This window comes from Pleurodeles waltl, chromosome 8, assembly GCF_031143425.1.
Source record: "Pleurodeles waltl isolate 20211129_DDA chromosome 8, aPleWal1.hap1.20221129, whole genome shotgun sequence".
NCBI lineage: Eukaryota > Metazoa > Chordata > Amphibia > Caudata > Salamandridae > Pleurodeles > Pleurodeles waltl.
In genome coordinates, this window is record NC_090447.1 from 192654229 (window position 1) to 192942586 (window position 288358).

The window sequence follows — 288358 nt, forward strand, 5'->3', positions numbered from 1 at the left end:
CCCTTGTTTTGACTGTGTGCTGGACTCTGTTTTTGCTGTTTTTGGTACTCTGGGCACTTTACCACTGACCTGTGTAAATTATATGTGTAATTGGCTTTTCCATGATTGGCATATTTTAGTTACTAGTAAGTCTCTAGTAAAGTGCACTAGAGGTGCCCAGGGCCTGTAACTCAAATGCTACTAGTGTGCCTGTAGCATTGGTTGTGCCACCCACATGAGTAGCCCTTTAAACATGGCTCAGACCTGCCACTGCAGTGTCTGTGTGTGCAGTTTTAACTTGCCAATTTGACCTGGCAAGTGTATCCAATTGCCAAATCCAAACCTTCCCTTTTTATACACGTAAGGCACCCTAACGTAGGCCGTAGGTAGGTAAATAGAGATTTGGAGTTTGGGGTCTCTGAACTCACAATTTAAAAATACAACTCCTGGTAAAGTTGTTTTTTAAATTGTCTGTTTGAATATGCCACTTTTAGAAAGTGGGCATTTTCTTGCTTAAGCCATTCTGTGACTCTGCCTGCCTGTGTATTCCCTGTCTGGGTCAGACTGACAGTTGGTCTGTTTGTGAATCCCCGCTAGACAGTGACACAAAGGGAGCTGGAATGTAGCCTGCAAATCCTGATGAGCCACCTGGGCTAGAGTGGAGGGAGGAGTGGTCACTTACACCTGAAAGGTGTGTGCCTGCCCTCACACAATGCAGTCTTCTATCCCTTGGTGTGTGTCTGGGGTCAGGCCTGGGCAAGGTAGGATCTTGTGAACAACAGAGACTTTCCTTTGAAGTTTGACTACTTCAAAGGCAGGAAGGGATATAAGTAGTGGACCCAAACCCCCAGATTTATAGATTACTACTGGATTCAAGAGGAAACTCTGCCAAGGAGAAGAGTTGAAAACCTGGAGGAGGAGTACTGCCCCTTTGCCTGTGACTGTGCTCTGCTGGGTTGGCCTGCAGTTGCTGCTTCTGCCTGAAAGAGGACAAACACTGGACTTTGTGGTATATTCCTGCTTGTGAAGAATCTCCAGGGGCTTGGACTGAGCTTTTCTCCTGTTTTGAAGTCTCAGGCCATTAAAGATGTCCTCTGCCAGCTCTTGGACTCTCTGCTGAGACTCCTGCCCTGCCAAGTGGTGCCCTATCCAGTCCCTGGGCCCTTGAAAGGTGAAGCTGGTAAAAAAAGGACTGAAACGCACCACCTGCAACGTGACTGTAAAAACGACGCGTCACCCCCCTCGTGGCTGATTTCAATGCACCACCTGCATCGCAGCTGGGAAATCAATGCATCACCTGCATAGCGGCTGGAGAAACTACGCAACACCTGCTTGCGGCTCTGAAAATGATGTAAACCCCACGCAGTGTGGTTGTCCATCACCGTGCGGCTGGCTTTTTCCACGCAACATCGCTGGCCATCAAAGTTATCGTGAACCTGAGCGGATCCGAGGTGCCCTGTCAGGAAATTTACACATCGCTCTCTTGCGGGAGATAACAATGACGCATCACCTACCTGACTGGAGAAGAAATGACGCATGGCCTCACTTGTGATTATGGAATCATCTCATCGCTGACTTTTCCGATGCCCGCTCACCCATGTGGCTTTATTTTTTACGCAAATCTAGGTACTTTGTGTAAAAAAAACATATCAATTGTTTTTTATGGAGTAATACTCTTTTTACTTTAAAAACTCCTAACTTTACTTGTGTATGCTGGATTGTTTTGGTCTTGTTTGATTTATATAAATATCACCTATTTTTCTAAACTGGTGTGGTGCCAATTTTGTATTGTTTTCACTGTATTACTGTGTGTGTTGGTACAAATACTTTACACATTGCCCTGGAGATAAGCCTGACTGCTTGTGCCAAGCTGCCAAGGGGGTGAGCAGGGGTTATCCTAAGTGTGTATCTCCATTGCCCTGACTAGAGTGAGGGTCCCTGCTTGAACAGAGTGCAAACTGACTGCCAACGAGAGACTCCATTTCTAACAGCCCTTATGATTCTGAAAAACATCCCTGCTGAATCCAAGGACAAGTCCCAATAGAGACTCGTAAAACTGGTGGCTTCAGTGGGTTTCTCCAGTCTTGTGGGTGCCTCCTCAATTAGAAAATCCTGACCAAGACTGACAGATTTCAAAGTGGAAGCCCCTTAAAATATACCTTTGGGACATTTAGTGGGAGCTGGTCCTTATTTCCAACAGTCCCATTAACTACTTCACTACTAGGCCTTTTACCCTCCCTGTGCTAAGGCTTTTTTGGCTTTTTGGGGTAGTTCGCACTTAGGCCCCCATAACCTTTGTCCACATAAGCTATCCATGCAAAATCTGAATCCTTTTTTCCAACATCCTGGGGATTCTAAAGGTACCCAGTGTTTGTGGATTCCCCTGGAGAGGACTGAGAAAATAGTCTAACTACAGCTAGATTTTTTTTTGGGGGGAAAAATGGGAAAAAGTGCCTCAGAAGAAAGCATGTGTGTTTTCAACAAAGGATTTGCAATGCTAAAATCACCACATTCCCATCTTTTAGGAGCAGGCAGACCAGATCAGAAAAATAATTTTTTCAAAACAGTTTTATTTTTTCTGGGGCATACCCCATTTTTCGTATTTTCTGTGCTTTCAACCTCATTTGTTAGTGACAGAAATGGGTATGAAACAAATGCTGGATCATGGAAAGCTATACATTTCTGAAAGGTAGACACAATTCTGGATCCAGCAGGGGGTAATTTGTGTAACTACTTCAAAGTTTTTCTATAGAAAGTAACAGTTGAAATAAAAAAAAAATTGAGTTGAAAAAAACAGCCATTTCTGTCCACATTTTCATCTGTAACTTTTTCTAACTATATCAGATTTTCAAAAGCAGTATACTGTTAGGTCCACTTGACCCTTCTGGTTGCAGGGATATATAGGGTTTAGAGGTTCACCAAGAACTGGAGGTACCCAGAGCCAATAATTGAGCTGCACCTTGCTTTGAGTTTTCATTGTATACCAGAAATACAGCAATTAATTTGGTAAAACAGAAAGAGGGAAAAATAGGTATCAGGAAACCTATGTATTACCGAAATGGGCAAAAGATATGGAGTTTAGAAGCAGTAGGCAATTTGTTTCTAAAAAACACATTTTCCTTCCATTTCAGTGATGAAAAGTTTTGGAATGTGAGGGGAGCCACAAACTTCCTTCCACCCAGCATTCCCCCAAGCCTCCCAATAAAAATGGTACCACACTTGTGTGGTTAGGTCTAGTGCCCATGACAGGAAACGTCCCAAAACGCAACTTGGACACATCACATTTTTGTACTGAAAACAGATTGCTTTTTTGGAATGAGCCTAGCTGTGTGTTTTGAGCTCTATTAAAACCTAGTAACCCTATACATTTTTGAAAACTATATAGCTAGGGTAATCCAGGATGGGATGACTTCTGTGGCTCTCACCACAGTTTCTTACCAAGATCCCTTGCAAACCTCAAAATATGTCTAAATAAGTCACATTTTCCTCACATTTCTGTGAAACAAAGTTCTGGAATCTGAGGAGAGCCACACACTTCCTTCTACTTAGCATTCCCCCAAGTCTCCCAATAAAATGGCACCTCATTTTGTGAGTAGGCCTAGTGCCCGGGACAGGAAACGGCCCAAAACACAACATGGATACATCACCTTTTTCCACTGAAAACTGACCCGTTTGTTGCAATGTGCCTAGCTGTGGATTTTGGGCTCTAGCTCAGCTGACACCTAGGGAAACCCTTGCAAATCTCCTTCCATCAAGCATCCATCCCCAGGTATGCTGATAAAAATGGTACTTCACTTGTGTGGGTAAGCCTAGTGCCTGCGACAGGAAACTGCCCAAAATGCAACGTTGCCACATCACATTCTTCCACTGACATCTGACCCATTTTTAGCAATGTGCCTAGCTCTGGACTTTGGGTTCTACCTCAGCTGGCACCTTCGGAAACCTAGCAAACCTGTACATTTTTGAAAACTAGATACCAAGGAGAATCCAGGATGGGATGACATGTGTGACTCTCACCATAGTTTGTTACCCAGAATATTTTTGCAAACCTCAAAAGTTGTCTAAAAAGACAAATTTTCCTCACATTTCGGTGATGCAAAGTTCTGGAATCTGGGGGGAGCCATTAACTACCTTCCACACAGCATTTCCCTATGTCTCCCGATAAAAACGGAAACTCACTTGTGTGGTTAGGCCTAGTGCCCGCAACAGGTAACGGCCCACAACACATTGTTGATAAATCACATTTTTCCACTGAAAACTGACCCGGTTGTTGCAATGTGCCTAGCTGTGGATTTTGGGATCTAGCTCAGCTGCTACCTAGGGAAACTTAGTAAACCTGAACATTTTTTAAAACTAGACACATAGGGTAATCCGGAATGGGGTGACCTGTGTGGCTCTCACCACATTTTCTTACCTAGAATCCCTTGGAAATCTCGAAATTTATCTGAAAAACACAGTTTCCTCACGTTTCTGTGATGGAAAGTCTGAGATTCTGAGGGGAGCCGCAAACTTCCTTCCACCCAGCATTCCCCCAAGTCTCCCTATAAAAATGGTACCTCACATATGTCGGTAGGCCTAGTGCCCACAACAGGAAATGGCCCAAAACACAACGTGGATACATCACATTTTTCCTCTGAAAATGTACTTGTTTTTTGCATTGTGCCTAGCTGTGGATTTTTTGGGCCCAAACTCAGCCGGCACCTAGGGAAACCTAGAAAACCTGTACATATTTTTAAAACTAGACTCAAAGGGTAATCTAGGAAGGGGTGACCTGTGTGGCTCTCACCATATTTGCTTACCCAGAGTACCTTGCAACCCTCAAGATTTGTGTAAAAAACACATTTTCCTCACATTTCAGTGATGGAAAGTTCTGGAATCTGAGGGGAGCTGAAAACTTCCTTCCACCTAGCATTCCCCTAGGTCTCCCTATAAAAATGGTAACTCACTTTTGTGGGTAGGCCTACTGTCCCTGACAGGAAATGGCCCAAAACTCAAGGTGGACACATCAAAATTTTCCACTGAAAACGGACTAGTTTTTTGCAATGTGCCTAGCTGTGGATTTTTGGCTGTAGCCCGGCCGACACCAAGTGGAACCTAGCAAACCTTTACCTTTTTGAAAGCTAGATACCTGGAAAAATCCAGGATAGGGTGACTTTTCTGGCTCTCACCTCATTTATTTACCCAGAATCTCTTGCAAAACTCAAAATCTGCCTATAAAAACATATTTTACTCACCTTTCTGTGATGGAAGGTTGTGAGTTTCGAGGGGAGGCAAAAGCTTCCTGCCACCCAGCATTCCCTCAAGACTCCAATGGTACCTAACTTGTGTGAATATGCCTAGTGCCCAAGACCAGAAATGGCCCAAATTGTAAAGTGAACACATCATATTTTTCCACCGAAAACTGACTCATTTTTTTTGCAATGTGCCTAGCTGGGAATTTGGGGCTCTAGTTCAGCCTGCACCAAGGAAAACTTAGCAAACCTGTACATTTTTGAAAAGTAAACAACTAGGGGACTTCAAGATGGGGTGATTTGTTTGGCTCTCACCACATTGCATTTTCCTCAGAATCCCTTGCAAACCTCAACATTTCTCTAAAAATCATATTTCCCCCATATCTCTTTGATGCAAAGTTCTGGAATCCGAGAGCTGCCACAAATGTCCTACCACTCAGCATTCCTCTCAGTCTCCCGATAAAAAACAATACCTCACTTGTGTGGGTGGGCCAAGTGCCTGCAACAGGGAGAGGTCAAAAACATGTAGAGTTTGAGGGGGAACCAAAGCGGGTCCAAAAGGGTAGTTTTTTAAATACATTTTTAGGGTGACTCTGCTGTGGGCATCCACACAAGTCAGGTATCATTTTTATAGGGAGACCAAGGGAAATGCTGGGTGATAGGAAATGTGTGATTTAATTCTGTTAGTGGAAGAATATGGCCCAGAAATGCAAGGAAAATGTGTGATTTAGTCACATTCTGAGGTTTGCAGGGCATTGTGGGTAAGGAAATGTGTTGGGATCCATGAAAGGCACTCCACCCTGTATTCCCCTGGGTGTCTAGTGTTCAACAATATTTATAGTTGGCAGATTTTCCCTAGACAAGAAGCGAGTACGCTACCAAGTTTTTTACTTTTGTGATGTCCCAAACACTCAAACTGTGAAAAAAATCACTCTTAGGTTTTATTAAAAAAATCCCTCACCCACCAAGCTTGTTGGTGCATGCTTCATCATTAGGGTCCCACGGAGACACCTAGGTCCATATTTATACTTTTTAGTGCTGCATTTGCATACTTTTTTTATGCAAAAGCGGCGCAAACTTACAAAATACAATTATATTTCCTCTCCCCGTCCTTCACGTCTGGCCAGGGTGTGTAAAACCCAGGCAAGCACCTCAGCCACCCAGTCCACGGGCCCAGTACTGTCCACAGCAACTCCTGGTGGGAAAGGATCCTGGGCACCCCAAGAGCTGCCAGGAAGGGCAAGGAGCCACCCCCAGCTGCTGAAAGGAAGAGAAAGGTGCCACCCCCAGCTGCTCTAAGGAATGATAAAGGTGCCACCCCCAACGATTGAAAGGAAGGGAAAGGTGCCACCCCCAGCTGCTGTAAGGAAGGGCAAGGAGCAATCCCCAGCTGCTGCCAGGAAGGGTAAGGGGCCTGCACCAGCAGGCAGAAAGGACAAGGGGCCTGGTGCTGGGACTCAGTCGGAGCCCACACCACCAACCATGGTGGTGCAGCCGTCTGAGGCTGCAGGGGATGGTCTGGAGCCTCCCCTCACCACCAGCTCCACCAGCAGCAGCACCCGCAGCACCACCACCAGCAGCAGCAGCACCAGTGGGCAGCAGTCTGAGGCTGCAGGGGATGGGCTGGAGCCTCCCCCCACCACCAGCTCCACCAGCAGCACCACCCCCAGCACCAGCAGCAGCAGCGCCAGTAGGCAGCCATCCGAGGCTGCAGGGGAGGGGCTGGAGCCTCCCCCCACCACTACCAGCAGCAGCACCACCACTGCCACCACTGAGCAGACGTCCCAGCTGACGGACAGTGTGTAGTCCTGCATCAATGGGCTGTTGTGCGGACTGCCCCTGCAAATCCTGTGGGTATGACACCTAGCTGAGAGACATTGACCTTGCACTCCCAAAGATTAGCATCACAGGGCATGATGCCCCCTCCAGAACCTGTGGGTATGACAACCTCTCACCCCATCCTCCCCAGGATGATGATCACAGGGCACAAAGACCCCTCCAGAACCAGTGGGTATCGCACCCACTCACCACATTCTCCCCAGGATGAATATCACAGGGAACAAAGCCCCCTCCAGAACCAGTAGGCAAGACACCCACCTGAGAGACTGTGGCCTTGCACTCCCCAGGACCAAGCACCGGGCATGTTGCCCCCTCCAGAGCAAGTGGGCAAGTCACCCACTTGAGAGACTGTGGCCTTGCACTCCCCAGGACCAATCACAGGGCACGTTGCCCCCTCCAGGACCAGTGGATTTGTTCCATCTTCCGGCTGAGGTGCTCCCCCTGTTCCCTGACCCCCTGAGGTGCCTGCCTGTTTTCAAAATTATGCCTCTGCAGTGTTCTCTCCATGTTTTTGCAAGAGACAAGTGGGGCTTTGGACTTTGTAATGTGGCCCTGCGGCCCACAAACATTGAAGAATGGACAGTGTCCCTTCATTTGTAAATATGTATATAGTTTTGGACTCAGATGCACGTATTAGTACTATATTTATCTTATTACACTCACTTTGATCTATTGGTGTTGTCCTTGAATTTTTCCTGAGGGGTACAAGGTCAATATGTTATGTTACTGCATCTGCTTGTGTGTATGGTGTTGCCGTGGGGGTGTTGTGTGTTGTGTGTCACTCTCTTTTTCCTCCCTCCCTCCCTCCTTCCTCTGTGTGTTAGGTGGCAGTACTCACTGTGGTCATCTTCGCCGGCGTTGATGTTTATGCTGGAGCAGGACGTAGAAGAGCATTGGGAATATATGCAGTTTGGGCTCTATGGCAGCGTGGATCTTCCCTGAGTCTTCACAGGTGAGTCGTTTCCCTTCTGTGCACTGTTTCTGCCAAGCTTTTGATGTAGTTGGAACTGCCCCGGAAAAGGTGGCGGTTTCCTGTATCATAATATAACATTGACTTCTGCCTGGCTGTAGGTGGTTTCTGCCGTGGTGGCTGTTGTTTCCGTTCTGGCGGTCGGTGTGTTAAAGTGGCTGTCTGTCTGAGCTGTTTCTGCCATGGTCATAATTTGGCGATATTTACCGCCAGTCTGTTGGCGGTATTACTACCGCCTTATCACTGACCGCCAGGGTTGTAATGAGGGCCTACAGCCTCCAGCCAGGCGGGTGTCACTGTCTCACCCATGGGAATATGACCCCGCCTACCGCCATGGTTTTTGTGGCTTCCATGGCGGTAGGCACTATCAGTGACAGGGAATTCCTTCGCTGTCACTGATAGGGGTCTTCCCCGCCCCTCCCCCTCCCAACACCCCGACATACACGCACTTGCACGCACCATCATACACACACATACACACACTCATACCCACATTCACCCACGCATGCATACATCCATTCACCCACACATCCACACACACTTACATTCATACAAGCACCCAGGCATTCACACAACACAACATGCATGCACACTCACATCTACATTTGCACACACATATCACAGCAACGCACACCCACATTCATGCACACACAAACATACACACACACACCCCAAAACACCCACACCACCCGCCCAGCCCCCTCCCCTGTCAGAGCACCCAACTTACCTGATTTCAGGGAGTCCTCCGGCAGGAGATGGGACGGGGCGCTGCTGCCAGCAGCAGCATCCGCCAACAGAACACCGCCAGGCCGTATCATGGGTCATGATACAGTCTGCAGCGGTCTACTAGCGTCGCTGTCGCCGGCTGGTAGCCACAGCAACAGTGTTTTGGCAGCCGTCGATGAAAGATGTATTGGTGAAAAGTGACATTAGAAAACAAGAAACAAGTAATACTTGGTTAAACCAACAAAATGGATTTTATAAATGCTCCAAATGCAAAGCATGTAAAAATGGAGAGAACATCAAATCATTGGTGATGGGACGAAAACAGTCCATAAGATCAGGGGATGATACACATATAAAAGTGAATTTGTAATATACATTTTAAGATGTAGTTGCTCCAAAATGTATATAGGAAGCACCAAGTTACAAGTTCATAAACGCATTTTACAACATCTAAGAGCTATCCAACACAAAGATTATACCTATCTTGTTGCACACCACATTCACGAAATACATGATGGAAGGGTGGATGAGTTAAGATATAGGCCCTCATTCTGACCTTGGCGGGCGGCGGAGGCCGACCGCCAAAGTCCCGCCGTCAGGTTACCGTTCCGCGGTCGAAAGACCGCGGCGGTAATTCTGACTTTCCCGCTGGGCTGGCGGGCGGTCGCCTTCAGACCGCCAGCCAGCCCAGCGGGAAAGAGGCTTCCACGATGAAGCCGGCTCGGAATCGAGCCGGCGGAGTGGAAGCTGTGCGACGGGTGCAGTTGCACCCGTCGCGTATTTCACTGTCTGCGCAGCAGACAGTGAAATACATTTAGGGGCCCTCTTACGGGGGCCCCTGCAATGCCCATGCCAGTGGCATGGGCACTGCAGGGGCCCCCAGGGGCCCCGCGACCCCCCCTACCGCCATCCGGATCTCGGCGGTCCGACCGCCGGGATCTGGATGGCGGTAGGGGGGGTCGGAATCCCCGCGGCGGTGCAGCAAGCTGCGCCGCCGCGGAGGATTCAATGGGGCCGCGGTACACTGGCGGGACCCCGCCAGTGGTGCCGGTCCGACCGCGGCTTTACCGCCGCGGTCGGAATCCCCATTGGAGCACCGCCGGCCTGTCGGCGGTGCTCCCGCGGTCCTCCGCCCTGGCGGTCAAAGACCGCCAGGGTCAGAATGACCACCATAGTGTGATAGATGGGCTAGCTAAAGATATCAGAGGAGGAGCTAGAGAAACAAAATTGAGGATGCTAAAGTCAAGATATATAATAGCCCTTGATACCAAGGAACCAAATGGACTCAACAGTAGCGAAGAACTTTATATACATTTGCATTGAAGTTAATATGACTTTAGATGTAGTGAGAAGAAGGTATGCAAATGAATAAAGAATAGAAATTAATTTAATTGGAAAACACCTATTTCATGCTTTCAAGAAATCAATGACAATAATTTAGTAGTAGGTTACACGAACGTATCAATATATATTGTATTTATGGAAAGGCCATTTGATATAAAATGGAATGAAAAACTCGAACTACCTTTGAATCCCTACAAAATGCGTTGACAGTCAGGGAGATATATATTTACCTGTTACAGACACTACTTAAATAAATATGAATTTTGAATACAGATTTAAAATAGTAGAACTATGTTTGTGATAAATGTTATAAATCAAGTTCAGGGAGATGGATAATAATTGTAATCTCCATATTATATTTTAAGAAAGTTCCTCATTGGATTATAAGCACTAAAGTGTCTGTAGAAGTGGAAATCATCGCAATGTAAGCGAAATATATTCAGAAAACGGGTAATTATGTGACTGTCAACATTGTCATGTTTTCTGTTTGGATGCTTTCATGAATTATGTTTTTAAAACAATCAAAAATCATTGTTAATGACAAGAGTTATTATTCTAAGGAATTCAGAAATTGATAGAATGAAATATTTGAGTGAAAAAAATGGTCTTTTCTTTCTATCTACTCAGTGTTGTTTTGCAAAAGCGATCATGTGATATATAAGGAAACAAAACATGGCGACCATCAGGTTGACAAAGGCAGAAATGCCGAAACGAGTTCCTGTGTGTCAATAAGCTTGTTTTTATACTTCCTTCACTTGTGGAGAGCCGTACTTCTGGATGAAAGAAGAAAGTGTGTATTTTTTTTTTAAATAGTTGTGTGGTTTCCGTGGTCAGCCCTGCTCACGTCGACCCCTTTCAGTTACATTTTTTTTGTTACTTATTTTTAAATGTACTTATTATTTTTTAGAATATGCCCCTGGGGTGGGGGGCCCATTTTCAGAGGGGCTAAACCCCCCCCCAAATGTAACCTCTGGTGTCTAGTGTGGTTGCCCCGCCATGTAAATGCTGGCGGAGACTGGGTGCAGGGTGTTCTACTTGGTATGGGCAGTGCAGGGAAGCCCATTGACAGCCCCGCCATGATAAAACAGACAGTGAAAATCACGACGGGAGCATCTGCACCCTACGCACTGCAACATTGCCGCCAGCTCAATTATGAGCCGGCTTCAATGTTGTGGGCTGTTTCCCGCGTGGCCAGTGGGAGACACATAATGGGGCCTGTGGGAAGGGGACCACAGGAGTTTGGGAGATGGCCTTTTCCGTCCTCCAAACTGTTAATGACCCCCTAGATGTTGGCAAGATGGGCCATCCTGCCAGGATGGGAGAGGTGGAGCTATTACCTGCCCTACTTAAGTTTCAAAGAATCTGCCTCATCACGTTCACAGAGAACGTTATACTATTCTTTTGCCACCCCACATCCATTGTAGCATGGGCAGAGAGGAACGAAACTCCAGAACCACATGTAGGGAAACTCCTGAAGTTTCTTCCACTTCAAAGCTGGCACCAGGTATAAAAATAGAACCCTCAATTCCACTTGCCAGAACACTCAGAAGGCTTGCTTTGTACGTCAGAGGATTGCCCTGTTTGAGGACTGCCTAGCTGCTTGAAACTCCTATTCTGAGCTAAAAGCACACAAAAAGCTCAGACAACAAAAACCCTGCACCCTGACCCAGTCTAAAATCCTACCCTCCAAGTGGTGCCCATCCCATCCTGGACCATTGGAAGTGGTGTTAAAGGTATCCAAACAAACAAAAAACAAAACTTGGGACTTAGAAAATGTTCAGCTGAAAAGTGCTGTCAGAACCGACAGGAGACTGGGACATATATGCCGGCCAATCCACCCAAGGTGCATCGCTGGTCGGCTTGACTTTGTGGAAGCTCCTGCTATGTTATTCTCCACAGCAACCAAATCCTATTCAACTGCTTCTCTCAGAAGGGGTATCTGGCCTTGTGGAGCCCTCATCGGCTAGAGCCGGCAGCGTAACCCCACTGGAGATTTTCAACTTCCACAAAAGAGACTAAGGACCTTATTAGAGTTTGGGGGATGGAGTTACTTCTTCACAAACATGACAGATATCCTGCCCGCCGTAGTACAATTTCCATAGGTTTTAATGGAATCACAACACGGGGAACTGGATATCTATCATGCTTGTGACGGAGTAACCCCATCCACCAAACTCTAAATCAGGCCCTAAGTCTGAATGCACAAATCTTCACCGCAGCCTCATCCTGTAGCGCCGAACGACGATGCCTCTGCCTCCTAAATCTGAAGGTAAACAGAGACTAGGCCAAATACACTTTGGGTATCTGAACCGAGCTCTATCACAGTTGGCCATTACCTTCGACTTTGCCTGGTCTCATATGACTAGATATCGGCATTTGGCACTTTGTATTACAAGTATACTGGAGAAAAGATGAGACTTCAAAAATTATCATGAGAGGGTTCGGAAGAGTGATGGATATCATTACACAAAAAGTCTGATTTAGCCTTGAAAAGATCTTTCTGGTAAGATTTAATTTTTGTTTTGAAAGTGGTAGTATCCATTCAGGTGGCGAGCAGCAAGAATCTCTAGAGAGCAGGTGCAAAGATTGAGACGGAATAACGGCTAAAAACGTGGATTTAAGAGTAAAATTTGCTGAGCTGACAGGAAGGATCTGCTGAGTGTGCTTTGTCTAACAAAATGAAATTAAATTGAAATTGGACTACCATAGTTATCATTTAAGCAAGCTGTCATTTTGTCTAGACTTCAAATCATAATGCAAGGTAGACTTTTCAGCTCAATAAGCACCATAACAGTAGTCTAATAATTAAAGTAACTGCATTATGATGAGCATTTTGGGAAAAATAAAGAGGGAGGAGACAAATTTTTCCAATAAAAAAGGTGCAGGAGGAAACAACTATGATCTAACTTTATTTGCATAGAACCATCAGTCTTGACAACACACACGATTCATCACAGATGGAAAAGGATTTAATAGAAATCAAAGTCGAAAGTCAAAGATAAAGGCTGACAAAGACTGGGCTTGATTCAAGTGACCCAGATCTTTTTGTTTCTGATAATCATTTTTTAAATGTATTTATTGAATTTGCACAAGTGACATGCATATCAAATAGCAAAACAAGGATAGCAAGAGCTACACAGTTAAAACAATAATACATTCCAAATAGTACGGAACATAATCAAGCACGGTAAAGATATAGCTTTGACGGGGAAAAAAATGGGAGGGGGCAAGAGGCAGGCGACACTCAAGTACCAAATCTTAAATATCTAATGGTGCAGTATCTATTGTCATGCACCAACAGAGATAGTCCCATCACAAAAGTCACTCACAGCAGTTGAGGTAGAATTACCCATCAGCCCCTGATCTGAGAGGTTCCTACGGAGGGTTATCATTGGTCCATCCCAGATAAATCATCAGCGGGGTCCAAATGTACTGGGGTCGTGAGCCAACTGACATCAAGTCCCTTTGATAATCAATTTTAGTCAGTTCTGACCCATCCATATGCAGACTCCAGAAGGGCAACTCTGATGACTCAATGACTGAAAAATTATCAGAGGGACGCCCACTTAATCTGAACAGGATTTGGATTTTATCAGCATGGAAATAACAATGAAAGTCAAAGGTGTTGGGTGGAAACATAGACATTGAGAAAGAGTGGCTTGTTGTGAAACACGACAAACAACCACATAATTAGAGGAGAAAAAAAGGCCAAGTGGGTTATTTCAGAAAGAAAAAAAACATAAAGACTGTAGAACATTATCTCCAACACCAAATAAAGATAGTTATTTTGAAAGAAAAATATGATCAACATATCAAGAGCTGCCAATAGACCTAAAAGAATCAAAATATTGTCTTGGTCAAAGTCAGCAGCAAGACTAACCTCATCTGGGACTGTAATAATAACAGTTTCTGCCCCTCTGTTAGGCCTGAAATCAGCTTTTATATCATACACTATGGCCCTCATTACGACCCTGGCGGTTAGTGGAGAAGTGGCGGTATTACCGCCAACAGACTGGCGGTAAACAAAAATTGAATTAGGGCCATCTGCCACTTCTCCATTACAACAGCCAGGGCGGGGACGACCACTGGGCTGGAGACTGTCAGCTGTCACAAGACTGCCGGCGGTATCACGACCCGGCTGACCACCATGGATTTCATGGGGTTGGGAACCGCCATGAAATCCATGACGGTAAGCACTATCAGTGTCAGGGAATTCCTTCCCTGGCACTGATACGGGTCTCCCCCACCCCGAGTCCTCCCCCCACACCCTCCACCCCCCTTCTACCCCCCAAAGGTGGCAGGACCTCCCTCCCCACCCCTACCCCCAACATCGCTACACAGACACACACCCTACACGCATGCAGACACCACCAACACACATACCCGCACACATAACAACAAACATGCCAACAGACACACACACAGTCATACATGCACACCCACATACAAACATACACAAACACATCCATACAGACATACATACAGACAGACACGCACACATTTCCAAACACACTACACCCCCCGCATGCATACACGCACTCACACACCCCCTCTACATACTCACACGCACATCCCCATGCACGCACGCAACACACAACACCTCTCCACCCCCTCCCCTAACGGACGATCAACTTACCTGGTCCGTTGATCCTCCGGGAGGGGACGGGATCCATGGGGGCTGCTCCGCCGCCAGCACCCCATCAACAGAACACCGCCACGCCGAATCACGGAATGTGATTCGGTGGGCGGTGTTCTGTTCACCGGGCGGTGAAGGTGGAGCAACCTCCACTTCCCCGCCGACCGCCAGTATGGCTGCTGGCGGCTCGCCATCCGGAAAAGGACTGAGGGCTGCCAGCAGTCACAATTCGCCGAGCGGAAAACCGCCTGCACTAGCAGTCTTCAGCACAGCGGTCCCTCGGCGGTCTTGCAAAAAGACCGCCGATGTTGTAATGACCACCTATGTTACTGTTTTCATGAAAGATGGAAATATGGCTAGCTACAATTGTTTCGGAGTCTTTGCAGTGGCACAAAGGAAGTAGGTAGGTTGATAGTTAAAAAGGATCTGGGGGGAAGGGAGGTTCCTTGAGGAGGAGAAGAACATGGGCAGCTTTGAAGGAAAGTGACACACTATCAAATTAGAAAAATGAATTCCAAAAAATCTAAGAAAGCATGCATCATAATATGCTTAAAGGAAGATAAACAACGTGTTGGAAATGGATCAGAAAGGGAATCACAGACTTACAGAAATCAAGCAGAGCTTGCAGACTAGATCAACAAAAGGGATTAAAGTTGGCCCAAAGAGATGCTGACGAAGTCATAGGACTGAAGGAAAAAGATAAAAGGTAACATTAATCTACTACTTTATCAGTAAAAGCACTGATTTTTGCAGAAAGAAACTGACCAATCTCTCACAGAACTGAGATGCACTGCTAGGACTGGTATCTGCACAGGGAGATAGTTGTTTCATGATTTAATTTTTTTTTTGTTTGTCTCAGTCAGTAAGAATCCTTTTGAATAGGAGTTGTGAAATTATATTGTGAATTCAGAAATGTCAGCCTTAAACTAGGCCTGGGTGGAACTTGCAGAGTTCCAATCTGTGGTATTCCGTGAAGTTACCTAAAGACTTCGCAAGATTCTGCAGAGTTCTCATTTTTAGTGCCGGGAACTTGTTCTGCACTGTAAAATGAGCACGAACAGCAGCACACGGTGCACCAGAGGGAGCTGCTTCTTTCTGGCACTGGAGTAGATTTTCTAATCGAGCTGCAGCTCTCTCACCACAGATGGTTGTGACCTGCTGCTTCTGCCCACGTAAGACAAGTCTTTCTGTGAGGCATTCTTGCACCTGAAAATCACTCTATGGGATGCAAATTCTCGCTTGTGCTCACAAATGTTGGTAAGCTGCGCTTGAGAAAAAACTCTGTCACATTGTAATTGGAGGAGTTTTGACAGAACTCCATGCTCCAAGTGGAATGCGGAGTGGACAAAACTCAGCCAGTGAAGCAAAAGTTTTCACGCACCCCTACCTTAAACTCCACTTTCTTGTCAATGTAGTGAGTTGCCAAATGTGCTTAGTGTGATCCAGTTCATTTCAAAGCTTGTGAAGTGACTTGTTGAATCAGACTGAAGGTTTGACTTCATTGATGTTGGATCTTACTTTTGTCCAGGAAAGTTCCTATCATCTGATTTTAAAAAATGAGAACATCATTCAGTATTCCCATGTGCTTCCGTTTGTCCATCTTTCCTTCATTTCCATACCCAAGTTGAACTTACGTGCTACCATAGCTTTGACTACAGAGACATGAATTTGCATTCGAGGTTGGATACTCCAGAGTTCATATTACATGGAAATTTCATGAATACCTTCACAACTCTAATACATTCCAAATCTCGATATTTTCTCCTGTCAATGACAGGAGAAAATTCTTATCCAGGGCGTGAATGGTGAGAGATCATTCCACATTTTGTAGGAAGGTACAGAAAATTGTTTTACAACTGAAAACATTTTTTAGAATGTGATTAAATACTTATCAAGAATTTACACATAGCTAATTGTACCCAATGTGCAATGTTATATTTGTAACTGCTTATAATCGTGATTATTCTTAGGAAGCTTAAACTGTTGCAAATTCCCAGAAGTACTCCTAGAATTCTCTGAGACTTGCAGAAATGTATAAACCTACACCCAGATGCAGGTGTAAAGTTACAGGTGTAGATATAAGCATTTTCCCAGGCTTCTTGAAAAAATATGAGAGATTAATGTTACCATGCTCTGTTTTCTGAACTGATAAAATCAGACTGTCTCAACTAAAGTCTGGGATGTGTCCCAAAGGAAGAAGGGAATGTGCTCAACTACTTTTGCAGGACAGATGTTGCGACTGAAAGGCTATGTATATATATTCCCTCTGTCCACCAGAAATGCAGGTGCTCTCACTGATGAGACTTAAATACAATACCATGTTAGCTATCATGTTGAGCAGAAGGTTAAAGACAACCAGAACGGAAAGCACCTTATTGTTCAGGTACTTGTTGTATGCTCCAAATGACACATTTGTCCCTGCCCACAATCTCCTCATCAAATAACACTCATGTACAATGCATTACAGACACCACACACTTTATATTCCAAGGAAGGTGGGGCTATTAAGGACCCCAATCATTAGTGGAAAATCTGGTGTTAGAGGGGAGTGCTAGTAGGTAGCTTCAGAGCCATTGAGTCAGAATTTTTTCCCACGATCACGGTAATGGTAGGAAACATTGAAACTGATCAGTAGTTCAACTTAAGTTGATATCCACACTATGAGAAATAATTCCTTCCATTTAACATTGTAAATTTGTGGAGCACAGGATATTGTCTTTTTTCAGAAAGTTCCTGCATCTGAGTATCCGCCACTTGTTCTATCAGTTTGGATAGGAACCATCTATTTGCAATTGGTCTGTAATTTTCAGAGTTTTTTTTTTTTACATCCAGACCTGTTTTATTTAGGTGTGGTTTAACAAATTAACTTTTAAGTGCATTTGGTATAGAAGTTATAGTAAATGAAGGACTGGTAATGGTCTGTCCTGCATCTTCTTTCGGATTAACATTTCTGTATGTGTGTATTTATAGATGATATTTCTATTTTGCAAACCTAGCCAAAAGGCAGCTGAGCACTGTACAGGGTCAAATCAAGCTTAAAGTCGGTGAATAACATGATACAAAGCAAAGTTGTGGGCTGTTAATGCATTTTGATTTTGATATAGATTTCTTTAATGAGGTGAGTGTTGAACGCTTTCCTAAATTGGAGTTGGGGCAGTCCTGGTGGATATGGGAATGTTGTTGCAGATCCTGGCTGCATAGATTGAAAAGGCCTGTTGTCTTGTTTTTCTTCATTTTTTACACTTCTAAGTCTTCGGTATGATGGTGTGCTGGCCGTGGGTGAGCCAAGAACCACTGGAGAGGATTAGCTTATCTGCAAGATAAGTGGCAGTGCTGGGAGTGATGGATTTGTAAATGATTTTGAGGATTGTGCAGGGAGCAAATGGAGTTCCATCAGAGTGGGGTTGATGTGATCTTATTTCTGTAGGTCCTTGATTAGACATGGTGTGGCGTGTAAGATACCCTGAAGAGTGCCAGGGGGCGTCTCAAAGGCCATAATGTAGGGCATTACCACCATCCAGATAAGAGAGTGCAAGGGCTTGAACAGCAGTTCTGAAGGTGCTTTGTGGAAGAAAAGGTTTGACTTTGTTTAGAAGAGGACAGCGTTTTTGTATTTTAGCAATGTGTGCCTTGAAGGGGAGGTTGATGTCCGAGATGAATACATGTGATCTGGCATTCGGTGAGAGCTGGAGTTTGAAACCACCAGGGCTCATGTCATTGAGCTAGGTTTGTACTGTATCTTGTTGGTTGTTTTAGGAAAATAAAATAGAATCTGTCTTGTCTGGGTCGAGCTTCATGTAGGTGCTGGGCATCAAGGTCTGGATGATGTGAGAGCAGTGTTTGAGGCATTGGATGTCTGAAGCAGAAGAGACGTTCAAGTAGAGTTGTATATCATCAACATATTGGTGAATCTTGATGCTGTTATCTGCGAGTAGCGCACCAAGGGGCTCCATGTAAAAGTTGAAGACGACAGTAGAAAGTGTGTAACCACAGAGATACCCCACGTGTGAAAAGGATCTTTAGTGACTTGGAGATGTCTATTTGAACAAACTGGTGTCGGTTTAAAAGGTAGAAGAAGAACCAGTGAAGGCATTGCTGGCAAATCCCATTTGCAACTCGGGGTGTGTATGAGGATAGGATGGTCAACTGTGCCAAAGATAGTTAGGACCTCCAGAAATATCGAGAGACATAGGTCTTCCTGATTTGTGGTCAAGAGAGCATTGTCTGCAATGTGTGAGGTATCGGTCACCGTGCTGCAGCCTGATGTCAAGCCTGAGTGTTAGTCGTGTAAGTGATGGTTAGCATTCATGTGATCTTGGAGTTGAACATAGACTACTTTTCAATTATCTTGTTGAATAATGGTATGTGAGTGATGATGTAGCATTTGCAGGTGTCTTTAGGAGTGGAGAATGTGGCCAGCCAGCGCTTCTGGAAAGATACCTAGAGTGATGGAGGCATTGGCAATGATAAGTAGGGGTATAAAAGAATCCCCAGAAAGAGTTTCAAAGAAAGACAATGTTAAGAGAGCATATTCATAAGATGTGGCTTTGAAGAACTTGCATATGTTAGCCAGATCTGAGTTACATAAGGCTTTGAAGGCTGACCATAGCAGGATTTTACAAGAGGGGGTGGGTGCAGCCATGGTATCATCCATATGCTGTTGGACTTTCTTCATACTGTCTCTGGAGAACAGGCTGATAACACTGCACTTTTCTGTGGAGAGGGAAATAGATTAATCTGAGAGGGGGTGATGCAGTGCTTGGTTATCTTGAACAGTGTTCTTTTTCTGTCGGTGGCTTTATTGATGGTGCAGATCTTTCCTTTGGCTGATGTGATGAGCGAAATGCATGTTGCACGGAGGGCCTTCAATATGAGGAGGTCTTCAGGAATTCTGTTTTTCTTCCATTTCTTTTTGTTCTATGAATGAATCATTTATTGACTTCCTTGAAGATTGCTAGAGGACAGTAGTGAGCTTAGGAGACATTTGTACTGCTTTGTAATATTTAGCACTTGAAAGAGTTGCTCTGAGATGTGAGCAAAAAATTGTAGATCTAACTTTATGTGTTGGATAATTGTTGGATTCTTTGCAGTTAGAAGTTATTGAGCCTTTGCAGAGCAGATGGGGGATCAAGTCATCACAACATATTTGCCCATATGCTATAAGTAAGGTATTTGGATCGTGAATTCTATCTGGGTAATTTCTTGGGTTCTTGAATCCTGAAATTATTCTGAAGACCCCTATTGCTGGACATATTGCAAAAGAGATGTTATAGGAATATAATTTATTTTTGCTTTTGGTGCTTTCTTGGTAGTTGCTCTGTAGATGTGTACCTGAGGATTAACGTATCCATGTGAAGTTGTTCTTCACATGCATTCAGGTACTCAGTTGATGCTTTTGATGAATGGTAGTTCCCTGGAGAACAATTTGGTTGATCAAGTGCAAGTCACTTTTTGATTTGATTTTCCTTATTGGAATGATTGTGTGACATTATTTAGCTATTCATTTCAATAGCCTACATATCATCCAGGTTCCAATCCTTCCTAGGACTATCTTACATTCTGGAAAAAAGAAGCATGTGGTGTTGCAACATTTTTAAACTGCAGTGCAGTGCTGAAAGGAATGACAGCATGGTTAATCCAGATCAGAGGGAAAGGTCTGAAAGTTCAATTCAATTCAGATGTATTGGAATAGCACATGGCTACACGACTGAGCTCCCAGCACAAGATGCAACACAACCCCTTCACTAAACAGATATAAACATTTCCTCAGCCACATTAGAAAAGGTGGGTTTTTAGCCTTTTCCTAAAACGGGCCTCCAATGGCTGACTTCTAACGGTGGTCAGAAGAGCAGTCCAGAGCCTGAAGGTGAGAAATGCAAAAAAGTGGCCTCCATTCCTTGCTCTGGTTTCTAGAGCAAAGGCCCATCCTGGGGCATAAGGGGTGAGTAGACATCAAATGATAGGTGGACTTTTTATATGGATGGACTAGTGTGCGATGCAAAGAGCCTTGAAATTAAGTCTTTTTTTTAACTTGAAGCCAGTGCAGAGCTGCAAGGGCTGGACTGGCTGATTGATGCTTAGGTAGTTTTTGAAGGATTTGTGCAGCAGCAATTTGTACCAGGTGGATCCTTTTGACACATATTTCGGGATCCCAAGATACAGGAAATTGCTCTAATAAAGGTGAGAGTTTATAAGCTTCTGCACCACTATTCTTCTAGTTGGGAAGGTAGCATCTGCAAGAATTTCCTTAGAGGTTTTAGAATCCCAAAGCATGAACCTGCCACTTTTTTAACTTAAGTCTCCATTGTAAGCTTGTCATCCAGACGCCAAGGCTTTTTACTGCTTGGGCTGACTTGGGGCAATCGCCCAGATAGTCTGGTGATGAAAGTTCCTGCAACTTAGAAGTATTTTGCCAACAACCAGAACCTCAGTTTTATTGCCATGAAGCTTTAGCCTACTGCTAGACATCCAGGGCCCGATTCAGAAAGGTAAAGTTCGACCAAAAGTCTACCTTTACTACTTTTTTGGTATTCACAAAGGTACATTTAGACCAAAAGTCTTACTTAGGCCAAAAGTCTAACTTTACTCATAGTAAGTTACCTTTGTTAATACTGAAAAGTAGTACGGTTAGACTTTTGGTCTAACTTTACATTTATGATAAGATAACTTTAGACCAAAAGTCTATCCTAGACCAAAAGTCTAACTTTGCTACTTTTCAGGTATTCACAAAGGTAAAGTTAGGCCAAAAGTCTAACTTAGAAGAGAAGTCTAACTTTACTCATAGTAACTTACTTTTGTGAATACTGAAAAGTAGCGAAGTTAGACTTTTGGTCTATTTTACCTTTGTGAATCAGGCCCCAGTCTGTAACATTCCAAACCAGGAGTTTAGTTGGGAGGAAATGTGAGTGATGTTAGTTGTCAGGGCCGGGATGACCTGAGTGTCATCAGTATAAGACACTAATACAATCCCAAGAGACTGAATAATTTTGCCAAAGGCGTACATATACATTAAACAGTGTGGGACTGAGTGAAGAGCCATGTGGGACCCCACACGACAAAGAATATGTAGAAGATGCAAAGGACTCTTCACATACTTGGAAACTCCTATCTACTGGAAAGGCTTTAAGCCATTTAATGGCCATCCCTGTGATGCCAACATCCAGCATTCTCTGGATGAGGATGGCATGTGGCACAGTATCAGAGGCTGCACTGAAGTCCAGCATGATAATTTCTAGAGATCCACCTTGATCTAGAATGGAGCTGAGTTCTTTGGTGGCTACTAGCAGTTTATTCTCTATACTGTGACAAGACCTAAAGCCTGTCTGAGTGGGATGGTAAATGTCACGCAGATCCAGAAAACCGGACAGATGTTGATTCACATGTTTTTCCAGTATTTTACTCTGTACCGGGAACAGCGAGAAGGGTCTGTACCTTTCTGATAACTCAGGGCTTCCGATTGGTTTCTTTAGTAGTGGCTTCACTGTAGTGTGTTTCCAGGCCTTAGCAGTATGTCCTATTTCGAGCGAGTTGTTGAGGGTGTTCCTGAGGTTGTCTAATACGGGACTGTCACCTTGGCCTATTATATCTGGAGGAGCCAGGTCCAGATTAAAGCCTGATTTGATGGACTCAGGGTGTTTCTCAGAGTCTCCAAAGTTAATGCAGGGAAGGCAGAGAGGGTAGGGCCAGCATATTGTTTTGATTGATCAAAGGTAGTGGGAGTGGTAGCTGATGGAAGGAGGGTCAGTATTTTATTAATTTTGTTAGTGAAATTATTGGCCAACATATTGCAGTGTTCTATGGAAGGTGGAGGTCCTGTAGCGCCTGAAGGAGGAATCATAAAATTGTTAACTATTGAAAATATTTCCCTTGATATGTTTGGGACGGTTTCTATTTTCTTTTACCGGTAAATTATTCTGACCTGCATGAATCACCTGTTAATAATTTTTTATGGCTATTCAGTAGCCTCTTTTGCAGTCATCACGATATGCCTTACTCCTCTCACTCTCCTTCTTTCTGGCTTCTCTTTTTAATTGTGTTAGCTCCAATGTATGCCAGGGTGGCCTACTCTTGGATTGGTTTGATTTAGAAGGTTTCATGGGAAATCTGGGCTTTAGCGAATCAATTAGCCATTTCTCAAAGTTATTGTACGTCTCTGAAGTGTCGTCCTGTAGAGTGTGGGCTGACTCAACTAAGACATGCTTCCACTCACTTATAATATGTTTGGACCACAATCGTCTGGGCTTTTGTGCAGAGTGTGTTTGGCCATTGTTTCTGATACTTCCAGGTGGAAAGGGACAAGTAGATAAAAACGTGGTTGAGAAGGTGTCCCCTAGTATGGTTTACCATTTAGCATAAGAGTAGGACTTCAAGGTCATGGGACAAAACACTTGCTGTTTCACATCCATTGGGTTCAAAAGGCATATTCAAATCTTCTAACTGGGTGAGATTTGCTTTTTGCAAGCTATAATTAGTAACAGTGTTAGTGCTAGAGCTGTGATGAATTGTGATGCTGTCCCAGGAGGGTGGTACATAACAATACCAGAGAACGTAAATGTAGGAGTGAATTATAGTGAAAATTGAAGACTTTTACAACCAGGTATTATAATGGGAGAGAAGGAGGCCGAATATTCCCTCTTAAATAGTATGGCAAACCCTCCTCCATGTCTGTCTTCTCTATTTCGGTTAGCTATTGAATAGCCAGGGGGAGAGCTAGCACTAAATCTGAGGTAGAGTCGGGGGATAGCCATGTTTCCGTAAGGAACATGGCATCCGGACGCCTTTCATGTAAAAAGCTCAATACTATGCTTAGGGAGAGATCTACGGTTCAGTAGCTATATCTGTATCTTGTGGGGGGAACAAGTGTCCATAGGGTGTTTAATACTAGTGACTGGTAGTGGCTTGAAACCCAGCTTCAGACTACACAAGGTGTAAACTGTTGGGGACTTAAGCAAAGGCAGACCATTTTGCATCTATTTTCCTGCAACCTGTTGATTTGGTGAAGCAAGTCTGATGTGTAGGTTAGCTGCATTTTGAGATGTTTTCTGAAAGTAGTTATGCTGCGGGCATTTCTAAAAATTCAATCCACAGAAAGTCAAGCAGAGTGCTTTGAGTTAGCTCCACCTGAAGTCCCAATATTAGCTGCGTTTCATTGGTTATACATCTGTTTTGTCAAGCACATGTTGAATTCATTTAAATTATGGGGTGGGGTAATAGTATGGGAGTGGTCTAGGAAATGCAGAGAAATAAATGAAGGAATCCAAAGTAATGGTGAAGGGATTATGCCATTAGGGGAAGGATTGTGTTTGACTTCACATGATGAGCCATGATACATGTGCAACGTGTTGAGGGATTCTTTATGCAGAATTATGATTCCAAAATCGATTTTAATCAAGTAGTTTCTGATGATGAATTTGTATCCTGGGTTTCTTCATGTAGGATAGGTGTAAAGAAATGGCTCCCTGTTGCAGTTACCCCCCACTTTTTGCCTGATACTGATGCTGACTTGACTGAGAAGTGTGCTGGGACCCTGCTAACCAGGCCCCAGCACCAGTGTTCTCTCACCTAAATGTACCATTGTTTCCACAATTGGCACAACCCTGGCACCTAAGTAAGTCCCTTGTAACTGGTACCCTGGTACCAAGGGCCCTGATGCCAGGGAAGGTCTCTAAGGGCTGCAGCATGTCTTATGCCACCCTAGGGACCCCTCACTCAGCACAGACACACTGCTTGCCAGCTTGTGTGTGCTGGTGGGGAGAAAATGACTAAGTTGACATGGCACTCCCCTCAGGGTGCCATGCCAACCTCACACTGCCTGTGGCATAGGTAAGTCACCCCTCTAGCAGGCCTTACAGCCCTAAGGCAGGGTGCACTATACCACAGGTGAGGACATAGGTGCATGAGCACTATGCCCCTACAGTGTCTAAGCAAAACCTTAGACATTGTAAGTGCAGGGTAGCCATAAGAGTATATGGGCTGGGAGTCTGTCAAAAACGAACTCCACAGCTCCATAATGGCTACACTGAAAACTGGGAAGTTTGGTATCAAACTTCTCAGAATAATAAACCCACACTGATGCCAGTGTTGGATTTATTAAAAAAATGCACACAGAGGGCCTCTTAGAGATGCCCCCTGTATTTTACCCAATTGTTCAGTGCAGGACTGACTGGTCTGTGCCAGCCTGCTGCTGAGAGACGAGTTTCTGACCTCATGCGGTGAGAGCCTTTGTGCTCTCTGAGGACAGAAACAAAGCCTGCTCTGGGTGGAGGTGCTTCACACCTCCCCCCTGCAGGAACTGTAACACCTAGCAGTGAGCTTCAAAGGCTCAAGCTTCGTGTTACAATGCCCCAGGGCACTCCAGCTGGTGGAGATGCCTGCCCCCTGGACACAGCCCCCACTTTTGGCGGCAAGTCCAGGAGAGATAATGAGAAAAACAAGGAGGAGTCACTGGCCAGTCAGGACAGCCCCTAAGGTGTCCTGAGCTGAGGTGACTCTGACTTTTAGAAATCCTCCATCTTGCAGATGGAGGATTCCCCCAATAGGGATAGGATTGTGACCCCCTCCCCTTGGGAGGAGGCACAAAGAGGGTGTACCCACCCTCAGGGTTAGTAGCCATTGGCTACTAACCCCCCAGACCTAAACATGCCCTTAAATTTAGTATTTAAGGGCTTCCCTGAACCTAAGAATTTAGATTCCTGAAACTACAAGAAGAGGAGGACTGCTGAGCTGAAAAACCCCTGCAGAAGAAGAACAGAAGACACCAACTGCTTTGGCCCCAGTCTTACCGGCCTGTCTCCTGCCTTCCAAAGAAACCTGCTCCAGCGATGCTTTCCAAAGGACCAGCGACCTCTGAATCCTCAGAGGACTGCCCTGCTTCAAGAAAGACAAGAAACTCCCGAGGACAGCGGCACTGCTCCAAAAGAACTGCAACTTTGTTTCAAAGGAGCAGATTTAAAGACCCCTGCAACTCCCCGCAAGAAGCGTGAGACTTGCAACACTGCACCCGGCGTCCCCGACTCGACTGGTGGAGAACCAACACGTCAGGGAGGACCCTCCGGCGACTCAGAGTCCGTGAGTAACCAAAGTTGTCCCCCCTGAGCCCACACAGCGACGCCTGCAGAGGGAATCCCGGGGCTCCCCCTGACCGCGACTGCCTGAACCTAAAGTCCCAACGGCTGGAAAAGACCCTGCACCCGCAGCCCCCAGCACCTGAAGGAACGGAACTTCTGTGCAGGAGTGACCCCCAGGAGGCCCTCTCCCTTGCCCAGGTGGTGGCTACCCCGAGGAGCCCCCCCCTTGCCTGCCTGCACCGCTGAAGAGACCCCTTGGTCTCCCATTGAAATCTACAGAGAACCCGACGCTTGTTTACACACTGCACCCGGCCGCCCCCGCGCTGCTGAGGGTGTACTTTTTGTGCTGACTTGTGTCCCCCCCGGTGTCCTACAAAACCCCCCTGGTCTGCCCTCTGAAGACGCGGGTACTTACCTGCTGGCAGACTGGAACCGGGGCACCCCCTTCTCTCCATTGAAGCCTATGTGTTTTGGGCACCTCTTTGACCTCTGCACCTGACCGGCCCTGAGCTGCTGGTGTGGTAACTTTGGGTTTGCTCTGAACCCCCGACGGTGGGCTACCTTGGACCCAAAACTGAGACCTGTAAGTGATTTACTTACCTGCTAAAAATAACAATACTTTACCTCCCCCAGGAACTGTGAAAATGGCACTGTGTCCACTTTTAAAACAGCTTATTGTGTTTTATGTAAAAAGTATATATGCTACTGTAATTATTCAAAGTTCCTAAAGTACTTACCTGCAATACCTTTCAAATGAGATATTACATGTAGAATTTGAACCTGTGGTTCTTCAATAAATTAAGAAAATATATTTTTCTATAACAAAACCTATTGGCTGGATTTGTCTCTGAGTGTGTGTTCCTCATTTATTGGCTGTGTGTATGTACAACAAATGCTTAACACTACTCCTTGGATAAGCCTACTGCTCGACCACACTACCACAAAATAGAGCATTAGTATTATCTCTTTTTGCCACTATCTTACCTCTAAGGGGAACCCTTGGACTCTGTGCATGCTATTCCTTACTTTGAAATAGCACATACAGAGCCAACTTCCTACAATAGGGGCTTCCATATCTACTAGCCAAGATTCAGTGATGAGCTGCAAGTCTGTGATTAGGGTGCATATTTGTTTTGTATAAATCGTACATTGATGAAGATCCACTTTTAACCATTGAGTCCTACAGAAGCATCATGTATGTTGGGCCAAGTTGATTGTTTTGTAGTGTTAATGTAAATCCAGTTTTCCTAACTATGGGTGCATTCAATTCTTTCCTACTGTGTCAGACATTATTCTTGTCAGTGCCCAGGTGGGAATGGATAGTCGATTGCATGCCAACTGCATTTTGTAAACTTTGATTAGAGCCTGACTGGCATGCTAGTGCTGGTGACTTGGAAGGCAGGTAGCCAACATGGCATTTTTCTGCATTATGGAAATGTTGATGTTACTACTGGTCAAGTAGACTGCAGGCATGATCATGTTATTTCAGGGGAACTATTGTGAATACTTGTCGTGGCAGAACTGGGTGTCAGCTGGATAGCTTGCAATGGCATCATGAAAGTTTGTGCATGAGGGAAGGGGAAGTTGGATAAAATTATGGTTGTGAGGGGTCTATGGTGGAGTTGGTGGGATGGGATGATGTTATGAGGTGTGGAGGCTGCCAGTCTGGAAACATGATAGTTGAGTTTATGAGAGTGTGGCTGGAGGAAAGACAGCTTATAGTTTCTAAGTCCGGTGTGTTATGCAGATGGATTCATGGTTTCATGGTCTACTGTTGTTTTATAGAGGGGTGTGTGAAAAGGTAAAGGGTTCAAGATGTTAAACATACTAATGGGAATCATGCCCATAATATAGAGTAAGGGAAGGTATGTGTAGGGACAGTAGACGTAGTACACTTGGTAAATGGCAAGAGTTATTTGACAGGTCGAAATGTACACTAGAGAGTGGGACAAAAGGAGGGGAAAAGATTTAAGGAAGTTTTCATGTACACATAAGTTATGTTCAGATTAGATATACTGCCTTGATTTAAGAGATGCCTAATAAATTGGGTAAAGTTGGGGCATACCACATGGGGGATGTATCATGGGAAGCGGAAGTATATTGCTTGCATTCCTGAAGCCAGAGTAAGTAGACCTATAAAATGAAACAGGAAAAGAGGAGCCAGGGTCTTTCAGAAATGCAATTAGGTCATTTGCTGAGAGGAGCTGCCGATTAGTCTTCCTGGAGCACTGTATGTGGTAGATGGTTAGAGTGAAGATTGGGACTGCAGTCTCTGTTGTTCAAGGGGAAAGGAACCCTCCAGGTGAGGCCAGCTTTTTGTGTTTTTCCTGATGACAGCCAGGTGAAGAAACCTCTCTGGTCTCCTATTGTGGGTGCTGCAGGCTGGAAACTATCGGGCACTTGAAACCACCCCATACCGGTTCTGATTGGATTTTGTCTGGATGTATTAAACACCTAAATGAGAACAACTGTTTATAATATTTACTGTGACTGACAAATAACGTGACCAACAAATAAGAGAGGAGGTGTACAAAGAGTTTTTTGTGCTGGATTTTTAGTCACTTACTAATGGATACTTACTCGTACAAAAGAGATGCCCCTGATTTTGTCATTGTAAATTATCTGAATGGGTATATAAGTTTGTAGTTTATGGTTTAGTTTTAACTTTTGGTTTAGCTTTAGATTCTCAGACAGAGGGTTCAATATAATTGGAATACAAGTTCGTGAGGGGTGCACCAGGCCAGAGGCACCCCACCACCATAGAACAGATGGCACGTGGATTCATCTAATAAAAAGAGCAGAAGCCTCGACCTACTTTTCAGGTCATCTGTACACCGAATTTCGGTAAAGACTTTGCATCTGCGCATTGGTTAGAACCCAGTCTCCAGGGCAGTGTAGGAACTAATGCATTACTTAATGCATTTTCTTGCTGCTATCTAATGATAACCCACAATTAGGCCGTTACTTTAAGATTCACAATTGGTTTTCTGACTCTAGGAAATCTGCTTAGTAGGAGCAGCTTTGGCGATCTGAAGCTACTACAAGATTAAAGTCCGTATTGGAAAAGAGATTTATTCATGATTAGGGAACCCTTAATTTGACTTTCTAATTCCCTGTATATTGGCAAATCGTGCAGCACTTACAGAGCACGACTTCGCCGAATCTGCAAGAGAAAGGCGCATTGGTTGTTACAGGTCAAGTTTTTATTTACTCATATGATTAAAATGACTTCACTCACAGTAGAAGATTACACCAGCCGAGGTAGATGGCAGAATTAAAAAAAAAAGAAACACTCACAGGCCTAAAAGTTGAAAAATCTTTCGTAAATACATAAAAACAAATAGAGCATGAAAGTACCAATAGTGTACTGAAGGATTTAGCAAAAAGTAAAATGGACTTCTTCAAATTCCAGGAGTCCCTGTAGGACCGACATTGGCACAAGTCAAGCACTTGAATGAAGTACAGCAAGATATGCAATTGACACCACTTTTGCATAATTTAAAGAATTCTTCTTGGACATTGTGTTAGTCTGGTCATTAACTCTGTCCTATTGTACTGTGTCCTTTTATCCTGTTAATATTTCAAGAACAGAGAACTTGCACATTGAGATTTGGATGTAAGTGTTATGTTCAATATTCCTCTCTATGTTGGAGAGTTAAGGAAGTTCTGCCAACCTATATATACATTAAAATTGAAGAACTACAGTATGTTCAAGAAAATACCTATAGAAATGTACACTTCCAAAAGTGTAAAGCAGCCTTCGTTTTCTATACTAATCCATACTTCTCTCATGCTATCTATATGATCAATAATGACCCTGAAACAAAGCAGCTGTGATCTGGGCAATGAACCACTGAATTAAAAAAAGAATCTATGTGTTTTATGCCACTCCACTTTAACCAATCTTGAGTCTGCTGTACGCACTCAGTGATGTGCACACTGAAATATACAACGTTATTAGACATGTACAACACAATTATCAACACTTTCTTTCCGATTGGTTTGTAATACTGGGCAACGTTACAGCAAATTATGTTGGTAACCACAAAACAACAAGCATTGGCAAAGCCAGTAAATCTGATCCTTACAGAATGAACGCACACTAATATACAAAATCAGGCACCCATGTATTCCAAAAGTGACTGCTTGTGATAATATTTTATGCTTAATGACAGATGCACATCCTAATTAGTTACATCCATGTACCCAGAACCCTGCTTTCAATGTACCATTACACCTCTCCTCAGGAGCACTCAAACAGCATTAGTGCGTGCTGGTGAATGGTTTTCCATTTATTCAAAACTTAAATTGCCATTCTTCATGTCAGTATATGTGTAAGAGCATAAGGTGAATGCCAATGCCATCAAACCACACTTACAGCATCCATGGGCCTGACTTTCACATAATTGTCAGCATGTATGGAGAGTAAAGAGAAACATATTGAGTCAGAAGGAGTGGGAATTATGTATGACCTGCATTGCATTCGAGGTAGTGGTATGCAACGAGGGTATCAATATCCAATATAAGTGATAAACATTACCCAGGACATGATGTATAAATCAACATTGGAAGTGCATCATATATCCTGAAGATGCTGAGGAAGATATCCAAATGTTTCCCAATCAACACCAGAAAAAACGTCACACACTCCGTAGTCACTAGCAAGTTGGAAAACGGGAATACCCTCTACATCAAGCAACTCACATGAAGACAGCAAACCACACCCCAGGGATCTCCACTGGCTCCTGATACACAAACTTGCTAATTTAAAGCTTCTCACAAACATTCAAGGCACTACACAACTTAGGTCCCACCTACCTGAACAGTTGCATATCTTTCCACCAACCACCCAGACACCTCCGCTCCTCAGGATTCCTACTCACACAAATCCGAGCCATACACAGAACCAGGACAGGAGGACAGGTGTTCTCTCACATCGCTCATAAAGCATGGAACAAATTCCTGCTCTACATCAGAGCTTCCCCCTTTCTTCTTAAATTCCGCAAGAAGCTGTAGACCTGACTTGTCAGATAACCAAACTGCCCTAGGCAGGGCTAGGCACACACACGTGTGCAGCACCGGGACACCGTTGCAGGTGATGGTGTGCTTTACAAATACACATAACATAACACTCCCAAACCATTCAGGATTCTCCACCATAACCAGGGGTTGTTACTGTGTAGACCCGTGTTAATGCTTTAATTAAGAAATTAAAGGACCATGAGACATCTATGGTGATACTGGAACCTCTTGTAGACAGTCCAAGACTATTACTAAAGCCAGCATAACAAGATTCTAAAGTTAACATCCTAGTAGGTGTATTCAAAAATAGTATCACTACAGAAAGCAAAAGTCTTCAGTCAATAGATCAAGTAAATTAGCAAGCATACTGACAACTGGTCTGTCTCCAGATAAAAACCCAAAAGATGGTTTCTCACTGCTCTGTAGCAAAGGTAAAATGAAGAAAAAGTTGGGTGTTCCTCAAAAAGAACATCTTTTATAATGTTTCAGAAATAAAATGCACACAGATTTCATGGCATGACATTATTTGGGAGGGTAGGATTAGAAATGTTTCATTCTTGACAACTGTTAAATATATTACTTTGCAATGCACCTTCTGAGACTCCTAATTCCTACTGAATCTTATTGCTTAAAGTTGAATATGCATAATAGTTAGGGAAATAAAATCATGTATTACGATTCACAGGAACACAATGGTTTGTGTAACTACCACAGAGCTTAGCTAAGCAGGACTGGTGTAACAGTAAGAACATCTTCCTCTCCTTTCCTCTGGGAAATAGGACAGATTATACATTTTATATACTGAGATCATGGCCGATGCTCTATTTTCATTGAATTTCTGAAGAAGAGAAAGAATATTGCACAAGGTATGAGCTTTCATACCCCTAAAATAAACATGCACTTTTTCTGCAGCATTTCATGTATGACTGACAGTTGAGCCTGGTGTGGCCTACATATGCAAACTTAAGCATTCCTAAATTATTATCAGTATTATCTAGCAAATTAAAATTCATGCACAATTTCCTTCTCTGATAATTATTTTTTAATTATCCCCCTACTCTACTGCAACATTTCTATTGTTTTGTAGATTTCATTTATTTCAAGGCCTTCATTTCATAATACATTATACATTCTGGTCTTCATCTTATCAGGAGCACCTCCTCTTTGTTCATCCATCTCATGGGTTTATGCAAAGCTGTTTCAGAAGCTTAAATATTAGGACATTATTCATCAGAACCAGTTATATTACTACTAGTACAAATACGTTTTTCATTAGCATACTCTTACCAGTCTTTTCTCACCAAACCATGAAAATATAGATCCAAAAATAAGACACATCTATGATGTCTCTTAAGTAAATCTATATAAGAATGTTATCAAAACTGTTCCGTGTAACTATCTTTATGATCTAACTTATGATGTTTAGTGTTGGTATCATTAAAGGACATTGAGCTAATATGTAGTATTGAGAGATTCTCAGCAGAAGGGTATTGATACACCAACACACTGATTAGTGCAGTTGAAATACAAATTATAGAAAATATCATGAAAGTCTCTCTTTTCTTAAAGACATCTTCTCCAGTTCTTTAATATAGTTTTTTAAACTAAATTTGATTGTGAAAGTAAAAATACTAAGGTATGAAAAGCAATTCAAAAGTAATAAAAAACAACCCAGAGGTAATTAAAATAATCAAATTAGTTTTGCAGTAATCCAAATCTAACTAAAGCAAAAATTCCAAGAATAATCACATGCTTTCAGAATTCAGAGAAAAAATTCAATTCATCAGGAATTTTATTCAGCATTAATCATTTCACAGTTTATTTATCATATCATGGGGGCTTTTCAAACAAAAAACTAAAACCTTTCAAATCAATGTCTCTTTCTTCTGGCACAATTTTAGTCAGAAATGTGCATTCAGGAGCTGCGTATCTATCAGCTGCCACTCTCAGTCTTGGTAATCTTAAAACTTAAGTTTGGCTAAAGTCAACTCTTCATTTGCAGCACATACTCGTATCTTCAGAGAGTATGGAACCAATAAGCAAACCCCCACATTTCACAGCAGTGTTTGTCACCAGTATCACCTGATGCGATCCACTCCAGTGTGGCTCCAAGCAACTCCTTCTTACTTGCTTCGTCCCAAGAACCCAGTCTCCTGGTTCTAGGCAGCAAATGTCAGTACTTGCAGAAGGTCTAACAAGCTTAACCTGGTGAGATATATATCGTAATGTACCAGTTATGTTTTTGCAGTAATCCAAGACCAAATCATCAGTAATATTTGCAAGAATACTAATGGAATACCAGAAATTCTCATAGTTCTTCCCATGTTCACCTCATGGGCGCTCAATCCATAATTCTTACTTGGAGTACATCTCATGCTAAGTAAAACTAAAATGAACAGCATCTCACAATATCAGAGGCACGCACTTTTGCGAATTTTCCCTTCATAGTGCCATTAATAAGTTCTTCAACCTTGATGCTTCTGGATGAAAACTACAATGGCACTTCTGTTTAATGTTCAAAGCAGTGTGCAAGAGGTTTATGATTTCATTGTTAAAGCGTGTATGCTTGTCTATCTCAAGTGAGGATGGCAATCCAAATTTTGGGATCAACATCCTCAATAGCAATTTGGCAACTGTTATGGCATCACATCGTCTTATTAATATGCCTCAATTCATACTGAATATAAGCAAAACATCTCACTAGAACACACCTAAACCTGTTGCAGAGTGGCATCTCCACACACTCTACCTGCAGCCTTGTGAAAGGACCTTTTTCATTTCCTATATGATTCATCTTCACATTGTTTTATTTAGATCATTTGCATCTTTGGCACACATTTTTTGCACTATCGCAAAAATGACGATAAAACCAATAAATTTTTAAAAGCTCCACCACACATTTATGCACTACATTTGTAGGACCATGCATTAGTTTCACCAACTGCAGTAGCAATGAATCTGGCAAGACAAACCTCGCATCAGTACACCTTCATAGTACTTATTCATCTTGCTTGAATCTTGCTCTTGCTTTTTTCCACTTTTTCTTTTCCTTAGCGGACATTTCAGTCTGGATGCCTCTTAGCTCATTTATAGTTTCAATTGATATTAAGAGAAAATTATTTACATAAAAAATAAAAAAAATCTGAATTGTTTTGTTTCCAATATGTCTTTATTGGCATTTTATAAATCATGAGAATCGGTCAGCAATGATATGCAAATAGATAACAGCACAGAGACGCTTACAGCATGTGGCTATACACTAACAAACACAAAAGTCAATGCACATATTGAGCTGGTGGTCGTCTAGGACCTATGGTGGTGTGGTAGCTTGGCCATCCAATAGCATCCTGTTTCGCATGGGTGTCAACAGAGACATATCATCATAGCTAGAATAGTAAGACATGCAACGAGAAATAACAAAGAACCAGTTCCTTTAAGGGGGGCAACAGTCTGTGAGGAGAATCTGTCTATGATAATCATCAGCTAGTGAGGGTTGTCAGTGTGGGGGAGCAGCAGGAAGGGGAAATACATGTCGGGTATCAAGTATGCTACTGGAAGGCATAGGGTGGGTGGCTACCACAGTGGGCCCCAAGCCAAACATGGCCGTTGTCAGGGACAGCCCATCTTAGTCTCAAGCAATGGACAGCATTATGCGGGGTCCCCCAGTTTGATGAACAATTTGAGCACAGAAGTGTCCCACAACACTGTAACCCCAGCTCCTTCGCGCCGTCTTGTTTCACGGGAAAGGGCATCTCCCCCTTCCATCGCCTACTTATGTACCAATCAGAGGCAACATGTCTCAGAGGGGGACTGAACTGCCTTCCATGACATTGCTATCTGATGCTGAAAGAGTATCGTAGATATATTAACTCATTTCAGAAAGGTTTTAGTGTGCTTTGTTCACTGAGTGATTCTCAGAAGGCACATCAAGGGATCTGGGGACAACCGCACATCCGTCACCATGGAAATATGTTCCATCACTCATATCCACACCCTTGATAGTATCAGGGAGTCCCATACCATGTTTTTAGAAATTGTTGCGTCTGCATGTCTGCAGTGCGGACATACTGTGGCTACTCCGGGAATATGTTGTTAAGCCAGTGTGGTGTGAGTTAAGTCTGATGCAGATAGTTAAACAGTGTGAATTTCCGGCAGGCATTGCAAGAGGCTCACTTAACATGCTTGAGAGCCATCCTCCAGTGCTTGGACATCAGGAGCACACCTAAGCATGCACCCCACCTGGGATTACTAAGCAGTATTTGACTCCTGTCAGAAGCCTGTAAGGCAGAGTACAGCACCATGACTGCCCTCCTGTCCAGCCCATGATTAAGGGCACACTGTAGTTCATAGTGCAGCTGTGGTTCCTCTTGACCCACTCACCATGCATTATGCATCTCTAGTACAAGTGAGCTGTATGCCAAAAAGGGCCCGCTCCCAGGTTGTGCATGCTTTGTGGCTCTTGAAAGGAATGCAATGTGCTTTCTGCATAAAGGTCACCCACTTGCATCACCCCACTTCACACCACTGAGTCAGTTCATGGGTGTCCAGTAGGGCTCTCTTCCCTGGCATGCTCCTCAGAGGCAACTGCGGCACGTCTGGCACCCGCTGATACCCAGGCTAGATGTATCTGTTTCAGCAGGTCTTTGCCACTCGTGCCAGTCTGCCAATGTTGTGATGGGCTACTTCAGGCCAGTAGCCAGTCCAACACCTTGGTGCCCCGGAGTTTGCCCCTAATTGCTCTACTTTCTGTCATTGCATCTCCAGCCATCCACAGCGTAAGCCACTGTAACTGCTGCAGCAAAATATAACTCAAGGTCTGACACCCCCAGACACCCCCCAATAATGGCTGCTGAACGTGGCCATCAACACCCTTTTCCAAGCACCTCCCCATATCAAGTCAGGCAACACTCTCCTCAATTCAACGAAGAAGGACCGTGCGGGTAGTGGGAGGGCCAAAAAGATGTGTAAGAGATGTGGTAGGACTAACATCTTGACTATGGATGCCCAACCCATGGGGGACAAAGGGAGAAGTGTCCAGAAATCCAGATATTGATGCATCACTGCAAGGGCCGTGTCATGGCTTCTGTCTAGCAGGTTCCTGTCAGTGTGGTACAAATTGGCCCAAGGTAGTGGAAGGTCTCAAGACACCAGGGTAGTCTCCCGGGCTCTGACCCTGCCATCTCCTCCTGCCTTACAGGGGAAACAAACAGGACTTCCCCTGAGGCCAGCCATTTCTCTAAAAAGCTCCAGCAGTTCAAACAGTTCTGGCAGCACCCTCTTGTAGTCTTGTATGTAAATTAGAGCATCCTCAGCATATACAGAGACGACGTGCCGGTCGATCTTCACCAACAGACCCCAGTCCAGTCCCTTAGTCTTCATCAGACCAGCGAGGGGTTCCATTGCCAGAGGAAAAATTATGGGTGCCTCTCCCGATCTCAAACTGGTGCGACACCTTTTGTCCTGTCTTCACTCTGGACCATGGAGCTGTGTATAGTAATGAAACCCAACCGAGCACCTCAGGTCCCATTCCGAGGACCTCCAATACTAGTAATAGGTATGGCCATTCCAGGGTGTCAAATGCCTTCTCGATGTCAAGTGTCACTGCCATTGGAAGGTTTGTGGCTGCTTCCATTGCCCCTATGATGTGACATAGCCTACATGTTTTGTAGAATGTGGCCCGTTGGGCTATGAATTCACTTTGTTCGGGGTGCACAAGCATCTGTAGCTATGGAAGCAACCTACTCGCAAGCACCTTGCTTAAGATTTTATAGTCAATGTCAATCATTGACAATAGGTGTTAGAAATGGGGTCTGTAGTTGGCAGTGGTTTGCACCTTGTCCAAGTAGGGACCCTAACTCTAGTCTGGGTAAGGGAGCCACACAGCTAAGATAAACCCTGCTCACCCCCTTGGTAGCTTGGCACAAGCAGTCAGGCTTATCTCAGAAGCAATGTCCAAAGCATTTGTACACACTCACAGTAACACAATAAAAGCTCCACACCAGCTTAGAAATATTGCCAATATTTATCTGAATAAAACAAGACCAAAACAACAAAATTCCAACATACACAAGCAGAGATACAACTTTTCAAAGATTAAACTTAGTATAGCGCTGAGAAACACAATAACTCCAACTAGGCTATCACGATGTGCAGTCCCAACAGTCTGGCACCACTGGCGAGGGAGTACGGGCCAATCACCGAGTCGCACTAACCACAGGTACAGTACCTTTGAAAATGATGAAACAAAGACATTGCATGGAGTCGTGGAGGTGAGGCGTCACTGGAACTAGTATGGCATTGGTTCCTTACTGCTACAAGGGAGGAGAGGCATTGGTTCCTTATGTTCCGGGGGATCGATGAATCCAGCAGGTCAAGACATGAGGCATCAACTTCACGGTGTTGTGATCACACCACAGGGTAACAGGTGGTGCAGGGGAGTCAGAGTCAGGTGTCACAGATGTCGGGGACACGGCACTCAGGACTCATTCTGTAGTGGGACTTTGGAGGTGCTGCAGTGGTGTCGGGCCTGCGACGTCAGTCGCGGTCATTGCAGTCAGCGGGGATCATTGCTCCGGTGTAGACAGCAGCGCAGAGTCGAACAGTGGCATAGGTTTCGAAGTCGCTCTGGAGTCGATCTACTTGGTTTCTTCTTGGTTTCATCAGAACTCACTCCCAAGGGTGCAGGGACTGGATTTGGCACCCATTGGCAAGTCAGGACTCTCAGCAAAGAGCCCAGGCTCTGGCAGGTTACTTCTTTGATGTCTGTTGGAAATGACCTTTCTGCAGGGTCATCCCCAAACTTTTTGCCTTCCTCCTTCTCTTTTTCTGACTTCATTTTTGCTGGCTTTAAGACTCTGCACACTTTACCACTGGTAATCAGTGCTAAAGTGCATATGCTCTCTCCTTAAAACACAGTGACATTGGCTCATACCAAATTGGCTTATTTAATTTACTTGTAAGTCTCTAGTCAAGTACACTACATGTGCCCAGGGCCTGTACATTGAATGCTACTAGTGGGCTGCAGCCACCCACATAAGTAGCCCCCTAACCATGTCTCAGGCCTGCCTCTGCAGTGCCTGTGTGTGCAGTTTCATTGCCATTTCGACTTGGCATTTAAAAGTACTTGCCAAGACTTAAACTCCCCTTTTTCTATATATGTCACCCCAAAGGTAGGCCCTAGGTAGCCCATAGGTCAGGGTGCTATGTTGGTAAAGGGCAGGACATGAACATGTGTGTTCTATATGTCCTGGTAGTGTAAATCTCCCAAATTCATTTTACACTGCTGTGAGGCCTGCTCCTTTCATAGGATACCATTAGGGCTACCCTCATATACTGCTTGAGTTGTAGATCCTGATCTGATAGAAGTAGCCAGGTCATATTCAGTATGGTCAGAATGGTGATACAAAATGCTGCTTAATGGTGAAGTTGGATTTTATATTACTATTTTAGAAATGCTACTTTTAGAAAGTGAGCATTTCTCTACACTTAAATCCATCTGTGTGTTCCAATCCACGTCTGGCTAGGTTTAGTTGACAGCTCCCTTGTGCATTCACTCAGACAACCCCAAACACAGGATGCTCAGTCACACTTGCATACATCTGCATATTGAATGGGTCTTCCTTGGCTGGGAGGGTGGAGGGCCTGCCACTTACATGTCAAAGGACAGTAGCCTTCCCTCTCACAGAGGGCTGCCACACCCCCTACTGGGACCTTGGCTGACAGGATGGAACTGGAAGAGGACTTTGTGCACTTCTAAGCCACTCTTTGAAGTCTCCCCCACTTCAAAGGCACATTTGGGTATTTAAGCAGGGTCTCTGACACTTCTTGACACAACACAGACACTTCTTGGAGAAGAACCTGAACCAGAACCTGCAACCTGCCAGGAAGAACTGCCTGGCTGCCCAAAGTACTCACCTGGCTGCTTTCTGAGAATGACTGTTGCCTTGCTGTTGCCCTGCTGCCTCGCTGCTCTCGAGCTGTGCTGAGAAATGCTCTCCAAGTGCTTGGATAGAGGTTGCCTTCTGCTCCCTGAAGTCTCAGGAACACAAAGACTTCATTCCTGCAAGAAGAACTCCTAGTGTGGCAAAAATTGATGCACCACCAGCCAGGAAACGATGCACAGCCTGCCTCGTGGTAAAAAATTCACCACATGCCAAACCGGAATGAAGCAGCCCGACAGCACAAGGAGAAGATCAACACAGCGCCAGCGAAGTGACCGGAAATTCAACGCATGGCCCACTGGATCTGTTGTGTAGCCATTTCAGTTATAGCTCCATGCATATTAGTTTAACATACTAGGCTGTTGTGCACTTTGACCTAGATATATTTTATTCTGCTTCGCATTGTAATTTTTACAATAACCATTTTTACAGTCTTGTTTTATTTTCATCTATCTAACTGTTTTTGCTTAGCCCAGCACTGTGTTCTCAAACAAGACATTCTTGATCACTTTGTGCTTCAGTCAAGGCTACAGTTTGGTACATTGTCGGTGAACGTGGTAGAAGTTTAGTCTCCAACATTCATAGAAAATACATATCCTTACGTACAGACATTTTATGAGAACATCAGCTGTGTTATTATAAAAACACTTCCTAGCCCCATTACACGTTAAGAGGGAGATTCCAGCCAGGGAACCACGACTGTATGCTGAGTGCTGAATGCTTCGCTGCAGATGCTAACGCAGACTACAGTCCTTTACTCAGGTATGAGGGTTGATGTCCTCCCGGGGGAACCTGAAAGGCAGAATTTGAGCTTATTTTGTTGTGCTCAGATTATGACTTAGATAGGAAATAGTCCATAGATTCTAGTGACAATGTGATAGCGTTATTCTTATGCTTAACTCTCCTCGTCACCATTTTAATATTGTCATGTTGTGTCGTCCTGGTTATTGCAGCTCACGCTTTGCTTTCTAAAATGCAGTCATTTTATTAAACCAGTCTTTAAAACTCATACTGCTTCTTATTGTCATTTATATGTGAGACCGAATTGTGAATGAGAGAACTAGATGCGACCTGAGTGACCACGACTTACTGAGAAGTATAATATGTCATGCGCTCGGCTGCCCAAACATGTCTATCTCTTGGTAGAGATGAGGCACTGCTAGTTAGCCAGAGCAAAACCCGGATTTAGAGCGACAGGTGTCACCCGCAGTGGGTCAGACTCAGTCTCCTACACCGTGGACGATCTTGCTGCTCCAAATCCAGTAGTCTCATTAGAATAATGAGAGCCTATGCAACAGATCGACACACAGCCGAGCCAGAACGACGCAGCCCGACTTCCTGAGAGGACTCGATGCAGCGCCAGGTACATCCATAAAGGAGGAATTCCAAATATCACTGATGGCCAGGGCAGAAGCCCAATCTGAGGAGGAGGTTGAGGAGAATGGTCCAGAGGATGGCCCCTCTGAGGATTTTTTGCCATCAGTGGACGATGTTACCACTATAACTGTGCCCCCTGCCAAACCAGGGAGCAGTGTCTCTGACCGTGTCCTGACCGCAGAGGAAAGGAGAGAGGAGAGAGAATTTCAGTTGCAATTGGCAAAGTTAAACATGGAAGCAGAGGAAAGGAAAGCTCAAAGAGCAGCAGAGGAAAGAAGAGCTGAGGCTGCAGCTGAGAGAGACTTGGCTGAAAAGAAAATGTTGTTGGCTCATGAACTGAGTCTCAAAAAGGCTGGAGATGAAGGCAGGACAGTCTGAGTCCAGCTGTGATGGTGGAGGCATACATGCAGGACCTGTTGGGGAGAGAAAGGTTTGTATACCCAAAAATGTGATGCCAAGTTATGTGGTGGGAGATGACATTGCAAGTGGTTTGCTGCCTATGAAGTTGCACTAAGGGCTCATGGGACCTCAGAGGAGCAATGGAGGGCGGCCTTGTGGTTTTAAGTACCAGCAGTGGGGCGGGACACACTCCTTACACTAGATCCACATGATCAAAATGTATAGGCACCCATGAAAGCCGCTTTACTGGCCAAGTTTGGGCTGACTCCTGAAAAATACCATCAGAGATTTAGGAACAGCACCAAACTTTCCACACAGACTTGGGTAGACTGTTTTGATTTCTCCAATAAGGCACTGAATGGATGGGTGTGGGGCAGCAAAGTAAATGATTACAAAGGATTATATGATTTGATTCTGAGAGAGCATATGCTCGGTATTTGTTTTACAGAGCTACACCAGCACTTGGTCGATTGTAAGTTCTCTGACCCCAGAGAACTTGCAAAGGAGGCTGGGTGAGTACCAGAGTGTCTGAAAAGGCATTTGGGAGTGATCCTAAGGAGAGTGGTTTAGGTTCCCCTCAACAGAGTGGGGGGAAGGTACATAGTGACCTAGATAGCTCCCATAATGGTAAGGGGAGAAAAGGGTCCCATGTCCCTTCTAAAGGTTGGAGCAGAGGTGGGGGTGTGCAGAGGCCCAGGAAACCCTATTCCCAGCCTCAGTGCTTGGACTGTTCCCACAGGGAACCCAAGCAGGGTAACCTAGCCTGCACAGAAAGACCGTCCTCTGATGGGAGCTCCCCAGTGTCAGATGAGCTGAGAGAGGTGACCCCTAAGGCCCCCCTGACAGTACAGTTCTCTGGCAGTACCACTCCTCAGAGGAGGGCACAGAAGTCCAGAGGGAGGGGCAAGGTGAGAAAGGACTCACCCTTGTCCCCTGTTCAGCCTCAGGGTACAGACCCTAGGCTGAGTGACCAGTGTCAGGGTACCACACCTGAACTGGTGGGCGGTAGAATGGAGCAGGGGTGCAAGACCCCTGGGGCTACTGCCCCCCATTCTGAGGTACCTCAGGAGCCCCTTGGGAGCTCCCTGCCAGCCCCCCAGCTGGAGGAGAAGTTCATCCAAAGGCCCCACTCAGGGTCTCCACTTAGCAGTGGAAGGTCTGGGGCCTGGCTCTTGACACTGACAGCTGTCAGTGACATATTTTGGTTACAGTCATTATGGACAGAGTTTTCCCTGGGTTGGGGACAGAAGTCAGACCCATGGAATGGAGCGGGCCACATCACTTTGTTGGCCATGGTGGTACTGTCTGTAGACAGGGATGCATCTGTGAGCAAATTAAAGTTAGGAGCTTCACAGGTGGGATCCTCCGGTGAGGAGAAGGGTTCCCCATGGTTCAATTCAGTGGCTCCAGAGAGCATAGACAGAGGAGCCTCACTGAGTCAAAAAGGCATAGAACTGTAAAGAGCCCCTGCCGTAGTGGGCTATTGTACATGTTCTATCGCCTTAAGCAGGGAAGTCCATCAGAGTATTGATTAGGCTACCCTGGCTATAGGCTGGAAGGGGGGTATGTTGTAAAAGGCCTTTCTTCAGGGTCACCCCCAAACCTTTTGCCTTTCTCCTTCTCTTTTTCTGACCTCATTTTTGCTGGCTTTAGGACTCTGCACACTTTACGACTGTTGATCAGTGCTAAAGTGCATATGCTCTCTCCTTAGAACATGGTGACATTGGCTCAAACCCAATTGGCTTATTTAATTTACTTGTAAGTCCCTAGTCAAGTGCATTGCATGTGCCCAGGGCCTGTAAATTAAATGCTACTAGTGGCTGCAGCACTGGTTGTGCCACCCACAGAAGTGGCCCCTAACCATGTCTCAGGCCTGCCTCTGCAGTGCCTGTGTGTAAAGTTTCACTGCCATTTCGACTTGGCATTTAAAAGTACCTGCCAAGCCTTAAACTTCCCTTTTTCTACATACGTCACCTCTAAAGTAGGCCCTAGGTAGCCCATAGGGCAGGGTGCTATGCAGGTAAAAGGCGGGACATGAACATGTGTATTCTATATGTCCTGGTAGTGTAAAACTCCTAAATTCGTTTTACACTGTTTTGAGGCCTGCTCCCTTCATAGGATAGCATTAGGGCTACCCTCATATACTGCTTGAGTGGTAGATCCTGGTCTGAAAGGAGTAGCTAGGTCATATTTAGTATGGCCAGAATGGTGATACAAAATCCTGCTTAATGATGAAGTTGGATTTTATATTTCTATTTTTGAAATGCTACTTTTAGAAAGTGAGCATTTCTCTACACTTACATCCTCCTGTGGCTTCCAATCCACTTCTGGCTAGGTTTAGTTGACAGTTCCATTGTGCATTCACTCAGACAACCCCAAACACAGGATGCTCAGACGCAAGCCTTCCCTGCATGAAAAATAAACAAAGCATCACTGTGTGTGGCCCAAGAAATCAACACACACCTCCCTGTTTTCTACACATCTCCTCCTGTGCAGTGCTTTGCGGAGATTTTGAACGCAAACCAGGTACTTTGTGCTTGCAAGAGACATTTATTGCTTTTAAGAGACTAAAGACACTTTATATCATTTTTACAGTGATATCTCAACATAAACTTATTGCATTTTAATTGTTTTGACCTGCATCTTATCAGATAAATATTATATATTTTTCTAAACACTGTGTGGTGTATTGTTGTGTTGTTCTACTGTGTTAGTGCATGATTTATTGCACAAATACTTTCCACATTGCCTTCTACGTTAAGCCTGACTGCTCAGTGCCAAGCTACCAGAGGATGGGCACAGGATCATTTGGATTGTGTGGGCCTTACCCTGACTATAGTGAGGTCCTTGCTTGGACTAGGGGTAACCTGACTGCCAACCAAAGACCCCATTTCTAACACTGTCCATGAGACTTCTTAACAGGAGGCAAGCTTAATTCCAAGCCCTTGGAGAACCTTTGGAAGCAGGAAGCAGAAAGCAAAGTCCAGTCCTTTTACTCCCAGGACAGAAGCAGCAAGCATCAGTCCAGCACAGCAACGCAACAGGCAGAGTGGCAGTCCCTCTTAACGCATCTAGCACTTGTTCCTGGCAGAATGTCCTCCGTCCAGAAAAATTCTAAAGCTGTGGTCTCCAGGACATATACTCATTTCTGCCTTTGAAGTAGGCAAACTTCAAAGGAAAGACTTTGAAGTTCACAAGACCCTGCCTTTCCTGCCTTCTCCCCAGACACACTCCAGGGGGTTGGAGACTGCTTTGTATAATAGCAGACACAGCCGTATTGAGGTGCAAGTGTCAGCTCCTCCCACCACTCTAGCCCAAGAAGACACATCAGGATATGCAGGAGACACCTCAGCTCTCTTTGTGTGAATGTCTAGAGTAAATTCACAAACAGCACAACTGTCATCCTGACCCAGACGTGTACTCCAGCAGACAGGCAAAGGCACAGTATGGTTAAGGAAGAAAATGCCCTCTATTTAAAAGTGGAATTTTCAAACTTACAATCTAAAAACCAACTTCACCAAAAGATGTAGTTTTAAATTGTGAGTCCAGAGACCCCAAACTCCAAATCTCCATCTGCTCCCAATGGGAAATTACACTTAAAAGATATTTCAAAGCAATACACATGTTAACCTATGGGAGAGGTAGGCCTTGAAATAGTGAAAACAGAATTTAGCAGTATTCTACTATCAGGACATGTAACACAGACCTGTACATGTGCTACCTTTTAAATACACTGCACCCTGCCCATGCGGCTGGCTTAGGCCTATCTTAAGGGTGACTTACATGTAGTAAAAGGGAAGATAAGTTCTGGCAAGTGGGTGCACTGTCACAATCGAAATGGCAGTTTAAAACTGTACACAAAGACACTGCAGTGGCAGGTCTGAAACATGTTTCCAGCACTATTCCTGAGGGTCGGACAATCAGTGCTGCAGGCCCACTAATAGCATTTCATTTACAGGCCCTGGGGGCACAGGGTGAGCTACACTAGGGACTTACTAGCAAATCAAATATGCCAATCACCAATACAATTTAGACAGAGAACACTTGCACTTTAGCACTGGTCAAGAGTGGAAAAGTGCCCAGCGTCCTAAAGCTAACAAAACAGGTCAGAAAAAAAGGAGGAAGAAGGCAAAGAGTTTTGGGGATAACCCTGCAAAAAGGGCCATTTCCAACAGTGGGTGATAGGAGCTAACCTTGAGGAGGTCTCTGCCAGGCTTAGGCAGCACAACCATAGGTGTCTTATGGAGGGAGGCAGGCAGCATCCCCTGTTGATGTACCTCTACATACCTCAAGCAGTTTGGGGGTGAGGGTCACACTGTATTGGACATAAAATTCTACTGGAAAGTCGTCAGTGCCTGGCCCCTTGTTCCGAGTCATCTGGCCAATCACAGCTCTCACCTCTTCTAACTGAAGGAGATGTTCTAGTTCTTTTAATTGTACGGGTGTCAGGCAGAGGAGGTCAATTGCCTGCACATATCACTGTATGTGGTCTGGTGAAGGTCCTGAGGAGGGGTTTACAGCATATCATAATATTCCAAGAAGTCCACATTTGTGTCAGTTTCTGTGTTCATTACGTTGCTGGAAGTGTCTGAGATTGCCCCTATCAAGGGACGGCTGATTGCAGCAGACATGCCAGGGTGCAACCTGGTTTGTCTCTGTATGTCGGATGCCAAGCTAGTAGGCCAATGTTGCTAAGTTGTCATGTCTAGTCTCTATGTCGAGTGCACAGTACCATCTTTTTTGCCCAATCTTTGACCACCATTACCACGTCCTTCTCATCCACCCTCATTTGTATCTCAAAGTCTTACAAACTGCAGAGTAGGGAAGCCCTCGCTCCCCAGGCGATCTTGATGCCATGTCCGCACATAACTACTTTCATCTCGTCCCACTCTATTCTCCTTGATCCCACTGATCCTCGTACTTCTCAAAGTAGTAAAGCAAATGTGTGCTGACAGTGTCTTTGAAGACGGTGTCAAGGTGACCCTCCGCACTCAGTCTCCATGTCGGTATTGTATCGCGTACTCCCAACCATTTGAATGTGACTCGGAGAGGGGTGTGTTTGATAGGGTCCGGCCTAGGTACTCCAAGCTGACAGCCATGGGTCAGAACTCGGTGGTACTGAAAATATAACACAGCGTGGTGTGTGTCTGGTGACCTGGGGCATAGTACGAGTACTCCGTTTATCCAGGGTGCCCCAACCACAATATGTCATGTAACTGTACTGCCTCTGTCCAGCGTCTAAAGTGTCTTTTCACCTGAATTCCTTGTCTCTCAGGAAGGGGGGTGCTGATCGATCTAAATCTGTGCACTGTATACAGTTAAGCTCGAAACCCCAGATCCCTGGAGCTCAAGGGTCCCTGAACAAAGTTGGGGACAGAGTGTTAAGAGAATCCCCCTGATGAGTGTTGGGGGCAAACAGGGACACCACTGACAGGGGACAGCCATCTACCAAACCCTCTAACAATACATATCGGCCTTCCTTGTCTATTGTTACTCTACTGTGGGCTATCCAGATGAAGACACCTCTTGGGTATGCCGAGTACCCAGTCCCAAACACCTGCCCACTCCATCACCTCAGCACCTTCTCCAGTTCCATGCTTGTGAGATGTGACTCCTGGATGCGTGCAATATATATGTATGTGCGTATAAGGGAAGCATACAGTTGTCTCACTGGCATTGCCATTCACCTAATGTTCCAGGTGAGCACATTATAGCTGTAATATCTCAAGTTGATCTCAGGGTCAAAAACCTGTGCATTTCTCTTGGGTCCTCCCCACCAGCCCCCTCTCCCTTCCCCCTAGTGTCGCTCCATCCTGTTGGAACACAAACCGGTAACTGTAATAGAACAGTAACGCCCACACCCTTGGCTTGAACGCTAATATACATTATGCCATAACACCCCATTCACAGTGTCAATCAGCTAAATCTTGAAACAGTGCTAGCAACGTCCTAGTGGAAGTCTAAAAGAGACCAGGTCAAAAGAGATGCCTTGTGTCCAAAGTCTTCAACCATGACTGTCAGAGTCCAAGTTCGGAGTTTGTGTTCCCGTGAGATACATCTCTCACTCTGAGAGACCATTGGGGCCCAACATACCTCTTCCATCCAAGTCATTGTCAATTGGTTTCAGCCCTCGCCACTCACCACCACATCATCATCATTGCTCGAGCATCCCCTTCTGCATCAACCTCTTTGGTGTGTTAGTGATCGTTTCCTCAGAGACCACTGAGTCAGGAGCTCCAGCCATGATTTCAGATCCATGTCTGGGACAAGGACCTGATACCTGTTTGCTCCATGCATGGAGCCCTCCTCTACCAACTGTACTCATTCATTAGCTGCCTGATCTGTGGAAAGGCTTGATCACAGGCATTGGGGCCAGCTGTGATGAAGTTTTCCTCTGGTTGAGTCCATCAGGTCATCCTCCCTGGCCAACGGTGAAGCATCAGCACCCTTGAATCGTATGAATGTCCAGGCCTCATCCGGTGAGGAGAAGAAGTGAGTCTCATTCGCTTCCACCACTCTGAGCCTCACCGGTGAGAACAGTGCATAGGAAAACACCACTGTGCAGAGCTGCACCTTGACAGCCCCAAAAGTATTGCTCCATTTCTGTTCTTTCACCGTGTAGTCTGGGTAGGCCGTTATAGAGTTTTCATTGTAGTTCCAGGTGCCTTTTGCTCAAAACACCTGTAGGAGGAGGTCCCTGTCTCTATAGTTTAATAAGAATGTTATCACTGGCACAGTGGGGCCACCAGGGTCCGGCCCAGGGACACTATGAGCCCATTATATGGAGAAATGTTTTGGTATACGGGCTGTCAGAACCATGGGCGTCAGCCACTCCTCTAGGAAGAGCATCCTATTAGGGCCTTCTGATCTCTCGGGGAACCCGAGGAAGTACATACTTTTGCACCTGGAGTGTCCCCCTGCATCTTCAGCCAGCACTTTGAGGTCCCACACCTCCTTTTGCAGCATCTTCAATTTGGTCTGGCATGGACACCATGGAGGGCCTAATTGTGGTCACAGAGCATTCCACCTTGTCTAATCTCTCTATTAGTTTAGCATGGTCTGCCTGCAGACCAGTCTCCACCTGTATAGCCCCCAGTTGGGCTTCCATCACAGTCTTGGAGTAGTGGATGGCTTGCAGGATCCTGTCAAACATTCCTCTGTGTTTCTCCAGAGTGGGCTCCAGCTGATGGATCTGGTCAGCCGGTGCAGGTGAAGTTGTCATCATGGCTAGGACGGATTTTGGGGCTGGAGTTTTGGGAGTCCTTGGTCGGACCATGCCCCATCAGTGGCTTCTTATCGTGTCACAATGTAAGAAAAATGGAGGCATGGGTGGGGAAGCCATGAACTTGGCTGGCAGAAATCAACTGTCCCCAGTCATCAAGCAGGGGGGGCCTCCAGTTCCTGGCTCCATCAAGACAGAACCCCCTGTGGCACAATGCCAACACATAGTAACACTGACCTAGGGGTCGCCCGCCGGGGCCACCTTCGTCACTGCATTGCCGCTTGCTCCCTCCCCTGGGCCTCACACACTTCTGTTGGGGGTGAAGAGGACCCAGCGATCATTCGTACCTGTACCATAGAGGGTCCTGAATTACCAGTGCTGTGCCCCTACTCATCACAGGCCAAAGGTAACCAGGAGAAAAAGAGGAGTACAGGGAGGAGGGAGGCCACCCGGTCCTTGCTCTCCGGGGCGCCACCTACGTCATCAGGAGATTTGCAGGCCGTATGCCGCATATATCAGAGGCCTTTGGTATCCTCACCTGCAGCCTTCTTCCCCCCATGCCACAGCCCGGGACTGAATGGGGCTGCAGCCGGGGCCTCACCACTGTCTCGACGCAGAACTTGTGTAGACCAGTGAGCCGTGGGTCTGTTTCCATGCTCCCCCTCACCCAGCTCTTTGGGCCGGCAAGACGCACAGGCTCGTCTTCAGAGCTCTACAAGCAGGGCCTTCCAAGGGTTTCCCGGGGCCGATTTCCTCTATCGGAACAATCCTCCCCGGACTGTAGCTATCCCTTGGAGAGGGATTCTTCTGCACAGTTTGGGGGTGTCAGTGGGCCTTCTCAAGGCAGGATATGTGTAGATGAGCCTAAGTCAGGGCCTAGCTTCACAGCGGAACAACCACTCTCAGTGCCATCTTGGCCACTCTCTCAAAATTGTTTCTGAATTCTCATTTGTTTGTTCTGGCAATGTTGCTAACAGAAGTGCACAGTATTTGACAACGAGATCTGAAAAACTATTTCCCAGTGCAATCATGTTATTTCCATTATTCTATGCACCACATTTAACAACTGCTATTTTCTTTGGCAATTTCAATGCAAGTAACATATTAGGAATGCATGGTCCGCTGGAAATTGGCGTCCCAGCAGAAGTCATAAAAAACTCACTGTGACAATTGGCCAAAATCATGCACCACTCCAAAACAATGCTGACTATTATTATGGACTGCAATACAATTCATTGGCTATGCAGCAAGATCAGCATTCAATTCAGCTTCTTGTGCCGAGGTTAGATAACAGAAGTATTATGCCTCCACAATGTATGTTAATGTTTTAACTGCATATATTGCTCTTAAAAACTTCCATAGGTATCTCTCAAGCACAAATAAAATCAAATAAGCCCACTTGAGTGGCACATCTTTGCTGGAACCGGACGTTTTTGCAGAGTCTCCCCTATATTTTTGCCTTCTATTACAGAGCCCATTTTTGTAGGCATTAAGACTCTGTACGTGCTAACCAGTGCGAAAGTGCCTGTTTTTTCTCACTAAACATGGTACTTCTGGCTCACGCCTAATTCACACATTAAATTTATGTGTAAGTCCCTAGTAAAAGAAAGTAAATGCTACTAATGAGTCTGCAGCACTAATTGTGCCACCACAAAAGTAGCCTTTTAAAAGGTGGCTCATTCCTGCCACTGCAACTTGAAGTGCAGTGATAAACAACCATTTCAACCTGGCAAAATAAACCTTCTGTTGAACCTAATCCTTACTATTTGATACACATAAGTCATCCCTAAAGTATTCCCTGAATACCTATAGGGCAAGGTGCTTTGCATTGAAAAAGTAGTACATGTGGGTTATGTTTTACAGGTTCTGGTGTTGAAAAACTCTGAAAGTCGTTTTTCACTACTGTAAGGCCTGTCTCTCCAGTTACTAATATGAGGTTATCTTATTACATTTAATAAATGATAACTTTTGGTAGGTAGAAAATAGAAATATGATGTTTGCACTCAAATGAATTGTATTTCAAAATCCTCTTTAATGGTAAAGTCAGATTTCAAGTCACAATTCTGAAAATACCACTTTTAGAAAGTTTATATTTTCTAGTCCTAACCATTTGTGCCCTTGGTCCAATGAAAATGAATGGCTCTGCTGTTGGAGTTTGTATATTCCTCCCAGATTTGAGAAAAAATGGGGCTAGGTATTGGCAGGATGGGCCATCCTACCTAGATGGTTGGAAGAAGAGCGGTTCCCTTATCCCTTTACACTTCATACGGTTTGCCTTCAGCATCCACAATAGAACTTGACACCAGTCTTTTGTTACCCCAGACATCTTGTAGCCATGGCAGGGGAAAGGAAGAACATTTCAGAACCATATTTTGGGGTAGTCCAGTATGTTCACCCAATTCAAAGGCTGGCAGCAGGTATAAATATTGGACCCACAGAGCACCACTTTAGCAAACTCCTAGGCCTATGGGCATTACAGACAAAGAGCTGCCTTGCTGCTTAAGGCCTGCCCTGCTCTCTGACAAGAAAGACTAGACCTACTCCCTTCATCCCAGGCTAACCCGAGTGATTCCAAGGGTCAGTTGGCTGATGACCTGTTCTGAGCTACATGGACATAACAAGCTTCAGAGGCCTCCCTGTATCTGCCCAGCTCACCTACTACAATTGGACATGCCTGGGCCAACCTCAGTCATGCTGGCCTCCGCTAGGGTGAGTCCTTGATCGCCAAGAGGTACCTCCCCTGGCCCTGGACCCATGGCTGGTGTCAGAGTGCACTCCTTTACAAGGAAAGGAGAAATCCTGAAATTTTGGGCTCTTTGACATCGCCAGTGGGTCCACTTGCTCCGAGATTCTGCCACCTATAAAAATTGCCATCTCAAAGCTCTGCTAAACCTGACTCTTCACACTACAGTGACTGCCAGCAATGACCAGCAACACATTATATGCACTTCATTCTATAGCAACAACAGCCTGCTTTCACTGTCTATTTGAAGCTCCAGCAATGACCATCTGTGATACCCAACTGGGTCTTTATGCTACAGCAATGACCTTCTGCAACATCAGGCCTGCTCTTCGAGCTACAGCGACAACCATCTGTGGTGCACTCCCTGCTCATTGCAGCTTCCTCCATTGCAAACAGATATCTTAGAAGCAGACTTTGAGAAGGTAACTTTTTCAGCAGGGCTAACCTGATATCTGTATCTAGCCCCCACTCCATTGCAGTCATCTTAAACCTGCAACTTTCCTGAGTCTGGCAGATGATTGCGAGTGGAGCTTTTTTACTGTTAGGAGTTATAGTTGCCTAAAACTTTGAAATTTCATATCTCCATTCTATTGATTGGATTTTTGTCTTTCTGTTGTTTTATTCATTACGATGTTCTCTGTTTTTCTGAATTGGTTTGGGATTTTTCTTATGTTGTGTTTTCACTTCATTGTTGTTTGTATGCTACAAAAATACTTTACACATTGCCTCTAAGTTGAGCCTGACTGCTTTTGTGCCAAGCTACCAGAGGGTTAAAAACACATTAAATTAGTGACTTTTGTAGTTCGCCTGGACAAAAATCGTGGTTTTTGCTTGAGTACGGTTTTCACCCCCCTTGACCAGTAATCCAGCTTCTTACAATCTTGAATATCTGGTCTTGGTTTAGTGCACAATTTTGTTACATCAATGCAGACCTGCTCAAACTAATAGCATCTCTTGACAACGGTAAATGGGTAGCAGGATTCAAAATCTCACACCTTTCAATCTGAATGTTTTCAGCAGCCGGGATAATCTGCTCATACTTAGTAAAGTGGTTAAATGCTGTTTTCCCAATTCAGTTAACAGTGTTTCTAATGGATGAGGCACTAACATGGTAAGCATGTGACCCACGACTATTGATTCACTCTGCAACTTAGCAATGGCTGGCTTTGGATTATTTTTCATATATCCAGACAAAGCTGCTACAACTGGACCTAAAGTGGCAGAGAAATATGCAAGTGGTCTCTTTGCACTGCCATGCTGACCCGTCGAGCGCCACAATTATGGAGTTAGAGTAATTTTTTTACCATGGAAACCTACCTTGCGTTAATGAGATGCAAGGTAGGCGTTCCTGGACAAAAAATGGCTCTAAGCCTGTTTAGAGTCATTTTTTTAACTCCTGGGTCAGGGCATGCATTAGGGTACCTGTGGGCTCATTTCCATGGTCTCTGACCATGGAAGCAGTCCACAGGTGCCCTTCCCTGCACCCAGGGACACCCCCTGCCACCCTCGCCCACCCCTGGAGGACACCCATGGATGGGGAGACCCATCTACGGTAAGTCCAGGTAAGTTTTGGTAAGTATTTTTTATTTTTATTTTGAAGTGGTAATGGGGGGCCTAACTTGGGCCCCCCCACATGCCACTGTGCCCAATGGCCATGCCCAGGGGATAGAAGTCCCCTGGGCATGGCCATTGGGCGGGGGGCATGACTCCTGTCTTTGCTAAGACAGGAGTCATTTTCATGGGGGTTGTGAGTCAGAAAATGACGCTAGTCAGGTAGAGTCAATATTTTTGACTCCAACCTGACTTGCACCATTCTTTGACCCACAACCCCCAGTCTGCCCTACGCTTCCGCTGCCCGGTTAGGGTAATTTATTTTGACGCTAATCAGGCCGCTGCGCCGGCTACCACCATTCCTTAAATATGACTCCCAGCTGGCACGTTGGAACGGCGGAAGCCGGCGTTAAACTTTTTGCTTCAAAAGGTATAAATATGGGCCAAAGCGTCTTAGCTCCAGGAAGGCTTGCATACATTCTTCATCGGTCTCCATTGAGACTGCAATTAAGAAAAAGTTAAGATTCCACTGCCAACAGTAGCCAACTATTCTCAGAAATATCCTCACTTTTCTCTGTGTTGTTTGCAGGTTAGTTCTTAAAATTGCAGAAATGCACTCTATAACTACCTACCTCATTCCCTCTTGAATTTGATGTCCCAAACAGATAACCTTCTGACAATATTGCATCATTACAAGGAAAACCTTATGCTAATTTTCAGCTAATTGATTTACTAATGGAATATTGTCCAACCCTCTTTTGTGTTTGCTACAATCAACAAATCATCTATGTACTGCACTAACACTGATTCACAAGGCGATATTAATACTTCTAGATCTTGTTCAAGTGTTTAAGAGAAAAGTGAGGGATTCTAGCCCACACTAGGACTGTATTTTGAAATTTAAATGCAAAAAGCTACTGGCCATCCTCATGAAGAGGCATAAGTAAAAATGCTAACCACAGATCAATTACTGTGAACCATTCTGCATCTACTGGAATTTGAAACACAATTACTGCTAAATTTGGTACCACAGGATAACATGGACTTACTGTCTCATTTATCTTTCCTAAATCTTGGACGAAACTCCTATACCCTTTCGGTTTGTGCAAGCCAATAACAAGTAAGCTAGGTAGGCTCTGAAAACCTCATTCAAAATTCCTTGCTGCACCATTATTTCAATCACTGGTGTAATCCTTTCATTTGATTCAGGAGAAAGTCTTTATTGAGGAATGTGTGGAAACACTGCATCTGGTTTTACTGTAATTTGCAATGGTTTTACAATTTTAATCAGCTCAATCGTTTTTCCTGTAAAATCCCAAACGTCTTTTTTCACTGTGTGTCTTAAAACCATAGGTAAGTCCTCATCTGTGAGAACTGGAAACATGCCATTCGTTGCTTTTGTTGATTTAATTTTAACGTCAACATCAGTATCAATTGTTTGAATGCAAATACCATCTTGTGTGCAATTAATTGCAGTTCAACTTACATAACAGATCACAACCTCATTGATTCATTGGACTTATTTCACTAATTATAGATGCATGCTTATTTATAGCTGAGTCTCTTTTTATAGGAACATTTGCTGACAATTTACAAAATACCTATTTATTTGAAATGCCTGCACTTGGACTTCCTTTCCAGAGAGCAGTTGGTTTGGAACTTCCACTGGTCTAAGTGTCATACAGATAGCATCTATATTAACCAAAAATGATACATGTTTCAAAACTATATTCAGCTTGTTCTACTCACGTAGAACTGTGACCGTTGACTATGTCATCCCATTCTGTGCCATTTCAATCATGTTTTGCTGTATTGGATTCATTTGAGGCATCATTTGTGTTCAATTTGCAAATTGATGTACATTAAATCTACACGTTCATTTCAGATGACTATCTTTACCACAAATGTGTGAAAAGATTCCATCTGAATATTATTAGCATTTTCATTAAAACCTTTATTACTGCTACCACAGAAACCATTTCTCTCACCTCCTGGAGGACCCTGAAATTGCATACCAGGCGCTTGAAAAATACCCTGACTGCCTCTCTGAAAACCATGTCCACGCCAACCTCAACTTCTCTTTAGCAAATTTATTTTTTAACTCACAATAATCACTAAAATATTGTGTGTCGGCAAGAATATCATCCAACGATTATGCTTACCAATGCATCACATTCTGCTGACTTGACCCCAGACTCAAGCCTAACACAATAACAGAACCAAATACTTGTACACCTTCATTTATTTGATTACCACTGGATTGCCTGAAAATCTACATTATTCTCTCACACTATGCACGATCTGACTCATATGCATTTTCTGTCCAAGTAAACTGTTTTGCTGGAATCTCTCACTCTGAATGCTCAATTATTTGAGCATATCCTTGCATGACATTTGGTGGGAGTTGGAACTAGTACCATCTCTACCATTTTCTTCCTCTGGGCACTTTACAATCTTCTTCCATTCATTCTATAAATCCTTAGGCATAATATTTTAAAATAATGCATCCAAATCTTCCCAAAACACTTTGAAATAGTCACATTGTGTATCACTTTTCGGACCCCTTCCTACGTTTTAGAATACCGTCTGTAAAAGTCTAAAGATCTCATTCACTGCACGGAACAAGCACATAGCTCCTCCAGGCACTTCCTCAGTGAGAATACCCTTTCAATAGCTTCACTTTCAGAATCACTCATGATTTTTTATCTTTTTCAGGACAATCATTTTTATGTTTTTTCACACTCACCCATTGTTTAATTAGATTTATAATTTCTCAGCGATCTGCTCTTACTTGAACAATACTTTCTTTTGGTAAGTCAGATTCTGTCATTCTCATTTTATAAGCTTTCTCTTTTTAGCCACACTAACAACCATTTCTTCAATCATTCTTTCAAGTTTTCATATGCATGAAAAGTGCGCTTCTCTGCTTCCAAGTTCAAAAACACCAACTTATCAAAAGTCAGTTTTTGAATTTTACTGCCATAAATATCTGAATCTACAAATTATTTTAAATCTACTCTGTTTTGAAGCAATATTTTTCACAACCCTTGTCTCATGTTTTGATGACTTACCAGCTATTACATCACTTTCCCTTTTGCTCGACTTACTCAATCTAGGTTCTTGAATCTGAACTTGATCCTTATCACAAGGAGGTGGTTTTATCACCATAAAAAAAACATCAGTATATTCAATAAATCATCTGTAAATTCATGTTCTTCCTCAAAATAATTTCTCTCTCTCTCTCTCATTTTTATTTTTATTCTCTTTTCATTTGGGTCACTAGAAATTACAAGAAATGTATCCACTGTTTCTAATACTTCCTCCTGCTGTGCCTATCTATCCAATTATGAACAGCTTTACCAATCTTACCTTTCAATATGTTGTTCTCATTAGCTGCATACTCCCATTTTTCAGTGCTTCAATCTGGTCAGGTCTCAGTTGTGGTATCATTACAAACACAAGACATCTTAAATTAACACATTTCTTCACTTTAAATATACCGTTTTCAGGAAATTTTAACTTTTTTCATTTGCATTTTCTCTATGCCATTCTATGAGCCACAGACATGTCTATAAAGCATGGCTCAAAAGAATCTTGTGCAGCACTAACAGGAGACTGAGGGGCATATTTATACCCTGTTTGCGCCGAATGTGCGTCAAAATTTGTGACGCACATTTGGCGCAAACCTTGCCCCATATTTAAACTTTGACGCCGAGCCCGCGGATGTCAAAATTCCTCTGTGTGAGTAATTTTTTGGATGCGGGAAACTGCCTTGCGTTAATGACATGCAAGGAAGGCGTTCCTGCCCCAAAAATGACTTTAAGGCCTGTGCACCTTATTTATACTCCTGCGTCATTTTGACGCACAGGAGAGGGCGGCCTTAAGAAACAGCGCACAGCCTGATGTGCGCCGTTTTTTTACGCCTGGGTCAGGGCAGGCGTTAAGGGACCTGTGGACTCACTCCCATGGTCTCTGACCATGGAAGGAATCCAGAGGTGCCCTTCCCTGCCCCCAGGGACACCCCCTGCCACCCTTGCCCAGCCCAGGAGGACACCCATGGATGGGGGGACCCATTCCAGGTAAGTACAGGTAAGTTAAGGTAAGTATATTTTTTTAAATTTTTTAAAGTGGTATAGGGGAGCCTATTTTGGGCCCCCCTACATGCCACTGTGCCCAATGGCCGTGTCCAGGGGACAGAAGTCCCCTGGGCATGGCCATTGGGCAAGGAGGCATGACTCCTGTCTTTGCTAAGACAGGAGTCATTTCAATGGGGTTTGTGCCTCAAACAATGGCGCAAGTCCGGTTTGAGGCATGATTTTTGCCTCAAACCTGACTTGCACCATTTTTTGACGCACAACCCCCATTTTCCCCTACGCCGGCGCTGCCTGGTTTGAGTAATTTTTTTTTACTCTGACCAGTCTGCAGCGCCGGCTAATGGCATTCCTTAAATAAGGCGCCCACATGGCACGTAGGAATGGTGTTAGCCGGCGGTAAAATGTTTGAGGCAAACCAGCGCCGGCGCTGGTTTGCATCAAAAAGTATAAATATGGGCCTGAGTTTGCTCTTCTGACAGTGAAGTATATGATTTTGCCAAAGTTACACTCATTGTGGTAGGATTCACAACAGAAATATACACAATCTGACACACTACAACCTTTCCTCAATATCGTAAAACACAATAATTAAATAGGACAAAAAATAGAACCTGCGTCTGAGTACCAGCATGTGGGATGGAAGTCAAGATTTCAGGCCTTTGTCTTCCCTACTGGGCCAAGGATCAAAGATCTCCCCACACAAATGAGCAACTAACAGTGCTTCAATTGGTCCCTGGGAAAGGGGAAGAGGTGGGGATGAAATCTGAATCTGCTAATTAGCTTGTCATATTGCACCTGTTCTGGGTAAGCCCATGCTCATTAGAACAAAGGCAGAGGGACATATTTGTGAAGCTAACACAGAATGGCCTTGCCTTTGAAGATTTGTTGGGAAAGGATCAGTCAGCTTTGTCAGCTAAAGGCAGAGCTAAGGCTCCTAGGGGAATTCCTACCAGAGACAACTTCAAACTGACTTAAAGCCTGGCACACGTGAGAGTGAGATGAGAATACTCCACACCTGGGAGTGACAACAGCAAAAGGATGCCCAACATTTAGGAGAATCCACATGATGCCCTGCAGGGGTGGACTTTGACTCCACCTAACCTTCAACACTAGGATGAGCCTCTCCCGGCACAGTGGCCATTGGCCCCTTATGGCCCTTGAAGAACAGTTGGGAGAATGGGCCAGCTGGGGGACCCTGGATGATTATCGAAGGACAGGTGAGAACTGGTCCTGGACTCCACTGACACAGCAGTTCCCTTCAAGAAGCTTGGGGTCTCTCAGATAGGGGAGTGAGGCATGTTGTGTGTTTTGCTGGCTCATTGTGTTGTGGAGGTGTTCTGCAAGATGTTCCGACTAGCAGGAGAATTCCACTAAGAAACAAGCAGAGGCCAGGTCTAGGAGTGGACAAAAATCTTGCTCTCCATGCAAATCACCATTTTGATACCAGTAGTCTTGGAGGAGCTGTTTGCTACAGCTGGCCACCAGGAGTCAAACAAGCCAAAGATGAGGAAAATTGGCCCAACACGGTCAGAGATATGCTGATTTAAAGATTTGCCCTTTTAAAACAAAAACAGACAAGCAGGCACATAGAACTCTGCGGTCTTCTTCTAAAATACACCTGTGGTTGAGCAGGGTGTAGGGGTTGGCACAGTGTTCACCTTTTTATTCCCTGGGGGTGGTGGCCTGAGTGGGGCTCCCTCCCCTGAAGCATTACTGTACCAGAGCTGATGCAGTAAACAAGAGGTCTAGGACCCCAATCTCCACAAGCAGACTGGACATGTTGCCCAACCACGTGCCATGTCTGAGGGGGGCATGCCGGCCTACTGCTTTCCTTCTCACTCTCACTGCAGGTACAAGAGTGTGCCTGCTCTGGCCCCAGGGAGAGGGTGACGAGAAGCAAGCTACTCTCACTTAGTAGGAGCACAAAAGAGATACAGCGCATTCTACGTGGCTTCATAAGGTGGAGGTGGAGGTGGAGGTGGAGCGGGGGAGTCGGTGGAGCCATGAGGGCATTGGGGCTCCTCCCTTGCTCTAAAGAAACCGTAAGCATGTGGGTGCGCACATCAGTAAGGTGAAAAAGGACAAAAGAGAAGAAAACGCTGCATCAAACTGCTATACCCTCCTGCTCATCTATTATTCATAGAAACCAGGATAGTGTGCCCCATAATGGTCTTCAAGGGTTAACTTGCATACATTTTGTACTTGTGGCAGCCTTGAGGGGGGGAGGGTCACCACTACTGTTTGTTAAGGAGTGTTTTGGTGGCTGCAGGAGGGCAACAGACCCACCAATGATGCTTCTAGGTACTGCTAGCGCAGGAGTTATTAACAAGAATTATTATTGAATATTCATTTATCCTGAGTGTGAATTTGCTTAGAAAATGTAACAACGTGGAAAAAAAGAATGCACGCATTTGAAAGTTTGATCACGATGAGTGGCAACCAATGTTCACAAAGTACACTTATCAATGGCTTACTAAGGTGAAATGATGAGCATATAATTGACTAATACAGTAATATGTCATATTTTGGGTTATTCATTATGTATTAGTTTTATTAACAGAAAGTCTTAACTTAGCCGAGGTCTTGGCCTAGTTGCATGGCCTCATGTTAAACTGTATTTCTGGTGCATTTAATAAACTATCTGCTCAGAGAATTAAACTTTGATTTTCCACTGTACTGACCAAATGTGCTTATAGCTAAAAGTCTTTCTCATGAGAACTGCTTACTAGAAGATGTTGTTCCTATTGAATGCAACCGCGTAAATGTAACATGTGTAAGACTGACTTTCTCGAGAGGGGAACACTAGTCACACTGACTGGATTATAAGCTGCAACAATATTGTTACCTGACAAGCCGGATGATGAGAACATTGCCCAAAGAACCAATCATCGACATGTGAACTGTGTAGTATTAGAAATTACAAATCAGATGTTTTCGTTTTATTGGACAAAGTGTGAACATGCGATCCTGATCCTTGCGTCAGGCCTTAATAAGTAAACTTACAATGTGACACGAATAGGTCGATGAACCCTTTGACTCGCAATTAAGAAGTTTTTACCATAGCTCCAGTACATAATAAATAATGAATACCAAATACTAATTTATCATTTGCAATCAATAAAATCAATAATCAATGGAGTCAGTAAATGTCACGCACCATGGCCTTTCAGCCATGAATAAAACCACACCTTCAGTAAAGTTATGTACATTTATTTCCCTTATATTAATAATACTAAAGTCATGTAAATTAATCTCAAAATGAAATGAAACATATATAAAAACAACACTGGTTGTCCAAAGCGGCGGAAGAAACGCAATCTAATCAAAGTTTGAACCACAACACATTCTAGAGCTACAGTGCAAATCAATAGCAGAGTCAGTTGCGAGAAAGTTATAACATACATGGAGTTCAGCAAGGTAATTCATCAATCATTAGTCCCTGTAATCGTCAGTCATTTATGAGGGCACTTAACTAACATCAGATTAGCATCAGCATGTTGGACTTCATGTGAAACAATTTAGCAACACGACTTTGGAAACACATCTAACTATGAATCTATCAAAACAGCGCAGTTGGTACCTAGAAAGATAAGACATAAAACACATAACAATCATATTTTATCATATCTACCGATCCTCAGTATGGGTCGGCAAAGCAGAATCAGTCTTCACCCTCAGGGCATCAGTCGATCTGCAAAGCATCAAGCGCTCGGTCACAGAGTATGAGTCCAATGACAGAATGAATCTGGAATCTCTCAAAATCAGGTCTCTCTATATCTCAAATCGTAATAGGTCTCCTGTCTTTTCCCCCTGCAGCGTTGTTATATCAAAGTCACCTAAACCATCCCCTAAATCCCTGTTGGTCAGGTTACAATATTGTTGCATCTTCAGCTCCAGTCAGTTTCTTCATTGTTCTCGTCCTGGGAAAGTACATCTCACACACATTACACATAAGTTGTTACACTAGTGGGAACATCATCTCCTTGCAGTCGGTTCTCATGAAAAAGCTTCTGCTAAGCACTTTTAACAAGACAATGGACATTTCACAGTTTAATTCATTCAGTCAGCATTTTTTTTCACCGCTAAGAAATACAGCTTCTGCATGAGTCCTGTCAAGACTAGGCCAAGTCACTTGCTAAGTTAAGACCTATAATTAATAAAGCTGGAGCATACTTCATAACCCTTAATATGACATATTACTACATTAGTCTAGCACATTTTCAATTTTTCATAAGTATTAATCATTAATTAGTACATTTTGTGAACACTGGTGGGCGTTCTTCAAGGTCACACTTTCAAATGCGTGCATTAATTTTCTACATTATTCTTTTTCTACATAACTCATTATTCAAAATACATAAACACTCATTAATAAATTTTTTATTAGAACACCTGCACTAGCAATCCCTCCTCTGATGACTAAATATGTCATCACACTAATCTCCACTCACAAACTTTTACAATTCAATTTCTTCATAATTTTGTCTATCCCTTGAATTTTCCCTGTACATTTTTCTTTTCTTGCCTCCTCTGATTAGTCTTAGACCTTTTCAATTTGATCCTTTTGCATAATTTACATAATCCCCATATCCCAATTAGACAAACCACGACATTTAATATTCCCTGTAATGTTTTTAATATAATGCCATTCCAAATGTTGCTGAGCCAATTTCCCTTTGAAGCAAACCCTATGCCAACCTTTTCCCAAACACCTGGTTCTTTTAATTCTTTTAAATCAGCACTTGCATTAGTCAGATTAGTAAGTCTCTTATCTCTTACTATTATCAGGTATAAACGAACAACAATGCCTAGAGTTTATCATTTTACAGACTCCGCCATCTTTCGCTAAAAGAATGTCTAAAGCAAGACTATTTTGAAGAGTCATGGCTCTATCCACAGCTAATTCAGTATCTATCAGGATTATATCCCCTGAAACATTTGTCAGCATGTTATCCACAATAGCAGATAACTGTTGAATCCTAATCGAATACAGTATGACTCCCACTGAAGGAATCACCGCACCAAATATATCTCCCACTGTAGCAGAAGAGGACTCCCTCCTCTGTCTCTTATGATGTAATTCAGTCGCTCTCAGAAACTTTTTCAAATCCTCCATCTAATAAAGCTTTGGGAAAACTATCCCCAAATAACATGCTCCATACCATCCTCTTGGAAGAAGGTAATAAGCATTAAGTCCACAAATATAATAACTCCCTGAAATTGCAGGGTCCTGCCCATTCAACATAAATGTCCATTTACTCTGAAACAAAAACACATCCCTGCACTCACTCGTACCCACAAATAAAGTGTCAGTGCATGATTTAGGCCTATATATACAAAGCTTCTCTACATGTTGCGCATGTAAAGCTAATTTCCCTAGCGTTTTAATTGCACTATAAGCATAATCATTCTTGTAAGTCCTTTTCTGTAAGCCTTTTTCTAATTCCTCCTTTAACGCTTTTCTTCTGTCATCAGTGTGATCTAAGAAGCTCTAAAGGTGTAAGCAAGCATGTCAGGTTATTTTTATGCACATATGCTGTGCCAAATGTCAATGTAGGTTCAAAGAATCCTCTGACTAATACTAATTCATTATCCTTAGCTGTTTTACTCAAATATCTAATTATAGGAACAAATGAAAACACAAGATCATGATTTGACTAGAAGTACTGAATATACTCCTGGTTATAAAACCTTGTTAGTAACAGATTACAACTTATCCCATAGGTTAGAGGCAAGCTATGCTAGGTAACTCCTTCCTCAACTGACGAAGGAATCTGCGTACATACAAAACAATTCTTCGCATCCATTGTCTCAACATACTCACTCAATAAGCGATAGAAAATGTTAGAAGAAAGTTCTCCCTGCGCATTTGTATAATCGTGCAAATAATTCTTGCCTAACGTAAATCTCTCTAATGCCGTTAGTGCAGTAGTCATCTCAAAAGCAGAAGTATGGTTGGCTTCTTTTGCATCAAGAAAAGACATACCTATAACCAACACCACAAACAATATCCCACACATAATTGCCATACCAGTGCTCATATATTTACAGAGCCTAGCATCTCTACTCTGTTTGTTAAAGTCAGCCATGATCTGTAAAAAATCAGAAAGCAGAAGGAATTTACAAACTTGCAGCAAAAATCTAAGTAGACAACTCTTCTTGCAGCAGTTCAGTTTCACTTCCAGAAACCCTTCTTCCTTGTCAAAATCAGTTAGCAGCTTTGTCAAAATCAGATTTCAAAAGTCAAATCAGGTTATCAGTGTCTTTTCCGGTTACTTTCAATAGTCTCTGTCTCAAAAAATATTTCTCTCAGATTGTTTCAACAGTTCACTTCATTAATCTTCTTCACGTCACCTCAAAATATTGACTTGGAACTTCTCTATCAAAACAAAAAGACATAAACTCTTGCTCCCATTCGTTTGTAGTTGCTTATGCCCATTCAGGACCTGCGTATCTTCGACTTGCTATTCTCTTTCTCTTCAACTTTCAATCACCATTCAGCTCTCCTTCACTTAAATCTTCTTTTCTCGTAGTATCTACTTCTTTCTCGATTGTTGGTTTGACAACCACCTCTTTCCTTTCCTCCACTTGCGATTTCGGCCACTTATTTCCTTTCAGTGAACCTTCTGTCAGTATTCTTTTCAGGACTGAACTTGAACCCTTTTCTTGATCTGTGGTGTTTTCTCTTGACGGACCTGCAGCCGGTTCAGGAGGAGACAGATCACTTTGACTTTGATCCACCTCAACTCCTTCCACTTCTGGGTCTGGCAATTGCTCTATTTGTTCCTCAGGATCGTCTGCTTCTGGGAAAGCCCTCCTCTGACTAGGCTCTCTTGCTGCTTCAGTTGAGATAGGTTCTCCGATACTCTCATGGAGCTCTCCACCCTCGTCTCTCACAGGAGTGACTGAACTGTCCTCAATGAACTCAGATCTTGTCTCAGTTCCACTTTTTTCTTCTTCCGATTCTGAGACTTGTTGCACTGTTGTTGGTACTCTCAACAATGGCTCTTCATGATCCAGTGGACATGCCACTTTCTTTGTGTGACTTGCATGAATCCAGTTCAGGATCCCAGCACATTTCACAGCTGTAGTAGTCGTTTCCTTCCAACGAGGCTCCAAACACATCTTTCTCACGTACTTTTGGACGACAATCCAGTCTCCAGCTCTCAGGTTGTGCCTTGAGTCATGGATCGGTGGCAGTGTGGTGGCCTCCACCTCCTGAGAAAAAGAGCGGACTACATCAGCCTGACCCTTGCAGTAATCCAACACCATAACATCTGTGATGTTGACAAGTGCATTTGATGGCACCGCTAGTGATCTCATTGCTGTGCCCATGAGGATCTCATGAGGTGACAGTCCTGTCTTCCTGTCAGTTGTATTTCTCATTGACATCAACACTAAAGGCAACGCACTGGGTCATTTCAAATTTGTAGCTGCACACATTTTTGCAACTCTCGACTTCAAGGCACCATTCATCTGCTCCACCAGTCCTGATGCTTCAGGGTGGTAACTACAATGCAATTTCTGATCTATGTTCAGTGCTGCACACAGTAATTTAATCACTTCGTTATTCAAGTGACTTCCCCTATCTGATTTTAAAGAGATTGGAAACCCGAAATGCAGTATCAGTTCCCTAAGCAGCAGTTTCACCACTGTGAGACTATCATTTCTTCATGTAGGGTATGCTTCAATCCAGTGACTAAAGATGCAAATAATCACCAACATGTATCAAAAACCTCCACACACAGGAATCTCAATAAAATCAAATTGCATTCTGCTGAATGGACCTCCTGCTCTTCCAATGTGGCTCAAATTTACCACTGTCCCTTTCCCCGCATTTAACTGCTGGCAAATGACACAACAATGGCAAACTGCTTCAGCAGCTTGTCTAAACTTGGGGATGAACCAATCAATTTTGAACAGACGAACCATGGCATCCCTCCAAATATGTGTCTGACCATGATAGTACCTTGCCATTTGAGACAACAGGCTATTTGGTAAAACCAAGTGACCCTCCTCAGAAACCCACAATTCATCTTGCCTTTGAACACATTTCAGTTTACTCCATGAACGTTTTTCCTCTTTGTCGACATTATTCTGCAAAGATTTTAATTCTTCTAAAGTGTCAATTACTTTCAATGCATAGCTCGTACATGTTGCGTCTTCTTCAGGTAACAGTTCCTTCTTGTCCTTGAGTATACAGTTCAATGCACAAAACCTTGTGACTTGGTCGACAAATCCAATTCCCAATGACACATGGGGCCAGATGTATCAAGCGTTCGCTATGCAATTTTAAGGAATCACTAAAATAGCGATTCCTTAAAATTGCAAGTCAGTTTAGAGACTCGCAAATTGCGATTCTCTAAATAAGAAATCGCAAATAAGGAATCTTTATTTGCGATTTCTTATGCACATGTATTAAGTTGTTCCTTAATGCGAATTGGGCATTAAGGAATCGCAATTACCACCAAGTTAAACTTGGTGGTAACCATGTGCACATTTTAAAAAATGCATTAAAAATGCATTTTTAAAATTGATATGTAACGCACACATGCCCCTTTGGCATGTGTGCGCCTTACATGTCCTGAAATAGTTTTTGGGGGTGCAGCAGAGGGGGCCTTAGGCCCCCAGCACCCTGGGGTTTTGCATTTCCCAAATTGCGAATTCCCGTTAGGAATTCGCAATTTAGGAAATGCCAAAAAATCGCAAATATGGGCCTACAGGCCCATAGGTGCGAATGGGCTCAGAATTGCTATTTGCGATTTGGTAATAGCATTTGCGATTTTTAAGGAATCGCTATTACCGAATCGCAAATATGATACATGCCATTTTGCGAATCAGAAATATCGATTTCTTAAAAATCGCTATTAGAGAATCGCAAAGTAGATTCTTCATACATCTGGCCCCAGGTCCTGTGACTTCAGATGTGCACTGCATTTCCTTACGGCAATCTTTTCAGGCAATTGTATTGCATATAACAACTCTTTTATTCTTTCACCATTTCTCACTGGTAAACCAGAAGAGGTTCGGAAACCTCTCTGTGACCACAAATGACCAAAATCATGAACTATTCTGAATCTATATTGGCTATCTGCATAGATAAAGCAAAAACAACAAGTGATGGACGGAATGCTGAACATTGTCAAACATTCACCCCCAGTACAGTGATCTGGGCCTAAATCCATCGTTTTTTTGCTGCTCATGCCATTCCAGTTTGGACCCAGCCATATGCAAATCAGTCTTGACCCTGTTCCCCATGGGAACAGTCCAGCCCGAACTGCTAGGCCAGGTCTTCCCTGGACTGGAAACAAGCATCCTGGGACCGGTTTCGGGGTTTCACCCCTCATCAGCCAGGCTAGCTTGAATCCAGTGGCATGGGAAGCACGGGACCCACGTCTGGGCATACCCTTCCCACTTAGGGCGACAAAGCAAAAACAACAAGTGATGGACGGAATGATGAACATTGTCAAACATTCACCCCCAGTACAGTGATCTGGGCCTAAATCCATCGTTTTTTTGCTGCCCATGCCATTCCAGTTTGGACCCAGCCATATGCAAATCAGTCTTGACCCTGTTCCCCATGGGAACAGTCAAGCCCGAACTGCTAGGCCAGGTCTTCTCTGGACTGGAAACAAGCATCCTGGGACCGGTTTCGGGGTTTCACCCCTCATCAGCCAGGCTAGCTTGAATCCAGTGGCATGGGAAGCACGGGTCCCACGTCTGGGCATACCCTTCCCACTTAGGGCGACAAAGCAAAAACAACAAGTGATGGACGGAATGCTGAACATTGTCAAACATTCACCCCCAGTACAGTGATCTGGGCCTAAATCCATCGTTTTTTTGCTGCCCATGCCATTCCAGTTTGGACCCAGCCATATGCAAATCAGTCTTGACCCTGTTCCCCATGGGAACAGTCCAGCCCGAACTGCTAGGCCAGGTCTTCCCTGGACTGGAAACAAGCATCCTGGGACCGGTTTCGGGGTTTCACCCCTCATCAGCCAGGCTAGCTTGAATCCAGTGGCATGGGAAGCACGGGACCCACGTCTGGGCATACCCTTCCCACTTAGGGCGACAAAGCAAAAACAACAAGTGATGGACGGAATGATGAACATTGTCAAACATTCACCCCCAGTACAGTGATCTGGGCCTAAATCCATCGTTTTATTGCTGCCCGTGCCATTCCAGTTTGGACCCAGCCATATGCAAATCAGTCTTGACCCTGTTCCCCATGGGAACAGTCCAGCCCGAACTGCTAGGCCAGGTCTTCTCTGGACTGGAAACAAGCATCCTGGGACCGGTTTCGGGGTTTCACCCCTCATCAGCCAGGCTAGCTTGAATCCAGTGGCATGGGAAGCACGGGTCCCACGTCTGGGCATACCCTTTCCACTTAGGGCGACAAAGCAAAAACAACAAGTGATGGACGGAATGCTGAACATTGTCAAACATTCACCCCCAGTACAGTGATCTGGGCCTAAATCCATTGTTTTTTTGCTGCCCATGCCATTCCAGTTTGGACCCAGCCATATGCAAATCAGTCTTGACCCTGTTCCCCATGGGAACAGTCCAGCCCGAACTGCTAGGCCAGGTCTTCCCTGGACTGGAAACAAGCATCCTGGGACCGGTTTCAGGGTTTCACCCCTCATCAGCCAGGCTAGCTTGAATCCAGTGGCATGGGAAGCACGGGACCCACGTCTGGGCATACCCTTCCCACTTAGGGCGACAAAACAAAAACAACAAGTGATGGACGGAATGCTGAACATTGTCAAACATTCACCCCCAGTACAGTGATCTGGGCCTAAATCCATCGTTTTTTTGCTGCCCATGCCATTCCAGTTTGGACCCAGCCATATGCAAATCAGTCTTGACCCTGTTCCCCATGGTCTGTATAGATAGTAAGTCTCAACTGAGCAGAAACTTGACACGCTCTAGTAAGGGCGACCAGCTCCGCTACCTGGGCAGAATGCACTCCTCGATGCCAGGAAGCCTCAAAGGTACCTGTAATTGTGCACACAGCATATCCTGCTTTCTGTGTTCCTGTATTGTCTCTCAGACAAGAGCCATCAACAAAAATTATTTGGTCATTTTCTTCCAATTGTGTATCTTTAGTATCAGGTCTCGGTTTTGTGCACAACTCAGTTACTTTGAGACAATCATGTTTGACATCTTCCTCTTTTTCAATTTCAGCATTTTCACTCGGAAGTAAGGTTGCCGGGTTCAGCACTGTACATCTTTTCAGTGTCACATTAGACGACCCCAAAATACTAATTTCGTACCTAGTCAATCTAGCACCAGTCAACTATTGGGTTTTCGTCCTTGTCAGTAAAATCTCAATCGAGTGAGGGACCATTAAAGTCAGGGGCTATCCTATTACCACGCCTTCACACTGTGAAAGACTTTGACTAACTACAGCAACTGCATGCAAACAACCTGGTAAGGCTGCTGCAACTAGATCCAAAGTAGCTGAAAAATATGCTACTGGGAGATGAGCACCTCCATGGACTTGAGTCAAGACAGACAATGAACATGCATCACGCTCATGACAAAACAATGTGAAAAGCTTTGTGTAGTCAGGCATCCCCAACGCTTGAGCTCTGCACAAACTCTCTCTCAACTCAGTGAACGCTCTCATTTCATCCTGGTCTAGCACTATAGGAGCAGTGACTTCCTTGTAAGTCAGCTTCTGCAATGGTCTAGAGATGACTGAAAAATTTGGGATCCGTTGGCAACAATAGCCCACCATCACCAAGAACATCCTGACATCTCTCTGTGTGGTTGGTGGACTTATGTGCAGTATCATTGTAATCCTTTCCCTGGATATTTTTGTTGACCCCTTCTCAATCTGGTGTCCCAAATACTTCACTACCTTCTGGCAGTACTGGAATTTCAGTGGAGACACTTTATGACCATTCTTTCCCAAATGGTTCAACAGGGCACGTCATACTTACACTAGTCACTTTTCTTGGACACTATCAATAAGTCATCAATGTACTGCACCAAAGTCGATTGGAAAGGCAATTCCAACACCTCCAAATTATTTTTCAAGATCTGGTTGAATAAGAAAGGTGACTCTCTATACCCTTGAGGAATTCAGCAACAGCAGTAGACTCGATCCAGGAATTTGAAACAAAAGAGAAATTGGCTAGCCTCATGAAGAGGCACAGAAAAGAACGCTTGTAACAAATCAATGACCGTAAACCACTCTGCATCACATGGAATCTGGAATAGTATCACAGCTGGATTGGGCACTACGGGACAACATTTGACTACAATCTCATTTATTTTTCTCAAACCCTGAAGAATCCAAACCTTCCACACTGCTTTTTCAAACCTATTATCGGTGAGTTACATGGACTGCTCAACACTTCTTTCAGAATCCCTTGCTTCACAAAATCTGCAATTATCTGAGCCACTTTCATCAGAACATCTTGTGCCGTGTTGTACTGTGGAAGTTGAGGGAAAACTGCATTTGGCTTTATGGTAACTTTGACTGGCTCCACCCCTTTAATCAGACCTACTTCCTTTCCTGTCAAATCCAACACGTTCTCTTGTACTGTTCCCTGCAAATTAGAATGGAGCTCTTTCACTGTGAACATCGGGAAACACTCAATCAAAGGGTACTCCTCACTTGTACTTTCACACCCTATTTCTGGGGCTTGATCTTCCTCATCATCGCTATTTGTCTGTATCTCAGTTCCGTCATTTGAGGAAGTAATCTAACATTTTGTTTTACACAGCCAGTCCCTTTCCAATAGGGATACTGGACTTGAATCGCATACTACAAACTGGTTCAGTCCCTGGAAAATGCCAATCTCGACTTGCACTAGATTTGTAATTGAGTTTGTCAGATACTGATTTGCTACCCCCACAACCTGAACTGTCCTTCCTGAAAGGGGCAAATTCAGAACCTCTGCACTTCTCACTGTAGAGAATGTAGCTCCTGTGTCCACCAAGAATGAAACTCTGTGACCCATAACCTTTCCTCTCACATAGTGTCCTCTCTGATCTACTTCTAAAGAAGTCGCAAGCACCCATGGCTCCTCATCTGAACTATCACTTGTCCATTCACCATTTATTCCATCCTCACCGTGTAACGTGAATTGGTGTACTGTGTTACTCCTTCTGCCTTGTATCTGACCTGTGACCTGTTGAGAAAGCATTATCTGTTGCTGTTTCATCGGGGGTTGAGGTATTTGCATTTGCTGTCTAGGTACCGTAGGGATCTGCTGCTGCATCAGCTGCAACTGTGACACTTGTGCACCGGGCATTTGCACCTGATGCATAGGCTGAAAATGTTACACTTGATTCACATTATTCTGAAAATGTGGATTAGGACCTCTTAGCCTTGGTCCTCTCACATTCTGGAATGAATTGATGTAATTACTCTGCTGAACAGCACCTTCCTGCACCATCATCGGACAGTCCCGCTTCCAATGTCCCACGGCTCTGCAAATGTGACACGGCAATAGCTTCTTCATCCCCTGCACATCATTTTTAACCACTACAGTATTCAAGTCTGGACCCTGATTCACACTACCTCCACGACCTCTACCTCTCATCTGGGGTTCAAACATGACATTTGCCTGCTGTTGTGGCATATGCTGCACAAAATTTCCTTGCACTCCCGACTGAGCTGCTTTAATCTGCATCACCATCGCCTTCTCTTTTAGCTTTTTCTGCTTCAACTCAATCTCATCATCACAGTATTTAGCATACTGCAACACCTCATCAATTGGCTTCGCTTGCCAGCAAATCAAATGACTCTTAATCATCTGACTAATTTCAGGTTTCAATCCTTCCACAAATCTGAAGACAAAATGTAGCATGTCTTTCGGCTCAATTGCTTCTCTACCACTATACTTATTGAATGCCTGTAACAATCTCTCATAGTACGCATGTATCCACTCCTTTGCTTCCTGCATTGTCTTGTCCATCCTCTGCCAATCAATATTTTTGGGCGGAATCCTCGATTTCAGGAACTCAATCACCTTATAGTAATATTTAATTACCGCAGGAGACGGTGCATCTGTATTCTTATCTCTCTCCAGTTCACTTGTTGGCCAGTCTACAGTTGTTTTACACTTGACCCATAAGTCAGCTGGAACCTCTATCTCCAGTAATGTGTTCAAGTCCTCCCACAAACACTTCACAAGTTTCACAAACCTGTCTGTCTGCTGATACCACTCTACTGGCTTCTCTCTCAATTTTGGATAATCATTTGTAAATGATAGAATGTCACTTCTGCTCCAAGGTACGTGAACACAATTTCCCCCTTGAATTTCCCTCATAGGTAAAATCTTTACTGGATCTTTGTCCTGCTGTACATTCTCAGTCAGCTCCAGAGAATATCTTTTCTTCTTGTCTCTTTTCTTTACCCATCTGCCTTCCCATTTGTCTAATGCTCCCCATATGTGAGCACTCTGCAGTAATTCTTTAAGGTGTGTCTTCATTCCGGCCGACCTCATATGTTCAAAATCTTTTACTTCAAAATCTAATCTGTAACTCCTCTTCAAATGCTTTGGTTTCTCAACTCTGTGCTGTGTTTTTCTGCCAAGTCCGACAATCTCTGATGTACCTTGCTCACCTCTTTGATAATCTTTGGGCACAAGTATCTCAAATCTGCCTCTTTGTAGGATTCTCACCTATTCACCCCCGTTGTTCTCTCAACAAGTTCACCCGATTCAATGCCTATTCTGACACAATTCAAATACTCCTCTCCCTTAGATGCATTCTGTGGGGTATTTCGCTTGTCTAACCATTCAGTCAACTGCTGAGATGTCAGTCCATGTAACAAAATGTTACTCGCTTGGTCTGGAGGCACCTGCTGTGCCACTGCAATCGGAGTCAGCGGTGTCAATAATTTCAGGCTCTGACCTGTATTTGTTCAAATCACGGCATCTGGAAGTGCAACAAGTGGACTTAAATCTAGCAATGATCTTGATCCGTCAAAAGTCTGACCCACGGAAGAGGCTACCTGAACATGTTCATTATGTCCTCCCCTCATTAGACTCTGGGCCATTGCTCCCTGTTCACTCACAGTGGGTTTCTTTTGTGCAAATAATGGTACCGCTGCACCAACAGTAATCAGCAGCGATATTGCACACTGGGCTGCTCTGGCATTACCCTCTGTGGGAGAGCAACTCCCATACTCTGATTCAGCATCTGAGTCAAGTCTGACTGTGTCCGTGTCATTGACGTAAATCTTGGCATTACCTGCTGCTGCATTTGGGGCAACAAAATCGGAGTCCGCTCTGTCTTGACTAGTATTGGTCTCGAAACCACCTGCTCCGTGGTCAACACTAAGTTCGAAGTTGTTTCTAAAATGGGTCCATCAGGAAAAATTATCTGTATCTGTGGCGGCTGCATCTGTGTCTGCACTACAGGAGTAGTCAGCACATTAGAACTATTTTGTACCGCATTCTGTGTCAGGTTAGCATTAACCTGCACTGGACTCGCTGTCCCAGTTACCTGTGCCGGGGCTGTCGGATCAGCACTAGTACTCGGACCACTCTTGTGTACTGTATATGGTGGTGGTGGTCAGTCTCTCAATATCTGTGTAATGAAATCTTCATTATCTGATTCCTCCTCTACTGTTGAAGACTTTTTAGCTCCCTTACTTTTGGACGGACTTATATTAGTCTTCCTAGTCACTTTCTTTCCTTCCTTCTCATCCTCCTACGTAATCGCTGGAAACAACTTAACTCCCTGCAAGGTCTCTGATCTCCATCTTTTCTGCTCCCAATCCCACTTAGCCTCCGCTAAAGTATTTTCTACCCTTCTCATTCTTCTCTCGAATTTCCAAACTGCTAATGCCTCAAATTGTGCTGGTCTCGGAAGGGGCTTTGATTCATATAGCGCCATCCGCAATTGCTCCAGAATCCTCCCATTGAACATCCCATTTTCAGGAAAGGCTAAGTTACCATTTTTCTCTGTCAACTTGCACCATTGCTTTAACCAAAGACATGGCGCGACACCTCTCTCCTCCATTACAATGTAAGCCGGTGTATTCTCTGGCGGTGTAGGCTCCCCTACACTCGCTGTAATGTACGTACAAAGGGCAATCCCTTGACCAATGGGGAATTGGGGAGTAGTGTTAGGAAATCTAACTTATCGGGACTGCACTGAGACGAAGACACCATATTTTAGCTTTTTGCCATTCATTCCATTTTGCCATTCCATTCGCCACCAGCAATTTGCCTTTTTGCCATTTGATCATAGACTTTGTCCCTTTTGCCGTCTTGAGAAGAGACGTGCTTAACTTTAATTCTTAAACGACTTTGCCCTTTCTAAACTTTCATGCTGTATCCTGATGGCTCGCTAACTGAACTGAGATCCTGAGGATGAAGACTGACACTGCTTGCTGATCCATGCTAAGGATAAGTTTACGAATTAGAATGTTGATGATTATGTTTATTATGTTTATTTGCTTTTCACTCTAGGTACCAACCACAATATTTTGATAGAGCCATAGTTAGATGTTTTTCAAATTTGTGTTGACTAAATTGTTTTGCATGAAGCCCAACATGCTGATGCTAATCTGACATTAGTTGAGGAGGTCACTAATGAAGTCTTCTATATGAAATAACAACTGAGGTCTTTCTCTGCTGAATCTAAATGTATATGATATTGTTTGCGCAGATATGCTTGCTATTAATTTGCACCATCATTTCAGAATGTGCAATAGCACAAGCCTTGATTAGATTACGTTTCTTTCGCAGATTTGGACAGCCAGTATTGTTTTTGTACATTTATCATTTGATTTTTCAATTAACTTATGTGACAGTAGTGTTGTTAATATAGGGAAATAAACATTCTAACTTTTACATAAAGGTGTGTGTGCCGGGCCGACCTTCAGGAATCCGGCTCAGCAGTACCCTGGGGGCACCATTGAGTCCGGAGTGGATGACCCGTATGTGACTCGTCCACCGGCCAATCCGGTGACGTCTGCAGCAAAAGGTGGGGTTTTGAAACCCCACCTTGTTATGCTTGAGGAGAGGAACTTCGGCAGCGACAGCTCTGGCAGAGACAGCGCGAAGCAGAAGAGAGGAGGACTGCGGTGGTAACAATATCGGCTGGCGGACTCCAGTGCGAGGTGGAGAGGAGGAGAAGATGCCAGGACAAGGAGGAACACGAGAGGGATGACCCGACCACCTTACCGACATCCAGGTGAAGGACCAGGAGGCGGCGAGGCCAGCAGACCGGCCACGCTGTGGGGAGAGCGTGGCCCCACCAGGTATGGCCCTATAACAGGACTGGGGAAAACCAAAAGAAATCGGGAATGGAGGGAGGCCGGAAAGTAATCACGGGAAAACTATGGTTTTGTTTGCTTTACCTAATTTTATTTGTGGAATATTATAATTTATGGTGTTGGGTGGGAGGGAGAAAATCAGTGTAAAAAGCACAGTATCGGTACGGCGACCCATATTTTGGTAGCAGAATCGGGTTAAGATTGCGGTAACATACTGTTTGGCGTTCGACCATAAGAGGTATCAGGGGAGGAAGAAAAAAAATATATAACAAACAGGGCAAAAGGCCACGTCATTCAAACCTACAAAATAAAGTGAAGAGGGACAGCATAGGCAGGAGAAGAGACAACAAGGAAAGAAACAAAAGAGAGAAAAAAAAGAATAGAAAGGAAAACCTAGAAAACGGAAAAACAAGGTACAAGAAAAGAAAAAGAAGAGAAAACCAGTGAGCGAAGGGAAAAAAAGATAAGAAAGGAAAAAGAAGAGAGCGACACAGATCAGGGAAAGAGCAATAGTATCAGAGTCACCAGATCCTCGGGGTCTGTGCACGTTCCCAACACGTCCACCACTGAACAGCTCCAAGACTCTGATAGATAAATCACAGAGACTGAGAGAGTTCAAGAGGGGAAGGAGGCCTGTAGTAAGAAAAAGGCTAGAACACACAATATGAAAATGATGGGGGTCATTACAACATTGGCGGTATAAGGCGCTTACTGCCATGCAGAAGACCACCAATACACCGCCGCGGCCGCGGTAGACCGCCACAACTATTATGACACACATCATGGAATCCGCTGAAATTCAGACACCCACACAACACCACCACACCAAAGGTCAGCGATAAACTGGCGGAAACAAATCCTCCACCTCCACGCCAACAGAAACACGCCCATGCTATTACGACCCACAAATCCATGCGGCGGTCTTTCAACCGCGGTATTCCATTGGCGGTACACACCGCCGCGATCAAAATACACACACATCTCCAAAACACCGCCACATTGGACAATTCCAAATACACACACCTGATACACATACACACACCACTCCCACACACCAAACACAATATAAAATACACACCCACATCACACACAAACCCCTACAACCAGAAATTCTGAGAGAAGGCCAGAGAGACAGCACAGCTATTGACAACCCCATCACACAGAGGCACACAATACCATCACCCACACAACATCCACGCACAAAACACCACATACCACTACACTCACCACACTCATCAACACATACACCACCCCACACATCACACACACAACACCCCATGTCACGCCAAAGACACCCCCGCTTCTCCGAGGAGGAGCTCAGGGTCATGGTGGAGGAAATCGTATGGGTAGGACCACAGCTATTTGGCTCACAGGTACAGCACACATCAATAGCCAGGAAGATGGAGCTATGGCGCAGAATAGTGGACAGGGTCAACGCCGTGGGACAGCACCCAAGAAATAGGGAGGACATCAGGAAGAGGTGGAACGACCTACGGGGGAAGATGCGTTCAACGGTCTCCAGGCACAACATCGCGGTGCAGCGGACTGGCGGCGGACCCCCACCTCCTCCCCCACAACTAACAACATGGGAGGAGCATGTCCTGACCATCTTGCATCCTGAGGTCCTCGGAGGAGTCGGTGGAGGATGGGACACTGGTAAGTCAAATCTTAACTATCACATCCCCCACCCTACCTGCATGCTATCACACCCCCCCACCCTCACACCCTCCCCTATCACCCCAAATCCTCACTAATCTAACCATGACACCAAAAACCCATTCCAACACCAAGCCCTGCATGACACAACTAAGCATGGGCACCCCTCACTAAAGCATGCCCACTGCACATACCCAGAACACCCCCCCAACCATCACCACACAAGCCCTCACACAGGAACGCCTGCACTGGGGATCACGCACACCCAACCATTGCACACCATTACACACACAGATGCAATAATCATGTTCTTATACCCCTACAGGAACCCGAAGGAACGTCACCACACCAGAGGGTCCAGACAACACCACTCCACCCCCAGAAGAGGCCCACAGTGACGACAGCAGCTCTGCCCCACTGGATCCTGATGACCAGCCCGGACCATCGTGGGCCTCAGGACAGTCGGTTCCCCTTGCACAGCCACAGCCCAACACCGAGCTGCCACCCTCTGGTAACACAAGCACAGCACCCACCCAGCTGGCCCAAACATCCCTACCCAGGACAGGTCAATCAGCGGTGTGTCCACCACTACAGGTCACCCAGACTAACCCGCCACCCCAACAACAACAGGGACCTGGGGGCAGTGGTAGTGGGCACACGGTCCAGGGGACGGAGGCGCAGGAACACCGGGGAACTGGGAGGGCTGCTGTGCGACAGGGGGAGGACAGGCCAAGGGAACCAATTCTCCACGAGGCCCTATCCTCCATCATGGGAGCATACCACCACTCCCAGGAGACGATGGCGACGGTCCTGGACAAGTTGCAGGAGACCCTGCGTCTGCAGGATGAACTGTATTTGGGGTTCAGGGAGGAGCTCAGGACCATCAGTTCCACCCTGGGCACCATCGTAGGGGTGCTGACGGACATTCAAAAGACCTTGAGGGACACTGTGGCACTCCAAGGGGCCCCTGACACTAGCCAGGACGACGAACTGCCCACCACCTCCGCCGGCGCTAGTGGACAGGACGCCCCGCCACAGGACCACCACACCAGCACCCCATCCCCTGCAGACGGACAACCACCACGCAAGTGGGCCCTGAGATCCAGGAACAGGACAGAGCAAGATGGCAAGACCCCCCCAGGAAGTAAGCCCACCCTGATTGTCTCCCCACTGTCCCACTTTGTCACCCTGTCCAGATTGGAACTGCCCCAGCTCCACTTCCAATGCCCAGATGGGCTGTGCACGTGTGAGACTAATAGACTGGACTCTGCCATGGACATTCCTCCACCATCACCCATCCCCATTTTACAACCTTCCTTGATTTTTTTAGCACTTAAATAAACACCCTTGAAAGCCAAAAAAATCTGGAGTCCGTCTATGATTTGGAACTTTGTATTATCAATTACAGTGTCATAATGGGTTACCCATTGTAAGGCTAACATACCAATGTCACACATCACAAGCCCTTGAAGGATGCAAGCAGTTGACACGTAGGTTACCACACTTGTGAAACTGAAATGGAAGGTTACAACTCAATTAACAAATAGTGAGTGAAATGTAGGTACAGGATAGAGGTAGATGTGTGAAAGTTAATGTAATGTTAAACCAGAAAATGTTCTCACCTGTGTGTCACTGGAAATATTGCTGTATGACTGACTCCCTGTTGTCGTTTTCTTCATCCTCAGCTTCATCCTCATCACTGTCCACTGGCTCCACAGGCTCCACAGCTGCCACAACACCGTCATCTGGATCATCCTCCTGCAGAAAAGGCACCTGGCGTCACAATGCCAAATTATGGAGCATGGAGCAGGCAATGATGATGTCGCACACCTTCTTCGGTGAGTAGAATAGGGATCCACCTGTCATATGGAGGCACCTGAACCTGGCCTTAAGAAGGCCGAAGGTGCGTTTGATTACCATCCTAGTCCACCCATGGGCATCATTGTACCGTTCCTCTGCCCTGGTCCTGGGATTCCTCACTGGGGTCAATAGCCAGGAAAGGTTGGGGTAACCAGAGCCCCCCAATAGCCATACACGGTGCCTCTGGAGTTGATGCTGCTATTCCGCAGGATGTAGGCATCATGCACAGAGCCAGGGAACATTGCATTTACCTGCGAGATGTACTGGTCTGCCAAACAGACCATCTGGACATTTATCGAATGATAATTCTTCTTGTTCCTGTACACCTGTTCACTCCTGCGGGGGGGACCAGAGCTACATGGGTCCCATCAATGGCACCTATGATGTTCGGGATATGTCCAAGGGCATAGAAGTCAGCTTTCACTGTAGGCAAATCCTCCACCTCAGGGAAAATGATGTATCTCCTTACGTGTTTCAGCAGGGCAGACAACACTCTGGACAGCACGTTGGAAAACATAGGCTGGGACATCCCTGATGCCATGGCCACTGTTGTCTGAAAAGAGCCACTTGCAAGGAAATGGAGCACTGACAGCACCTGCACGTCAGGGGGGATTCCAGTGGGATGGCGGATTGGTGACATCAGGTCTGGCTCCAACTGGGTACATAGTTCCTGGATTGTGGCACGGTCAAACCGGTAGGTGACGATGATATGTCTTTCTTCCATTGTCAACAGGTCCACCAGCGGTCGGTACACCGGAGGATTCCGCCATCTTCTCATATGTCCCAGCTGACGATGCCTAAGAAGGACAACAGCGAAGAACCAGTCACTATTCCTCCAGGTATGTACCCACAGTTACACACAAGACTACACCAGACAAAAAACCCTTCCTGTATGTGTGTTGAGTATAGGCCTAGCTATGCGTGACGCAGTAGTAAAAGAAGCCATGTGGGCCCCTGAAATGGCGGCTGCCTGACCTCTAAACTGGGACAATGGGATTGTGGGGTAACTGCGCTGGCGTTGCACACCGTCGCAGTAGGCGGTCGTAGACCGCGGCGCAATGCTGCATTGGTTAACATTGGACCCTATGGGGGTCCCAGGAGCCAATGAACAGGTGCGTCGGCGGTGATGATGCGCACTGCCGCAGACTACACTGCTAGTGCTGCTGTGACCTCGGTCTGGAAGCGACGATGGCTGCTGCGTCTGGGGAAAGGGCCCCTGCCTTCACTGCACAGGAGTTGGAGAAACTTGTGCATGGGGTCCTCCCCCATTACACGCTACTCTACAGTCCTCCAGACCAACAGGTTAGTACACAGGGAGAACGTTGTATGGGCTAGGCCTGGGTGGAGAGGGCTAGGTGGAAGAGGGAAGGGGGCAGAGTACATAGAACAGTTATGCATGGGAATGAATGGGCCACATGGCCAGAGTAGGGAGGGGGCCACTTACATTGACGGTGCAGTTGGTAATGACTGTTCCTGTTTCCTTGTGCATGTCATGTAGGTCAGCGCCCACCAGAAGAGGGACATTTGGCGTGCCATCGCCAAGGACGTCTGGACCCTGGGGGCCCACCAGAGACGGGGCACCCACTGCCGTAAGAGATGGGAGGACATTCGCCGCTGCAGCAAGAAGATGGCGGAGGCTCAGCTGGGGATGGCCTCCCAACGTGGGAGGGGTGCCCGCCGGCCCAGGTCCCCCCATATGTTCCGGATCCTGGCGGTGGCCTACCCGGAGTTGGATGGGCGCTTGAGGACATCACAGCAGACACAAGGGGGTGAGTACAACCTCATTCAGCGGACTTTGCGTGCAGTGGAGGGGTCTGGGTGGGGGAGGTGGGCTGTGGGTGTCCCTAGGCCAGGGCAAGTTAGGTAGGCAAGGCCCCTCCGTAATGTAGGCCATGTGGCACTCAACCCCACCTCAGCAGAGTGCCAAGTCGAGGTATAGTTGCCCCTGTGGCATCCATGTGCGCAGATTTCCACCATTGCCATGTAGGCCATGTCCCAGAAATTGCATGTGCAGAGGTCAGGAGCACAGCGTAATGCAGGGGGCTGCTGCGTCTGTCTTGTCCGCCAACAGTAGCGGCATGCCATGCACTAAAACTCTCTTTGTTCTGTCTCCCCCCCCTTTTCCTGCTCTCCCTGTCCTTTTGTACATCAGCATCATCAGGCGGAGGTACAGTGGCACCGGAGCACGAGGGAGATGCATCCCACATGGCCATGGAGGGCCACACCACAGACTCTGAATGCACCAGTGGGACGGAGGGCGAGGGGAGCTTCACGTCGGCCACCGGATCACCAACCAGCAACACGGACTCGTCCGCCGATGGGAGCTCCCCTGTGGTGGTGGCACCACCTGTGCGCCCCACTTCTACAGGTACAGCCGCCACCCCCCCTACCAGCACCACCCTCCCAGCAGCCCCTCAGCGTTCGCCCCGTGCCTGCTCACCCAGGAGGGTGGGCATCACCTTCGCCCCAGGCACCTCAGGCCCTGCCCCAGTCACCCCTGCTGCCCTCAGTGAGGAGGCCATTGACCTCCTCAGGTCACTCACTGTTGGGCAGTCTACCATTGTGAATGCCATCCAGGGTGTAGAAAGGGAGTTGCAACATGGTACTGCATTCCTGGAGGGCATTCATTCTGGTTAGGCTGTCCTTCAGCGAACCCTGCAATCTCTGGCCTCAGCACTGATGGCAGCCATTGTCCCTGTCTCTAGCCTCCCCCCTCCAACTTCCTCCACCCAGACCCAATCTCCTGTACCCCAGCCCATCCTAAGCACACCTACAGACCAGCATGCACACAAGTCAACACACACAAGTAGCTCAAGCAAACATAGGCACCACACACACCACAGGCACTCACGCAAGCCTCACCCACATACAGACACAGCAACATCCACTGTCTCTACTGTGTCCCCCTCCTCCTCTTCTCCCTTCTCCCTCCCAGTCTCGTCTACACACACACCTGCATGCACCACATCTACAGGCACTAGGACTCGCACCAGGACACCCAGCACCACAAGTCGCTCACCTGCACTCACCACCTCCACTGCCATTTACACGTCCCCTGTGTCCTCTCCCAATGTGTCTGTGACGCCCCCTCCCAAAGTACACAAACGCCGGCAATCACTCACCCAACATCCATCCACCTCACGACAGCCTCCAGTACCTGCACCTGCACCCAAAACACCTAAAGTGACACCTCCTACAACCACCTCCTCTTCCTCCACTCCCAGACGCCCTCCAGCTACCCATCCCAGTGTTCGTCAGAAACTGTCCCTCTGTCAAATTGACCTTTTTGCCCCCACCCCCCCTCCAATTCATCAGTCCCGTCGTAGCGCCTCAGCCAAAAAGCCTCCAGTACCAGTGGTGCATGTTCCAGGTTTTTGGAGTGCACCGGCCACCAGTGCAGACAGTAGGACCCGGAGCCAAGGCACTGGCAGCCCACCCCCTGTAAAGGCTCTGAAAATGGAGAGTGGACAAGAAGTGACATGGGATCGAAGGCGATTGGTGAGTCAGCTGTAACTCCAACAAAGGTGGGGAAGGTCCAGAGGAAGTCTGCCCAGCCTGTTGTGAGTGTCACAGCGGAGAAGTGCACCATCATTTCCGGCTGTCCAGACACAACCGCAAGCACCGTCGTCACTGGTCCAGAGACCACCGCCAGAGTCACAGCCCAAGAGGGCACAAGTATCGTCACTGGTCCAGAGACCACCGCCGGAGTCACAGCCCATGAGGGGCCAGGATGCCACAGCCCCGCTGGGCAATGATGGAACGTCATGCCACACACCAATGCCCATTGTAGAGATCGTCATGGCACACACCAATGCCCAGTGTAGAGATCGTCATGCCACACACCAATGCCCAGTGTAGAGATCGTCATGCCACACACCAATGTCCGTATCAGAACCGCCATGTCAAAGCACCGCTGAACAGGGCAAAGACCGCCATGGCAAAGCACCGCTAAACAGTCCAGAACCGCCATGTCAAAGCATCGCTGAACAGGGCAAAGACCGCCATGTTAAAGCACCGCTGAACAGGGCAAAGACCGCCATGGCAAAGCACCGCTAAACAGTCCAGAACCGCCATGTCAAAGCACTGCTGAACAGGGCAAAGACCGCCATGTCAAAGCACCGCTGAACAGGGCAAAGTCCGCCATGTCAAAGCACTGCTGGACAGGGCAAAGACCGCCATGGCAAAGCACCACTGAACAGGGCATGTACCGTGTAGGAATGAATGGACCGCCATATCAGGCATCCTTATCCCATGTGCAGCTGGGACAGTGACAGGACAGGTACTTTCACGAGAAGACTCATCCAGTCTGGGCACCAGTCCCCCTCCAGAACCAGTGGAGACCTGCATCTACTTGAGAGACTGTGGCTTTGCACTCCCCAGGATGGCACAGTGGGCAAACCACCCACTGTAGAGACTTGAGAGACTGAGGCTTTGAACTCCCCAGGATGGCACAGTGGGCAAGCCACCCACTGTAGAGACTTGAGAGACTGTGGCTTTGCACTTCCCAGGATGGCACAGTGGGCAAGCCACCCACTGTAGAGACTTGAGAGACTGTGGCTTTGCACTCCCCAGGATGGCACAGTGGGCAAGCCACCCACTGTAGAGACTTGAGAGACTGTGGCTTTGCACTCCCCAGGATGGCACAGTGGGCATGGAGCCCCGTCGTGGATCTGGTTTTGCATTCATCTGGCTGAGGTGCCCCCCCCCTTCCCTTCCCCCTGAGGTGCCTGTAGTGTTTCTATCTGATGCCCCGGCAGTGTTCTCTCCGATTTTGGTCAGGTATCTATTGTGGGCCTCGCCCATGCATTTTTGGACTGTTGGTGCACGGACATTGTTGTGTACATATCTGCACTACTTCTCGGATTGTATGTGTAAATAAGAGTGATTTTGAGATATATATATCTGTATATTTTTGTATGACATGTATATTGGCACATTACAATGTTTGCCTGAATTTCGCATTGTCTTTGCATTCTTCCGGGGGGATTGTGGGTTGTTACTGTGATTTTTGTGACTGCATTGGTGTGTATGTTGCGATATGCGAGGGTGGGGGTGTTTGGTGGGTGTCCCCCTAACTTTTGCCTCCCCCCTCCCCGTGTCGTAGGTGCAGTACTCACCGGTATCTTCTGCGCCTACGTAGCTGTTGGTCGTAAAGGAGCAGAAAAACAAGGGCAGGTAGGATTTGTAATTCCGGCTCCATGGTGTCCTCCTTCCTCGTGGGATGTGTTCAGGTGAGCGTTTTCCCATAGCAAAAGCTGTTTCCGCCGTGTTTTTATCCGCGGTGCATTCGCCCCGGAAAAGGTGGCGGATTGGCGGGTAGTAATAGTGTGGGCGGTACATTGTCCCCCGCCTGTCTGTTAGCGGTAACCACTGCGCTGCTTGTCTGTACCGCCGTGGCGGGCGGTGTGTTAAAGTGGCTGTCTTTGTTGGCGGTTTCCGCCAGGGTCATGATTCCATTTTTTTGTCCGCCGGCCTGTTTGCGGTATTTCCGCTGCTTTAACACCGTCCGCCAGGGTTGTAATAACCCCCTATATCTCCTGAGATCAACACTAGACTATGATTCTAAGCTTAGTCACTCTGAAAACATGAACAATCTAAGAGTTAAGTTGAAATGACTAAGTTTCAGGATGGCCGGATACCTGTAGGGGAATCAAGATGAATTAAATGAAAACGTTCTTATTCAAGTACTTTCCTTTACATGAGAATCAGAAAAAATATTCTGACTAAATTTTAAACCAGTCATATAAATCCTGTTTTGAGAATGTAAACTAGGACCATGCAATATTGCATCTAGAAACTCTGGCCTTCTGTGTACTCTTAAAATTTTTCAACACAAATTGCGTATATTGCAGATATATATATATATATATATCTATAGTAAACACCATAAAAGGATTGTGCACCATGAATAACACAATATGGATTCAGGAAACAAATCACATAACTTGTCAACTCGAATATTACATAATAAATATCTTAGAATAGTAGCATACAATAAACAACATGAATTAAACTCGAGGAGAGAATCGTGCGTCTTGCCAATTCGAGTGTTACCATGTAAAATACCAAGAAATGGTAGCACGCAATGAATATCAAAGTCAAATCATCATTAATCGAATTGCGCATCTTGCTGATTCGTAAAACACAATGTAAATGTCAAGGAATAACAGCTCACAATAAATAACAAGATCAAAGTACAATGAAACGAATCGCGCTTCTTTTGCAGATTCTTAAGCCACCATGTAAAATGTCAAGAAATGGTAGCGCGCAATGAACAACAAAATTAAATGCTCATGAAACGAGTTGTGCGTCTTGCCAATTCGTAAAACATCAAGTAAATTTCAAGAAATAGTAGCGCGCAATGGACAACAATGTTTAAACACCATAAAACGAATCGCGCGTGTTGCCGATTCTTAAGCCACCATGTAAATTTCAAGAAATGGTAGCGTGCAATGTATAACAAAGTCAAACCTTTATCAAATAAATTGCGCGTCTTGCCTATTTGTATACTACCATATAAATGTCAAGAAATGGTAGCGCGCAATGAATAACAAAGTCAAACCTTTATGAAATAAATCACGCGTCTTGCCTATTTGTAAACTACTATATAAATGTCAAGAAATGGTAGCGCGCAAGTAATCTGTTACTCATTTAAGAATTTAAACCAAGAATATGAAAATTCTAAATAACGGTGTCGGGACAGTCCAACCACCGTCTTACCGCCTGGAACAATGATCACCAATGAAGGATTAGGGCAGAAGACTGGAAGATCCAAATAGGCCTCCGGGACAGGAGCTCAGGAAGAAGCCGCTGCTCTGCACCGGGACCTATGAATAGTGAGCACTGGGAGTTGGGCTGGCTCTCTTTTATAGAGTCTTGGCCCAGCCCAGAACCAAGCCCAGGCATGTTGCAGGGAAAGTCTCTGGAAGGCCCTGTAAAGGGGCCACACCCTAACACACTCTGAAAACCTGCAGCAATACATTGCAAAGGAACAGTATTTGTAAGCATATTAAAAATAAGTTTTCTGGATTGAACTCTGCAATGCAAAAGGTTAAACCACAACATATCAGCACAATGCATAAATTACTTTGTTTTGAGAGTGCTGGGTTTTTGCATTTTTGTCGCCAATAGAGCGCGTACTGCTCTGGTGTTGACAAATAGTAATACTTACCTATCCGCCAACGGTCTTGTCTTCTTCTTTTTCCGCATGCACTTCCTGAGTCACCATCTGGAAAAAGAAGAAGAAGGAAGAAGATGAATACCGCATGAACTTCAGAGAAGACAGAAAACAAAGAGAATTACAACCAAATAGAAAGAAAAGAGCCAAAGAACTGTTGTTGATCACTAAAATTTAATAAAAGCACATTTACTATAATAAGTACCTGAGAGTGTTTGAAAGAAGCCCAGGACAAACAAAAAGTGTATTATGATTCTCAATGCAGACACTGAACAGTAACAGTAGGTCAAAAAGTACTAGTACTATTACCTACAATAGAAAACAAATTGCTTGCAGATTGGCAAGGGCCATATACAGTCCTTGAACAAGTTACGCCAGTAACTTACAAACTTGAAATACCCAGTGAGTCAGGCAGAGAGCAAATATACCACATCAACCTCTTGAAGACATAGCATGATACTGACGTATCTCACAGTAACAGGTATATCTCCACCGGGGGTGATGGCAACATACCTATATACCCCACAGAGGCAAAAGAAAAGAATGACATTACTATGCCCCAACTAAGTGAGTGTCTCTCTCCCGAACAACGGTCTCAATTATGTAAGACAGTGAGGGCAACCTAGCTGTCTTTTAAAAAATCCCAGGAAAATCCCACATGATACAAAATCATATCCGTTCCATAGGTGATAGAGTTTCCCGACAACGGCCATACAGAATACCGGAGGCCAGACGGAAACTGGTAGAACAAGAAGTGAAAGAAATGTTACAGGCCGGAGTTATTGAACCCTATTCTAGACCATGGTGCTCCCCCATTGTGTTAGTATAGAAACCAGATGGGACTATCAGATTTTGTATTGACTCTAGACAAGTGAATGCCCTTTCTACTTTGACACCTATCCAATGCTTAGAATAGATGATTTACTGGAGCGGTTGGGGAAAGCCAAATATTTGACCACCCTAGACTTAACGAAAGGTTATTGGCAGATTCCCCTGAAAGAGGAAGACAAAGAAAAAACTGCATTTGACACCCTCTCAGGACTTTACCAGTTTACTGTTCTTCCCTTTGGTCTACATGGGGCACCAGCTACCTTTCAACGACCAATTGATATGGTGCTATGTCCTTTTCAGGAGTATGCAGATGCCTCCTTGGATGACATTGTTATCTATAGTACTACCTGGGAGGATCATACCTCACATATAACCAATGTTTTACACGGTCTTAGAGAAGCCCGCCTCACGGCAAACCCCGAAAAGTGTAAGATAGGGCACAATATAATTAATCACATTGGATATGTAATAGGACATGGAATGTGAGACCCAGATTGAAAAAGTACAGGCCATCACACAAATACCCCTTCCACACCGAAAAAAAGATGTCATGGCTTTTTTAGGGATGGTAGGTTATTACAGACGGTTTATTACTCATTTTTTTGAGATAGCGGCCCCCCTCACTGACCTACTGGGAAAAAATGAGCCCAATCATATTGCCTATCTCATGGATGTTGAACAGCACAGATTCCAACAACTGAAACATCTCCTAACAACTGAACCAGTACTGTGCTGCCCTGATTTTAAGAAACCCTTTCAGGTCCAAACAGATGCCTTCATTTGATAGAATCCCTGACCTAGGAAAATGCTTTGTTGTTTGTTAAGCACTTCTGGAATTGGAGCTTTAGATCTTGAGCTCCAGGATGAGGGAGTCCCTTCTGGTTGGTCTTATAACTGCAGGAGAAATCTAATGCTTGTGAAACAAAGGCTGTAATAATATTTTGAACTGAAATACTTTATAGACAACATCGAAATTGACCGTGTAATGTGTTTTATTATATTAAATGTTTTTATGATTAATACTGTGGTTATTGATTTAAATGGTGGTGCAACATTGAATCATGAAATGTGGCTACTTTTTAGTAATATGGAGACACCCTGGCAAAGCTAATTGGCTTGCCTTATAAATACTGACACCCTCTATATTCTGATGCTACATTTCGTATAGGTGGGGGAATTGTGATTATGGGGTTTAGGATCCACTGGGGGCATAAAGTGATATGGGGGGGTCACCAAAGGTATTTCCATCTACCTGATGTACATATTTGTAATTTAATGCAACACTTACTGGCCAATAATTTATTGAGCATGGTTGTTGTATTCCACTGAATTGGGATTGCTAGCCCACACCATCTTCCCTGAGCAGGCCTTGGACTGCGCTACTTCACAACCCTGAGAGAGTCAGGTGCTACAGTGGAGTAACTGTGGCTTATTATTTGTGAAGGACTCATATTTTTCGCAACTAATAACCCAATTTCTTACAGTATGCTATAGTGTTATGTTTTAATATTTAATTTCTACTTTGTGGATGTCAACAGATTCTGCTGCATATCAAGGCAAAATCAGCACTTGATTAACGTTACTACGGCAAGCAACCATTTACCACTATCAAATGTAAAAAGGTTCTGCTCCAGCTTTTGCAGTTTTTAAGACAACAAGCAGACTAAAGGTGAGGCAGAGACCACGTCTCAAATTAGCACTTGCAATGCTCACTTTATGCAGTACTGTCCTGTATCTTCTTATTTTTCTTAGACGGCAAAGACCAGGTATTGTGTGAATAAAACATAACATTTTTAAGTTTGAGGACAATATATAGGATTTAGAATTGCAAGTATGAGAGCTACCAGTCTAGACTTGGAATTGTAAATTTGAAAAGGTCAAAGACTTGCAAAAGTGTTCTGGCCGAATCCTGATCAAAATGCTAAGGACATATGAACAAGGACATAGAGGTCACGAAGAAAGTTTAAATGCTTGCTGGACTCAAAAATAAATATAAAATAAAATCCAGTCAGGAATAATAAGGGATTGTTATTAGTGATGTGCTGAAGCAGATGTCTTAATTAGAAATTATTAATGAGTGTTTGAGTAATGAATGTGCACGTTTGAATTTGTGACCTCAGAGAATGGCTACCAGTGTTCACAAAATGTACTAATTGAGGATTAATATGTATGAAATTTTAGAAATGTATTAGATGAAAGTAGTAATATGTTATTTTAAGGGTTATGGAGTATGCTTTAGCTTATTAAATGTAGGCCTTAACTTAGCGAGTGTCTGGCCCTACTTTGCCAGGCCTTATGCAGATGCTGTATTTCTTAGCATTTATTATAAAAATGCTGACAGGGTGAATTAACTGTGAAATGTTCATTTGTAAATAAAATGCTTAGCAGAAGCTTTCCAGGAGAACCAACTAACAGGAGACAGTGTCCTTAAAATGTATCAGACTGAATGTAATGTGTGCAAGAGGTTCTTTCCCAGGACGCGAACAATGAAGACACTGACTGGAGAAGAAGATGCAACAAATTAAATACCTGATAAGCTGGATGATGAGAACATCGTAAAACAGACCAATCAACGTTGTGTGAAGTGTGAAATTTTAGAATTAATAGATTTGGTATACAACTATTGGACAGAGTAATAGTGTATGATTTATTAACCAATTGGAAATTAGGGGGTAGTTTGGGTGACTTTGATATAACAATGTGACAGAAGGAACTTGGACAGATTTGAGACTGAGAGACTAGAGAGAGATTTTATGGAATTACTGCGACATTGAGAGAAGAAGAGACTCAAGATTCTGTCATTGGGCAGATACTCTCTGACTGAGAGCCTGATGCTTTGCTGATCGATCGATGACCTGAGGATGAAGACTGACTCTGTTTGCTGACCCATACCGTGGATAGGTAGATATGACAATATGACTGAATTGCATTTTCATGCTTTTTCTTTATAGGTCCCAACTGCGCTGTCTTAATAGTTTTCCTTAGGTAGATGTTTCCCTAAATGCATGTTCTAATGCTAATCTGGATTAGATGAGGGTATCTACATGACAACTGACAAATTGGAGAGACAAATGGTTGACGGACTACTTTGTTGAACCTTATGGACTATGTAGCCTTATTGAAGCTAACTTTTCTAATGATTTGCACTGATGCTTTAGAATGTATTGTGATTCATGCTTTGATTAGGTTGTGTTTCTTGCATCTTTTTGGTTAATCAATATTATTCTTATATGTGTTTTGACTTGATTTTGAGATAATCTATATGATTTTAGCATTGTTAATATAAGGAAAAAAAACGTACTAAACTTTTCACCAAGGTGTGGTTATTCATGGCTGAAAAGTCATGGTGTGTCAATTACTGACTCCATTGATTAATTGATATGATTAATAATTATTGATTATTGTGTATTGATTATTGATTCTGTTCTGGAGCTATGGTAAGAACATCTTAAACGAGTCAAAAGGTTAATCGACCTATACGTGTCCCCTTGTAAGTTTACTTATTAAGGACCAACGCGCTAACAGATGCTATAAGATTATATACGAATATATTCCATGACGAGAATGCCTTATAGGCATTCTCATATACAAGAGCTGGAGAAGTTATAATGCAAGTGTACAACTAGGGAAGAAAGGGCTGCACAAGGCAATACTGAATGAAGCAAGTTAGATTCCAGGGGTATTGCAGGACGTTTATTTTCTTAAGAAGAAAACTTCCAAGAGTTATTGAAGTGCATCCTTTGCTCTCCCGGCCCAGATTTGCTAACATTCTGCATTGAGTTTGCATTGGGGTTGCAAAGAAAATCCAGTGCAAAGTGTTGTGGTGAGATTTTCCTTCCAATACAAATCATGATTTGCATTTGAAAATAGCCTAAAGTAACACAACATAGCGTAATGGATTTTGATAGAAATCCCTATCTGCTAACATCTGTAGACAGGAACTTGCGACTAAAATAACATCTCCTCGAGGCAGGTGTAGCAGTGATGTATGTTTCAAAAGTCTTCAACTTTGCAAGTGTACTGCACTGTACAGCACATATAAGGAGAGGTAAAGAGTATTAAAGCAGAGTTTTTGAACTGGAAGAGTCCCATACCAGAACAAAACCAATGTTTGAAAAAACTCACACATCCTTACCCCATTATCCTCAATAAATCCTTCAGCTCAAAAGTAAGTATGGGTTTTTTATTTCTGACCATTTTTCTGGTAAATGAATGGAAAGTGGATATGGCAGGCTTCATAGAAATCCGCAGATGCCATTTGTAGAAACGTACAAGGCTTTCTTCTCAACATCCATTAGGCATGTGCTTCTCTGCACTTGTGTCACACCTACAGCATGCTTGCCTGATGGATCTCGGATAATAGAGGACAGATCTAAATCTCAAGCATGAGACCTTTCCAGCCCTGGGCTAATTGCAGTAGTTGTGGTTTATGGGAAGCAGTGGGGAAAAGTTCATATACCCTCTCGACCAACCTACTCTCTCTCCTTCATACCCCAATGGCCATGTGCCATCAGTGGTCTTTTGGAAACCTGTCATTCCAGAAGATGTCACAAAGGTTTCCAGATACTCCACTTTTTGAATGAAACTCTACACTTGTCTTTTACCACTATATAGAGAGTTCAACAATCTCTGGATAGAGTAGAATAACATCCTAAAAAGGCAGGACACTATTGAACTCCTCAAAGAAAGAGGAACTAGTAATCGATGCAAGGCTGAAAGGCATATGCATATACATATATGGACCTAAATAGGTAATAAATCTCATTAGCTCATGTGATTCCTTGACTGACAACATTTGTTGGTTAGCCACTCTTAAGTCAATGGTTGGAAAAAACATTGCATTGCCCAACACAGTAAGCAGTTTAAGTATGCAAGGTAGTAGATAACATCCAATAACAATATTCTTAATCAGTGACTGCAGTTTTGAAAATAATTTCACTTGCCCGCCCCTTTTTTCTCACAATTACCATAGCAGCAACCCATTCAGCAGCATCTACAGGCTCGATGATACTTTGCATGGAAAACACATCCAGCACTGCTTTGAATTCACCTCTCACACTTACTGGAACATTAAGGGGAAGATTTAGGAAAAGTGGCACTGCAAAGGGTAGGCTGGCGTAAAAAAAAAAAGACTTTAGTCAGGTGGGGCTAGCGGTATAAAAGAAGGGGGGTTAGCACCAAAAAATGACTTTAGGCAGGTTAGAGTAAAAAAAGGGGAGGGCACCTGTGGGCTTATTCCATGGTGTCCCAACATGGAAATAGGCCCACAGGTCCCCTAACGCCCGCCCTGACCCAGGCTTTAAAAAATGGGGCAAATTAAGCTTTGCACCATTTTTTGACCCATCCTCCCTCCCTTGCACCATTTTTGCATGGGAGTATAAATATGGCGTAAGGCCATAGAGTAATTTTTTGCACTGGAACGCCTACCTGCATCTCATTAGGGCAAGGTAGGTTTCCACTTCCAAAAAATGACTTTAACTCCATAAATTTGGCGCTAGATGGGTCTAGCACCAAAGTATAATTATGGAGTTAGTTTTGCACCGAATTAGAGTAAAAACAAATGATGCTAATTCAGTGCAAACAGAGTATAAATATGCCCCTTAGCGTCAAAAAATGACGCTATTCTGGTTAGAGTCATTTATTTTGACTCTAACCTGCCTAACGTCATTTTTTTACGCTAGCCTACCCTTTGCACCAGCTTGCACCATTCCATAAATATGATGCCCAACTGGTGCTAAAAAATGGTGCAAGCCGCTGCAAACCTTTTTGGTGCAAAACTGCGTTAGTGCAGTTTTGCACCAAAAAGTATAAATAAGGCCCCAAGGACCATATTTATGGAGATTTAGCGTTGCCCTAGCATAATTTATTTTGGTGCTAAAGTGGTGCTAACTTAACTCCAGATTTATATTTTGACGCTAGACCCGTCAAGCGTCAAAATATTGAGGTTAGCTCCATTTCTAGGAAGCACCAACCCACCTTGCGTCAATGAGATGCAAGGTAGGTATTCCCTTCCTAAAAATGTTGCTAGCCCCCCAGTGCCATATTTAACACCCAATGCAGAAACGGCGCTAAGTCCAATCAGCGTCATTATTTAATGCCTGGTCAGACCAAGCGTTAATGTGGTGGTAGGTCCATTTCCATGGGGAAACACCATGGAAATGGGCCCAAAGAAGCCCACCCCAACCCCCGGCATCACCACCACCCACACCATAGGGACACTACAGGAGGAGAGAGCCCATCCCAGGTAAGTTGCAGGGAGGTGTATGTGTATGTGTGTGGTGTGACACTGGGGGCCCCTTACATGGGGCTCTCTGCCTGGCACTGGGTATGTTGGGCTTGCCCTGTGGTCACTGGTCCCCTGTGGTGGGCATTGGGGTGTTTTTTTGCCGCTAATCAGCCTACCTTCATTTTTGACCCACTAGCGCCATTTGCCCTGACGCCATCCCTCACCAGCTAGTATCTCTTTTTGAGACGCTAGCCATTCCTTAGTGGCATCTTGCGTCATTTCTTAAATATAGTGCAAGGATGGCGTTTAGGAATTGTGTTAGCTCTTGTTAGAAAAATGAAGCACCACTGCGCCATTTTTCATAAATATGGGCCTAAATTTACTTCCTGTGTGCCAGTTAAAAAACAGGAACACCTCTTCTTATCCGCAAACGTTCTTCTGGGACAATCAATTTCTTCTTGTCAAAGAATCCAATATGGTGGACTGAGAGTACATGAAAAAATGCTAACGGTGAGAGCTTAAAAAACATTAAGCACCCTATTAGATTGTGGGTGTATTTTGTAGTAGTGGATTCAAGAAATGAGGGGACCACTGTCATAAAACAATAGCCTTTCTTTCTGTGTTGGTACAAAAAGCCCATCCAAATTCAGCACAGGCAAGACAGTAAGTGAATAAACGACCACTCCTGGAACTAGCAAGCACATACTCTCAGGTAAACAGACATTCGTAATTCTACAGCATAGCACAAAATATGTAAATGCAAAAGTAAATACACAAATGACGGACTACGGTAAGTACAAATATAGAACACCACAAAACCATGCTCAATGTGTCCTATTTTCATGTGGAGGTGGCTTAACCCTTGGAATAGCATTGCTGATGCAGCCTCTGAAGGTAACCAAGAGCACCTCCTTCCTCCAATGGCCACCACACACTGAAGCTCCGAGGTTGAGCATGAGTGGGAGCTGATTTACATAATAGACAGGTTAAGGATTCTATGGCTGAAAATAGGCAGTGAAATACTATGTCTGAAGGAAATACCATGAATGGTGCTATATTACAATGCGATGGGTAGAAAGGAGCTGAACATTCTAACAATTGTTATCTGTCTCCACTACAATGCCTGTTCCTCTGTATAGGTTTGAAGGGTGTAAGCTCAGACACGTTCCCTTCACCTTCCATGTCATCCACACGTCTCCAGATCATCATCACAGTGGACACTGCCTGCTTCAATGCTCACTCTCCAGTAGGCTGGTGTGTCCTCATTGCTGGGCCATTTAAACACATGCAACATATGCAAATAGACACATGTCGGGGAGTCATGTATATAATTTGGGGTAGAGCTGCAAGAGGTCCAGATAGGGAAGCTAGAGTTCTGCAATGCACGCATGAGGCGTTGATACTCCGGCATCCTCTCCACTACCAAGATAGCGTGAGAAAGGGGGAAGAAGCCAGGAATTTATATACTGACATCTAAGCTTTAGCTTCCTAGTGCCTCCCATCCTGTTTGCAATCTCTACTCTTGATCAAAGCAAAGGTTACAATATTAGCACTCAAGTTCCCCCTCATAAGGTAACCTTTGCCTTAGGATTAGGTATATGATGATAATGCTCACTGCCTGATAAAAGTTAGCAGACATTCATCAGCTGTGCAGCAACTTGAAGCCCAGTATGTTTATCAGTTTATGGGCTTAGGCTTGATTTCTAGGTGGACAGTAGCTGTACATGCCTCTTGAGAATTGAGCACCCTATTAACAGTTAGATGGATGGCATATGACCAGCTCCTCTATTTACTACTAAAACCTGAAGGTAAATATTAACCAGAAATGGTGGTGGTTCAACAGCGCGATCTAGAGTAGCAGATTAGACACCATTTCTGGCAGAGTTATTTCCATATTACTATGGAATGCTAGGGAACTTTCACAAAAGGTGAGTATGGTATACGCAGCATGCTGGTAAGTAACTCCGGATATTTAGGGATGTTATGTGTGGTCACTGACAATGTACCTCTAATTTTGGGGTACATTTCCACAACATGTATGGTGGCTGATACTCGACTGTCTGCTATGGGTATTGGCATACTTTCCATTATAGGTTCTCCACCAAAGCTGATCCTTCCATGATGGATAAAGACGTTTTGGCGGAGAACTGCAAATATGGTTGAATTTCCTGAGCCATCTTGGCACCAGTGGAAAATGCTGCACAATAGCAAATGGAATTTTGTTAAAGGTATAGCTCAGAGACTCAATCCGGATAAACATGGTTTATTTAGTTGACACAGTGGATTAAGTAGTTCACTCAGTACCACCAACCGAAGCAGGCCAAAGGTTGCCCCAGCTCTCACCAACCGACAAAGAATCCCCATCACAGTCAATCTCACCACATTTTAAGAGAACCTTGTGGTTGACAGTGTTCTTCAAGAACTAGCTAGGACTCTGTTAGCATTTGCAAAGTGGTAAACACAACACATCTCTCTTCCCACATAAAATATGATAAAACAAAATAAAATAAAAGATACCATTAAATGAGAATAGCGACAATAGTGCAATAATACAATATCGCAGAGAAACAAACATCTTAAGCCACATAGGGCCTCATTCTGAGGCCGGCGGGCGGCGGTTGCCGCCCGCCTGGCGGGAACCGCCATATGGCCGCTCCGTGGTCGAAAGACCGCGGAGGCCATTCTGGCTTTCCCGCTGGGCTGGCGGGCGACCGCCAGAAGGCCGCCCGCCAGCCCAGCGGGAAACCCCTTCCCACGAGGAAGCCGGCTCCGAATGGAGCCGGCGGAGTGGGAAGGGTGCGACGGGTGCAGTAGCACCCGTCGCGAATTTCAGTGTCTGCTAAGCAGACACTGAAATTCAAAGTGGGGCCCTCTTACGGGGGCCCCTGCAGTGCCCATGCCATTGGCATGGGCACTGCAGGGGCCCCCAGGGGCCCCACGACACCCCTCACCGCCATCCTGTTCCTGGCGGTCGGAACCGCCAGGAACAGGATGGCGGTGAGGGAGTCGGAATCCCCCATGGCGGCGCAGCAAGCTGCGCCGCCATTGGGGATTCCTCAGGGCAGCGGAAAACCGGCGGGACACCGCCGGTTTTCCTGTTCTGACCGCGGCCATACCGCCGCGGTCAGAATGCCCTGCGGAGCACCGCCAGCCTGTAGGCGGTGCTCCCGCCGACCCCGGCCCCGGCGGTCCTTGACCGCCGGGGTCGGAATGACCCCCATAATCTTCTAACCAACGTGGCTTGCGATGAGCTCTAGAGTTCCTTTCCAACTTAGTCGGAATCTCAGACAAGTTGGACCGATGTGCAAATGAAGTAGATTCATTAGGAATTGATAACTTGTTAAATCCACCATGCGAACAAGATCCAGATGAGTCCAGACGATGCGATCCAGATGTGTTTCTCCATCTTACAATCCTGGACATGCTCCACACTTCATTATTGTGCAATATCACAACATTCTGCTTTACATCTTTGATGCAGAAAGGACCCATGAATCCTGATCTGCCTTTCCTTCCTAACCAAGGTTTCTTCACCAACACCATCTCACCCACAGCCCATTTAGACTCTGAGGCATTATGTTTGGAATCATACCTCATTTTGTATTTCTGTTGATAAGATTTCCTAAGTCCACACCCCTTGTTCAACTTCTCACTTAATTGTTCTGACCGCGACAGCATTCCACTCATCCATGCTGGATTCATTTTAGTACAACCCATTCTACCCCTCAAATACACAAAAGGAGAAATAGAAGTGATAGCATTGGGAGTATTGCCATGCGCCCACCACATCTCTCTCAGTAAGTCAGACAATGGTGTCCTAGTTCGAGCAGCCTCTTGAACACAATACTTCACCATCCTGTTCATCCTCTCAGCAAGACCATTAGCCTTGGGTAAATACAAAGCCGTCCTCAGATGCACCACAGCCAATGAGTTCAGGAAATCCTGCATTTCTTGAGAAATCAATTGCACTCCATTATCAGTCACTAATTGACTAGGTATACCTTTGCGAGAGAACTCCTCTTTTAGAAACTCAATCACAGCCTTTGTGTCAAACGCACCTACACACTTCGTTACTACCCACTTTGAGGCATAATCCACCATAAGTATCACATACCGTTCATTGGCAGGTAGTAAATGAATTGGGCCCATAAAATCAAGCCCCAGCTTCGTCCAAAGTTTTTCTGGTACATCCACAGGAGAAAGAGGAGCCCCAACCACAGACTTGCACTTATCGCTGAGAGCACAAGATATACACTCCTTCACAACGGCTTCAACATCCCGATCTAAACCTGGCCACCAATACACTTCCCTCAACCTTGATTTAGTCAAATTCCTACCCATGTGACCTTCATGTGCTAAATTGATAATTTTATCTCTCATACCCGTAGGTGGAATGGTATTACTTCCTCTAAATAACTCCTCTTTATCACAACACAGTTCATCTCTCACATTCCAGTACCCCTTCAATGCATCAGGAATCTCCTTAAAATCTGGCAACCCCTTCACAATAAATTCCGCAAGTGTTTTCCTATGAAGGTCTTCCTCCTTTTCACTCTTCCATTCATCTTCAGATATGGCTACTTCCCTCACCCAACTGATCACTCCAACAGTATCCACCCCTTCATCTTCACTATCAATAGGAGCACGTGACAAGAAATATGCTACACTGTTTTTTGTACCAGGTATGTATTCTACTTGGAAATTATACTCCATCAGACCCTCAACCCACCTTTTTTTTCTAGGTGTCAAATCTTCATTCTTCCTAGACGGAAAGATTTGGATAAGAGGTCTGTGATCTCTCCTTACAACAATAGGCAAGCCCCAAAGATAAAATTTGAAATGCTTGACTGCCCAAAAACACACAAGTGCCTCCCTCTCAATGACTGAGTAATTCTGCTCTGCACCTTTCAGAGAATGGGAAGCAAAGGCGATTACCTTCTCCTCTTCCTTCACCTTCTGAGTTAAAACAGCCCCAAACCATCAATACTCGCATCTGTGTACAATATAGTCTTAGCAAACACATCAAAATGTCCTAAAGTGGGCATTTTTCCAATACTGTCCTTCACAAAATCAAAAGCAATTTTTACATTCACCAGTCCAATTGAACTCTGTCCCCTTTTTCAAAATAGATCTCAAAGGCTGAACCATACTTGAAAAATTGGCAATAAATTTGGAGTAATACTCTGCCAGACCAAGAAATGATCTAACCCCATCTTTATCCTTCGGTTCAGGTGCTTGAATAATGGATTGGACTAATTCTATCTTAGGTTTAATGCCTTCACACGAAATGGTGTGGCATAAATACGTTACAGTAGTAACCCTCAATTTGCACTTTTCCATCTTCACAGTCAATCCTGATGAAGCCAGCTTTCTAAGTACTTCCCTGAGAATCCTGTCATGGTCACTTAGGGGGTCATTACGACATTGGCGGGCGGGCGGCGGTACGCGCGGCCGCCAATGCGGCCGCACTCCAGCGGCCCCATTACGACATTCCCGCTGGGCCGGCGGGCGCAAACCAAGTTTCGCCCGCCAGCCCAGCGGGGATGAGGCCGCAACATAGGAGCCGGCTCCTAATGGAGCCGGCGGTGTTGCGGCAGTGCGAAGGGTGCAGTTGTACCCGTCGCGCTTTTCACTGTCTGCTAGGCAGACAGTGAAAAGCTGGCCGGGGCCCTGTTAGGGGGCCCCTGCACTGCCCATGCCAGGGGCCCCAGGGCACCCCTTACCGCCAGCCTCTTCCTGGCGGTGCAAACCGCCAGAAACAGGCTGGCGGTAGGGGTGTCATAATCCCCAGGGCAGCGCTGCTTGCAGCGCTGCCCTGGCGGATTATCACCGCTGGGGCTAAAACGCCAGGAAACCGCCGGCCCCGGCGGTGCGACCGCGGCACTACCGCCGCGGTCGTAATAAGGGCCTCCATACCGCCAGCCTGTTGGCGGTACGGACGCTACATTACCCCTGGCTGTCTCCGACCGCCAGGGTCGTAATGACCCCCTTAATGTCTTCCCATGCACCAAAATATCGTCCTGGAAGAAGAAAATGCTAGAAACATCTTCCAACACTTTTTTCATAATTCGTTGGAAACAAGCGGCAGCCGACGCTAGCCAAACAGCATTCTTAAGAACTGAGATGCCCCCAATGGTGTCACAAAAGACGTTAAGTGCCTGGAAGCAGGATGAAGAACAATCTGGTGGTAGGCTGATGATAGATCAAGAACACTAAATAATTTAGAACCTCCCAGTCCAGATAGTTCCTCTGAGATGTTAGGTAAAGGTTGGCGATCTACCCATATGTGTTTACTGAGATCTCTGAGGTCCACACACATACGAATTTGTTTCCCACCCTTCTTAGGTGCCAAAACTATTGGAGCCAGCCCCTCAGAAGATTCAATTTCTTCAATTACCCTCAAGTCTAGTAATCTTCTGAGCTCCCTTCTGAGGGGTTCCAACATCAATCTAGGGACCTTCCTTACTTTGTGTACTGAAGGAATTGCATTGCTTTTGAGAATAATCTTGTGTTAAAACCCTTTTAGACATCCAAGTTCATCATTGAACACTGTTGGAAATTCCTTGAGAATATCAAGGTTCGCACTCTGATCACACACAACCATGACTTGACACGTAGAGTTGGGAGCCAGCTTGATGCCCATGTCACGTTGGTGCTGCCAACCCAACAGGTTATCCCCTCGTTTTGCCACATAAACTTTCCCTACAGTCATCCTGTCTTGAAATTGAATTGTAATCACCTTGTAACCTATTACTTCAATTCTAGTGCCACCATAACTCACTGGATTAATGTCAGGCTTTTTTCAAGGGACCACATTTACCACCGAAGATCATATGCCAATTCTTGTCACCTATCATAGTAAATGGAGATCCTGAATCTGCCAACACCTTAACTACTTTGTCGTCAATCTTAACAGTACATTCAGGCATAACAATCGGACCTTCATCCACAGCTCCAACATTACCTACAACACACCTATCATCTGACTTCACACAGACACCATTTTACTCATACTATCGGCAATGGAATCCACACTCATTGTTTGTCACCCTTGCAAACTCTTGCATAATGACCTCTTTTCCCACACTTCCTACAGATGGAATTCTTAGCATGGCAGGTTGAACTATTAGCAGTATGTCCCGTGTTACCACAGCGGTACATCGCATTTCCTTATATTCTTTCCCTCTTTCCCTTACAGAAACAGTAGGTTTACTGTCAAAGCCCACTTTCAATACTTCATCACGATCATGAATCACTTTTATGATGTCAGTCTCAGTGTGTGTTTCAGGAAGATTCACCTCCTTGATCCAGTTATTAGTACTTTCCATTCCCTCCACTATCGCAATTGCCTCCTTTAAGTCAGGAATTTTTGTTAATAATTTTTCTTGAACACGTCTGCTATTGGTACAGTGTACAAGTTGATCTCTGATAAGAGAGTCTGTAAGATCACCAAAATCACATGTGAGTGCTAAAGTACGTAAGGATGCAACAAAATTCCCCACACTTTCAGTTTTTCCTTGGACTCTTGCAAAAAATGTATGTCTTTCCAGAACAACATTTAACTTGGATTCAAAATGCTCCGCCAGCATTTTAACTGACATTTCATAAACATCTCTAGGTTTACCATCTCCTCCCCCAATTGTTAATGTCTCTAAGCTGTCATAAATGTTCCTGCCTTCCACTCCTAAGTTGTACAAAAGCACACCTTGCTTCCTCACAGGAGAACATTTCTCTCCTCCAATGGCTATTAAATATAAGTCAAATACATTTTTCCATCGCTTTCATTGTAAAATTGGTTCACCTTTGTCTGATAAAAATGCAAAAGGTTGTGACATTGTGGTATTTGTCATTATGGAGAAAATGTTAAGGGAAGCAAGTATGTAAAACAAACTGTGGAAAGAAAAGAAGGAAATTGTACTTTCAAAATGGTCGCAGGAAAGTACAAGTTGGATGTTTCCAATAAGGTACCATAAATAGCGCTGTAATATGGCGGCCAACAGTTCCAAAATCTTAATAAACCCTGGGTCACACGCGCGTTTTAGCTGGTTGTTCCAAATGATGAATTCACAATTGCACTTTGTACTCTCAATATGGCCACCGACAGTTCTGTGTTCATACGCGAGATAACGCGTCCCTTTATGATAATTTATTACACATCAGGACTCGTTTTAGGCCAATGAATCTTTTGACCCAGTTGAGAGACACCTTAGGACGAGATAGCTAATCAATATGTCAATCAATACGTCAATAATGTCATCAATATTTATCACAACAATACATTTCACTTTAGTCAAAGACATTAATCAATTCAAGACACCACCATGACCTGACAGTCATGAATAACCACAGCAGTTTCGTAGAATTGTATGAGTTTTATTCCCTATTGGTTACAATTCTAAAAGCAGATGTGTTAATCTCAAAACCAAGAAACACAATAACATAGTCACAATATGGCAACTCTGATAAGATTTCATTAAGGCAAGAATTGCGAACATCAGAACATAACACGTCGTATACATAAATCAACTTTAGCAGAGTGTCATCAACGCGTCAGTTCAACAAAGCATAGATTCAGTTGTTTATCTATTTGTGTCAGTTTAGTGAACACCTGTCCTAGCCACTAATTAGCATTGGCATGTTGGGCTTCATGCAAAACAATTTAGAACACCAATTTGGAAAACATCTAGCTATGGTCTCTGTCAAAAGTAAGCAGTTGGTACCTAGAAAGGAAAAGCAAACAGACAAATCACAATTTCATTGTCATATTTACCCTCTAAGGTTTAGGTCAGCACTCAGGTTCAGCCTTCGTCTTCAGGACATCAGTTGGTTCGCCATCAGTCAAAATCAAAGCTCCGGGAAAAAGGGGCACTTCCCTCATAAGGAGGTAAAGTGTAAATGGGCAATCTAAGGAGGAGGATGGTTTTAATAAACCAATCAGTCACCAAACAGAGTGACAGAGTTTCTGGATAAAATCGATAGCATTCCCTAACACCTCTCTCTGGCTCCCCGTGTCATGGGTTTTTATCCCTTTTTCGTTGTACATTCCCCCAAAATTTCATTGGTCCATGGTTATACCCCACTATCTTTATCCAGTTAGAAAATAGATTATGTCATAAATTTTTCACCCCATATTAGTTTACAGACATTTTATTGGTCCATATGATTGACGTCCTCAGAGGTAGCACGTCCGGTATGATTTCATCCTTCTGTAATTCTTTGCACATCTTTTGGTCAGTAGCTCCATTGTCTTCACCGGTTTAACGACCTGGTACATTATATTAGTCTACACTGTTGCCTTTCGATTAAACATTTCTACAAGCAGTATGAATTTCATGAGAACGGATTCACTATGGTTACATTCAGCTTCTAGTTTGAAGAAAACAAGAGGTCATGTCCTTTTGCGAGTCAGCACACTGCACATTAGAGAAACACATTTAATATGAGAGCCAGGCAGCTAAGCTTCGGCTCATGCTAACTTAAGGCCTACAAGATTGATTTAGCATAACTTTAATAACATAATCATTAATAATTAGCGCAAATCATTCATTAATTCGGATATTCATAGGCATTAGTCAATTTTTATTAGTCCGTGTATACATTGGCGGCCACTCCCTGTGGTCACATTTCAAGTGCACGTTTTAGCAAAACGGGTTAATACATCTTTTATATGGCATTACCACTCAATAGTTCATAAACATTTCATGTTAATATAGATTTTATAAGCTACGCTCTCTCACGCGCTACGTTCACACGCGCATTTTAAAATTAATGAGACAAGTCAGTTGCTTTGCGTGCTACTTCGTACCCCCAATATGGCTGCCAACAGTTCTGTGTCCTCACCGCTATGTTCACACACGCGTCTAAACTACTGAGGCAGGTCAGTTGCTTCGCGGGCATGCGCGACTCCACGTTTGTAAAAAATGAGAGATTTCACCTGGTGATCGGGTGTAGGGTCACGCATAAAGTAATATGCTAAAGGGTGGAACCTTGTACACCACACCGCAAATCCTTAAAAGAAGCCCCGAGAGAAGCACTCGCCAGCCACAGTTCTAGTGCTTTAAGGCTGGGGACACAACGGCGTAATCCTCACCTCAGAAGTTGGGAAACCTTGGTCTGCTGAAAGTGACGTCTGGCAGCCGGCATGCATCAGGAATCGGTACATACATCTATCTGTGGGTTCAGGAGAGGTTGGTGGTGATGCCTGTCTCCTCCAGGCAGCTCGTCGCCAGTGTTAAAGGTATAGCTCAGAGACTCAATCCGGATAAATGTGGTTTATTTAGTTGACACAGTGGATTAAGTAGTTCACTCAGTACCACCAACCCAAGCAGGTCACAGGTTCCCCCAGCTCTCACCAACCTACAAAGAATCCCCATCACAGTCAATCTCACCACATTCTAAGAGAACCTTGTGGTTGACAGTGTTCTCCAAGAACTAGCTAAGATTCTGTTAGCATTTGCAAAGTGGTAAACACAACAAATTTCCACTGGCTTTTAGTATTTCAGATGACGCTCTTTCCAAATCCTCCCGAATGACCATGTTTATGTGATCATGGCATCTTATAACCTAGCACCACAACATAAGCTCGTTTATCTGAACCCTCCAGAACATCTTATTATGTTTATTAGGGCAGCTGTGGAATTCACCTGCATTTGTTTTCAGACCTTGAGCATTTAAGGCCCATATTTATACTTTTTTTAGCGCCGCTTTTGCGTCGCTTTTTGATGCAAAAGTGGCGCAAACTTACAAAATACAATTGTATTTTGTAAGTTTGCACCGCTTTTGCTTCAGAAAATTACGCAAATGCGACGCTAAAAAAGTATAAATATGGGCCTTAGTGCTGCATAAAATGTGAAGGGACACAGGTTTCAGTATGAATTGATAACTCCTGTAGTGGCTAGAAGGATGTTTTAAGGTACTTTTGAGTACCTCTCGAGCCTAACGGCCCATGTTCCGATCGGAATACAGTGGAAATTATTTCCTAAAGTTACAGCTGCGTTCAGGTAGCATGTACTTGCCCTGCCAATTCCGCTGCCTGAGCGGGCGGTAACTCTGAGACAGTTTCAGAAGTGATTTTGCGTATTTAGAAATGCCAGCAAGTATGAGTTCAAAACAAACAAAAGCCAGGGAGACACAGGTGGTCATTCTGACCCTGGCGGTCTTTGACCGCCAGGGCGGAGGACCGCGGGAGCACCGCCGACAGGCCGGCGGTGCTCCAATGGGGATTCCTACCGCGGCGGTAAAGCCGCGGTCGGACCGGCACCACTGGCGGGGTCCCGCCCCACTGGCGGGGTCCCGCCAGTGTACCGCCGCCCCATTGAATCCTCTGCGGCGGCGCAGCTTGCTGCACCGCCGCGGGGATTCCGACCCCCCCTACCGCCATCCAGATCCCGGCGGTCGGACCGCCGGGATCCGGATGGCGGTAGGGGGGGTCGCGGGGCCCCTGGGGGCCCCTGCAGTGCCCATGCCACTGGCATGGGCATTGCAGGGGCCCCCGTAAGAGGGCCCCTACATGTATTTCACTGTCTGCTTGGCAGACAGTGAAATACGCGACGGGTGCAACTGCACCCGTCGCACAGCTTCCACTCCGCCGGCTCGATTCTGAGCCGGCTTCATCGTGGAAGCCTCTTTCCCGCTGGGCTGGCGGGCGGTCTGAAGGCGACCGCCCGCCAGCCCAGCGGGAAAGTCAGAATTACCGCCGCGGTCTTTCGACCGCGGAACGGTAATCTGACGGCGGGACTTTGGCGGGCGGCCTCCGCCGCCCGCCAAGGTCAGAATGAGGGCCACAGTGTCTTCAAAAAGCTCTGTAGAGAGATTATTGCACCTACATTTCCAGTTACACGTATTTGTGCATTCTCGCACAGCCTAAGTATTATAGCTGCTCTTCCTAGCTACACTGTAATCATCCAAGTAAGGTGCATGCACAAAATGTGAAGGAACAGAGTAGCTACTGTCTTAGAAAGCACCCCCAACACCAAAGGAAGTATATTTTGCTCCATGTGATACCATAAAGCCTGTAGAAACGCGGAGAATTTCATATCTGCAAGGGTAATAACCCAGTTTATATTGGTCATGAGTGGCCCTCGCTTTTACAAAGGATAGGTGTGTGCTTATGGACAATTTTCCAGAAATGTCAACTTAGTTGCTAGGGTTAACATAAACATTTTAACAGTTTACTTACACTATATATGAACAAGGATCCCTAGAAGAGAACTGCCACAAGCAACCTCACAAACATTCCCAACATACCTAGCTGAAAAATTAACCAAACCTCAGGCACACATACCAAGATCCAGGACATCGCCAGGCTGGAGACAGAGGCAATAAGGAGATGACCAGAAGGCAGGTGGCCTTCATGTATCAGGATCTGGAAAAACATAACCCCAGAGATACCAGAAATGACCCGACCATCATGCAATTCAGAACAAAAACTGAAGATGTCTCCAAAGAGCACTGTTTCTCTGTATGTTATGAAAGAACAGGACACTTATCAGTAAACAAGTCTAGAACGTACCCTATGCTGCTCTCCCGCAAGTACCACTACATATACACATACATACATATACAATTACATGTCAGAATATCATGTTGTGGACATTATTGTACTATTATAACATTGTAGAAACAATATAATAGACCAAAATATCAATATAACTAAATCCATATTTATGTACTCTCTCTCTCTCCCTCTCTACATATATTTGTATATATATATATATATATATATATATATATATATATATATATATATATATATATTCACTGGGACGTTATAGTTAGGTTCTGAATTTACTCGTACAAAACCATATAAATTCAGCAGTTATAGTTAAAGTTTTTTCAAGTAACTATAACTTGCGCCCTAAGGTAACTATAACTCACACCTTCGCCATGCACAGTTTTCTTATCAATAATTTTATTGCAAATGTTGCAGTGATTATATCAACAATGCCATACAAGATCTCATCAATGATATAATATGTGGAGTAATTATCTGTGCATGGCAAAGGCGCGAGTTATAGTTACCTTAGGGTGCGAGTAATAGTTAAAAATACATCTTTTGGTGAAGTTTTTTTTAAACTGTAAGTTTGAAAATGCCACTTTTAGAAAGTGAGCATTTTTTTTGCTTAACCCTTCTGTGCCTCTGCATGTATGTGGAATACACATGTGGGTCAGAATGACAGTTGGGCTGTTTGTGAATGTACTCTAGACAGTCACACAAAGGGAGCTGAGGTGTGCCCTGCATATCCTGATGGATCTTCCTAGCCTAGAGTGGTGGGAGGAGCTGACACTTGCACCTGAACGGGGCTGTGCCTGCCCTTGCACAAAGCAGTCTCTAACCACCTGGAGGGTGTCTGGGGCCAGAGCAGGAAAGGCAGGGTCTTGTGCTCTACAAGGACTTTCCTCTGAAGTTAGCCTACTTCAAAGGCAGAAATGGGTATAAGTACTGGACCTCTGACACACAATTAGAATCCTTCTGGACTGAGGACATTCTACCAGGAAGAAGAGCTGGATGCTGTAGAGGGGAATGCCACTCTGTCTGTTGCTTTGCTGTGCTGGCCTGCTGCTTGCTGCTTCTGTCCTGGGAGTGAAAGGACTGGACCTTGCTTTCTACATCCTGCTTCCTAAGTTTCTCCAAGGGCTTGGACTGAACTTGCCTCCTGTTAAGAAGTCTCAGGGACATAAAAAAAAACTTCATCTGCCAGCCCCTGGGCTCTCCTGCTTAGAGTCCTGACTTGCCAGGTGGTGCCTAATCCAGTTCCTGGGCCCTTGGGATTGAGTTCTGCTGTAACTAAGAAGGATCCAGAACATCGACTCCAGTGCAACTTTGGAACCGCTGCCGCTGTTCGACTCCACGGTACTGGCTGCACTGTAGCCGTGGGCCCTGCTGAGTGCAGCGACCAATGCCACTGAGGTGCCTCCAAAGTCCCACCACAGCGTGAGTCCTGAGTACTGTGTCACTGACGTCCATGAAACCCGACCTCACCTCCCCAGCAGCAACTGTGACCCTGTGGTGCGATCACGACACTGCGAAGTTGACGCCTCATGTCTTGACCTGCTGGACTCATTGATGCTGCATCACCCCCCCTGCAACCATAAGGACATAGGGAACCAACTCCTTACCTCCCCTGCCTTGCAGTAAGGGACGATACCTCACCTCCCTGATAGCAGTAAGGAACCAACGCTGGGGGCGTGGCCAGCAAGATGGCCGATCAGCAGCACTAAACGAGTGCTCCCGATCCCGGCTCATAATCCTCCCTGATCCTGTTGCCCCGGACCACCGCGGACCTGGCAGCCAAGTCCTGGAGTCTGCGGGAGCGGAGGAGTGTACGAGGAGAGCAGCAGGGGAGAAAATCTGAGGCACCAGACACCGAAATCGGGCAGCAGAGGGGCGCGCAAGAAGAGCCCCTGACCCCAAGATGGTGGACGCGATCACGGGCGCGAACTGAACGCTGCAAAAATTGGCCGCAAGTGACGCTGGAGCAGTGCAAATCTAAGGAGGATGTTTCCTGAAGGGGGGCCGCTCAAGGTGAGGTCTTGAGTGGACTTTGACTCTACACCCCACCCTTGCTTCCCCCCCCTTTAGAGTGGGTACAGTGTTGGAGTTGGGCCTCCAAGCTGGATTGGAGGCCTGTTGCAGACATCGGTGCTTGCCTCCTGCGGGTATGGCACAGGCCCTGGACGCTTGGGGCTCACATAGCTGCATTGGGCATACAGTGGCAGCTGGAGTCATCGTTGGACTGGTTCTTGAGGAGTAACTCCTTTGCTTTGGAGATCAGCTAGAGATCTTGGGTTGCCCGGCTCTGGACTGTGGAACTAGCAAGCTGTGTATCAGATCCGTAGGCTCGGGTATGACACTTGCGCTGCTTCTACAAATGCTGTCAGCCCCACGAGGGGTAGGGGGTTAAGAGTCTGAGAGGTGTTGGGTTGCAGGAATACGGAGTTTGCCTGCCTGCCTCGCGCCTGGAGGGCTTGAGCCTGGCATTTGGTGTGTTCCTTCGTGACTGCCACTCCAGCAGGTGGATACCATGGGCAAGGAAAGAACGCAAAAGAGTACGCAGCAAACGAGGATGGACCAATACACGGCGCAAAGTTCAGGTGTGAGGCTACAAAAAGATCCCCCCAGGCCCCTTGGAGAAAGGTGCAGAACCCACTGGGGCGCAAATCCTGGCTGCTATTGAGTCCTTGCGGCAGGCAATGCAAACTCAGATTGCCGCCATAGCAGTTGATGTCAATCTGCTCCGAGCTGACCTAAGAGTAGTGGCGCAATGCTCGGTGGCCACTGAGAAACAAGTGACTTGCCTGGAGTCAGAGATGGATACACTGAAGGCATTGGTGGCTATCCTTGAGTCTAAAACGCACAAACTGGAAGCGAGGGTCGAAGATGCAGAAGGTAGGGCAAGGTGGTGTAACCTCCGCATAGTGGGCTTATCCGAAGGGGTGGAAGGGGCGAACGTGGAGGCCTTCTTGAAAGACTGGATCCGAAAAAAGTTGCCTGAGGCACCCTTATCAGCTGTATTTGTGGTGGAACGTGCACACAGAGCCTTAATAGCGCCACCACCACCGGTAGCCCCTCCACGAACGATTATAGCCAAGGTCCTTAAGTACAGAGACTGAGATGTAATCTTGCAGGAGGTGCGCAAGCATGGAGATCCTACCTTTGAAAATCACATCATCCGTTTTTTCCCTGACTATGCCAGGATGGTGCAGCTCCAGAGACAATCCTTTGCTGGTGTTAAGCGCAAGCTTAAAGAACTGGGTTATACCTATATGCTGTTGTTCCCAGCTAAGTTGAAAGTTCTCCATGCAGGTCACTTTTTTCAATCTCCTGAAGCAGCTTGGGACTGGTTGGAATGGAACGATGTGGCGGGAACACCGGACTTCCTGGTTGGAGAGAATGACAGAAGGCCCGAGGGACAGCTGAGGTGCATACTGCTGCCCGCAGGAGCACTCGCAGATGCCGTGCCGGCCAAGGAAGCCGAGTGATTGTTCGTTCGGATGGCACCCTGAGCCTTGAACGTCAGAGAAAGGAGCGAGAGAAGGCTAAACTGTTGTTTCAAACTGTCACGTTGGAGGCGTCCTCTCACTCCGGGTCCCCCTGTGTTGCAGGCAGACTGTCTCCGGAATTGAGCCCTGTGGGCACCTGAATGCTTCATTGGCCCCCCGGTTGGGGCTGGAGCCACGTACTCTAGTTTTGGAGGATTCTTTGAGGTCTTCCCCCTGTTGTACCCTACTTCTCTCTCTGACCCTACCCCCTCCTTCTGCTGCTGCCTATGGATGAGAAGTAACGGGGGTCCGGGTCAATCATTGTTCCAGGAGTTGTTGCAGAGTGGTGGAGCTGAGCTAACCCCCTCATTGTTGTTGTTGTTGGTTCTACTTGTGGGTACAGTGTGTGTGTGTGGGCTGGACGATTGGCATGGGCGGAGTGTCGGAGCGCTGTCTGGACCTGAATCTAGCTATCGAGTGGGAGCGTTGATCGCCTCCCTCTTCTGGACTATAGAAGTTATAGCGGGGTACACACTCGATTGGGAAGACACTAGTTGTGGGAGGTGTTTACCCGGGGTGGGATGGGGAACTTATTTGTGGGTTCTGGTTTGAGTTGGAGTTCTGTATTTGACACTGTAAGCACTGTGAATGTCCTTCTGCTTAGGGGCATCAACTTGCCTGGTTGCGCAAGCTCGAACCGGGGGATTATATGGGGGAGGCCGTGGGCGGTTGGGGTGGGGGGACGACCCAGAGGGGTGGTGGGGTGTGTTGAACAGATTGGACTCTGGTGGGTACCAAGACACGCATAGTTACATGGAACGTTAGGTGGTTAAACTCCTATGTGAAACGCTATAGAGTGCATACGTATCTTCGGCGGCTTGGCGTAAATATTGCTCTCCTGCAGGAGACTCATTTGGTTGAGAATGAAGCGCAAAAAGTGCAGAAAAAGTGGAGGGGGCAGCTATATATATTTAGTGACCTATTCCTCCTACGCTAGAGGGGTTTCTGTCTGGGTGCCCCTTGGGACTACCTTTGTATTACAAAGTCTAAAAGCAGATGTGCAAGGGCGTTACATATTTCTGCATGGCTTATTAGATGGCCTTGATATCTGTCTGTTGAATATTTACACCCCTGACACGGATGATGTGGGATTCTATCATCAGATCCAACAGGAATAATATAATTTACAGGGATACTCATTCTGTGGGCGGGTGACTTTAATTGCGTCCTCGATGGAGAGCTAGATACGGACCCCCCGAAGTTGAATACGAAAGCGCATATGACTGCCAAACTGCGAAACGTTGTGAGAAATCTCCACTTTGTGGATGTGTGGAGAGAAATGTACCCCTTGTCTAGAGTGTTTTCGTGTTACACGCCCACCCATGGGGCTTGCAGCAGTCTGGATAGATTTCTCCTAGCCAATGATGGCTCCCTAGACGTTCACCGAGTTGTTTATCAGGCCCGGTTTTTGTCAGACCATGTCCCCCTCCTTCTGGAGTGTGCAACGCACATGCCCAGACCTGCGATCCCCCTGTGGTGTTGCGCACAGACTTACTAGGTGATCTGGAATATAAAAAAGATCTCCAGGACGTGCTAGTTGGATACTTTCATACGAATTGGGGTACGGCAGGGACCCGAGGCTTAGAGTGGGAGGCACTGAAAGTTGTTATAAGAGGGGAAAGCCTTAGTAAAACATATGGAATTAGGCAGTGCCTGGACCAGGAGCTCACGAGTCAGGAGGAGGTGTTGGCTACTCTACAGCGCCAAGTTGATAATGGCGATGCTTAGGAGGCGGATTGCCTTGAGGTGAGAGGTAGAATTGTGGACCTCTGGGATAGGCTAGAGAATTATGTCTGCTGGATCTATAGGAAGCGAGTATTCTGGGAAGGAGACTGCTCTGGGCATATGCTGCCTTGGCTCCTCTGACGAGAGAGGCCAGTCCCCATTATTCAGATGCTCTGTGGCTCCTCTGGGGAAAGGATTTTAGGGCAGCTGAGGTGAATGCGCACCTGCTTGAGCACTTGCGAGTTATCTATGCTGCACCACAGAGAATGGGCAAGACCCAGATTCAGAAGTACCTGAATGGTCTCCGGTTACCTCGCCTTATGGCAGCCCAGGTAGAGGAATTGGAAGGAGAGGTTTCATTGGAAGACCTGGGAGAGGCATTGAGTGGTATGGCGACTGGGAAAGCACCTGGTCCGGACGGGCTGCCAGTCGAATTTTATCGTACATATTCTGCTGTGCTTCTTCCTCGATTGTTGGAAATACTTCATGAGGCGCGAGAGGAGGGTCTGCTACTGGTGCATATGCGAGAAGCTCTGATAGTTATGCTACCAAAGCCAGGGAAGGAGGTTGACAACCCAAGCTCATATAAGCCGTTATCCATGCTGAATGTTGATGTTAAATTACTCGCTAAAGTATTGGCCTCTCGGTTGAGTAGAGTGGTGATGCATTTAGTGCAGGGGGATCAATGCAGTTTTGGGCCGGGGAGGGGAACTCATATGAACATACGGTGTTTATTGCATATACTTCACGAGACTCGAGGCTCTGAGTTTCCCGCAGCACTAGTGGCGCTAGATATGGAAAAAGCGTTTGACACCCTGCCCTGGGACAACCTATGGGAGGTGTTGCGCAGGATGGGCATTGGTCCTGTCTTCTTATCCTGGGTGCGTCTTTTGTACTCAGTGCCCCGGGTGACAGTGCGTACAGGAGCGATTGTGTCAGACCGCTTTATGATCGAACGTGGCACACAGCAGGATTGCCCCCTGTCGCCGCTGCTGTTCACGTTGGCCATTGAGCCACTAGCCATTCAACTACGGACTGGCTTGGATGGTTGGGGTATCCAGGTGGGGGCGAGAACGCACATAATTTCATTGTATGCAGATGATGCTCTAGTGTACGTCTCGGAACCTGAACAGGCGGTCCCCCTCTTGTTGAGAATGATGGATGATTTTGGGCGGGTTTCGGGCTACGTGTTAACAGGCACAAAACTGTGTTGTTCCTGATTGCAGGACTGTCTGTGATAGAGGCTTCAGAGTTGCCCTAATTGGGCTTAACCTGGGAGACTGAGTCCTTTTCATACTTAGGCATCCGAGTTGCGCATTCACCGCAATTGCAATTTAATTTAAACCTGGGAAGAGTACTGGAGGGCCTCCGTACATCTGTTCAGTTTTGGACCTCTCTCCCACTATCGGTTATGGGTAGAATCACGCTCACTAAAATGATCTTGCTGCCTCGCTGCCTATATGTTATGCAGAATTCACTCGGTGAGCTCCCTCTTTCGATATTCCGACAGCTCGATAAACTGCTCTTATCCTTAGTCTGGGGAGGCAAAAGATGCAGAGTTTGCATGGAAATCTTGAAATTGGACCTGGCTGATTGTGGCTTGGGACTGCTAGACTTATATTTATATTACTTGGCCGGGTTGCTACAGTACGCAGCCCGATGGTGTGAGGATGCGCCCAATTGGGAAAAGGATTTGTTAGCTGGTTCGGTCTGTGTGGAGCGCCTCCTGCATATACTAATGGGTGGCTCTAGGATTCCGCAAGGCACCCCCTACCTGGTGGAGCAGGTGTTGAGGGCTTTGGGTGAGTGAAGTGGTGCGGGTCCTACGTAAGGCCCCTTACGCTCGCCTGCTCTCCCTGTGTGGATTCGGCCTTTTACTAAAGCTGCTGAGGTAATGGATTTTGCACAGTGGCATGCAGGGGGTTGTAATAATGCTGGTGACTTATTTCATAATGGCATGTTCATTACGAGGGATGAGGCAGACTCCTTGTTTGCAATAGGTCCAAGACAGTTCTTACAATATGCGAACATCTCGCAGACGGTCAGAGACATTTGGACATCCTTTCTGGAGGAGCCCGTTGAATCTCACCTCCTGGCGTCATTGCTTGATCCCGGAGGTGATCGAGGTTTGCTATCCTCAACTTGCAAAGCTCTCAAGGGTGACAGATTGACTGGCCTTCAGGGGATTAGAGGCCAATGGGACACTAGTCTCGGAACAGCGCTCACAGATGGGGAATGTAATAGGACCTGTTCTTTGGCAGGGATGTGACCAGCAATGCCAGGTTTAAGTTGATGCTCTTTTATTACTTACATAGAGCATACCTGACACCTCAGCGGTTAAATAGGATATTTCCTTCAAGGCCTGACAGTTGTAACTGTTGTGGAGAGCAGTCGGCTTCCTTTGATCACATGCCATGGGTCTGTGGCTCTGTCCAACCTTAGTGGCATCAAGTGGTGAAGACGCTAAGGGAGGTTACGGCTGTGAGAGCGCAGGTGACGATGAAGCACTGGCTGCTGGGCCTGATCCCGGTCCCCAAAAAGGGTCGGAAAATGGCATATAGATTTGCGCAGCTGGCGAAAAGATGCATTGCGATTCGTTGGGCCAGCCTGCACCCCCGCTACATGTTACTTGGTTAAGTGATTTTGTTGAATGGGGTACTGCAGAAGAATTCCATTTGTGGAAAGTTCGATTAGATGAGTATGCTGACCGAGATTTGGAGCTCTGGCGTGCCATGATTAATGAGCTAACTGGTGTGCAGGAGAGAGAGGGAGAGAGTCCTTTGATTGATGTGTCTGCTCATTGAGCCCTGGTTGTGGTTGAGCCTTGGAGTGCTGGACCCAGGGGTTCCTGCGGCATGGATGTGTGTCTTGGTGTTCCTAGGAGGGCATGCTTCTGGTCTTGCTGCGCGAGGGGGGTCGCCGTGGGTGGCTCCACCCTCACCCCCTCGACCTGGCTACTGTGTCACTCTGGGATGCTGTTGTGTTCCCTTACTGAGTCTCCACCCCCCCCGGCCATACATGCCTGTTGCACCAGATGATTGACGATCATTCGTAGCGCTATCCGCTAGTCTGTCGATGCTTACTATGCTTACAGTGTACTGTTGCTGGTTAATATGTTATAGTGTACTGCATTGTCTCTGAAGGGGTGGGCTATGCTCTGTCGGGCCACTGTGGAAGTCATGTTGGTTGGGTCCCCTATTCTAACATCACGGATGCCTTATCTCCCTAGGCGCGCTCAGTCGGAGCAGTTAAGTGGACCTGGATCTGGAATCTTCAAAATGTTATTGACATAAAAGGTGTGATTGGCCTGATACTCCCCCCTGAACACAAAATGTAATAATGTAGTACACAGTTGTATGTGTTTATCTAATGCATAAATAAACAAGTAAAAAAAAAAAAAGGACTGACGCTGCACCAGCTCCACCAATGCCTCACCTCCCAAACTCCATACAATGCTTTTGTTTCCTTGTTTTCCAAGGTACTGTAGCTGGGGTCTGTGTGACTCTGTGACCGGCCCACACTCCCTCACGAGTGGTGTCGGACTGTTGGGAACGACTCCCTCAAGACATCATGATAGACCCAGTTGGAGCTATTGTGTTTCTAAGCACTGTACTAAGGTTTAATCTTTGAGAATTTGTAAATTTACTTGTGCATGTCGGATTTTTGTCGTTTTGGTCTTGTTTGACTCAGATAAATATTAGCTATTTTTCCAAATTGGTGTGGAGCCCTTTTATAGTGCTTTCACTGTGTTACTGTGCATGCGTGCTTTTATGTACAAATACTTTACACATTGCCTCTGAGATAAGCCTGACTGCTCGTGCCAGGCTACCAAGGGGATGAGCAGGGGTTATCTTAGTTGTGTGGCTTCCTTACCCTGACTAGAATGAGGGTCCCTACTTGGACAGGGTGCAATCCTCTGCCAACTAGAGACCCCATTTCTAACATATATGTGCATATATACAAACCTTCATGAAACTTTCCAGACCTATAGATTTTTCTAGATGGACGGAGGATGGAAAGTTTCCCTGTGATTGGTAAAGGAAGTGCAAAGATAAAAAGGGAGTTCCAAACCGTGTTTTTCCACCAATCCATTTTTATAGACATTTGTATCTCATGTAGAACAGCTGAGTAGATTTACATTAAATGAACACAGATGATCTTTTTGGGTAAAACAAGTAAGTAGTGCAAGTATTGTTTTAGTTAGAAGACATTTGAACCTAGTGATATCTGTTGTCACAATATTTTTTTAAAAAGTCTGTGGTGTTTTGTGGTATTTTTCATACCTACAGCAAAACATAGAGATGACAAGGTATTATGTGATTGACTAATGACTGCCTTTACAAAGGTTAAAGGCAGTCATGTTGTGTTTAGGTACACTCAGTGTATTCTGTGTTTTGCCCCTCTACATAGGTATTAGGCTTGATATTTTTCCCTTAAATATTACCACTTTATTAAAGTGTTAATAAATAAGAAAAAGTATTTATAACATCTAAATATTAAAACATTATGGCCCTCATTATAACATTGGCGGTAAAAGCCGCTTACCGCCATGCAGAAGACCGCCAAAACACTGCCGCGGCCGTGGAATCCCGCCACGGCCATTATGACCCACTGCTCGGAATCCGTCAAAATTCAGACACCCACACAAGTCCGCCACACCAAAGGTCAGTGATAAACTGGGGAAAACAAATCCTCCACCGTCACGCCAACAGAAATACGCCCATACTATTACGACACATGAATACACTTGGCGGTCTTTCAACCGCGGTATTCCATTGGCAGTACACACCGCCGCGCTCAAAATACACACACATTTACAAAACACAGCTACATTGGAAAATTCGAAATAAACACAACTGATACACATAAGCACACCACTCCCACACACTCAATACAATATAAAACACACACCCACATCACCCACAATCCCCTACGACCAAAAATCACGAACGAAGGCCAGAGAGAGACACCACAAACAACTAACAAGCATCCACAGGCACACAATACCATCACACACAGAACTTCCACGCACCTCACACAACACACCACTAAATATCACCCCACCTATCACCACACACACCACCTCACACATCACCCACACCACCCCATGGCAAGACAAAGACACCCCAGGTTCTCAGAGGAGGAGCTCAGGGTCATGGTTGAGGAAATCGTCCGGGTAGAGCCACAGCTATTCGGATCACAGGTGCAGCACACCTCCATTGCAAGGAAGATGGAGCTATGGCAAAGAATCGTGGACAGGGTAAACGCAGTGGGACAGCACCCAAGAAATCGGGATGACATCAGGAAGAGGTGGAACGACCTACGGGGGAAGGTGCATTCCGTGGTCTCAAGACACCACATCGCGGTTCAGCGGACTGGCGGTGGACCCCCACCTCCTCCCCAACAACTAACAAGATGGGAGGAGCAGGTCTTGGCGATTCTGCATCCTGAGGGCCTCGCAGGAGTAGATGGAGGAATGGACTCTGGTAAGTCAAATCTCAACTATTACATCCCCCACCCTACCTGCATGCCATCACATACCCCCACCCTCACCCTCACCCCCATCACTCCTACTCCTCACAAATGTTCCACTATCACAACCCACACATCCCAACACCAAGCCCTGCATGCAACAACAAAGCATGGACACCCATCACCAAAGCATGGCCACTGCACATACCCATACACCCCCCTAAACCATCATCACACAAGGTCCTACACAGGAATGCAAGCACTGGGGTACACGGACACCCACCCATTGCACACCATGGCTCACACAGATGTAATAAACACCCTTTCATACCCCTGCAGGACCCTTATCCAACGTCACCGGACAGGAGGGTCCACACATGTCCACACCACCAATAGAAGAGGCCCACAGTGATGGCAGCAGCTCTGTCCAACTGGATCTAGATGACCAGCCCGGCCCATCGGGGACCTCGGGACAGTCGGTTCCCCGACACAGTCACAGGCCACCACAGAGCTTCCCCCCTCTGGAAACACCAGCACAGCACCCACCCAGCGGGCCCATACCTCTGTCCCCAGGACACGTCAATCAGCAGTGTGTCCACCACTACAGGGAACCCAGGCTAACCCACCACCTAACAACAAGAGGAACCTTGGGGCAGTGGTAGTGGGCACACGGTCCAGGGGACGGAGGCCCAGGAACACAGGGCAACTGGGAGGGCTGCTGTGTGACAGGGGGAGGACAGGCCAAGGGAACCCACTCTCCACGAGGCCCTCTCCTCCATCATGGGAGCCTACCACCACTCCCAGGAGACGATGGCAACGGTACTGGCCAAGTTTCAGGAGACCCAGCGCCTGCAGGATGAACAGTATTTGGGCTTCAGGGAGGAACTCAGAACCATCAATTCCACCCTGGGCACCATCGTAGGGGTGCTGAAGGAAGTACTCAACACCAGGAGGGACACTGTGGCACTACAAGGGGCCCCTGACACTAGCATGGACAATGAACCGCCCACCACCTCCGCCGGGGCTGGTGGACAGGAGGCACTGCCACAGGACCTCACAGCAGCACCCCACCCCCTGCAGAGGGAGAACCACCCGGCAAATGGTCCCTGAGATCCAGGACAAAGACAGAGAATGATGGCAAGATCCCCGCCAAGAAATGAGACCACCCTGAATGTCATCCCTATGTCCCACTTTGTCACACTGTCCATCCCTAAACTGCCCCAGCTCCACTTCCTATGCCCATTTGGGCAATGCACCTGTGAGACTAATAGACTGGACTCTGACATGGACAGTCCTCCACCATCAACCCTCACCATTTTGCAACCCCCTCCAATATTGAGCACTTAAATAAACACCCTTGAAGCACAAAACAATCTGGAGTAAGTCTGTGATTTCGGAATAGTGTATTAGCAATTACTGTGGCAAAATGCTCTTACAAGTGTAATGTCAACATACCTATGTCACACAGCTCTAGTCCATGAGGAATCAAAGCAGATGTCACACAGTCTGACCCACATCTGTGAAATCGTAAGGGAAAGTGACAACTCAGTGACCATACACTGGGTGAAAATGACAGACAGTAGAGAGGTAGTAGTGTTAAAGTACATGTAGTAGGCAGGTTTGTATTCTTACCTGTGTCTCACTGGAAATATTGCAGGATCATTGAGTTCCTGTTGTCCATGTCCTCTTCTTCTGCTTCCTCGTCTTCACTGTCCACAGGCTCCACAGCTGCAACAACACCACCATCTGGACCATCCTCCTGCAGAAAAGGCACCTGTTGTCGCAAAGCTAAGTTGTGAAGCATACAGCAGGCCACGATGATCTGGCACACCTTCTTTGGTGAGTAGAATAGGGATTGGACCTGTCATATGGAGGCACCTGAACCTGGCCTTCAGGAGGCCGAAGGTCCGCTCTATTATCCGCCATGTTCGCCCATGGGCCTCATTGTAGCGTTCCTCTGCCCTTGTCTTGGGATTCCTCACTGGGGTCAGTAGCCATGACAGGTTGGGGATAACCAGAGTCACCTGCAAAGGGCGAGGGACAACTGTTAGACACACACTAACCTGTAGGGATATCCCCAGACAACCATTGCCACTGACTTGCTTCCAGGTGCTCATCTAATAGCCACACACGGTGCCTCTGGAGTTGACCCATCATATAAGGGATGCTGCTATTCCGCAGGATGTAAGCTTCATGCACTGAGCCAGGGTACTCGGCATTCATATGGGAGATATACTGGTCTGCCAAACACACCATCTGCACATTCATGGAATGATAACTCTTCTGGTTTCTGTACACCTGCTCAATCCTGCGGGGGGGAGGACCAAAGCCACATGTGTCCCATCCATGGCACCTATGATGTTGGGGATATGTCCCAGGGCACAGAAGTCTCCTTTCACTGTAGGCAAATCCTCCACCTGAGGGAAAACGATGTAGCTCCGCATGTGTTCCAGCAGGGCAGACAACACTCTGGACAACACGTTGGGAAACATAGGCTGGGACATCCCTGATGCTATTGCTACTGTTGTTTGAAATGACCCACTTGCAAGGAAATGGAGCACTGACAGCACCTGCCCTTGAGGGGGGATTCCTGTGGGATGGCGGATAGCTGACATCAGGTCTGGCTCCAACTGGGCACACAGATCCTGGATTGTGGCACGGTCAAGCCTGTAGGTGATGATCACATGTCTTTCTTCCATTGTCGACAGGTCCACCAGCGGTCTGTACACAGGAGGATGCTGCCATCTCCTCACATGTCCTAGTGGACGGTGCCTATGAAGGACAACAGCGAGCACAGAGTCAAACAACTCAGAGGTACATGAACACAGCTTACACCAAACACGAATCATAATCCGATATTTGGCCTGTATGTGTTTTGAGGCTAGGTATGTCTGACCCAGTTAAAAATTAAGCCATGTGGGCCCCTGAAATGGCGGCTGCCTGACCTGTAAAGTGGGACAATGGGATGTGAGGTAACTGCGCTGGCGTTGTACACCGTCGCGGTAGGCGGTCGAAGACCGCGGCGCAATCCTGCATTGGTTAACATTGCACCCTATGGGTCCCAAGAGCCAATGACGATGTACGCCAGCGGTGACGGTACGCAACGCCGCGGACATGACCGCCATTTTCTGTCTGTTCAATCACTCGATACCTGATCTTGGACAGGAGAGGACCTACACTGCAAGTACTGCTTTGATCTCGGTCTGGAAGTGACAATGGCTCGTGCGACTGGGGAAAGGGCCCCTGCCTTCACATCAGGGGAGTTGGAGAAACTCGTGGATGAGGTCCTCCCCCAGTACACGCTACTCTACGGTCCTCCAGACAAACAGGTAAATACACTGGGAGCATGCTATATGGGCTATGCCTGTGTGGAGTGGGGTGGATGAAAGATGGGGAGGAGGGGAGAATGAGGCGTGCATGAAACAACGGTGAGTGCATGTGCTTCATGGCAAGGGTAGGGATGGTGGCCAATGACTGTGACGGTGCATTTGGTAATAACTTTTCTTTTCCCCCTGTATAATTCATGTAGGTCAGCGCCCACCAGAAGGACGTCCGGACCCTGGGGGTCTATCACAGATGGAGCACCCACTGCCGGAAAAGATGGGAGGACATTCGCCGCTGGAGCAAGAAGACGGCGGAGGCCCAGCTGGGGATGGCCTCCCAACGTGGGAGGGGTGACTGTCGCACCATGACCCCCCTGATGTTCAGGATCCTGGTGGTGGCGTACCCGGAGTTGGATGGGTGCTTGGGGAATCAAGGCAGCCACAAGGGGGTTAGTACACTCTCATTCTGCTGACTTTGCGCACAGTGGAGGTTTCTGGGTGGGGGAGGTGGGCTGTGGGTTTCCCTAGGCCAGGGCGAGTTTAGGAGGCAAGGACCCTTGTGCTTGCAGAGCCTGTGGCACCCCACCCCACCTGTGTAGAGCGCCAAGTACACCTAGTCAGGCTCCTGTGAAATCGATGTGCGCAGATGTCGTCCATAGCCTTGTAGGCCATGTCCCAGGGATTGAACAGTGGAGGCCGAGTGCGCGGCGTAGTGCAGGGGCATCTGTGTCTGTCGTGTCCGCCAACGGTAGCAGTAATGCATGAACTCAACATGTCTTTCTTCTGTCATCCCCCCCTTTTTGTGTTCTCCCTGTTCTTGTGTGCATTAGCATCATCAGGCGGAGGAGCAGTGGCAACTGAGCAGGAGGGAGCTGCATCCCACATGGCCCTGGAGGGCGAGACAATGGATTCGGAGTACACCAGTGGGACGGAGGGCGAGGGGAGCTCCATGGCGGGGACAGGAGCAGACACCAGTGACACGGACTCGTCCTCTGAGGGGAGCTCCCTTGTGGTGGTGGCAACATCTGTCGCCCGCATCTACAGGTACAGCTCCTACCCTCCCTACCAGCACTGCCCTCCCAGCAGCCCCTCAGCATTTGCCCCGTGCCTAGGAGGGTGGGCATCACCTTTGCCCCAGACACCTCCGGCCTTGCCCCAGTCACCCCTGCTGCCCTCAGTGAGGAGGCCATTGACCTCCTCAGGTCCCTTACTGTTGGGCAGTCTACCATTTTGAATGCCATCCAGGGTGTAGAAAGGCAGTTGCACCAAACCAATGCATTCCTGGAGTGCATTCATTCTGGTCAGGCGGCCCTTCATCGAGCTTTTCAGACTCTGGCCTCAGCACTGATGGCAGCCATTGTCCCTGTCTCTAGCCTCCCCCCTCCAACTTCCTCCACCCAGACCCAATCCCCTGTACCTCAGCCTATCCCAAGCACACCTTCAGACCAGCATGCACACACGTCAACACACAAGGGAAACTCTGGCAAACATAAGCACCACACATCCCACAGGCACTCACGCAAGCATCACACACATGCAAACACACCAACATCCACTGCCTCCACTGTGTCCCCCTCCTCCTCGTCTCCCTCCTCCCTCCCAGTCTCGTCTACACTCACACCAGCATGCATGAGATGAAAAGACACTACTTCCATCACCAGCACACCCACCACAACACCCCGCTCACGTGCAGTCACCACCCCCACTACCATTCACACGTCCCCTGTGTCCTCACCCAGTGTGTCTGTGACGCCACCTCCCAAGATACACAAACGCAGGCACACACCCACCCACCGGCAACCCTCCTCACGACAGCCTCCAGCGCATGCACCTTCACCCAAAATCACCAAACCAACACCTCCTACAACCACAACCTCTTCCTCCACTCCCAAACCCCCTCCAGCTACCCGTCCCAGTGTTTCCCAAAAACTTTTCCTGTCCAACCTTGACCTCTTTCCCATACCTCTCCCACCCCGCCCACCTCCTAGGACCCGGCTCTCCAGGTCCCAACCTAGCACCTTAGCCACAACATCTCTGGGACCAGTGGTGCCTGTAGTCACCGGAATCTGGAGTGCACCGGCCACCAGGGCAGCCAGTGTGGCACGGAGCCACAGCACGGACAGTCCCCCACCTGTGAAGCATCTAAAGTTGTCCAGTGCCCGGCGGGAGAGGGGGAAGACTCCAGCCACCAAAGCCGCTCCCAGAGGTACAGGTGGGAGTGTTGAGTTAGCTGCAACACCTTCCAAGGTGGGGAAGGGCCACAAGAAAGTCAGCAGGTCTGGGAAGAGCAGCATGGCGGAGAATACTGCCATCATCCCAGCTGCCCAGGAGCCCACCGCCATCATCCCCGCTGCCCAGGTGCCCACCGCCATCATCCCCGCTGCCCAGGTGCCCACCGCCATCATCCCTGCTGCCCAAGAGGCCACCGCCAGCACCTGCCCTGCTGCCCAAGAGGCTACCACAAGCAACAGCCCCGCTGGTCCAGAGAGGACCGCCAGCACCAACCCCGCTGGGCCAGAGAGGACCCCCAGCACCAGCCCCGCTGGGCCTAAGAGGACCGCCAGCACCAGCCCCGCTGGGCCAGAGAGGACTGCCAGCACCAGCCCCGCTGGGCCAGAGAGGACCCCCAGCACCAGCCCCGCTGGGCCTGAGAGGACCGCCAGCACCAGCCCCGCTGGGCCAGAGAGGACCCCCAGCACCAGCCCCGCTGGGCCTGAGAGGACCGCCAGCACCAGCCCCGCTGGGCCAGAGAGGACCGCCAGCACCAGCCTCACTGGGCCTGAGAGGACCGCCAGCACCAGCCCCGCTGGGCCAGAGAGGACCGCCAGCACCAGCCCCGCTGGGCCAGAGAGGACTGCTACCACCAGCGTGGGGCCAGAGAGGACCACCAGCACCAGCCCCGCTGGGCCAGAGAGGATGCCAGCACCAGCCCCGCTGGGCCTGAGAGGACCGCCAGCACCAGCCCCGCTGGGCCTGAGAGAACCGCCAGCACCAGCCCCGCTGGGCAATGAAGGACCGCCAGCACCAGCCCCGCTGGGCCTGAGAGGACCATCAGCACCAGCCCCGCTGGGCCAGAGAGGAACGCCAGTACCAGCCCCGCTGAGCCAGAGAGGACCGCCAGCACCAGCCCCGCTGGGCCTCAGAGGACCGCCAGCACCAGCCCCGCTGGGCCAGAGAGGACTGCCAGCACCAGCCCCACTGGGCCTGAGAGGACCGCCAGCACCAGCCCCGCTGGGCCATGAAGGACCGCCAGCAACTGAGTCACTGAACAGGGCACCGCCGCCACAAGCACCGCTGAACAGGGCACTGCCGCCACAAGCACCGCTGAACAGGGCACCGCCACCACAAGCACCGCTGAACAGGGCACCGCCGCCACAAGCACCGCTGACGCTACTGAGGCCACCACGAGCAGGATGAAGCACTCTGGGCACCATGCCCCCTGCAGAACCAGTGGAGATTTACATCCACTACCTCTGTCCTTGGCAGGATGAAGCACTCTGGGCACCATGCCCCCTCCAGAACCAGTGGAGAAAGGTATCCACTACCTCAGTCCTTAGCAGGATGAAGCACTCTGGGCACAAAGCCCCCTCCTGAACCAGTGGAGACTGTTATCCATTTGAGAGACTGTGGCTTTGCACTCCCCAGGATGAAGCAGTGGGCAAACCACCCACTGAAAAGACTTGTGAGACTGTGGCTTTGTACTCCCCAGGATAAGGCAGTGGGCAACCCACCCACTGTAGAGACTTGTGAGACTGTGGCTTTGCACTCCCCAGGATAAAGCAGTGGGCAAACCACCCACTGAAAAGACTTGTGAGACTGTGGCTTTGTACTCCCCAGGATAAGGCAGTGGGCAACCCACCCACTGTAGAGACTTGTGAGACTGTGGCTTTGCACTCCCCAGGATAAGGCAGTGGGCAACCCACCCACTGAAAAGACTTGTGAGACTGTGGCTTTGCACTCCCCAGGATAAGGCAGTGGGCAACCCACCCACTGTAGAGACTTGTGAGACTGTGGCTTTACACTCCCCAGGATAAGGCAGTGGGCAACCCACCCACTGAAAAGACTTGTGAGACTGTGGCTTTGCACTCCCCAGGATAAGGCAGGGGGGAACCCACCCCCTGTAGAGACTTGTGAGACTGTGGCTTTGCACTCCCCAGGATAAAGCAGTGGGCAAACCACCCACTAAAAAGACTTGTGAGACTGTGGCTTTGCACTCCCCAGGATGGAACAGTGGGCATGTGGCCCTCTCATGGATTTGGCGTTGTGCACTCAACCGGCTGAGGGACCCCCCCTTTCCCTTCCCCTGAGGTCCCTGTTTTCTTGCTCTATGATGCCCCTGCAGTGTTCTCTCTGTCATGGTCGGGGATCTTGTGTGGGCCTCGCCCATACCGTGTGGGCCCAGTGTTCCACAGACTTCATTGGAGGAGAAGTGTGACTCAGTAGTTAGAGCGGCAGACCCTGGGCAGAAATCTGGCCAGGGACCAGGGTTCAATTCCTGCCTCGGTGAGTCTTGGGCTCAATTTCTTCGGACCTGATAATTCTCGCATCAGTGCCTAATCTAATTCATGGGTCCCACTCTGTAACTCTGGGCAATAGCTTGCTTAATCTCCACAACGCCCCCAACAGCGCTGGGATGCCTGCCTTCACCTTGGAGGTTGCCCAGGAGTGGGCACCTCACAGGGAAAAGCCAGGAGGGGTTCCACAGCGGTATGCGTACAGCGCCTTGAGACCCTAATGGGTGAGTAGTGCGCTATACAAGTACGAAGTTTTACAGTTTACAGCACTACCTGGACTACTATTCTTGTTGTATATTTTGTTTATAGTGTATATATATATTTCTGCGCACTTGATTTTAATATATTACAATGGTTACACTCATTTTCTTTTGTCTTTGCATTCTTCCAGGGGGCTTGGGGGGTGTAACTATAATGTATCATGCTGTATTAGTGTGTGTGTTGTCGTGGGTGGGGGTGGGGGTGTTGCGTGTGTGTGTCCCTGTTTTTTCCCTCCCCCCTCCCCTGTGTCGTAGGTGCAGTACTCACCATTGTCTTCGCCGCCGGCGTTCGTGCTCCTGGTAGAGGAGCAAGAAGATAAGGGAGTATCTGCAGCTCTGGTTCCATGGCTTATAGATTCCTCGTGGGGTGTGTAGAGGTGAGCGTTTTCCCTTCGAAGTCCTGTTTCCGCCGTGTTTTTGTCCGCGGTGAATCCGCCCTGGAAAAGGTGGCGGATTGGTAGGTTGTGATACTATGGGCGGTACTTTGTCCCCTGCCTGTCTGTTGGCGGTGACCGCCGTGCTGTTTGTTTGTACCGCCGTGGCGGTCTGAGTGTTAAAGTGGCTGTCTTTGTTGGCGGTTTCCGCCACGGTCGTAATTCCATATTTTTTACCGCCAGCCTGTTGGCGGTCTTACCGCCGCTTTAATACCGTCTGCCGGGGTTGTAATGATCACCTATGTACAGATTATTGTGGTACTGCCTCGGAAGTACTGCAGTACTGAAAATAATTAAAGAATAAATTAATATGATAACATTTTAAAAATAGACTGTACTATTGTATATTTTACAAATATAGTGTAGTACAATGTATTTTCTATTTTTAAAATATTTCAATAGTCAGAAAAAAGTATATGGAGTACCACAGTAATACCTAAAAAATGCTACGCTTATTAAAGGAAAATTGAAAAAAATACACAGTTCTCCCTAAACTGCTGTAAAAATATATAGAAAATTATAAACACATTTCTCTACCTATTAAACACTTTAATAAAGTTGTAATAGGTAGGGAACAATATTTAAACTATTTACCTATATCTCAGACCCTAATCCAGAAAACAGCAAAATGCAGAATGCAGCTTTTAGACTTAGCATCCTTAAGGTGGTTTACACCAGACGTTTTGTCTTCCACCTCCTGTTTTGTTGCTGTATCTTTTTGTTGGCCTTAGGACTCTGAGCACTTTACCATTGCTAACCAGTGCTAAAGTGCATGTGCCTCTACCCAAAACATGGTGGCATTGGTGTATTCAAAATTGGCATATTTAATTGACATGTAAGTCCCTTATAAAGAGGAATACCATATACCCAGGGCCCGTAAATTAAATGCTACTAGTGGGCCTGCAGCACTGATTGTGCCACACACTCATGTAGCTCAGTAAACATGTCTCAAGCCCGCCACTGTAGAGCCTGTGTGTGCACTTTCACTGTCACTTCAATTTGGAATTGAAAATTTCTTGCCAAGCCTTAAACTCCTCCTTCCTTACATATAAGTCATCCCTAAGGTAGGCCGTAAGTAGCCCACAGGGGAGAGTGCCATGTTAATAAAAGGCAATACATGCCCTTTTAAGTTTCACATGTCCTGGTAATGAAAAACTGCCAAAGTCGTTTTTCAACACTGTGAAGCCTGCTTCTCTAATAGGCCAGCATTGGGAATCCCTTAATATATTTATAGGCTGTAATTCCTGATCAGAAAGGAGTAGCTGATCATGTTTCATGTCATTAGAATGGTAATGATAAATTATCTTTACTGATGAAGTCAGATTTAGTATTACTATTTTGGAAATGCCACTTTTAGAATGTGAGCATTTCTCTCCTCTCACTACTCTGTGTGCCTGGCAGCCTATCTGCAATACTTGCCTGGTATGGACTGGGTGACACCTGCATTTGTGCCTTCCCTCCAGATACCCACAAAAGCGGATACTCAACTGCAGCTGCATTCATCTGCATACTGATGGGTCTTCCTGGGCAGGGAGGAAGGGAAAGGCTCACACTTACACTTCAAAGGGTAGTGGCCTGAGTCCACAGAAAGGGCTAATTACCCACAGTTGATAGTCTGGAGCCAGGGCAGGGATGAATGGGGGACTTGTGCACTTCAGAAACATCCTTTGAAGTCATTCCCCATATCACAGTCACTTTTGGGTATTAGTACTGGGGCTGACCCCCTGAAATCAGACCACTCCTGGACTTGGGAAGAACTCTGCTGGAGTAAAGACTGCTGTGCGGTAAAGATTGCCACTCTCCCTGGACTGACTGTTCCAAGGAACTGCTTCTCTACCCTGCTGAGTTTCCCTGCTGCCTGCTAATCTCTGCCCTGCTGAGGACAAGGAATGAGTCCATCCTGCTGAACCAGATTGTCTCGAAGGGCTTGCTGGCTTGCCCCCTGTTCTTCTGCAGTCTCAGGGACAGGAAAGACTGCTTGCAACTCCTGTGGTGCTGCTGGACTCTGCCATCTGTGAGTCTCATACTTGTTTGAGGTGCCCTTCTACAGTCCTGGGTCTCAGAAGTGGGTTCTCCAGCTAATCCCTACAAAAATCAGCACATCACCGTGAGTGCAGGAAAAAAATCAGCGCATAGCTCATCAACGGCAGCGGCTGCCCGATGATAGCAGATTCACAGATTGCACAGCCCAACATTGACGGTCTGCATGGCCCAACGACGACACATCCAATTCACTTCCATGGAGCCTGACAATGGCGCAGTGACCCGATTGTGTGAAAAATATCCATTCATCCTGCCCTCTGTGTTGGCGCCTTGCTCCATCAAAGGTACTTTTTCAGCGGACCCTGCATGGGTTCTGTAGCCGGCCTACCCTCAATCGTGGTCAGTCTGAACTTTGAATTTGCACGAGTCCCTCGAGACCTCAAATAACCTTTTGACTGCTAGTGACTTCTAAGCACTGTTTTCATATTTAGGGGCATATTTATACTCTGTTTGCACCGAATTAGTGTCATTTTATTTTACTCTAATTCGGTGCAAAACTAACTCCATATTTATACTTTGGTGCTAGACCCCTCTAGCACTAAATTTATGGAGTTAAAGTCATTTTTTGAAAGTGGAGACCTACTTTGCCTTAATGAGATGCAAGGTAGGCGTTCCTGTGCAAAAAATGACTCTATGGCCTTAACGCCATATTTAGGGGCATATTTATACTCTGCGGCATATTTATACTCTGTTTGCACCGAATTAGTGTCATTTTTTTTTACTCTAATTCGGTGCAAAACTAACTCCATATTTATACTTTGGTGCTAGACCCATCTAGCACCAATGCCCTGATTTAAACTTTTTTTGCACCGCATTAACGTCATTTTATGACACAAAAGTGGTGCAAACTTACAAAATATTGGCCCTTATTTATACTTTTTGCTGCAAAACTGCACTAACTCAGTTTTGCACCAAAAAGTTTAGCACCGGCTTGCACCATTTCTGTGCACCAGCCGGGCACCATATTTATGGAATGGTGCAAGCCGGTGCAAAGGGTAGGCTAGAGTTTAAAAAAATGACTTTAGTCGGGTGGGGCTGGCAGTATAGAAGAAGAGGGTTTAGCACCAAAAAATGGCTTTAGGCAGGTTAGAGTAAAAAAAAATGACTCTAACCAGATTAGCGTCATTTTATGGTGCTAAACCTACCATGCCACATGACTCCTGCCTTAGAAAAGGCAGGAGTCATGCCCACCACCCCACTGGCCAGCACAGAGGACAGGGGTCCCCTGGGCATGGCCATTGCACCCGGTGCCATGTATGGGGGCCCATTTCAGGGCCCCCTATGGCACTTTAAAAAAAAAAATATGCACTTACCTGTACTTACCTGGGATGGGGTCCCCCATCCTCGCAGTCCCTCTAGTGTGGGTGGGGGTGCCCCTAGGGCCTAGGGAGGGCACCTCTGGGCTTATTATATGGTGTTCCACCATGGAAATAGGGCCACAGGTCCCCTAACACCTGCCCTGACCCAGGTCTTAAAAAATGGGGCATAGCAAGCTTTGCCCCATTTTTTGACCCCTCCTCCATCCCTTGCACCATTTTTACATGGGAGTGTAAATATGGTGTTAAGGCCATAGAGTAATTTTTTTGCACGGGAACGCCTACCTTGCATCTCATTAAGGCAAGGTAGGTTTCCACTTCCAAAAAATGACTTTAACTCCATAAATTTGGTGCTAGACGGGTCTAGCACCAAAGTATAAATATGGAGTTAGTTTTGCACTGAATTCGAGTAAAAAAAAATGACGCTAATTCAGTGCAAACAGAGTATAAAAATGCCCCTTAGCGTCAAAAAATGATGCTAATCTGGTCAGAATCATTTATTTTTACTCAAACTGCCTAACGTCATTTTTTTTAAAGCTAGCCTACCCTTTGCACCGGCTTGCACCATTCCATAAATATGGTGCCCAGCTGGTGCTAAAAAATGGTGCAAGCCGGTGCAAAACTTTTTGGGGCAAAACTGCCTTAGTGCAGTTTTGCACCAAAAAGTATAAATAAGGCCCTTAATACTTAAAAAATCATATCTCAGCTTCTGCCTATTGGATTTATGTTGTTTTGGTCTTGTTTTACTTAGATAAATATTCACTATTTTCTAAACATGTGTGGGGTCTTGTGTTTTTTTCATTGAGTCCCTGTGTTTTAAGTGCACTGCACAAATACTTCACACATTGCTTCTTAAGTTAAGCCAGACTGCTCTGTGCAAAGCTACCAGAGGGTGAGCACAGGCTAATTTAGATTGTATATCTGACTAACCCTGACTAGAATTGTGGTCCCTACTTGGACAGGGTGCATACCTCTGCCAACTGGAGACCCAACTTTTAACAGCAGCCAAGCTGTGCTGAAAAGGACAAGGTTGCCTAATACGTTTGGGAAACACAGTCATTAGCCAGTCACACATTGTCTTATCATGTGCATGTACAACAGTATGCCTCAAATGTACAGCATTATATTGTGACACAATATATTACTAAGTATTTCAAAAATTATATCTTTACCACTACTTACACTATTCACACATACTACCACACTTTACTATTTAAACCTCCGCTGGGCCCCGCCGTCTCAAGCAGCGCACCGCTGGGCCCCGCCGTCTCAAGCACCGCTCCGCTTGGCCCTTCCTGTCAAGCACCGCTCCGCTGGGCCCTTCATCTCAAGCACTGCACCGCTGGGCCCCGCCGTCTCAAGCACCGCTCCGCTGGGCCCTTCCTGTCAAGCACCGCTCCGCTGGGCCCTTCATCTCAAGCACCGCTGGCCCATTGACAGTGCCGGTTCTGTGTCGAGCAGGGCTTCAGGAAGCACTCTGGGCACCATGCCTCCTCCAATAACAGTGGAGTCGGTAATCCATCTGATGGACTGTGGCTTTGCACTCCCCAGGATGGTCCAGTGGGCAAGCCTCCCACTGTAGACACTTGAGAGACTGTGGCTTTGCACTCCCCAGGATGGTCCAGTGGGCAAGCCTCCCACTGTAGGGACTTGTGAGACTGTGGCTTTGCACTCCCCAGGATGGGACAGTGGGCATGGAGGCCCCTCGTGGATCTGGCGTTGTGGACTCATGTGGCTGAGGTGCCCCCCCTTCCCTTCCCCCTGAGGTGCCTGTAGTTTTATCATCTGATGCCCATGCAGTGTTCTCTCCAATGGTATCTGGTCTCCTGTGTGGGCTTTGCCCATGTGTTTGTGCACATTGGCCCACGGACTATGGAACTTTGACGGAATGTGCTGGACTTTTTGACCAAGGATATATTGTTGCCTATGTTCATTCCTTATTTTTGTATCTTTTATATGGCATATTTGCCATTCCTTCAATGGAGCTATTTATACATATATTTTATAGATCATTTAAATTGTGTCTTTGCATTATTCCGGGGGGTTTGTGTGGTGTCACTCTGACTTGTTGCTCGGCATTGGGGTGTAGGTATTTGTGGTGGGGGGGTGGGTGTATGGCGCATGTGTGTGCCCGTAAGCTTTCCTCCTCCCCCCTCGCCTGTGTCGTAGGTGCAGTACTCACCGTTGTCGTCTGCGCCGGCGTTCGTATTCCTGGTAGATGAGCAGGTAGACAATAGCTGGTAGGATGTGTAATTCGGGCTCCATGCTGTCCTCCTTCCTCGTGGAGTGTGTAGAGGTGAGCGTTTTCCCGTTCGTAGTCTGTTTCCGCCGTGTTTTTATCGGCGGGGCTCCCGCCCCGGAAAAGGTGGCGGATTGGTGAGTTGTGATAGGGTGGCCGGTACATTGTCTGCCGCCTGCCTGTTGCGGTGACCGCCGCGCTGTTTGTCGGTCCCGCCGTGGCGGTCGGAGTGTTAAAGTGGCGGCCTGTGTTGGTGGTTCCCGCCAGGGTTAGAATTCCATTTTTTTGACCGCCGGCCTGTTTGCGGTTTGGCCGCCGCTTTTTCACCGACCGCCAGGGTCAGAATGACCCCCTTTATGACAGTATACTTTACGATTTGAAACACATTTTTATTAAAAATAAAAAAAAAGTGCAATTCACTGAAAAAAACAAAAGGTAAACCCTTGTTATAGATAGGAAACTTCATTTATTCTTTCAATGCAAACATAAAATACACAAACATTACAAATGCTTAGGTTATACCTTCAATTTATAATTTATGCACCACCTTTACATTAATATATTTATTAATTATCTACAAACAAAATTTAAACTACCAAAACATTTACACTTCTGAACTTATAGTTGGTAGCCACACTGCATTAACTATATCATGCCACTCTACCATGGTCTGTGCTCTCACAAAAGATTTGATTTGCGATGTCATAAGTGGTGTTGTAAATACAATAATTTTATATGGTATAAGTGGCATAATAAATAACAGTATAAGCCGTCATGCAGAAGTTGAGAATTATAGTAATATAGTTTGGCTACCAAGTTCAATAAACTGTGTATGGATGTGCATGAGTTATAATAATCTGACTCTGTGGGGGCATTCAAACGGCCATGCCCTGCAATTGGTTGGAAATTCTTTTGTAAGGTATTCTTTTTATTAGTATCTAGTATCTCTTCAGACCTCTGTCATGCGGAGCTAGGCCTTTCTTTTATTATTGATATTGTAAAGATATAGCTAATATAATTGTGGCATAACATTCGGACCTCTGAGCACACAGGGTTAAATCGGGAGGTATTAAGGGATTATCTCAAATCTGACATGGTGTTTGACATTCCTTGGGTGAAATATATCAAACATTGTATGAGTGATCTGGGACACCTGGAATTTTTTGATGAACCACAAACTATGGAGCAGGTTGCAAGAAAGAATTTAAAAAATGAGTGCATGGCTTTACTTCAGGAAGTAAGAATATCTGCTGAGCTGTTTAAGCCAACAGTTTTAACAAATCAGATGATGTTAGTAACACACGCTATGCAACCTTATTTAAAACAGGTGACTACTGTAATGCTCAGCATAGGTATGTATTAACGTGCTTCAGATTGGAGCTATTTCATCACCTGATGAGTTTTCCTAAGATTAATGATGGGTCTCCAACTTTAGAAAAACGTCCTTGTGATAACGTGTCAAGTCAAAGCACATTCCACGTAGTTCTGTTTTGTAACTATTATAATGCTCAGAGGAAGCATTTGATTGTACTGTTGCTGAAATCGCTGAATTTTGTAAAATGTCGGCCTGGCTATCCGTTTTTACAACCTTTGACGTCTATTTATATTTGGAATGTTTTGTCTGAATTTTGATGGGCCGTGATAAAACAGAGAAAGTTTATACATCACTAAAATGCAGGTTTTTAAGTGTGTTCATTAAATCTTTATTGAAACTCGTAGAGATGAGATGATGATGATGGCATTATGAGCATGTTTTTTCTTCTTTTAAACTATTTCACATGTATATTGTATGGCTTTTATGATTTTATACATATAATCAAATAAAGCTTGTACTGATTGATTGACTGATAATCTGAATGTGCTGTGTAAATTATAAAGTAATTGTATAAATATGTTTCAAACTTTTTGTGTAGTTTAAGTTTCAGTTTGCAGATAATGAATAAATAAATATATTATTTTAAAGGTTGTGTAAATTATAGAGTAAAGGTTTAACCTTTGTTCTTTTCATTTAATTATATATGTGTGTGTGTGTGTGTGAGAGAGAGAGACTGTGTCTGTATGCGTGTGTTTGTGTGTGTATGAGTGTGTGTATATATATTAACTAGTGGTGGTTGCCACTAGTTAGTTATCGCTAGGACCAGGTTTCCATAGAAAAAGCATTTTTTGCTTGCCTATATCTTTGGCATCGTTTGATGAATCGTCCACGAAATTTTCCAAACAAAGTGCCCCGGTGATTCTTGTTGCACACGGAAGGATTTGGGGTGATCTTTCAAGCGGGGATCTAGAAAAACAGGTGGGGTAAAAAAATACGTGTTTCCCAAGTTAATTGACATAGGAGTTTTTAACACGTGTACAGCCTGAACCACTGGACAGAATTACACCAAATTTGGCAGAAAGCTAACTTTCAGTACGCAGATTACCCTTTTGCTTAGTTGGTCTAAATCTGTTCAGTAGTTTAGGAAATATTAAAGGGAAAATACATTTGTATAGCTAGGGCTGTGGTTCCATTGTAACACTTTCCTGGCAATCGCGATGTATTTGCAAATGCACGTGCGAGCAGGAATGCTGTGATTGGCTGGCTGCAACCTGACTAGGATCTTGTGGCAACCATTTTAGGGAGTGTGACACGGTCCCCGGGGCTGACAAGTGAAATGAAAAGTGGCTCAAGGGGTCAGGGTAACTAAGGAGGGCTGAGATATAGGAGTCTTTGTAGGTCAAAATAAGACCTTACAATGTTTTTTTCCTCACAGTGCGCAATGTTCCCGAATACGTTGCAATGCTCATTGAGGCCTCCTGAGTAACATTGCAACAAATTCATGCATATTGGTGTTTTTTTTAAACACATGTTCATTCATGCACTAAATATCATTCACTCACAGAAGCACTCAGACACTTATGCACCCACTCACAGACCCGCTCACAGACTCATACACCCACTTACAGACCCACTGAGACACTCATGCACCCACTCACAGACCCATTCAGACACTCATACACCAACTGACAAACCCACTCAGACTGTCATGTGCCTACTCACAGAACCACTCAGACACTCACACGCCCACTCACAGACCCACTCAGACCTTCATGCACCCTCTCCAAGACCCACTCAGACCCTTCATCCACCCAGTCACGTTCCCACTCAGACCCTCACATACCCACTCAGACTCTCATGCACACACTCATAGACCTACTCAGACACTGACACGGCATACACACACCCACTCACAGACCCACTCAGACCCGTATGCACACACTTATAGACCCACTCACGTACTTACTCACAGACCCACTAAGACACTGACACACCCACTCACAGACCCACTCAGGCATCCACTCACAGACCCACTCAAACAGTCATGCCCCTACTTACAGACCCGCTCAGACCTTCACACACCCACTCACAGACCTACTCAGATACTCATGCACCCACTCACAGACACATTCAGACACATACCCACTCAGACCCTCAGGCACCCACTCACAGACCCACTCAGACACTAACACACCCACTCACAGACCCACTCAGACATCACACATCTACTCACAGAACCACTCAGACCCACACACACCCACTCTCACACCAAGAGACACCCTCTCACACCTATTCTCATGACTAAAAAGACAGACCCTTCAGCGGTGTGCTGGGAAAGGTTGGGTGGATATAGAGTGTTTGTTTTTAAAGTGGTTTTAATATATGATTTTCTTCATATTTTTGTATGTGTGTTTTCACAGGGACAGAACCGACAGGCAGAAAAATTAAAAATCAGGATGCATCAAATATCAAAGATTAAAATTGAGCTCTTAATAATATTGTATGTTCATTACAGCAGGTCAGAATTTAATTTACACTGCCCACTGGGGCTCAGTGGTGGAGTGTGTAATTAAGATCGAACATATAGGTAGAGCAAGGTATTATGTGTTAAGAATACTTGAACCGTAAGCAATGTGTAATTTGATATGTAATTTTTTTGGAGTGGAACAAAGATGAGTAATCATTATTTTGATTCATTCATTTTAAATTGTCAATATACAGATATCGAAGTTATATTTTGTAGGAGATTGAATAATCATTTCCTTTTGTTATGTGGGATGAGTCCTTTTTTATGTTTAGGAAGTTCATGTCCACTCCCCATGTTCAGATATGCGTTGCATTGTATTTTTTTATCATGTCTTAATGGCATGGTGGTTTTGAATGTTCAGGTAATTTTTTGAACGCTTTGCTGACATCGGCCGATGTCTTTAATGTATGACCTGCAGAGAAGCATTAGAGAAAGTGACACTGTTTACTAAGGCTTCCAAGATGGCAATATTTCCCTGTCTGACGGTTTTGTCCATCTATTGTGTTTATTGTAGGGAGCAAGGGTGGAATATTATGGCCCATATTTATACTTTTTTAGTGCCGCATTTGCGCTGCTTTTTGACGCAAAAGCGGCGCAAAGTTACAAAATACAATTGTATTTTGTAAGTTTGCACCGCTTTTGCTTCACAAAATGACGCAAATGAGGTGCTAAAAAAGTATAAATATAGGCCTATGTATTTAAAACATGTGGGCGTAAGTAATCAATGTTGTGATAAATGCGCTTGCAGCACCGAAATGCATTGACAGTGTTCTTGCTTATTAAATTGTACTAAGCAACAATACACCCGGAGAGATTTCTTTAGGTGCTGCAAGGAGTCAAGTGAAGATGAGTTAGCAGCACCGGACGCTGCATTGTAAATGGCACCACCACCAACTTGAAGCCCGAGGACAAGGGCGCCCATATAGTTATTTAAATAAGTATAGTAAACCCACAACCTATACATACTCACCTTGTTGATATTTTGCTCACCAATATATTTGCTATGATATTATAGTAGCACCTTAATGAAGAATCTGTATTCTGGGACCACCCAATACATACATACTGTCTCAATGGGTTTTAGCTCCTTGAGACTGTGTTGGATTGCAACAGGATTCTCTGAACTGCTTACAGTGACCTAACTTGAATGATAAAGGATTAACCAAACCTTTAACTGGCATGTAAGTCATTCATTCAACTGGGTTTGTCACTGGTACGTTCTTGAGAATGTATCATCTGCATAAATATTGTGAGAACTAATTCATAAAAAATAGAAGTTTCCCTTCCTGCCCCAATAGAAATAACCATCAGCAACTATGTCATTGTTGATAATAATGGGAAGCACTCAAATTATCACTCAGAGCAAGAGCCACGGATCAAGCTGTAGTTCATGTTGCCATGATATTTTGTAACAGCAGCAATCATTTGATCGTCACAAGGCTTACTTTTTCAGGAGAGGCGCTAATATAGGAGAAACACTTTGATCAGCTTGTCACACAATTGCACATTTGCCAGATGATAAAGTATATGAACAATATTTTTAGACCTGTCAGCCTTAGGGTCTCTTTTCCCGAACTCTTTGCCTCACTTTTAAACATTTAGACATGTCTCAGGCCTGCCATTGCAGAGTCTGTGTGTGCTGTTTATGCTGCCATTTCGACTTGGCAAAATAAACCTTTAGCCAGGTTCAAACTTTCTCTTTTTATACACAGGTCATCCCTATGGTAGGCCCTGGGCAGCCTGAAGGGTAGAGTGCATTGTATCTAAAAGGCAGGAGATGTACTGTTAGGTTTTACATGTCCTGGTAGTGAAAAACTCTTTACTGCCAGGCCTATACCTCCCATAGTATAACATTGGAGTTGCCTTATTATATCTTATATGTGTAAATTCCAAATGGGACGCCCCTTCATGTTGGTGTCTCTGTAATCACAATTAAAATCCTAACTTATACCAAAGTGGGATTTCAAATTGCAATTCTGTAAAATGCCACTTTCAGAAAGGTGGCACTTTCTTGCCTTGCCTATTTAGTGCCTGCAGCCTTTCTCTGATCACATGACTGGGTGTGGGCAGTTAGGCTTTGTGTATTCCTCCTAGACAGCCACACACAATAGGAGCTTAGATGTGGCTTAATGGGTTATCCTGGACAGGATGCAAGGGAGGATCTGGACACAGCCTAACTTACAACTGAATAGGCTGTGTCCTGTATCCACACAAAGGGCTTGATATTCCTGTATTGTCACTGCAGCCAGCTTCAAGCCAGGGCGGGGGAGGAAGGGAATGCCTTGCATTCCAAAGCCATTGTCTAGAAGCTTCTTCCACCTTCCAGAACCAGAACACTAAAGTATAAATACTGGACCTTATACACAACCACTTAAGTACGTTTCTGGACCTGTGGATACTCTGCCAGGAAGAAGGACTGCAGTGCTGCTGAAGGATTGCCACTCTGCTGGACTCCCATCTTGCTGTGTTGATCTGCTGCCTGCTGCCCTCCTGCCTGGGTGAGAAGGCCTGGGACTGCACCTCTTTATCCCAAAACCCAGAGTGACTCCAAGAGCTAATTGGCGAACTTCTTCATCTAAAGGCTTAGGGACATAAAAGGCTTCCAACCACTCTGCTTCTGCACCTGGACTCTGCTTTCTGTGAGTCTACCCTGCCAAGTTGTGCCACCCTAGTTCTGGACCCTTGGAAGTAGGCCTAAGATACCTCCCAGAGAAACAGATGTATCTTGTCTTCTGAGCAGCACATCCCAAGCAGAACAGACACATCTCCCCAGCTGAACGGTGCATCCTTGAGCAGAACTGTTGCATCACCGAATCTACGTGGATTAGAACCAGCATAGAAGATCTGCATCACTGGTGTATCCTGCATCTTGGATTTGACCCATTGCCTTCAGAACCACTGCCAATTTAGGGCAGGTCCTCGCATCTCTCGTCGGCAGCAGCCTTGATGAAGATGCCAAAAGCTCCACATTGCAGTTTTATTGCCCATCAGAACCAATACATCACCTCAGCTGTGCAATTCATCTCGGACACTGCCCTTTGCAATGCAAGCCTTGCCAATGGGATCCTTAACACAACAGGACCTCGCACAACAGCCTCGCCTTGTCTCTGAACCGACTCATTGCCTCGGATGAACAGCGCATCTCTGCCTTGGATCCACGCAATGATACACAACCAGGATTTAAGGTCTTTGTTAAGCTGGCCTAACTGGGTTCCTGAATCTGCCCTGTGCTCCATCGTGGTTAGCCTGAACTTGTGAATTTACCCTGGTCTGGCGCATCCAGATATCCCCTGTTGGTGCTTTCTGCCTTTAAGAGCTATCTTACATTGTATTCTTTAAAAACTCATAACTAATGTTCTACTGATTGGATGTTTGACATTTTTGTCTTGTTTTATTAAATTAATTTCTATTTTTGTAACCTGATATGAGGACATTTTTGTGTGGTGTTTTCATTGTATTACTGTTTGAGGTGTTGCACAAATAATTTACAAATTGCTGCTTAATTAAGCCTGACTGCTCTGTGCCAAGCTACCAGAGGGGTGAGCACATGTTAATTTGGGATTTGGTTTTGCCTTACCCTCACTAAGATTGTGGCTTGACCAGTGGTCACATGCCAGACAAACAGAACCCCAGTTTTTCACACGTATCAACCCATATTTGCATATTGAAAAGATGGCCTTTTCTCATTTTTTCAATGGAATAGAGCAAATGCTACAGTACTTTCAGACCCGGCTGTAGCTCTATATTTGACACAAACATATTTTGAAGCTGGTTCAAAAACAGCACATAACATGAGCTGTGTGAGCTTTAGATTTACTCAGGCATTTACCACCAGCTATTCGCTGGTAGTAACTCACCAACACAGAAAAAAATGAGGTTTTATGACACTCAATAAAATATGGGAAGCTGTTCATGTCAAAATTACAGCACCCCATATAGGACACCTCCTGAAATGCATAGCATGCTGCAAAATGGATATGACACACACCAGAATGAATGTACTATGTGTCAAAATAATTATGATACCTGGCAGAGAGAATCTGAATTGAACCAAAACAAATATGAAACCTTGCAGAGTGAATATGCTACTTAGTGATTCATATGAAAAGTACGCACACCAAATTAAATAAGAAATACACTGAAATATATATCAATCATGCTAAAATTAATATGGCCCTCACTGTAAACAATAAAGCAATCACTGAAACAAGTACAATATTCATAAAAAAGAATGGGACATGATATATGCCTAGAGGAAAATGACATACATTGAAATGAATATGACAGACTGAGATGAACATAAGGTACTGAAATGACTATATTATAATTTGAAAAGAAAATAATGCACATTGATAATAATATAGCACACACTGAAATGAACATTAAACATGCCGCAATTAATTTCAGTTGCGTTGAAATGAATATTACCCAGATGGTAATGTATATGAAACATATATAAATGAATAGGAGATTATTGAAAATGAATATGACTTGTGTTGAAATTAATGTAAGCCCCATTGAATTGAATTTGACATGCCTTCAAATGAGTATGACCAAAGCTGAAATTCTCATGATATTTATCAAAATGAATATGGCACACATTGAAATTATCATGATACATGTTCAACTGAATGTGATATATGGTAAAATGGATATGTTGCATCTTAAAATTAATATTAAAAGTGTTAATATGAATATGACATCCACTGAAATAAATATAACATTGATTGAAAGATATATATTATACAGTAAAATGAATATCAGACAAGTTGTAATGAATATGACCTTCATTGAAATGAATTTGACATGTTTTAAAATGAAAATGAGTAATGTGAAAATGAACATGATATTTATCGCAATGAATATGGCTTGCTTTGAAAGAAATATATACATTGATATGATTATGAAATGTGTTGCAATGGATATGATTCATGTTAAAATTAAGGTGTGTTAATATGAAAGAGATATCAATTGAACGAAATATGACACATGCTAGGATGGATATGACATGTATTGAAATGAATATGAGCCCCACTGAAATTAATTCAACATGTCTTTAAAATTAATATGACCAATGCTGAAATTAAAATGAAACTTCTCAAAATTAACATGTCATGCTTTGAAATTAATAGGATACACAACAAAATAAATATTGCACATGTTGAAATGAATATGGCCTATGTTGAAATGGATATGACCCATGTTAAAATTATTATGCCATGTGTTGAAGTGATTACGACATCCATTGAAATGAAATATGACAGTAATTGAAAGGAATATGGCGCATGTTAAGATGAATATGAGCCACTTTGAAATGAATATGACACCTGGTGAAAATAATATGGCCCACATCAAATTTAACATGACATTCTGTAACATGAATATGACACTTTTTTAAATAAATATGAGACTATGTGAGATAAATGTAGCATGCTTTGAAATTAATTAAGCACAAATTGAAATGAACACAAGCCATGTTTAAATTAATACGACCTCTGTTTAAATGAATATGGTTTGCACTGAACTTATCTTGATTTGCTTTAAAATTAATAGTACATATTGAACTTAATATTACCTATTCAGAAAGGATATGATATGGACTAAAATGAAAAATTTAAATTAATTAATATATCACACACTGAACAGAAAACAATTCAAGGAACCAGCCTTTACCATGCATCCATTACATGCATCCATTTACAACAAAGGTAAGTATTTTTAAATTTGTCACACAGTGTTTTATCACACAGGTAAGTATTTTTGTAAACAACTTAATTTTTTATGTGTGGGTAGAGGTAAAGGGAGGTATTAGAAATGGGGTCTCTACCTTATTATAATACTGGCGGTCCTATAGAGGAAAAACTGCCACTGTCCGTCGGCACTGCCAGGAAGCACAGACCACTGCAGTGGCAAGGCAAGCCAAACAGGCCGACGGAGCCAGTGTTTCCGCTGGAAACATTTTGATGTTGCCTACTACCAATGTGACCGTGGCGGTCCAACCACCACATACCAGCAGGTGGAAATGGAGAGCATAAAGGAAGCAACTCACCTGCAGGCAGCGTTACAGATCCTCTGCCGCCATGGAGCCCATCGCACACATCCTGCTGCTGCTGCTCATTGATGGGGCACAAAATCCACACCACTGAGGAGGCAACCCATGGTAAGAGCACACCTACCTGTGTCATTAAGCTCAACAAAAGATCATTGAGCTGTCATCCACACGATATGGGGCTCATGCTACCGTGACCAAGTACACTTGTCATTGTGTCCACAGTCAGAGTCATTCACAAAGAATAACACATTCACAGCTATCAAACTCCCCCTTTGGGCAGGTCACTGACACTACACTGCCACACCCCACAGAAACACATGTCTGACCATTTTAGGCACATCTTAGGCACAGGGACAGTGAAGTGTACAGAACATTGTGTCACAGAAAAGCAACACCACAGCAACATTACATCTACCAGTTCAACTGACACCCTCACATTCCTCACATGCCTTGGACTGTCGCCAGATTGAAGACACATATGTAAAGATGTGACATGGAGCACAAATACCCCTTTCATGAAACATCCCAATAATGGACCCCCACATCACCCAGATTGCAGCACAATGGAAGGTCAATGGGATGCACAGTAATTTGTGAAACACATATCCAAAGCTCACAATGCAAACAATACCTGCACAATAGGGATGGAGGCATCAGGATCCCTCATGGAAGAAGGCTGCCCTGGGACACATTTCACTTTGCACATGCCCCTAAAACAACATTTGCATGGGAACTGGCCCTTCAAGTATCTCAGGGACAACAATATTTGAGCCAAGTGACATGCCTATCTGCCAAATGTATAAGTGCAAGTCATAAAGCACATACAACAGCAACAGCATGAGTCATTCATCTAGACGAAGTAGCTGTAAGGTACCCACAACAAAATGGACACATGGTCAGTCAATTGCAAAGGAAGCTAGCACAATTGAACACCCTCCATGTGTGGGCAAATAAAACTCTAGCTTCCACACATGATACAAATGTACACTCCATATCAGGGACACAAATCTATCATCATACATGCTGACATTGGCCAATACAATATGAAATTCTTACCTTAGCAAACATAACACAATGAAATGACACCCCAGTTTGGATCAACGCCCACATATCCATACAGTGAGCATCTATCCTTGTTTTGGGTGACACCAGCACTGCCCACAAAGTCAGATATTGCAAACAACTGCAAATGGATCAGCAATCAGGTTGAAACACACACAACCGTAGGCATACAACACAAGTTACTCAGGAACAACACAAGGGTAGAAAAGTAATGGCAGTTCATATGTATACCCAACAAAACAACAACTTGGGCTTATTCAATTCAAATGCTGAAGAGCAAAGGTCATTGGCTAGCCCATATGAATCCATGGACATTACTGTGCCCAACATTAACTCCCATCACTGCCAGGGAACCTACACAAGAAGGGCCATCAAGTGGGCAGGCAAGCACCTCAGGGAATCATCCTTGGGTGGAGTGGGGTCGGAATTGGGATAGGTGAGTTTGGGAGGGGGGCTTTTTCTTCTGAGGGTTGGGCTTCTTTTTGGAGTGGAGGGGTATGGGGGCTTGCGGGGGACAGATGTGACAGGGAAGGACTTGAATGTGGAAGGGATGTGGTTGGGGAGGAGGTTGAAATGTAACAGGTGAAAGGGCAAAGTCAAAAAGGAAAGGATAGGGTCATAGAAGGGGTTAGGGATTTGGAGGTTGAGGCAGGGGTGGACTTGTCTGTGGGTGGAGATACCTTGTGTGTGTATGTGTGTGTGTGAGAGGTGTGAGAGGCAGGCTTGTGTTTGGGTGGAGTCTGTTGTGTGTGTGAGTGTAGGCATTTGTGTGTCTTGAGGCTGGGAGGTGGAGGTGCTGGGTGGTGTTGGAGTGGGGGATGTCTGTGTGTTTGTTTGAGTGGTGTATGTGGGTATGGTAGATTGAGTGTGTCTATATGTGTTGGGGTCGTGTCTGTGGGTGTGGTAGACTTGGTGGATGTGTCTATGTGTGTTGGGGTGTTTTCCACGGGTATGGTTGATGTGGTGGATGCATCTGTGGGTGTTGTGCCGGTGTCTGGGGCTATGGTGTCTGAGGTGTGTGGGTCCATGGGTTGTGAGCTGTTGTTTGGGCATATGTTGAGAGTGGTGGATGTGTCACTGGGTGTTGTGGTGGTGTCTGTGGGTAAGGTGAATGTGGTGTATGCGTTGGTGGGGGTGGTGGGTGTGTCTGTTGAAACAGTGGCTGATGTGGTGTCTGTGGATGAATGTTGAGTTCCTGCGTGCCAGTGTGTCTCATGGTGTTTGTGTCGATGTTCGCTGCTTGTGTGTGTTGAGGTGGGTGCATGCGGATGTGTCTCTGTGCTTGGGGCAGGTAGGGAAGTAGGGAATTTGGATTGGGAAAAGGTAGTTGGTGGAGGGAGGATGGGGGGGCTGGATGGCTGCCATCAATGAGGAGGCCAGTGCCTAAAAAGATCTCTTTAGGCCAAACATGTCACTATGAATGCCTTCCAGGAAAGCATTTGTCTGCTGAAGTTGGCTTGCCAAACCCTCGATGGCATTAACAATGGCAGTCTGCTTCACAGAGATACCCCTCAAGAGGTAAATAGCCTCCTCACTCAGGGCAGCAGAGGCTGTGGCTGAGGTGCCTGGGGCAAAGGAGAGGACCATCCTCTTGGGTGAGCAGGCACAGCCCTCTGGGTGGGGAGCTACAGTGAGGGTGGCAATTGAACTGGGGGTGCCAGACATGGATGGTACAGGAGCAAGTCCTGATGGGTATGGACCCAATTAGGAGTGGCCACTGGAGGTAGAATTTGAAGATGATGAGATTGGTCCTGTGTCCTCTGTGGCACTCCCCTCACCTTCCGGGCCACTGGGTCCCTCTGTGTCAGCGGTGTCATCACTGGAGGTACCCTGGCCAGATACTTCCCCACGTTGTTGTACACTGTCTCCTTCACTTGCCTGCATTGATGCTGCAAAGACAAAGTGGAAAAGAGTCACCACATTTTCCTGATCACACTTTAACAACAGCAGTGATTAGCAAACATTACCATGACGTCAAGTAGACCCCAGCATCAAATTACATCAAAGTGGCTCCTACATTTACCATACCATATGCATGCATGCCAAGTGAACTGTCAAAGGATGCCCACAGGAAAATCAGGATCTCAGACAACTCCAATTGCATGGGTGAAGTTTCGCAATCACAGTAACCATTGAACAAGTAACAGACCACATGACGTTCAATGCTTTGCCTCATGTAGCTTACCTCACATACCTGTTGTAATACAATAGTAGACCAATACCAAGTTAATTCCCACAAATCCCACACAAGGTCATGCAGTCATCTATTTGTCACATGCACAATCCTGACATGTTGCTGACAGCAGTACACTATCCTGAAGAGGCTGACATGGAAAAACTCATGTCACACTGGAGATATATCAACAATGCACACTTCACCATGTGTAAATTGTTCCAATGGAGTCATGGAGGTAGTACTAATGTTGCTCAGGTATACTTCATATTTGGTATGGAAATGTACACTGTAGACAAAATGTGCAAATTGTCAGGGATATATGTCTCTAAAATCCACAACACAATGAGTCAGCTAGCCCCAGGAAAATCACCACTACTGTATGGCACCCCTTACAATGACATACTCTGATTGCATCACAACAAGCCATTAGTCCTTTGTACGTTGGAGGGGCCCAGGGATTTGCAAGTACTTGTAAAAAGCCCTCAACATGTTGCCCAATTGGAAGTTACATCACTACCTTCATTTTGGTCTTGGAAACTCAGATGTCCGTGGATGAATGGTTGTAGTGAACCACATATGATTCCAACATAACTACAAGTCACTCCATGAGGCATGTTAACAGTCAGGATATGAACCTTCCCCATTTCACATGTGCAGTGCAATTTGCAACATAATGCCACATCTACGGCATGGAAATGCACATTGTGTGTAAAAACTCTAGTCCTACCTGTCATGTCCCCCATTGCTACTGCAGTTGTACATGACAAATGACATGCAATGACAGGTGAGACTATGTGTGAATCAACAATCAATGGTGACACACTCCTGTCTGTGGCACCAAATGAAATGCAGCCCCATTGCAGATGCACAATTCAAAACACAGGTTGGCATGCGCACATGTGAGGGAATACAAAAATCATCTCATGAACACAGGCAAACCATGTATAAAACAGAAGTGTACACATTTTATCAAAAGAGAAAGGGACACATGCTAACATGTCAGCACAAGGAATGTTGGCAACAATGATGGGCTATAAATCATGTCAATGGGCATTCCTCACTTGCCAATGGAAAGTTTTGATCTGTGGCTGCACCCAAAGAACAATGTATGCTCTGTCACATGTATGATGGCCAGTATCACATGACAGATAGTAGTGAGACACCAGCACTTGTCACACACTGAAGATAAGTGGCCTCTGAAGGGCAGCTGCCAATTTACTCACAGGACCAGATACATGGCTGAGGACAGTGACCCAGAACTTCTTTTCCTTTGGGCTGTAAAGCTCAGGACTAGTGGTCTGTTGCGTAAAAGTTAGACCCACTACAACAACAAGCATTACTTGATTGATCACTGTACACAGCCATGTGTTGTCCCTGGAGAGCATTTTTTGTGGATTGTGCTTAGTTGTTTCCTCGGTCCCTGGGTTAATAGGCAAGGCACACCAGTATGCACCAAATTACATATCTACACAAACAGTTACTTGTGTGTCACACATGGCCCATCCCCAATGGGATGTCAGAACCTAACATATCAACCTGGGTATGTGACAAGCAGGGATATGCACTGTATGCACCCCCTGGTGGCTACAGTGTTCCCCTCAAATGCCCATCAAGGTCCGGTTATGCCACTGCCAGAATGTGGGCCATTGGGAGGTCATGCTCTTACATGCCGCCCACGTTAGGAGGACAGTCCCAGCTGGACCTCCACGATCTTGCGGCCCAAGCGTCTCAGGTCCTCCCACCTCTTGCAATAGTGGGCGCTCTGCCAGCTATGGACCCCCAGGGTCCGCATCTTCCGGGCTATGGCTTTCCAAATCTCCTTCTTCTGATGGGCGTTTACCTGTATGGATGCAAGAGACAAACAAAGCAATTACAAACACATATTTTTGTCCAAATGGTTGTGTCACACACATGTCAGAAACACCAAGCCCAAATTGGGCACTTTGTCAACACACCACGAGTGTGAAGCATACATGTCAATAAGTACAGGGACATGACTACACACTTTTGTATCCATCTGCAGACTAACCCACTACCCTGCTCATGGGCTCCAATGACCAAACAAGCCTACTGACATCAGGTAGCCCATGCTCTAGCCACATATACTTTGATCTGAGACACAATAAAAGACCAGACAGCAATGTGGTTTCTGATGGGTAAACTCCTTAGGCCTGACTGGACAAACACATTTACACTCTGCAGCACTAACTCAATGCAATGCATATAATCCCTGCAGGCAACTACCATAGTACAGACTTCACCCTTACACTTGAGCAGTGGCGTAGCGTGGGGGGTGCAGGGGGGGCCGGCCGCACCGGGCGCAACATCTGGGGGGGGCGCGCTCGCACTCGCGAGTGCTAAAATCCACAGGTTAGGGTGCGCAAATTACTTGCCTTGCCCCGGGTGCTGACAACCCACGCTACGCCACTGCACTTGAGTGACAATAAAAAGGCTGGCATGGTGGGTACAAAAAGTATCTTCCCTGTGCATGTGTGGACATGGGGCTCACCAAATGTAGACTCATGCCACTTCAGTGTGGGTTTTGGTGGTATGTGCCTGAACCACATAACACACCTTTGGACATATGTTTCTAACCTACATATATGGCATCCAACATACAAAGGTATGTATTGTACAATTTCTGCTATGTAACCAAGCTACTGAGTCAAGTGCCATGGCCTGCCAGGAATCTGCAAACTGCCTGCTCTGTGGGTCTTTCATTTGTACAATAAGTCTATAAAAGACAAATATGACTTCTGTGAAGGTGGCAACAGAGCTGTGGGAGTAAGGGACTTGTCATGAGTCAAAGACACACATTGACAATTATGTAAATACACATATTGGCTAGTTTAGGGGTTTACCTCAGTACATATTCTTAATCCAGTCAATGGACTGAGGCATTCAGGGCACATTTTGCCACTAGAGCCTCATATTGACCACCTCACAGGATCTGCAGGTCTACAGGGAATGGGCACAGTGTCACAGTTGCATAGCCCCAGTGACTTTCCCACTGCCTGGACTATGTCTCATGTTTGGAGATACATTCAACAGGCCCTGATCTCTGCAGGCTGAGCATATAGAACTTATACAGCACTCATCTTTCCATCACTTCCACGCATGACAGTACATTATGTTGCCTTCAGCAATGTGGCTTATGTGGCAACTTGGAGCACTGTGAGCCATGATATGCCTTCCAGACAACAGTTTGGAAAGGCCAGATGTGGGGTGAAAGATCTGTGGCACAATACACATTGCTTGCAAGATCCGCAAATGACTCAGGCAAGATGCATTCACAGCTCATGCTGTCATGCACATACATATTGTCTAACATTTACAACCATCATAAACAAAGAATGTCATTGGATGGCATAAAAGTATCTTTGCCTATTTATGTGCATCTAACACAAGGAGGCTGTAGGGCCCCCAAAAACATCACACACAACGAGAATGAACACATCATATAGTGCTCGTTTCCAATACCTGCACCATATTCATATCATTTATGCCAGTTAGACTGCAACAACAGGCACACAAGAAGTCTAACTGGCATACAGGGGCACATTATAGCCTGTGAGGAGGGAAAGGATGATGCTAAACAGAGTCAATTGTGCCTATGAGGTACATACCTGTTCCACAGTGAGCCACAGAGCTGACCATACAGAGGAAGGACCTCACTCACAAGCATCTCCAGCTCCTCTGGAGAGAAGGCAGGGGCCCTTTCACCTGGCTGGATGTGGCATAATTGCTCCCAGAGGTGGTACACAGCAGCTGAAGTGGTTGAGGTGTTGCTGGCAGCAGTGTTAGGAGTGAAGTGACTGATTTTGCACAACACAGTGTACACGTATGCCACGTATGCGGTCATCACCACCGACGGACAAACCATTGGGACGTGACCACCACAGGCAACAATGTTAGCCTATGGCTGCGTCTGCCACGGTTGAAACCGCCTATCTCACTGACAACTTTTGCTGGCAGCCACAGGCAGCTCCTGATATCCAGGAGTAGGTCAGGCATCTGCCATTTTGGTGGCTTGAAAGACTGTATATGTTATGCATTACAAAAACAATATGTTTAATATCATAGTAAACATCCTCAATCTGTCTTATTGTGTAGGTCTGACAACACAACCACTAGTGTAGTGTGTTATAGGGGACAGATGGCATATGACAGAGGTGCACGGGCCACCACTGTTGACGGATGTTATTTTTGGCGGTCGGAAAATACAGTCACATTTCGAGGGGCAATTGTGTAGCAGATATTGGATGTTGTTTGAATCCATGTTCTGGACGCATGTGTTCACAACCATGGGGGTCACATTTGACCCTTTTGCAGTTGCCAGTGATGGTTACTGGGAGTCATGTATTTCCAGTCAGAAATACTTTGTCACTTGATATTGTTAGCATGCATCATGTGTGTTGCTGTGGACACAGTGACCAGTGTTCCAATCATGCCTTTTCACACATAGGTACCCTGGGAGAGGGAGGATGCAACAACCTCCTGTCTACTGTCCATTGCCAGACCCTCAGACAATGGCAGAACACCACATCATCCAGTTCTACTATCTGAATAGGCAAACAATAGTGGATTTATACCATCAGTTTGAGCCAGATCAGACAGTAATCCATACTGTATACCCCCCATTGTACAAGTCATGTGAGTATTGCACTTCCTCACCACAGGGTCCTTCCAACATACAGTGCACCTATCTGGTGGTATGTCCCAAAAAGTATGATGTTGAAAGATTTCCCATCAGCCATGTACATTCACAGCTATGTCAGGTTCCAGGCGAGGATTTAGTGAATGTGAAGGCTGACTTCAATGGTTTTGCCCACATCCCACATGTGGTGGGGTCCATTGATGGCACAAATGTTGGCTTGGTGACACAACAGGCTGCTGAACAAGTCAATTGCAACAGAAAAAACTGCCATTCCATCAACGTGCAAGTTATCTGTTTGCCAGAACTCTACATCTCAAATGTATCTGCCTGTTTTCCTGGATCAGACAATGTAATGCAGAACAGCACCATACCCCAGCTGATGTCACAACTGCACCAGAGAGGGCCGGGCTGGTTGTAAAGTCACGTCTGTACTGATTGAGTGTGAGCAATGTCAGGTGCCACATTCATGAAGTGAGTGACTCATTGTTGCACTTATGTCCCAAACAGGAGACTCAGCATTTTCAAACCGTCTGTGGTTATTGATACCGCTGAGGAATCCAACTACACCAGGGAAAGTCTGCTTCAATGAGGCCCATGGAAGAACAGTGGAGTGGAGTGGAGCGGGCAGTGGAGCGGGCTTTTGGGTTCCTGAAGGCCAGATTCCGCTGTCTGGACAGGACTGGTGGAGCCCTTCTCTACTCACCTGGGAAATTGTGTCAAATCACTGTGGCATGCTGCGTGCTCCAAAAAACACCTTGAGGATGAATATCCTCTACATCCCAGAGGAGGGGGAGCCTGCAGTGCCACCGGGTGAGAATCCTGGAATGCCAAATGAAGATGACAGTGGTTAAGAGGAAGGAGCTGACTTGCGGGAATAGCTCATCCACAGCGACTTCTTGTGAGTGCAAGTATGTCATGTGATGTCATGACTGTATAATGAACTGTACTTGTGTGAATGTGTTGAGTTTAGTGTTTTTTTAACAGTTAAGGAGCTGTACTCTGCAAAAATCTGTTAAATGCTGATTGATAAGATAGCTTTTGACACATCTCCATTTTGATGATGTTGCTTTGTTTATGTCAGAATTATTGCAATGTACTTTAGTTTCCTGATGCTTGCTATGTAACTTGTGTCATATGTATGGTTTCAAGCCTATACTCCTTGTTTTGTTAATTGTACAGGTACCTTCACCATGACATCTTCATGTGGGCATTTTGTTGCTGTGACATTGGCAGGTTTGTAATGCTGTTCTGACATACGAAGTGGACATGGTTTGTTCCGGGTAATGTAGGTGACATAGTTTGGGTGTATGAGACATGTGTCAAGACAGCTTGCACTGTGTATGAATGGAGGATCAGAAGTGCCCATAGGTCTTGTTTTGTGTCCTGTGGTGGGCCAGATGCATCATGTGTGTCATCATGTGGTCATAAAATATGTAATCCTAGCTCACGACCAAGTCAGTTTCCATTTACATTGGCTAAACATTCTTTTTGTATGACCTGTATATACCTGTAGATGTGTTTCATCATTGGAGGCCACAGTGCCTGTGCCAAAACACTGACATATGTTTCTGTCATACCACCAGATGTGTGAGGATTGGATTATAGGGGCCCTGTCATCAGGAACTGCTGTACTGCCATCTGTCTGAATCTTGGATTATGTGTTGTTGCATTACTGTGGTGTGGTATGTGATAAGGCTCAAGATGGGGACATCAACTACTTCAATGTTTACCTGTTTTACAGGACAATGTCCGAACCATCCCTTCCTTCCGTAGTCTGGAATTCTGCACCTGTAGATATGTTCATCTACTCAGTATGAGTCAATCATTCATGATTTCCAATAGTTCAGACATATTGACAGTCTGTGCTGAACACTGTAATACATTTTTTAGTTTGACCAGGCACTTGTATGTATGTGTTTGTGTGGGATGGTTGTAATCCTGAGCTGGAAACTGTGTACATGCGACATATCCCATCTTGAACAAATATCTTGGATCATCATGGTATGGTTCACATGGTCTGACAGATCTACATGGCTAAATATGAAAGCAAAATCAGCAATGAGTCATTGATGGGTGATTTTATTGTGAAGCTACAACTACAAAAATATATATGACATGAATCAATAAAAGAAAATACATGTGAAGGGGTCAGTCATTGTAAATGAAATCATTGGAGCAGATAGCACACCGTTGGAAGTTCAAAGTCCAAAGTACTCCTCCCATTGGAAATGGGAGGTGGTTCAGGATCAGTCCAAAAACTCAATGCATAACACACAAAGGAGGACCTTAAGGAAGAGGGTTATTGCTGGCAGTGGTGGGTTTCTTGCCATCCCCACCTCCTGGGTTCCTTGCTGGATGCCCGCGCTTGTGGGGGAGGGAGATCAACTGCTACAGAGGCAGGGGTATATGTGGCTAGCTGTTATTTTGGCAAGGCCTCCCTTCCTGTGGCTGCCACCTATGTTGACAGGCCTGCTATTGATGAGCTAAAGGAAGTGGAAGATTGGTTTTGAAAAGTCCTGTTAGGAAGGGCATGTTGGAATTGTGGGCCTCCATCTGTTCATACATGTCCCTGTGCATGTCCCTCTGTAGCTGCTTGATTTACAGGAATTCAGTCCACACTTGGCCCATCATGCCTGGGGACTCCTGATAGACCCCCCAAGACGTGGCTGATGGTGTCCTGGCCAAGAGCAGCCCCAGTGGCCTTACCCTGCTGGCCCACAGCATCCCTCTGACGCACCCTACCCCACGGACCTGTAGCCTTACCACAGGGTGACCTCTCCAACTTGTTCCTTGACCCATTGTCTGACGTGTTTCCCTGCAACTCAGGATCCAGGACTGGTGGGCACAAGATGGTGTAAACTGTGCTAGTTACAGAGGTTGGTGGGTAAATGATTTCCTGTGATGTTGAAAGAACAGGGCTGGGAGGTGACGTTGTGGCCAAAATGAGACTCACATTGCCCAGATAGGCCAGGACCGTCCTCCATATCCACAAGTCCAGGAGTGTTGTCATCACTGAGTGTTTCAGCTAGGGGCTTAGTGGTAGTCTGTTCTGTGGCCTCCGTGTGGCCAGCAGCAGATCCACCTGTTGATTAAAAATATAAATTGTTACTTGTTGAATTGTGGCATTTGCCTCCAAAGGTTTTGTGTTACAGTAAGCAGAGACCTTGGATAAAGTTAAGTTCTAGGTCATGCAATTGTGCCAAGTAGCCATGGTATTGGGTGATTTGACACAGCATCTGTGAAGCATGCCAACCCAATTTGACTCAAGCAGCTGATGAGATGTGCAGATCATTTGCACTTTGGAAGATGGCCTGAAAATGACATTTTACCACTAGTGCAGCCAACACAGCGGAGAGGCAAGATATGGCTATGACAATTTGGAGGCCTAGTTGAGTGGGTTGCAGGCAAACCCAGGACTTTGTTGTACATATGACTGGAGTCATTTTGTTCACAGTGCTCTGTCAATGTGTCTGCTGCCAATACCAATCCAGTGATGCATCTTGAGGCCTTAGGAGTACTTTTTGTACACACTGGGTAAGGTATTATTCCTTTCCTCAATAGTTTCATCTTGGGTTAACAAGTCAAGGTGGAGCTAGGTACACAGACACGTCTCTGATTTGCACATGATCTGTACCTTGATTACTCCCAGGTGAGTTAACTTTAACTGAAAGTTCACTAACAGGGACATTTGGACAAGTGCAACTGGGCTGGTGTTTGGAGTTATCAAAACAGGGCTTATTGTGCTTTGCTGTCAGATCACTCTCTACAATACACACACTATACGAATGGTATCCCCCCCAGGTGAGTACACTTCAAGTGAGAGTTCACAAACAAGGGTATTTGGACACATGACCACTGGGCTGGTGTTTGGAGTTACTGAAACAGTGCCTCCAGGGAGTTGCAGTCAGGTCAATCCCTCTACTACACACACTTGAGAAATGGTATCCCATCAGGTGAGTACACTTCAATTGAGAGTTCCCAAACAAGGGTATTTAGACACATGACCACTGGGCTGGTGTTTGGAGTTGCTGAAACAGTGCCTCCTGGGAGTTGCAGTCAGGTCACCTTCTCTACTATACACACTTGACAAATGGTATCCTCCCAGGTGAGTATGCTTCAATTGTGAATTCAAAAAAATGGGTATTTGGGCAAGTTACCACTGGGCTGGTGCTTGGAGTTACTTTACTGAAACAGTGCCTCCTAGGAGTTGCAGTCAGGTCACTCTTTCTACTACACACACTTGACAAATTGTATCTCCCAGGTGAGTACACTTCAATTGAGAGTTCACAAACAACGGTATTTGGACACGTGACCACTGGGCTGGTGTTTGGAGTTACTGGAATAGGGCCAATTATGCTTTGCATTCAGATCACTGTCTCCACTACATACACTTGACAAATGTTATCTTCCCAGGTTAGTACACTTCAACTTAGAGTTCACAAACATGGGTATTTGGACAAGTGACCCCTGGGCTGGTGTTTGGAGTTACTGGAATAGGGCCAATTATGCTTTGCATTCAGATCACTGTCTCCACTACATACACTTGACAAATGTTATCTTCCCAGGTTAGTACACTTCAACTTAGAGTTCACAAACATGGGTATTTGGACAAGTGACCCCTGGGCTGGTGTTTGGAGTTACTGGAAAGGGTATAGTGTGCTTTGCAGTCAGATCGCTTTCTACACTACGCACACTATACAAATGGTATCCCCCCAGGTGAGCACACTTCAATTGAGAGGTCATAATCAAGGGTATATGGACAAATGACCACTGGGCTGGTGTTTGGAGTTATTGGAACAGGGCGTATTACGCTTTGCAGTCAGATCACTCTCTACACTACACAATATACAAATAGCATCCTCCCAGGTGAGTACACTTCAATTGAGAGTAACCAAACTGGGGTATTTGGACAAGTGACCACTGGACTGGTGTTTGGAGTTACTGAAACAGTGCCTGCTGGGATTTGCAGTCCGGTCACTCCATCTACTACACACACTTGACAAATTGTATCCTCCCACGTGAGTACACTTCAATCGAGAGTTCACAAACAAGGGTATTTGGACAAGCGACCACTGGGCTGGTGTTTGAAGTTACTGGAACAGTGCCTTCTGGGAATTACAGTCAGGTCACTCTCTCTACTCCCCAACACTTGACAAATGTTTGATATTACATATCTGTATGCAGGCTGCACTTATATTTTGGGACATACCATGATTCCTGGAATGTCTTTTGTTATTGTGAGATTTCCTGGCATCATTTGGACAAATGGCATGTGATGGGCCTTGGTAGCTTGACGTTGGATCCAATTGTACAGATGACAGTGTTACATCTCAGACACTCCGGGTAAGACCTTCTCCTCCCAGGGAACGAGTCTTAACGGGGCTCTGGGAGGGCTACTGCCAGTCTACTTGGCCTCCAGCTGCTTCCTGGAGGCCATGGAACAGACCTGGCCCATGAGGTCATTCCACCTCTTCCTAAAGTCCTCCTTTGTGCGTAAGGTGGTGCCTGCAGCATTTACTCTGTCAACTATTCTATCTCACATTTCTATTTTCCTACTGAGAAGAGTAAGCTGGACTTGGGCTCCAAACAATTGTAGGTCTACTCTAATGATATTGTCAACCATGATTCTCAACTCATCCTCTGAAAATCGTGGGATTTTGGCCTGTGACATGAATGGAAATTGAAGGGGGTGACAGTGAGTAAATAAGACAAGTGAATATGGGGAAACAAAAAATAGACGATGTGTGTGAAAGTTGTAAAATGGAATAGGCAAAAAGAGAACTGCCTTTTGACAAAAAATAGATGAAATGATGTGTGGTCTGTGTCGCTGTGCTGCAATGGAAACACAAAGGATTGTGGTCTGTAAAGTTGGTGTGTTTTTTAGTGTCCTTTGCAGGTGTGTCCACTTGGCCAATGTGTGTCAGCTGTATTGTTTTTTAATTCAACAAGTGTGCACTTGTCTGTTACTTTGCTGAAAGCGGACTGCGGTGGTTGACCGCCATTGGCTGACCACCATGCAGGGATCGCCACAGCAACTTTGTGTTTCTAATAGGCTTGGTTGTTGGCCGCCATGCTGACGGCACTGGAGGTCGGACCGCATAAAATTCAAGCTGCCGTGCCGCTGCAGCATGCCTTTTTTGCTTGGCAGACGGCGGTCCTGCCTCTATGAATTGTAATACGGTGGTCTGGGGACTGCCAGCGTGGCAGTCTTTTTGGGACTGCCAACATGGTGGTCTCACGGTTCAACCGCCAAACTCTTAATAAGACCCTAAATCTTAGTAGAGTGCTCAGATACACAATAGCTCTGAATAGGGCTATCACAATGTTTTGGCAGAGTTATTCCCAACAGTCCGACGCCACTGGCAAGTGAGTGCAGGCTGGTCACAGAGTTGCACGGACCCCAGGTACAGTACCTTGAAAAACGAGTAAACAAAGATGTCACACAGAGTCGGGGAGGTGAGGCGTCACTGGTGCCGGTGCGGCGCCAGTTCCTTACTGCCACCAGGGAAGTGAGTCATTGGTTCCTTGCTGCTAGACAGGGTAGGTGAGGCATTAGTTCCTTACAGTTTCATGGGAGCTGACGCAGCATCGGTGATGAGGCATCAGTTCCTTTTGACAAGGCAGGGTCAATGAATCCAGCAGGTCAAGATGTGAGGTGCCAACTTTGCGGTGTCGCAGTCACGATTAAGCCACAGGTGCTGCATTGAAGTCAGGTGCCACAGGCATCAGTGACAAGGCACTTGGGACTCATGCTGTGGCAGGAGTTTGTAGGTGCTGCAGTGACGTTGAGCCTGCAGCATCAGTTTCTGTTGTTGCACTCAGCGGGGACCACAGCTCCAGAGCAGGCAGCAGAGTAGAGATGGGTAGCAGCACCGGTTCCGAAGTCGCTCTGGAGTTGATGTACTTGGTTTCTTCTTGGTTGCACCAGAACTCACTCCCAAGGGCCCAGGAACTGGATGTGGCACCACTTGGCAAGTCAGGACTCTCAGCAAGAGAGCCCAGGTGCTGGTTGATGAAGTCTTTGATGTCCCTGAGACTTCTTAACAGGAGACAAGCTCAGTCCAAGCCCTTGGGGAACCTATGGAAGCAGGATGTAGAAAGCTAAGGTCAGTTCTTTTGCTTCCAGGATAGAAGCAGCAAGCAGTGGGCCAGCACAGCAAAGTAACATACAGAGTGACAGTCCCTTCTATAGCATCCAGCTCTTCTTCCTGGCAGAATGCCCTCAGTCCATAAGGATTCTAACTTTGTGAGGTTAGAGTTCCAGTACTTATACCCATTTCTGCCTTTGAAGTAGGCAACCTTCAGAGAAGTCTTTGTAGTGCACAAGGCCCTGCCTTTCCTGCCCTGGCCCCAGACACACTCCAGGGGGTTGGAAACTGCTTTGTGTAAGGACAGGCACAGCCCTTTTCAGGTACAACTGTCAGCTTCTCCTACCACTCTAGCTAAGGAGCACCCATCAGGACATGGAGGGCACACCTCAGCTCCCTTTATGTGACTGTCTAGAGTGAATTCACAAACTCCCCAACTGTCATCTTAACCCAGAAATGTATTTCACAGACAGGCAGAGGCAAAGAATGGTTAAGCAAGAAAATGTCCACTTTCTAAAAGTGCCATTTTCAAACTTACAATTTAAAAAAACAACTTCACCAAAAGATGTATTTTTACATTGTGAGTTCAGAGTCCCGAAACTCCATATCTCTACTGCTTCCAATAGGAAATTACACTTAAACTATATTTCAAGGCAATCCCCATGTTACCCTATGGGAGAGATAGGTCTTGCAATAGTAAACCCCATATTTAGCAGTATTTCACTATCAGGACATGTAAAACACACTAGTTCATGTCCTACCTTTTAAATACACTGCACCCTGTCCTGCGGGCTGCCTTGGGCCTAACTTAGGGGTACCTTACATGTATTAAAAGGGAAGGTTTGGGCCTGGCAAGTGGTGTACTTGCCATGTCGAAATGGTAGTTTAAAACTGTCCACACAGACACTGTTGTGGCAGGTCTGAGACATGTTTATAGGGCTACTCATGTGGGTGGCACACTCAGTGCTGCTGGTCCAGTAGTAGTATTTGATTTACATGTCCTGGTCACACAATGTTCACTATCCTTCTCATACCTCGCCGCCAAAGCCTGGAACACCCTCCCCACCAACCTGCGACAGGCTCAAGACCTACTCACCTTCAGAAGACTCCTCAAGACCTGGCTCTTCGACCAGTAACACCAGCTCTCCCCCCCCCCCCCCCCCCAGTGCCTTGAAACCCTCACGGGTACGTAGCGCGCTTTATGAATTCAATGATTGATATACTAGGGATTTAGCTGTAAATCAAATATTCCAATCACGACTGAATCAATTATCAATACAATTTAGACAGAGAGCACTTGCACTTTAGCACCACTGCTGAGCAGTGGTAAAGTGCCCAGAGTCCTACAGCCAGAAAAAAAAAATACAGAAAATAGTCAAAAACATATATTATTTTAGTTAATTCATTTTTTTTGTTCATATCATATCCTTTCAAAAATGTAATAATATTTCAATATGCAATATTCATTTTAAAGCAAATCAACATCAGTTCAATGCAAGCCATATTAATTTAAACAGGGCTCATATTCATTTAAACATGGCTTGTGTTCATTTTGATAAGTGCTTTATTCATTTCAAAGAATTGCTATATTTTTGTCACATAGTTTCATATTAATTTCAAAAAGTGTCATGTTCATTTTGATGAATTTCATATTTATTTTGATGTGGGTCATATTAATTTCACCAGACGTCATTTTCATTTCAAAGGGATTAATATTAATCTTAACACGTGGCATATTCCTTTTAATGAATGTCATATTCTTTCAATGGATGTCATATTCACCTTAACACCTGACATAATAATTTTAACATGGGTCAGATCCATTTCAACATAGATCATATTCATTTCAACACATGCAATGTCATTTTGACTCATACCATATTAATTTCAAAGCATCACATATTCATTTTGACATGTTTCAGTTTGATTTCAGCATTGGTCATATTCAGTTTAAGGCATGTTGAATTAATTTCAAAGGGGTTCATATTCATTTCAATGCATGTCATATTCATCTTAGCATGTGTCATATTCCTTTCAATGGAGGTCTCATTCATACATCATGTTAATTTTAACATGAATCATACCCATTGCAACATGTACATAATTTTTTCAAAGTGTATCATGTTACTTTTAATGCAAACCATATTCATTTTGATAAATGTAATATTTATTTTAACATTACTCGTATTAATTTTAAAATATCTCATATTCATTTCGATGAAGCTCAAATTAATTTCTACTTATGTCATATTTATTTTAATCTGTATTATATTCCTTTCAATTAATGTTACATTTATTTCAATGGCTGTCATATTCATATTAACACTTGTTATATTAGTTTTAGGATGCAACTTCTCTATTTTGACATATATTATATTAATTTCAATGCATGCCATATTCATTATGAAAAATGTAATGGGACTTTCAGCTTTGGTCATACTCATTTGAAAGCATGTCAAATTCAATTCAATGAGGCTTATATTAATTTCTACACAAGCAAGTTTCATTTTACATAATGTTATTAATTTCTGTATTTCTCATGTTGGCACCATAATTAACTGTCTATATAATCTAAGAGTCATCACAACAAAAAGGGCACAGCCATCAACACTTCACCTAGAGACCTGTATATCTCCAAAATGTATCCCCATTGCCAGTATTCCTTACTCAATTATTCACCCATAATAGTCCCAACCAATCCTCTCCCTGTAGAGCATGTCATCCACCTTGACATGATTCAATCATATAAATTGCAACCAACGATCAATGTATTAGACATGCAGGTTGGATCCACCAGCTGAATTTATCATGCCTACACTCTTGACAGTCAATACCAGATGGGGAGAAACCACGTGATGAAGATATTATCTATATACAGTTGTTATGGAGGACCCTAACATAGTCATCCCTTCAAGTTGCTTATCAATCTAATCATGGAATGCCTGTTACTGTTGTAAGGACTCTTGTACTTTGACGAGACTGCTAGATTAGGGTAGCACCTCTGCTTGTAGGCGACTGAGTCACTCCTACAGCAGTTGACAACCATCTGCTCAATCCTTCTGGTTCTCTAGCAGCACCTCACCAAAACCCCAATAGTAAATGGGATTTCTAGTAGCCTAGCGCATGGACTCTGAAAACCTCTCTAGAACATCGTGGTGGAACAAGTCTTACCCTTTTCACTCGTTAGGAATAAGTCTCTTACACACATAGGCAAAAAAGAAGATGCAGGATAGTTTTCAATGCATTTATTGAACAGACTGCAATCTGTGATAAAATGTATGAGCTGCAATGATTAGGATAATGATGAATAACAAAATCAGGATTGTGAAATATGAAAACTCCTCCCTAAAGCATATTTTCTACCCTGAAGAGAGCAAGGTGTGATAAACCTAATCTGCCCATGCTGTGTCCATGAGAAGTGTCCCAACCCCTGTTACCTTAGGACAAGGTTGGCTTCCAGTCAGGCTCCATCTCGGTAGAGACACACCGGCTGAGGTCTGCTGCAAGTGATGTGCAGTATAGATGGAATATCCTGGGTGGAACCCACCTCTAATGGCCTTGGCCTCACAAGGTGTTTTAATAAGGCACATGCTAATATTCGTGCAAACATCCTGGTGTGGGTGTGTCCCTAAACGTTGGATTGTGTGTGCAAACTTGTATCAGCAATATCACAACAAATGTCTGACACCTTCACATTCTGTTCTTGTCCAACGTAAAGCAAAGAACATGGTGCTTTCACAGAATGGCAACTGATAAAAATAGAGCATGTTATCTAGTTTTAGGGCACAGACCTACAAGTCGAAGATAAGCTAAACTCCTGTACCCAGGCAAAACTAATATGGAACCACGACACTACACTATTCTCAACAAGGATGACTTTAATAGAAACCATCCAGGCAAAGTTCTGCCTCTGCTGCTCGCCACCCAAGCCAATGCCCATTTCAAGCAAAAAAGAGTTCAAAGTGGGCACTCTTCCACTGTTTATTTTGCAGAATGGTACTGAAAGAAATAAATCACAAACCATGAGGGATATAATGTTTTGTCACAGTCATCAGCCAACTGTAATAATAACTGTATAAATCCTCTCATTGCTTTAATTCATCACATTACTATGTGCAATATCACAAGACAAAATAACAGTACCTCTTTGGTCACACATACACAACACCAAAATGCTTCCCACATACATATACAACACAGGGCTATGAAGCATGATATAAATGCTATACAATGCCAGTCATGTTACATCTTTTGAGCAAGCTGCAGCTAGCTCAAGAGATACTTGTTTGGCAGATAAGAAAGTATAGCTTTTGCATCACATTGCAACAACAAAGGAGCAAACTGAGTAGCACATTTAATAAACAATAATGCAAAGTAACACAGCAACTTTTTACAGTGCTGGATTGTGCAAAGGGAATAGATACCAGATCATGGTGCCATATCTACTAATATAAAGATACAAGATACACGGCTGATCTCTTCCACAGTGCTTCCTAGTGCTGCGCACATACCTATGCACCATTGTGCACAAATGCATGTGTGAAGTCTAGCACAGGTGTTGTACTGGAAGGGTGACCTTCCAATATAAAATACACATTGCATGTGTGTAGCACAAAGCAGCATGCATGCAATGGGAGGAAAGTTAGGAGGAACAAAAACATTTCCACTTGTCACTACCTGACTCAAGCAACAGTTCTTTTTTTTGGTGCAAAGCCATGCTTACAAATTTTAGTAAATACACCTTTGTGCTAAAAACCATGGGAGGCAGTGCATAAATGTCGTGTACCACCCATCGTACACTCCCTTGAAGCAAAGTAGGCAAAGCAGCACACAGGACTATTTGCATTACTTTTAGCGCTTCTTTCCAGGACAAAAAAAAGATTTATGGTTGTAAGTTAGGGGCAGATTTAGCATTCTTTCACACAACGCAATGCAACAAGCCACCTTGCTGTGCTGCGAGAAATGGAAGGAATTCGCTGTATTGTCATTATAAAGCGCTTTCCGCTCCTTTCCTAGCACTTTTGGCTGCCTAGCACCAACACAGGTGCCCTTGCGTCATGTTCTAAGGGTGTCTGTGTTGTAAGCAGGAGTGTTTTTAAGGACACCTGTGTTGTAAGCAGGAGTGTTTTGAAGGACACCTTCACGCACAAATATAGGGCACCTTTATTGTTATTTGCTTTTTTGTGATGACAGGTGCGCTCGGGGCCCCGCTGCTGACTATTGGACAGCAGAGGCCTGTGGAAGGCTGTTATTTGCTTTTGGCCGCTCGGGCCCCCGCTGCTGACTACTCGACAGCAGAGGCCTGTGGGAGTTTCTACCGGCGGATGCTCTCGGGCCCCCGCCACTGCTCACTCGACGACGGTGGCTTGGGGGCGATATAAGTGCGGGCGCACGTTGTTTCAGTGCACGTCTAAAAAGCATCTGCTCCTCCTCCTTCAGTCCTTCATGTGTCAAAACCTTAATGTCATGTGCTCCGCAGAAAACCCTCACAGCCCTGTTTACTTTTCTCCTTGCCCCCTCAATTGCCCCGTGCTTCTGTGCCCCACGCCATTTCCTTCGTGGCACAAAGGTGGCGAAGCCAACGGGGCACAATAAGGCCTCTGGACGTTGGTCAGAAGCATTAGCGGGTTCAGCGGCGGCCTTCTCTACACCGTGGGAGCGCAAGAAGGACACAACTGGTTTGCGCCGGGGGGCCCCAGAGCGGGGGAGGATTTCTGCATGGGGGATGCTATTGGCATAGAAGAAGGTATGGGAATGGATGAGGAAGTGGTGCTTGAGCTGGATTATGATGTGGAGCGGGATTCCTGGGAAAAAGGCGAGATTCAGGAGAAGGAGGTGAGCGGGGTACCAGGGAAGGGGCAGGTGCGCAGGAGCGGCGCCACCCCCTCTTCTGTTTCTGTTTCACAGGTGCCTATGTCTGTGCAAGGACACGCAGCCTTACGCAAGGACGGTGGCAGGCACAAGGTGGTGACGGACGTTGGAGCAACGGCTCGAGGGCTGCAAGGTAAAGGAGAATGGTGGGCACCATGGGAGGTCAAGAAAGGCATAGTGTGCTCGGTTCAGTACAAATCTGTAGGGGTAGGGGAAGATTCCATACACCTTCCTGTAGGGACAAGAGATGGGAGTGTGGTTGGGGCAGACAAGAGGACGGAAAAGGGGGCAGAGGTACAGGAGGGGGTTGAGGATACAGGAGCTGAGGGGAACAAAGAAGACAAGGATAAAGGGGGAAAGAGGCTCAGGAAGAGATTACCTTACATTTGTCTCGCTATGCCTTTAGGGTTGCATGTGGCAGAGAAGACGAAGGCGAGGATTTGGAAGCACGAATATGTCGATGTTTTCAAACTCCTGCATAGGGATATACAGGCTAAGGAGGGTTCCAAGGAAGAGGAATGGGAGTTGGCAAGAAGGCCGCAAGTTTCGATAACCATGGACAATTGGACTTTGGCTTTCCTCATTTATGTCAGTATATATTGTGAGAGATTCCTTGACCGGGCCATTGCCATGTTCAAATACATGGACATAATTCGGAAAGCCCAATTGCATTTCGGGGGTTTTGCTTGGCTGAATTATAATGAGGAGTTTCGAGCCAGAGTCAGCATCAATCCTGAGAAACCGTGGGGTGATGTGGACTCTGAGTTATGGATGCAGTGGATGGCATCATCGCATTCTGCTACAACACATACAGTCTAGTGATCTCCCAGTAGTGTATAAGCCTTTTCAGCAGCGTCCCGCTCAGGGAGGGATTCTGCTCTAGGCACCCTCGTAAGTTTAGGCATGAGTGTTCCAAATGTGGGGGCACGCACCCGGTCATGTAATGTTTCTCGCTCACTAGTCCTGCCGAACAATGGAGAGCAGCACGAGGTAGAGGCGGTCAGGGAGCTACTGCGCCAAAGGGCACCTACTCCAATTAGATTGGAGGCATTAGCGCGTTGGTTGCATGTGTACCCAGATTCGGACACAGCGGTCAGATTGGAGTGGGGATTCAGAGAAGGTTTTCGAGTGGGTTATCAGGGGCCACGACAGAGGAGAGGGGCAGAGAACTTGCAGTCAGCAAAAACGATGCCGAAAGTAGTGGCAGAGAAATTGCAGAAAGAAGTGGCGGAAGGCAGGATTGTGGGCCCCTTTTACGGGTGGCCATTGGATGACTTGATGATCTCACCATTGGGTGTAGTACCGAAAAAGAACAGAGGGGAGTTTAGGCTGATACATGATTTGTCTTGGCCCGAAGGGGCGTCAGTGAATGATTTCATCGCTCCAGAAGACACCAGGGGGTATACGCCACAGTGGATGATGCCATACAGCTCATTCGGGCTGTGGGAGACAGGCAGAGATGGCAAAATGTGACATCAAAGCAGCTTTTCGGCTGCTCCCTATCCATCCGGATGACTTCTCCTTGTTAGCAATACAGCTGGGGGGGCGATATATGTGGATAGAGTCCTTCCCATGGGGTGTGCGATCTCATGTGCGCTTTTTGAAGCTTTTAGCTCATTCCTGCAGTGGGTTTTTGTTCAGCAGAGTGGACATCGGACGGTGTCGCACTACGTGGATGATTTTCTTTTTGTGGGAACAGCCCAGTCAGGTTTGTGTGGCATGGCGCTTAGACTTTTTGAAAAGATGGCATGGGATTTTGGTGTGCCATTGGCGCCAGGGAAAACGGAAGGCCCTGGTTGTGCTTTGACCTTCTTGGGGATTGAGTTGGACACAAGGAATTTCATTGCTCGCTTGCCAGCAGAAAAGGTGGGGGAGATTCTGTCTTTCTTGAGGGAGGTCAGGGTGAGGCGCAAAATTGAACTTGAGGTGGCACAACAACTGCTGGGTTTCCTGAATTTTGCATGTCAGGTGGTTCGGGCGGCAGGACTATTTGTAGGCGCATGGGCCTGGTGATGTCGGGGGCATTGCTCCCGCATCACAGGATAAGGTTGACACTAGGTTTGCGGTAAGACATAAGGATTTGGGATATGTTCTTGACGCAGTTCAACGGGGTCTCAATCAAAAAGCAAGGGATGTGAGAGTACTTAAGTTGCTCAGGAAATTTATGTTGGGTTGTTTGACTCTGAACATAATATTTAAGGCTGCACATATTCCTGGGGTAAACAACTCCATTGCAGGTTCCGTATCTCATTTGCAGTGGCAGCGTTTCCGACAGTTGGCACCCGGCGCGGACAAATTCAAGACAGCAGTCCCGGCGGACATTTGGGAGTGGGGGGCGTGATGGTCATGAGGCTGGTGGAGAGGTCTCTAGCAGAATCCACACTTAGGAGTTATCGCCTGGCTTGGTTGGAGTTTCAGGACTTTGAAGCGTACAAGGGGCAATTTTGGAGCCAGGAGCGGGTAGTACTGGAGGCACGAGTGATGCGTTTTGTTCTGTTTTTGATTCTGAAAGGTTTATCGTCCACCACGATTGGGGGCAAGTTGGCGGGGGTGTCTTTCTATGGGAAGTTGTTTTTTGGATGGGACCCGGCAAAGAATGATATTCTGGGAAAAATGCTGAAGGATTGGGGGAGGGTTCGCTGGGGGAGTTTCTGTTCGGGAAGCCATTACTTTCGAGTTGTTGTTGGAAATACTGCATGTTTTGCCAGTGTGTTGTTTCAATACAAATGAGGTGGCACTATTCCGGTTATGCATGATTTGGATGTTTTTTGTGGCTTTTTGAGTGTCTGAATTGTTGGGAGTGGGCACAGCGTGCAGAGTGAAGAGGTGTGAGGTGCAGCATCAAGGTGGCAGATTGGGGATATGGTTGAGGCGCTCCAAAATGGATCAATTGGGTAAAGGGAGGGGATTTGGTTGGAGAAAGGGGGGAGTTCCTCGAAGCCTGCCCAGTGCGAGAATAGGACAAATTTACAGCATGCAGTGGATGTTGGGATGAATGGGTTTTTCAGTGCCAGAATAGCAACAAGGTTACAGCTTTTCAGTTATTGTGTGTTTTGAGGATGGCTCTGAGCAGACTGGGAAGGCAGGCGTGTAATTTTGGTACACACTCTTTTCGAATAGGGGCAGCAACGGAGGCAGCCAGGTTGGGGTGGGACTGGGAGAAGATCAGGCACATTGGACAATGGCGCTCGAAGTGCTGTGAACGACATGTGCGAACCTGGTTCAGTTGAGGAAAAAGCGTGAGGCATCCATGCCAGGGCATGGAGAGGGAGGACTGGGAGTTGTGGCATCGGGGCTGATTTTTGTTTCTAGTTTCAGGTTGCGTAAGTGGCCCAGATCATACTAAGTCAGTCACATGGCTGGTTGAACATTCTTTCATGCATTGGGCGGCCAAGTATGCGGAAAAACAGATCTACAGACGATCTTTAGGACTGCTGAGTAGCCAGCATGAAGTGCTGTGGTGGGGAAAGAGATGCATGAGGTGGGGCAATTTGCTTCCTTTTATCACTTCCATTCTTCCGACTCTGGGATTTCTGGATGTGCTGGTAATACACCTTGGGGAAAATGACTTGGTCAGTCTGTCAGGACTTACCCTACTGCAACACATGCAGCGAGATTTGATCCTGATGAGGCGCAACATGCATGGGACTTGCTTGGTGTGGACGGAATTTGTGCCACGAAGGAAATGTCATGGGGCACAGAAGCACGGGGCAATTGAGAGGGCAAGGAGAAAATTTAACAGGGCTATGAGGGTTTTCTGCGGAGCCCATGACATTAAGGTTTTGACGCACGAAGGATTGAAGGAGGAGGAGCAGGTGCTTTTTAGGGGTGAGGGTGTGCATCTCTCGGAAATGGGGAATTCGCATTATCTGATGGAATTACATTTTTTCCTAACAAATTTGTGGGGAGAAAGTTTTTGGTGGGGAAACATGGAGGTTTAAGTATGAGTTGCAGTGGGTTCGCTGATGGGGCAGCAAAACGCCAAGAGGGTTTTGCTGAGTGGCATTGGATGGGGGAGGTTGGAGAGTCAGGTGCAGGCTTGTCCACCCTTCCAGGGGGGGGGAGAAGCAGGTGAAGGATGACAGACGGGGGGAGGTCAGAGTCAGGCAAGGGGTCAAAGGGAAAAGGGGGATGCGTGGAAATAGAAGTGGATTTGGTGAGACCCGAAGGATAAGTGGAGGTTAAAAATGCGAATGGATGAAAGGAAGTTACAGGGTTAAAATAAAGGTTGTTATAAAGTTCTGTTTCTATTTTGACATGTTATGATCATTGAGCAAGCCTGTCCTAATAAATGGCATTTTACACTATATAAGGGTGTCGTAGTCTATGTCCCGATAAGGCCCTGTGAATAGCTGGATGCAGTCCAGTCTATTTACGGGAGCTCTCGGGCCGGAAGTAGAAGGCCTGATAGGTGATAGGTGGCTTGCTGAGCAGGGGTGGGATGATAAGGAACTTATAAAAGGGGTGGGGTTGGGGGTATCAGCCTCTTCGGCGCCAGCAAGTCACGCTGCGTGGAAGTTGGCCACCCGCCCGCTCTACAAGAGAGTATGGAGAGAAGGAGAGGAGAGGGAGTGAGAATGAGTGATAAGGAAGGGGGGATGATAGGGGGTTTGTTCGTTGCCAGTTTTGGGGCAGGTTGCTTAGTACGGGCAGTGGATGGGGGAGGGTGGAGAGTCAGATGCGGGCTTGTCCACCCTTCCGGGGGGGAGAAAGAAGCAGGTGAAGGATGACAGACGTGGGAGGTCAGAGTCAGGCAAGGGGTAAAAGGGAAAAAGGGGATGCGTGGAAATAGAAGTGGATTTGGTGAGACACGAAGGATAAGTGGAGGTTAAAAAGCGAATGGATGAAAGGAAGTTACAGGGTTAAAATAAAGGTTGTTATAAAGTTCTGTTTGTATTTTGACATGTTATGATCATTGAGCAAGCCTGTCCTAATAAATGGCCTTTTACACTAAATAAGGGTGGGAGTCTATGTCCCGATAATCCTGAGAGGCATTTTCCTTTTTCTATGTAGGTTGTGTTGCAAAGGTTATGCAAAACCTTGAAGAATATGCCTTTGCATACTTAATCAAAACTTTGCTCTGCTTTGTCAATTTGCTGCATGTTCCTAAATATGTCCCTGAGTATTCTTGGTCATGCTATAATTGAAATTATTTTGTTAAAAACAATTCTGGAATCATTATCTACGCATCTTGTGAGAATGTGTCGTCACTGCCTACAAATATTTACCGCTTTCTCACATCAAAGGTTGCAAGGCAGACGAGACTACTCTGCGGGCGTGCATTGTATGTTGATTCAGCTTCACGTGCGGAATGAAGCAGGGCTGCGGGCGTGGAGCCCCGTGTGCGGAGGGACGCATCCCATACGTGCCTTGTAATTTAACGTGCTTACAAACAGCTCGGCTTTAGAGCTGAGCTAAGCTTTCCCGGGGCTTGCACCGCACCAAGCAATTTCCTCGGTGAATGCACAGCGCAGCCCACAGTTCATTATGCAACCAGATTGTCAAGATTATCTACAAAGACGGCCCTAAGAGGATCCTGCCGCAAAGGATCACTGATATTGCAAAACAATCTGATTCCGGGGATCGCGCAAATCGCTTTTGCACGGATCTCGCTTTCGAAAAGCGTTCGTGGGCTGGCGAGATAAAATATTTATCTCATGTGAGCATCTATCAAAACAGATTGGCCTTTACCAGCTTCGGCTCCTCAAAGCATAACATAGCATATAATATTTGTTTGGTGATATTTGGGAAGGCATGAATTTTGGCTGAGAGAAGAATCATGTTTGGTGCATCTGCCGACATGCTAGGATGAATTTAAAGCAGGGACATCTTAAGGATTCCTGTGGCCCTGGGCAAAGCATGTTTTACTGGCCTCTGTTCGGAGCAGCTCTGAATTTATGATCCGATTTTAGCTCTTTCATGCCCCCTTCAGCCCGGTCAGTGGCAGTGTACAGGCACACTGGTTCAAATTCCAAACGTGTCTACATAAGTATTCAGGGGTAGTGACGTGTGTTTTAAATATTATGGTACAGCAGCAGTTCACTCAAATTACTGCAAATAATCTTTGTTAGCCCCCTCACATTTCTCCTATGTGAAGTCCTGTTTTGATCTAAAATAAACTTTTTGTGGGTGTTCCAAAGTGATGAAAAACAAACATTTCTCTGCAATATTTCTAAAGGAAAACGTATTTAAAACAAGGTCTTTAAGAATTATTCAAGGTCATCTGCAGAACACAGCTGGCTCTATGAGAGGACCCCCTGAAAGGCTGGTGCCCTGGGCCAAGGCCCATTTTGCCCATGCCTTAAAACGTCTCCGATTTAGAGCCACTGTCTTACTAAACATGGTGGTGCTTAGCTCGCGTGTGCTCTTTTGTACCGTGCACTACGTTGTAGACTGTTTCACACAAACTGCGTCCATTTTGTGATGACCACTTACTCCCCATCCCCTTGATGTTCTAGTATACAGCTGCTTTTAAAGATGTGTGGTACTCTAGCAGATTACTGTGCTTCAAAACAAAAGCTGTGCGACCCCTAGACAGCTGTCATGCAGACGCGGGGTCCGAAGGCACTTCTGCTGTAGCACATGGCAAGGAGTCAATTGTTCCCAGGTGCAATTGTGCCCCAGCAGAAAAGGGGTAAGATTGCGCGCAGGACGCACTTCTATCCCGTGGGGCAGCTAGTGCAAGGACACTCCCGTGTCACTGCAGATCGTCTGCGATTTAACCGGACGTGGATTTGGAGAAATAGACCACGGGTGAGAGGAGGAGGTGTCAAAGACGGGGAGTGAGAGCGGCAGGAAGGAACAGGAACGGACTGATGCAGATCGTAATACGGCGGACGGGATATCCGTCACATTTGTGACAGAGTAACCCCCTCTGCCAGAATCTAAATCAGGCCCTTGGTTATCATAGGTGGAGTGGCACCTGTGACCAGTGGTTCGGTGGGCCCACTGCACCTCAAATAGAGGCTTGATTTGCTTGCATTAGGGAGATTACCACCTTGACAACCTGTACCCTGTTTAAGAGATAGAGAGATGGATGAATGGATAGATAATCCATCTCTCTATTTCTCTTTTTATTTATGTGTTTCTCTCTCTCTTTAACATTCCTCTAAATGTCTTTCTCAGCCTTTTCCTGTCTTTCTCTTTCTCTGTTGTTTTCTCTCTCTTGGGGCCAGATGTAGCAACTGTTTAGCAGGGCGCAAACTGCGAAATTCGCAGTTTGCGCCATGCAAAACGGGCATCGCGATGCACATGCCCATTTTGCGAGTCGGTACCGACTCACAAAATGGGAATGCGACTCGCAAATAGGAAGGGGTGTTCCTTTCCTCTTTGCGATTCGCGATGCAGAATTGCTTTGTGACCGCGAACGCGGTCGCAAAGCAATTCGCAGTTACCATCAGTGTCACACTGGTGGTAACCCATTCGCAAAAGGGAAGGGGTCCTCAAGGGACCCCTTCCCCTTTGTGAATGTCGCTAAAAATATTTTTCCAATGGACCACTGCCTACTTTGAAAAACTGAAACCAAATGGTTTCATTTTTTCGTTTGTATTGCAACTCGTTTTCCTTTAAGGAAAACGTGCTGCAATACAAAAAAAAAAAAACTGCTTTATTAAAAAAGCAGTCACAGACATGGTGGTCTGCAGTCTCCAGCAGGCCACCATCCCTGTGAGTGCAGGGAATCGCAAGGGGGTCGCAAATTGCGACCCACCTCATTAATATTAATGAGGTGGGTCTTTGAGACCCCCTTGCGATTCGCAGATGGTGTCAGGGACACCATTCTGCATATGGGATTGCGACTCGCAATTTGCGAGTCACAATCCCAAACTTACCTACATCTGGCCCTTGATGTCTACCCCCATCTTGTTCAGTCTCTCTTCTGTCTTTCCCTGCCTTACTGGTCTTTCATTCTTTCTGTCTTTCTCTCTCTCTTCTGTTTATTCCTAGCTTTCTCTCTTTCCCTGTCCCGGTTTATCAATTGTTCGGTTTTCTCACTCGTAGCTGGTGCTGTCCCTCCTAGTGCACTGGTATTGCTGTAGAGGGTATTTTGTACTAGTTAATCACAATTACTTATCAAAAACCTCGGTGCATGGAAATGCCCACGCACCACACATGGAACGTTCTCTTGGTGCTAAGTAATGGAAAGCAGTGATAGACTCTGCTTTGGGCTACTTTCAAGTGCATTTCCAGAGAGTAAATGGAAAAAACCCATTGATTTCCATCACTTTTGTGACACAAACACTGCCCAAAATCTTAGTAAATATTCCTCCACGTGTTCTGCAGTCATATTTGTCAGTACATTTATGTGCAAGTGCTCTGAAGCTGTACTTGTCCCAAGTCAGCAGTTGTCACCTCTTGCAAACAGGCTATGGGGTATATTTACTAAACATTGACGCAACAAGCAAGGTAAGATGCTGTGCTACATTGTGTCAAAGGGAGAGAATAGAAATGTTCCATATCTACTAAGATATTGCTCAATTCTGCTCTCTCCCACCCAGAGCACTGGTGCACTTCTGTCTACCTAATACCAATGCAGTTACCCTTACACCACAGCATAAAGGTTCCTTACTTGTGGTCACAATAGTTTTTGTAAAACGTAATGAGCAAAATGATATAAAAAATAAATAAATTGCTGAGGTGAATTAGTAAACGTTTAATTTGAAACAGCACCAAGAAGCACCATGTGCCAATGATAGTCTATGGAAGCAGCAGAATACGCCAATTATGTATTTTCAGGCTGACTTCAATAGAGTATGAGTTGGGTACCCAAAGCTGGCTCCTCCCAAAGATTTTACTTTCTGACTTAATGTTTTTATAGAGCTCAAAATCCTCCACCGGGGCAAGTCTGAATCTGCATCTGTGGAAGGTGCATCAAAATCTGTCACCTTTGCATTGAGAACACTCTATCTGAGGTGGCTTCTCAATAGGAGCATTACATTTTAAATGCTCCTAGTGTGAATAATTTTTTTTTTCCTGTCTGCTGGTGGTACTTTTTTTCAGCAGCTTCCCAGGCCTCATTATGTGCCTTGCTTAGTTCCTGCATGAGTGAAGGTAGGGTGTAGGGGATGGGGCTTTACAGCAGGCAGACTTGGCCTCGGCTGGGTCTCTCTCTACTGAAATGGCATGTCAGGTTGGATCTCTACCACTCTGTGACCAGATGACTTGCGCACTTGAAGCCTATTCTACCTGCTCAATGTCAGGAGCTGATCGGGAATCACAGCCACAGCCTCCCGGGCTCCTAATGAGTGCAGGGTTTGCCTGATTCAACCAATCCTAGTGCTGCTCTCATGCTGTTTACCTAACATAAGCAGCAAGGAAGCAGCATCTAGAGTGGATGAGGCGATGCGGGTAGCGCTATAGTCTTGCATATGACGTAGCGTGAGGGTGGGAGGCTCAGGTTCATGGAAAATAGGCAATCACTGAATGGCTTTATTATGAAGCTGAGCAGCAATTGGTAATTTCTGTCCCTTGCACTCCAGAGTTATTTGAATCACACCAGATCTCACAGCAAAGCACAAAGCACTCAGAAAGGTTGCATCAGTGTAATTCGTAAGGGTGCCCAGAGGCTTCACAGATGAGTGGTAAATAATTTGGAATTTTAAACATTTTATTTGACTAGGGATTATGAATGAAATGGGATGGGCTATGGGATTTAACAGAAAAAACAAGTGAAGCAAGTGAGCAAATACATTTTTAAAGTAGTCTCCAACTTTCTAAATGTATATCTTTTTAAGAAAGCAAAATATAGATTTCTAGGCTATTTCACAAAGTGGGAAAAGTTAAAAAGTTAACAATAGTGCAGACAAAATATTTTCATATTAAACCCTGGCCTAGTCACGAACAGCTAGCAGGAGTTTAGTGGAAATTGGTGAGACAAAGAGCGTGCCTTGTTTGTGTGGAAACTAAGGGCCTGATTTAGATCTCGGCGGAGGGGTTACTCTGTCGCAACAGTGACAGATATCCCATCCACCGAATTCTAAATACCATAGGTACATACGAAATAATTAGATGGGTAGATTAGAGACCTATCAAAAGGATTAATAACCGTTCCAATGTTTTTCAGTCCAGACTTCAGCATTTAATACATTTATTAATTCTAAGCTACAACTATCAAAACTTTTTAAGCAAAATTTTAGAAGCATTTTTATATATGCTCTTGTAAATCTCCTTCACTAAAACGCCCCTAAACCTTTTGCAAAGCTGCAAAAGTATAGTTTCTGCTTCAAAAGCTGAAGAAATTGTACAATACAATTTTTTTTACTTATATGTCTGTCACCATGTGAATACATGTGAATTAGTTTCCTACTTGCTATCTAAACAGACAAAGTTGAAACATAATTTTCATCTACTATGCACCTGCTATGGCAGTTCTTGTGGGAGGTAAAAAAAATGAATTCTGATCAGCTACGGTGGAGATCAGATTGCTAAAGCAAATATTAACTTGTGTTAAAATTTCTTTCCACAAAGTTCCGCTCAGCCAGCCTCTATGCTGCCTACAAATGTATCTCAGAACAGCTCTAAATCAGGTACAGATACGTTTATTCATAGTGTATGCAGTGCTTAATTTGTGCCAGCGTTTTCCAGTTCTCGGCACCAGCAGTTATTCTTAAACACTGGCACATATGTGTGACAAACCACCGCATGGTGGAGCTGTATGTGTATTTTTAAGCAACCTTCATTAATTAAGCATTAAAACTATTTGCTAAGTGCTAAAATGATAAAACTTGAACTTAAACCTGCAGTTTAGAGTGACATGGGTTATACAAGCCGTAGTAGACCAGTAAGTAATTCATTGGACCCTTGCACTTAATTTATTTTTTACAAATTCAGCACTGGGTGTTTTCATATACTGTCAAATTATGTACATATCTGCAGACGGCTCAGTTAACAGGTTTGTATTGGATATACATATGCACAGCAATGAGATGATGTGTTTCTACTGATTGGCTGTTGTAAATTCAATTACTCCCTCAGCCCTTACCCGCTTAGAAGCTGAAGTGCAGAAATGTTCGTGTAGAATTCTTGCTGTGTAAAGCAATTATTTATTGTTTTCTTTTACAAAAGCGCCAACGTGCATCACCACATTGGTATTGAACCTTGAATTATTATGACTTTGTCACCATACAGCAAAACTGTTTAGAACAGCGGCGGTTTTGTTTCTCACAAACGGCGATCTTCCGACAGGGTTAGCCTCTATTCAACCACGCACATTTGCTATGCTACTTCAGGAATGTATCGCAGCAAAGACAGTATAATAAAATATTCCTTGCTGACGTTAAGTACATGTTGTTATTTTTTATGAGAAAAAGATGTGACACCTGCACCTTATCTAAACAAAGAAAATAGATATTAATTGCATAACATTGTTGCGCGTGTTCCTTTTACAACGCACATTTTAATGTTCACAACGGCCTAATTTACATAATGAGTATCGGGTCAGCGGTAATGTTGGTTTGTTTGGATGAGGGATTGTAGGATTGTGCTTTGCCAATCTTTATATTTAGGGAGAAGAAGTGTATCACATGGCAATGTGCTGCTATTAGTGGTCCTCAAAACTGACTTTACCTAACTTCTAGGCGCTTTCGTTTGTTATGTTCAGACAACTGGAGTACGGCATGATTTCCCCAGAATGAAATGATTAATCAAGTGTGAAGTTTGGAGTTACAATCGAAGTCTCATTGCTCCATGGGTCATTTCCAGACATTGCCATCTCATGACAACCAGTGCCGCCCCAGCGGTGCCATGATAAGAGGGATGCGCAAACTGTGACGCTTTGATTTTGAAAAATCGATGTCAATAATTGGGCAAGGATGTGTTTCCTCCAAGCTCATTCCCCATGCAGCAGTCACAGAGGATCACAACTCTCCTCAAAACTCAGCCCGCAGTGCTCTGTGCCTAGCCTTGTGAATGTGGGCAATACTCCATCCTTCTGCAGCGCCAATGATTTATATGGTGGGCAAACCAAATGGGCAGCCTCCGGCGCATGGCACTCCTGATGGGCAAGATATGAGTGTACAGTTGTTGTAATAATCCACACTTCTTGTACAATTTGTAGTGAAGCTTATTATCAGATGACCCAGGCAGGATAAGGAGCTGCTTGTATAATCCACAGTTCCCTTCATGTCTCTCCTGCATCCCCTAAGTTACATTCTAAATTTCATTTTACGTCACTACATTCTAACCTTCCCTCCAGTATGGTGTTACAGCATAGACATAAACCATGTCTTCATTCCATACTTTACCTCATAACATATCTCCCCCTTATATTAATATTTTGAACAACTAACAAAATAATAAAAATACCAACCAATAAAAAAATATAAAAATACAGCATGAATAACTGCTTAAATGGTTATCTGATAACATTGTGAATATTAAAATCCTATTTTTTATACTCACCTAGATAACTTACACATAACAACCATAGGGCCTGATTTAGACCTTGACAGTGTTACCGCCAAGCTGCATCGGCAGCAGACCCGAAAACACCGTCAACGGTGTTCCGCCTGCCTTATTTAGCTGTATTGGGACTGAGCCGCAGACCGCCACGAGGGAGCGCCATTCCTAGCCATCAGGCAGGTGGGTTCCCACCCACCGTATTTAGATGTTTTAGTTGTGCAGGCGGTGTCTTACCAGTGGATTGCTGATGGAGGGAGCCCGTTGCTAGACCCAATGGACAACAGACAATGAGAGTAGCTATGGAATACAGGTAAATCAAATACACACACACGGTAACTGTGACATATGTGTCCCCCTGGATAATACACAACATAACACACCATATACAGGCCGTCATCCATTGCCATTCCACCACACAACCTATACATACCAAACACACCTATTTGCATACGTCCATGACACAACATACACACACTATTGACACTACACTCACACACGACACAACCACAACAACCAATGCAACTACACACTCAGCTACACAAACACACTCACACGAGGCACAACCACACAAGTCAGGACATTTGCCACACAACAACACTCAACTGAATGTTTCACACAGCAATACAGCATACACAATAACATCAATCCCACATGAAGTGACACATATGCAGACAAAACCACGTCAATCACTCCAGATCTGTCCATCTCAGCCAGCGAATCCAATCTCACACACACATACACGGACTCGCATACTCAACAGTTAGCACAACCATACCAGTACAAGTCCCACTGCAATGGACACACACGTACACCATTAACAAGTGTGATTGTACTGTCATTGCGGTGTCACCATTCATTTACCAATGAATAATGACACCGCAATGCCGTGTCTATGTGTGTGATGTGCATATTGTGCTAGTCTGTCTCCATCCAAGTCTGACCAATTGTGTTCCACACATGTGCATGTTGCAGTAATTTTAAAACAAGCATTTGCAATGCAATAGGACTTGCATTAGCAAGAGTTAGAGCTGTTGGCATTGTAAATGATAATGACAACCTCACATTTGGGACCATATAAATATTTAGCCATGCAGCACATTAAACCTTTATCAGAAATAAACTGTGTTTGTGCATTCCTTCATTCACTTGGCATTAGACTGTAATGGTCTGAACAGCCCGTACAGAGCACCACAGTATAAATAGCATTTGGAAGAAACATGGTCATTTAACCATATTATTAGAAATGGGGTCTTTGGTTGGCAGTCAGGTTCCCCCCTGTCCAAGCAAGGACCCTCACTACACACCGGTTAACCCCCGCTCATCCCCTTGGTAGCTTGTCACAACCATGAAGGTTTAACCCAGAGGCAATGTGTAAAGTATTCATACCAGCACACACTGGTGGTCATTATGCTTTTGGCGGTCACGTGATCGCCATGGCGGGGATGGCGGTCAGTTCGCCGCCAGGCCAGCGGTGAAGACCGCCATATTACGACTTCGGCAGTTTAGCCGAAGCCAAACTGCTGAAATGCCGCCCTACCGCCACGGTGGTCGGACCGCCGGGCCGAGGTGAGCACCTCTGGCCAGGCGGTAGCCGCAATACTGCCATCGGTATTATGACTCTGTAGACCGCCAACATTTTTGTGGCAGTTGCAATGCCATCAAAATGCTGGCAGTCATGCACCTGGTAATATGAATCTCCATTCCTGTCACTGGCAGACACCCCCACACAACCACACACCTACATACACGCATCCCCACTCACCCACACATTCACTTACATACATCCCCACACACTCGCACCCAAACACTCACTCAGATACACACATTCACTCAGATGCACGCACTCAGACATACACATTCACTCCCATGCATGCACTCAGACATACACCACCTTCCCCATGCATTAACACAAACAGACATGCACTCACTCACACACACAGACACCCACTCCCCCGCATTCACACAAACATATATGCACTCACACACACAGAGACACCCCCTTCCCCTGCATTCACATAAACATACACACACTCACACAGACACCCCCTCCCCCCAGCATTCATACACACACGCTGACACCCCTCACATTCACACAACACCCCCCACTCCCCCTTTCAGATGATCAACTTACCTTTTCCGGTGCGGTGGTCATCCAGGAGGGGATGGGTCCTGGCATTTTTCACTGCACCACCGTCAGGACTCTGCCACGCCGTATCACGTATCATAATACGGCAGGCGGAGTCTGGTTGGCGTGGCGATGCGGGTGGTGGAACTGCCTCTTTTCCTCCATCGGCCAGGCTGAGGGGGTCGGATTTCCACCCGTAAATGGACAGAAATCCTACCTAAGTCAAAATATGATGGTCTTCGGACCTGTTGGCAGCAGCGGCTTCGACAGTCTTGGAAAAGGACTGCTGAAGTCATAATGACCACTACAGTAATACCGTGAAAACACTACAAAATGGACACCACACCAGTTTAGAAAAATAGTTAATATTTATCTAAATCAAACAATACCAAAACACCAAAAATCCAACATACACAAGCAAAGTTATGAATTTTTTAACATTAAACTTCAATATAGCGCTTAGAAACACAAGTGTTCCAATTTGGTGATATCACAGCATCGTGATAGAGTTGTTCCCAGCAATCCGGAGCTAATAGCACTGGTCATGGAGTCACACAGACCCGCAGGTACAGTACCTTGCAAAAATGGGGAAACAAACCGGTGCACAGAGTCAGGGATCGAGGCATGGCTGGATCCGGTGCAGTGTCGGTTCTGATGCTGTGGAGCGAAGGAGTAGAGCTGTCAGTGCGAGGCATCGCTTCCTTGCTGCGGAGCTGTGGAGGTGAGGTGGCGTAGGTGCCACACGTTGGATCCGCGCACTTCCGGTGGGGTCAATATCCGGCGGTCATGGCGTGGTGTCGCAAAGTCGGGTGTCACAGACATCAGTGAGACTGCGCTTCAGGACTCACGGAGTTGTGGACTTCAGTGAGGTTGCAGCAGTGTCAGGCCTGTGGGGTTGTCACACTCCATCGAGGATCACAGCTTTATTTGCAGGGAGCCTCGAAGGATCCGGCAGCGGCATCAGTCCGGAGTCGTCCGAAGTCGGTACACTTGGTTCTTCTTTGTTTTTCACCACCTTTTCCTTTCAAGGGCCCAGGGACTGGATACTGCACCACTTGGCAGGGCAGGCGTCTCAGTAGAAAGTCCAGGTGCTGGTAGAGGAAGTCTTTGATGGCCCTGAGACTTTAGAACAGGGAGCAAGCTCAGTCCAAGCACTTGGAGATACCCCTCAAGCAGGAATATACCACAAAGTCTAATCTTTGTCCCCTTTCTCAGGCAGAAGCAGCAACTGCAGGATAGCCCAACAAAGCACAGTCCCAGGCAGGGGCAGCACTTCTTCTTCAGCTCTTCTCCTGGCAGAAGTTCCTCTTGAATCCTTGAAATGATCTAAAGTGTGGGGTTTGGGTTTGGGTCCACTACTTACACTCTTCTCTGCCTTTGAAGTTGCCCAACTTCAAAGAAAAGTCTCTGTTGTTTATAGGATCCTGCCTTGCCCTGGTCTGGTTCCAGACACACAACAGGAGGTTGGAGACTGCTTTGTGTGAGGGCAGGCACAACCCTTTCAGGAGTAAGTGACCACTTCTCCCACCACTCTAACCCAGTTGGCCCATCAGGATATGCAGATTAAACCCCAGCACCCTTTGCGATACTGTGTAGTGGAGATGCACAAACAACCCAACTGTCAGTAGGACCTTGACAAGGAATCCACATACAGGCAGAGTCACAGAATGGTTTAAGAAAGACAATGCCCACTTTCTAAAAGTGACATTTTCAAACTAACAATCTAAAAACCGCATTTACTAAAAGATGTATTTTAAAATTGTGAGTCAGAGACACCAAACTCCATATTAACAATCTCAAAACCACATTTACTAAAATATGTATTTTTTAATTGTCAGTTCAGAGACACCAAACTCCATATTTGTTTCTGCTCTCAAAGGGAAACTGAACTTTAAGGCTATTTAAAGGCAGCCCCCATGTTAACCTATGAGAGAGACAGGCCTTGCAACAGTGAACACCGAATTTTGTAGAATTTCACTGTTAGGACATGTAAAGACACATAAGTACATGTCCTACCTTTAACATACACTGTACCCTGCCCATGGGACTACCTAGGGCCTACTTTAGGGGTGTCTTACATGTATAAAAAGGGAAGGTTTAGGCTTGGTAAGTGAGTGCATTTGCCAAGTCAAATTAGCAGTTTAAAAACTGGCAGTGGCAGGTATGAGCCGTGTTTACGGGGCTATTCATGTGGGTGGCACAACCAGTGCTGCAGGCCCACTAATAGCATTTGATTTAGAGGCCCTAGGCACCTCTAGTACACTTTACTAGAGATTTACTAGTAAATCAAATGTGGCAATCATGGGAAAGGCAATTACACATACAATTTCACCTAGGGAGCACTTGCATGTTAGCACTGGTCAGCAGTGGTAAAGTTCCCAGAGTAACAAAAACAGCAAAAACAGAGTCCAGCACACAGCAACAACCTGTGTAGTAGAAGCAAAAAGTTAGGGGAGACCACGCCAAGGATGTCAGGTGTAACACATATATTCAGCCCCTAGGGGGCATAATCACATAAAAAAGACTGATAAAGAACATTGCAGTATAAACATATACCCAGACCCTTGAGGGGGCCCTTTTCAGGCCTAAAAGGCCTTTTAAATGTAATTTAACTGTGGAGTGAGCTGCACAAGGGTGCAGTGCCGCATGGCATTACTATGTCCCTGTAGAGTCAATAGCAGAGAGTGCAGTACCACTGGTCATGGCTAAATGTCCCTGTAGAGTCAACAGCAGAAGGTGCACTACCACTGGCTGTGGCTAGATGTCCCTGCAGAGCCAAAGGCACTCAGAGTACAGTGTTGCAGAACGTTGCCAGAACTTCTTCTGATGTCAGAGCTCAGAATGTCCCCTACACCTGGAAACAGCTGGAGATGTACCAGGTCCTCAGTGAAATTGCTAAAAGATTTGGACATGCCGCATATTAAACCTTTCTCAGAAAAAAACTGTGCTTGTGCATTAGCAGAAGGTGCAATACCACTTGTCATGGCCAGCTATCCCTGTAGAATCAACAGCAGAAGGTGCAGTACCAGTGGTCGTGGCTAGATGCCTCTGTGGAGCCTGCTGAGTTAGTAGTGCCTTGGGTAATTATCATTTTTCAGCCCTTGGGAAGCATAGTCCATTACACATTTGCAAGCTAAGCAAGGCAGTCAGAATAATATTACAAACAAGGCCCTTATAGCACAAACTCATATCAGCTATAAAAACAAAGATTCCAGCTATAAGAGAGTTTAAATATGAATTGAATGGTGAAAGAGGTTATAATTTTTGCCCCTCCTCTAACCTAGTGTTACCCATGAGATGGCCTGGACAGAAAGAGAACATCATTCTGAATGTTTTGGTGGTAGTCCCATTGCCCTAGGACCACCACAGGCTGAGTTATGGTCAGAAATGTGTTGTAAAAGGAATGCCTCCAAAGGATTATAGGGTTAGATTCCCCGAGTGCTGTGAATATTGTAATATCAGCCCTCCTGCTGTGCGTGGAGATCTGTTGTTGTGGATTCGATACCTGGGTCTATTTCATGCTATGTAAAGCCACAGAAAAATGTACAAAACACACACAAGACACAACTACATGCATTTACTAATTATGTAAAGTAAGGATCAAGTGATGGGGAAAAGCGGAAAACAAACTGCGCATGTGAAAACAAGTGCTTACTGACAAACATGAGAGGCAGGAAACAAAAAATAGTCCGTCCAAACAACAGAAAAACAATGCAGACGTAATCAAACTTTACTTGGCTGGTGCTCCTCAGCCAAGTACAGGAAGTGACATATCAGCTGCCAAACCAGTTAGGAGGCAGCAAAACAAGAGTAACACTGCCTTCAACCTATGGTAAGCAGCAGGCAGCGGCCTGTGGGAGCAAAGTCCTACACTCATTCCAACAGGTCATAAGTGGCTTATGATTGCTGTGTAATGTTTCCAACATCCCCCATATGAAAGGTCTGTAAAGCTCCAATCACCAGCCACACACAAGCGCTTCCTGATCAGTTAAGGAATACTTTTCCTCAGTGTTTGTTAATGAACGGGAAGCAAATGTGATTACACACTTCTTTCCTAGCTCATCGACCTGTGTCAAAACAGCACCAATACCCCTTTTTTTTTTTTTAGCATCTGTAGTAACTCTGCATCTTAAATTGGGATCAAAGCCCTGTAAAACTGGAGAACACAAAATATTTTCCTTGATGACCCTGAAAGCATCTTGACATTTTCGAGACCAGTTAAACACACATTTGTTCTTGAGTAACAAAATTATGTGGTATATCTTACTTGAGAAGTTGTTTACATATCTGGCATAGTCCTCCGCCAACCCCAAGAATGCTTTGAAGTCTTCTTTATTAGTTGGAGCTGGTGCATTCATGATTGTTTCAACCAATGCTGACCTAAGCGCTATGTCCCTTGCACTAATTTCATGTCCCAAATAAGTAACTTTCTTTTCTGCAATTTAGCATTTTGCTTATTCTGCTCTAGACCATTAATTAGTGTCTAGGATCTTCATAACCTTATGCAATTTGGAATCATGTTCTATTTTACATTTTCCCATAATCAAGATATTATCTTGAAAAAACATTAGGTTCTGGGTACCTTTGAAAAGTTTACACATAACGGCTGCAGATGCTCAACCTAAAGGAACTCTTACTAATTGGTAGCACCCAAAAGGTGTAATAAAATCAGTCAATCTGTGACTGTTGGGCTGTAAAGCCACCTTATGGTATGCTGAGGTTAGGTGAATCATTCTACTCCCTTGGCTAGTGTTAACAATTTGTTTGTTTTCCGCAAGGGAAATTGACCCACCACGATGTTTTTGTTTAATTCCCTTAAATCATCCATTAAACCTCAGCTTACAATTTGCGTGCTTTGCAACCCCCAGTGGCGCAATCCAGCCAGAAGGCTCTAATGTTTCTTTAAAACCAGCAGACTGTAAATGTACTAATTCCTTTGCAACTTCATACCTAATCCCCATGGGGAAATTCCTGGCTTTGTGGACACTGGACACTGCATCATCCTTCAGTACAATCCTATGTTGAAATTCCTTCAGCTCCCCGACGGTGGCTGAAAACACTCTCGTATATGCATCTATGATGCTTGCTTCGCACCTTTTGTCAACTTGAACCACAGAGACAGGTTCAGGGCTGTTGGTATCCCACCATCCCACCATCTTTGAACTGAAGGACCAGATTTGGAAACATACAATTTACATTCTGCCTCTCTGTCGTTGAAGACAAAGAGTAATTTCCTAAACCCTAACACCACCATTGGTTCTTCTGTGAAGTTTTTAGGGAAAATATCTTTGTTTTCCAGGACATCTCTCAATAAGGTTTCAAATTTCAAAATCCATATGGACTCATTAACTCTTTTGTAGGGAGATCCTGAATCAGCCATAATGGTCAAGGTCATCCAGCGATTGATATTTCACGTTTTTTTTTTTTTTTTTGGTTTCTATTATTATACTTCTCTGAGGAGTTCCCAATGCTCAAAACACACATACTTCTATCCTCCTCCTCAGACTCCAGGGACTCTGAGGCAGATTCTTCTTCCAGTATTTTTATAGCTCCTTTTTTTCTTCTTCCTGCACACCTTCAAGAAATGCCCCATGATGCCACAACCTGAACATCTTTGGTTGCAAGGTGGACATTTCCTCTCATTAGCAAACTGCCTTGTAAACCCACATCTAAAACATTATACTTTTGTTTTCTGATCCTCCCATTCTCTGTTCTGTTTGTATATTTGTACTCCACCTTGTCTTTTAGGTGTCTCTTGCATACTTCCAGCTGGTTTTCTTCCTGTTTGAATTTTGTTTACCAAATCCTTGTGATCCAGTTTCTGTTCTACAAAATTTTCCTTTTAGTTTGCTGATAATACTGCTTTGGCACATCTTCCTGTGCGCATGGATGTAATTTAGGAGTAGGCAGGGGTTCCAGCTGCGACCCTGGGCTTGTCTTTTGTGACTCCTGGAATTGTCTTTATGACCCTAGGACTCAGAGGTGCCAAACTCAGTGCCAGGAACACAACGCCAGTTTGTACTTATGGACAACAGTTGAGGCTCTATTTGTTTTGTTTTCTGTCAATTTTTTATTACACTAATAGTAAATAATAATAATATATTATTATTTAGTGTTAGTGTAGTAAAAATGGAGTACAATTAGCTGGAATATGCCCTTCCATGGCAGTTGAGGTAAGTAAAACATGCTTTCAAAAGGATGTGTATGTTTGCTAGCGGGTGAGAGTGTGTTTATGTGAGAGACACTGTGTGTAAGTGCCTTTGTGTGTATGCTTAAGTATGTGTGTGTGAGTGAAAGTGGAGGTCAAAGGGCATATAATGCCATTTCCACTACCCCTGGTATTTCGGTTAATTGACGTTCATGCTGCTTTTTTAATTACTTCTATGACTTCTTGTACTGAAGCCTCTCTTTTGGGCCATAAGCAGTCCTGTATGGTAGAGTTTGTGCTGTGCATGATTATTTGGTCCCTTATTAGCTCATTATGTAATGTTCCAAACTGGCAAGTTAATGCTAAATTTTTCAATGCAAATGCGAAGTCCTCAATTGACTCTTCTTTAAACTGTTTCCTATGAAATAATCTGTACCTGTCTATACTGACACAGAGAGTGGACGTATAATAAGTATCTAGATCTTCTAGGGCATTTGAAATAACATTGCCCTGCCACGGTTGTCTTTGGTTCTTTCCCATACAGTTGTATGTTTTTAGCCCCAAGGGCCCTAGGAAACGTAAAAGTATTTTCTTCTTTTTTTTCAGGGGAGTAATCATCATCCTCATCACAGGTAGACAAATATTTTTTTTTAAATCTCTCCATTCTTGCCACTTAATTCCTGGATCCTGAGACATTGGTGCTAATGGTTGTGGAGGAGATAGGTTTAAAGTATTACCTGAAGTCATTTCACTCAGTGTTTTTTCTTGTATTCCTTTTTAATATCTTTCAATGTGTTCATAGCAGACAAGGTAGTAAATCACATTTGTCAAAAAACATGTTTAAGTTATCTGTGCAAATGCTTTTGAGGTTCCATATAATTTAAAATTCCCAACACACCTTAAAATGTCCTTTTGATTTTCCTTTCGTATGATCTTCTGATCAGATCCAGATTCCCATGGCACAGTGTATCACAAGATGGCGGCACCTACAACGCATAGTGAATGTCAGCTTGTGTGACGTGCCCATGGGTCAGAGGCAAAGAGGAAGGGACTGATGTCTGCAGGAGAATGTGGCACAGCTCTTGGAATGCAGGGCTCAGGGCACAGCGAATGCTGGTGTCTGAGCAAATAAATAGGCAGGTAGTCCTTGCGAAATGAAGGCTGCAATTTATATCTGCTTTTAAAAAATAAATTCAACGTGAGTTACTTGTTCAATGTTTCTGACTTCAAGTTACCTATCTCCACCTGTGGTAGATATTGCTGTAGTCATGTTGGAGAATATTGTGGTTTGTTTGGAATTTGTCTAAGTCTCAGTTGAAGGTATGTAGGATCGTGTGCAGGAGTGCTCAACGTCACTTTCTGTTGCAATAATCCACACTTCTGGTACAATTTGTAGTGAAGTTAGTTATCAGATAAACCTGTCGCGGCTCACGCTAATGGAAAGGGACGGGGAAGTACAGGTGTGCGAGGGGAGTCGGGGATAGTTAAATTAAATAAAAAAAATAAAAACTATTTTTAAGAGACCACTGCTCCTCTGCTCCTCCGTCTTGCTGGCGAGGCAGGGACAGGCTCCCAGCCTGCCCTGCGCCAATTCTGATGCTGCTTAGCGCAGCGTTAGTACTGGCTGGAAGCACCCGGCCAGGGCGCTCCCAGGCAGAGTGGGAGCATGTGCAGGCTCTCTCTTGCCAGGCAACCGTGGTTCTGGGCTGGAGAGAGCCCTGTGGCATGTGTGTTTGGCCGGTCCAAGATGGCCGGCCAAACACACATGCACTCTACCTCACACTCGTCACCCCTGTGGCCCTGCCCCTTTTCCCCCAAAACTATCATAAACATAGTTTATGATCGTTTTTTGGGAAAAAAGGTTTGCAGCTGCTGCTGCAAGCGGGGGGGGGGGGGAGGGGGGGTTGGAGGGAGAGAGGCGACGCTCCTCTGCCCCTATGGAGGAGCCACCCCTGAGATAACCCCAGATAGACAGGGAGCTGCTTGTACAATTCACAGTTCCCCTTACGTCTCTCCTGCATCCCCCAAGTTACGTTCTAAATTCCATCATACATCACTACAGTCTTACCTTACCTCCAGTACAGTGTTACAGCATAGACATAAACCATGTCTTCATTACATTCCTTACCTCATAGCAACAGTGTAGGCTGACTAGTGGACATCTGGAAGTCCTGAGGATTCACAATATTCAAAACTGTGTGCTAAGGATTCTTAGATGTGCGTGTGGCTTTAATTAAACTCACTTTTACATTAAAACATTGATGTGTGCTGGTGTGTGCATGCAGTTCAACCAGACAGAATCTAACATGTCAAAATATCATATGCAGAAACCGGGACGGTAAGTTGTGGAAAGGCTAACAAATGGTATTTTATTTCATGCACATCAGTTTACCCTAGGGGGTACACCAAGTCGGCAGCATGATGCTGTTGGAAACCCATCAAAGAAAAGGTTGGTATTTCCTTCTGCAAAGTTTTACACCTCGAGCCCCTGTTTATGTCCTAACAAATGGCTTGCAGCCGAAAACTGTAGTTTGCCTAAAGCTGTCCTTTCAGCTCATTGAAAATGTGAGCAATAAATACTAACCATTAGGCAGAAGATAAACGCAGGGCCTGGCAACAAATGGCTAACTGTGTTTGATGGGGCTGCAAGTAGTGGTAATCATGTTTTATGGGCTGGGGCTGTAAACTTTAGGAAAGGACATTTTGTATTTTTATTTTTTTAAACTCAAGTATAGATTGCACTGAATATAGTACGTTAATTAATGTAGTTGCACAGAAATTAACAAGAGTGAGTGATTCATGTGTATGTGTTACAGCAAAATCTAAATCCGAAGTTTTGTTTGTAGTACCCCGAGAGAATCTGCGTGGCCATAAATATTGTGTTTGAGCTTGGGGAGGGCTGTGAGTGGGAGATACCGATTTATTTAGGAGCTGATATCTTTTTTTTTACATTTGCCTGAACCATTACCTCACATACATGATGAGTTGACATATGAAGTGCTGCGGTAATGCAGTAAGATATGGGACATTTTTGAAAGAGTTTAAATATTTCAGGACTGCATATCTATAATCGTTTTATAAACCTTCATGCTTTCTCAAATTTGTTTTAAAAATGCACCGTTTGCCTGCCTTATTTTTCCAAACTTTTCTGGGGTGGGACCACCCCTCTGCTGCCCCCAACCGAACCTCTCCTTACGGCATCAGGCTGACTTGTTTCGCTCGCTCATAACATAGCATTTATCCATACATTTTATTCCCCATCACTCTGAAATGTAACCAGCCACCACTGCTTTCTAAGACTCGGGAGTTCTTGAAAGTCCATACAATTTCCAAGTCCCCACTTTGATGGTTTTCTGGGCAGACGCTTAGAGTAATTTCTATGACTCTCATGGTGTCAGGGACAACACTTAGGGGCCAGGACATACTAGAGGAGAGGCTACCAGCAAAGTGTAGTCCAGGTCCATTTGATACTGGTCAACTAGTCACATCAGGGAATAGACCTCTTTCAGCTTGTTGTGTCTCTGTAGCAAGATAGAAGGTGAGTCAACTGAATTTCGAAGTCCACTTCTTTTCCCAGGTACAAGGAAAAGCAGGTCCATTCCTTCACGACTCCTTCAGAATAAAGTGGTTCATTCAGGAAAGGAAATTAACTTACTAAAGGGGAAAGTTTGGGTAAGTCAATCGGGGTTGGTCAAATAATGTAATTCTATACAGTTTGAGGTACAAGCAATTCATAAAGCTTAGTCACAATGACAATTAAATCAAGTATTTAATTATAATAAAGCAATGCCATCTTCTTGGAGTAGTGGTTTATAATAATACGTATGACATAGTGCAATGATGCAGTGCTTGAGTTATAAGTTAAAGTGCAAAATACAGAGGCAAAATTCAGTGCAATAGGAAGTCCAAGGATCATGTTATAGTTTTAAGCATGTTGTGTTTCAAATAACTATTTGGTATCTGCTGGAAATAGCCCTTTCTGCAGGGTCAACCCCATTCTTTTTGCATTCCTCATCCCTTTTTTGCTGAATTAATTTTTGGTGGCTTTAGGACTCTGAGAAATTAACAGTGCTAAAATGCATGTGCTCTCTTCTCAAAACATGGTAACATTAGTTTACATATTTAATTTGCTTGTAAGATGCGTGTAAAGTGCTGTATACACAGGTCGTGTAAATTAAATGCTAGTAGTGACCCTACATCACTGATTGTGCTTCCCACTTAAGAAGCCCTGTAAATATGTCCCAGGCCTGCCGTGGCAGAGCCTGTGTGTGCAGCTTCACTGTCACTTCGACTTGGCACTTAAAATATCTTGCCAACATTAAACTCCCCTTTTATTACATATAGGTCACCCCTAAGGTATGCCCTAGTTAACCCATAGGGCAGCATGCTATGTAAGCAAAAGGCAGGCCATGCACCTTTAAGTTTTAACATGTCCTGGTAGTGGAAAACACCCAAAGTCATTTATTTTTTACTGTGAGACCTACTCCTCTCATAGTCCAGCATTGGGAATTCCTTAATATACTTTAAAGCTGTAAGCCCTGTTAAGTAAGGAGTAGCTACACCATGTTTCATATCACTGGAACTGGAATGATAAATCCTCTTTACTGGTAAAGTCAGATTTAACATTATTATTTCAGAAATGTCACTTTAAGAAAGTGGGCATTTCTCTGCTCTTACTCCTTTTTGTGCCTTGTAGCTTGTATTTTATAAATGTCTGAGCTAGGGGAAAGCTACACTTTGTGCATTCCCTCTAGAAAGCCACAAACAAAGGAAGGGTGGGTATGACAAAAGGCTCATCTGCATTCATCTGCATTTTGATGGACCTTCCTGGGCTGAAATGGTGGAGGGTAGCTAAGACTTACACTCCAATAGGAAAGTGTCTGTCCCCACACATAGGACTGATTACCACCATCCTGGTAAACTGGAGCCAGGGCTAAGAAGAAGGTATCTCTGTGTACTTCAAAGAGCTGCTTTGAAGTCACCCCCACTTCAAATGCACATTTGGGTATAAGTACAGGGTCTCTGACCCTACCAAATCAGTACACTTCTGGACTTGGGAAGAAATTGGCTGGAGTAAAGACTGCTGTTCTATAAGGATTGCCACTGTGCTTGGACTGACTGTCCAAAGGAACTGCTTCTCTGCTTTGCTGAGATGCCCTGCCGCATGCTGATCGCTGCCCTCCTGACTGGACCCATCATGCTGAATCTAGAGTGACTCCAAGGGCTTGTTGGCTTGCCCCCTGTTCTTCTGCAGTCTCAGGGACATCAAAGACTGCCTGCAACTCTCCTGGTGCTGCTGGACTCTGACATCTGTGAGTCCTACCCTTGCCTGAGGTGGCACTTCCAGTCCTGGACCTCAGAAATTGGTTCTGCAGCTGTTTTATGCAAAACTCACACATCACCCTGAGTGCGTGAGAAATTCCACCACATCCCTCCGTCAATGCAGAGGCTGTTTGATGACATTGGATTCACAGCCTGCACGGCTTGACGACCAAACTCCTCATGGCTCAACAACAGCACATCTCATTCACTTTAACGAAGTTCAACACCGATGCAAGACCTGACTGTGAGGATCAGAGCCAACACATCGTGCCCTCAACATCAATGCTTTGCTCCATCAAAGGTACTGTTTCAGCAGACCCTGTGTGGATTCTTTAGCCGGCCTACCCTCCATCGCGGTGGGTCTGAACTTTGGATTTGCACTGGACCCTCACGACTTCTAAGCTCTATTTTTTATTTAATCTTTGAAAATGTAAATCTCGACTTCTACTTATTGGATTTTTGTCATTTTAGTCTTGTTTTATTCAGATAAATATTCTCCACTTTTCTAAACTTGTGTGGAGTAGGCCTGGGTGGAGTTCGTATAGTCACGCTACAAGGAACTCAGCAGAGTGGCCAAAATACTCTGCCGTGAGTGGTCAGAGTTTCCGGGTACACCCATTCGAGTTGGGTTTTACGTCAAATGCAATGTAAAGTATGTCCGTGTGTTCAAAATGGGGCAGAAACTGCACCACGTGGTTCGCATGAATGTGGCCAACTTGTTTTCTTACTCTGGTCATTTTGTTGGCCTGTTTTTAGAATCCCTTATCTGTCTTTTCAATCCTCCACCCCCCTAATTAATCTACGCCTCATTTTTATGTATTGTATTAGTGTGTGTTTTTGTATCTGTGTATTTTACGTTTTTTTATTTTTTTCATGTTTTTTTATGACTTTTTGTATTTTTGTTTATTTATCTCTTTACTTAATTATTCCCTTCCTTCCTTCCTTCCTTCTTTCCTGTTTCTTTTCTTTGCCTCACCCAGCACCATGGCAGAGCAAGGTGACCAGGGTAATGGCGTCACCAGGCCCCTCAAAGAGCCAGCAGCAGCTGCTTACCTTGCAGATGTTGGCGCTGCCAAGGGTTGCAGCCTCGGGCAAACTTTTGTGAGTTGGAGGTGGCACCACTTATTTTGTTCATGCAGCACCACCTCCCCTTCATGCTGGCAGTGGATACCCACTGTGGGAGTGTCTGCAGCATTGAGGGAGGGTGCGCAGGTGTGTGCAGCTCACCAGCTAAGTCCAGCACACCACCCAACAGCTGACGCACCGCTGGGCAGATATCCCAGACCTGGAGCAGGACCTGCTCCTCCTGCTAGGTGTTGAGATTCTGGAGCTCGGTGAGTATTAATTATTTGTTGTGTTTGTGTTCTACAATGCTAACTTTTTTCCTGAATAACATGCTGTTCATACTCATAGATAAGTTACATTAAGCTCATGCTAAGAATATTATCATATGATCCAGTTTGAGCTAGGCAGGTGCTCAGCGCTATCTAATCATACTCGTCAGCACTCTGTCCTCCTGTCACCATAGTGAATTAGTTATATCAGTAAGTTAGCATTCTCTGTGACTTTCTTTATGTAGCTCATAAAGTCCCAAGCAATTTCAGATTGATGTATAGTACTAGTATACAATTATGCATTGCAAAAAATGGAGCCTGAGTTGGTCCATCAAGGGTGTTGAGAAATGAGAACTGAATTAAAGATCATTCATTGGAATGCATTAGCTCCAAATGTATTTTTGTTAAGGAAGTTTAGAATATGGATTTTAAGATTAGTATGGCTGACTCAACTATAGCCAATAGTACCATAGGTGATCTGATTTGGATAAGAACAATGTCACTGCATCTGCCTGTTATAATAATGTTGTGGAGATTAACTGGATCACTGATCTATATATGTTTTTAATCTTCTTTATTTCTTACATCAGCACCCAAGGGCAGGAAGAGGGGTAGAGCTGGGGAGGAGGGCTGTGCTCATCCCAATAAGTCATAGTCTTCATATATATTATTGCTTCCCTAACTTGTACCTCTGCCCACTATTATATACTACATCTAATTTTGCCTTGTTTATGTTTTTTATACTGTCTCCTTTTTTCCAACTCCCCTATTTTATTCTTGTTTAATTCCTGTTATCCCTGCGTTATCTTTTTTTTTTCCCTTAGTTCATGTTTTTTTATAGCTAACTTTTTCCGGTCTCTACTAGTCTGTAGATTTCTTCTGCTTTGTTGGTAATCTTTCCCTCTTCCCTATATAGCTTGTGATATTGTAAGACTAAGAACATGTTTTGTTCTTCTACTGTCTACTGTGAAGATTGCAGGCCCAAGTAAACTAGTATTAATAATAATATTCACCATGTGTGTTTGTTGAGAAGGCTTTCTTTTTCTTGCTCATCCTCTTAACAGTTAACACAAGAGTGGCCATGGTCATGACCACCCCCACAACCTCCAATGCTGTGCTGTGTAAATAATTTATACAGTATACCAGCAGTTCCCATGACAGTGCAGCATGGCTGGAAAATATGAGGCTCCACTTTATTTGTCAACCAACACCATTTGTCTTTCATTGACCATTATTATTTTACCCCTTTATTGCACTTCAGCGCTTTTGAGTCATCATCATCATAGGCTATAGCTCTGCCCTTCCATTATGAAAAGTATTTGGTTAGCTTGACTACCTGGCTTTTCTAACATTGTGAACCAACAAAATGCCCAGAGTGATATTTTTGGTAGAAGAAACTGCAGCGCTTGTTGAACTCTAATGATGTATTGCGGTTGTATTTTTTTCATTAAAAAGAATTAAGCGGAGGCGATTTCTGATTCTTGAAAAATGTGTACAGTTTTTTCTAGCCACACCGACCATCAGTGCCATCCACCAGCTCAAGTGCAGCTGTAGGCGGAGTGTCAATTGGAGTGGGAGAGGTGGCGGCATGGACAGGCTGTGGTAAGTCGCATTGCTTATTTATTGACAATTACTATTATATTCACTAGCTACAAGAGCATTGTCGTGAACCCCTCGCTTTACCAGCTACAGCTGTGGTTGAGTTATGGCCTCTTCTATCTGCAACTCAGCAAAAGCGCATGTAACGTATGCTAAAAATGATATCATGATGGAAATGAAATAGAACGGAAGGTTAAAAGAAAGGATGGGTGAAATGAGTGAAAGGAAAGGATGATTGGGTGGGTGAAAGAATCCATGGATGAGTATTGGATAAATGGATGGATGGGTGAAAGGATGATTGAACGAAGGGTGGATTCTAAATGGATGGAAATTGGACTGGAAATTGTGGTGAAAGACTGGATGAAAGAAAGTAATGCTTACGTCATGGTGGCTATTGGTGAATATAGTAGGAAGAATGAAAGAATGATTGAATAACTGCTTGGATGAATAAACAATGGAGCTCTTCTGGAGAGGGGCATGCTGCTCACCTACTTTGCTTACTTTGTTTTATGGTTATCAAAACTATGGTTCATAGTGGGGTGTACTTTAAATGTAGTTCTAATCCCTTGAATCACTGTATTTCTTAAGTGAGACAAATACGTATCCCTCCCATCATCAACCCCTTCCCTGCCTATGGCATTTTGCCACCCCTTACCGAAGTGCAGTATGGTTTAATTTGTGACTGCAGTGTTGGCCGTGCAATGTGCGTCTGCTTCAGTTAATGCAGCATTTACAAAGTTTTGCATTGCAAACTAAACACACAAGGTGTGTTTCCCTTTGTCCACTCAGTCACCTCTTAGTACTTCACTCCTGTATTCTTTCCTTGGTTCTTCTATCTCAGCCTACCAAAAAAATGGAAAAATCCATTCTTGGCATGTGCAACATTTTTATGGCCATGTAAAGTGATTCCAAAATATGTTTCATGGTTTCCCATACAGATTTATTTTACGCCTGTACATATTTGTTCCATAAGGGTTATGGGAAAAATAGACTTTTGTGAATTAGCCAAATATTAAGTGCATGATAAATAGATGATCAGTGGCATCCCTCTATTGTAGAGCAAAAGCTCTACCTACCCCCTAATCCCTATACCTTACCCTGCAGTAGAATGTCATGTTTCCTTTCCTTACTATCCAGCAAATTAATTAGTTGGAAATAATTTGTGGCAATAGGTGATGCCAGTGAGTTAAATGGGACTAAGTGCTTGATTTGATTTCAAATGTGAGGTATAGGATGCACTCTGATGAACATACCAGATACAGGGGGTGATTCTGACCCCGGCGGTCCTTGACCGCCGGGGCCAGGGTCGGCGGGAGCACCGCCAACAGGCTGGCGGTGCCCCGCAGGGCATTCTGACCGCAGCGGTTTGGCCGCGGTCAGAACAGGAAAACCGGCGGTCTCCCGCCGGTTTTCCGCTGCCCACATGAATCCTCCATGGCGGCGCAGCTTGCTGCGCCGCCATGGGGATTCAGACACCCCATACCGCCATCCTGTTCCTGGCGGTTCGCCCGCCAGGAACAGGATGGCGGTATGGGGTGTCGTGGGGCCCCTGGGGGCCCCTGCAGTGCCCATGCCAATGGCATGGGCACTGCAGGGGCCCCCGTAAGAGGGCCCCACAAAGAATTTCAGTGTCTGCTTAGCAGACACTGAAATTCGCGACGGGTGCAACTGCACCCGTCGCACCTTCCCACTCCGCCGGCTCCATTCGGAGCCGGCTTCCTTGTGGGAAGGGGGTTTCCCGCTGGGCTGGCGGGCGGCCTTCTGGCAGTCGCCCGCCAGCCCAGCGGGAAACACAGAATAACCGCAGCGGTCTAATGACCGCAGTGCGGTATTCTGGAGGGGGGAACTCTGGCGGGCGGCCTCCGCCGCCCGCCAGAGTTAGAATGACCCCCACAATCTTTATAGCCCGTTCCTTTTCCTTTAGTGCAGTGCATTGTTTTACCCACTGTCTGCTTATGGCAGACAGGATAACATTCACATTTTTTTACATATTTGTGGCATAGTATCTTATTTATTATTCATCTGCCTCCTTGGGGTCATGGTAGAAAGTAAAAGGTATTTGGAGAAGAGCAGGGCCATTGGAATAAAGATAGGTTATTGCTAACCACAACTGCCCCAGCTGCAGATAGCAGCAAAGTACTTGAAGCTCTGGCTAGCATGCTTCCATTAATTTAGCACAACAACTTGTACTCCATAGTGCATAATGTCTTACTCATTAATAAGAGTTAATTTATTTTTATTTTTCCACTCAAAGTGACTGTTTAGTTACTAGAAAAGCCTTTAAAAGAAAAAAACAATCAGATCTTTTTTTATTTTGCCTTAATTATTTTCTGCCAGACAGTCAGTACTTTTTATGTGAGGCATGTGAGGCATGTGAAGGTAAAAATAAAATAGGCCCTGTGACTCTCCTCATCATAACCACATCAGATTCCAATGGCCATCAGGGACCAGCAATGTACTGCTACTGTGCCACCCACTACTTAATTTTAAACAAGTGTTTTCACAGAGCATTGTTAACAATTTATCTTTTTTTTTTTTTTTTGCTATAGCTACTCCTGCTGGTCACCAGCACCACCCACCAGGCAAAATATAGTGGCCTGTCTATGGCAGCAGAGGCTGGAGACTATCCATTCAGAATACCAGTGGTTCGTGGTTCTGGAGGATGAAGAGGCAGAGGTAGCTGCCTCTGACCCTGGCCCCAGTTCAGCAATCCAGCCCTAGTTTCCTGGCCATTATATGTCTGGCACCGCCGACAGCTGCCAGGGGCCCTGACTGAGACAGCTTCTACCCCTTCTGAACTTCAGAGGACATTGCTGTGGCCCATCCTGCAGGAGCGAGACCGCCTCTAGAGGTAAGTAGAGAGCTGGCTGGAGAGGATCGAGCAGGGCATGGGCCAGCTCCAGACCCAGATTACCAATGCCCTATTCTGAACCCTTTTTTTTTTTTTTGGTGGGAGGGACTTCTTGTGTGTGGAGAGGGTGAGAAGTGAGTTGGGACCAGTTTTTGGGCACTTTGGACTTTCGATGTGGACTTTTGTTCTTTTGTTGTGGATGTTCATTGAACCTTTGGGGATGGGGCCATTTGTTTGGGGAGGGGTGGGCCTGTTGTGGGTGGAATGGGTGGGTTTTCTATTTATAAAAAATAAAAGGAGATACTTTATTTTACTTCATTTATGCCTCAAATATTTATTTTGGTGTTTTAGTTTGCAGTACCGTCTTTTAGTGTAGCCAGTTTTTTTAAAATCTGCTAAAAAATGTATATGTAATTTGCTTATACCCTTGCTCTACTGCCCACTGTAACTATATAGACCTCTAGGGGGTGATTGCCATTGCCTATTTTGCCTACAAAAACCTAGATACATACAAACCACATCTTCTTTAGTAGAAGTTAATTACTAACTAGAGTTCGGTCAGTGTTCTTACTGCAGGGTTTCACCAAAGTGTCATCTTATCTTAAGGGGGTAGTAGTAGTAATAGCTGGTTAGTACGCTAACAGGGAAGACACAAGGTGCCTCTCCCACATATGAGAACTCCAACTGCAGGATTAATCAAGGGGTTATCCATCACTGTCAACTAAATTAAAAGTAAACAGAGACTTAGTGGGTCATATATTATATCATAAGTTTAGGAAGATTGAGACCAGACTACCACAATTACACTATTTGACACACAACAAAGAGAGCTGATATAATAATAAACTAGCAATATCAACTTCAACTGAGCAATGGGAAGCTAGTATTTAATGAAAACTAAACTTAGGAAATGAAATCTTTGAGTCAGGAGAAGTGGGCTCAGAGTCAGGAGTGGTTGGACAAGGTTAAGCATTTAAGCAACACAAGACCTTAATGATGATGTTGATGTGGCCAATGTGGAATATTGCTCAGGTAATAAAAGGTCATGCAGTCAATTGGTGTCGCTTTCACCACATCCGCCCCCGCAAGTGTGTGATCCATTTAAGGTATAAAATTAAGTCACATCTCAATAAATCACACAGCCTGAGGGAAGAAGATCAGGGGCTTGATGAATGGATGGAAAACGGGATTTCTGGAAAGGTGTGTGTAACCAGCTCGCCAGTTCCCTGGTTACAGAGGCCGACCCTAGCCCGATCAACCAGTGCCCTGGGGCACTGTAGAGCGAAGCAAGCCGTTGGAGTTCAGCCCAAACCCGGATATCTGGGTTTTCACAACCTCAAAAGAGGTACTTTTGATGCACGCGGCGTCCAACAGGGATAGTGAAGACAGAGCCGAGAAGGAGCGGGAAAGAGAACGGCAGACACCCGAGGACGCATGAGAAGACGTCGGAGACCAAAACCCGGCAACGCTGACCTCACAACAGCATTCAGGAGCACTTTCCCGGATGTGGCTATCGCAGGTACATTCCTGCATTCTAGTTCATTATAATACACTACTCGGCAGGGAGGAGAGAGCGGGCGGTGTGGGGACAGATATTGGGAAGAGCTGATTATAAGCCACTCGACATTTGGAACTAAAACAGGAGCATTAGAGTCCTTTCTTTTGTGTTTGTTTTGTTTAGTTGGTTTTTCAGACTGCTTTACTAATACTCACCTATGAGGACTGTGAGATTAACAGCCCTACTGAGTCATTTCAGTAGATTCACTGGGAAGATACCCAGAAACACTTCACGATTTGGTGATATTTTGTGCAAAAATAAAGGGGTTGCCCTGTACCACCACCCACCACGCTACACTACCACTGCTAACCCTACCCTAGAAGTCCTAGGACACCCTACTTACCTTCCCTTTCTTTTCTTTTCCTCCACTCCTGACTTCCATGCCGCTGCCTCCTCCGGTCCTGTTCAAACGATGGGGAAGTATGTAATTGAGGAAAGAACCCCTAAAAGAAAGACAGAATAACTAATTAGGAACATAGGGGAGAATAACAAAAGAAGACAAGAATACCAAAAGGACGGGAATGGGAAAAGAAGGACTATACAGAGCTCAGGAAAAAAGGGATTACATTATTTGAAGCAATAAAAATAACAATATCACTGAAACACAATTCCGTCTCTGACCGAGTTTATTATACTGTTACTTCCATGACGCTATACCCTCACCTCCTACAGTGTGACAAAGACTAACTTTACACAAAAGAAACCACAACAATATTCATCAGGGCGCTGAGCGGCAGACCACCTTCAATCTGTTGTAGAAGGAAATGATAAAAGGGTTGAGTATGGCACAGTTCAGTGAAATTCTGTACAAGTGGTCCTTCTGTTTCAATATAGTCTATTTCCAAATGTTATGTCTTCTAGGTTAGAAAAATACAAATTATGGATGATTGAAGTTAACCCACCCAGTTGTGAAAATTATGATTGTAAAAAGCAAAATGAAACTGTATTGCCAAATTTTGTGGTGCATCTCCATTCTTGGAATGTATGTTACTCCTGGGTACCTGGATGAACCTGTCCAGTAGGTAAGCTGGTGTTCTGAGCTTCCACCAAGTTTTGTTTGTGCAGAAGAGGGCTAGGAGAAGGCCTGCATATTTTAAAACAGTAACTGTATTGTAGAGTAAAGGAGAAGGACAACAGGAAGCAAGGTAAACTTCATGAGGAGCCAGGAGTGTACCAAGAAAAGTCAGAGTCAGAGGAAGAACATAAAGAGGAGGTTCACATTTGAACCAGCAGTGCAGCAAACGCACACAGCAACATTTCCTAAATCAATGCACCTCTCTCCAGTTCACAGAGCTAAGTGAGTACTATTCCTCAGAGTCTTCGTCATCATCATGGTTGATAATTTTCTACCTTTAGCTGTTGTTCCGCCGTAAGTCCTTACATCCTCCTCCTCCTGATTCTGAGTAACTCTGTGCCAGTCCCAAACCGAGCGAGGTAGACCTGTGTAGTGCTCTGCTGTTGAAGAGCAAATAGAGAAACATAATTGGAGTATTTTGTGTAGATTTGTGTTTGATAACTAATGTGACTGGTCTGATCTCTGAGGAACCGGAAAAAAAGAGTTGACCCATCAGGTACATTTTGTCAAGTTAAAAAGGCCACTCACTTTGAGGAACAAATGATGACCCTTCAGCCCCCAAACATTGCAAATCACAGAAATCAAGTTTACAAATTTGTTGAACTCCCTTTCTCACTATCAACCACCACATACATCCTCAATCATCACTCAAACTCAATCAACATCTCACCACTCATTGGTACAATAGGTAGTAGTTACCTCTTCCAATCCAAGCACGGTGGTTGATACAAAATATTATCTCCTTTTTGATGGAAACAACACATTTGAATTTGGCATTGGCATTAGCAGTCTTTTAATCAATGATCTTCTAGGGCAGCCCTGCTAGGTGTGTTAAAAAAGGATAGGTAATGGCCTGTGATGGAAGCAATGTCTCCAAAGTTCAGAAGGGAATGTGGGGGCTTATTCACTGCACAGATGGGTCAAACTCAAATCCGGTCATATATGTGATTAAAAATGGTGAAGCAGCATAAATCCAACACAAATATAATGTTCCACTACCTATTTTTTTAGCCAAAAAAGAAATAAGTTCAACGAGAAATAATTAAAAAGTTCTATGGCGGCCCTGGCATACTCAATCCGGAAAGTAGATTTCATCCTCAAACTTAGGTGGTTCACCAGGAAGTTGGTCAGCAAACACTCTTGATTCTGACCAATCATCCTCTTCCTCCTCCTGTGATGTTTCGGGAACGGTATAATCGGGTGGTATAAAATGCTGGTTAATTTTGATCATGTTTAAACTTTCCAAGTTTCAACAGTGGCGGCCCGTCCGTTAGGGCAGAGGGGCCATGCCCCCCCACCTTTTGCCCCTCAGGAAGAATGTCTGTCAGGCTGCACAAAGGCCAACCTGACAGACACTCTTCGTTTTCAGCTCAGACAGCCAGGAGTGAGACATGCGTGATTTGCGCAGACTCCTGGCTGCCTGAGCTGAACTTTGCTTGTCTGAGAGGTCATAGCTCCTATGGGCGTGACCTCCTCGACTCAGCAAAGGTGCCTCGAGGCCCTCCCCTGGGTGACAAGGAAAGCATCACCTATTGATTTTGACCTGGGTGCTTCAGGTTTAAGCTCTGAAGCGCCCAGGGCGAGTGTCAATCAGTGACACTTCGTCACAGAGTGGGGTCAGCAGTCTCACTGACCCATCACACTCTGTGACGAGGCTGGGACTGCTGCCTTCCCTCAGGCAGCAGTTCAAACCCTCCTGGGACCTGGAGGCTGAAGGTAAGTGTGTGTGTGTGTGTGTGTGTGTGTGTGTGTGTGTAATGTGATGTTTTAAATTGAATGTTTGGTGCACGCGTGCATGTCTGAGTGTTATGAGTCTTGTTAATGGATGTGCGTGCATGCGTGTGTGAAAGAATGAGTGTGTGTGATCTTTTAAAATGAATGTTTGGTGCATGTGTGCCTGTTTGCATGTTATGAGTGTTAATGGATATGCGTGTGTGAAAGAATGAGTGTGTGTCTGTGATGTTTTAAAATTAATGTTTGGTGCGTGCGTGCATGTTTGAATGGTATGAGTGTTGTTAATGGATGTGCGTGCATGCATGTGTGTCTGTGTGTGAAAGAATGAGTGTGTGTGTGTGTGTGCTTCCTGCCCGCCCCCCTCCCTTCTAAAGCTGCTGGCCGCCACTGCGTTTCAAGGCAGGAGACTGGTCCTTCTCACTATAACAACAGCGCCAGCTGGACTGAACACACCGGCTAGAGGACAAGCCAGATAGTTTATTGCCAGCCTGCTGAGCTGTGGCCATTGGCACATCTGCCCATATGTCAGAGTACCTTGATTCGATTTTCTCAGGAGCGGAAGACTAATCCTCAATTCCCAACCCTCGCTACTCACAACAAATAGATTTCTCAATTTAAGCACCTTGGAAGGGGAAAGGGGAATGGGATAAGAGAGACTGCCTCAGAGGTCTGCTTCTTCTTTTGTCAGTCTGCTAGACTCTTCTATATTTATCTTGAAGCGACACCTGAAAAATTACAACCACAATTACAAGGGACACATTGTTTTTTCTTTAATACCTATAAACAATCCAACAATTAATTAAGCTGTTTCTTCTATAAATATTCATACTCCTTACCTGCACTTTCTGAGGAATTTGGCTCTCTTTCTCTCAATGTGTATATATATATTAGTATTTATAATAAATAGATCACATAAAGAACTATCTGATATTCTTTTGAGATATAGTCAATTTGATGTTTTCTTATTGAATATCATTGTCTCTGTAGGCAAATATTTAAAGTTCGTTATTGCCTTATTTCCTTTTGTAAATTGTGTTTATATATATATATATATATATATATATATATATATATATATATATATATATATGACTGATACGGAGCAGGAGGTGACAATGATATATATATATATATATATATATATATATATATATATAATTAATGTTATCATATAACTTGTGAAACTGGAATTCTTATTGACTGTCTTTTTACATTCCTTGTAGGTACAATGCTTTTGTTTGAGATTTCTCTTTCATTGCGTTATCACCAGAACCTATGAATGTCTCTGGCCATATTGGCATTAAACAGTTGACAACATCTTCTAGTGTGTCTTCAGTGTATTTTTTATACTGTTGCTCTGTGAACCTAGCCAACAACTCTCTCACTAAAATCCTGCCAACCACTTTGCAGTCTGGAACGTCAAAATACTATACTATTTTACATTGGCTCTCTAACGTCTCTTTAGAATTGCTCATAAATTCCAAACAATTTCAGATTGATGTATAGTACTAGTATACAATTATGCATTGCAAAAAATGGAGCCTGAGTTGGTCCATCAAGGGTGTTGAGAAATGAGAACTGAATTAAAGATCATTCATTGGAATGCATTAGCTCCAAATGTATTTTTGTTAAGGAAGTTTAGAATATGGATTTTAAGATTAGTATGGCTGACTCAACTATAGCCAATAGTACCATAGGTGATCTGATTTGGATAAGAACAATGTCACTGCATCTGCCTGTTATAATAATGTTGTGGAGATTAACTGGATCACTGATCTATATATGTTTTTAATCTTCTTTATTTCTTACATCAGCACCCAAGGGCAGGAAGAGGGGTAGAGCTGGGGAGGAGGGCTGTGCTCATCCCAATAAGTCATAGTCTTCATATATATTATTGCTTCCCTAACTTGTACCTCTGCCCACTATTATATACTACATCTAATTTTGCCTTGTTTATGTTTTTTATACTGTCTCCTTTTTTCCAACTCCCCTATTTAATTCTTGTTTAATTCCTGTTATCCCTGCGTTATCTTTTTTTTTTCCCTTAGTTCATGTTTTTTTATAGCTAACTTTTTCCGGTCTCTACTAGTCTGTAGATTTCTTCTGCTTTGTTGGTAATCTTTCCCTCTTCCCTATATAGCTTGTGATATTGTAAGACTAAGAACATGTTTTGTTCTTCTACTGTCTACTGTGAAGATTGCAGGCCCAAGTAAACTAGTATTAATAATAATATTCACCATGTGTGTTTGTTGAGAAGGCTTTCTTTTTCTTGCTCATCCTCTTAACAGTTAACACAAGAGTGGCCATGGTCATGACCACCCCCACAACCTCCAATGCTGTGCTGTGTAAATAATTTATACAGTATACCAGCAGTTCCCATGACAGTGCAGCATGGCTGGAAAATATGAGGCTCCACTTTATTTGTCAACCAACACCATTTGTCTTTCATTGACCATTATTATTTTACCCCTTTATTGCACTTCAGCGCTTTTGAGTCATCATCATCATAGGCTATAGCTCTGCCCTTCCATTATGAAAAGTATTTGGTTAGCTTGACTACCTGGCTTTTCTAACATTGTGAACCAACAAAATGCCCAGAGTGATATTTTTGGTAGAAGAAACTGCAGCGCTTGTTGAACTCTAATGATGTATTGCGGTTGTATTTTTTTCATTAAAAAGAATTAAGCGGAGGCGATTTCTGATTCTTGAAAAATGTGTACAGTTTTTTCTAGCCACACCGACCATCAGTGCCATCCACCAGCTCAAGTGCAGCTGTAGGCGGAGTGTCAATTGGAGTGGGAGAGGTGGCGGCATGGACAGGCTGTGGTAAGTCGCATTGCTTATTTATTGACAATTACTATTATATTCACTAGCTACAAGAGCATTGTCGTGAACCATTCGCTTTACCAGCTACAGCTGTGGTTGAGTTATGGCCTCTTCTATCTGCAACTCAGCAAAAGCGCATGTAACGTATGCTAAAAATGATATCATGATGGAAATGAAATAGAACGGAAGGTTAAAAGAAAGGATGGGTGAAATGAGTGAAAGGAAAGGATGATTGGGTGGGTGAAAGAATCCATGGATGAGTATTGGATAAATGGATGGATGGGTGAAAGGATGATTGAACGAAGGGTGGATTCTAAATGGATGGAAATTGGACTGGAAATTGTGGTGAAAGACTGGATGAAAGAAAGTAATGCTTACGTCATGGTGGCTATTGGTGAATATAGTAGGAAGAATGAAAGAATGATTGAATAACTGCTTGGATGAATAAACAATGGAGCTCTTCTGGAGAGGGGCATGCTGCTCACCTACTTTGCTTACTTTGTTTTATGGTTATCAAAACTATGGTTCATAGTGGGGTGTACTTTAAATGTAGTTCTAATCCCTTGAATCACTGTATTTCTTAAGTGAGACAAATACGTATCCCTCCCATCATCAACCCCTTCCCTGCCTATGGCATTTTGCCACCCCTTACCGAAGTGCAGTATGGTTTAATTTGTGACTGCAGTGTTGGCTGTGCAATGTGCGTCTGCTTCAGTTAATGCAGCATTTACAAAGTTTTGCATTGCAAACTAAACACACAAGGTGTGTTTCCCTTTGCCCACTCAGTCACCTCTTAGTACTTCACTCCTGTATTCTTTCCTTGGTTCTTCTATCTCAGCCTACCAAAAAAATGGAAAAATCCATTCTTGGCATGTGCAACATTTTTATGGCCATGTAAAGTGATTCCAAAATATGTTTCATGGTTTCCCATACAGATTTATTTAACGCCTGTACATATTTGTTCAATAAGGGTTATGGGAAAAATAGACTTTTGTGAATTAGCCAAATATTAAGTGCATGATAAATAGATGATCAGTGGCATCCCTCTATTGTAGAGCAAAAGCTCTACCTACCCCCTAATCCCTATACCTTACCCTGCAGTAGAATGTCATGTTTCCTTTCCTTACTATCCAGCAAATTAATTAGTTGGAAATAATTTGTGGCAATAGGTGATGCCAGTGAGTTAAATGGGACTAAGTGCTTGATTTGATTTCAAATGTGAGGTATAGGATGCACTCTGATGAACATACCAGATACAGGGGGTGATTCTGACCCCGGCGGTCCTTGACCGCCGGGGCCAGGGTCGGCGGGAGCACCGCCAACAGGCTGGCGGTGCCCCGCAGGGCATTCTGACCGCAGCGGTTTGGCCGCGGTCAGAACAGGAAAACCGGCGGTCTCCCGCCGGTTTTCCGCTGCCCACATGAATCCTCCATGGCGGCGCAGCTTGCTGCGCCGCCATGGGGATTCAGACACCCCATACCGCCATCCTGTTCCTGGCGGTTCGCCCGCCAGGAACAGGATGGCGGTATGGGGTGTCGTGGGGCCCCTGGGGGCCCCTGCAGTGCCCATGCCAATGGCATGGGCACTGCAGGGGCCCCCGTAAGAGGGCCCCACAAAGAATTTCAGTGTCTGCTTAGCAGACACTGAAATTCGCGACGGGTGCAACTGCACCCGTCGCACCTTCCCACTCCGCCGGCTCCATTCGGAGCCGGCTTCCTTGTGGGAAGGGGGTTTCCCGCTGGGCTGGCGGGCGGCCTTCTGGCAGTCGCCCGCCAGCCCAGCGGGAAACACAGAATAACCGCAGCGGTCTAATGACCGCGGTGCGGTATTCTGGAGGGGGGAACTCTGGCGGGCGGCCTCCGCCGCCCGCCAGAGTTAGAATGACCCCCACAATCTTTATAGCCCGTTCCTTTTCCTTTAGTGCAGTGCATTGTTTTACCCACTGTCTGCTTATGGCAGACAGGATAACATTCACATTTTTTTACATATTTGTGGCATAGTATCTTATTTATTATTCATCTGCCTCCTTGGGGTCATGGTAGAAAGTAAAAGGTATTTGGAGAAGAGCAGGGCCATTGGAATAAAGATAGGTTATTGCTAACCACAACTGCCCCAGCTGCAGATAGCAGCAAAGTACTTGAAGCTCTGGCTAGCATGCTTCCATTAATTTAGCACAACAACTTGTACTCCATAGTGCATAATGTCTTACTCATTAATAAGAGTTAATTTATTTTTATTTTTCCACTCAAAGTGACTGTTTAGTTACTAGAAAAGCCTTTAAAAGAAAAAAACAATCAGATCTTTTTTTATTTTGCCTTAATTATTTTCTGCCAGACAGTCAGTACTTTTTATGTGAGGCATGTGAGGCATGTGAAGGTAAAAATAAAATAGGCCCTGTGACTCTCCTCATCATAACCACATCAGATTCCAATGGCCATCAGGGACCAGCAATGTACTGCTACTGTGCCACCCACTACTTAATTTTAAACAAGTGTTTTCACAGAGCATTGTTAACAATGTATCTTTTTTTTTTTTTTTTGCTATAGCTACTCCTGCTGGTCACCAGCACCACCCACCAGGCAAAATATAGTGGCCTGTCTATGGCAGCAGAGGCTGGAGACTATCCATTCAGAATACCAGTGGTTCGTGGTTCTGGAGGATGAAGAGGCAGAGGTAGCTGCCTCTGACCCTGGCCCCAGTTCAGCAATCCAGCCCTAGCTTCCTGGCCATTATATGTCTGGCACCGCCGACAGCTGCCAGGGGCCCTGACTGAGACAGCTTCTACCCCTTCTGAACTTCAGAGGACATTGCTGTGGCCCATCCTGCAGGAGCGAGACCGCCTCTAGAGGTAAGTAGAGAGCTGGCTGGAGAGGATCGAGCAGGGCATGGGCCAGCTCCAGACCCAGATTACCAATGCCCTATTCTGAACCCTTTTTTTTTTTTTTGGTGGGAGGGACTTCTTGTGTGTGGAGAGGGTGAGAAGTGAGTTGGGACCAGTTTTTGGGCACTTTGGACTTTCGATGTGGACTTTTGTTCTTTTGTTGTGGATGTTCATTGAACCTTTGGGGATGGGGCCATTTGTTTGGGGAGGGGTGGGCCTGTTGTGGGTGGAATGGGTGGGTTTTCTATTTATAAAAAATAAAAGGAGATACTTTATTTTACTTCATTTATGCCTCAAATATTTATTTTGGTGTTTTAGTTTGCAGTACCGTCTTTTAGTGTAGCCAGTTTTTTTAAAATCTGCTAAAAAATGTATATGTAATTTGCTTATACCCTTGCTCTACTGCCCACTGTAACTATATAGACCTCTAGGGGGTGATTGCCATTGCCTATTTTGCCTACAAAAACCTAGATACATACAAACCACATCTTCTTTAGTAGAAGTTAATTACTAACTAGAGTTCGGTCAGTGTTCTTACTGCAGGGTTTCACCAAAGTGTCATCTTATCTTAAGGGGGTAGTAGTAGTAATAGCTGGTTAGTACGCTAACAGGGAAGACACAAGGTGCCTCTCCCACATATGAGAACTCCAACTGCAGGATTAATCAAGGGGTTATCCATCACTGTCAACTAAATTAAAAGTAAACAGAGACTTAGTGGGTCATATATTATATCATAAGTTTAGGAAGATTGAGACCAGACTACCACAATTACACTATTTGACACACAACAAAGAGAGCTGATATAATAATAAACTAGCAATATCAACTTCAACTGAGCAATGGGAAGCTAGTATTTAATGAAAACTAAACTTAGGAAATGAAATCTTTGAGTCAGGAGAAGTGGGCTCAGAGTCAGGAGTGGTTGGACAAGGTTAAGCATTTAAGCAACACAAGACCTTAATGATGATGTTGATGTGGCCAATGTGGAATATTGCTCAGGTAATAAAAGGTCATGCAGTCAATTGGTGTCGCTTTCACCACATCCGCCCCCGCAAGTGTGTGATCCATTTAAGGTATAAAATTAAGTCACATCTCAATAAATCACACAGCCTGAGGGAAGAAGATCAGGGGCTTGATGAATGGATGGAAAACGGGATTTCTGGAAAGGTGTGTGTAACCAGCTCGCCAGTTCCCTGGTTACAGAGGCCGACCCTAGCCCGATCAACCAGTGCCCTGGGGCACTGTAGAGCGAAGCAAGCCGTTGGAGTTCAGCCCAAACCCGGATATCTGGGTTTTCACAACCTCAAAAGAGGTACTTTTGATGCACGCGGCGTCCAACAGGGATAGTGAAGACAGAGCCGAGAAGGAGCGGGAAAGAGAACGGCAGACACCCGAGGACGCATGAGAAGACGTCGGAGACCAAAACCCGGCAACGCTGACCTCACAACAGCATTCAGGAGCACTTTCCCGGATGTGGCTATCGCAGGTACATTCCTGCATTCTAGTTCATTATAATACACTACTCGGCAGGGAGGAGAGAGCGGGCGGTGTGGGGACAGATATTGGGAAGAGCTGATTATAAGCCACTCGACATTTGGAACTAAAACAGGAGCATTAGAGTCCTTTCTTTTGTGTTTGTTTTGTTTAGTTGGTTTTTCAGACTGCTTTACTAATACTCACCTATGAGGACTGTGAGATTAACAGCCCTACTGAGTCATTTCAGTAGATTCACTGGGAAGATACCCAGAAACACTTCACGATTTGGTGATATTTTGTGCAAAAATAAAGGGGTTGCCCTGTACCACCACCCACCACGCTACACTACCACTGCTAACCCTACCCTAGAAGTCCTAGGACACCCTACTTACCTTCCCTTTCTTTTCTTTTCCTCCACTCCTGACTTCCATGCCGCTGCCTCCTCCGGTCCTGTTCAAACGATGGGGAAGTATGTAATTGAGGAAAGAACCCCTAAAAGAAAGACAGAATAACTAATTAGGAACATAGGGGAGAATAACAAAAGAAGACAAGAATACCAAAAGGACGGGAATGGGAAAAGAAGGACTATACAGAGCTCAGGAAAAAAGGGATTACATTATTTGAAGCAATAAAAATAACAATATCACTGAAACACAATTCCGTCTCTGACCGAGTTTATTATACTGTTACTTCCATGACGCTATACCCTCACCTCCTACAGTGTGACAAAGACTAACTTTACACAAAAGAAACCACAACAATATTCATCAGGGCGCTGAGCGGCAGACCACCTTCAATCTGTTGTAGAAGGAAATGATAAAAGGGTTGAGTATGGCACAGTTCAGTGAAATTCTGTACAAGTGGTCCTTCTGTTTCAATATAGTCTATTTCCAAATGTTATGTCTTCTAGGTTAGAAAAATACAAATTATGGATGATTGAAGTTAACCCACCCAGTTGTGAAAATTATGATTGTAAAAAGCAAAATGAAACTGTATTGCCAAATTTTGTGGTGCATCTCCATTCTTGGAATGTATGTTACTCCTGGGTACCTGGATGAACCTGTCCAGTAGGTAAGCTGGTGTTCTGAGCTTCCACCAAGTTTTGTTTGTGCAGAAGAGGGCTAGGAGAAGGCCTGCATATTTAAAAACAGTAACTGTATTGTAGAGTAAAGGAGAAGGACAACAGGAAGCAAGGTAAACTTCATGAGGAGCCAGGAGTGTACCAAGAAAAGTCAGAGTCAGAGGAAGAACATAAAGAGGAGGTTCACATTTGAACCAGCAGTGCAGCAAACGCACACAGCAACATTTCCTAAATCAATGCACCTCTCTCCAGTTCACAGAGCTAAGTGAGTACTATTCCTCAGAGTCTTCGTCATCATCATGGTTGATAATTTTCTACCTTTAGCTGTTGTTCCGCCGTAAGTCCTTACATCCTCCTCCTCCTGATTCTGAGTAACTCTGTGCCAGTCCCAAACCGAGCGAGGTAGACCTGTGTAGTGCTCTGCTGTTGAAGAGCAAATAGAGAAACATAATTGGAGTATTTTGTGTAGATTTGTGTTTGATAACTAATGTGACTGGTCTGATCTCTGAGGAACCGGAAAAAAAGAGTTGACCCATCAGGTACATTTTGTCAAGTTAAAAAGGCCACTCACTTTGAGGAACAAATGATGACCCTTCAGCCCCCAAACATTGCAAATCACAGAAATCAAGTTTACAAATTTGTTGAACTCCCTTTCTCACTATCAACCACCACATACATCCTCAATCATCACTCAAACTCAATCAACATCTCACCACTCATTGGTACAATAGGTAGTAGTTACCTCTTCCAATCCAAGCACGGTGGTTGATACAAAATATTATCTCCTTTTTGATGGAAACAACACATTTGAATTTGGCATTGGCATTAGCAGTCTTTTAATCAATGATCTTCTAGGGCAGCCCTGCTAGGTGTGTTAACAAAGGATAGGTAATGGCCTGTGATGGAAGCAATGTCTCCAAAGTTCAGAAGGGAATGTGGGGGCTTATTCACTGCACAGATGGGTCAAACTCAAATCCGGTCATATATGTGATTAAAAATGGTGAAGCAGCATAAATCCAACACAAATATAATGTTCCACTACCTATTTTTTTAGCCAAAAAAGAAATAAGTTCAACGAGAAATAATTAAAAAGTTCTATGGCGGCCCTGGCATACTCAATCCGGAAAGTAGATTTCATCCTCAAACTTAGGTGGTTCACCAGGAAGTTGGTCAGCAAACACTCTTGATTCTGACCAATCATCCTCTTCCTCCTCCTGTGATGTTTCGGGAACGGTATAATCGGGTGGTATAAAATGCTGGTTAATTTTGATCATGTTTAAACTTTCCAAGTTTCAACAGTGGCGGCCCGTCCGTTAGGGCAGAGGGGCCATGCCCCCCCACCTTTTGCCCCTCAGGAAGAATGTCTGTCAGGCTGCACAAAGGCCAACCTGACAGACACTCTTCGTTTTCAGCTCAGACAGCCAGGAGTGAGACATGCGTGATTTGCGCAGACTCCTGGCTGCCTGAGCTGAACTTTGCTTGTCTGAGAGGTCATAGCTCCTATGGGCGTGACCTCCTCGACTCAGCAAAGGTGCCTCGAGGCCCTCCCCTGGGTGACAAGGAAAGCATCACCTATTGATTTTGACCTGGGTGCTTCAGGTTTAAGCTCTGAAGCGCCCAGGGCGAGTGTCAATCAGTGACACTTCGTCACAGAGTGGGGTCAGCAGTCTCACTGACCCATCACACTCTGTGACGAGGCTGGGACTGCTGCCTTCCCTCAGGCAGCAGTTCAAACCCTCCTGGGACCTGGAGGCTGAAGGTAAGTGTGTGTGTGTGTGTGTGTGTGTGTGTAATGTGATGTTTTAAATTGAATGTTTGGTGCACGCGTGCATGTCTGAGTGTTATGAGTCTTGTTAATGGATGTGCGTGCATGCGTGTGTGAAAGAATGAGTGTGTGTGATCTTTTAAAATGAATGTTTGGTGCATGTGTGCCTGTTTGCATGTTATGAGTGTTAATGGATATGCGTGTGTGAAAGAATGAGTGTGTGTCTCTGATGTTTTAAAATTAATGTTTGGTGCGTGCGTGCATGTTTGAATGGTATGAGTGTTGTTAATGGATGTGCGTGCATGCATGTGTGTCTGTGTGTGAAAGAATGAGTGTGTGTGTGTGTGTGCTTCCTGCCCGCCCCCCTCCCTTCTAAAGCTGCTGGCCGCCACTGCGTTTCAAGGCAGGAGACTGGTCCTTCTCACTATAACAACAGCGCCAGCTGGACTGAACACACCGGCTAGAGGACAAGCCAGATATTTTATTGCCAGCCTGCTGAGCTGTGGCCATTGGCACATCTGCCCATATGTCAGAGTACCTTGATTCGATTTTCTCAGGAGCGGAAGACTAATCCTCAATTCCCAACCCTCGCTACTCACAACAAATAGATTTCTCAATTTAAGCACCTTGGAAGGGGAAAGGGGAATGGGATAAGAGAGACTGCCTCAGAGGTCTGCTTCTTCTTTTGTCAGTCTGCTAGACTCTTCTATATTTATCTTGAAGCGACACCTGAAAAATTACAACCACAATTACAAGGGACACATTGTTTTTTCTTTAATACCTATAAACAATCCAACAATTAATTAAGCTGTTTCTTCTATAAATATTCATACTCCTTACCTGCACTTTCTGAGGAATTTGGCTCTCTTTCTCTCAATGTGTATATATATATTAGTATTTATAATAAATAGATCACATAAAGAACTATCTGATATTCTTTTGAGATATAGTCAATTTGATGTTTTCTTATTGAATATCATTGTCTCTGTAGGCAAATATTTAAAGTTCGTTATTGCCTTATTTCCTTTTGTAAATTGTGTTTATATATATATATATATATATATATATATATATATATATATATATATATATGACTGATACGGAGCAGGAGGTGACAATGATATATATATATATATATATATATATATATATATAATTAATGTTATCATATAACTTGTGAAACTGGAATTCTTATTGACTGTCTTTTTACATTCCTTGTAGGTACAATGCTTTTGTTTGAGATTTCTCTTTCATTGCGTTATCACCAGAACCTATGAATGTCTCTGGCCATATTGGCATTAAACAGTTGACAACATCTTCTAGTGTGTCTTCAGTGTATTTTTTATACTGTTGCTCTGTGAATCTAGCCAACAACTCTCTCACTAAAATCCTGCCAACCACTTTGCAGTCTGGAACGTCAAAATACTATACTATTTTACATTGGCTCTCTAACGTCTCTTTAGAATTGCTCATAAATTCCAAACAAAACTCTTAGAATGCTGCAAGTCGCCTTGAAAGCCTTCGCTGACTTTATGTTGTCAAATTTGTCTGAGACGCACTTGAATTGTTAGTTTATTTTATAAACGACGATGCCTTCGTCGATACCTTTTACCTCTGGATTCCTGTGAACTCGGTGATGTTCACCTCAGGATTCTGAAGTACTTTAGTGCCTTTGTCGAACTTTTACCTCAAGATATTCGCTCCGATATTTTGCCTCCAGGCTCCAGTCAGAGCTCAGTTGAAGTGCCGGTGCTTGAGCAGCGCGTGCCTATTCACAACTTGATAGTGGCAAAGCAACACTAGAACGGTAACCTATGACGGCACAACCTGATGCCCATCTTGGATGCCTCACTTGATGCAATACTTGTAATATCACTCTGCACAATATTCTCAAATAAGGACGCCGACTCTGCTATTGTGGATATCTTCTGAATTGCAAATATTTTGCTCTTCTCCCCTTCTTCACAGGAGTCAAAGCTTTGCAAATTTGGGGGTTCTTGATACCATATCAATACACCAATGGGTTTTCATCCACATTCACCTCTTTTGGGTTATCCAGATACTCCTGTAATATCCTCTGAAGTGTCATTGGTGCTGCTATTTGCTCAACCTCTTTTGCCTTCACCTCTGCACTGGACATAAGACCTGTTACTTGAAACCAAGCCAATGCAGATGTTTGGTCTTATTCTTCTGATGCTGTTGTTGCCAGTGTTCTTGATGCTGGTGTGAGCTGCTGTGAGACAAGACTGCCCTATTTGGAAGTTGAAGGCAGCACCCCAGAACTGTGGAGTGGGACTCTTAGTTCCAGACATTCTTCCAGTTCTCCAGCTTGCTCAATAATCCACTACTTGTATTTTGAAACATCTACTTCAGAAAAAGGAATTAATGTGGGAAGATTTTTTTTGTAGCCTGGATCAAGCAGTGTGGCACAGATGTACTCTTTGGATTAGATAATGTAATTTTTCAGCCTTGCCTTACAAGTCAAGCAACAGCTTATGTTTTTCAATCAAGGTATGCCCTTCTGGGTTTTCGTTCACACCTCTGGATGGTAGCCTTTCAGACACCTTTGTTAGCTGCTCCTGTAGCAGATGCAACAACAGGATAGCTTGGCCCATCGTACTGTCCTCCTTGCTGACTTCCCATGTGAAAACCTCAAATGGGAGCAACATCTGTGTCAGGCATTTGACTAGGCCCCATTTGTCTGCATCCATGATCACAGCTTTCCCAATTGCACCCCCTTCATTTTGAATGACATACTCATTGATCTCTCTGTACTGCTCAAACAGATTTTGCAACATACAATAGGTTGGGTTCCAACGTGTTAGATCTCCTGTATCAGGGCTTCAACATGTACTCTTTTAGCATGCTAAATAATCTGCAACAGCTTCTGGGCTTTAAAAGAATGGCTGAAATTAGTGCAGATTTGTCTGAAGGTGGTCAGTATGTTGCTGACTATGTTGTCTTTTTTGAGAAAGTCTTGCACATCCAGGTTGATACAGGACCCTGAAATAGCCTCTATCAGCCATGTCTTTGACTATGTTACTGCCATTGTTGTGGCAACAAATCCAATTCAGAGACCTCTGTGTCGCAGCCATTCAGACAACTTGCTGTTAAATTCATCCAACATGTTTGGAGCTGGATGTGATTTCTCTATCTGTGAACATGGCTACTGTTGCATGCTGTCGAACACTCTTAAAAATGACTTCAGGGCCATGACCTGTGGGTAGCTTTTGCTTTACTCCTGCAAAAGAGATCCAGAGTGCAGTGATGCACATGTAAACATTAGCCTGACAACTGGCCCTCATGAATGTTGTCAGGTGGATAGTGTGGAAAACACTTTGCTGCAAAGTTTGTCCAACCACCTACAGCACATCATGATGAAGCACTTGAAGAGCAACTCTAGCAAAATAAGTTTGACTTGGAATCTTCCATATTAGGCAGATGTCTGCCAAAAAATCTAAGAATCCCACTCCTTTCAAAAAAGAAAATGGGAGGATGTCTGGGGCTAACATTTTTGCCAGCTTCCATTGTATAAATGTGTCATTGAGTGTTTGAGGTCATAGGGCCCCTCCAGCCTATGCATGCCTATAATAGTAGCATTCATTTTCTTCTTTGCTGGGCTACTGATGCAGGTGACTTTTGAGAAGTAGGTGGTGGTAGACTCAATGTGCGTTGTGGTGCACTCACCATATGCTGTGGTGTCTCCATCTGACTCTAAGTCTTCCTGTACCTTTCTTAGATCACTGAGGCGGGTGATTCTGGTGCACTGCTAGGGACAGGGCTACTTTGTGTCATGATGTCACCCTCTTCTTCCTCACCTTCCACCGTGATTTCACTAATTGTAGCTGATGTTTCCTGGCTCTCCTCACCTTCACCACCGCAACCACATTCAGCAATTTGTTTAAGGTGCTCCTCCTACCAGATTGCTTGTTCTTTTCGTATGATGTGTCTGGCTTCCAGTATCATAATGTGAACCAGGCTTATCTTGACAAATACTAAAATGGAGCATACTGCAATGTTCTCCTCCTGTTTGCTTAGTGTAAAACAGTTTTAGACTGGGGAGGAGTACTTTCGTAGTGGGCCAATGCCTGATAAAGAACTTGAGTTAGATGGGTGTGCCAATAGCCTCTCTGTAATGCATACTTCTACTGAGGTGCGGGTTGGTGTTGGTCTCAGCTTGGGCCTTACAAATGTGTGAGCTGGTGGTGCTACTGTGCCACATCCCTCTGAGCAGGTTGGATAATAATGCCGGACTCCTCTGTGACAGCTTCCACAATGACTGGTTCATCATCATCATCCTCCTCATCATCCCCTTTCATGGTTCTAAGATTTCTGGAACTTTTCTTTTCCCTTGCCTCTTGTGGCATCTCTCCAGCTCTGAGGGGTCCACTCCCTGTCCCTATAATCATCACCCAAAGTGGTACTTGGAGAAGATGGTGGAGTAGTACCGTTCCTTTTTCTTGCTGGAAATCAGGGGCCGTTGATTCTAAAAGAGGAGGTTCTTCCTCAGCAGAAAGCTCAACCTCCTGCCCTGCTCCAACTTTGGGAAGATATACTATTGCTGGCTGCAGCTTCTGACCACTTTTCTCTGTTTCCTGAAACAATTGGGTACTACTTTGTGAAAGGGACAAATAAAATTCAGCGTTACTGCTGATCGACATCGCCATGATTGCAGTAGTTGCCGCACTGACAGACATGTTCTTGGGCTTAGGTTGAGGTGGTGCTATTGATGCGGGAGTGCTGTTCCCAGGTTCCTTCCCTGGTGCCGGTGTGGCAGGTACACATTTCCCAAAAAAGGTTGTGGTCGGCACGCCACTGGAAGATAGCTGCTTCTTCTCACTGACCACTTTCCTGGGAGCAACTTTATTTGGGGCCATCTTAAAGCTCTTAGTTGGCAGTGGCACTAAGCTGTACAATTGAAAGAGATTGGAGGACTGAAAGCACTGTACAGTCCTTCCCTTTGGGAGTACTGCTGGTGATGTGACATCTCTTCTCTTGTGCACCTGAAAGCAACCAAGCAATGAAATCATGTAGTTAGTGAAATGTGGCATTGTTGCAGGTTGAAGTAGTAAAAACAAATGCAATATTAGTGTGGTTGGTTACTTAGGTAATAAATACCAGTTTTTTCAAACATTGTAAAGTTAAACCACAACCTAAATGTTTATTTCAAATCAGGCAACACAGCATGCAGATGTAGCTCTTTACTTCATCTCCATCGGTTTTAAAGGAGACACCTATGGTAGTCAAAGAGCAGTGCATGGTTAAATAGAATGATCCTTAAGAAGCCTCTGAAGACAAGAAGGTCCAGGGGAAATGGAATAATCATAAAAAATGAATTATGCTGCTGATGTGTCTGCATGTGCGCCACAGCCAGGGGTCCAGGAGGAAATTGAATTATTATGCATCTAAAGAAATTGAATGCTGTAGCGAGTCTGTGTGTCTGTTGTGTTTGGATGGATCAAGGCAAAATGCAGAATTAAATAAATTGAAAAAATAAACATTAAAAAAAAAAAAAAAGAAATTGAAAAATATAAAATTAAAATACAAAAACAAGAAATTAAATTTGACAACATCAAATAAAACATTAAAATAAACAAATACAAATGTACATAAAAATAAAATAAAAATAAGAATTAAAATATAAACTTAAATTAAACAAATGATCAATAATTGCCAATGTTTGTACAAGAAGTAAAAACCTATTGTGAGGAAAGGACAAAGGAAGCACAAAACAAAAGATGCAAAAAGGAAGAAAATAATATATGCAATGTTCATCATAGTCATATTCTTTTTGTATACATAGACTACAATTATCCCTAAACATACTAGTATAAAACTGATATTGCATCTATCTATGCACGCCCATGGCAAAGGCCCACTAGCTGGATGCACAAAATAGCCACCAGCTACATGGTCAAACAACATGGAGGAAGGAGGCACAGGAAACAAAGAACACATGCAAGCCTATGGCAAAATGACACTAGCTGAACGCACAAAATGGTGGCCAACAACATGGTCAAATAACAATAAGGAGCAAGAAGGCATGGCAAACAAAGAACACATGCAAGTCTACAGCATAGGCACACTGGCTGGATGCACAAAATGGCTGCTAACCACATGGTCAAACAACAACAACAAGGAGCAAGTAGGCATCGGTAACAAAGAACACATGAAAGCCTATGGCAAAGGTACAATGGCTGCATGCACAAAATGGCTGCCAGCAACCTAGTAAAACAAAAACAACAAGGTGCAAAGAGGCATGGGGAACAAAGAACACATGCAAGACTTTGGCAAAAAGACACTGGCTGGATGTACAAAATAGCCATCAGTTACATGGGTCAAACAACAACAATAAGGAGCAAGAAGGCATGGTGAACAAAGAACAACTGCAAGCCCATGGCAAAAAGACAGTGGCTGGATGCAGATAATGGCTGCCAGCCACATGGTCAAACAACAACAACAAAAAGCAAGGAGGCATGGGGCATAAAGAACACATACATGTCTATGGAAAAAGGACATTGGCTGCATGCACAAAGTGGCTGTCAGACACCTGGTCAAACAACAACAAGGTACTAGGAGGCCTGGGGAACAAAAGACACATGCAAGCCTATGGCAAAAAGAAACTGAATGGATGCACAAAATAGCCATCAGCTACATGGTCAAACAACAACAATAACAAGGAGCAAGGAGGCATGGGGAACAAAGAACACATTCAAGCCTATGGCAGAAAGATACTGGCAGGATGCACAAAATGGCCTGCCAGCCACCGAGCCAAACAACAACAACAAGGAGCAAGGAGGCTTGAGGAACAAAGAGCAACTGCAAGCTTATGGCAAAGGCACACTGGCTGCATGCTCAAAATGGTTGCCAGCCATGTGGTCAAACAACAACAACAAGAAGGCATGGGGAACAAAGAACACATGCAAGCCTATGGCAAATGCACACTGGCAGCCACTCACATGGTCAAACAACAACAAGGATGAAGGAGAACAAAGAACACATACAAGCCTATGGCAAAGACACACACACTGAATGCACAAAATGCCCACCAACTGCGAACAAGAAGGCATGGAGAACAAAGAACACATGCAAGCCTGTGATCATAGACTATACAAAATGTCCACTGGCTACATGGAATAGTAAACAAAGATAAATGGTGGATGATGACAAACACACACACACTGACACAAGAAGTCATGGATGTAACACTGAAGAAAACACTAACATTAATTCAGCAATGCAAAACATAAAAAATAGCTGAGCTATAGAATTTCACAACACACAGCTTCCTATGCCATCAAATATTACCACACAACATATACACTTTTTGCAAAAAAAAAAAAATATACAAATAGCCAGCATTTTTAATTTCATCGAATGCCATCCCTGTCCAAAATTAAGTTTTAAAAACATATACCACAGAAACATTCATTTATTGCACTGATGGCTACCAGTAATGGGCATACTGGCTGGAAATATAGGCCACAAAGTAAAATAATATTGCAAATATTACAAACATGTGGTAAAGGGACTGAGTTGTATAATAATTTTCATTACAAAAGATGAAAAATCAATGACATGCAGAATAAATTATAATAATTAGGCCCATACTTAAATTCCAGGCCACCCACCACTGTAAAATTTAAAAATGAAATTAAAGTACAAAGAAATATTGGTGCACGCCAAAGCAAACAAACAACACCATTATACAATAGTTTTTTTTAACTTAACTTAACTTGTGTGATTTCAAAAGAACAAAGTCCTCAAATCCAAAGGTACATCAAGGAGACAAAGAGAATGATCCTTCCACCTCAAAATCCAAGTGAAAAGTGACCAAGATATGGACAAAGCACTGGGAGGAGCCTGCTGGACAGGAACAGGAAGTTGGAGTCTATGGGATACTTCCTTTCTGTTAGAAGAAAAGGCTTCCCTCACTAAAAACCAACTTGAAGGGCCAATTGGAGATGAAGATCCACTCAAAAACCTCTTTCGGCCTAGACTCAAGTAGAAAATGTACTCCAAGTGGGTTCATGCTCTCTTGCGGCACTGTTTTGGCTGCCATCGCACCCTGAAGCAGCACAAGAGAATACGAAGTCTTGCACGCATGGCCGGAAGCAGCGCTCTTGAACAAACAGTCTTGTGTGCATGGCAGGAAGCAGCGCAGTGAAATATGGAGTCTTGCGTGTGTGCTAGCAGCCTAATACTATAGGGCGCCCGACAACGAGCAACAAAACAAATCTCACATGCATAAATAAACTCCGCTCCCTGCTGGATGGCGGAATTCTTGAACTCTCTACAACTCCATGTAACGCAAAGTGCCCAAATTGTGAAAACTAAGCTGGTGGAGTGGAATTCTGCCTGGCTTAGTGTGGAGTCCTTTTTTGTGGTGGTTTCATTGTGTTACTGTGTGTGTGTGTTTATGTGTGTTGCACAAATACTTTACACATTGCCTCTTAAGTTAAGCCTGACTGCTCCGTGCCAAGCTAGCAAAGGGTGAGGCCAGGTTAATTTAGGGTACGTATCTTACTTACCCTGACTAGGATTGTAGTCCTACAATGTCAAAAGACAATCAGAGAGGCAGCCTGAGAAAAGGAAAACAGGCAATGGAGAACAAATCATCCAGAAAGAAAAAAAGAGAAAGGAACCACAGTGAGAAAGTGGTGGGATAGTCTTACCTAAGGAAGTAGTCTTGAAAATGAAAACTGGAGGCATCCACTGAAAGGACCGAGAAAACCAATTCTTTTAATCAAAAACAAAAGGAACCAATAAAGCCACACAATGAGATCATACAATCTACCATGTGCTGAACAGCCATGAAATGCATAAAAAAATAAGGGGATTCAAAAAGAACAATAGTGTACCCCAAATAACCTGGGAACCTACAAGTTAATGTGAATGGCAGGCCACACAAGCTGCAGCTGACAGGCAAAATAAACATTTCTGCCAGCTGGCATTATCTAGGAGAGGACTCTTTCAGGAGCTAAATTATGATAGGGTGCTCTACAAAATGCTGTCGCGTTCGGGTAGGAACACAAGTGGGGAGGAAACACCAGTAGGAGCCCAAGTCAGCAGGTGGTGTGAGCAGCAGCCATGTGTGGTAACTAATTGAGCTTCACCAGAGAGCTGGATCAGGTGGGGAGCGAAGCAATACTGCTGTTGCAATCAAAAAGACAAAGGATGGATGGACACCCCAGTGTTTGTCTGAATCTAACAGGGTGTGTGATGCCTAGCGTAGTGCACACTTAAAAAACAAACCTAACAGGAGTAGAAAGAATGAAGGGGGTGTGGCATGAACACATTGAATCTTGGGAACAGATGTCCACTAAAAGAACATAGAGTGAAAATAATTAAACACACTGTAGCATTGAAAGAGATAAATGAAAGGAAGACATAAGACAATTAGGTATTATTGTACATAGAAAGAAAGATGTTAAAAAAATCCAACAAAAAGGAAGAGAATATGTAGCATGTATACATTTTCAGAAGTTAAGGTGAGTGGCATAAAACCACTGGATCTTGGGAATAGCAGTCCACCAAAAAGAGAGGCCAGTGTAAAGGATTACATCATTAGGCGAGATGAATGAAGGAGATTGAGAAATAGGGTATGTACAAGAAAGCAAATGGTTAAAAAAAGTCTAATAAAAGAATACTTGTCATGTGGGAAGATATCATACATCACTTGGGAGTCGATTTACATAGATTGACAGTGTTTGTAGATTCTCTTCTACTATGTTTAATCTGAACATTACGGAGTCCAAACAGTCATTAGAGTGACATCATTAATGTCAGCCCCACATTGGTTCAAGGATACCTGTTCGATCACTTGCCACCTGATGTCCTCTTCTATTTATCTTGCTTGTTAATAACACTCCACTATAGGGACATTGGTAGATCTGCAATGTATCTATCTCTTGTGTTGTACATTTTTGCATCAGATACGTTGTGTAGTCTTTCCAACATTGAGTTTACTACGCAGACAACAGGCAGCATTAATGACATTGCAGTAATTGCAGATGATATGGCATTTAGCTTAGAGATAAGTTTTTCCATGTTCAAAACCCTAAATATTGAATGTGTTTTGGTAGACACTGCAAGTGCCAAATTTTTAAAACAGACCACTGGATGGAAACCCCAGAGTTAACTTATGTGCGGACTAGTGACAAGAGGATTACTAAGACTCAAATCAAGTAGCCTCGAATATTTTTGCCTCTTCTGAAAGCAAATAAGTGAACTTCTAGGTCTGCAGTGAGTGACCCTAAGATCTGCCAGTTGATTGTAATTATTCTTTTCAGTTTGTCACAAATTTGAGTCTCTGTAATTGGAGAATTCTGGTAGTGGAAGTAAGCAAAGTTTCTCTGAGACAAAACCAAGTCCCTTTTACAGCATGAGCAAGGGCAAGTAGACATTTGGGTTACATTCTTTGGTCCACCACATTTGACTTATCCAATTTTCTCTTTTAGTAAAATATTTTCCTTTCCAGAATGAATTGCTTTACTGTTGCACTATTAACTACACAGGTTCTTGGGATTATGGGCTTGTTACATAATTTTGCTTCTTGCTACTACTTTCAAGCCACAGACAACAGGTCCAGTCTTCTTCTGATCTTCCACAGGTCGAGAAAGTGTTCTGAGGAGGGTGTCATGGGATGTTACATTAGTTGTTGACACTAGCAAGTGGGTGGGCTGACTCTGTGCACTTCCCTAATTAACAGGTAAATGTTCTCATGGATAATCCTACCTACTTTTCAGGAGTTCCTGTTTGCCCTGCTGCAAACAGTCCTGCTGTGTCCCTCACTCCTAAAACCCGAGATAGGGAAATCCTTCCTTCCTGTGCAGCGCTTCTGTGCCCACCCGGATGCAAGCCAGTGAAAGGAGCAGCCTGCTCTCTGTGTTCACTCCAAATGAGTTCCCCTTATATCAAGTTATGAAGGGTCAGGCCTCACCTCTGTCCATTTCAAGTTATTCAAGGTGGTGAGTCAACTCCATCTGTCCTACCTGGGATGATAGGGATCAAATACCCCACAACCAGTTAATTCTGTCACCAGGCCAAAGCCACTGTTCTGTCCTGGGAGCATTTTTCACACCTCATTAAAGTCAAGCACTTGCTGGGCAGCTGCAGGTAGGCTAATTCAAATTAGCCTCCAGGAGCTTCAGACAGGTAAAGTGTAGCTTTCTAAAAAATATTTCCCTGAATACTTATTAAAAATCTAACTTCAATTACAAGAACATTTAATAAATTTAAAAAACAGTCTTTCAATGAAACATTTAGGGATTGCTTGTCAAAAGTTACAGATTCAAATGTCTAATCTACACTTTGACATTTTCGAGGTGCCGGCTACAAGCCTGCCAGTGAAAATAGCTGTTTGGGTCTAGTCATGGGAGGACATGGTAACTTTATTTTTGCATATGAGCCACACACTGTGTCTTGTTGACAACAAGAAGCATTTAGAGGTGGTTTATTAAAAGTTAAAGGCAGGGCTTCCTATCTGTCAATAAAGGTTATTTTGACCAGTGTGACTGCAGGGTTTCAGGCTACTGCAGTAAAACCTTGTGGATGACACCATTGGTACTGCAGTCCACATGTGGCATTGAACTTTGAGACCAAAAGTGCATTTTCGGAACCATAAACTAGGAATTTATAGGGCTTATTTTCTAGAGCCCTTGTCTACCAACTAAGGCCCTGATTTAAGAGGGCCTAGCGCCACTTTAGTGGTGCCTTAGCATCATTTTTTTTTACACTAAGGTGGCGATAAGGTGCCCGTTTCCCCAAGCTATATTTACAAAGTGGTGCAATGCATGCATTGAGTCACTATGTAACCCTTTTGCTACATTATGCCTGTGCCAGGCATAATGTATGCAAAAGGGGCGTTACCCCGTTAGGGGGGGACAAAAAAATGGTGCAAAGAAATCTAAGAGATTTCTCGGTGCAGGCGTTAAAAAGGGGCACACCAATTGTTTAAAGTGGGACCCTATGTACTGTTTAGGGTTAGCGCCAAAATGTTGGCACTAACCCTGAACTGTACATCAATAGGGTCAGAAATTCTGACGTTATTGCCCTTTACCCTGCGTTGTGGTGCACCATTTTTAAAATACAGCGCACACATGGTGGCGGTAAGGGGGCGCAAGGGTCCTCAAGAAAAGTGGCTCTACATATAATGTGTTTTCATAAATCTGGCCTTACGTTTCCTGGACCTAAGCAAAGAAACAAATGTTCAAATATCCATTAATAGATTAAACTAAGAGAACCATTATTCGAGTGGCATTTAGAACAGTCATAATATAATCACTGTACAGAACCAAAAGTGGGTTATTTTGGAATTTAATGTCAGAGATAAAGCATTCCATATTACAGAGTCGAAAACAGAGAATGTTTAGTGTTGCTGATTGAAGCGAGGGACTGCCAAAAGCCTCTCATCCGAAATGAAAAGCAGCAGTCATACCAGTAGCAATATAAATTGTTATTCAAACATTACTGTGTCTTTTTTTTTTAAACACCAAGGAAAGCACAAATAGATACAGTTTGTGTACTGTTTGACCACTGATTAGCATTTCAGGTGATCCCTACAGCAACAAATTGGATATTCCGATGTGTCAAATGGCACAGACAGATCTAAGAAAAGCACATGGCTGACACCATCTCCATTAGAAATTAGCTGATTCGCAGAGATCATCCTGATGCCACCAAGGAGGTCAGAACATACTGAGAATTCCTTAGGCTAAAAAGAAAACACCATCTCAACAAGAATTGGCAATGTAAGTAGGTCTGACTTCAAAGGAATGTAGTTTGGTAATGTGGAACATTACAAGTAAGTAGTATGGGAGTGGATATGCATTTGTGTGGAAGCAAAGAACTGTAGAATAATATTGGCTAAGGGTTAAAAATTTAGATGACAATTGACCTTTCAGGCCTGACCCAAACAATCCATGTAGGTTAATAATTGCCCAATTGCCATCTGTGCTGCTGATGGACACCATGACTTTTCTGCTTATCTAAGATGCTTTAATAGCTTTACGATATCATGTGTGTGCCTTTAAATGGTCAAGTTCAGACAGTTGGATAAATAAACAAAATGATTACAGCTACATAGAGGGCATGCACATTTTTGTGGAAGCACACAACTTCTGCCTAATCAAAACATGTACTCCTGGCACTCAACTTGTGGACAGAGCTAAAGCCCCTCGCCTGATGTTCTCATATAACTGTCTGGCAGCAGCTGTGCTGTCACGCCAGACCATGAAAACTGTAATGAACACATACCTGCCTGGTGCTCTGCACTCTAGCTCGGTTCAGTCCATGCTGGTCCAGATTAGTTCACATTTATGCAGTTTCTGGGTGCCACTAGGCTGCTACTAAATGAAAGGGTACAAGAAGCAGTGATGAGTGGGCCAATCCTGACTGCCTTGTACACCAACCCTTGTGATGACAACTGGTTTGATATTGGGCAATGATCTCCTGATCATTCTTTTTATTTAACCCTGCTATTCACTATTGTAACACGAGGTTTTCAATATATTCACTATTGATACATAAAATTATGTTTATACATTGCCTTACTACGTATGTCTTTGAAATGCCTTATTATGAATGTGTCTTTGAGCACTCAATAAATAAATATTGTACTATGGCCTTCCAATATTTCCAGAGTAATAAATACATTTACTATATAATCATCTAACTATCATCCGCTGACTGCAATCGGAATGTCTAAAACAATAGATTCTTAACTTTAGCTACAACTTATTTGTGACTCACTCCTATGGGCTGTCACTAAATTTAAGTTCCACTTCCTGTAACACAGTGTCTCTGTTTTGCAAACTTTATATGGCCGGGTATCACCGAGGCCTCCTACTACCAAACACCACTCAATGCCCCTGCATAAGCTTGAATTAAAACCTTAGATGCACTTGACTTGGGGATTAGGGGTCGTAAACCCCCAGCTGTATTTTTATTGACAAAATATTGTTAATCATAATCTAAGTTATACGCAGTAACCACAATCATGTTCACAAAGTATTTACAGAGTTCAAGGGATGCCTAGCCTTAACAGAGTACACTAATAGATCCACATTCCTGTCACTGACTAAAAACATTCATTTCTGCATACCCAATGTTGATGGCTGTGAATGAGATAATGACTGTTTTCCCATACCCCAAACCCTACCCCTCCTTATGCTACAAACCCAGGGGCAGGATCTCCATCAGGGTGTTCTCATACCTTCCAAACTGGATTGCTGTGGAGAGGGCCGGGCTGCCCGCTAGGATACCTACCTTGGGCACCCCCGCCACCTTAAGACTCCACCCCGCCAAAGGTCAGTGCTCTCTTCAGACCTTCTGCGAATGTGCAGGTAGTTGACCCTAGGGGAAAGATGCCAGCGACCGCTCGCAACCCCACCTGCCCCTGTGTATCGTCCACACTTCCCAGCCAGCACCCCTTGGAGAGTCCAATTAGCTTGTCACCCAATTTTGTAATAAAAAAGGTACCCATTTATATTCCCAGTCATGATCTCCGCCCGCCCACCATCGCACCCAAAATATGGCAAACTAACAAACTATAACTGTCCATTCACCACTAATCGAGTCACCTGAAAAACAAATCATTAGCACGTGGACAACAATCGGATATTTAGAGCATTTGAATCTAACTGTAAGAAAAGGAACTAATTCAGTAGAGACTGATGCCCAACAACGGGGGAGGTGGGTGGGTAATTCTTGTTGCGGCCACTGGGGCCCCCTGGTCCGATCAGCGAGCTTGAGAAAGACGCACTAGCCAACCGCGGCCACCTTATAAGGCCGGCCACGTGACGTCATCCCTGTGCGCAACCCCGAAAGCACAAAGAGTGCTTCTTGGACCGCCAAACAGTGCTTCTAGGGCCGGGGGCACCTCTACAGCAAATCTGCTGTGTTTTCATTGTGGGGCGGGCCGAGGTTCCTGCCGCAATCCGACACCCACCTCCACGTTCTGGCCCAGCGCTGCCGCCATAAGCGGGCCCCCCTGATTGGGGTGGCCCCGTGCAATAGTGATGTCTTAGCCAGGACGCTTGCTGCCCACAGGGTTGATATATTCGTTCACCAGAGAAAGATGGGCAGCTGTTTGTGCTGGGGATGTATGTGACTAGAGGAATAACCAGCGAGATGGCATTCAATCTCCTGTCTGTGAATAATCCTAAACTTGTACTTCAACAATTGCATTCACGATCTTATTATATGATGTGGCATTTTTGGCTTTGGGTTTATCAAAAATCATTTGTAGAGGTTGTTGGGCCACCACTAAGGTGAAAGAAAAGCTTCCTTGTTGAAGCAAGTATTTGCTGGTCTGCGCAGGCTCAGAGCTTGGCTTGCCTATTTTGGCTGAGAGTGGACGTGCTAACACTGTGCTACTGCTGGCATGCAGTGCCACTTTCCATCTCTTTGCCCAAACAAAGTTGTGTGTTTTCCGGGATGGCACACCTTTTATTCAAGGCATTTGTTCTGACAGCATAGTTTTCATTCTAGAATTTCATTTCATACGATTTTGCAAAACACAATTTTTTTCAGGATTTGTGCCTGCACCAAACTGATTTGAGAAGAAAATGTATTGCCAAGAGAAATTTTGTCCTTGAGTGAGCTCATCCTCAAACCACCATCCGGTGTCTTCCGTGATTTTTCTGTGCACGGTATTTCCATGGTTATAAATGTTGTTCGGGATTCCAGAAAAATGTATTGTGTGATATTCATAATTTCTCAAAAGTTAAAATTGCAAATTTCGCACACCTCTATGGTGATCGACCCCAATAAACTGGCCTTCACGGTACCCTCAGTACATCATTCACTGTCAAAATAATCAATGTGGTTTGCTGAGGCTACCTTGCTTTGATTGTTCAAAATGTACCTTGACATTCAGACTGCTGTTAGAGTGTGAAAATTGCTAATAAAATAGTGTGATTAACTGAAAGAAAACCTGCATTTAAAAATGCAAGGCTAAAATTTAAATGATGCCTATACTGATAATGGACAGAGATTTAGAAAATGAAAATAAAGCACTGTTTAATTAAATGTATTTTATGTTTTATTAACTGAGAGTAATGAAAAAATAAGTACAAGTTTAGAAATCAATAGTTTGAGTTTTATGAAATGTTGTACTGCACCCTTTATTGTGTTTTTAAACAGGCCTATGTGAAACTAATTCAGAATTAATTAATGTGATGCTTAGAGAATGCTGATGGCAGTGGAAAGTTTCTGTCCTTTCTGAAACATCCTGTGTGATGTGTTAAGGTCCCAGAGAAATGTTCTTGTGCTGTAACATTTATAACATTTTATTTAACTTCCTGATAGATAATGTTCCACAGAAAACAATGGCTCTCAGTAGTTTTATGGTGTTGAAACATTTTATTTCTGCAATGGAAACTGGATGACAGTGGAAGAAGCTGAACCAATGAGAGAGAAAAATTAAACCTAGAAGGCAACAGAAAGAAACGTCTTTAGAGTAATTGGTTCTGTCCTAACCACCTCATAGTCTGACCAATGGTAGAGTAGCTAGTTATTTTCTGGTGTTTAATATAGCACTGTTTAGGTGATGTCAGTCAGACTTATTTTGTTCTTGCCCAAGTGCAGTTCTTATTCTTTCTTGCTGAAGAGAGACTTATTATTTCTTGCTCGAGCTTAGACTTATTCTTCTGTTGCAGTTACTGTCTGTGCTGTATTAAAATGTGCATTTATTTCGGCAAGTAAATAATGTGCTATGTGCCACTTACAATTCAGATGCATTAAGGCCAAATATTACTGAACTGTTTCCCCTATATGTAACTGTCCACTAAAGATGACCAGAAGATGCTCAACTGAAGAAGACTTCGCTACCTGCTGAACCCATTAAGGCGAGGTATAACCTAATGAGCTTTGTCTTTTTTGTAGGTTTTCATGTTTTTCTCTTCTAGAAACCCAACCACTATTTTTGCTAGCCCCACAGATAGATGTTTGCCAAATTAGTTTTTGTTTTCTTTTCCTTTTTGCATGAAGTCCAACATGCTTAATCTAATTAGGGTAATAATTAGAATGTCACATTCTTAATTTGGTTGCGCACAATAACTCATTGTGAATTAATACAACTGTGTTAACTCAATGCATTCAATCTCAACTGTGCATCTGATATTGCTGTTATTCTGCATGGTGATCCTTGAGTGCCTAATAGTTCATATTCTGTCAAAGCTGAGATTCTTTAGAAGGTTTGGTCAACCTGTGTTATTCATGTATCTTTATAATATGGTTTTGCGCTTGATTTATGTGATCTTAGTATGATTAATCTAAAGGACAATAAATATTTAAACTTTACTAAACTGGTGTGTTGATTCATGGACAAATAGGTCATGGTGTGTTACTGACTTTAATGTTGATTAATGATGGTATTGTTTGGTTTGGTTTATTATTGACTTCCTTTGTTTAGAACCGAACACTCATACCTATCTGAGTCCATAGGTTCATTCGACCTCATGAGGGTGGGATGGTTGTTTATCCTTATGTGTCCCCTTATAAATAAATTATCAAAACAAATAGAAGGTAGGACGTGCCCACATTGACAGCCTGAAAACGTCCAATTCAGCATTATCGCTGATGGGAGGGACATGAGGGGGCAAAATCCTTGCTGAAGTGGGAGTAATAGTTTGCTTCTGTACTCAGAAGTGATCTGCAGTGTAAATAATCCCAAGTGCCTTTTTTCAGATCGAGCACGCAAGCACTCTGTCCCTGTTGTAATCTCTCTGTGGGCTTTTAACCATGCCCATGTGATGCCCATCACTTTCGCTGGTTTGTGGGCTTGCCTGTTTTAAATCTGCTTGATTTCATTAGTGAAAGGGATGCATACGTCATGCCCTTTCCGGTGCTTAGCCCTCCTCGAGAGCACCGGCCAAATACTGAAAACATACCAGGCTCCATGTTTTCATATGGTTTCTGGAGTACTTTTTTAATTACTATGCAAAGGCTAAACTGGACCGGTCTTTTTGTTCTGATTGGTCACCTTCATGCTCATCGCATGGCGCTTTAAATGGGCTCCCTTATGTGAAATTGTATTACTTTTAATTTTTAGTTTATGTGGCAAGAAAAGTCTGGTTAGGAGCTTACAACGCTAATAACTCTATGCTGAGCAAATGTGAGACCCACTGCATTGCAAATGCTTGTTTCTGAATACAGCTGAATTCTTCTCTCAGAAAAAAAGTAACCAAACAAATGCAATCTGTGCTTGTAAACCATTTGCCCGAGCTTGGAAAATGCCCTGCACCTATTAAAGACACACACACACAGAGTGCTTACCAAATGTCTTCCTTGTCTTCTCAAGCACCAGTGTGTTATCAATGGAATTGAAGCAGTTCCTCTCCAGGTGAGTATTTCTCATTATTTGCAGGAAAGTCTCACCAGAGCCTGATGCCCTAAACATGAGCTGCTTGAAGTCTACTTAGAACCTTGTAGGCTTGAGGCTAGAGCTTGAACTTGAATTGGTGACATACTTTGTACAAGTTCAGTTAGGAAAGCATCTAGTCACCTTTCAGGAAGCTGATCCAGTAAATAACAATAGCACAAAACCAATAAAACAACACATCAACAATAATTAAAAAAAATAGTATTATGTATGTATGTGTGTTTATACTGTACTTAACACCAAAGAACTGCCAATGTAAAGGTTATCGGTTTAGAATACTGATAGCGGTTGTTCCTGGGATAAGAAATGAAGCTATTGATCAGAACAGATACATGTAGTGAATGACCAACAACAATGCGATGAAAAGAATACTTGAATTAATCTTAACCACTGCTGATCATTCAGGTCACATTACATTTACTACTTTTTCAACAACCAAGACCTCTTGAGAGAGACTATCGTCTCTAATAGGAATAGTCTAGCCATATCTGCCTGACCAGGTTCATAATAGATGAAAAAAAAACAAGCAACCAGACCGGATCAGCCTAATTTTACCACATGATTTAGGTGCAGCTTAAGTCTTAAGGCACCATGAGCACAGGATACCTGGGGGCATATTTATACTCTGTTTGCACCAAATTAGTGTCATTTTTTTTACTCTAATCTCTAATTCGGTGCAAAACTAACTCCATATTTATACTTTGGTGCTAGGCCCATCTAGCACCACATTTATGGAGTTAAAGTCATTTTTTAGAAGTGGAGACCTACCTTGCCTTAATGAGATGCAAGGTAGGCGTTCCCGTGCAAAAAATGACTCTATGGCCTTAACGCCATATTTAGGGGCATATTTATACTCTGCGGCATATTTATACTCTGTTTGCACCGAATTAGCTTCATCATTTTTTACTCTATTTCGGTGCAAAACTAACTCCATATTTATACTTTGGTGCTAGATCTGTCTAGCACCAAGGCCCTGATTTATATTTTTTTTGTGCCGCATTAACGTCATTTTTTGACGCAAAAGTGGCACAAACTTACAAAATATTGGCCCCTATTTATACATTTTGCTGCAAAACTGCACGAACTCAGGGGCATATTTATACTCAGTTTGCGCCGAATGTGCATACATTTTTTTGACACACATTCAGCGCAAACCTTGCCCCATATTTAAACTTTGACGCCCGACCCCGCGAACGTCAAAATTCCACTGTGTGCGTCATTTTTTGGAAGCGGGAAACTGCCTTGCGTTAATGATATGCAAGGTAGGCGTTCCCTTCCAAAAAATGACTTTAAGGCCTGTGCCTTATTTATACCCCAGCATCATTTTGACATACAGGAGGGGGTGGGCCTTAAAAAATGGTGCACAGCCTGATGTGTGCCGTTTGTTAAGCCTGGGTCAGGGCAGGCGTTAAGGGATCTGTGGGATCGGAAGGAGTCCAGAGGTGCCCTCCCCTGCCCCAGGGACACCCCCTGCCACCCTCGCCCACCCCTGGAGGACACCCATGGATGGGGGACCCATCCCAGGTAAGTAAAGGTAAGTTCAGGTAAGTATTTTTTTAAAAAAAATTTAAGTGGCATAGTTGGGCCTAATTTTGGCCCCCCTACATGCCACTTTGCCCAATGACCATGCCCAGGGTACACAGCCCATGAGAGTAGGACTTGGAGACAATAAGTACAATCTAATTAATTGAACTTTGTGAATAAAGAAATAACTTTCCGGTGATTAATTTAGGTTTTCACTCGGTTACTTTGTTTTGTATCTATCCCCATTGTATATTTATATTTAGTGTAACTTTGAGGATTAGGCGGGGCGCACCTCTAATATCACTTCCAAGTATCCAGAAACTGGGGGTACCACGTTGGGTGTTAGGACTCACTCCAGCAGAGGCCAGGTGCAAGGTTCAAGGTCTCTGGAGATTGCTATATACCTGTAGCTCACTTAGGGGGCCAGCCAACTAAACTTTGGAGTCTCTCTGTCAGCCCTGGGTTCAAGGAGATGGTCTTCTCTCTTTGAAGCAGCAAACACAAGCCTCAGGCAGCAGGGCTCAATTCTGGGGAAGAAGGCAGGCCTCAGGCAGCTCGTCTAAGTCCTCCACAGGTCCTGCAGTGTACTAAAAGGCTGGTCAGAGGGTCCAATATTGATACCTGTTGTTCTGCCTTGGTGGAAGGGGGAACATCCTGTCTACCCTCACATCTGGTTTGGGGAAAGTCTTCCCTTCCCCTGCTAAGGTTCCAAGTAGCCTGGGGTGACAAAAGACTGGTGTCAGGTTCCTTTTTGTGTGTGCTGGAGGCAGACCTTTGAAATGTAAGTGTGACAGGGAATAGCAGCTCATCCTGCTAATACCTATTCCCCCTTTGTTTCACTGTTCAGGAGGAATATACAAAGGCCAACAGATAGGCTATTCACAGCCATGTGACCCAGGACACAGGCAGTAGGCTCCAAATGGTTAGGACAAGAAAAATGCAACTTTCTAAAAGTGTAATTTTCATTATTGTAATCTAAAATGTGACTTTATCATTACATAGGGTATCAAAGAACAGTTCCTTTGATTCCAAATCTGACACGCCCATCTGTTCAAAAGTTAGCACTTCTTAAATGTAAGAAGTTAAGCCCATGGGATCTAATAGGAGAGATAGGCCCTACAATAATGAAAAATGAATTTAGGAGTTTTTCACTACCAGGACATGCAAAACTTAAGGACACACACCCTACTTTTTAAATGCAATGCACCCTGTGCTATGTGCTATTTAGGGTCTACCTTAGGGGTAACATATATGTATTAAAAAGGAAGAATCAGTCCTGGCAAAAGGTTTATTTTGCAAGGTTCAATTGGCAGTATTAAGACTGATCTACAGGCTGCAATGACAGGTCTGAGACATGTTTAAAGTGCTACTTAAGAGGGTGGCACAGAGTGCTGCAGGTCACTAGTATCATTACATTTAGAGGCTCTGTGTACATGTAGTACAATTTACTAAGGCCACACAAGTAAATTAAATGTGTCAATCAGTTGTAAGCCAGTTGCACCATGTTTTAGTGGGTGGTTACAAGCACTTTAGCCCTGTTCAGTAGTGGGAAAAAGTACACAGACCTTAAGTGGCAACCAAATCAAAATTCAGAGAGCAGGAGGAGTGAAGGCAAAATGTTTGGGGGAAGACCATATAAAGAATGACAGGTCTATAAACACACAATATGTTGCATGTTGCTTCACTAGCAAGAAGGTGTTTTGGAATATTTGGCACAATGAATAGGTCTAATGTGGTTCTTCTCTTTCTTCTCTCGAAGTAACATTTTGACAGCATAATCACATGCCCCAACACATACTATGGTATAGCTGCAAGCCCTTTAAGGGCATCATTTACCCACAGGCCTTGAGAAGGCATCATGTACATGCAAGCCCGTCAGGGCACCAAGTACCTCCGGCCCCTCTCAGGGCATTATGTACCCACAGGCTTTTATAGGCCACCATATACCTGCATGCCATGTTGGGGCTTCATGTAACTGCAGTCTCTCTGAGGGAATAATATATAGTCATCCACGCAAAACTAAAATAAGTAGCGAGATTATGATTTTCTCCCCTTAAAAACTGCTTCTGTTGGCCTTCTTCTCTAGTCTGCAAGAGTGCTAGCAATGTGTTTTCTAATGAATTTGTCTTGTTTTACATGCCTTTTCACAAAGTGATTTCCCAGTCACAGTTGATGCAGTGGTGGATTTGATTGCCACCACCTGTAGGACATGTTCTCATTTCTCTTCCTCTCTCACCCAAAGCCAGCCACCTGTAACAAGAATTTCTTTCCCTTCTTCCTTCCATATTAGTCATGTGTGCATCCACTCTGGCATTGGCTGTAGCCATAGTTAAGGTGAGACAGTATCTTAAATTAGTTTCAACTGTGTGGCTTCATCATTCTCAAATGTATTGAAGTCATAATATGTGACCAACAGTTTCAGACCTGTGTTATACTCATACATCGCTTTCCTAATGTTTAGTATGTTGCATTAACATGCATCACTCATGGCATTCATTTGTTGCAGCTTAAAACTCTCACATAGGCATGCCAGGAGGCCCCATGGGATTTGATCTTATATTGATGGTCTGTGATGAAACCATTCTTATATTAAGGTGACCTCCTCCATCCACAACCTGCATTTTGGGTGTTGTAGTCTTGCTTTGTTTTCACTGAACTAATCAGACTAACACATCTGAAAACAATGATTTGTAGGTGAACAGCTCAAACCTGGAGAAAGCTTCAATAATGACTTTGAGTGAGATAATCATCATCAGATCACCTATCATACCCTTAGACAATGGCAAACAGATCCATTGCATGTTCATTAAAGTCATTTTTGAATGAGACTACAAGATACTTTTCCGGTTCCAAAAGCCATTTGTCGCAAGGGAGCCCTAGCATCTCCAGCTGAGATATGGTGAGGGTGGATGTCTGCCAAACATGGAATACACCTTCTTAACAACATCATGCATTGTTCAGTTTTCTGCAACTGGCATCAAACTTCAGCGAGGTAATTATATGATGCTTTTATATTGAGATCTGATGGTGCTGAGGACGCAGTGAGCTCTGACTGAATGTCAAGCTTGTGGGTGAGAAAGTTTATCCCATTGTGATCGCATCTCTGCACTGCTGGTTAAGTGAGTCGAGCAAAGCTCTTCCCCGCGTGACGCCGTTAGGGATGGATGTACCACTGTGTTACACCGGAAATCACACGGATCTCATAACGAGGGCTTACTTCATACACAGATTGGTCTGGGAATAATAAAGCTCTCGGTAAAATGTGAACAATCCCGTACGCTTTCATTCTTTTCTTTCTAAAGAAGAAAATGTCGAAGTAGGACACTTATGTAAATGTAAAGCACTTTCATCGTCAAACGTAAGGTTCAGATACATCTACCTAAATCATGACAGAAAGGGTAACAGCTATAATTGTCACCAGTAGTTCTAAACAGAATCTAAATGAACCGGCGCGAAGCCGAGTGCAGGAATGATTTGCAATAATAATCTACTGCTTTTTGCCAGGTACTACTGCGCCGGAGTCTGAAAACAACATGTGCACAGCGCAGCTCGGCTACTTCCAGTCACAGCAATTTTACCCAACTTGGAAAGGTTTAAGTGTTAGACGTGGAATTATGTTCGGCTATCACACAACCGCCGTTCAATCCCATTACCGCTTTAATTCAGTTATTTCTCATAGGTATTTTTATAGGGAAGGGCGTAGTGCTACAGTCTCAGTGTTACCAGGTAAAATAACTGACTGCACATGGAAAATGGCCAATATAAGACTCGCTGACAATAGGTAATCATGGTAATTACGGGCTAGCGTAAAATTATTTAGAGCCTGCTTATAAATAGATCAATTTATTGGATGCAATAATTACTGCCTTCTCTGACTTTGGGAACAATGCAATGCGGATTGTGGTGCTTACCATTCCAAAATGTGCATGTCTTGGTAAATGTCATGCCTTATCTCCTTGTTAAATCCTGGAATGTTTGACTTGGCTCAATTTAACGAAGGGTCTGAGTTTATTATAGCTGGTAATTACTGGGTGAGACAAACACCGCACCACTTTCAGTTGCCATCCCTGCCCAAACAGGTGCCCTGACCGCTCTTTGCGGGAACTATTTCATGACACCATAATCAAAGTTTCCACTCATATATAAACAGTTGACAAGTCTAGCAAATATACAATGGAACTCCTAGTCAAACCATTCATTGCAAATTACCCTGTGATTCCAGTATAGCTTACCCTTGCAACAGAGCTCATGACCTGCAACGAAGAGATGGATCTCCCATGCGAAATGTTGGGTGTGTAATAACAAATACAAATATTTTAGGCAATTTGCAACAAACTGAAAACAGTAAACTAATTTTTGTAAGTTCCACCTTTCTCTCAGCAGCCACATGGACAGCATAAGTTGAGGTGTGCAGGGTTAAGAAATCTTTCTATTATGAGTGGCTCATACTTCATGTGAATACCACAGTTAGCACCACTAGCAGTGAAAGTTTTGTGCATTCATGTTTTCTTATTAAAGTCAGTACTTTAATGGCCCTTTTAAATAGTGTATCTAGCGTTAATAAATGTACTCTCATCACATGGAATTAGCCAAAAATTCTACACAATTACACAGAATTATGCAAGCAGAGTAATTCTGCATTTAGTGTTATTTTCTTGCTGCAAAACAGCCCCTTGCATCTAAAATAGAGGCAGGGGTGCATTTTGTGCTAAGAAATAGTGCTGAATAGAATAGCACATGCTTGCGCTCGCTAAATGTGCACTTGGGGGTAGAATTTCCCCTCAACTTGCTTCCAGCATTTAGCACTAGTTTCTTAGGGCAAAATGCTACAGAACATAAAAACAGTGCAAGCAGCTGCTCATACTCGTTAAATGTGCTCTCGCTGTAGGGTTTTTTCTCCCAAATTACTCCGAATTACACAAGTGGGTGTAATCGCGTTATGGGTGATTCTGTGTCAAACAGCAATGTGGAAGGGACGTGGTCAAGATGGCAGCCGAGACGGACGCTTGAAACCTTACCCGCTTCGGGCCTTATTATCCTGCCTGAAGCTTCCACGGCACCAGCCACATGGTATGGATGGTGGCGGAGGTGACCTGGAGGTGCCTGGAACAAATTGATGCCACGTACAGTGATCGAAGCAGCGGCCGGGAACGTTGGGTGATGTACCTGTTGGGGTGAGCGAGGCCTTCCCTGGGCTGGGACCCAGAGGCCGGAAGACGTGGGTGTGGCATGCTGGAGAGGCACGCTGTGTTGGAGACTGGCTGTGAAGCATCACAGCGCTGAAGAGGGATCGGTGCTGCGGAGGTGTTGCAGAGACTTGCAGCTGCTGCACGGACATCCTCCTACCTGTCGGGCACTGTCTTGTGCGCACGTCTGGGGGAGGAGGGCGAGGAGAGTGGAGGGTGCGTTTTGCGGGTGTCAGGGCTGCTAGGCACTCCTAGGGGTGCTTTGGCTGTGGGGCCCGTCTCCCCCCGCTTGTCCCCCAAGTCTTACCCTACAGTATTGGAGTGTGAGCGGCTGCGGGGGCCCAGACCTCGACACATGGAGCCCAGGAAGGTGAAGGGTGGCAGCGGCTGAAGATCCATGAGGCTGTGCCTGGAGGCTACACATTGACAAGGCTGATCGGAAGTAGCAGAGACAGCGTACAGGAAGGTACCGCTACTGGAAAATTAAGAGATATTTTCCTGGGTATGGTGGGATCCCTCTAATTACCTGCAAGGAGGATTTGAGCACTAAAGGGGAGAGCTGAGGCAAACTGAACAATAATACCGATATATTGAATAAATCTGCGCCTGATACTCGACTGATCGGAGGAGTGCTTACCCCTGGAACCAGTGGTGGCCCTGGTTTTCTGGGGTCTTTGTGTAGAGCTGAGGCTACTCATATTACTAGCAAGAGGATATTGGCACATACGGTAGCTGTGGGTTGTGTGGTCTTTTTGGCACAGCGGTGAAGTAGAGGGCACGTTGGGTGAAGGCAGCCCACCCCACAGGAGTGACAGACTTCGCGGATAGAATGATGGGGAAAACTAAGACACCTAAGCCCCAAGAGCGATCTGGGCATGCAGTCGTTCCTCAAGCACCACTGGAGACATTGAGTTTGCGCTCTCTGGAAAATACTGTACAGACACATTCAGGTCAATTTGAGAAGATTTTAGAGCCAATTATGGACACTAAACTGTCTCTTGAAAACAGAATAGATACGGTCTCCCAAGACCTTAACCTACTCAGGGTGGATCATCACAACCTGGTGGAGAGGGTTGGGTGACGGAAATTACCCTAGGCATTGTGGATCCTATTGTATCCGACCACCAGAGGCAGATACAACGATTGGACTTGTAAGTGAAAGCCTTGCAAAAACGTGCTGAGGATGCTGAAGGAAGATCTCGCCGAAACAATGTGCGGTTTCTGGGGTTTCCAGAGAGAGTGGAGGGGCCCAGCATGGAATTATTCCTGGAGCAGTGGCTCATCAAAGAGGTACTGAATGGCATGGCACCGAAATTCTTTTCTGTGAAAAGGGCACACAGAATACCGGGCAGACAGCCGGCCCCAGGGTTACCCCCTCATCCGCTAATAGCGTGTTTTCTCAACTACAAAGACTGTGACATGATACTGCAACATTTCCAGAATAATGGCCCAATAAGACACAAGATGGCTTCCATTACGGCCTATCCAGACTTTACAGCAGAGGTGCAGTGCTAGCGCTACTCCTATATGAAGATAAAACAGCACCTCCGTGAGCACAATTTCAAACATGCCCTGATGTTTCCTGCTAAGCTCCGGGTGATCGCGGAGGACCACACTCATGTCTTTACTATGCCAGCCGGTACCTGGTCGTGGATGCATGCCAATGGTATTGCCCAGCCATCAGAGGAAGATGGGGAACGTGTAGAATGGCTGACTTCTCCGGCTTCCAGGAGATCCAAGAGAAGATCAAAAGTGCAGCCTACGAAAACACAAGCAGCTGTGGGGAGGGCAAGGGTACTGAGGGACACTACGCTTCACACTCAAAATTATTTTGCACTGCTCCACTCCACCTCACAGGCACAAACAGACTCAGACTCTGGTGGATCTGATTCAACCATCATGGGTGTGACAAAGGGACTGGCGATTACACCCAGGACTGCAGATGAGCTAAAATACCCGAAGAGTCACTCCTTGATCCTGTGGTAATCTGCTATGGGGTTGTGGCTGTTATTGTGGCGCCAGGACGTGTGTTCTGGGATATGGGACCAAAAGGCATGTGGATAGGAATGACACTCAGTCGGCCCTTGGCTGGGATCCATGGCACCAAAATGGTTCTTGGCCTTGTGTGCTGGTGGGGGTTTCTTTTTGTTCCACAGAGTTAGAGAGTCCTCATGGAATTGTGGCTGTGGCTGATGGAGGCATTGTCATGAATATCTTTTATCCTGCATTAGGGCCCTAAAGCAGGCTCCCTAAGACAGTTACCATGCTCCCCCAGATGTTATCCAAATGGACAACATTTGTTTTGTAATCAACGTATCTTTATTATTATTGGGGGTGACAAGAGATGTGCAAGCTTGTCACAATTTTTTGGGTTTGCGGTTATTGTTAGGGAGTGGGAGGTTCTGTTCAATATGTTTAACTGGGTCACAACACATGTATGCACAATTGTCAGGCAGATACTTTCTCCAAGGTTGCAGAAGCGTACTCCCTCTGGGGGTTAGACACATTATAAGACAAGCACGAATGTACTGTTTACTGTGTTACAGGTTCCCGCAAATTGTACACTATGCAGGAATATAATATCAGAACATGGAACGTGCGCGGGATGGCTGCGTTGGGTAAGAGGCATCGTATATACACTCACCTAAAATGACAGAGGGTACATTTTGCCATACTACAGGAAACACACTTGATGAGTGGTGATTTGCAGGTTCTGAGGAAACGTTGGTGGGGAAAGATATATGGTACGTCTTTTTCAGCGTATGCGAGGGGGGTACTTGTATGGATAGCGCCTGGGTGCCATATGTACAGCACACTCAAAGGGTAGATGAGGGGGGCAGATATATAGAGCTAGAGTAGCAGCTGCATTGTAGACCATTAACCATAGTGGGGGTTCATGCCCCCAATAGCGTGCTCAGTGAATTTCTTCAAGCGTTGAACCCTGTGCTGTTGACTGACCCTGCTGTGCCTGCCATTTGGGGTGGAGACTTTAATTGTGTCCCAGACGTGCTAGTGTATCGTTCAGCCTTGCCATTGCAGGGAGCAATGAGCAGACGCAACACTAATTTGTTAACGACCTGGGCTGGGGACATTGGGGTGTATGACATGTGGCGCATGGGTCACCTGATGCACAGGGAGTATTCCTTCTACTCCTCACTACACAAAATACATACCAAAATAGACTTGTTGTGGGGAACTCCTACTGTGTGCTCTTTGATTATGGATTTGGGGTACTTGGCTAGGACGTTGTCCGATCACTCCTTATTGATGTTGACTGTAAAGTGGGGAAGAAAACATTCCACGATACCCACCTGGCATCTGTGAAATGAGGCACTGTTGGATAATCCCTTTATAGAGGAATTAAACACCTGTATTAAGCATTATTGGGAAATAAATAATGGGTCCACTGACTTGAGGGCCACAAAGTGGGATGTGCATAAAGTGGTGGTGAGGGGACATTGTCTCTCGGCCTCCAGGGGGGCCCGCCCGTCGCTGCATGTTGAAGTTGTCACTGTGGAGAAAGATACTCAAGCTTTGGAAATAGCAGTTGCGCAGAATAGGGAGACATTTGAGTCCCTTTGTGCTAAGCGCAAGATGTACGAGGAGGCGGATCAGGGCCTCAGTCAACATGATTATAATTATCATCTCATGCGACTACAGGTGGAGGGTGACCAATCAGGGATGCTTTTGGTATAGTTGTTACGAGAAGATCGGCAACACACCCCAATTGGGGGTATACGAATGACTGATGGAACTATGGTCACCCTCACAAGAGGCAATTAACATTGCTTTTAAGGATTATTATGTGGGGTTATATCATGGGCAAGGAACATGCAACACTCAACGACTGGAGGACTTCCTTTGTGGTGCACCAGTCCTGAAGTTATCAGCATTGAATATGTTGGCACTTGATGAGCCCCTCAAATTAGAGGAAATTGGTGTAGCCATAGCACAAATAGCCCGTAATAAAACCCCAAGGCTGGGTGGCCTGCCGATTATGCCACTTATGCGTAGCACTTGTCGCGTCCTTTGTTGTCAGTGTTTGAAGAGGCATGGACCCGCGGGTGACTGCCAACATCTCAGAGAGAGGCGCTGATTGTAGTACTCCCCAAACCTGGCCGTGATCCCACGGATGTGAAGTCCTATAGGCCGCTGTCTCTTCTTAATCTAGACTGTAAAATTTTAAGCAAGGTGTTGGCAAACAGACTCGCCTCTGTAATACACACTTTGATTCATGAATATCAAAATGGCTTCATGCCACAGCGGAACACGTTCTTGAATATCCGTAGACTATTAAGCTTTATTGGCGATACTCTGACAGAGGCATATGGAAATGTGGCAATGTCACTAGACATAGAGAAGGCCTTTGACACATTAGGCTGGGATTTTTTGTTTGCCACTCTGCATCGCATGGGATTTGGACGATGTTTCATGCGATGGGTGCAGACCTTGTATGCTGAGCCCACGGCTAGGGTAAAAATGGGAGGAATAATATCAGACAGCTTCACTATTGGCAGAGGGACCAGACATGGGTGCCCACTGTCACCTCTGTTATTTGCCTTTGCAATGGAACCACTGGCAGTTCGGTTGCGTGCGTTGGCCAAGCAGTGGGGGATATACCGGATGGGGACACATCATATTATATCGCTATATGCAGATGATACATTGATTTATTTGGAGAAAAGTTGGGCTGCACTGCCTGCAGTGATGACCTTGTTGGATACATATGCAGCAATCTCGGGGCTGAAGGTCAACTGGTCTAAATCCTGCTTGTTTCCCTTGGTTGAACTGTCTGCGGGGATGAGGGAGACGCTTCCCCCAGGAAGGCTGAGGTGGTGGACACCTTTAAGTACTTGGGAGTACAAATATACCATAAAACTGAAGACCTGAGGGATGGAAATCTGGGACACGCACTTTGTGCTATGAAGGGCTCGCTTCGGTTTTGGTGCTCGCTTTCTCTCTCTCCCCTGGGCAGGATGGAAGTGGCAACTTCCAAAGCTCCTTTATTACTTCACAGCGCTGCCCATGGTTGTACCCAGGAGTTTTTTCTGTGAGCTAAACAGACTATTGTTGGGACTTATCTGGCGGAACGATAGGCCCCAGGTGGCACTCACTACCCTGCAGCGACTGTTGCATGAGGGGGTTTGGTGTGCCGAATTTTGAACATTACTATGAAGCAGCACAGCTACAATGGCCGCTATACTGGATGAACAGACCTGAGTCCTCGGAGGCAGTGTGGGTGCATACACAGCTGAAAGGTGTTCCTATTTACACATGGCTAACTGACCGTCCAATGAAACACACCACTGACAATTATTTGCTGATGGCAGCACACACCTGTTGGCGGCGATACATACAGGGAGAAAGGTCCGGCTCCTGATACTCACCCCTTATTCCCCTGGGACAGATACCAGGAGGAACACAATTACTCAAAACTCACTTCCTAACATTATGGATGGAAGCAGGGATAGAGACAGTGGGGATTGTTTTGATGATGGTGTTTTGATGTCTGTTTAAACTATCAGGGACCTTGCCTCGTGGGACCAGGACACTTTAAGACCAATTATACCATATGTCATTTGTTTCAAAAAGCATGGCGGGGGGAGACCAGGAACCCGTGACTTCTCCCACTCTACACTCATTGCTTTCAGATAGTGGCTTAACAAAAGTAATTACTAACGTATATAAAGTCCTAACTAAAGTGGAAGATGATAATCTTGAGGCAGCAAAGCAGAGATGGAATGCAGTTCTCCCTACATCTCTGATCCCTGAGGCATGGTCTGTGGCCCTTCAGCAGGTGCAACGAGTATCAGGAAACCCGCTACACCCAGTTAAAGTTTTTAAACCAGACATATCTGTCCCCATTCTGTATTCAGCGCATGTACCCTGCAGCTAATCCGGCATGCCCCCGTTTTGGGCTTTCATAGAGCACACTTTTATCATGTGGTGTGGGATTGTAGGACCCTGCAGAAAGTTTGGCATGACATAGTGACAGATATTACTGACATTACAGAACATGTGTTTCCATTGGAACCAGAATCTTGTCTTTTGGGGATACGAATCAGAGTCACGCAACATATACACATTCATAAGTTTGCTGACTTGGCATTCATTATGTACAAACGGTTGATTGCTATGAACTGGAAGGTGCCTAGGGCACTGGAGTTGTATAGATGGCGTGTTATGACATTGCGATGGGCACGGATGAAGACGCAAGTGTTGTGAGCCTTGTGGGATAAGGGAGAGGCACGCACAGGTTATGACACTTGGGAGGAGCTTGTTACTAAGTTGGAAATTCAAAGCTCTGGAGTTTTCCTGTGATAAGGAGGGGGCATTAGGGGGTTGGGAGAGATCTTTGTTTTCATGAGTGTGTTCGTAATGCGTGCATTTGAATGACACCAAATTTTGGGCCTGATTCTAACTCTGGAGGACGGTGTTAAACCGTCCCAAAAGTGGCGGATATACCACCTACCGTATTACGAGTTCCATAGGATATAATGGACTCGTAATACGGTAGGTGGTATATCCGCCACTTTTGGGACGGTTTAACACCATCCTCCAAAGTTAGAATCAGGCCCTTTATCTGCTTACTTGTTTGAACCTTCGCTTGTGAAACAGTAAAGAGCTAGACTGGATATACACGACTCAATGCTTGTAGCATGCTATTAAGACCAATACAATGGGTGGGAGGTGGAATAGGCTGGATGCATCCGGAGCACCCAGGGGTGACACATGATACTGCAATGAACCATGTAGCTATCTCTTGCCTGTATTGCTTGCTGTCTAATGATAGATTTGTAATTTGAATCAGCAATCAGATGCTCTGCTAACCTATGAAATGTGGTACGCATTAACCCAGTTTCTGTATTTGTGACTAACAATATGTGTTGGAATTAATAAAATAGATTTATAAAAAAACAGCAATGTGGAATTACTGAAATTTCTCTGAATATTTTGGCGTAACATAATTCCACCCAGATCTACTTTGAAAGTTGCTGTGAGAATTACGCTCTTTCACCCTTGGCAGGAGTTCCCTTTTTTGGGACTTTCTATACATTTGGTTGGTACAAATGGATTTACTTGAGTAGTGTCTTACGATTTCCTCTCATCCGACTCGGTCTGTAATGTATTGTAATTAAAGAGAATTGTGTTTTCTAAAGGACAGCATTTAGCATTCAGCAGTCTTTACCATGGACCAATATTTCTATTCCTGGCATTCCTGGATTTCGGCTGGATGGAAATGCTGCCTTGTCAGTGTGTCAAGCTCTTTTGACTTTGCCTTCTGCATAGAGGAGACAAAGGTGAGTGCTGTCATTAAGTTGTGCTCTACTTTGGCTTGCGGGGCTCTATATCCCCCCCACTCTACTGCATACAGTGCAGTGTGGGTTCTCCAGAACTCCATTGTGGAGCAGGGCACAAGCATGTTAACACTACATTTTTTAGAGGAATTTGGGTATGGTGAGGCGTGGGTGGAGTGTGGGGCACCTTTATCTGGCCTTCTACATTTGCCAACCTGAAAGTCAGCAGTGATTGCCTTGAGCGAGCATTTTTCTGGACCTTGTGGGCATAGGTTAGTCTCTGTTCTGAAGACATTTGCTTCCTTACCTTGCCCAGTTCTAATAGAATAGAATGGTGGATGGTCCTGTTTTGTGTGCATGAAAGAATAATATTTACCTCTGGCTCTGTAATAATTGTGGTCAATGCTGCTGATCATCATTTTATGGCAACTGGTGGGGCCTATAAACTCAATATACTGGTATCTACATATAGTAGCATTAACCTGAGTCAGTTTTGATTGTAAGTGTGAAATGAAGTGAGGCACAATGTTTTTTGTTGAAATATTGCTCTTGGGTATGAGGTGCTAGGTTGATTCCTGCGTTGTGAGACCATCTCTGCTTGAATGGCTACTCTACAATCACTGCCTCTGGGAAACAGTGTAGGCATGCCTTCTGGTAGGTGATACCTGTTTAGCATTCACTGATGATGTACCTACAACAAATGTTGGAGCTATAACAGTGACACCCCATTTAGTCACTAAGAAACCAGTGTGGGCAAAGAAGTGCAGTAAAAAGTCAGTATACGTTGATAATGTCTACCATGAAACAATAAACAACAAAGGATGCTGCTGTCCTAGTGTTGTGTCTATGTGCGCCACAACAATTGGCCTCTAGAGGTTCTGTAAGAGAAACATTTAAATGAAGAATCCATTTCTTGTCTGTCCAGCCCTATTACACTTAGAACAGGGAGCACATACCATGCTTTTTTCCAGACCGGAAAAGCTTTTTAAATGAATACATGCGTAATACGTAATAAAGCAATAAGCTTATGTAATCAAGTGGCTTGGTTGTTGTTATTATTATTATTATTATTATTATTATTATTATTATTAATAATAATAATAATAATGATAATAAAACAAAGATAATAATACTAATAATTATAATCATGATATTAATAATAATACACATATGAGAAGGATTGATACAACAATAAAACATAGTCGGAAAATACAAAAAACGGACAGTTAATCAGTCATTAAAATGTTTCAATTTGCTAAAATTGTTACTATGCACTTATGAGTCAAATATTTCATTTGCATTTGTACAGTGCAGGGCTGTTTTTGGAAATAAAATATCCTCGAAGGTTGTCGGTGGTTCAAATACTTTACTCCACCTTCCTGAGGACTAAACTCTATATTTATTGTGCCTGTGGTGCCGGGCAGCACAGGAAGTCACCTTGCTGTGCTGCCCTGCATCACAGGGAAAGGGCATGGACGTGCGGTATTCAAAAAAGCACCGCACATTCCTGTCCTTTCCCTTGTGCTGGTGTCCTTTGGCAACCTAACACCAATTCAGGCACCCTTGCGCCTATATTGCATGCAGGATTGTTTTCCTGCAAGAAGGGACACCTTCCTGCAATAAAAAACAATCTGGAGAGGCGTTTTCCTCTTTCTAAGTGTGGTGCTTGATACAGCACACATAGAAAGAGGAAAAAAGGAGGAGAAATGAAAATATTTCTCCTTTTTGAGCCTCTCCTAGTGAGATGTATTTGTTTGGTGAATTTCAAGGTTTACCAATTCTTGTAAATCTGGGAATTTGTCAAAATCCATGGATGTTGCGTTGGAATACCCAGGCAGCACCTATGGAAATTCTTCCCAGAGTGGCCTTGCGTGGCTTCATAAATCTCACTTAGGATTTGAATTGCTCTTGGACCATGTTGCGTGTGCAAGAGCAACACAAAGCGGGTCTTAAATAAGTCTCTAAACGTTTTAGAATCTTCTAGTAACAGATGCCGTGTGCACCAATTTGCAGTGGCACTAATTGAAACAATTTCGAGCCGAATTCCTAATGTCCAAGAATATATATATATTTATAGCAAGGAGTATAAAATATGATAAATTAGGGTCACCAAGAAGTGATATGTCACAATATAATCACATGAAGGAAGCAGGAAAATAGAAACTCTCTTATGTCATCATCCTTGTGTAATATTTCAGAAATTAGGTTGAGAAAGTTGTCGCAGAGTCCAAAATGCAGTGTCATAGCTTTCTTGACTGTTGGTTTTGCAGAGGAAGCTTTCTTTGGAAATTGTCAGGAAAATACATAACACAACTCTTGAAAGAAAGTGGACTATAGCAGAGGAACTAAACTGTTAAAATGCGTCACTAGATTAATATCAGAACACATCAACCTGTAAAACGCTAGTCATAATTTTTTTTCCGATCGCTATTACTTCTTGCAGGATTATTTCCATTCCGTTACAGGTTACCCCCATTCCTGTCCCTCGTAGGACTTTCTACCAATTAAGATTTGTGTTCCACCTGGATGAGGTCATGGATGCAGAGAACCACACAACCTGATTGGGTGTGGGTGACTGAGCCCTACTAAGATCATCAGAGCAAGCGAACTTATTGCCATAACAAGATGTGGTGAAAATAAATGCAATGCCATCCAAGTTTCACAGTAAAAATGAGGGTGAATGTTTCGCATCATTTAACAAAAAGTAATGTCAAAGTTCCAACCTTTTACTATCTTTGGAAAAGTTGTGGCAGTGCTCTGAAAACTGATGCAAAAAAGTGAAATGTGAGTTTGTGGAAGATGCTTCTATCAAGGTGAATGATTGCTGACAAGAACAGTCTACCCTAAGGGACTAAGGTCATGGCGAAAAGGACAGTCCTGGTCTTCCTTCCAAAACAAAACTCGGAAGAGATAACAAAACAACGAAGGATCCCTCTTGCTTGGAGTGTTTTGTTAAATGATGAGTCTCCTTCCCTTATGTTGTTCTTTACCAAATTACCACGTTATTTAGTTGCTTTGTTTTTTTTATTTACCACATCGTTTTGTTATTTTTTGTTATAAAAAAAAAGGCAGGTAGGGTGCGACCTTGATTCCATGTTTACATGGAATGAGATAAAACCTTCTGGCTTTAAAATTATCTTTTTCTACGTCTGTGGATCAGTTTAATCGAGAGGTTTGTGTGATGCTGCATACAGACAGCTCGCCTTGAATGCCTGTGAAAATGGAAGATAAAGATGACTTCACACAGTTTCCTCCTTCCGCCATTGTAACTCTCTACATTAAAAATTACATATTTCATATTTTGCTATAGGAGCAAAAAGTCACTGTCAGTGATTATGATATATATTTGAATCTGTACTCTTCTATGTTACACATCAAATGTACTGTTATCCCCTTAAACCACTGCCCTTCTATCTATGTTTTCACTCCATAAATGATAATAATCAAACTTATAAATGATGACGGCTGAAATTGGCAATTTAAGGCTAGTGTGCCAAATGTGGCATTTCGTTTTCTGAAGCTGTGGAAGCATCCACTGCAGAGGCCTTTATTCATGGCAAAGTCTGGGTTGACCTAACGGTTGAATTACCTGGATTAACGGTGTCCCTGTTCATCTATATGCATTTGTCAGTTTTGTATGACAAGCGTAAATGTGCAGAGAACATATAAGTAAACTTTAGTTCACCTGGTCCTTTTTTGTAGCACCCATTGCAATAGTGCACTAAACTGATTTCATCTTCATCAAAGAATGCTTCTCAGGGATTTGATTTGATTGGATTGGAGAGGATGCTGAAGAATTGTGTTTGGGTTTCAGAATTAACAATGCGCGTGTTAACTTGTGAGCCTGCACTATATACCATATATCTTACTTGTGAATGCCCTTGAACGACTAGGAAGATCGGTTGGGACAAGGGAAGTGGGTCTTGTGTCTTCATCCAGTGATTATCTTAGAGCAGTTGTCGAACCTTTGTTAAAAGAAGATCTGGTTACTATTATGCATTCTTTAAATTAGATGCCATCCCTGTTGCCCTTACTTGTGCTCTTTAATCCTAAACATGTTGCACCTGCGATCAACTAGCTCTAACTTGGGGAAGATGCTTGTGTAATGGAATGGTATGCAGGGTATTGTTTTCTAGGATTCCTACAAAACAATAATGTTTTAGTTCACTACCACAGTTTTAGTTATACTTATGTTAAGAAACTATAACTTGTTGCACAATGGTACTTTCCGGCATGAGTTATAGTTTCTTCAGGTAAGTATAACTATAAGTATGACCATAACTGCTGAATTTCTGTGGGTTTGGATGGATAAAAATTCAACCTAACTATAACATTCCTGTAACCTTTGATTTTTCAGTGGATTTCGATGTTTGTTTAACACACACATTAATATTTCTGTCAGGCTGCGGCCAGCAAATTATCAGGTCATTGCTTTTCCTCTGGATTCAGGTAGGACACAAGGAGGACTCTAGGATCTGTGGATCAGCCAAAAACAAAGGGCAATTATTTATCTATGTGCCCTTTGGGATCAGGATACATTTATCCTGACCCCTTATATGTTTTGTTCTGTTTTTTTCTCACCCACACCCCCCAGCCAATGCATAAAACAAAATGTCAGCCTCAACTTTTCGGTCAGGTTGTGCCAGCCAAACAGGGCCTTGCTTTTCCTCTGGATTCAAGGAGGATTCTAATAGGATTCGGGGAGGATCTAAGGAGGATCCAGTCCTCTACTTATGCAAATGCCTCTTCGATTTAATATCTCTTAAACTACCAAATGGATTTACACCAAATAACAAAAACCATGATCTCCAAATCAAAAGCTACATTTGTGCCCAATTTGGGGTCATTCCGTCCAGCGGTTTGGGCTGCAGTCGTGTTCATAATCCCTATATGGGGAATGCACTTTTTTTTAAACCCCTCCCTTTTTCTCGGCCCCCACAAGACAGATCATCCCGAAACATTCCATGTACAACAAAACTCTTGGACTCTTGGGCACAAACGGCGCCGAAGATACAGCCAAGTCAAATGGCGCTTTTTCAATGGAAACGAGGTCCTAACTATAACTACCTAATGGCGAGCGCCAGTAGGTGGTATGTATATATATATATATATATATATATATATATTTACTTAAAAAACAAAGGTTCACTGGGGTGTTATAGTTATATAGTTAGGCTTGCATTTTAAACTTACCAAACCATTGAAATTCACCTGTTATAGTTATCTCAAGTAACTATAATTCGTGCCCTAAGGTAACTATAACTTGCGCACCGGCCATGCACAGTTTTTTTGTCAAGGATATTACTGCAAATATAGATTGATATTGTCAATGATGTTATCACAGATGTCCTGAGTGCCAAAATTTGAGAGGTAATTAGCAGTGCATGGCAAGGGTGGGGGGCACAGCATAATTATTCATTTTACGGGGGAGGGGGGCACGTGGCCCCCCTCCCCAGGGCCAAACATTGGCCCCAGGGACACCATCCCCCAGAGTCGAGCCTAAAAATAAATTTTTGGGGGTAGGACGGAGGCCGAGCGGCCCTCCCTCCCAAGGCCAATCATGGCCTGGGTACACCATCCTCCGGGGCCCAGCTGAATCATTACTTTTTTGGGGAGAGAGGGTGTGTGGCCCTCCTTCCCAGGCTGACATCGGCCTGGTGACCCCATCCACGGGGCCTGGCCTAAATATTTTATTTTTTTAGGGGGGGGCACGCAGCCTCCCTCCCAAGGCCGATCTCAGCCCTGGGGACCCAATCCCCTGGGGTCCTGACTAATTATTTATTTATTTTTTGGGAGGGGGCTGCATAACCCCCCTCTCAAGGGCTGATCTCTGCCCAGGAGACCCCCAGGGCACCCAGGCGCAACATTGGGGACTGTAGGAGGAGGTTGAAGGCTCACATAATCCCAGCTGGCTCCCCACCTCCTGTGGGAGCCACACTGCTGTCACAGAGAGGGAGTTGCTTAAGAGCAACTGTTTGCTCTGTCTCCCTGCCTGCATCTCTGTGGGCAGGGAGACAGAGGAAACCTCTGCTTACAGCGAGGGAGATCTGTTTGACAGCTCTCCCTCGCTGCTAGGGGAGTCTTTGCTGTGACTCTGAAGTAGGCGTCAAAGCTGTCACCAAGCTAAAGCAAAAAGCTAATTCCTTGGGGTGGACACCCTGGGAAATAGCAGGAGCTGGCCCTGTGGGGTGGTTGACCCCCAGGGCCATTAGTGGCTCCACAAGGGGTGCCACATGCCCCCCCTCCAATGAAAAGATCCCTGGGGAGGTGGTGGCCCCCATGGCTGTGGGGGTCCAAAACAGCCCCCCTTTCTTTTTTTTAGTGTTTGCCCTGGGGAGGCGGTGGTCCCCGGGGCTGCATAGAATTAGATTGAAGCCCCAGGAAGGTGGTGGTTCTCGAGCTGCAGGGGGGGCACGTGCCCCCTGCATTGAAGGAAATTGAAACACCTGGGAGGGGGTAGTCCCTGGAGCTGTGGGGGGGGGGCGCAGAGACAACCACATAGAATTAGAGTGAAGTCTCAGGGATGTGGTGGTTCTCAGGGATGCGGGACGGGGTGGAAGCTCCCTGCATAGAATCAGATTGAAGCCCTCAAGAGGTGGTGGTTCCTGGGGCTGCGGGGTGGCTGCGCACCCACCGCACAGATGTAATTTAAAGCTCCATGGAGGTGGCAGTCCCGGGCCTGCAGGGGGCCCATGGGGCTGCCCCTTACAATTCATGAAAGCCCCTAGCAAGTGGTATTCCCCGGAGCTCTAGGCGGGCTGGGGTGCCCACTACATTGAAATTAACAATGCCCCCGGGACTTGGCCCACCCGGGGGCTTCAAAATTATGAAGCAAGGATCCGGTGCTTTGTTATTTTAAAACAAAAATTGCACCAGATCCACAGATCCTCTGTGACTCGTGGCAAAAAATGTAAAAAAATATACTTTTCAGCTCTGGGAGAGAGGGGTCCCTTTGGGATGCCAGCACCAGAACTAAGGGGTCAGTGTGTCCTCAACATGGCCCGTTTTCTTTTTTCTTACTTCTTTTCTGGGATTCAGCTGAATTTGAATCCCAAGGTGGCTGCCAACACTTCCTGCTTGAAGTTTTGGCCCCCAATCAGCTATCTGCACTGGGACAGTCAGATCAGCAGAGGACCCACATACATATATATCTATGTTTTTTAAACTGTAATTTCTCGGAAACTACTGAACAAATTTACACCAAATCACACAAAGCGTGCTTTTGGGACCAAGATCCAGCTTTCTGCTAAATTTGGTGTAATTCCGTTGAGCGGTTCAAGTTGATGTCATGTTGAAAAGTTTGAAAATTCCCATTGACAGAATGGGGAAAAAGTGTTTTTGGACCCCCCTTTTTTCTCTGCCCCTGCAAATCACCCAAAACTTTCTAGAAGCCAGCTTAACTAACCAAAGTTTTTAAAATTTTGTGAAGATTCATCAATTGGCATCAAAGTTATTGGCAAAACAAGAAACGCTCTTTCTATGCAAAAAAAGTCCTAACTATAACTACCTAGTGGCGACTGCCAGTATATATATATATATATATATATATATATATATATATATATATATATATGTTGATTTCAGTGAATGTCCATGTTTTTCTTTATGTAATGTAATAATGTAATATATACTTACTGTACATTAATACAACTTTCGCTGTGCACAGCATTTGGCCATGCATGGGGGGTTAGCCGCAGGGTATGGCCTGCAGCCAGGCACTGTGATCAGTTTCTCTGCATACACCCTCCACCATGCTACTCACAGCCTTTAGTATGGGGGTATGGTGTGTTAGTCAATAAGGGTTTTCTTTTTTCCATTGGGCTATGGATCCACAGGTGTCCCACAGGTACACGCAGATCCCCACTGGGAACCTGTGGGATCCTCAGGTACCCACAGTTCCTCAATTCAGGACAACAACAAAAAATGGGGCAATTTCTTGCCTATTAGGGGCCTCTTAGGGACACCCCCATATGTCCTATGGGGTCAGGATACCGCTATCCTGTCCCCTTATATGTTTTCACACTTTATAAACAAAATGGTGGCATTGACTTTCCTTTCAGGTTGCAGCCAGCAAATCAGGGCCTTGCTTGACTGCCCATTGAGCGGATCCCCTGTGGGTATCAGCGAATCCCCTGCAGGTAAGTCTGTGAACAATCTGCATTCCTAGATATACAAATTTGTATTTCTTTAATTCCTCAGAAAGTACTGAACATGTGTGTTAGAAATAAGGTCTCTAGTTGGCAGTGGTTTGCACCCTGTCCAAGAAGGGACCCTCACTCTAGTCATGGTAAGGGAGTCACACAGCTAAGATAACCCCTGCTCAGATCCTTGGTAGTTTGGCATGAGCAATCAGGCTGATCTCAGAAGCAATGGGTAAATTATTTGTACACACACACACAGAGTAATACAGTGAAAACACCATAAAAGTACTCCAGTTTAGACAAATAGGCAATAGTTATCTAAGTAAAACAAGACCAAAACAACAAAAATCCAACATACACAACCAAAGATGTGAATTTTCAAAGATTAAATTTTATTATAGCACTTAGAAACACAATGGCTCCAACTGGGGCTATCACAACATCTTGATGGAGTTATTCCCAACAGTCCAATGTCACTTGCGAGGGAGTGTGGGCTGGTCACAGAGTCATACAGACCCCAGGTACAGTACCTTGGAAAATGAGGAAACAAAGACGTTGCACGGAGTCGAGAGGTGAGTGTCCCTGGAACCTGTGCAGCGTCGGTTCCTTACTACTATTGGAGAGGTGAGGAGTCGGTTCCTTACAGTAGCAGGGGAGCTGATGCAGCATAGGTGGCAAGGCATCGGTTTCTTGCGACAAGACAAGGCAGAGGAATCCAGCAGGCCATGGCGCGATGAGTCGAGTTTGTGGTGTCGCGATCACACCCTGGGCCCACAGGTCCTGCAGCGGATTTGGAGTCGGGTGTCACGGACGTCGGTGACATGGCACTCAGGACTCACGCTGTGGCTGGACTTTGGAGGCACTGCGGCAGCATCATTTTTGTGGTGTCAGTCGCTGACATTGCACTCAGCAAGGATCAGCTTCGGTGCAGGCAGCAGAGAGCAGCATCTGTTCCGAAGTCATTCTGGAGGTTGATTCACTTATTTCTTCCTTTGTACACCAGAACTCACTCTTAATGGCCCAGGAATTGGATTTGGGACCACTTGGCAATTTAGGACTCTCAGCAAGAGAGCCCAGTTTCTGGCAGGTGAAGTCTTTGATGTCCCTGAGACTTCTTAACAAGAGGCAAGCTCAGTCCAAACCCTTGGAGAAACCTTTGGAAGCAGGATGTAGGAAGCAAAGTCCAGTCCTTTCACTCCCAGGATAGAAGCAGCAAGCAGGAGGTCAGCACAGGAAAGCAAGAGGCAGAGTGGAAGTCCCTCCTACAGCATCCAGCTCTTCTTCCTGGCAGAATGTCCTCAGTCCAGAATGAGTCCAACTTTGTGGTGTCAAAGCACCAGTACCTATACCCATTTCTCTCTTTGAAGTAGGCAAACTTTCCTCCCCTGGCCCCAGAAACATGCCAGGAGGTTGGAAACTGATTTGTGGAATGAAAGGCACAGCTCTGTTCAGGTGCAAGTGTCAGCTCCTCCACCCACTCTAGCTCAGGAAAACAATCAGGATATGCAGATCACACCCCAGCCCCATTTATGTGATTGTCTAGAGTGAATTTACAAACAGCCCAGCTGTCATCCCGACACACACATGTATTCCCCAGCCAGGCAAAGGCACAGAATGGTTAAGCAAGAAAATGCCCACTTTCTAAAAGTGCCATTTTCAAACTTATAGTTCAAAAACTAACTTCACCAAATGATGTATTTTTGAATTGTGAATTCAGAGACCACAAACTCCAAATTGGTATCCACTCCTAATGGGAAATTACAGATATTTCAAGGCAATCCCCATGTTAGCCTGTGGGAGAGATAGTCTTTGCAATAGTGAAAAACAAATATAGCAGTATTTCACTATCAGGACATGTAAAACACACCAGTGCATGTCCTACCTTTTCAATACACTGCACCCTGCCCATGGGGCTTCCTTGGGGGGGCCTTAGAGATGACTTACGTATAACAAAAGGTAAGATTTGGGCCTGGCAAGTGGGTGCACTTGTCAGGTTGAAATGGCATTTTAAAACTGCACACACAGACACTAGTATCATTTAATTTACAGGCAATGGGCACACATGGTGCACTATAATAGGGACTTAGTAGTGAATGAGAAATGTCAATCATGAATAAACCAATCACCCAGACAACTTACACAGAGAGCATATGCACTTTAGCACTGTTTAGCAGTGGTAAAGTGCCCAGAGTCCTAAAGCCAACAAAAAAGGTCCGAAAAAATAGAAGGAAGAAGACAAACCATTCAGGAATAACCTTGCAAAAAGGGCCAGGTCCACAAATATGTATGTCAATTTACACAAAGGACTCTTTCTAGACCAAGATCTAGCTTTCTGCCAAATTTGGTGTGATTCCTTTCAGCATTTCAGGCTGTAGCTGTGTCTAAAATTGCACAAACATCATATACATTCCATAGAGAAAAATTGTTTAAGGACCCCCATTCTTCCCTCAACCCCACTTGTATTTTTAAAAAATACAAAAAAAGTTAAAAAAGTTTAAAAAATAAAATAAAAAATATAAAAAATACAGTTGTCTAAAATGTTACTTGAAAAAGCTCTTTTTTTTTAGAGCTACCCTATACTTTCTCTATACATGTTTTTTATGCTATATACCCTTTTTTCTTCATGGTGACTCTCACAAGACACTCATGAGAGCCATGATCCTCCCATATATAGTATGGGTGGTTCTGGCGAGCCTCTCATGAGAGTCAGGTGGACAGTCTTCCACATCCAGGGTGAGGGGGCAGTGTTTGCATTTGCGAGCATCTTGTGAGACCGTACTATTATGATCAAATTTGCATTTTCACTGAACATATCCTGTTCTAATAGGTATAATTTACATGCACTACATTTTCTCTACCCCTTGCATTAACATAGCTAGTGTGTAGAGTAGGGTGTAAAGAGATACCGCCTCTTCATTCATACCTTTCCCAGGCTCAGTAGTATGCATAGTAGGGTGAGGGCTCATACTCACATCACATTTAAAACCTCATTATTCCATACGAAGTATTAAATGTACTAGCCTTCCCACTAACATTTTTCCAGAGGGAAATAACCATATTCATTAGGGTGTGGGAATGGATTTCCCTGTCCACTCACAGCTCTATCCAGCATGACAGACATGTACAATAGTATATAGGGAAACTTTGCCTTCTGCACTAACACTTAAAACTTGGATATACAGTATGGTATAGAGAATCAGTGCCATCTGTCTTCATACCTCTCCTTAGAACAACAGCAATATGTAATGATTTCCAGGAACGGAGTTATCTCCCTGTTAACATATCTTAACAGTGTAAGAGGTGTCTCTAGCAGAATTTGACAAAAATGTATCTATACTCATACCTCTCTTCATGCTTACAGGTATGCATTGTAGGCTGTGGGGAGAAACTACCCTATTTCCCGAGACACATCTCCAGCATATAGTGTGTAGAGAGAATGGCCTATCTCCTGTGATGTGTCTCTTGGGTAATGCTTGTGAAAATGAGGGTGTTAAAATTGGCTTACCTTTGTGGTCACACCTCTCCCCATCACGAAAGAAGCACAAATAAAGTATGGAGTCAAAAGTACCTTTAAGCTAATAAGTATATCTTGCATAACAAATATGGACACTATGAAAATACACTGCACTCTCAGCTGAGACATCTCCACAGAGTAACACAAGGACAAAATATGCTGTGGGTAGAGATTGCTATCTCTGCTCATACCTCTCTTAATAATAATGAATGTCATTAGTAGAGAGTTAAATGGAGAATCTTCTTGTTGACAGCTTTGTCTTGGACAACCAGTGTGCACATTTGAACGTAAGGACACACTCACCTCTCTCTCATACATCTCCTTATGGGGACGTACATGTGTAGTACGGTGTACACAAAGACAGAGTTCTGCGCTGAACTTTTTCCTCAGAGTTACAAGCAGGTATACTAAGATATGCAAAAGAACTGCCATCTCCACCAGCAGACAGTAGTACGTATTATACCATAAGAATGTATTCGCTTCTGTGCCAAAATCTGCCTCTTTATAAAAATCTTTACTCTACAGTGGGAACCAATCAAGGGTGCTTGTAGAATGTGAGCTTTTCACTCCGAGGGGTCTCCAGATGCTGGAGGGGTGTGGGGGGTGCTTTTAGGCCTCATCAGGCTGTTGCTGGTGGTTGTAGAGTCAAGTTTTGAGATGCTTTTGGAATCCTTCAGGGATCGGGAGGTGTGCAGGTGGAGGTCATTCTAGGATCTGGTGGCGAGGTGGGAGAAGGAGCACCCTCTGTAGCATTTACGATTAGTGTGGGGACATGGGCCTGGGAGAGGGAGGCTGAGCAGAGGTCTCTGGTTGGCTGATGTAAAGAAAGGCATTAGTTGATGTAGGCAGGTCAGGCATTGTGGAAGAGCTTGTACGTGTGATCTTTTTCTTGTGTACATGTGTGTGAAAAGCTTTAAGAGACATCTCTGCTGGACGGGGAACAGATGGAGGGCCCTGAGGTGTGAGGTGCTATTGGGTCTTCTGGGTAAATCAAGGACAAGTCTTGCTGCTGTGTTCTGGATGGTCTGGAGGTGGCTCACGATCTGTTTGGTGGTTCTGGTGCACAGCACGTTTCCGTAGTTGAGTCGGCTATAGACAAGGGCCTGGGTGACCGTCTTCGTGGTTGAGATAGGGATCCACTTGAAAATCCTGCAGAGCATGTGGAAGATGTAGAAGCAGGCAGGGGAGACGGCATTGATCTGTTGCTTCATGGTCAGTTGGGTGTCCAGGATGATTCAGAGGTTGCTTTCGTGGTTGGTGGGTGTGGGTGGGTGGGTGACCGAGGTCGGTGGGCCACAATATGTCATTCCAGGGGGAGGGCCTGTTCCAGAACATGAGGATCTCAGTTTTGTATGAGTTTAGCTCTAAGCAGTTGGTCCTCATCCAGGAAGCAATGTTGGCCATAGTGTTTTGGAAGTTGGATGGTGTGGTACTTTCTGAGATAATCCTAATGGGATGCGGGGTGGTCGAGGTCAGTGGGGTGGAGGTCAAGGATGCTGTAAATGTCAGATATCAACTTTCCTTACATAAATAAAGCACTTTTTTTCTGCTTAAGTAAGCAGATAATTTGAAGATCAAAAACAAGTAGAGCTAAACAATTTTTGTTTTACTCCTTCGTATTTTGTGTGACATGGTATTTCTGTTTTTCCATGTTCTCCCTAAAAAAGACAAAATAATAAAAAAATATAAAGTTACATACGGATCAGTAATTAACAACAAGGATACATCACTAAATTGTCTGAAGATTTCTACATTTTTCACCCACAACCACACATTTATATATACTGCACAACTAAGTTCATGTTCCTTTTGTTAAAAAAAATCACAGCCTCAAACACTGCATTTTTATCCACAATTAAATTATAACCTGCCTTCAAACATGGTTCCATAACAGTTTGTAAAGTAACACATTCCTCTTTACAGACCTTTCCTGAAAGTGAGCACAGTTTTAAATTAAATGGCAATATCTTTACTCAAACATCTCATCAGGGTAAAATGTGTGCACTATAATATAAACAAAAACTAGACATAGTATTAACAAATTGCAGATGCTTTGTTTTATAATTCCAGAAATGCTACCTCTTTTACTTACAACTTCATACAGATTGAACATTTTGACCCTCATTACAACCCTGGCAGTCAAAGACCGCCAGGGCTGTTTCGACTGAAGCACCGCCAACAGGCTGGCGGTGTTTCCCATGGGAATATGACCGCGGTGGAAGCGCCGCGGTCGCACCGCCAGGACCGGCGGTTTCCCGCCACATTGGTCCTGGCGGTTGGATTACGAGTCCCCCTCCCGCCAGCCTTTTTATGGCGGTATGAACCGCCATGAAAAGGCTGGTGGAAAGGGGAGTCACGGGGCACCCTGCCACGGCCCCATGGAGCTTTTCACTGTCTGCATTGCAGACAGTGAAAAGCGCGACGGGTGCAACTAAACCCGTCGCACCGCCGCAACACCGCCAGCTCCATTTGGAGCCGGCTCCGGTGTTGCGGCTGAGTAGCCACCGCAAGAGTGCGGCCGCATTGGCAGCCGCGCAGCGGATTCAACGTGGCGGGCGGCGCTTGGCGTCTGCCAAAGTTGAAATGAGGGTCTTTATTATTTAGCACAACAGGCAATACTTTGAGATATCTCGCCACATTCTAAGTCTACCTCTTAAAACCTATACTAATATATGTGCACCTCTACAAAAGGCTTTTGATCCAACCCTCTGTAGAATAAATGTACCAACAATAGTACACTTACTGACAATTCTCAACAAAGTTCAGAAAGTATATTTCTAATTACCAGAACTTAGAGCAGTTTCTTATACACAGCGAAAAAAAAAAAACAGTCTAGCTCAGTTCCAAATTTAGTCACTTCTGCTGAGCACAACTCCAACAGGCTTCCTACTGCTCCAAATGACCAAGAACAATTTGAGCTATCCTTGGCTCTGCACCAAATCACATCGGAGCATCTATTCAACCAAGCAATAAGAATGATAACTATTGGTTGATCCTTCGCCCTCTTTTTTTTTTCTTGCCTCCATAAGATGTTGTGAGATTCTTGCCGGATCGTAAAGCACCTCATGGCAGGCCCTGTCATTTTTCATGAGGTCTCGTGAGATTCTATGGGATTGAAAAATACCACGTTACAGTCTCAGTAATTGTGCCTCAGGTCTCATGAGCCTCTCACGAGATCGCATGGGTCCATGTAGAAATCTTCACTCTCTGATGTTTGTGAGCTACTCTTGCAAGAGTCTTGTGGAATCACAACAAAATTGTAGGGAAATAGTAGCACGTGGGATGCAGTATCCTCTCCACTGAAACCTATCTCTCACATGACAGGTGTATGTAGTAAGGTGTGGGGAGAGACTGGCCTCTCCACACAGGCCTCTGTCTCAGATGACAGGTGCACATAGTAGTGTATATGGAGGGACTGGCCTCTTCCCTCAGACCTCTCTCTTACATGAAAGGTGTGCACAGTTGGGTGCCTGCATGGTGTGCCCTCTCTTTCCACACCTCTTTCTCAGATAACGGGAATGCTAGTAAGGTGTGTACATGAACATAGGAGAGCAATAGGGAGTAAAAATACACAACAAGAAAACAAACCACAAATACATCAAACTTAGCTCTTCTAGTATTAGTTTGTATTGCTTATATTGTTCAGATCATCTTTTTGTCAGGTACAGAATCATAACCACTAAAAAGACAAGAGAAGTTTACAGTACAAGAAGTGTTAACAGTCCAAAGAAATTAGACTTTTTTTAGTCGTATATACGATAGATAGATAGATTGATAGATAGATAGATAGATAGATAGATAGATAGATAGATAGATAGATAGATAGATAGATAGATAGTACTGAAAGAGGATGATCCTTCTAAATATGCATCATCAGTTTTATGCAAGGGTTATCCTCAGGTGAAGCTCATGTGTGGTTTTAAAAAGATAAACCTTTTGTAGTCAAGACTTACTTAAGCCACTACACAAGTTCCCCCACACTACCTTGCAAAATCTGAAAGTTTTCCCAAAGGATATGAACTTGAAAACAATTTGCAATCATTTCAGAACTGTAGCATCAGGAAGCAACAACAATAATTAACAGAAAGTGAAAACATTGGGCAAATACATTGGGAAATGTACAGATAATTGTGAATGACTGGGTAAAAGTACATTATTGAAGACTTGGGAGAAGAAATAAAAAGAACGGTAAGAAAAAAAAAAAAAAAAAAAAGAAATTGAGTACAGGGGAAAAAACGCCAGAACAAAAGAAAAGTTAAAGAGGCAAGGGAGAAAATGTGATGTAGGGAGTTCCCCCAGTAAATTGACATAATATTTTTGAAAAATCACCGTGTGAGTAAGACAACATTACTAATACAATAATAACATAAACAATAAATAAAAAGGACTTCACACTTATTTCCTCCGAGTTTGACCTTCCAAGATAAATTTTAAAGATATTCCTACATGGAGCTGCTTGTCTTACGCACATGCGTTCATCCCCAGTCAACAAGGCAGCTCTCACTGTTTAAAAGCTGGACTTCAGGATTGTCTTTGCTCCAAACACCAAGTACAATGTGACACACATTCATTACAGGTTAGAAGGTGGATTCAAAATAAGGAAATAAAATGCATATGACATAGCTATCTTATAATTCCATTGTGTTTTCATCTTGCCTTTATTCCTGGTCACACCAGGGTGTGTGCTGTTGGAGACCCTCACCAAAGTGAAATGTTTGAGCCAATCACAATCCCATAGCACATACCTCGGCAACTGCTAGAGTGTGACACAAGTTCAAAGCCCACCAGAGGCCTTGCACTAAAGAGCTGTCCGCAGTTGGGGAAAAAAAATAGACAGAAGGGTTCTGACATCACTATCTCTTCTTCAGCCACCCACAGGGTGAGTGGGTCCTTCACTCAAACACTGGCTTCTCATTATTAAGTACTATGATGAAGAAGAGAGTTGTGAGATTAATGAGGTTATCGGAAAGCAAATGAAGGTAGAGTCAAGAAAGGCGATTGATCTTAATTACAAGAACAGCAATTGAAGAAAAGTAGTCTAAGTTGTCTTTTTTCAGAAGTAACTATCTTCTTGTACGTTTCACACTGCATTCGCTTGCTTTTGTTACCAGAAGCCTTTGCAATTTGTTTGACATCCCTCACAGGTAGAAACAGAAATCTGCATCTTGTTTTAAAGGATCACGAGCTCGTTAGCTGCCTGAAAATAAAGGCATCATTATTCACCAAGCTGTTTGCTTGCGGTAATGTTAAGCCTCGGATGACAAGGAAGGTTGCTAGAAACTGCCTTTATTCCTGTTCTTTTAAATTATCTAGTTGCAATGCAAATATGGCGTTAAATTATGCAGATCACCTAATTGCAATTTCTTTTTACGAAAAATATGTGCTTCTAATTTAATGCTCACTCGTATATCATTGTTAAATAGAAGCAAGTAATTTGGGTATCCAGTTGGCATATACAGCAGGGCTTACAGGCAATTGCATTATTGTGCAAGAAATAGAAAGATAATTTTATTAAGAGCAAGGAATATGCAATTCCTATACATTTAAAGTACTTTTAGCAATCAGGGGCATCTCCTACGCAATGGTGGAGGAGCGTCGCCGCCTGGCTAAGAGCTAGCAGCTGAAAAATAAAACGATAGTTGACTATTGTTTTATTAGGGTGTGTCCGTTTAACCACGCCCAAACCAAGCCCATGAGTTTGGTTGGTTTGTGGGCTTGCCTTTTAAAATTAGCTTGATTTCATTAGTGAAAGGCATGCATACGTCATGCCTTTTCCAGTGTTCAGCCCGCCTCGATTGCACCGGCCAAATACTGAAAACATATGAGGCTCCATGTTTTCCATATGGTTTCTGCACATTTTTTTCTCTTTTTCTCTTTATTTCGTAGGCAGCGAGATATTACTGAGCAGCTGTCGAGTGCTTTGCATGACATCGATCCTGTTACATGGATATTTGCACTTTTGGCGGTTACATGGATAATTGCATTTTGCCGGTTACATGGATAATTGCACTTTTGCCGATAGGTTTCATGCAAGGGAACTTCCGTTTCCTTTTGTGTGTTTGCTTTGCGCTCATGGTAGCCGTGGGCTCGCTTATGTCAAACTGTTTTATTTTTCAGTTTATGTGCAAGAAAAGTCTGGCTAGGAGTTTACAATGCTAATAGCTTTAACTTGAGTAAATGCATGACCGTTGCATTGCAAATGCTTGTTTTTCATGTGCTGGTTCAGCTAGCAATGCAGGGAAGGGTGGGGGTGGGCCATGGGAGGTAGGAGGAGGATTAGGGGTAGAGTGCATCTGATAGTCAGTGAACGCCGCTGATAGCAATGTAGTTAATATGGCAGGACGCTTGTATTCACTACATCACCTACTTTTTTTATCTTTTGAATTTTATTGTGGTGAATGAAATGACAGAACATTACACAGCTCTTTAAATAGTGTGAGAAGTCAAGTACATATACATCACAAGGTAATCATCACATTAGCATTGCTCTATAGCATTTCTCTCATATCTGCCAATGTTTCTTGGGGCAGTCACGTGCTATAGAGAGCGCTCCTTACCATTTGGCACACCGATCTATCGCTCGTTTCATGCGGACCAATGGAGAACAGGAGGCAGAGTTCCAGGTTTTAGTTAGGTTTCGCTTGGTCAACAGAGTTCTAATCCCCACCAAGGTTCAATCTCACACCGTCATTCACCCCCTATAGGACTCCTAAGAGAGCTATCTCTGGGGCTTGGGCTGGGTCTAGCAGCCTTCCAAAAGCTCCAGAAAAGGTGGAAAAGATGGTCCAATAGTATTGCAAAATTTTAGGGGCTTCCCATACCAAGTGAAAAAAAGTGTGCTTGTGATTCAGTGCAGCGCTAACAGGCAAGAGTTGCTATTGTATCTTTGTGGAAGAGTCTCAGGGGTGACAGGTAGGTTATGTGCTGGAATGAGTTGGAACCCTGAGGAGACAACTAATATTCTTTGTGAAATACATGCATGCCTCCAGTCAGACTTGTCTAGTGAGCCCAGTCATCCCTCTGAATGGGACAACAACAGTGGAAACTGGACTGGGGAATTAAGTATGAGGGTTTAATAAATTTGCATGTGTACTTATCTTCTTTCGGACCCGTAATAATTTGGGATTCTATGGGGCTGAATTCTGAGGCAGCATCAAGAGAATTGCAGTGCTTCTCAAGATCCTGATATAGTTGTAGGTATTTTAAAAAATGAGATTTGTGTGGAGTGTACTCCACCTGAAGGAACTGAAATGACTTAGGGCTTCATTATGTGTTTGGCAGTCTTCAAACCACCAAGCTTGTGGTTGTTGTCAGACCACTACACTACTGGTGGTCCGACAGCCAGATTACGACCCAGGTGGTCAGGCTGCCAACTCACCACTGGGATCACGGACCCCAATGGCCTGGTGCCAGACAAAGTTGTGGTCAGCTACGGCAGTGCCCATGGTAACACTGCCGAGCTGATCAAGACTTCTCTTTCCACCAGCCTTTCCTGGTGGTCACAGGGGGGCCCCTGCACTGCCCACAAATTGCCAGAACCCTCGGAATCTGCACTGTCTTTGGTGTTGCAGACAGTGCCCATTTCGAGGGTACTGGTGTTCGACGTCATTGGCTTTGGTTCCCTTAAAGGAGCCGGGGCCAATGCCACCACACTGTTTTCGCTGGGCTAATTGGTGGAAACTTTGTAATACGATGTTTACGCCAGTCAGCCAGGTGGGAACATCATAATATGACAGGGGGTGAGGTCGCCAGGTAGACGATGGTCTCATCCCTGGAGCTTTGGCGTCCAACAGTGAGACGGCCAAAGTCATAATAAGGCCATTAGAATGGGATCCCTGCCACACGCCTCCAATCCTGGCGATCCCAATTTTGTCCCATCCTCTAAACCTGACCAAGGATGGCAAGTGATTCAGCCATCGTCCTGTCCATAGCGAGGGGCTTCAGCCTGATCCGTTTGTCCTAGCTAGTTTATTTAAATGCAGAGTTCTATGTGAGGTGTGCCTCTGATATTGTCCTGTCCTATGGTTGCCACCTCCAGGTGGAATACTGGATCACTCGACCCCCTATTCAGCCATTCATTGACCACCAACAGGTGGGCCCCCAAATAATAGAGGCAGACATCTGCCATGCCTACATAGTAGAGTGAATGGACGCATTCACCATATCTGATCTAGGGGCGGCACTTAAGCCAGAGGATGGCTTGCCTGCTAAGGTTACGAACCAGGCATGTGGAACCAGTAGAGGACAGTTATTTAAGGTGTACAAGTGAGGGGGAAGCGTCATCATTTTGAATAAGGCTACATGACCTAGGATGTTTAGTGGAAGTTGCACTTATCCATTTATGTCTATTTAAGACCAGGTCGTGAGAGACTGCAGATTAAAGCTCCAGATTAGGTTAGATTCAAGTGCTACATGGCTTACTAAGTCACATAAACTGAGCCTGCTAGTTGTATGGTGTGCAGCCAGGTTGTCACTGGCTCATCTCCCCTCAGGAGGGCTGTTAGAAATGGGGTTTCTGGATGGCTAGGGTATGCACCTCAGCCAGGCAGAACCCACCCACTCTAGTCAGGGCAAGGGTGTTACACGTCAAAGAGAACCCCTCCTCACCCCCTTGGTAGCTTGCCACGAGCAGTCAGGCCTATCCCAGAGGAAATGTGTAAAGCGTTTGCACAACACACTCAACACAAGTGATGCAATATCCTCACCACAAAGGAAACACAACACCAGATTATATGAAAATATACTGTATTGTACACCACTCAATTATTTGACCAAACATTACATATCAATACTATTCTGCTATCTTAGCAGTTGTCAGAATGTAACACCTTAATTACACTGCAAACTAGCAGTAGTCACATATCACACACAGGTTACTCAGTATTCTGCAACATAAGCAGTAGTCAGGAAACACGTTATAACACCACAACACTTGTCATAAGAATATCATAAAACGCTCATAGTAGGAACATTAGACAACATAAGGCAAGTCATAAAAAATTACATATCAGCAAATCATGTCCATAAAAGGAACAGTTACATACATATGTAAACATCATCAAGCAGGTAGGCAATATATATACTCCAGTCTGTAGAAGAACTTAGGATATATCTTCTTTCCTAGGAAATACCTGGTGTTGATGATGCAGGCACCTCTAGTGCCTAGGAGAGCATGAGGGGGCTCCAGTGCTTCTGCTCTCACCACGGGGGCCACACGGTGCTCCTGGGGAAGAGGGGCGGTAGGCACCCTCTCCTTGCAGAAAACAGGTTCATCCGGCGACCCGTAATTTGGTTAGGGGTCTGCCTCGGCCTCCTCACACCCTCCAACAAAGGTGGGGGCCAGGCAAGGCCAAACACAATCAGGGGCGAACAGAAGGGGGCCTCCACTGAGGTCTCCCTTCTTGGTTAACAGAATGCCCGCTTTGTTTCCAGAAAAACGGAGCGTCCTGCTCCTATTGCAGAGACTGGGGAAGGGGGCACTCCCCGAGGCCTGCGAGGTTGGCGGCAGCCACCCTCGTCCCCGGTGTGGCTGCTGGTGCAGAGCAGGGAGAGGCTGTGCCTCTCCCCCACGTGCTGGGATCCTCTCTGGAGCCACTCCTGTGCCTCCCGGGTCACGGTGATCCCCTTGGTGACAGGGGTGCCGTTGTGGACCCCGAGGGACCTACTGGAATCGTCGGGACCCCAAGGGCACTGAGAGGAGCGCCCTGGCTCCTCTTCTTCTCCTGATGTGCCCTGGGGGTTAAAACACAGCGCACGCTTCCTAGCGCTTACAAAGTCCCCCACAGAGCGCTTTCCTTAGCACTTATTTTCAGCCAAGAATAAGGTGAAGCACCCCTCATGTTTCAGGGTGACATGCAGGGGTCAGGGGCCACAGCACCCTGCCCCTGGGGGGGGGAAAGCTTGCAAGGAAAGGCCCACAGGTGGAGGGCCCAACAACAGGCCAGCACAAGGAGTATGAAGCAAGTGGCAAGTCCTCTTTAGTGACCAAGCAGGTCACAGGTCAGCACAGCAGCAGTCGTCCATGGCATTCCTGATGAGTTCTTCCAGCAGTCTGTGTCCAGTTCCAGGTAAGTTCAAAGAGTCTACAAATTGTTGGGAAAATTCCCCTGTACTTATACTCAGTCCTTACAATGTTTTGCAATGGCAGGGAGAGGAGGTTCCAGCCAGTTACAACTGGTTCTGGGAGTGCCCCCTCTCTCCTTCAGCACAGGCTCCAAACATCAGTGGGGGGTTTACGACCGTATTGTGTGAGGCCAGGGCACAGCCTTTACAAATGTAGGTGTGCCCCGCCTCTCCCTTCTCTCAGCCCAGGAAGACTATTCAGTATGCAGATGCACCTCTGTGACACCTCCACCCTCCCTGTGTACAGGCTGTCTGAAAAGTATGCACAAAGCCCCAAATGTCACTCTGCCCAGACGTGGATTGGAGTCAAGCTGCAAAACACCAGAGTCATAAGCACAGATAAATGCACACTTTCTAGAAGTGGTATTTCTGTGATAGTAATAAAAAATACACCCACACCAGTAAGCAGCATTTATTATCACCATCACAACCATATCAAACACGCCTACGCTACCCCTCATACATCAGACAATACCCCTTACATGTAAGGTAGGGCATTTCTAATGCAATCCTATGAGAAGGCAGCACTCACAGCAGTGAGACACCAAGTTAAGCTGTTTGTCACTACCAGGACAGGCCACGCAACCTGGCACATGTCCTGCCTTCTACATACATGGCACCCTGCCCAGCGGGCTAGCTAGGGCGTACCTTAGGGGTGACTTATATGTTGTAAAAGGGGAGTTCTGGGCCTGGCAAGTAAATTTAGATGCCAAGTCCCTGTGGCAGAAAACTGCACACACAGGCCCTGCGCTAGCAGGCCTGAGACAGGTTTGAAAGTCTACTACAGTGGGTGGCGCAAGCAGCGCTGCAGGCCCAGTAGTAGTATTTAATTTACAGGCCCTGGGTATAGAGATACCACTGTACAAGGGACTTATAGGTAAATTGAATATGCCAATTAGGTATAAGCCAATCATACCAACTTTACATGGGAGAGCACCTGCACTTAAGCACTGGTCAGCAGTGATAAAGTGCTCAGAGTCCTAGAGCCAACAGCGAGAGGTCAGAAAAACCAGGAAGAAGGTGCCAAAAAGACTGGGGATAACCCTGCGTAAGGAAGAAAAAGCCAACAGTGGCCAGGACTGATTTCAGGCAGGTAATAGTAAATCCTGATGCCCCTCATTATAAAGTAAGTATTTGCAGAACTGTCAACGAGGGTCGGGAAAAGACGAGAAGACGTTGTCTGCATATAGGGCAATGCGGTCTTCTGTTGCTACACCAGTTGAATCTCCATAGCTAGGTGTAACACTGCACTTTTTTGCTATTCGCTATTTCTGAGTGGAACTCTCCACTTTTTCACTATTCACATTTTCTGAGTGGATATTTACACCTAGGTGTAGACGTACATGTCTACAGCCCCTCTGACAAAGGACTGAAGCCTCCTACAACAGAGTCTGAAGTTACTGCTAGTAGGTTTTCACTTCTTGGTGGAGATCTCTACCACCAGGTCGGAGGTTTCCCTGTGGAAAAGTAAAGGGAAAATTATTAAAGTTTAAGATACTTAATAAAATATATACATATTTTAAAATATAGGATAAATATAAATTAATTTAAACAATGTTTATACTAACTAAGATAAAAGGTTAATGTATATTAAATCATCATATCAAATGCATTTTAAAATAAACTCTCACTAAAACTGTCATTTTTATTTAATATTTAGAAGAGTTTAAAAAGGTTTGCTAAAATTATGTCATTTCAATAGTTTAAATATTTATATAATGTTTCATTCCCCAAATATATGTGTAAATGTAATAATGTAAAAACTAACAATTTATTTTTTAATATGTTATCCATCCGGATCTATACATTCTTATAGCAGTGTATACTATTAATTTATAACCACTTCCCCCCTCTTGCAAACAGTATACATTTTGGCAATTTGTACCTCACATTAGCCAGGTCCTGTCCAAGTACAGTTATAATTTTACATTGAGGTCCGACGGCTTCCACATCTTTCCAAACGGTACCATATAAACTTTAACCCATTCAATAATGAAAAGAAAAAGAGAAAAAGAACGGCAAATCAAACAACAAAATGTGTGCTGGGTTAATAAGCAGTAGTCAGTGGGGTAGGTAATATAGGTAAAATGAAGGTAGGTGTCAGGGGGACTGAGCCCGGCACCCACGCCCCATTCTCCCACTGGAGTGGTATAATCCAAACCCATTTGCATTCAGCCAGTCATGGTCTCTTGTCGTGTCACCCTTTCCCTAGGCCGCATCTCGCCCAGCCGCAAAGGGCACCCCATCCCCTCTAGACCCACATGTCCCTTCCACCTCCCCCCTTCGAGTTTCCCATTCTTCCAGTATCTCACTTCAGAGTGGTGCTCGAGGTCACGTCCTGAGTCCTGATCCTCTTCCCTACGCAGCGCCTGTAATTCGGCCTGGGCCCACACTGACACATCTTGCCTCTAGTCTAACAACTGGGGGCCCGTTGGAGACTTCCAGGCCCTGGCGAGCCACTGCCTGAACAAGACCAGGGCGAGATCCAGAAAGCTTGTGCCCACTCTTTTAGAGGATGGCCTCTTGTGTAAGCCAAACAGACATAAGTAGGGGTCTAAGTTCAGTTGCGTATCAAGTGTTTCCCTCAAGTCTTCTAGTACTCCCTTCCAACCTCTCTGACTGGTATGACACTCCCAACCCATATGATGGAAGCCAGGGTCCACTGAATCACATTTAGGACAACATCTAGGCTCTCTGCTATATATTACTCTAAGCTTATGTGAAGTGAGGTACGTTTGATGTACAAAATTATATTGGATATATTGAAAACGTGTATTCCTGGAAACACTCTGGGGGTACGATAATACTTTCTGCCATTCCACGTCCGTCAAGTCTTTGCCCACTACCTCCTCCCATCTCGTCCGCAGTCTCCACAGAGAGGGCAATGTAGCCGCGGTCAGACCACCACACATTCTAGTAGAAAAGTGTGCGTCCTCTCCTGCTATCAATAGGAGGTGCAGTATAGTATCTGTTTCTGGATCCGCATTCACAGTGGGCCATAGTCTACGCATAGCCAGTACCAACGTCCTATATGTAAAAACTGCCCCCTTGGGATCTCCCTTTCCCCTACGAGCTCCAGGAAAGGGCATAAAATTCCTTCACAGAAGAGATCCCCTAAAGTCTGCACCCCGGCCGGCTCCAGGTCTCCATCCGGCCTGTGACACGGTGTGTCCCCGTGCCCCTAAGGAAACACCAGGCAGTGGCATCCCAGGTGGATAGGGCACCTTCGTACCTGTGCGCTTCAGGGAACATTTCCAACAAGAGAGAGCCACCTGCAATAAAACAATCCTTTTAGGCATGACATCCCGAGCACCCAACAGTCCAGCCATGAGATGATCCTGTCACGTCACTCCACTGGGTGTGGTCAGTTCCAGTCACTGCCTCCCTGCTAGCCATATAGCCACCCACTGAAGTTGACCTGACAAATAGTATAGCTCAAAGTCTGGTACAGCTAGTCCGCCCTCCGAAGTAGGTCGGTGGAGGGTGGAGAGGGACATCCTCTGGTGACCCCCATCCCACACGAGTTCCGGAAGGAGCATGTTCAGGTCTCTAAACCAGGCCGCTGGTATATTCACCGGGATATTGGCAAAGTATTACAGCAGTCGGGGTAACATAACCATCTTAGACAACACCACGCTGGCCATCATTGAAAGCTTGAGGGAGCGCCAAAACGCCACACAGGATCATAAAGATCTGAGTGCTGGGCCAAGATTTCTGTCACAGAGGTCACTCAGGTCGTGAAAGACATGTACACCCAGGTATTTGAAGGTGCGAGGAGCCCAGGGAATATTTATTGGAGAGGAGGCAGGACATTCCACGCCCTCGGTCATTGGTAAAACATATGTCTTCCTCCCATTTATCCAGAGACCAGACGAGCCACCAAACTGCTCAAGTAGCGTGAGGGCCCACGGAATCCCGGACACACCATCCCGTAGATAAATCAGTAGGTCATCCGCGTAGAGTGATATAATATGTTCTTCGCAGCCCCATGGTATCCCTTGGCCACTCCCCTCCATCAGGAACTGCGCCGGCAGTGGCTCAATGGCTAGCGCGAACAATAAAGGCGAAAGAACACAGCCCTGTCTGGTGCCTCGAAATATTGGATAGGAAGTTGACATCGCCCCACCTACCCGCACCCTCGCCACTGGGAGATAATACAAGGGTTCGACCATATTATCCAGTTCTCGCCCAACCCCATTCGGTCCATCACCTCCCTCAGGAAGTGCCATCATAGTGAGTCATGCTTTCGCGAGATCCACTGATAACAGTATGGCCATGGGAGGTCGCTCCCCATGTGGGAGGTGTAGGAGTGTAAAGAGCCTTCTCAAATTCAGGGAGGTATTGCGTGCAGGTATAAAACCGTTCTGGTCCGCATGAATAAAGAGAGTGATTTGGGGTAAGAGTGTATTAGCTGGGGCTTTACTAAGGATTTTGAAGTCGCAGTTTAGCATAGATAAAGGCCTAAAATCGGCCACTGATGCGTATTGTGACCTGGTCTTAGGTAGGGGGACCACCAGTGCCTCTCTCAGAGTTCCCGGCAAAGCCCCGCATCGTAAGCCTCAGCGTAGAGATCGACCAATACAGGAGCCAGCAAATCTACATAGGTCATGTAGAAATCCATAGGGAGTCCGTCGGAACCTGGTGTCCTGCCTGTGGCCAACTGTGATATAGCAATTGTGGTAGCGCCTCTAAGGGCCGACTATAAAGGGAGGTATAGAATGTTTTAAATGTGTCAGCTATTTTAAGCAAGCCATAAACATGCTTCCCCTCTACCCCTGTACACTCGTGATCGGGGCACGACCTCTCTCTGCACACACCAGCAAGGCCAAAAGCCTACCCGACTCGCCCTCCTCTTCCTGTATGGACATCATATGCTGCCGATAATCGTGGCAGCAGAACCTCTCTAACGCTTGATGGAACGAGTCCCGTGCCTGGTATAGTCTACGCTGTGTGGCCAAATCCGGTCCTTGTTCCATTTCCCTATAGTGTAGTTTCTTTTCCAATTGATTTACCACGCACACCAGCGTACATCTAACCCCTACTGATTGTCCCAAACAGTAGCCATGCATCACCACCTTTAAAGTCTCCCATTCAACACAACGTGATGCGGTGGAGCCTCTGTTAATACTGATATGCTCTGAGAGGTGAAACCTGAGCCTCTCCCTGTATCCCGGGTCCTCCAGAGCCCTTGGCTGCAGCCACCACGAAGGAGTAGGCGCTCATCCCCCTTCACTCTGCCAAGAAATTTGTAGTGGGCTGTGGTCAGATAGAGTACGGCCCAAATATTCAGAGCCTACAATCTCACGGGTGATAGAGCCCGTGCATAGAACACGGGTTATTGTTGTGTGGAGTTGGTGCAGTCCCGAGAAAAATAAGTAATCCCTATCCCATGGGGGTTGCACCTGACAGATGTCCTCCAATCCTGAGTGAGTCAACCAGTCAACAAGATATTTCACCATCTTGTGCATTGCCGCCCCAGGCAAGGGTGGAAGGGAATGGTCCATATCAATGCCCAATACGCAGTTCAAGTTGCCTCCGACCACAAAGCGGCCACTCAGGGAGCCGACCAGGAGCCCCAAGAAAGTCTGCCAAAAGGGTGTCTGCTCCTGGTTGGGTGCATACACACAGCACAACACAATAGGTCTGCCCTGTAGTCTACCCTCCACCAAGACATATCTGCCGTCAGGGTCCAAGTCCACAGATATGGGATCGAATGGAACCCCAGCCCTCATCCAGATCAGAGCGCCCCTTGCAAACGCTGAGTACGTGGTGGCAAAAAATTGCCCCTCCATCTGCGTCTTAACTTGTCTACCTCCCCAGTGGTGAGATGCGTCTCCTGGAGCAGTGCAATATGTACCCACTTCTTTTGAGATATACCAGGATCCTGTGCCTCTTAATAGGATACCCCATTCCCCTGATGTTCCATGTTAGCAACTTAAGGGCCATCATGTGGCATAAGTTAGTACGTAGGAGGGCGGCCACCCCCTCCTGCACCCACTCACACTCATCACCTTCATATGTCCCACAGGAACCACTACAAGAGTTAGATCATAAATAGTTAAGCTCCAGCACATTCTAAAGTAAAGAAATCATAAACCCCAGCTCCCACTACCCAGGGCAATCCCGCAACAGGTGGTTGTCCAATAAAAGCAAAGCAAACATATCATTAACAATTAGTCATGTAGTGTTCTCTCCATCCATCAAATATCTGTCGAGAATCAAGGTTGGGGACTATGGCCACCGTGGGCCCATAGATCGGCAAAAGCCCCGGGTGAGGTGCATCTCTCTGTCATCTGCTGTTTGGGGGGGGTTACCTGTGGTGCCACATCCGAATGATGCAAATCTGAGTCAATAGAGTGAGAGCGGCGATCCGACTTATCTCCGCTAAACTCTTCAGCCGAAGCCGCCCGCTGAAAGGAGGCCGCCGCCTCCAGCGCAGCCTGTCTGTCCAGCTCTTTCTGTGCATGTGTCGGTCTTGTTCTTGGGTGTGATCTATTCCGCTTCTTCCGTGCCCTCCTGCGATCTTGCTGAAGTGCCTGCCCCAATTGAGCACCGTATTGTAGTTTGCCATGTGAGTCTCCAACCATTCCCAGGCCTCTTCTGGTGTATTCACCCTGAGCCCAGCCAGGAATAGGAGCGAGTATTTGATGCCCGCTTCCCTCAAAAGCCCTTTTCACTGCTGTATAAGAAGCACGGCTAGACGGAACCTCCGCTATGAAGTCCGGGAATAGTGTCACCGAGCTATTGTCTACGTGGAAGGGCCCAGCCTCCCAGGCCCATTGGAGCAGGATATCTCTGTAATGGAGTAATTTGGCCACTACCGTTCGCGGGGGTCGTCCCGCCTCGACAGGTTTTGAAGGCACCCGATGAGCCCTCTCCAAGGCAAAATAGGGGGTAAGCAGACCTGGGGCAACCTCCTGCCACAGCCTTTGCTCAAGTAAGGTCACCGCATCCCCCCTCAGCTCCCTCCGGAAGGCCAATTCTGCGTACGTTGTTCCTCTGATTGCTGCCCTCTGCGTCCTCAGTGGGACGTTCCAGTCATTGAACCCGGTCCGTTAGCTGCACCACCGTGGAGCAATATCCGTAAACGTTGCCTCAGCACATCGTACTCTGTCAGCGAGCTTCTGATAGTCTGCTCGCAGCAGCCCAAGTTCCACTGACACCTGACCTATTTCTCGCTGGAGAGTTGTTTTACACTCCTCAATGGCACCCAGGATCTCGTCCAACGTATCTTGCAAGGAAGGTGGAATCGGTATAGCCATATCTGACTGGGTTGGGTCGCCGTCACGATTTTTCCACTGCGGTTTTCCCTTTGAGCGTTGTTTGGTAGACATACGGGCAGGCTGTGCATCCCCCCAGCAGGTGGTAGCGGAAGCTACGTGGATCACTCAGCAGGCTGACCAGACGCTCCCTGGTTCAGCACTGCCAGGGAGAGCCCGCTATAGCAGGGGACCAGGCCCCCAGGATAAATCTAACATAGGTTATTGTCTCTACATCACTCCCACTGGCTCCTAGGCGACGTTTTTATGAGGGTCCCCCCACCAGGGCGCAGTTACCAAGGGCTCAACAGTTCGAAGTCTCAGAGGGGCACTCCAGGTAGCATCGTTCAACATGTTAGTGACATGAGACGCCTCATCCATCAGGACTAGTCTGACCCTCTGCTGTGCCCAATCAGGACATGCATGGCAGGTATACACCCCAGTCTGTACTCAGTGGGGAAGCCACCCCCCACTATAGGCCACCCCACACCTTCAGGGACTCTCTGTGGCCCACCTCCTCTACGCCACCCGGTGGGTGCCTCTCTTCTTCGCCTGTGGCTTCACACCACTCGCCGCAACTGCGATCCAGCATAGGCAACTCCTCTGGCTCCTCTTGTGCTGGCAACCGGCAAGGGCCCAGCTACTTCCCCAGGCCGATCCGGCCCTCGATCGCACCCAGCCACCACCGCCATTTCAGGCCTCTGCGCTGCAACGCCGTTGTTCTGTGTTAGAAATGGGGTCGTTGGTTGGCAGTCAGGTTACCCCCTGTCCAAGCAAGGACCCTTACTCTAGTCTGGGTAAGTCACACACAATCCAAATTATCCTGTGCCCACCCTCTGGTAGCTTGGCACTGAGCAGTCAGGCTTAACTTAGAAGGCAATGTGTAAAGTATTTGTGCAATAAATCATGCAATAACACAATACAGCACCACAAAAATACACCACACAGTGTTTAGAAAAATATATAATATTTATCTGGATATTTGCAGGTCAAAAACGATCAAAGATGCAATAAGGAAATGTAGAGATAACACTGAAAAGTCATATAAAGTGTCTTAAGTCTTTTAAAAGCAAACAAAGTCTCTTTCAAGCACAAAGTACTTGGTTGGAGTGAAAAATCTCCGCAAAGGGCCGCAGAGGAGGAGATACATGGAAAATGGTGTGTGCGTTGGTTTCGCCCCTTCACACACGGACTTGCGTCGTTATTTTCTATGCGGGGAAGACGTTGCATTGATTTCCGGTGCACGGACGGGTCTCCTCTTTGGGTTGCAGGGTTTTCAGACGCCCCGGGGTCTGTCCGTGGAATCCTGGGCTTGTTGACCAGCTCTGCGTCGTTCCGGTGGGCGATGCGGGGAAATTTCTCCCTCACGGCAGGCGCTGCGTCGATTTCCCCTCTGGAAGTCGGGCGCCGTTGTCCCAGGTGGGCCGTGCGTCGAAGTTCCGGTCGCACCGCAGGCCCCGCGTCGATCTTTTCCTTACGAAGTCAAGCGTCGCCGTCCTGGTTCGGTGAGCGGTGAATTTTTCACCGTGGCACAAGCTGTGCGTCGAACTTTTCGCCGCACAAGGAGTCCGGTTGCAAGAGAGAAGTCTTTTTGGTCCGGAGACTTCAGAGAACAACTCTCCGGACTGGAGAGCACTTCTGCAGCAAAGCAAGAGAGCAGCAAAAGAGCATGGCAACAGCAAGGCAACAGTCCTCTGTAGAAAGCAGTCAGGTCCTTTAGGCAGCCAGGCAATTCTTCTTGTCAGGGTGCAGGTTCTGGTTCAGGTTTCTACTCCAGGAAGTGTCTGAGGTGGTAGGGCAGAGGCCCTGTTTTATACCCAAATGTGCCTTTGAAGTGGGGGAGACTTTAAAGAGTGGCTTAGAAGTGCACCAGGTCCCCTTTCATTTCAATCTTGTCTGCCAGGGTCCCAGTAGGGGGTGTGGCAGTCCTTTGTGTGAGAGCAGGTCCTCCACCCTTCCAGCCCAGGAAGACCCATTCAAAATGAAGATGGATGCAAGTGAGGCTGAGTACCCTGTGTTTGGGGTGTGTCTGAGTGAATGCACAAGGAGCTGTCAACTAAACCCAGCCAGACGTGGATTGTAAGGCACAGAAAGATTTAAGTGCAGAGAAATGCTCACTTTCTAAAAGTGGCATTTCTAAAATAGTAATATTAAATCCAACTTCATCAGTCAGCAGGTGTGAGAAACTGGGGCTGATTGCAGAGGCCCCATAACGTTTTGCCCCCATTTTCCACTTTATGCTGGTGTTTTCCTGACTCTGATGGTGCCCTGGGTACTGCTAACCAGTCCCAGAGCCTGTGCTCTGTGTAAAATGGATATGCAAATTAGGCTAATTATAATTGGCTAAGTTAACCTACCTATAAGTCCCTAGTATATGGTAGGGCATGTAGGTTTAGGGACCACAGCATAGGTGGTGCACAACTAGGTGCATTGCTGAGGTGCCCAGTGTCATTTTAAAAGCAAGCCTGCCTTGCTGGCTGCTTTTAAATTAAAGTTATATGCAAATTCGACTTTGGAATTAAAGGTACTTCCAAAGTCTTAAACTACCTTATTTTTACATATAAGTCACCCCTAAGGTGTGCCCTATGTGCCCCTAGGGCTGGGTGCCATGTAACTATAAGCAGGGACTTTATAAAAATAGATTTATAAGCCCTGGTGAGGTAAAAACAGCCAAATTCGTTTTTCCCTCATTGAAGTAAATGGCCTTCATAGGCTAGAATGGGCAGACTTTATTTTAAATTTTAAAGTCTCCTTAAATGTTACATACCAAGAATTTGGTATCAAATTGATTGTTATAATAAATCCCACAACTTCCAGTTGTTGGATTTAATATAACCAGTTCAGGTAAAAAGTTTAGACTTTACCTAAAAAGTTGCCAATTTCAGCTCTGCATTGTTTTTGCTGCTGTGCTCTGATTGGCCAGCCTGCAGCAGCTTCTGCCAGGCTACTTTAATGAGGTGTGAAGTGGCCTGACTTCACACAAAGGAATGTGCTTGGGGGAGAGAATCTCCCCTCAGCAGATGGTGAGGCAGGAAGGGGGAGGGCTGCCAAACTGGTCTTCAAAGGCAGAGAAGGACATTTGCAGCACCCAGCAACACCCCCACATCCTGCAACCCCAGACAACTAGGTGCCCCCTTGATTAGATTAGGAGAGGGCAGGAGAGGGGTGTGTTTATGATTTTTAGCCACACCAGTGGGTGGGCTCAGCCAGATGTAACCTCCAAAAATCAGATTCAACCATGTTGGATTTTTGGAGACTGTTGCCTTTTGGGATGGATTTTTGCCACACTTCCCAGGAAGTGGTCATCACAGGGGGACGACCCTGTCCCTGATTGGAGAACCAGGGCCCCCCTGCTTTTCACCCAGGAGCAAGGATAAAACTGGCAGACCTGCACCCACACCTCAGATCCCCTCCAGAATTCAACAAGAAAGGAACTAAAGAAGAAGAAGGACTGCCCTGCTGGACCCCTGGCCTGCACCTGGACCCTGCACTCAGAAAGACTGCACCAGCTGCACACTTGGGCTTCACCACAAGAAGGACTTTGCCTGGCTTCAACTGGTTCAAGGAGGGACTCCCTGTTTGCTACAGGTGAAAAATTGCTATCCAGAGTCCCCTGCACCAACTCCTGAAAAAGTGACCAGCTGACCACTGTCCAGTGGCCAAAAAGGAGTTTGCGCCAGGTGCATTCTGGGAGTTGAAGTCCGCACTTCCCAAGGACCATCACAGAACTTCTGGACCCTTGGGGTGAGCTGTGGACCCCAAAAGAACCTTAAAAGAACATCTGGGTGAAGCCCCAGAAGTTTGGAAAAGATTGGAGAATTTTTGAAAAAAAGCTCCATAAAGTGACCGACCCGACGCGGAAATTCTAGCCGGCTTGCCTCAACCGTGACCCGGCCTGACTTCGTGGTTCGTCCCGGTAAAGAAAAACATCCAAAAAAGAGACTAAGTCCGAAGGTAAAAAGTTGACCGGGACCTCCCAGCCATCGAATCCGAGAAGGGCTCCACGGACGTCGGATCAAGATCCAGGTTTACCCCGGTCGAAGGATTTTCATCTCGAAAAAACGACTAAGTCCGAAGGTAAAAATCACCACCGAGGAAACCGACTTCGCGTATCCGGACAAGGGCTCCAGGAGGTCGGATCCAACTGGCAGGTTCGTCCCGGGGAAGAAAAACATCAAAAAAGAGACTAAGTCAGAAGGTAACTTTTTAACCGAGGCCTCCCGCGACTTGTAGCCGAGCAGGGCTCCATCGCGGTCGGCCTGAAAGTTTGACTTTGCCCCGGTCCTGGTGCAACCAGATGACCCGATTGGCGCTTTTTGTTTCTAAGCGCTAGAAAATAATAATACTTTAAAAATTCATATCTCCGGTTCCCCTGAACCGATTTTAATCGTTTTTGTGTAATTTTAAAGATAAAAATATAAGCTATTTTTATAAATTGGTTTTGGATTTTTAAACTGTTTCCTGTGTTTTATTTAATTACTGTTTTGTGATATTTGAATGCTTAAAACTTTGTCTCCTAAGTTAAGCCTTGACGCTCGATGCCAAGCTACCAAGGGTAGAGCTGGGATTAATTTACTGAGACCTAACTGTACTTATGTGGAGGTTTGTGGCTTGTTGCTAGGTGTAGGTACCTACCTGCCCTACCAATAACCCATTTTCCAACATAATTAGAAGCAGCGACGGGATCCTGTACTTGTGTTCAATATCACGTTACAGTTTTAGGTAAAACAAATTAAAAATCCTTTAAATTGTCCTAGTGCAAAAATTGTTTTTAATTTTTAATTTGGATTAATTTCAATTATTGAATTTTTGTAATTTTTCTAAATTCTTGTTTCCAATTTTTGCAAAAAGTTTTTGTTGACACAAAACTAGGGAACCATGGAGCTTGATCTGGCTAGCCTACCCACACTGACAGTAGTCCAGCTTAGGGGGTTGTGTATTGAAAGAGGGTTGCCTGCAACCACTGATCTCAGGAAGCAAATCCTGATTAAATCCCTGACAGCATGGGCTGAGGCCCAAGGGCTAGGCATAGAGGAAGCTCCAGAGGGGGAAGAAAAAGGGGAAGATGCTAACTCTAACCACTCAGGGGAGGGAAGGCATCTGAGCCTAAGTGAGGATGAGGAAGAACGGTCCTCAGTAAATACAGTCACTAGGGGCAGATCCAAAGCTAGTGGTGGGAAGGGGGTCCTTTCAGGAGGAGAGAACCCATCCATCAGAGAAAGAGAGCTGGAGGCCTAGCTAGCATACATAGCTTTGGAAGCAGAGAAGCTGGCCCTAGAAAAGCAAAAGTGGGCATACAAAGAAAAAAGAGATGGAAGCAGCGATAAAGAAGCTGAGGTGTCCATGGGTGGGGGAGTTTGCCCCAGATTACCCAAGGGGGTAGTTCCTGCTTATGTAGAGGGGGATGACATAGATAAGTGGCTGGGGGCCTTTGAGAGGGCACTCCAAATGAGAAGGGTTAGGCCTCAATACTGGGGTTCCCTTTTGTGGGAGTTGGTCCCCAACTCAGGGAGGGATAGGCTTCTGACCTTAAGGGGGGAGGAGGCAGATTCATACCCTAGTATGAAGAGGTGCTTAGTCAAGAAGTTTGGTCCGACCCCAGAGCAATATAGAATGAAGTTCAGGGACACCCAGAAGGTCAGTACCCAGTCTTGGGTTGACTTTGTGGACATTTCACTAAAGGCACTAGAGGGCTGGATTATTGGCAACAAAGTAAATACTTATGAGGGGTTATACAATCTGATCATGAGAGAGCACATCTTGACCAATTGTATCCAAGAAAGGTTACGCCAGCATCTAGTGGACTCTAAGCAGACCAACCCTAGAGAGCTAGGGGAGGCAGCTGATGAGTGGTTGAGAACCAGGGTGGTTGTCAAGTCCCAGGGGGGAGACTCCAAAAAGGGGGGGACAGGTCCCCAAAAACCTAAGGAGGGAGGTGGTAAGCCCACCACAGAGACTCCCTCTGTACCCCAGAACCCTAAGAAGGAGGAGAGTAAATCCCACTCCCACTCTGACAAGCAGAGACAGGGAGACCCAGGGTTAAAAAAACTCTTGGACAGTAGGGCTTGCTTTGACTGTCAGCAGACAGGTCACTTCAGAGGAGATGCAGCCTGTCCAAGGGAGGTGGTTAGCACTGGGCTGTCCAGTGTAGCCATAGAGGAGGATTCCTCAGATGATGAAGTCCTCCTAGCATTGTGCTGGGAGACAGGACCAGATGGTAAGCTGGTGATCCCTGAGGGTGGGAGTAGGCACTTCCACCACATTCAAGTGAATGGGATCCCTACCACTGGCCTGAGGGACACCTGTGCCAGTCACACTATAGTGAGTGACCGGTTAGAGATGCCAGACATGTATGTCCCAGGAAAGACAAAGAAAGTCAGGATAGCCACAGGGGAGGTCACCTCCAAACCTGTAGCCATAGTGCCCCTAGAGAGGGAGGGTATCCTTGACTGGATTAGGGTGGTAGTCAGTGCTGACCTTCCCCTAGATTGTATCCTGGGCAATGACCTCCCAGAGGTGAGTCTGGTCACAGATGGGGTGGTCGCCCAGGGCGCCACCCCAAGCCAAAGTCCTGGGGAGTCAGTCCCTACAGTTAGGAGACAGGGGTCCCCAAGAAAAGGAAAGAAGAAAAGGAAGGGTAGGCCACTCTTAAAGAGAGTTCCAGGGAGCCAAAGGCCTTCTGCCCCAGTAGGGGGGGAGCCCAGAGTTGGCACTGGTGAGGCCTCACCTGACCCCAAGGAAGTCCTGAGTAGTCAGGCAGCTGTCCAGATGCAAGGTGTTGCCCCTGCACTGACAGAAGGGAGAGTGGAAGGAGGGTGTCTGCCACAGGAGGTGGTAGCCCCCCACTCTAGACAGCAAGAGGGGTGCCAGGACCCCAAAGTTGCCCCTAAAGCAGCTCAGCCACCTGTCAGTGGAGAGCTTAGGGTGTGGTTCTGGGTACTGACAGCTGTCAGTAGCCTTTGCTGGGTGCTAGCCTTCCTGGCAGCACTGTACTTGGCCTGGGAGGCAGACCCCAGGGCCAATAGCAAAGTAGGCCCCCTGACCCTGTTGGTCATGGTGGGGTTGCTCAAGTGTTGGGTGACCTCTTTGGGTAAGCTAGGTGTTGCCCTAGCAAAGTTAGGAGTAGGGGAGGTGGGCACCACACTACCCAAGTTGGCAGAGAGAGAGGAGGAAGACCCCCCTAGAGGGAAGTTTCAGTTTGAAATGGGTCCTTTCATTGTTGGGGTGGGTTCACTACCCAGAGGGAGAGACCTTGACAGGAGGATGTAAGGCAGAGTAGGCCCTGCAAAGGGACAGCCAGTTTTCTTCACTGTCTTCCTCGCCTAACAAGCCAGGAAGACTCTCCCAGGGTTGGGCTGAGTCTCCTGGGCGTGTGGGCTGGGGGGCGGTTGTGTGAGAAACTGGGGCTGATTGCAGAGCCCCCATAACTTTTTGCCCCCATTTTCCACTTTATGCTGGTGTTTTCCTGACTCTGATGGTGCCCTGGGTACTGCTAACCAGTCCCAGAGCCTGTGCCTTGTGTAAAATGGATATGCAAATTAGGCTAATTATAATTGGCTAAGTTAACCTACCTATAAGTCCCTAGTATATGGTAGGGCATGTAGGTTTAGGGACCACAGCATTGGTGGTGCACACCTAGGTACATTGCTGAGGTGCCCAGTGTCATTTTAAAAGCAAGCCTGCCTTGCTGGCTGCTTTTAAATTAAAGTTATATGCAAATTCGACTTTGGAATTAAAGGTACTTCCAAAGTCTTAAACTACCTTATTTTTACATATAAGTCACCCCTAAGGTGTGCCCTATGTGCCCCTAGGGCTGGGTGCCATGTAACTATAAGCAGGGACTTTATAAAAATAGATTTATAAGCCCTGGTGAGGTAAAAACAGCCAAATTTGTTTTTCCCTCATTGAAGTAAATGGCCTTCATAGGCTAGAATGGGCAGACTTTATTTTAAATTTTAAAGTCTCCTTAAATGTTACATACCAAGAATTTGGTATCAAATTGATTGTTATAATAAATCCCACAACTTCCAGTTGTTGGATTTAATATAACCAGTTCAGGTAAAAAGTTTAGACTTTACCTAAAAAGTTGCCAATTTCAGCTCTGCATTGTTTTTGCTGCTGTGCTCTGATTGGCCAGCCTGCAGCAGCTTCTGCCAGGCTACTTTAATGAGGTGTGAAGTGGCCTGACTTCACACAAAGGAATGTGCTTGGGGGAGAGAATCTCCCCTCAGCAGATGGTGAGGCAGGAAGGGGGAGGGCTGCCAAACTGGTCTTCAAAGGCAGAGAAGGACATTTGCAGCACCCAGCAACACCCCCACATCCTGCAACCCCAGACAACTAGGTGCCCCCTTGATTAGATTAGGAGAGGGCAGGAGAGGGGTGTGTTTATGATTTTTAGCCACACCAGTGGGTGGGCTCAGCCAGATGTAACCTCCAAAAATCAGATTCAGCCATGTTGGATTTTTGGAGACTGTTGCCTTTTGGGATGGATTTTTGCCACACTTCCCAGGAAGTGGTCATCACAGGGGGACGACCCTGTCCCTGATTGGAGAACCAGGGCCCCCCTGCTTTTCACCCAGGAGCAAGGATAAAACTGGCAGACCTGCACCCACACCTCAGATCCCCTCCAGAATTCAACAAGAAAGGAACTAAAGAAGAAGAAGGACTGCCCTGCTGGACCCCTGGCCTGCACCTGGACCCTGCTCTCAGAAAGACTGCACCAGCTGCACACTTGGGCTTCACCACAAGAAGGACTTTGCCTGGCTTCAACTGGTTCAAGGAGGGACTCCCTGTTTGCTACAGGTGAAAAATTGCTATCCAGAGTCCCCTGCACCAACTCCTGAAAAAGTGACCAGCTGACCACTGTCCAGTGGCCAAAAAGGAGTTTGCGCCAGGTGCATTCTGGGAGTTGAAGTCCGCACTTCCCAAGGACCATCACAGAACTTCTGGACCCTTGGGGTGAGCTGTGGAGCCCAAAAGAACCTTAAAAGAACATCTGGGTGAAGCCCCAGAAGTTTGGAAAAGATTGGAGAATTTTTGAAAAAAAGCTCCATAAAATGACCGACCCGACGTGGAAATTCTAGCCGGCTTGCCTCAACCGCGACCCAGCCTGACTTCGTGGTTCGTCCCGGTAAAGAAAAACACCAAAAAAAGAGACTAAGTCCGAAGGTAAAAAGTTGACCGGGACCTCCCAGCCATCGAATCCGAGAAGGGCTCCACGGACGTCGGATCAAGATCCAGGTTTACCCCGGTCGAAGGATTTTCATCTCGAAAAAACGACTAAGTCCGAAGGTAAAAATCACCACCGAGGAAACCGACTTCGTGTATCCGGACAAGGGCTCCAGGAGGTCGGATCCAACTGGCAGGTTCGTCCCGGGGAAGAAAAACATCAAAAAAGAGACTAAGTCAGAAGGTAACTTTTTAACCGAGGCCTCCCGCGACTTGTAGCCGAGCAGGGCTCCATCGCGGTCGGCCTGAAAGTTTGACTTTGCCCCGGTCCTGGTGCAACCAGATGACCCGATTGGCGCTTTTTGTTTCTAAGCGCTAGAAAATAATAATACTTTAAAAATTCATATCTCCGGTTCCCCTGAACCGATTTTAATCGTTTTTGTGTCATTTTAAAGATAAAACTATAAGCTATTTTTATAAATTGGTTTTGGATTTTTAAACTGTTTCCTGTGTTTTATTTAATTACTGTTTTGTGATATTTGAATGCTTAAAACTTTGTCTCCTAAGTTAAGCCTTGACGCTCGATGCCAAGCTACCAAGGGTAGAGCTGGGATTAATTTACTGAGACCTAACTGTACTTATGTGGAGGTTTGTGGCTTGTTGCTAGGTGTAGGTACCTACCTGCCCTACCAATAACCCATTTTCCAACATAATTAGAAGCAGCGACGGGATCCTGTACTTGTGTTCAATATCACGTTACAGTTTTAGGTAAAACAAATTAAAAATCCTTTAAATTGTCCTAGTGCAAAAATTGTTTTTAATTTTTCATTTGGATTAATTTCAATTATTGAATTTTTGTAATTTTTCTAAATTCTTGTTTCCAATTTTTGCAAAAAGTTTTTGTTGACACAAAACTAGGGAACCCTGGAGCTTGATCTGGCTAGCCTACCCACACTGACAGTAGTCCAGCTTAGGGGGTTGTGTATTGAAAGAGGGTTGCCTGCAACCACTGATCTCAGGAAGCAAATCCTGATTAAATCCCTGACAGCATGGGCTGAGGCCCAAGGGCTAGGCATAGAGGAAGCTCCAGAGGGGGAAGAAAAAGGGGAAGATGCTAACTCTAACCACTCAGGGGAGGGAAGGCATCTGAGCCTAAGTGAGGATGAGGAAGAACGGTCCTCAGTAAATACAGTCACTAGGGGCAGATCCAAAGCTAGTGGTGGGAAGGGGGTCCTTTCAGGAGGAGAGAACCCATCCATCAGAGAAAGAGAGCTGGAGGCCCAGCTAGCATACATAGCTTTGGAAGCAGAGAAGCTGGCCCTAGAAAAGCAAAAGTGGGCATACAAAGAAAAAAGAGATGGAAGCAGCGATAAAGAAGCTGAGGTGTCCATGGGTGGGGGAGTTTGCCACAGATTACCCAAGGGGGTAGTTCCTGCTTATGTAGAGGGGGATGACATAGATAAGTGGCTGGGGGCCTTTGAGAGGGCACTCCAAATGAGAAGGGTTAGGCCTCAATACTGGGGTTCCCTTTTGTGGGAGTTGGTCCCCAACTCAGGGAGGGATAGGCTTCTGACCTTAAGGGGGGAGGAGGCAGATTCATACCCTAGTATGAAGAGGTGCTTAGTCAAGAAGTTTGGTCTGACCCCAGAGCAATATAGAATGAAGTTCAGGGACACCCAGAAGGTCAGTACCCAGTCTTGGGTTGACTTTGTGGACATTTCACTAAAGGCACTAGAGGGCTGGATTATTGGCAACAAAGTAAATACTTATGAGGGGTTATACAATCTGATCATGAGAGAGCACATCTTGACCAATTGTATCCAAGAAAGGTTACGCCAGCATCTAGTGGACTCTAAGCAGACCAACCCTAGAGAGCTAGGGGAGGCAGCTGATGAGTGGTTGAGAACCAGGGTGGTTGTCAAGTCCCAGGGGGGAGACTCCAAAAAGGGGGGGACAGGTCCCCAAAAACCTAAGGAGGGAGGTGGTAAGCCCACCACAGAGACTCCCTCTGTACCCCAGAACCCTAAGAAGGAGGAGAGTAAATCCCACTCCCACTCTGACAAGCAGAGACAGGGAGACCCAGGGTTAAAAAAACTCTTGGACAGTAGGGCTTGCTTTGACTGTCAGCAGACAGGTCACTTCAGAGGAGATGCAGCCTGTCCAAGGGAGGTGGTTAGCACTGGGCTGTCCAGTGTAGCCATAGAGGAGGATTCCTCAGATGATGAAGTCCTCCTAGCATTGTGCTGGGAGACAGGACCAGATGGTAAGCTGGTGATCCCTGAGGGTGGGAGTAGGCACTTCCACCACATTCAAGTGAATGGGATCCCTACCACTGGCCTGAGGGACACCTGTGCCAGTCACACTATAGTGAGTGACCGGTTAGTGATGCCAGACATGTATGTCCCAGGAAAGACAAAGAAAGTCAGGATAGCCACAGGGGAGGTCACCTCCAAACCTGTAGCCATAGTGCCCCTAGAGAGGGAGGGTATCCTTGACTGGATTAGGGTGGTAGTCAGTGCTGACCTTCCCCTAGATTGTATCCTGGGCAATGACCTCCCAGAGGTGAGTCTGGTCACAGATGGGGTGGTCGCCCAGGGCGCCCCCCCAAGCCAAAGTCCTGGGGAGTCAGTCCCTACAGTTAGGAGACAGGGGTCCCCAAGAAAAGGAAAGAAGAAAAGGAAGGGTAGGCCACTCTTAAAGAGAGTTCCAGGGAGCCAAAGGCCTTCTGCCCCAGTAGGGGGGCAGCCCAGAGTTGGCACTGGTGAGGCCTCACCTGACCCCAAGGAAGTCCTGAGTAGTCAGGCAGCTGTCCAGATACAAGGTGTTGCCCCTGCACTGACAGAAGGGAGAGTGGAAGGAGGGTGTCTGCCACAGGAGGTGGTAGCCCCCCACTCTAGACAGCAAGAGGGGTGCCAGGACCCCAAAGTTGCCCCTAAAGCAGCTCAGCCACCTGTCAGTGGAGAGCTTAGGGTGTGGTTCTGGGTACTGACAGCTGTCAGTAGCCTTTGCTGGGTGCTAGCCTTCCTGGCAGCACTGTACTTGGCCTGGGAGGCAGACCCCAGGGCCAATAGCAAAGTAGGCCCCCTGACCCTGTTGGTCATGGTGGGGTTGCTCAAGTGTTGGGTGACCTCTTTGGGTAAGCTAGGTGTTGCCCTAGCAAAGTTAGGAGTAGGGGAGGTGGGCACCTCACTACCCAAGTTGGCAGAGAGAGAGGAGGAAGACCCCCCTAGAGGGAAGTTTCAGTTTGAAATGGGTCCTTTCATTGTTGGGGTGGGTTCACTACCCAGAGGGAGAGACCTTGACAGGAGGATGTAAGGCAGAGTAGGCCCTGCAAAGGGACAGCCAGTTTTCTTCACTGTCTTCCTCGCCTAACAAGCCAGGAAGACTCTCCCAGGGTTGGGCTGAGTCTCCTGGGCGTGTGGGCTGGGGGGCGGTTGTGTGAGAAACTGGGGCTGATTGCAGAGGCCCCATAACTTTTTGCCCCCATTTTCCACTTTATGCTGGTGTTTTCCTGACTCTGATGGTGCCCTGGGTACTGCTAACCAGTCCCAGAGCCTGTGCTCTGTGTAAAATGGATATGCAAATTAGGCTAATTATAATTGGCTAAGTTAACCTACCTATAAGTCCCAAGTATATGGTAGGGCATGTAGGTTTAGGGACCACAGCATAGGTGGTGCACACCTAGGTGCATTGCTGAGGTGCCCAGTGTCATTTTAAAAGCAAGCCTGCCTTGCTGGCTGCTTTTAAATTAAAGTTATATGCAAATTCGACTTTGGAATTAAAGGTACTTCCAAAGTCTTAAACTACCTTATTTTTACATATAAGTCACCCCTAAGGTGTGCCCTATGTGCCCCTAGGGCTGGGTGCCATGTAACTATAAGCAGGGACTTTATAAAAATAGATTTATAAGCCCTGGTGAGGTAAAAACAGCCAAATTCGTTTTTCCCTCATTGAAGTAAATGGCCTTCATAGGCTAGAATGGGCAGGCTTTATTTTAAATTTTAAAGTCTCCTTAAATGTTACATACCAAGAATTTGGTATCAAATTGATTGTTATAATAAATCCCACAACTTCCAGTTGTTGGATTTAATATAACCAGTTCAGGTAAAAAGTTTAGACTTTACCTAAAAAGTTGCCAATTTCAGCTCTGCATTGTTTTTGCTGCTGTGCTCTGATTGGCCAGCCTGCAGCAGCTTCTGCCAGGCTACTTTAATGAGGTGTGAAGTGGCCTGACTTCACACAAAGGAATGTGCTTGGGGGAGAGAATCTCCCCTCAGCAGATGGTGAGGCAGGAAGGGGGAGGGCTGCCAAACTGGTCTTCAAAGGCAGAGAAGGACATTTGCAGCACCCAGCAACACCCCCACATCCTGCAACCCCAGACAACTAGGTGCCCCCTTGATTAGATTAGGAGAGGGCAGGAGAGGGGTGTGTTTATGATTTTTAGCCACACCAGTGGGTGGGCTCAGCCAGATGTAACCTCCAAAAATCAGATTCAGCCATGTTGGATTTTTGGAGACTGTTGCCTTTTGGGATGGATTTTTGCCACACTTCCCAGGAAGTGGTCATCACAGGGGGACGACCCTGTCCCTGATTGGAGAACCAGGGCCCCCCTGCTTTTCACCCAGGAGCAAGGATAAAACTGGCAGACCTGCACCCACACCTCAGATCCCCTCCAGAATTCAACAAGAAAGGAACTAAAGAAGAAGAAGGACTGCCCTGCTGGACCCCTGGCCTGCACCTGGACCCTGCACTCAGAAAGACTGCACCAACTGCACACTTGGGCTTCACCACAAGAAGGACTTTGCCTGGCTTCAACTGGTTCAAGGAGGGACTCCCTGTTTGCTACAGGTGAAAAATTGCTATCCAGAGTCCCCTGCACCAACTCCTGAAAAAGTGACCAGCTGACCACTGTCCAGTGGCCAAAAAGGAGTTTGCGCCAGGTGCAATCTGGGAGTTGAAGTCCGCACTTCCCAAGGACCATCACAGAACTTCTGGACCCTTGGGGTGAGCTGTGGACCCCAAAAGAACCTTAAAAGAACATCTGGGTGAAGCCCCAGAAGTTTGGAAAAGATTGGAGAATTTTTTTAAAAAAGCTCCATAAAGTGACCGACCCGACGCGGAAATTCTAGCCGGCTTGCCTCAACCGCGACCCAGCCTGACTTCGTGGTTCGTCCCGGTAAAGAAAAACATCCAAAAAAGAGACTAAGTCCGAAGGTAAAAAGTTGACCGGGACCTCCCAGCCATCGAATCCGAGAAGGGCTCCACGGACGTCGGATCAAGATCCAGGTTTACCCCGGTCGAAGGATTTTCATCTCAAAAAAACGACTAAGTCCGAAGGTAAAAATCACCACCGAGGAAACCGACTTCGCGTATCCGGACAAGGGCTCCAGGAGGTCGGATCCAACTGGCAGGTTCGTCCCGGGGAAGAAAAACATCAAAAAAGAGACTACGTCAGAAGGTAACTTTTTAACCGAGGCCTCCCGCGACTTGTAGCCGAGCAGGGCTCCATCGCGGTCGGCCTGAAAGTTTGACTTTGCCCCGGTCCTGGTGCAACCAGATGACCCGATTGGCGCTTTTTGTTTCTAAGCGCTAGAAAATAATAATACTTTACAAATTCATATCTCCGGTTCCCCTGAACCGATTTTAATCGTTTTTGTGTCATTTTAAAGATAAAAATATAAGCTATTTTTATAAATTGGTTTTGGATTTTTAAACTGTTTCCTGTGTTTTATTTAATTACTGTTTTGTGATATTTGAATGCTTTACACTTTGTCTCCTAAGTTAAGCCTTGACGCTCGATGCCAAGCTACCAAGGGTAGAGCTGGGATTAATTTACTGAGACCTAACTGTACTTATGTGGAGGTTTGTGGCTTGTTGCTAGGTGTAGGTACCTACCTGCCCTACCAATAACCCATTTTCCAACAGCAGGATTTTGTATTACAATTCTGGCCATACTAAAGATGACCTTCCTACTCCTTTCAGATCAGCAGCTATCACTTCAACAATGTATGAGGGCAACCCCAATGCTAGCCTATGAAGGGAGCAGGCCTCACAGTACTGTAAAAACGAATTTAGGAGTTTTACACTACCAGGACATGTAAACTACACAGGTACATGTCCTGCCTTTTACCCACACAGCACCCTGCTCTAGGGGTTACCTAGGGCACACATTAGGGGTGACTTACATGTAGAAAAAAGGGAGTTTTAAGCTTGGCAAGTACTTTTAAATGCCAAGTCGAAGTGACAGTGAAACTGCACACACAGGCCTTGCAGTGGCAGACCTGAGACAAGGTAAAGGGGCTACTAAAGTGGGTGGCACAACCAGTGCTGCGGGCCCACTAGCAGCATTTAATCTACAGGCCCTGGGCACATATAGTGCACTCTACTAGGGACTTATAAGTAAATCAAATAGTCCAATTTGGTGTGATCCAAGGTTACCATGTTCAAAGGGAGAGAGCATATGCACTTTAGCACTGGTTAGCAGTGGTAAAGTGCGCAGAGTCTAAAAACCAGCAAAAACAGTGTCCAAAAAGTGGAGGGAGGCAGGCAAAATGTTAGGGGTGACCACCCTAAGGCTGTCAGGTCTAACATCTGGCATCTCACTTTCCGTCGCTCCAATGCAGCTTGCGGCCTCCTTGCATGCATTGAGGGTGCTCCCCTCCTCCGTGATCTGGGTGCAGCGCTCCACAGGCTCCAGGTGGTAAGCTGGAAGCATAGAGAGATAAAGGCCCCTGGAGAATGAATATATGAAAACCAGCCACCGTCTACTTGCCTGAAGTATATAAAAACAGTGTGAACCCTCAAGGTAGACCTGTTCTCTTCTCAAGAGGCAGTGCCCTAGAATATACCTATAAAAAGTGCCCTAAGATAACTATAACTCTTGCCCTCGACATGCACAGCTAATTATCTGAGATATTACATCATTCATGCCGTCTTCTTTGACATCATGGCTATTATTACTATAACATTTGCAGTACAATTATTGATGAGGAAACTGTGCATGGAGAGGGCACAAGTTATAGTCACCTTAGAGAATGAGTTATAGTTACTTGAAATACCTCTATCACAGCTGATATTCTATGGTTTTGTGTGTGTAAAATCTGAACCTAACAATAACGTCCCAGTAACCTTTGTTTATTTAGCGAACATATATATATATATATATATATATATATATATATATATATATATATATATATATATATATATATAAATAAATATATATATATGTATATATATATATATATATCCTGCACACACTCGTAGTGATCCTGCTTCCATGAGGGGTGGAGTGTAACCAGACAAGCAACTGGTGCACATATTCAAAGTCCGTAATTTCCAAACACACTCTCTCAGGCATTGAACAGAATCTTTTGGTCGTACAATGGCCTTGTTCACACACTCACTGTGTTGTACACCAAATGTTTTAAATCAACTCCGTAGTGCAATAAACATTAAAAAGGGATGCAAAAAATCAATCCCATCTACATATACTTAAGAATGGGCGCCATCTTGAAATGCCCATTTGCTATCTCAAGATCGTGAATCCAACATGCACATAGACATTTATTTGTTTATCTAATATATTGTCTATCAATAATATAGCATTATTTAAGGTATTCATATTGTTAATCTTTCATTTGTGTACAATATTATGTCAAAATAATCTGCACTGTGTACATCGAATATAATCCATTTCACATGAATTCTTCCCCTCTATTATTCATCTCATTAATCATTCATAATATCTTCATTCGGAGCATATTAAGGTTCACAATCATATGTTTACATTAACAAACATAGAGGTATACTAGACAGGGGGATAGACCCTAAGTTTAGTCCTATCTGCATATAGTCGTAGGTGGGCACCATCTTTAAATGTCCAAGCGCTCCCAGGAGCACATCAGTCCACTCATACCTGATTTTAAATTCATTTTTCTGGCACAGTAAACACTATTGCATATACATATTCATATTATAATATGTTAACATTCCCTTTTCTTCAGTAAATATATATATTCAATGTACTCTGTAACATTCAGAGGAAGAGCGCAGATGGAGGAACTCCCCATAGTGCCAACTGAGAGAATATTATGAACCAGCCACGGATCTCTAAAGTTTACAGAATCATCGGACCAGTCAACCGGACCCGGCCCAATCCAACTGACTCTTCAGGTCATAATTATATTGCTGCCCATGTCCAATAGAAGATCACTGGTCTTAACAAACCAGTCTAGGAATTTGTTATATAGCTCTTGTTGTGTCTCCCATTTTCTCTCCTTCAGTTTAGGAACTACAACGTAGGAACATGGAATTGCACTATTGCAGTCTATAAGTAGAAACCTTGGAAGAGATGTATGCAATTGACCATAGTTCATTTGCTTGATACCAGAGTGCAAAGCTCTTGACTTTGCAAATGTTTTTGTTTTCACCATTGTTTATGACAAAACACAATTACAACATTGTTGCCAGTTGCACAGCCATCTTGTAATCTTTTTCCTTATGCTTTATGAAAAACAATTACAAGATGGTGGGATTGCATTTGAGCTCAAGCTCGGCTATAGAATTGTAATGGTATTTTATTAGGAATAGATAAACCCTTTCCAGATGGATGCTTTGTGTAGGAAGGTACCATCTTGCCTGGCATGTTACCCCCATATTTCACTGTCTGTATGTTGTTTTAGTCCTTGTGCCACTGGGACCCTGCCAGGCAGGGCCCCAGTGCTCATAGTATGTGCCCTGTATGTGTTCCCTGTGTGGTGACTAAATGTCTCACTGAGGCTCTGCTAACCAGAACCTCAGTGGTTATGCTCTCTCTGCTTTCCAAATTTGTCACTGAAGTCTAGTGACTAAATTTACCAATTCACATTGGCATACTGGTACACCCATATGATTCCCTTGTATATGGTACTGAGGTACCCAGGTTATTGGGGTTCCAGGAGATCCCTATGGGCTGCAGCATTTCTTTTGCCACCCATAGGAGCTCTGACAATTCTTATACAGGCCTGCCACAGCAGCCTGCGTGAAATAACGTCCACGTTATTTCACAGCCGTTTACCACTGCACATAAGTAACTTATAAGTCACCTATGTGTCTAACCTTCACCTGGTGAAGGTTGGGTGCAAAGTTACTTAGTGTGTGGGCACCCTGGCACTAGCCAAGGTGCCCCCACATCGTTCAGGGCAAATTCCCCAGACTTTGTGAGTGCGGGGACACCATTACACGGGTGCACCATACATAGGTCGCTACCTATGTATAGCGTCACAATGGTAACTCCGAACATGGCCATGTAACATGTCTAAGATCATGGAACTGTCACCCCAATACCATTCTGGTATTGGGGGGACAATTCCATGATCCCCCGGGTCTCTAGCACAGAACCCTGGTACTGCCAAACTGCCTTTCCAGGGCCTTAACTGCAGCTGCTGCTGCTGCCAACCCCTCAGACAGGTTTCTCCCCTCCTGGGGTCCAAGCAGCCCTGGCCCAGGAAGGCAGAACAAAGGATTTCCTCTGAGAGATTCCCTTTGGAAATAGATGTGAAGGGCTGGGGAGAAGTAGCCTCCCCAGCCTCTGGAAATGCTTTGATGGGCACAGATGGTGCCCATCTCTGCATAAGGCAGTCTACACCGGGTCAGGGATCCCCCAGCCCTGCTCTAGCACCAAACTGGACAAAGGAAAGGGGAGTGACTACTCCCCTGACCAGTACCTCCCAGGGGATGTGCCCAGTGCTCCTCCAGTGTGTCCCAGACCTCTGCCATCTTGGAAACAGAGGTGTTGGGGGCACACTGGACTGCTCTGAGTGGCCAGTGCCAGCAGGTGACGTCAGAGGCTCCTTCTGATAGGCTCTTACCTCTCTTGGTAGCCAATCCTCCTAACTTGTAGCCAAACCTCCTTTTCTGGCTATTTAGGGTCTCTGCTTTGGGGAATTCTTCAGATAACGAGTGCAAGAGCTCACCAGAGTTCCTCTGCATCTCCCTCTTCACCTTCTACCAAGGATCGACCGCTGACTCCTCCAGGACGCCTGCAAAACCACAACAAAGTAGCAAGTCGACTATGGATCAATTGCGAATGTCATTGTACGACATGAAGCCATTACAAAGACCAGAACACTATGAAGTTTTAGCGGTTTGGGAGCTAGTGGCAAGACAGCAACAAGAGATGAAGTTCAAAAGGAGGATGAAGCAAGTAGAAAAATCATTAGCTGAAGCTAGATGGGATCGGGAAACAAAAGAGATGGAGAATGGTGACATTACAGGATGTCAAACTGTTTCCTGCAATTACAGAGGGAGACAAGGCATAGAAGGAAGATAGTGCTAAAGAGGACGAGAGTGGAGGGAGGAATTAAAATAGGAAGTCTTATGTGGATGATGACAATTCTGATGGTGACAGACCTCCACCTCTAACAACCTATTCGGGGGGTCGAGGCACTAATGCTGCTGCCACTACAGCTGCTCCAGCACAAGCCCAGGGAGCCGGAGGAGCTGTACAGGCAGAAAGCGGACAGATACCAGGGATAGTACAGAGTACACCTAATGCAGGAACTACTACTCTAGTTCAAGTGCAGATACACCCACCTTTGGTGCAGAGAATTTATCCAGATGTGCCAGTTCTTGAGACAGTCTCGAACATAATGGTGCAGAGGGAGCAAGTGCTTCCAAAGCCAATGCTGGTTCAGACAGACCTGACACCTTTGTTATTGCCTTCGGCTCAAGCACAGGGTTTGCCAAAGTTTACACCACTGACAGGAACACAATCAGATATCACACCAGTCATGAATCAGGCAATGGGGATAACATTCCTGCTGGGTGCGAGTGTTAGGGCAGCTCCAGATGCAATATCGCTACCGATTGCTGTTGGCACAGCGGTTCCCTTATTTGCGCAGAAAAAAACAGACGTAGGGGAAAAGAATGAACTGTCACAGAGTCTTGTGAGGAGGGGAGTGAGTGATCCTGTGCAGATGATGTCATCATCAGGACAAATTTTCAATGGATCTAAAGCATTAATGAATTTTACTCCACTTGTAGTGCTTCCAGGTGCAGTGAATGCCCCGAATGTGAGTCAGAGTTTGAAACTTTTGACCCCACAAGCTTCAAGAACAGTGGTGCAACAGCTACTGGTGCCAAATGCAAGCAACATTTCATTACAAGGATTGTCAGGTCAGCAATTGAGTGAGTGGTTAAGTAGTCTAAAACACCTCAGAATGCATCCAAGGGCAAAGATCAGATAAATCGAGTGAGGTTGAATGTAGAAGCCACTGAATTAGTCGAAGGAACAATGGGTGTGAATAGATTAGAAACCTACACAAAAGAAGAGCTGAGGTAGTTATACCCAAAGATCACAAGAGAAGTGAGTAAAATACATCAGAAATTAGAAGAGCTAGCAGAAAAACATGACATTGACATTGAGAAAACAAAGCATTTGAAATACAGCTGCAGATTAGCTTTTGAGGCGAATGATTTTGAACACATGAGATCAGCTGGAATGAAGGCACACTTGAGAGAATTGCTGCAGAGTGCGCAGATTTGGGGCACATTAGGGAAGTGGGAAGGTAGATGGACAAAGAAAAAAGATAAACGAAAACGGGATTCACAAGAAGGGGCTGAAGGTGTCGACAAGGGAGACTCAGTTAAGATGCTTCCAATGAGAGAAATTACAGGAGGGCAGTTTGTTCATGTTCCATGGCACAGGAGTGATATATTATCATTTACAAATAATTATCCAAAATTGAGAGAGAAGCCAGTTGAGTGGTATCAACAGACAGAAAGATTTGTGAAGCTTTCCAAATGCTTGTGGGAAGCCTTGAACACGCTATTAGAGATAGTGGTACCAGCTGACTTGTGGGTCGAGTGTAAGAGAGCAGTAGACTGGCCAACAAGGGAACCAGAAAGGGATGGAGTAACAGGTGCTCCTTCACCCGAGGCAATGAAAAATTAGTACAAGATGATTGAGTTCCTGAAAACGAGGATTTCTCCCAAAAACATTGATTGGCAGCAGATTGATAGAACGGTCCAAGAGTTTAAAGAGTCAATACATTCCTACTATGAAAGATTGTTGAAAGCATTTTACGGAGTACAGTGGTAAGGAAGTAATGGAGCCGAAGGACATGTATTTTGTGTTCAGATTAGTTGAAGGTTTGAGACCAGAAATAGGACAGATGATTAAGAATCATTTGATTTGCTGGCAGGCGAAACCAATTGATGAGGAATTGCAATATGCAAAGTACTGTAGCGATGAGATTGAATTGAAACAGAAAAAGTTGAAGGAAAAAGCAATGGTGATGCAAATAAAAGTAGCCCAGACAGGAGTGCAAGGAGCTATAGTACCGCCTATGCTGCCGCAG